Raw genomic sequence first — 271,691 nt, 5'->3', positions numbered from 1 at the left:
TATGCTGGAATCCCCTCCAACCCTCGCAAGGAGGTGCCCGGCCCTTTTCTTTTATGCTCCCCATGGTGGAAATCTCAACACTGTACCTGGGAAGTTGTTGAATGGATTTCTAGATTATCTGATGATGAATAGCTCAGCTTTTGAGATGCTGATGGCTTGTAAATTGAAGTGAAGGTTAACATTTGTCTTCCTGGAGAGCAGCAGTCTTTCCCAAAGTGAGTTCTGTCAATCTGGAGGCCCTAGAGATGCTGGAGTAGAGGTGGGAGTAGATCCTAAGATTACATTAACTTAGGATCTGTTAATGTAATCTGAGAGAAGACACAGTACATACTTGCTTTCCTTGGGATTCACAACAGACATTAGCATCTTACAGTCCTAAGAACCATGTTTTACTTTGTTTAATGCTTCATTTCCCAAATTTATTTATTTGACTCACAGAACTCTCTTCTTGAGAAATACTTGTTACCATTCTTGGGCATTAGTGTTTCAACAAACACTTTGACAAACACTGCTTTAAAGTCCTAGTACATTCACCTTCAACAATTTATCACTAATGTTTGCAAAGTTCTGTACTGTTTACACAAAACTTTCCCATGAGTCATCATCTCATTTAATTCTGGTAATGGTGATATAGCTGTTATTCTCATTTTTTGGTTGAAAAAAATGAAAGGTCAAACAACCAGTTAGTGATTGCCCAAGATTTGAATGTGGACTTTGAGCTCCAAGACTTTTTAAACTATTATAATATTCTCCCTCTCCCTCTCCCTCTTCCCCTTTCTCCCTCCCTCCCTCTCTCTCTCTCTCTCTCTCTCTCTCTCTCTCTCTCTCTCTCTCTCACATTTGATCCATAAGTAGAGCTCATCCTTGGTTAGAAATCTCTAGATTCATGTGTTAGTTGAAGCTTCTCAAGGGCAACACCGTATCTTTACCTATCCATTACTCCCCTGCAGCACCTGACATAAGTAGTGCACAAAAGGGTCATTCAAATGTGCTGAATGAAGAATGAATGAATGAATGAGTGCTCAATAACTGATTGAACTGGCCTAAGTACTTGGTTCCCTAAATGAACAACTTTAACAACCTCTTTTTTGTTGCAAAATTTCCAAGAGCAGGAGCAACGAATTGTTCCTAGTTTTCTTCCACAGTCCATCTAAAAAAGCTTTCTTAGAAGAATCCACTCTGTTGACAGATACAGCTCTTACAAAATCATGATACCACTTCCTTTGTTTTCCTTGAAGTGGGCCTCCTTCCTGTTTTACTCTCAGGGGTAAGACTACATTGAGATGAACAGAGGGTATTGTACACCTTTCTTTGTGTTATTTCTCTGCCCATAAAAGGATCATCATTGCAACATTCTGAGTGGAGTTTTGTTTGTTTTTAATGTTACTAATCTTATATTATTTGAGGCAGATCTGGAGAGAAAAATAGATTTTGGTTGGTACAGATAATGACTGCTTAGATTTTATTGTGTGTATCAAATCTTTCAAATTCGACAGAGACAAATCCTGTAATCCCTATTCCTAATCCCTATTCATTCTTTATTGAATGCAGTTTGTAAGTGCTTTGCAACTCAGCCCAGGCCTACCCCTCCAGCCTCATCTCCCACTATCCCCAACCACACATTTTTGACCATCAAGTGGCAAACTCATACTCATTCTGCTGAAGTACCACCTCTTCTGACAGATGAAACCCCACAACGCCATTCCTGACTGAATTAGGTTCCCTCTCTCAACACTCCCACCACAATCCACCCATGTCTCTATCATGACACCTACATAATAGCTGTAATTATTGGCTTCTTTTCCCTCTTTCCACTAAACTCATTCCATATGAGTTACCAATGGGCAGGAATTATGATTTCCACCTGTTTCCTGAGCACATAGCATAGCACTAGACACACAGAAGGCACTCAAATATTTGTTGAATGAATGAAAACATAGCTTCAAAAGAGTATGAATTCCTGGAGTGCTTGGAAAATAATTTCACAAATATAAATGGTCACATGAATACAGATAGCAGACAGATTTTGGCTTCTCTAAAAGTTATTTCCTTCTAATATTCTGCCTTAGAAAAACATAACAGCAGAAGCCTAGACATAATCATCCATCCATTCATTCATTCATTTACTTGTTCAACAAACATTCGTGTCTACTATATAAAAGGTGCAGTCCTAGGCAGTTTCAGAGAGACAGTGACATTTCAAAAGCATCATGAATATGCACTGAACCTCAATTCCTTTTCCTGGGCACAAAGCTAAACTGTTTTGCCCATTCTCCTTGCATCTAGGCCATGTGACCTGTTCTGACTAATGGGACTTGAGCAGAAGTAGAGTTTCATTTCTGGATCTAGGCAACTAAGAACAGGTGAGCTTTCACACCACTCTCTCCCTCTTCCTGTACCTTGACAACCTTGGACCATTAATAAACCATGCTAACCACTGCTAAAGCTGGCAATGCTTGTTAGATGGGAAAAGTCTATGTCCTTGGATGACTTCATGGAACAAAGCTCTCTCCGCTGCCCACTAACCTTCACTGGATGGTGATGTGAGTGAAAAATAAACTTTATTGTGTTAAACCACTAATATTTTGGAATTTTTTCCCAATAGCTAGCTTTACTTACTTTGATTAGCACTTTCATGAATGATGACATATAGATTACATAAAACAAAGAAAATTTTATCTCCTGCTCTAAGCATTGTATGAGAGACATGGAACATAAAAATTTATCAAAGAGGGTATTAAGGTCATAGAAACTTTTTATTCCAAGTGAATAAAAGAAAAATTTTTATGGATATCTTTGGCTGCCTGATCAGAATGCTGACTTTTTAACCTGAAAACAAGCATAGAATTACGATCACATTATTTTCATCATCTTTATCAGCCCTTCTCAGTGTCTTACATGCACTTTGAAGGATTTTCCCAAGGTAGGCTTCAGGAGATCTAGTGTTACTCAAAGTTGAGTATATATTGAGGAAAATATAGGTGTGGGAAAGTAGGCTCTGAACGGTCATCAATATTTTACTAAGGACTTTGCACCTTTAATCTACAGGACGCATAGTTGAATAAACTAGGAACTATTTACAATATGATGAGTTTCTCTTTTCTTTCCTTCCTCCATCATCTTCTTACCCGGGTACCTGACACCCACTAAACTAAGTTAACAATGGAAAAATAACTGGTCATAGATGCTCCACCAAGAGATCTAATCATGATGAAGTCCTCTTTTCTCAGTGCCCTCCCACAAAGCCCTTCCCCAAAACACCCCATTCCCCTCATCCAAACCCCCTCCAAATTCCACTAATCAATGAAACTTCACAGTACCAAAATGCTGACAGTTTCACTGGAGGCCAGATGAAAAATATTTAGCACCTGGCACAGGGACAGTAGCACCAGTGGGATTAAAGGAAAGCTATGAAGGAGAGAACAAAGAAAGATAGGATCCAGACAAAAAGAAGGTTTTCTACCAACGACATGATCAACTCGCCCAGGTTGAGCAGCTGGTCCAAAGAGGATGAGAGCACCTGGGGCAGGTCCTATGAAACTGCCCCAGAAGTCCAGAACCCAGGTCCCCAGACTCACCATGTAGAGCTGAGAAACATCTACATCCCCACTTCTGTGAACTCTGTGTGGATTGGAAGAAACAACTCAAATCTGAAGCAAATGACTCTGCATTTTTCTGGACTCTGTATCGACATGCTTAAGCCGGAACTATATTTGCCCAAATTTCTTTCCCGATATAGTTCTAAGTTAGATTGACCAAAAAGAGGACTTTGGGAAAGATCTGGAAGGTAAATGGGAAGCAGAGCTAGTCTCTCTGAAGATCATTGTGACTACACACAGTGGCAGACAAACACAAAGATGCTAACAGGTTCTGGCTGGTCATCTTCCCCATATCTAGCTTTTCTTCCCAACTGTTGGCCCTGCTGACCACCAGAAGACCCAAGCCCACCTCTGGGGTTTAATGGAAGACATACAGAAGCAGCAGAAACTTAGAGATCACAGCTATCTATAGAATTTTCCATAGCTCTCCTCCTGGGTACCATGCCAACAATTGGATGTGCCTGGCTTCCTACATTCATTGCAAGTTCTGACCCTACAAGTACTCCTGTGCTGGGGCTTCATTAGGGCTAGTTAGTGACTTTTCTCTGATCCTTCATTCTCACTTTCAGAATTTTATTTCACCAATTTCTCCCACAATTCTGTAAGATCTATTCCTAGATCAGTAATACTCTGGTGGATCTCTTTCCCTGATTGAACCCCTCTGATATATGATGCATGTACTTGACCGCCCAACAGTAATATTATGTGGCTTGTATCACCCTTCCCTTCCACTACTGAAGGAAAAGTGCTGCGGTTATATATAGCAATTGCGGAAATTTGGGTTAAAGTCACACCATGGTACAGGTCTGCCCAGGAGAGGGTGATTAATTGTCCACTGCCTTTATAGTGTGAACTTACATGATAGAAGAACTGACTTTCAGCTTTTCAAGCTTAGAAACTTGCTTCTTTTCCCCTTTAGCATACTAAGTAAACCTCTCTTGAAGAAAGTTTGGTCATGCTCACTAGAAGTAGACTATAGTGTACCTGTCTATTAATACAGAATGAGAAACAGGATTGTTGCAGGGCCCAGACATTTGTTATCTTATGGCCAAAACACTATGCCCTACAGAAACAGCCAACCAGGAAGCTAAATGATAATCAAAAGGTTGCCTGGGGAGAGACATGGAACCAACATTAGGAGAGTTAGGAGGAACATTAAGTATTTAATAGTATGAAGTTATGATAGCCATCATTAATACCATGGGAAGGACTGCTCTGTCACAGCTACAGACAAGCTGTGTGATTCTACTGACTGGAGGCATAGTCATGGTCATAGCCCTTCTTCTCTGCAGTAGATTATAGCATTGGCCCCAGGACTTCTTCCTGCACTGCATCCATACCCTTTGCTATGAATTTGAAGTTCCTTCTGCTGAAGGAGTGGAGTATATTTCCCTACCCCTTGACTTTGGGTTTGACCATGTGACTTGCTTTGGGCAATAGGATGAGGTGGGGGAAGTAACAGTGTTCAAGTTTGGAGCTTAGACCTTAAGAGACTTCAGGTGTTTCTGCTTGCCCTCTTGTGCTTCCGCCAATGCTAGAAGATTTGCCTGGGCCAGCAGGCTGGCCCAAGGAGGGTGAGAGACCCATGGAGCAAGACATGCCAGATAAATCCAGCCTAGCACAGCTAATTTCCAGCTGAGCAGCAGACATGTCAGGAATAATAGATGATCATTTTGTTATGCCATAGCATCTGGGGACTTTTTGTTACACAGTTATAGTTACCTGACATATCCTCCAACTATGATTTTCTGGGATGGGGAAAATCTAACCCCACTGTGGCCCCAGAGTTCCAGACCAGTTTGCCCAGGACTCCCCTCCCAAGCACTAGGGACCGCCAATTAGTAAGTTGGAGAATTCAGCTTCTTAACCTTAGTAAAATTCTATTTGATATTTTTTGTCCTTTGAGTTAGATGTAAAACTTAAATATTTGTCACAGAAGAGAAGAGAAAGATTAAAAACCTCTTCAGAAGGCTACCTCTGAAGAGTAATGATTGTAAATGTGATTTTGAGTGCAAAATCACAATCTGAAATGCAGTCTAAAGCCTATCATTTGTAATTTTTGCTTCATCAGAGTTTTAGGAAAGCTCCTACGTCCAGCAAAATCCCCAGGCAGCTTAGGATGCCAAAGCTTTCTTCTTCTCTCTTTAAATCTGCTCCAAATCCATAAGGAGAATTCATGAATAATGTGGTTGGCTGATGGACAAAATATCCAAAGACATATTTTTTTAAGACTTTAGTTAAGATGTTTAGTTTGTTAAAGTATGCATTGGTCTCTGTATGTATTAAAAGGGGGAGGGTCCTGGAAATGCTTTCTACTGTTTTTTCAGACATTCCTTCTTTCTCCACCACTCCCAGGCTTTCACTAGCTTCTCCCACCCTTCTAGCTTATGAAAGGACTGATGATACTGGGAATTATTATTTTTTTTTTTTTTTAGGAAATGTGGGAGGTCTGTAATCCATTTCCTACTTGATATGGGTTATATTTACCAGAAGAAAAAAAACAACACAAATACACTTCCAGCACAGCTGGGCTGCAGCACCATAAAGTGGCTTTTAAAGAGCTATCACATCACCCTGTGAGGTGACAGCACTCAAGGGATGGGACGGAGTCTGTGAGGGCCAGAAAAGCATACTCTTCCATTCCTGAAAAACATCCCCTCAGGAAACAATTTGGCATTTCCTGCAAAACACGAGCTTGCTTGGAAGCCTGACTAACTCATCACCCCTGTTCATCTCATCCCGCACGCCTGATTAATAACGCTGACGCGTTATGAGAACATGATGAACACAACTTCAGCGGGAAGGGGGAAGGACAGCCAAGTAGTACCCTTGCCAAACAAACACGCATGTACACACACCCACACCCACACACAGCCCAAATATATAAAGCCACTCTTACAATGTTGGGACATATAAAATGCTTCAATCAAAACAACCTTACATTACTGGGAGGAGGGTTGAAAATTACTTCCTTTCTCCCATCCAAACATGCACATCAATATACTTTGGAATGATGACAGTTGCCACTCTCCATTGACCTCTGACGTGCCAAACACTATGCTAATGGGTTTATATATATATATATATATATATATATATATATATATATATATATACACATACATATATATATACACACACATTTGTTTTAATTCCTGCAACAACCCTGTAAGAATTGGTAGATATCATTATCTAGACTTTATGGAGAAGTAACTTTTCCAAGATTACAAAGAAGTGATCAAGGAGCCAGGATTCGAACCCAAGGTTGTGTGTGACTTTAAAGCTCAAGCTCCTTTCACTAAACCACAGACTTGGCTGGTAAACTGTAAAGCCCAGATATAGGTGTTGTCTTTACATAAACCCAATTTGTTACTCAAAGCCCATTGGAATCGTCATCTCTTCTGTGGATTCTTGACTTGTTCTAGACAGGGTTCTGATGTTTACAAGTAACAGAAACTCACTCAAATTAGCTCAAGTAAAGAGCAAGGAATGGTATTCTAGTCCTCCCCCTACTGTAAGAAACGATGGGAACATATCCAGAAATCTGAACAAGCAGACCTCAGAAAGGGCAGGACCTGAGGCACCCAGATACCGCTCAGCATCTCATTCATGGAGACTGCATATTTTCGCACACCTACATGGCCCAATCAGCTTCTCTGAGTCTCCAGTCCCGCAAAGCTGCAGGCTGCACCTGATTCTTTACTGACTTGCTTGGTGGTAAATCTACTAGACCTTTGGACTCAGGATCCACCGCCTAAGAAGTAACTGCTTCTCCCCTTCCAGATTCCTGGGAAAGGAATCTGATTGGCTCAGCTCATATTTTCCAGCCAGGCCACACACAAGGCACAGACTGCTGGTTGTGTCTATGGTTGGGCATCCCTGGGTCAGATGCTCACCCTGTTCAGTCAAACATAGCTGAGGAGAGGGCCAAGGGATCTGCTGCTATGCCTCTAGATGGAGAAGCATCCTAAAATCCAGCAAATGCTCAGCTCTTCTTCACTCTCCTTTCCTCTATAAGGCTGTAACACCTGCTTTAGCACGTAATTTTAAGTGGTCTCCTATTGCTCTCCAATTGCCTTCTGTTTATTTTCCAGGTTCTTGGAGAAACCCATCTTACTGTTGTTATATCTGCAGTATCTAACAGATATAACACAGTGAACACTAAAAAATGGCTTGCTGCATTAGATAATCATGGGGTAGGACAATGCAGAAGATCAAGAAGAATTTCTTTATCCCTTCCCTGTTGACAGATCATCAGAACAGAAAGAGAGTGTCAAATGCCTGGTGACAAGTCTTCAGCCTCACTGGCTTAACTGGAGCTTATGTGAGAAGGAAAATAATTTGAGCCTAAACAAAGGAACTCTAAAGTTTCTTCCAGCTCTCTTAGCAAAAGAGGCATCCTGGCCAATAGCTCTCAACCTAGAGTAAAGTTCCCATGTACCATATGGAGTGTCCTTGCCCCAATTCCATCCTTTTATCCCCCATTCAGAGAATTGTACTTGAATTAACATAAAGGACTCATGCTATTTTTGAAGTAGGCTTGATTCTGCTCTGATTTGAAAATAATGAAAAAGTAAATAATTGCAAAACCGTGGTAGTAAATTACTAGTAACTAATTACTGGCCAGGCATGGAGGCTCACGCCTGTAATCCTAGCATTCTGGGAGGCCAAGGCGGGAGAATTGCTTGAGCTCATGAGTTCGAGACGAGCCTGAGCAAGAGCGAGACCCTGTCTCTACTAAAAATGGAAAGAAATTTGCTAAACAACTAAAAATATAAATAAATTAGCAGGGCATGGTGGCACATGCCTGTAGTCCCAGCTACTCGGGAGGCTGAGGCAGGAGGATCACTTAAACCCAGAAGTCTGAGGCTGCTGTGAGCTAGGCTGATGCCATGACACTCTAGCCCAGGCAACAGAGTGAGATTCTGTCTCAAAAAAAAAAAAAAAAATTACTGGTAACCTTGTTACAATTGGAGTTGTGATTGAGAGCTGTTAATTTAGAACATTCTGCTGCCCACAGCTGAGGTGACACTACCCGTATCAATTGGGATGCTTTCAGCCACAAATAACAGAAAACCCAATTCAAATGGTCATAAAAATAAAGAAATGTTTTAGTTGGTGTGGTGGTTTAAAGCATGTCCATAATTCTTTGAAACTCCTCTCAACAAAAGTTGGAATCTATGTTCTCTAAACTGTAGCTAAGCTAATCATAGTGACTAGTCAACCAGCACAGTAGAAATGTTGCTATGTGGTGGCCAAGGCTAGGTCATAAAAGGTGATACAATTTCTATTTAGTCCTCTTTGGATGCTTGTTCTTGGAATACAGCCACCATGCTCTAAGGAAGCCCAAGGAGTTTGTGGAAGACTCACGTGGAAAGGCATAAGGCTCAGGACATCTGATGGAGTCAGCACCAACTGTCCAGTTTGTGAGTAAGCCATCTTGGAAGTGGATTTTCCACGCCCTCATTAAGCTGTCCCAGCTGATACCTCGTGGAACAGATACTAGCCTTCCCCACTGAGCCCTGCCCATACTGCAGATTCGTGAACTAAGTAATGATAAAATGTTGTTGTTTTAAGCCACTAAGTTTTGGGAAGTTTTGTTACACAACAATAGATAACTGATATTGTTAACCTAAACGGAAGCCAAAGGTAGATCAGCTTTCAGAGTCATTGATTTGGCAATTCAACCATTTATCATTGAATGTTTTCCTTCCCTTTTCTCTGTTCTGAGTCACATAAGCTGCGTCCTCAATCTGGTTCTCTTTGTGGTTGTAGAATGGCTGCCAGGGGCAGTGATACCCTCCTTCCTTAGTTCAGGTGAGGGGGATAGAATAAATTCCCCTGGATCACTCTTGAGAGAGAAACTTTTCTAGAAGCCAACAAACCTTTCTTCATATCTCTTTGGCCAGAACTGGGTCAAATGCTCATTCTTGAACCAATACTGGCAAACAGGTTAAGATACCATTGTCACTAATCAGCCCTACCCCTTAAATTGAGATAAGTTCCCCAAACCACATTGCTGCTCCTATGGGGTAGAATGGATTTAAGACATTTGATAAAAGGGACAAGTAAATGGGAAAACCCTCAGATTGTGGCCAGTCCAGGCATATGATAACTAGGAGAAAAGCCACAGGATCATGACTATCCTGAATAAGCTAGTGGAGGATCTAGCTTGGTACGGGTTGCCCACCTTCAAAACCCATTTGGCTCTTAACCTTTCCAGTATCCCCTTCTCTGGCATCCTTCATTTTTATCACCTGTTTCACCTTCATCAGCTATCTGCATATTTATACCTGCTCTCTTGCAATGGTCACTCTATAGAGGGTGGGGAGAATGCACTATTCAACTTCTGCCAACTTATTCCAATTTCCCTCTGAAGGAAAACCTCCTGATATAAGCAAGAACTGGTGTCATTGTTTTTGCCAACGAAATAACTAAAGCTTTAGGATAGTCTTGGGAAGATTACTTTTCCCTGGATCTGTCTCCTCATATGAAAAACGAAGGGAGTAGACCAGAAGATTAATAGCCTTTCTAGCTCCAGGAGTTTTGGACTCTGCCTCCTATCTTTTCCAAGATGACTACAGCCACGCCTGAAAATCCATGCAGCTTTGTCTCAGTTGTGCTGTATGCTTAGATCTTCATAATCACCATCTCCCCATCCTTTGTATTTTGCTTTCACTGCTCTGGGCCACCTCCAAAAGGATGCCTTCCTTTTTCTCCTCCTGGCCTGGCTACCCCTGTACCTTTGGTATTGTGCTGACTTCTTTAAACACAGCACAACATTGTGATGGAGTTTAGCAAATATTTCCTTTCCAGAAACTGAACAGGATATTTCTTGAAAAAAAACATCTTTGTGAGTTAAGTTTAGGATGCTCAGAGTAAGCATCTATTTTTATCTGATCATGAGAACCACTCTTCTTCCATCCCAAAGTTGTGTGGTTGCTATGAGTTCCATGATTTCACTCCCTTACTCTCAGTTGATTGGTTCATGAGAAGGCATCTGACCCAAGGTGGTCAATCAGAATCCTTGCCTAGATTTTTTTTTTCAAACTATAAATAGGAAAAACCAGCCAGTCCTCTTTTTAGTGGTAGAAGACACTTTGGTGGCCACGTTTCCTAGGCAGAAGAAGTCAACTTATGATAAAGGAGAACGAAGTTAATATGTTGAGAGGAGTAAAGATAAGAACTGTGAGGTGTTCCAAAGACGTTAGATTCCTTGGCTGCATTCAGTCCTGAGATAAGTTTCGCCCTTACTTTTCCCATATTTCTAGTATATAAACCACACCAATTTTAAGCCCATAAAGTACATCTTTTACCTAAGTTAATATATGTCTATTTCTTGTCACTTAAACACAAGAAACAATATGAATACCTAAAAAACTGTGTCCCTGTGAGATTCTTTGGCACCGAGTCTTTAGCATTTTCATTTGATCGTGATTTATTTTTTTCATTTGCTTTAAGTGATTGCCTCTTAGTATTTGTTTATAGGATGGAACTGGGTGAAAAAAATGGGATTTAGAGGTAGAAAACCTGAGTTTAAAAAGTTCTGGCTTTCATACTTTTTTGCCACAGTGCAAAAGCCTCCCTGAGCTTCAATCTCTTTTCTACAAAATAGGGATAATAATAACCTTTGCCCTAGCAACCTCTCAGGGTCATTATGATGATCAAAATAAGAAAATGGGAAGGGACTAGGCCATATTCATCTTGTATTTCCAATGTCTGCTGTAAGGCCTGGGACAGTGGTGTAGATACTGAACAAATATTTGGTGAATGAAATAAAAAACACAAAAGCATTTAAGCACTATTTAAATGTGAATTATATGATGAAGACCACTTTACAACAATAGAGTGTATGTATAAATATTTACATTGTCAGGTTAAGTCAGTTTTGGGCTAAATAATGATTTCAGTGTCATGAACAGAGCTTCCTATAAATAAGCTACAAAGTGAATGGAATCTGTGTCTGGTACCCACCCAATCCTATCTTTGGTTGTTCTCCCTAAATAGTGTGTCACAGTGTCTCTGGTCCCAAATTCTATAAGTGGCCAATGCCCTAGGGCTGTTGGATGCTGTTGTAGTAACATCAGGCTAGAGAAGAAGGAGGTTTCTAAAGTAATCTAAGGCCCTTTCACTTGTATTTAGTACATAAACTTCTCTCTCCCATTGGAAGCATCACAATGGCTGAGGCTCCCACAAAATTCTCAGATTTCAAATTGCCTATTTATGACTTCTTTTTGCCTTCCCAAAAGCCCATGTAAAATCTTACAAAGAAAACATAAGGATTCAAGAAGCACAGCAGCCCGGGGCCATTCAGTAGAGGGGCAAACAGACCTACACACTGTATTATAGTAATAATACAGCAGAGCACAGCCATTGATGTTTATCCTGAATCATCACCAAGGAAAATTTTACACATGGTAGAATCTGGCTACTAAGACAAAAAGTGGTCAAAGTTATTTTTAATGTCCATGAAAATGACTAAAGTTAGTTTAAAGGTTTAGTGCTTCAAAAAGTATTTTCTGAATTATATGAAACATATTTCCCCAACTGATTCATTTTCCAACTATTCAAGATAGCCTTAGTTTTCATATATCATTGCTCATTCAGTGGTCCAGTAATTACTCACAGGTACTAGATGACCATAATGTAAATTTCACAACCCTTAATGTTGTATAATAGGTGAAAATGAACAACCTTCAAACAATAGGCATATTCTACTGGGATAAAAATGCTTTGCTTCACTAACCTTGACTTTTTCAAATTATAAGGAAAAGTTGTCTTTGGCCAAATTTCCCATAGCAAAGATTGTTGGAAAAAAATGAATTATCATGGACTTTTGATTTTTTTTTTACCCCCACCAATAGATCATTAACTTGTGAATTGTTTAAAACAAATTACTTCCCACTTTCATACCTTAATAGATGTGATCTAATACGTGTGCTTCAACCTTTGCTTGACCAGTGAACCATACAGAAGAAACATGCCTGGTGTGTTTGAGGAACAGTGAGAGGGCCGGAGCAACTGCAGCAACGGAGAGAGGAAGAAGGCTAGAAATAGGAGGCAGAGGAACATGGGCTGGGGTTTGGGGTAGAGGAGATGGCATGGCCATTATTACACATTTGCTTTTACTCCAAATAGGGGAAGAAGCCATTGGAGGGTTTGGGGTAGAGAGGAATGGCACGAACTGATTTAACATTTATACTGATCACTCCAGCTGTTGGGTTGAGAATAGACTTCTAGGGGCAGGGGACAGAGGTGGAAACAGAGAGACCATGGTGCTAGCTGATTCTGCCTATAATCAAGGTGACAGAAGGGGGTGTCTGGGGCTCAGGAGGTAGTAGGGAAAGTGATAGGCATGTGGGTTAAATAATGTAACATATGCAAAGAAAATAGCTTAATGATTGGCACAGTCAGTTCCCAGTAGATGTTCATTATTTTAACGGCATTCTGAACCCCAAGACTAGCCAGTAGACAGTTGTTTCATTGACTGGCAGACCCAGGTAAGTGATTACAAACTAGACAGTCAATGTCAGGATCAGAAAAGGAACTTTTTGAACATTTCTGTGTAGACTGAATTTAAGTGGAATTGAGTCAAAACTAAACAGTTCGTACTCCTCTTCATTGAATTCTCTCCTTGGATTGTTTTTGAAACTTATACACACACACACACACACACACACACACACAAAATCTGTGATCAAAAAGGTTATTGAAGTGCTGCAATTGCCCAGAATTCAGCCTGACCTTGCAGCACTCCTAGTTATTAAAATTCATTTCTATGAGCTTACATTTTTTGGTTTAACAAGCACAAGAGGCCATGAACTCTAATATCTGAAGCAAACGTGTTAAACATCTGGGATCTGGCATAAGTTTCTCCTGTGGGATGCATTGTTTGTGCAAACTTTTATTGAATAAAAAAAAGTAAGGACTGAATTTCAAAATACTCGTGTAACCTAGTAAGAATATTTTTCTGAAGCCAGAGTCAAAATACAGAGTTCTTGAAACCGATTAATAACCTTAATTTAAAATTAGACTAGAAGTCTGTTCTTAAACACAGCATGGTTTTGAAATGGAATCAAGTATCCAGAGCTCTAGCTCTAGCTCTAACAAGAGATGGCTAGTCTAAATGAAATGTATTTTTCCAGGCTAAAGGCTACAGCTCACACCCACTCTAAGAAAGCCATGGAGTTTTCAGGGAGGGCATTGGCTTGGGGTTTAGGGCAACCTCTGTCACTTAAACACAGATGATCTTGCTTTATCCTGGGCTTGATTTTCCTTATTTCCTACAAAACTTGGAAAGATAAATACTGCCCGTGGGTCTTAGAAATGTTCAAGCATTAAAAAATAAAATAAAACACTGAATGCAAAACTTTTTAAAGCTCTACACACATAGACACACAGGAGAAGATGGAATACTGAGGAGGAGGAAGAGGAAGTAGAATGGAAGAGATCCTTATTTGAAGATGGAAAAGACCAAACAAACTGAACAAAGCTTTTAAAGAAGAAAAGCTAAGGATTCATCATCTTCTGGAGTGTTCCTCAAGGGCGAGACCTCTTGTACTCCTTTAGTATCTCTCTGAAGTCCCCATGGCAGCATCCAGACACAGGGAACAATCAGGCTAGACTGACTGACAGATGACAGGTTCCTCACGACTTCCCCACTCCATGCCCTGAGCGTGCCGAGGGGCGGGGTGGGGATAAAGGCTGGCACAGGCTCCTCCATTGCCTCTGGTAGGATAAAGACAGGAAGTAGAGAAGGAAGATATCCTCCCAAAAGGAGGACAGGAGTAGCTTTACAAATCCACATCTCAATTCTGAGAGGGGGCTGCCATTCCCCTGGAGGGGTTTTGACCTGAATGGTGGGCTGGGAGCTGAGTTTGGGAGTTGGAGTTCTGCATAATAGGGTAAGATGAATTTGAAGTTTAGGAACTTCATAGGAAGAAGGGATGAAAGGCAAAGAGAGCAAGGAAGAGGGGGGATGGGTGGTGGAAGAGGGAGCCAGTGGAACAGCAGGGATGGAGAACCAAAATGTAGATTCCTCTCGGTCCCGCCCTCTAATCTCGAATCCTCAGTAAATTTGACTACACGCCCAAATGTGAACGGAGTGTATTTGTTTCCTAGGGCTGCCATAACAATGTGCCAAAAACTGGGTGGCTTAAAACAACAGGAATTTATGCTGTCACAGTTCTGGAGGCTAGAAGTACAAAATCAAGGTGTCAGGGGGGCCATGTTCCCTCTGAAGGCTCTGGGCACCAAGCCTCCCTTGCTTCTTCCTAGCTTCTGGTGGTTCCTGGAAGTCCTTGGTGTTCCTTGGCTGGTGGCTTTATCGCTCCAGCTCTGCCTCTGTCTTCACATGGCCTTCTTTCTCTCTGTGATCCTTGCATATCCTGTCCTCTTACAAGAACATCAGTCATTGGATTTAGGGTTCATCCTATTCTCATACGACCTCATCTTAACTTGACTAATTACATGTGCAAAAACCAAGGTCATATTCTGATGAAATCCCCTATAGTGTTATTTCATTTTGTCTTTGTGGAGATCAAGGAAGAGGCAGAGTTTCATGTCAGGGTCAATTGGCAAGAGCCTATTGGGGGTGGCCACTGTGGCGGTGGTGAAATGGCCTATGAACTAAATGAATTCAAGAGAAGTTCAGAGATTGGAGACAGATATGACCATGAAAACAAAACCCCTCCTCCACCTCCCATCGGAGTTTTAGAAACGTAGGAGGGCTTTGGAATTCCACAGAGCATGGAATGAGAAGTTCATGGCAAAATATTCTATATCTCATTGGCCGGGAGACCAGAGCTGACTTCTAGGTTACAAAACAAATACACAAGAGGAAGGGGAAACCAGAGAGGTGACAGAGAAGGAAAGACAAAAGGACAAAAGGTGGAGAGATGAGTAAGAATGACAGACGAGTTTTTGAAGGGAGACCAAGGAGGAAAAAAATCACTAGTTCTTCATGGGCAGAGTTAAGAACCTGGTATATAAAAAGTGCTCAAGATAAGTTTGGGAAAGAAAGAAAGGAAGGGAAGGAGGGAAGGAAAGGTGTGCATAGCAGTCCTCATGTGGTCTCACCAACAATTGCCTCCGCAGTCCCCCAGAGCTGTTCACACTGTGGCTGCTTGCTCATAACCCTGATTAATGCAAAGCTCAGAACGCCACATGGGAAGCATCTCTGCATCACGGATCTGTAGACCGAAGAGGCAGTAGTCCACTGTCCACTCAAGGCCTCTGAAGTCTTTCCGTCCTTTTCCAACCATGCATATTCTGACTAAACTCTAATCTGAGTTGCCACATACTCTGGTCTCTGCGGTTTCTGCTGTCCCTTGTGGTATCAGAGTTTACCTCACTGAATTCTCGTGAAAGGTCAGTAAAGTGGTCTAAATTAGTGCATGTCCTTCAGTACAAAAGGGCAAGGAGAGTCCTATGGATTAAGCAAATAGCTTTCAGATCACTTGAGATACAAGAAATTAAAATGTCTTAGGATTGAAAAGATTCTGTGGTTTAGGGGAAAGAGACTTAGACCAAGAGCCTATCTGCCAACATGCCACTAACTTACCGTGTTACCTGGGGCTGGTCAATACCACCCACCCCCAACTTCAGAGTCCCCAGTGTAAACAAGGCAGTCGGTCCTCATGACAGAATTTTTGCATCCTTTCAGCTGACATGGTTTATAATTCTATACTTTTTTGGAGGCATTATCAATAAAATTTAATTAAAAACTATCTCCCTGGCACACCCACAATGCATTGCCAACATAAAAATGTTGCCAGAAACCACAGCCCCAGTTTGTCGAAAGTGGAGATGTAATGGGCCTGATTTCAAGTCTGTCTGAAATGCACTGAGAAGGCAAGTGTGAGGATATACTGAGGGAAATAAGGCCACTTGCGTCCTTCAAGTTCCAGGAACTGTTTGTAAACTAAGTCATGGCACAGGTGAATGGCTTGGATATGTGAAATGTTTGAGGTGAACAAAGTCATGGGGCGACTTCTGCTCACTAGGACAAGCACTTCCACATCCATCATCTTATTTCTCAAGACAACTTGAAGAAGTGAGTATGATTATCACCACTTAACAGATGAGAAAAGTGAGGCTCAGAGAACCTAAGTAACTTACTCGGGGTCACAAACCAGTAAGTGGCAGAGCTGGGACCCAAATCCAGGTCTATTCCAGTCCAATCCCAGCATTCCTTCAGCCTCACCAGATCGGCACTATTACACCCAGTCGTCTGAGCCAGAACAAAATTCCTACAAAGAACCAGAGCGGTGCACAGCACACTTTTCCATCCTCTGGCATAAAGAACAGAAGCATGCTTTTGAATTAAAAGTGATGGCTGCCAGGGACCAGAGCAAACAATTGTTTTAGCAGGGGATTTTTAACGAGTCAGTGCCAGAAACAGAGTAGGAGCTTAAAAAATATTCCTTGAGGCGTTGAGTAAATACAGGATTCAGAGTGAACATTTTCTGCAGGTTACCGAAGAAGGATCTGAGGCTCAGAGAAGCCAAATGACTTGCCCTAGGTCACACAGCAGAAAGAACTGGAAAAATAACCAAAGATGTCTAGATTTCCAGACTAGAGATCTTCCCACCACATCTCCATGACTCCTCTGTCCAGGAGAATGAATTCTTCCTATATATTTGGGGAGAAATGAATGCTAACCTTCAGAACATTTATTTGTCTAATGAGTTAATTAGCAAATGACTCTGCTGCTTCAGGAAGCTAAGAAGTGGCATGGTTAATGCAATTTTCAGTTTTCATCTCAGGCTATGAGTCATTTTTGTTTATCTCAGAATTCTTTCCTCATGCGTTGTATGTGGTGATCATGATCGCTGGAGGTGGGAGCCCGTCACTCAGGAAGCGATTGGCTGACCTTCGGTGAGTGGATGAAGAAACACCGCGTTCATGAGTGTGTCTGGTCATGTAGATCAAAGAATGGGTCCTCTACACATGTTCCCAATTAACTGTGACCATCCTGTTCCATACCCCTTCCACTCTCCTGTACACTTTCTAACCCTTCCACATCCTAAACAAACAACAACAAAAAGGAAGCCCAGCCCAGCCAAAACAGAAACAGAAATCAGCCAAAGGAAGAAGAAAACATTCCAGTGACCAGTGAGAAGACTCCAGACATTCAAGCATCCAGATGTGGGCTCTGGTCCACAATGGCTGCCTGGCCCCGGCTTCTCGTCCCCGGGGGCCACCTCATCTGCACCCAGCACCCTTCTCACAAGGACCCCAGAGCTCAATCTCTAGCACCAGACTCTCTCCTTCAGTTCACACTGCTGACCATCCTCAGAATACCGCCACCTGGATGTCTTACGGTCATTTCAAATTCAGCACGTTTTATTTGTCCAACTGTGTAATTAAGAGCCATGCATTTCACGGTACGTAAATCTTACCTCAACAAAAAATAAATTTTTTTTTTTAAAAAATTAAGCTTAAAATGAAATTCATCTTCTCCATCTACCAAAACTCCTCCTCCCGAGGTCGTTAGCTCACCTCATGGTGTCCCTTAGCTCCCTGAGGGTCCACACCCAATAAATCACCAAGACCTACTGACACCACCTACTACATTTCTCCTGAGTCTCTCCCCTTCTCTCCATTTTCTCTGTCGATTTCCATCATCACATTCACCAAAAGGACACCAACCACCTACTCTGTGCCAGGCACTGTGCTAGCCTTTATGTTTATGATGACAAAAATGGTGCCATGAAGGAGTTTACATTTTAGAACCCTAGGTGGTAACTACAGCACAGAAGCACTGGTGATACAGAAGGGGTGATTCGCTCTACACAGTGAGGGGGGTACACAGACGGGGGAGGTCAGGGGAGTCTGGAAAGCTCCTAGAGCAGCTGACCACTGTTGAAAGACAAACAGGCATTTGCCAAATGGACAAAGAGAAGAAAGGCACTCCAGCCAACAAGAATAACTCACAAGAACAGCTGCAGGGAGTATATAAGACATTCCGGTTTGGGGAGTTTTGTTTGTTTGTTTGTTTGAGGATTTGTTATAAAGGAGGGTACAGTGGTGGGAGCTGGAGCTGGAAGCAGGCAGGAACCAGATCATGGAAGGCTTTGTCCATTCTGTTCAGGAGTTTGAACCTTACCCTGTGGGCAGGAGGGATGTCAACAGAGTTTTAAGCAAAGAACTAGTCAGCCTTACTCTTCCAATCAAGAGATTAGACATAATGATCTCTTATGTGAACAACTGCAATTATTTTTCTTAACTCCCATCTCCCCACTTCCTTACACCATTTGCAGAGTGATCTTCCTAAAAACAAGATCATGTCCTTTCCCTAATTAAAAAACAAAACAAAACAAAACAAAATAAAAACCCTAGCAAAGCTCCACATAGCACACAGAGCAATTCCCAACGTCTCCGGAAAATAGTTGTTGCAGGGGTCAGGGGGTAAGGGCTAAATAATTTCCTTACAAAAAAGTTTGATTAACCTTTATGCAAAATTAAACAGGTTAACTTTTATTGCAAGACTTCTAAGAACCTTGAATTTTCTAAAAATCAGTTGTGACTGTTTAAAAAGGGGATTCAGGATTCAGTTTCCCTAACTTGTTAAAAAAAAAAGTGAACTCTTTGATCTTGGAGCATTGATTAGCATCTTCCTGGACTAGCCTGTGCAATGCTGGCCTCCACAGTGGAGTCCAACTGAGCTAGGTGAACAGGACCATAAATATTTGGACTTCACTTCCATTACTCCCTGTCATACACACACCCCTGTTTCCTCTGTTCCAGCCACATTGGTCTTCTTAATGCCCTTCCCTTTCTTCTATGATTGAAGAATTCTTGGTCATCCTTTAAGTCACGGCCACATATCAACTTAACTCTGCAGGATACATGGGAGGAGGTTGCAGAGATATAGGTTGATCTGAATAAGGACTACTGTCCGTGAAACCACTCTATGTACTATTTGGAAATCATTTGGATGAATAATTCTATACATTTGTGAAAAGTGCTAGACTACATGTTACACAGAAAGTTAAAAATTATTTGTTATTACCAAAGAGACCTGAGCCTTTTGGAGACTGTGTACTGTCCTGTATTTAAAGGGACTCCAGTTTTTCCCAGCCTCTCTGCTCCAGATTACATGAAGAATAAAAACACCATGTCAAGCCACTAGAAGCCATGAGGACTGGGGACACAGGGGATGCTGGCAAGGGTTTTAAATGTGCATTTCTGGGAAAGAGTAGGGGTAGCTTGGCTCCCGGACAAGGGGTGATCACAGAATGGAGAGACAGGAGACCAGAAAGAGCCCTGGGAACGACTCCTCATGAAGAAGAGCACAAGGAAGACCCATGAGCACATCAATAGATAAAGATACTTTCTTTCTGAAAGCAGAAACAACAGGATAAGGACAAGAAGAAGGAAGCCGTGGCTTTGCTCAGGAAGGGATGTTCTGGAGATTGGTTCTATGTGCTTGGAAAAGAAGAAAAGAGAAGTTGGAGGGAGAAACAGCAAAAATGCATGAACAGCTTTGTCCTTTGTCCCTCTCACTGGGCAGGACCTATCCCTGACTCCTGCCTTCCTCCAACTTGAGGATGGAGACCAGGCACGGGGTGGGTGGGGCAGTGCAGAGAAGGAAAGAAGAGAAGAAGAGAGGAACAGGAAGAAATGGGAGGAGGGAGAGGAGAGGGCAAAGGAGTCTTTGTGCTCTATTCAGAAGCCAAGCAGGGATTCAGGGTTTAACCCCGGCAGGAAGAGGAAGAGAGCCAGCCCCCTCTCCATCCTCCTCCTCCTCCCCTTTCTCACCTCCGCCACCAGCAGGTTTGTTGGTCTTTGCTGAAGAACCAGCAAAAGGGGCTGAGGGAAATCTGGTGAGAATTAAGAAGAGCAGCCTCGGGACGCCTTCCCAAGGCAGAAGCAGCATCTGGAGAGACAGTGTGGCCGGCACAGGCGCTTTGGCTCGGCATTAGCTGGAAGGAGCTACTTCTCCTCCTCCCCGTAAGTGCTCCAGATGAGGTGTGCTTTACTGTCCCAAAATTCTTCTAGTACACCCGGGAGCTCTTCACCACCTATCTGTGAAAAGTCCTGGCTTTTATGGTGAAAAATCATGCCACTGGAAATTTTTTTAAATGGTACTAAGGCCCTAAAAACATAATACATTCCAAAGTTCCAACAAGAAAAAAGAAAAATAAACGCAGGAAGCAAGGGGGTCTAGCTCTCCCCAAATATGTTAGATTTCTGAGCTGAAAGGATCCCCTTGACTAACTATGGTTTTACTGAAAGAAGTAGATTAGGATTTTAATAGTGCCTCTACACAATAAAAACATAGCCGGGTTATTGGCCCACACGGCTGCTTCTTAGAAAGACTGGCAAGATGTTGTGTGGAAATGCCAGCTTTGGGGTAGAATCCATGAGGTCTTTTAAAATGTGGAACTAGAACAAAACAAAACAAGACCAAAAAACCAAAAAAAACAAAAAACCAAAAAAACTGCAGACTCCAGTATCACTATGAAAAGCTAAGGTATTTGCAAATATCATGGCTTGGTTTCAACGATGACTTTTTTTGGTAAAAGTCTTAAGATCAGGGGATGGAAAACATTCACAAATATAACAGCCATCCACACTCCCCTTTAGGGATAAAATGAATGGTGTGTACATTAAAGCTCTGAAGAATTCAAAGCACGTATTTTAAAGTACACTAGCTGTTCTGAGATACAAGCCAGTTTTGCAAAATCAAATTCATTCTGAGTAGAGGGTTGGAAAGTAAGAATTAGAAAAAGGGATATCTTGAAACCAAAACAATCCTTCCCAAACAAAAACTGCTTTTAATGGAATTAAGCTATCCAATGACTCTCTGGCCCTAAATGAATGTTAATAATTTATCAAATCCTCATAAATAGGTATCACAATAACATTGATGTTTGCATCTATGCATCATTTACCCCACCTTCATTTTTACATTATTGCTCAATAATAATACAAATTCCTGAAAGAAAATGCTGTTAGTCCTTGCCTGTCAACATGTAATTCCCCTGGATGAGAGAACATCAACAATGGCAATTCAATAAATCATTCCTGTGTTGACACCTATTTTCTCACTTTAATGGTTTATTTCTCTGATGGCTGCTGGCTAAGATGATTATTAGGAACCATCAGCCAGTCAAAGATTCTAACTGGAGGCTGTCATCCCAACAAACGCTACCAAAGTGATAAATCTTGCCTCTGTGCACTCCTTTGTCCCAGAGCCTCTTGGTTATTTTTTAAAAAACATCCTTCACTTATGCTCAGGGAATCTAATGACGACATTGGCCATCTGTTAAGAAAAGGGACTAAGAATTTGAGAACAAAAATAGCAGCACAGGGAACAATGTGTGTATTTGTAGTTGGTGAGCATTGGCCAATTCCAAAATAAGGAAGAGCTTTACTAAATATTCACTTTTTTTAGGAAAGAAAATATTGCATTTCAAAGTACATAGAGATTGTATCAGAAAGAAAGAAAATTTTTACCTAACATTTATTTAGTGTTTCCTTAAAGTGTTATATATTTAATAATTCCAAGCAAAGTCATCTTATTCTAAATTTCAAACGCGTCTATAAATATTCATAAGAACTTTTGTTGCATAAAATAGATATGTGTTAACAATTATTAAAATCTAACTAAAATGATTTTTGTTCACACTGCTAATGCACCTATCACGTTGCATCCCAGTTTGGTCTCATATACTGCACAAACCTTTGGCTAAATGTGGTATCAGCGGATTGTCTATCTTGCTCATGTCTCTGAATCCAGCAAAACTTGTTCAAGCAAAGCAGATGCTCCACCAAAGTACATTATCCCCCTAGACAAAGACCTTTTACAAACACAATTTCATCTGGCAAGAAGGGAGTAAAGAATAGTTGCCCCTTTGTTATCTCTCTATGGGTGACCCTCCTGGCTCAGGATGAACAACTTGGGCACATTCTAGTAAACACTCGGGCCACAGAAATACCTTTAAACCACTGAAAATGAAGTAATCAGACCTCCTTAAATGTTTTCACCATCTGGACAAATAACACCCCAAGGGCCAAGACTGTTACCTAAGAAAATTTCTAAGTATGTTACCCAAGCCCGAGAGGCAAAAGGTAGGCGGATTTTGTGCCAATTAGAAAGTGTTATGATTGGCAAACTACTGTGAAACTCTGAACTTACAGTTTAATGGAAACGCTGGCTGTCATCCCCAAAGTACATTTCAAGGAATCACAAAACTTTAGAATGAGAAGCAAGTGAATGGAAGTTTTCACCCATATGGAACTCAGAAGATGAGGTGGTGACACAAGGACTTTTGCAGGTGTCCCAGCTCTGACTGTGCACCCCTTCCACCACAGCACCCTGCACTCTTCAGGACCTGATGGGGCGTTTAGAGCAGGGGTCACCAGACAAGCTCTCAGCAAAGCTGACAAGGGACAGGCATGGGGAGCCCAGAGGTCACAGGGTCCGGGAAACAGCCAGCCCCATAAGATTCTACAGCAGAGCACAATTCGGGCATTCACAGGGTGGGCTTACCCCAGTGGTGGGGGAAGAAAAATAACATCCAGTGATTCCCAAGGGAGGGGGAAGCAAACAGCCTTCTGGGTTCTGGGAGCCTCTGGAAGTATTGCCCAAATGTTTCGGGTTTGGCCTTACAGTACACACTTCACCCCAGGCCATTTTTCCCTTCATTTTCAGGCCCAAGTGTATTTTCAGGTAAATGGATCCCACATGCTTCTGATTCATTTATACTGAACTCATCAGAGCATGTTTTGAAAGAGGAATCTGAGGTCCAAGAAGCCCTCTGAGCCTGCATTTATGAGTCTCCCTGTGCCTTTTTTCTTAGAAGCAGGAAGCCACATTTTGACATGAACAAATATTAATAAATCGCAAGCCCTAGAGACCCAGATCTGGTTTCAAATGTGGCACCTCAGAAACCAGTGGGTCCTCAAATCACCAAGACAAAGCTTCCCTGCCTTCTTTGTCAGAAGTTAAAGGAAACCTTACCCCTGTGTGTGCTGAGCCCAAGAGTCGGTGGTTCAGAGCCGCTTGCTGCTAGAGCTGCTCAGCGAGACTAACTCCACATCCGCTGCTGACACCTAAGCCTCCCGACACGGGTGCAGGGAGCGGGCAGGCTCACTGCCACCTTCTGGTCTTTGCTCTTTGTCTTCTGAACTTTGAAGCCGGAGCATTCCGAGCCACTTGTTGCTGATGTTATTGTTAGCATCGCTTGAACCTGGCTAAAGGAGCACAGCTGGGCATGGTTTGGATGTGCTTAGAGAAAAAAAAAAAATAACCACAGCCAACAGCAAAGTAGGGATGTGGTGGCTGTGAGAAATGCTCTGAGGGTGTGGAAGGTGCACCTGCAGCTGCTAGGATGCTGTGGGGAGCTGAACATGCTATTTCCCTCCACTGAGGAGCTGAAGTTATTAGGGGGTCCAGGAAATGCCTACTAACCCTAGGGGTCCAGGGCACAGCTCCTGGCACAGTGTAGGTCTTTAATAAACACACCACCACCAAGTAGAACGGGAGCATCCACAGATCAGTCCGAAGACTCAGCCTCGGCCATTAGGGAGTAGACTATTTTCCTGAAGCCCCAGGCCGATTCATGGGATGGAACAGAAAGGCAGCTGTCCCAACCTGTTCTCCCATCTGTGACTTGCACTGTTGACTCTCTTTGCCCCTGCCCAGAGTTCTAAGACTTGAAGGAAACCCATAGTCCCTGATCAGGAAGAGGAACTGAGAAGATGTTGGGGGCAAGGTGGCTAGGGATTGGGCACCACGTTTGTCCACCTCTCTTTGTAGGGTTTATAACAAAACATTCTCAACTCTGGCTAGTTATTACAGTTTTTAAAGGTCCAGATGGCTGGGCCCTACCTAAGCCCAATGACATCCGAGTCTCTGGGGGCAGGTCCCAGGGAATCAGTCTTTTCTTCAAGGCTCTACTAGTATCCTTCGATGCAGCTAGGGTTGAGGACCAGTGGCTTAAAGTAACTTGAATACTTTCCTCTTCTGTAAGAGCATAGGAAATAATCCACATAGGAGAAGTATTATTGGTTGTTCTCTAATCAAATAAAACAGGACTCAGGGTTGATGCTCCCCCTAGCCTCTCTGCCACCCCCATGTCTCTGCCCCCAACATGCCATCCATTTGCCTTAGATGGTGACCTAGCTCTCTGGCGAGCTTTCCAAGCCAGCACACAATAAAAGGTTTAAACAGAACTAGAACCAACTCCAAATGCTGAATCATCTATAACGTCAAAATGAACGAAACACAAGATCTCTTCGAATATTTAATCAGTTTGGAGATCTCTGCCTTCCAACCCAGTTGGGTAAACACTCTAAAGAAAGCAAGATTGAGGGGTCCTCAAAGAAAATATTGGGCTAAAATGGAGAGGAGTCTGGGTTTGAGAAGACAGAACGTAGCATGTGTCGGAAGGCCTTTTGAAGGAATTCTACCGCTTATTTTTTTTTGGAAAATACTCAAAATGAACAAGAAAGGATTAAACAGTTATACAAATTTGAGGACAACTAAAACTTCTTTTATAGCTGAAAATACCAGACGTGATTTTGAAATAGACTCTTTAAAAACTCTTAGGCCCTGCTGTGGTTCGTTTCCATCGTCTTCTCAGTGCACGCGAGAAGCAATCTAGCTATGGCCAGCGTCCCCGGGAGCCCGCGGGGCCTCTGCGAAGCAGCGACGCAGCGAGAGAGAGAAAGGAGTGGAAGAGGCGAGAGCAAGCTGTTCACAGTCTTTGGACACAGACTCAGACTCCAGCAAACCTAATCTCTTTAAAAAAAAAAATAGAAATAAACTGGAAAATCACCGGCAATCTCACATCAGGGGCCAATGATAATACTTTTCGATAACTGCATCTTAGGAGCTGGGGGTGGCCTTCAGAGTGACAGGTCTGCACTAGTACGGGTGGGGGGCAGGACACCGGGGCTGACTCCTTGGGGAAACATTCAGCAGGAAAGGCGTAACGTCTGCCTCGCTCTCGTGATCTCTCTCGTCCCCTCTCTTCTCCTGTCCCTTGGTGCTGGTGAGAGGCAGCATCGGAGGCTCCAGCCGAGGCTCAGAATGGGTACGGCGACACATATATCCGCAGTCGGATCACGGAGCTGCCTCTGAAGTTGATGACGGTGTTGACAGTGATCATTTCCAAGTCCAGCTGGATGTCCCGGGGCCCTTTGATGGGGCGGGTCATCACCAGGGTGGCGCTGATGGGGCCTGTTTGCTGTGGAAAGAACCAGGGACACTAGTTAGAGGATGACTGATGTAAGCCCAAGGCCTGGGGGGTGGCTTGGCAGCATCAACCAGGGTGCTCCCCTGCCCACCTCAGTTAAACTGGCATCCCCTCGGTGCCAACTGTGCCACACTCCTCCCGTTTGCCCACTCTCCACCTGGCTCTTTCCTGCTAACCCTGCAAGTCTCACCTAGAAGGTCACTTCCTAAGAGAAGCCTTCCCTGATTCCCCAATCTAAGTCGGGTCCCCCTGTGACCTCTGCCACTGTACCCTCTACTTTGCATAGGATGGAAAGGGTATTACATATTACCACGTGGAATTGTCCACACTATTTGGTCCATGTCTGATGGTCTAGGTATCCACCAGACTATGAGCTCTGTAAGAACAGGGATCAGGGTCACACTTTTCACCGCTGAGTCCACCTAGAACTTAGCATGGTGCCTTGAACACAGTAGGTGTTCAGAAAATACATCTTGAATGATCAATAAATCATTGATCAAACTTCTGCATGACTTAGGGCTGTCACTTCACCTCTTTGGGTCTCATCTCTAGCATGAGAGTTTGGACCAGATTAGTAATTCCCAAATAAATGGTACCAAAATCACCTGGAATACTTTTTCAAAACTAACAATTCTAGGGGCCCATTCCATGATTTCCTAGTTCAGTAGATTTTCAGGTGATGCCTGGGAAAGGTGAAAGGTGTTTAAGAGCCCCCGTCTCAACACCCTGGAGTCACTTCCAGCTTCGCCATTCTGTGACCCTAACACTGTGGTCCTAATAATTTCATGTGAACTTTCTCCTCCACTGAATCCTTTTCTAAAAACTTCAAGAAGGTAGGAGAGAGGACATCGTTTGAGCACCTACCCCGTGAGGCACTCTTCTAGCCACCTTTATGTATACCCGCTTATTTAATCCTCATAAAAACCCTGAAAGGCCTTGCTATTCAGATTGTGGCCCCTGGACCAGCAGTGTTAGCATCACCGGGAGCTTGTTAGAAATGCAGAATCTGGGGCCCCACCTAAGATCTGCTGAGCCAGAATCTGTAGCTGGACACAATCCACAGGCAATTCGTGTGCACATGAATGACTGAGAGGTGCTGATTTAAAGGCACAGGACCCAGGCAGGGGACCTTGGCTGCCCTTGTCTAAGGGTGGTACAGAAGGTGTGTCTCATTATTTCCCTATTTTATAGGTAAGCAAATGGAGGTCAAGTGCAGTTAAGTAATTGCTTAGGGTGACCCAGCTACTCAGGCAGAGCCATGGCCTTCCATTCAGGTGTTTCTGACCCCAACCCCAGGCCTCTTTCACTGCACAATTAACAGAAGAGACTGATATGTCTGTCTTGCTTCTTCTCCCTAGCATGTCCTGAACGAGAGATGCTCGGGGGTCAGTGCAATGGCAGATACGAAGCACCTGAAGAGGAAACAGCAAGAGGGAGAACAGGCACAGGCTGGACAGTGACTTCCCATAACTGTAGAGCCCAGCCTCGTGCCCAGAAACTGAAAGCAATAGGCTCTGCGAAATCCAAGGACCTGGCTTGTTTAAAGACACACCAAATGTTTTTTCTGTCTCCATAGAGGGAGGGCTCCCCATAAAGTTCCGAATATCCCCAAGAGCTGCCACAGGTATGACAAGGGTGGGGCTGGTAGACAGGTGTGGGCCAGGTGCCAGGACCTCCCCTGTCCACTGGGCTATCAGCAGCTTGACAGCCACACAATTTCCTCTTGGCATTGGCTCCTTCTGTTCCCGTCAGCATTCACGTAGTTGGCACCTCCTCACGCAGGGATTGCTCGGACTTCCTTATGAGCCGTTGCAAAACTTCAGAAGTCCTGCGCCAGGACTTCAGAGGGTACAGCCACACAGGGAAATGCCTGTGGCATTTACATATACAAATACCTTGTCAGCTTTCGCTGTTTGCATGAACAAAAGCCATGAGTTGAGGACTCTGAGCCGTGGGCAGCCCTCTGGAGAGAGACCTGCAGAGCCCAAGGTCTGGAAGGGGGAAGGTAGCACGTGGAAACTTCCAAGTTGTTCCTTTGGGGTTTCCTGATAAATGTCTCCAGAGTGTGAAAGAATTCTAGACTCTCCCATTTGGAAGTAACCTTAGAAGTTGGTGAGTCCAGTCTTCACCTGGGTCAGATCTGTAGCACCCTGAGAAAGGTCTACCCACAAGCACCTGGGAGGGCTCAAGTGCCTGCCGGGGGAGCTGAGGACGGCCACCTCCCACCCCACATTCAACTTTCAGGGCAGAGTCTTCCAAGAGCCCCTGGGCACTGGTGGCCCTGGTGGTCACTGGTGCAAAATGATGATGAGGAGGAGGATGGTGATGGTGGTGGTGGTGATCATGATGGTTACGATGCTAAGCATTTGCCTACAACCTTTCACACATCTCTTATTTAATCCTCATAAACCTACACTGTAAGTATGTTAAGGATACTACATAAGGTCACAAAACTAGTGCATGGTATTAGAGTATCTGACTTCAAAACTCATGCTTCGAACCACTACCCTCTATGATGAGGTCTCAGCACCTCTCCACTTCCTTACCATCCCACGGCACTTGACTTCAGAATCGCTTTGTGTTGTGTCCCCCGGGTTGTTTGTCCCCTCCCCACTATAGTGTGTGTGGGTTCCTCAAGGGCAGAAACCACATCCTGCTTGCTTAGAACTCTCAGTGCCTGACTTGAAGCCACATATATAATGGTGCTAAATAAACGTTGGCGACAGAAGAATGCATACGAATGACACCGCCAGTGGAGTTGACCACAGTGAGAATCGGCTGCGAACGGCCCACCAGCCATATGTCTTCTTGGCCCCGATCCCACACACACACTCAGGGTTGTTCTGAGTCAACTTGTGGGACGGCATTTTCTGACATGTGGCAAGCAGCCAGGCTGTGGCAAGTCAGCTTCCCCTGGCCCTGCCACTTGATCCACGTGTGTCACGGTGTAAATGCACTTTGGCACAGTCTGAACCCCGTGACCATGCCTCTTCTTCTGGTCCTAATTTTGTCCTGGAGCCTCCTAGCCAAAGCGAATCACCAGACCTCTGCCCAGGGCTCAGTGAGAGAAATAGCCAACAAGGTTGTGAACGGGGCATGTGTGTGTGCATATATGTGTATGCATGTGTGTGTCCGTGTGTACACACAGGTGTGTGTGCTTTGTCTGCTGGGTGAGATGAAGTTCCTTCCAGGGCTTGTAATCCAGTCAGTGAATCTCAGGGTAGGAAAGCCTGAGCGGCCATCCAGCCCAACCTCCCACACGATGCTCCAGCCCCCTGGGTAGCATTCCCAACTCCTCCAAGGCCCAGGAACTCACAGCCTCCTGCCAACAGTAGCAGCAGCAGTAGCAGTGGCAAGAGCAGTATCTATACAATAATAACTAATAGTTATTGAATACCTTCTATTATTACTGAATGTTAAAGTAAACTTTTCTTGTTATCTCAGTTTCTGCTGAGGACCCAGAGCTGGAAGAGTAGGTCAAAATACCCTACAGTCTAAAGAGAAATGCAAGAGCACAGATTTTAGTGCCAGATTGCCCAGGTTCAAGTCTTGCTCTGGTGCTTATTACCTGCGAGACTAGTTGGGCAGGTTGCGTAGCCTCTGTGCCTCGGTGCTCTCATCTGCAAGGCTGGGTGATAAAATAATCCTACATCATAGGACTGTTGTGAAGATTAAGAAGATTGCTATCTGGAAAGCACCTAGAATAGTGTCTGGCACATGTCGACCATATATATACAACTCACTGCTGATGCTTTGAATGCAGTTATTACTGCGGATACAAGGACGTGTAAAGTGGCGATCCAAAGCCAGATCTGTTTCCCTTGCTCTGTCACCACCTCCAGCCTACATACGCTTCATTAAATGCACCTACCAGCTTCCATCTCAATCAAGAGGGGTCTCAGGAGAACTGTTCAGTGATGTGAGACCCCTTAAGTTCAAGGATGCAGACTGCTACTGGTCTTTCTCCTGGAGAAGTCTGGAGATGAGAGCCCAGAGCTGCTCCAGGCCACAGGGAAGAGAGGGGACTGCAGAGCAGCTGATGTTGGTGTCCTGAAAGGCCCTGTGTAAGGTCTGCCTGCCAGGACGCAGTGACATGCCCCCCACTACCACCATGGAATGTCTGTGTGGGACACAGCACCAGAAATAGGGGCAGAGAGGTCTGGGGTGGCAATTGGTCAATGACAGGCCCTGATGCCCACATTAAGGACTGGTCAGGGTCAAGTCCTTAGGCAAATATCCAAAAAAACCACAAAATCATCCTGTGAAAGCAAAAACTTTTGGGTCTCTACCCCAGAGAGAGTGGTAATGCCTGGTTACTATGGCAACAATGGAGGAAGACTCTGGCCCTCCCAACCTCATGCCTGTGCCCCCACCCCCACCCCTGGAGGAGCCAGAGCCAGCACTGTCATTGCTGGGAGGGCAAGAAGAGGGCAGTACAAAGGCCAACCACATCCCTTCCCTGCTCTGAACCAGGGGAAAGGGAGCAGCTTTACACTGAACGAGAGGCTGAGAGGTTGACGTTTCCACTTGAACCAGCATGGACTTCCGACATGACAGGAGACAATCCAACAGTAATTGAACGTGCCTGTAAATCCTATGGGACCAACCTGAGATGTCACCCAGGTGTGCACAGGTTTGAACCAGCAGGGTGGGAAAAGTAAAGCACCCCCACCAAAGCCTGCTTGTTTGATAAAAACAGTCATTCTGTGTGCCAGGTGCTGTGCTAAGTAGATGATCTCATCTAATCCTAAAGTAAATACTGTTATTATATCCTCTTTACAGATGAGGAAATTGAGGCCCAGAGAGGCTACGTAACCCCAGGTCTGGTAAACTGTAGAATGCGGAGTGAAGCAGGTCAGCCTGGCTGCAGAGCCCACAGCAGCACAACCAGGAGTGGCCTCCCGGGGAGGCTCCTGCAGCTTTGGACAGTTGGGGCACCCGGAAGTCCTGCCTTATCTGCTAGTCTCTCTCTTCTTCCTGCCCCCGTGCCCTTTGACTTCACAAGGCCCCCACCCAAGTCCCTTTTCTCTTCCCAGGTGTAGCTCTTGGGACCTTTTGAGCCAGCAGCCACCTCCCCCATCCTTGAGTTCCTTGAACCATTCTCATGGTAGGCCTATGTCCCTTTGTCCCCTCAGCATCCTGAGATCCTCTTCCAAAGAAATACAAATCATTAGGGCCCTTCTCACCATTCTCAGAGAGGGCACATACAGCTCGAAGCGCTGAGTTTCAAGGGTCTCCGAGTTGCTGTGACAATCTGAGCACTAGAGGAAGTTTCCACGTAGGGGGTCTCCCTCCTGTCTGCTCACCAGCAGGACAGTCTCCTTCCCCGACCATCACTGGGTGCCTCTCGCAAGTCACCGCCACAGGGAATGTTTGGGTCTAGGGAGATTTTAGTGGGTAGTGTCCCACTAAACACAGGTGGGTCAGTGAAATTGTGCCTAGACAAGGGCACCCTCTACAGATCTTTGCCCTGCTCAGCGGGGGAAAAAACCAGAGGCAGATGATAGCAGTGATGGTATTTTATAATAAATCCCTAAGAGGGGCATCTTTGCGTCCTATGGGTCTGTACAGATGAGAGAGGCGAGATGGGAGCGTGCCAGAGGCCTGGGCTTATAGCAAGCCCACAGAAGCTTCACAGATTGGGTTTCTGCTGGGCAGCCAGTGCGTATGGGTTCGGGGAAAGGACAGACAACAACACAGCTCCATCTTCTTCATTTTGCGAAAGCTCCTCTACTCTACTCATTCCAGCTTCTTCCAAAGCCCCCGATCCCGCTATGCTGGTCTACAGAACCAAGTCTGCCCTACCTCCACTCCAGGTTGTCATCACATGTGACCTAGTTCTGTTAGGGTCTTGCCAAAAACACATTAGTGAGGATATACCAGTCTCCGGGGCCTTTTCTCATCTGTTCTAACTGCTGCTTATGAGACTTCCTTGTTTTTAGACCATTACAGGCCCAGAGGCAAGGATTGAAAGATTGTGCAGGGAACAGGGAGAGAGGCCCTAGAAAGTTCAGATACTTGGTTCTCTCATAGGCCCCTGGGCTGGTCTCTGATAGAAGCAGGCAAACTTCCATGGGCCTATCCTATGAGTGGAGCTCCCCATGGTAACCCTGGAGGATCACAAGCAGTATGTGCTAGAAATGCAGATTCCTGGGTACAGCAGCCTGAATAACAGCCCCCAAAGATACCCAGGTCCTAGTCCTTAGAACCTGTAAATGTACCTTATAAGGAAAAAGGGGTTTTGCAGATGTGATTAGGGATCTGGACACAGGGGGATTACCTAGATAGGCCCTAAATCTAATCCCAAGTGTCATTATAAGAGGGAGGCAGAGGGAGATTTGATGCACACAGGAGGAGGAGGCCATGAGACCACAGAGGCACATATTAGAGTCACGCAGCCACAGTCAAGAAGTGCTGGCGGCCCCCACAAGCTAGAACAGGCAAGGACGGATTCTCCCCTAGAGCCTCTGGAGGAAGCACAGCCCTGCCAACACCTTAACTTCAGCTCACTGAAGCTGATTTCAGGCTTTTGGCTTCCAGAACTATGAGAGAATAAATTTCCATTGTCTTAAGCCACCAAGTTGTGGTATCTGTTACAGCAGCCTCAGGAAACTGGGTCTCACTTATCATCTTCTGAAATAGATTCTCTGGAATCTGCTCTTTGGACAAGCGCCCAAATTCACACTGAAATGTGAGAGACATTGCTCTAAGCCAGTGGTCTCTAAAGAGGGGTGATCACCCTGGAAGTTGCAGGATATGAAGCTCATAATATAAATAGCATGGTATTACATGTCTGCAATTTACAAAAAAGTAAACATATTTTAGGATGTGTGCTTTAAAACTCTCTACTGATACAGATAATCAGTGCTGTCCAGTCAAACTTCCTATGGTGACAGACATGTTCTGTGTCTGGGCTGTCTCACGCAGTAGCCACATGTGGTTATTAAGCCCTTGAAGTATGGCTAGTGCCATGGAAGAACTTTTTAATTTTATTTTCTTAATTTTTAATTTTTATTTTTTTAAGACTACTCAAGTGCAGTAGTGAGAAGAGGGGAAAGAGTAGAACAAGGAGTACAATCTGTGACTGACTCTGAACAATCAATCCAGATAACTCACTACTTTCAGACGAGCCTAATTTTATTTTAAATTTTATTTAATGCATTTAGATTTAAAGAGGCACTATGGCTACTGCGTTAGACAATGCTGATAAAGCCACTGCCATGGCCATGCCTTTACATTCGCTGGAACGTAAGCACCATGGGAGCAAGGATTTGGGATGTTTTCTTCGCTGCTCTTAATATATCTTCAGTTTCTAGAAGTGCACCGTAGGTACTTAGTAAATATTTGTCACATGGGTGGATGGATAAACGGAGACGTGAATGCCTTTCCCATAGAACATTAGGAGAAGAGACCTAAGACTGCGTCTCAGCCTAACTACCCCTTTCACACATGAGCATCCTGAGGCTCGCCAAGGAAAAGCAACTTGTGCAAGGCCACACAGAAAATGGTGGAAACCAGGACTTCGAACCACCCCTTCCACTCTGCTCTCTTCACACCTGTCCCTCCTGGCTGCACTCCTACCTATGTCTGTGAAGCATGTTCCTAGGGGAGACAACACAAGGCCACTGATAAAGATGGGGAGCCCTGCTCACCCTCCCTCTTCTTACCCGCATGTAGAATTCTCTGCCCTCGTTCCCAGATTTGATCTGGAAAATGTAATAGGCCCCGGGGTAGCGGGTCGTTGCTTGCATTTGGAAGATGTCAGCGGGAACAGAGCGTCCTGATACCACGTCCATGTCCCGGTACAGGATGGTGAAGGGCTGGTCTCTACAGCCAGGATTCTCAGCAGGACACATACAGCGGCTGGAAGGAGAGGAAATCACGTAAGAATTCAGTAAATCCTTTCCACGTGCTGGCTGTGCCCGCTGCTTCTCTTAAAACACTGAAAATGAGGCCATCCCATTTTTATCATCCAAATGCTGTAACTATAGACTGTCTCTGCTCCTGGCTCTAGTCTAAAAACTCTCCAGCATGTAGGGGAGCTCTCTGTTTCCTAGAGAATGGCCTTTTCTCACCAATCAGACATTCTGGCTACTAGATAGAGCATAAACCTTAGATCTCTGGTTTTCAGAACACTGGAGCATTCTCTAATGCACTTTACATTTGTCATATATTTAGGCAGCGAAAATGTACCACTAGTCACATAGCCCTTCACTTCTTTAGCCATAGACACTCATAAAGAGATTTTAAAAGTGAGACATTAATATAAGATTGATGTGTCTGGGGGATCCTTTTACATTCTCTATTGCACTTATCTCAGTCTGTGTGGAATATAACTGAATAAATGAGCTCAGAACTTACTATGTACAAGACAGTACATTAGACACTTTGGAAATTCAACAATAAATAAGATCCTGATCTCAAATATTAATAGTTCACCTTCTAATAGGAGAAATAAATAAATCATAGACACAAATATCTCTAATACAAAGCAGCTAATCTGAAACATGAGTGACAGCACATCCTAATATAAAATCGTTGACTTTTAGCACCAAATAATGCCTGTTATAGACACCGCCTGATTCATCCCTGGGCCTCACTTATCATCTTCTGAAATAGATTCTCTGGAATCTGTTATTTGGGCACTTGTCCTAAATCCCCCTTCCCCTCCACCCCATCTCTCACCTCATCCCCTAAACTCCACCTAGGGGTCAGAGTTCACAGTAGGATGAGGACATCTGTTGATAAATGCCTTGGAGGCCAAGGCTGTGTTTCTGCTGCTCTCCCCCAACTTCCAATCTAGCCACAAAACCTGTGGGTCCTCCTTCCAAAGTAGATTCCAAATCCAACCACTCTCACACTCTCACCATCTCCATTGTCATTGCCAAGGTTGTCCAGGCCACCATCCTCTCTCACCTGGACCTGTGTGATGGCCTCCTAGGGGGTCAGAGTGCCCTTTGTCAAACATAAATCAGATTAGGTCTCTCCACTGCTAAGACTCTTCAGTGGCCACCCGGAGTGACTTAAATAAAAACTAAACACCCACTTTCGCCTCTAAGACCCCATGGGGTCTGGCTTCCGTCAAGCTCCCTAACCTCCCCTTAAGCCACTCTGCACTGCACTCACCAGGCTGCAGCAACTCAGGCTTCTTCCATTCCCCGAGGGGATCAAGGTCACTCTTGCCTTAGAGCCTTTGCACATGCTGTTCCCTCAGCTCTTCCACTCTGTTTAGTTAAAGTCGACTCACCCTGTCATTCCAGCCCAAATGTCATTTCCTCAGAGAAGCCTTTGGACTCCCTAGTCTAGACCAGGTCCAGCCTACTCTTTCTTTTTATGCATTTTATTCTTCCTATTGATAGCACTTATCACAATCTATGAGTATGGATTCATTTGTATGGCAATTTGTTTAATGTCTTTCTTTCTCCTCCTCTAGACACTAAGCTCCATAAGAGCAAAAACCACAGCACCCGGCACACAACAGGGGCTTGGCTAACATTTAACAAATGAATGACTACAAAAAAGTTTTAAAGTCTCATTTTCTAAGGCCACATCAAAATAGCCAAGTCACAATGTCTCTGGCGCCAAAATGACCACATTAAAATGTCACGTGTCACGCAGAAAATCATTGTTTCCTAAAAGAAGTTTGGAGGAGGGAGTGATGGCTCCCAGCCGAAGAGGATGACAAACAGCTGGGAGAGGTGGCATCTAAACTGAAATCTGAAAGGCGGGCAGCTCTGGCGGCATGGATGGAAGGAATGCCTTCCACATGGCAGGAAGTGTGTGCACAAAAGCAGGGAGGCCGGGCATTCTGGAGCTCGGGTGGAGGTGAGAGCAGGTCCCGTTCGGGCTGGCAAGAGTGCAGGACACCAGAATAGGACCAGGAGCAGGAAGGGGGCACCTGGGGTCTGGAGGGACAGAGTCCCCAAGTTTTCTCAGTGTCATGCCAGAGACGTCACTGGTTACACCAGCTCTGTGCTGTGAGTTGAACTGGGTCAGCTTCCTGGCCACAGACGAGGGTGGCCTGGAGAAACCCAGAGAGAACCGGGGAGAGAAGCCAGGAAGAGACACCTGAAGCTCTGCTCTGCCACAAAGGGTCCTTGAACCAGGAGTCAAAGGGCCCTGTTCTAGAGGGTTGCTTAGAAGCACAGCTCTTAGCAACAAGTGACGACCTCCCTAAGGACCTGCCTGTCCCAGCTTTGTCCTCTCTCTTGCCAATTTTTGAACAGAGTGGAAACCACCCTGGTAAACCATGAATTCCTCTCTTAGAGGTTGCGTTCCTGGAGTGCAAGGTGGGTGTGTCTGGTTTAGCCTTTTATCTCCAGCGCGAGGGCTTAGGGGCAACTGCTGGAAGAGAGGTGGGCAGCGACATACACATGCGTGTGTGTGTGTGCGTGTGTGTGTGTGTGTGTGTGTGTGTAGAGGACAAGGATGAGCTGAGATGGTTAAATAAGGGCTAAAAGAGAAGGAAAAGGAACTCCCAGTTTGCCAGCAACAGAAACCACTGTCCTAGTGCACTCACCTTGCAGAAATTGTCTTCACTATAATTCTCCCCTCAGCTCTAATATTTGCCATCTGGGGATTTAATCAAATGTTGACCATGATGATGTCAAGAGACTTGATTAGAGCAAACTAAATACCCTTAGTACTGACAACTCTCTAGCAAGCTCTCCAGCACCTCACCATTCATAAGCAGCCCAGGGAAGCATTCATTCCACCCGGGAGCTTGCCAGAAAGGCAGACTCCCGGGCTCTACCCCAAACCCATGGCATCCCAAAACCAGCACTCTAACAAGATCCCTGGGTGAGTCCTACGTGTGTCACATTTGAGGAGCCCAGCTCTAAAAGACCCTGCGTATCCAGAACAAAGTCATTAAAGGGGAAAGGAGGTTCAAGAGCCCTGACTCTCCCCTTGGCTAGCTTTCTAGAGAACCTTCGCATAGCTCTGGCGTGAGTGGAGGAGTAACAGAGAACAGTGTGTGTGTGTGTGTGTGTGTGTGTGTGTGTGTGTGTGTGTGTGTGTGCGCGTGCGTGCGCGCGCGCGCACGCGCGCGCGCGTCTGTGCATGTGTTTCTTTCTGTATGTTGTGGTCAAACATTTTGAAAAATACATCTTTATTGCAGGTAGGGATGTGTTTCAGATCTTATAACTTGTAAGACAATGTTTTGCACACTTTGCTGACAACAACCCACAGTAACACATTTTGTGCTGCAAACCAGTACACACACAGATAACTGAAATAAAAGTTTCAAAAAACAAAATTGACTCTTGCTATGTGCAATGTACTCTGATATTATCTATTCCAGTCTGTTCCATTCTACTCTGTTCTGTCCTACACACACACACACACACACACACACACACACACACAAAAATACACACACTCACACACTCCAGCACATACAGTGGGTAGCAGGCCAGGTGTCCTGATTTCCCGGTTGGTGATTGTCCTCTACGCCACACTGCCCGCCTCCTGAGCCGTGGGAAAGCCCTTCCCAATGCTAATCTCTAAGATCCTTTAATTCAAAATACTCTTTATTCCAAGGAGTCATATCTTGGGGTGAAATTTCCTGAGCTTCACCCCTCACCCATGTTCCCATTTCCCAAGGGGAAGCCATGACTTACTTATCACTGATCCTCAGATACGGCTCCTCGCAGCGGATAGGGTCGATACATTTGAAGCCCCCTTGCAAATTGTAGCAAGTCTGCTGCAGATTGCACGTGTGGTTTCTGTGCTCACACTCGTTGATGTCTGAAACGCAGGGTAGACGAGAAGCTGAGGCAGGGCAGCAGGTCCAAGGTGTCGGCCCTGGGCCAGGTGTGTGGGGGTGGGGTGGGAGTGGGGGCTGCCTGGGTCTTACTATAGAGCTGTACTACCCAATATGACGGCCACCGGCCACACGTGGCTACTGAGCACTTGAAATGTGCCCAGTCCAAATTGAGATGTGCCGTAAGTAGAAAATACACACCAGAGTTTGACAACTTAGTACAAAAAAATGTAAAACATCTAATTGACAATTTTTATATCGAGTACATACTGAAATGATACTATTTTTGATATATTACATTAAATAAAATATAGTATTAAAAGTAATTTTATCCATTTCTTTTTACTCTTTTAATGTGGCTACTAGAAAACGTAAAGTTACACAGATGGCTCGAATTGATAGCTCGCACAATGTTTCTATTGCCCAGCACTGCTATGGAGAATTCCTGCCTGGTGTCGGGACAGGGCAGGTTTCAAGGAGGCTGAGATTGGGTCAGTCACTCCTGCACTAACCCCCCAGTGGGAGGAGCATGGGGCTAGAAATCAGGCCAAGCACAGCCTGGGACCCCACCTTTGGAGGGACATAGTGGTCAGCTGTATGAGGTCTCCCTGGCAACCATTCTCTAGGAAGTCAGTGGAGGAAGGCTGACCAAGCTGCCCCCCAGGCCCCATGAGAAAGCCTGGGCTCTGGTCCTTGAGCCGAGCCAGGCCACAAAGTCCTGGTTGGGTCTGGAGTGGTCCTCAGAGGGGCCACGGAGATCTGTCTGAAGAGGCAGGAAGCCACCCTTTGGAGGGCACCACGGCATCTGCAGAGTTCCTTACAGAAATGTGAGTGGCCGATGTCCTGGCTAAAGGATAGCTCGCAGGGAGGGAAGACACCCACCCAGGCATCCTGCCCAGGGCTGCCACTCTGGGAGCCGCCAGCACCCACTCACACCCTCACCCCTGCCATCCTCCTGAAGCTGCACAGGATTCCACAGGTGAAGAGGTCAGATGACCCCCCGAGTCAGCCCCGCCTCACGTCCCCCAGCCAGACCCCTCCAGACAGCCTTACCCTGGCAGCTTCGGTTGTCATCCAGCAGGATGTAGCCTGGGGGGCAGGAGCAGAAGTACGTGCCAGGCTGGTTCACACACTCATGTTGGCAGAGAAACTCAGAGAAGCTGCACTCGTCCATATCTGAAGGTGACAAGTTACACCCGCTATTTATAATCACAGATGATGTGGGGATGGGAACTTAGTAGTCCTGCACTCTCCTGATACATACGATGGCTCCACTGCCAAGAAGTTGTCGATTCACTTCTTGAACACTTCTGGCGATGGGGTGCTCACTACCTACTGAGGACACCCATGGATATTTGGACAGCTCTAACTGTCAGAGAAGTCTGTCCTACATGGAGCCGAATGCACCTCCAAAAAGCTTTCAACAGCCTCTGCCTCCGGTGTGGCTGCAGTTCTACTCGTCATTGACTCCTTTCACCCTGTAGGTGAATCCACCCTCCACCTCCGACCTGCCCAAGGGGCTGAGATTTGCTTTCCCACTGGCTTTCTGGGTACAGAGCTCTTTCCTAAGACCCAAAACACATTCCCAGGCCCTGGTCTTCTGAAGGGGCAACTTTAGCAGTGTCAACTCCCCTCCAAACACTCCTCTCCCCGCCCACCAAGTTGAATAACAGTATTGTTCCTAAAATCACAACTAAGAGGGACATATCCAGAAGGCCGTGGTATTAATTATATTAAAACTTCATCATGCCAAAAAATCTCCCCGAAAGAGCAAACTCTGGAGTGGCGCGGGGAGGGCAGGCAGATCGTCCCTCTGCAGCCCGCCTGCCTCAGACCCCCCCCCTTGGGGCGTGGGAGCAGCAGCTCCCAGCCAGCCTGGAGCGGGGCCACCCTCTGTCTGCAGAGGTGGGATGTGGAGGGGGAGCCACCGTCCATGTGATTTACAGCTTGTTCGCATAGGCTGTGGCAGTTGATGCAGAAGCAGACTTCCAGAAAAGCAACTCTTCGTCACACACACAGCTTGGCAACGGAGCTCCCGTCCGAGCCTCATTTAATAAGCACGCCAAAGAAAACATGTTTTTCTCGCATTTGTTGTTTCCCGAAAACTTGCTTTCACTAGTTTCCCCATGTGACATGTCCTCGGATCACTCTCGAACTCACAGACCACTGGTGGCTGCAATCACCCCGAGAGGGTGTCGATGCAAACGAGGCTGCTTCTCCGCCATGGGATCATGCCAGCTGTTAACATGCCTAGTGCCGCCGTCTCTCAGTGGTCTTCGGGCCATGGGTCATGAGGCAGCAGAATTAGGATGGTGATTTGAAGAGTAAAGCATGCTCTGATAATATCTGCTTCTGTGATGCCCCCTCCCTGTCCCCCAGGAGCTTTGGAGAGCCTCAGGTCTCCAGCCCCAGCCCAGCATAACAGTGTCCTATTTTACTTCTAAGTTTGTAGATCCTGTTCATACCTTTAGTAGAAGTAGTAGTGACACCTGCCAATTCCTCAGGCTCACTCCATGCCAAGCACTGAGTTAAATGTTTTACTCATCTTATTTAATCCCCACCTCAACCCTATGAAGGAGGTGCTATTGCTCCCCATATTTTATAGAAGAAAAATTGAGGCTCACAGAGGTTAGGTAATTTGACCAAATTCACAGATAATGAGGGAGTAGGAGAGCTGGACTTGAACCCAGCCAGCCTTTAGATCCTCCACTTGTAAACACGATGCTCTAATGTCTCCCTGAGGAATTACGCTCAGGACTTAAACTCAGTGGGCCTGGGGAGTCCTGAGGTTGGGGCAGTCCCCCAAGCAGGGTTAGCCCCAGGGCAGAGGGAGAGGGTCACCCCTACTCCCACCTCCCACTGGGCAGCGAGGGGCTGTAACAGACCCCAGTCAGTTTATCTTTCGGTCTGCAATTCCCAGCCTTCACTTAGGGCTGTGGCTCTAGCCTCTCCTGGAAAGCTGAAATACAAGCCCAGTTTCTGGCAGAGAGCACACATTAGGCCATTTTCACTCCTCCACATGCAAACCCACTGTGGTTTCCAGGGTCAGCTCAGCTCATCACATCCCTGAGGGATGAGGGGACAAGGCTAGGAAGGACCTGGGGCTGCACACAGGGGCCACTCCAGCTGTGATAACACCGTGAGGATAATGGTGCCGGGGAAAATGGAGAAGCACAGAAAGGGGGTGGGTAGGAAGGTGCAGAAAACAAACTCTCCAGCATCGCACCATTATTCGGGGCCAGCCCTCCCTAGAAAGACTGCAGTATCCGGGGGTTGTGCTAAGTCTTACAGAATGTGGACACCACGGTGAACATGGAGGACAAATTGGCCACTTGAGGTAAACTGAGTCAACTGACAATCCTTGCCAAATCAGCAAGGATTTAAGCTCCTTCAGAAGCCAAAAGTCTCTTACACTTAGGGAAGATGAATTCACATGGAATGACACTTACGTACACACTTGTTTAATTTTTATGACCATCCTATGAGGGTGGTTTTTTGGTTGATTTTTTTTTTTTAACAAAAAATGAAACTGAGGCTCTTGATTTGGCCAAGGAAAGTAGTAAACAGTAGAGCCAGAATTTGAACTCAGTTCTATCTGGCTCCCAAGTCACTCCACCACACCCTCTCTGCAGATGGCCAATGAACACCCATGGATTAGCAGGGAATTCTGGAGAAACAAATAATCCCATCACATAATGCTAAATTTTCCACACCTCTCAGTTCCTTGGCTCAGATTCCCCAAGGACTGCCAAGGAGGGAACTGAAATCGAGGAAGAAAGTGGCTTTTCATGCCTGCAGGTATTTTATTTCTGTTTCTGAGACTGATATTTAATCAGTCTAAGGCTCTCTGTAACTGCCTGCTTGTGGCTCTGACTCTCCTGGCCCTAGGGAGAGTGTTCGTTTGTTTCAGGGAACTCTGTCCCTAGAACACTCCAGTCCTAAGTAAAGTGATCACACAGTGTCGTTCATGACATGGGTCGGTTCCTGTTACCATGAAACCCAGGATTAGGAAACTTTCCATTCTGCAGGACAAAAAGATTTTCACACCCTAGTGTATGGCCCACTTATTTTAAAAAATACAATGAAGCATTATTAATTTGGACTTTGCTAATTCACAACTGCTGATGATGCCAAAAGTGAATGAAATGGAGTTTACTTTAATTCAACATTCACCAAAAACAAGGAAAGAAAGAAAGAGAAATAGAGAGAGAATGACAGAAAGGAGTTGTACATGGCTTTGTGTGGGAGGCTACAGAGATAAATATGAGTAAGATGTGGTTCCTATCTCAAGAACTTTGAGAATAGTTTAGTAATAGTTTTCTAACTGTCTAGGAAAATAAAATTTCACTTTCTGGAGAGAAAAAGAGGGAGTTAATAAGAAAACCATATTAGAATCAACAAACTAGCACGGACAGAGAATCACAGTTCCTTGGGCTTGGAAGGAGTTTATAGGAGGCCAACTAAGCCACCACATCTATGTTCTCACAACAAATTATTAAGGTTTCATTTATTCAACACTCAATCATTCATCCTTTGATTCAAGAGCTACTTTCTGCATGCTCAGTCTGTGCCAGGCCTGGAGCTAGACACTGATTATTTGCAGAGATTTCAGAATTCACAAAGTATGTGCGCTTGTATACATGATCTCATCCATTCCCCCTGCCCCTCGTCTCCTGCCACCTGATGAGATGTGCTGTCACCCTGGGTCACTGCCCTCTGTAAATACTGTCTGTGATAGCCCCAGGACTTGAGTCAGTTCTGGGTGAGGACAATAACTCTCAAACCAACATGCAAAACTGGGTGACTCTTCTCCCTTGTCAACCACTTCTCAGGCCCTAGAGGGTAGCTCCAGTGATTTTTGCATTAGGGTTCAGACGACAAGGTAGGCGATACTCCACCTTACCGCTCAGGAAGTGACTCATCTCTGTTCTATGTGGTTGTGACTCTACTGCACTGGGAAATGTCCCCCACTGGACATGTGTCCAGGAAATGAGAGGAAACACCTGTGAGGGGAGCCCTTGCCCTCCACCCCTTCCCAGGCCCCTCGGACAGGTGGAAGGCTCCAGTGCCAAGGCCCATACCACTGCAATGGACACCATCGTCCTCCAGTTCATATCCTGGGTCACAGCGGCAGATGAAAGAGCCATAGGAGTTGACGCAGGTTTGCACGCAGGGGTTCTCAGTTGCACACTCGTTCACATCTGTGGAAAGTCAGAGCACATCACCAACCACCCTCACAACAGGCAGAAAAATGCACCGGCAAAAAAAATCTCCTACCACCAGAAGACCGGATTCACAGATACCAAGGATCTCCACCCAGGGCCTATCAGATCAAGATCTCAGACCCCAAAATGTTCACTGAAGGACCAGGGCCTCCAGCCACATGTCCCTTCTGGGGCCGAGAGTCAGGAGCGGGGAAGCAACATGTCCACACATACCTGCACATACATGTATACACATGTACACCTGCTAGTTAGTCTGCCACCCAAGGCTCACCAACAGGAACGTCCAGGCAACCCCTGCTCCTCCCCATCCCCTGCTCATTCCACCACCAGTTAGCTCTTCTTATGCCCTCTCTGACTTTGAAGTTTTAGGGAAACAAATAACCATGACCATTTTAGTAACATTTGTTGTGCATAAATAACTTCACTAATTATAAAAGGATCTCATACTCACTCAATCCTTACAACTCTGCTTCAGGACCATTGCCCCATTTTATAGGTTAAATAGATTGAGAAGACCAGCCAGGGCACAAGGAGTAATGGGACATTCATTATCTTGAGCATTCATTATCTGAAACCATGGGGGTACACATATGTCTAAATTAATGAAATTATGGACCTATGATAGTACAGTGTATACTACGTCAATTATACACCAAGGAAGTTGTTTAACGTTTTTGAAGAATGAGAGAGGTACCCAAGTGCACAAGCTAACAAGGGCACAGGCAGAACTGGAACATGAGTCAGGGGTCTTCCCACGATACCCAGGATTCATTCTGCACAGCTCAGGGGGGAGGTGGGGGGAAGAACCCCTTTATCCACTGAAAGCACCCCCTCTCCCACGCTTCACATGTTAATGGCCAAAATTCCAGCTGAGGGATTTTCTACCCTCTCCAAAAGTCCAGGTAAACCTCTTAAGACTCTGAATAGAGATTTGAGCACTTTCAGAGTTGGAAACCTTCATGGTGAGCAGCTTGAGAGGCTTTTCTTGAAGGGGAGGACTAATCCCGTGCCCACAAAGCCCCTGCTTCCCGGTGGCTTTGGAGCTCTGCGGTGGAAAGCAGATATATTAATGAACAGCCGTGTGGGGAGGGTCCGGCAAGACACCAGCCTCCCCTGGCGCCCATGGAGATCGGGGTTTCTCTATGCGAGGCAGGGACAGGCAGGAAAATACCCACGGTGCTGGCCACAGTGCAAGTTCCCACCGGGCGGCGCTGGTAAGAATTAGCACCGGCACCCTCGGCCGCTGGCCAGATGCTGGCCACACGGAGATGATGAGCTCAAGTCCCAGCCTCTCACAGCCCTCAGCTGCTTCTGGACAGCATCAGGACCAAAGGGATTCTGTCCCCTGGGGCTCTTGCTGCCCCTTCCTGCCAGCCCTCTCCAAATGCCCCTCTGAAGCCTCTGAGAGCAGCCGGCAGCCCACTCTGACTTGCTGGACAGCAAGGCTGGGCCCTTGCTCTCAGCTCTGCCACCACCTGGCTATGTGACTTCGGCCAAGCTGCTTAACCTTTTTGAGCCTTGATTTCCTCCTCTGAGAAGCAGGGCCACAAACACCTGCCTGCCTATCTCATAAGGCTATCGTTGGGGTCCAGTGAGATGAACAGACATGACAATGGTTTGAAAAGGCAAAGGACTCTTCCACGTATGAGGCATAAGGATTGCAAAAGCGCGACGGAGAATGCAACATCCTGTGCTGCCCACGGGCCCTGCTGATGCAATATCCCAGTGGCCAAGTGCCCGTGTCCAGGCCTGGGTGCTGTGCCTGCTGTTTTGTCACACTGCTTGACTTGGCACTGCCAGGTGTACTATCTGCTCTTTGTCACAGAGCCGTCCCTGAGAGGCCTAAAGGACATTGGGGCTTTTTGGCTCTGCTGGGCATGGCTAAGCTCAGGAGGCACTGGATGCACTGTGCCAGCCTCTGAGGGAAAACCTGGGCTGGCACCTCAACCCCAGGCCTTGGCACAGAGCCGCCTGCATCCGCCCTAAGCCACTTACCACAGCAGCAAGGGAGCCAAGTGTCTGCTCCCTGCAAAAGTGGGAAGGAAGGGCCTCTGTTCTGTCTGCTTCCTTAACCTCCCAGTCCAGCCTCTGCCCTCAGAAGAAAACGACCTCTCCTGGCAAGAGGAACACAGTCCAGACTTCTTGGAACAATGAACAGAACGAGCTTTGGAGGAGAGACTTAGAAAGAATTCGGGATCAAGCTCTTTAACACTGATGCCTTCCTGTTTACCCGACAATTTAGATATGATTAAACTAATGGAGACATAATATCCTCCAACTGGCTGGCCAGGAGCCTGTCGGCCAGAACTCCAATGGTGTGACAAGGAAATGGGCCCTGCAAAACCTGAGGTCTCCAGACAAAGACCTCATTCTGCGTCTCGGCACTGCCTCCAACCTGGGCCAAGCAGCTGCCAGGGCTGGCGGCCCAGGCTGGGGGGTGGTGGGGTGCGGGTAAGCTGGGGTCCAGAGCAGGACTTGCAGTAATTCCTTGGGTCTTAAGTCCCCCATTCACTTCCTGAGCAGAAGAAATCCTCAGATGGAAAGCACAATAAGCTTGCAGCTTGTTTTTCTTCCTTATCAGTGTTTGAAGTAATCACGTGAAAGTGAGAAAATGCCTTTGGATCATTCTGGCTTTGTGGGGCATGCTGAATGGTAGGGGAAGTTGCCACTCCCACCAGACTCTTTGCTAAGGAACAGCCCCTCCTGGCAAGGGCTACGGGGAAAACTGTAGTGAGAGGCCTCAAACTTGCCCATGAACGGCCTGATGTGTTTATTTCATGATTCATCAAGGGTCAGGGGTTCTGACCTCCTCTCTTGTGCCCTCAGGAATTGAACTGAGGCTACAAGACATGCAAGAAAATTTCTGATTAGGCAAAGCTACTTCTGGATAGCAGACACAGAAAAAGCAGCAAGTCCACGAAGCCATTAAGCTCCCAGCTGATGAGTGCTTATGATTCTCCTCTCGGCAACACCCAGAGCACTTCTGAGATGTCTCATGTAACCTCAGTTCAGGTTTCAGGTTTCTGTAAGCGATGGGGATGGGTGAGCGGTGACAGCAGACAGGAACACACGTTAACAGCGGTGCTTCCCACAAACACCAGTTGTCAGGTTCCGAAGAAGATAGTAGCTAGTGTTTCATGTTGTGTCCAAGTTATCATGCATGTCACATACCTTGGCAAGACCGTCCATCCTCATTGAGGGTAAAACCAGGGTTGCACGTACAGGAATAGGATCCAGGAACATTTGCACAGAGCTGCTGGCAGTAACCATAGCGACATTCATCTATGTCTGGAAACAAACGCAAGCAAAGTGAGACAGGTTTCCTTCTCGCTCACTGATGCCACCACTAGCATGGCACGATTGCCTACAGCTTTGGCAGCAGGATCGTGAGGGGAAGTGAAGGGAAACCAGGGCCAGATGGTACCTATTAAGCACCAGGATGGTGGTGCTCTCTGGATCACGAGGCCCAATCTCCCTACAACCTTTCACCTCGCCCACCCATCTCAGTCCCATGAACACCTGAACCTATCCTAGAAGTTGTAGGAGACAAGTGGGATGTTGGGCAAGATGGCCTCTCAGATTTTATTGAATGCTAAGATTTATCCAACATTAAGATTCAACTCTGAGATTCTATATAGACTTTTCACTGCTCTAGGAAGGGACAAGCCAGCTTAACATGTAAGAAGAATCCACAGCCTCACTCCAATAGGCTCCTTGCCAGCTCCATTAACAAAAAGTATGTCTAGCTGTGAGGAACGAAAGCCAGTGTAGACCAGGATAAGCTGGGCGGTACTAGTCTGGAGACTCATGAATCCAGTAACACGAGGATAATGGCGTTCGCCTTGGATCTCCTCCTCGCACCAGAGTGAACTTAAAACTCTGGATAAACACACCTCTTCCAAGCCCTAGCTGGCCTTTCCAGAGAAAGTGGCACTGAGGGTGAATGGATCATTTGTGCAGAGCTAGGCAGTGTGAGCTCTCCGTAACATGCATCCATCAATGGGGAGCCTGATGCCATTGGGAAAGCCCGTCTCAACGTCCCAAGTGGACGGGATGGTGGTTTGGGGAATTTACTCCTGTGGGCTTGGGGCAGGAATGAAATCACCAGCCTGGAGACAGAGACAGAGTCCTCCCCTGTGCAGGCTGCTACTACAGCCAGTTGATCCAACTGTAGCTGTTACTGGTCCTTATCCCTGCTTCCCCCTAAACAAACTGTGTTCCCTCCTGGGACTCTATTGCCTTTTGAACCAGGGTCCATCCAGGACTCTGGAGGCCAGCTCAGAACCTCAGTCCTTGTGCCTGGTTTCTACTACCTACTGCCAGAAAGGACTCCGCCTCCCCGACCCATCTCCATCCCTTACCTATTGCTCAGCCCTGCTCAGATTCTGCACCCTGCTTTGGGACTCTGTTTTGTCTCTGAGTTCCAGCTACTTGAAACCTGGCCCACCCCACTATCCCCTGAGTGATGGGCAGCTTCTGTTTAGAAAGCCCCCTGGCTTGTACAGTTGCTGGTCCTGACCTCTCCTCAGGTGTAGGAGAGGGAGCAAGGACTAGAGAGGGTACCCTTTGCCTACGGGTACCTTGGAGAGAAGGCAGCTCCCTGCCCCTCATTTTTCCTGCAAAAGCACTCTCTCCAAAGGTGCACAGAGCAGGTGGCTACGGCTTGCATTTTGCAAAAGAAAGGAGAATTTGGCCAGGGGAAGGCATGAGTTCAGCCATAATTAGGCAAGGGCTTTACTTCAGATGTGAAACGTGAGCGGGCTGTGCCACGTGGCACCATGCTAGGCCTCCAGGAGCATCCCTTCTAAAGCTTCACGCTCTGAGGAAGAGAACAGCCCTCCCAGGCGGATTCGAGTTGCTGGCACCCCTCAGATTCGGAGAGGTTTCCTGGCGCTAAGGTCTCCATAATGGGGCCTGTGCATCCGGGTCTCTACCTCACTAGCGCCCCTTGTGGAGGGAAGAAGACTGGACTGAGACACAGGAGACTTAGCTGTTAGACCCAACTCTCTTTTAACTTTGTCCAAAATATTGCTCCTCTTTGAGTCTTGGTCTCCACCTCTATAAAAGTTGGATGACATAATATCTAAAATACCTTCCAGCTCTGAAATTCTACACGTTAAGTTCCTGTACAAATAACTCCCTCTCACTGATCTGCTTATGTTGAAATCTGTAGCATCAAATTTTCCATCATAGCAGAGATTGGTTTAAATGCGCAGTAACCATCGTATTCACAAATGCCTGTGTGCGTGCCTGGAAAGGAGAACCGAGCCAAGTCCAGGCTGGCTAATCAGGCCTCGAGAACACTCAGACGGATTGAAAGCAGTCCCAAAGTCAGCCCCAATCAAGAGAGAGCTGGAAAGAAACACCTCCTCTCTTTTTGTTTCCATGATATTGTTTGGATCAGTTTCGCAGATCCTCCAGGACTGACTTTCAGGCAACAGAATAGTGTCTTAGAGAATTTAAACTGGCAAGGCTTTTCCAAGGAAACACAGCATAGAAATTGCACCCTAGAATTAGAAATTGAAGTGACAGCTAGAGATTGCCGTGAATTCATTCACTCGGCTAAACCCCAAACTAGAGGGGACGAAAGGAAAACAACCCTCGATTAAAAATAAACAGAAAGATCATATAGCAGATGCCAACTGCAAGGGACAAAATTCCCAACTGGTAACGACTGACTCCTTAGGAGTAGCAGGGAAGGCCACTGCTAGTGGGGTGGGCATGGCTGAGGGAGGGACCGATGTGAGATCAGAATCTACTAATCCACATCTGAGACATGGAACATTTCTGCAACTAAGCAAAAATGTTCTCTTTTCTTAGTATTATTTCTAACTAGTGCAAAATAACTCTTACCACTATCACTTCCTGGCTTAGATATAAACCTCGTGCAGGCAGGAGGAAGTTCTAGGTAAAATCAAACTTGAGCCCTTAAAAATACATTCAAAAACTATAATGAGGACACGATGGTGGTGGTGACAACTGATTTTCAAGGGTGGTGATACACGTAAGCTCGAAAGCCTTCTCTCCCTTCTATCCCCACCAAAGGAAAGCTTACTATCCTTAGGCAGCCAGCTCTGTCCACATCTCTCAATATCCCTGGCAACCATTCACTTCCAAGAGTCACAGTGAACCCCAGGGAGCTGTTACCTAAGCATTGGCCTTCCAGAAGCCAATATCCATCGGTGCAAGAGCAGGTGTATCCTCCTTCCGTGTTGATGCAGATCTGGGTAGGATTGCACTGGTGGGAATCCGTCGCACACTCGTCCACATCTGTAACATAGACATATTCCAAAAAATGTCACCTACATCTATCTAGAGTCCTGGAGCCATCAGAGGTGCCGGTGGCTTGCTTGTCTTGGCTGGGAGGCCATTGATAAAGTTACTGGGTTACACCCAAAGAGATGGAAACACCTCCCTGACAGGCACTTCTGGGAGACACTGACCTCTAACTGAAGGGAGCAGAGCTAGTCTACTCGCCAGAAACCCACAAAGGGAAATGGCCAAGAAGGGAACACACCTCCTTAGGCACTCTTCTGCCATCCTATGCCATCGCTTTCTGCAAGTATGTCCACCTTGACAATAGCCATGACTTGATTTAGAAAGGTATTTTGTATTAGGCTTATTCATTCATGTGTTAAACATACTGTGTGCACAGGACTATGATAAACACCACTGAGAGCAAAGCAGAAGTAAAAGAAATGTTCTCTGCCGACAGAAGCTGGCTGTCTAGTTGCTCTATTGTATTCATTCATGAAAATCTCTTGGCCTGGGGCTCCTGCCAGTCCATGGAGCTTCCCAGAGCCCTCCCATCTTCCCTCCATTCCAGAGCTCCTGGGGCTAAGCTTTTTCTGCCCTCTGCTCACACTAGGTCTCTCTGTGCTGCTACAGAGCCCACCACCATCTCTCTGGGGGAGTAAAGGTTCTCGTATCCAAATCAGGGTACCTGAGACCATGGGGTGACATCTGGCCTTCTGAATCCTTGAATGCAGCCTTTTGACTGAATCCAAATTTTACAGAACAAATTCTTTTAATAAAGGAATTTGCTCTGTGAAGTTTTGATTTGGTTGAGGGGCCACACTTGGGGATATGGAGGGTCACATGTGGCCTTGGGGCCACGTATATTCGTGGTCATGTTTCCCAAGGCATCTGGCACAGGCACTATACACAGTCAGTGCTCAAAACTCTTTGTTTAATCTGAAACATCCTTCTCCCCTCTCTCCCCTATGCTGCACTTTCAGGGAGAGCACCTAGGATCCTGAAACCGACCTCTGGACACCACACTCACTTTGACTAGAAGGAGACCTTTCACTAACATTCATGCATTAATGCACTCTGCAAGGTCCCCAAGCACCCTGGATCTGCCTGGAGAGTCCAGCGGCTCTCCTCCTTGGCAGCATGGCACCTTCCTTCCCCCCTCGTTACTGAGTCAGGGTGTGCTCCTCGCCACCTTCTCCCCGGCTCCAGCACACCCACCGTCGCACAGTCAGAACTAACGTGAAAAGCTGCGTCACTGAGCCCGTGTTGTGTGCCTGGCACCTCACTTGTTACCATCTTTATTCTCACATCACCCTGTGAGTTGGGCTCATGATCCCCACTTTACAGATAGGAAAACTGAACTGAAAGACCTAATAAACACCAAGCTGAGAGCTGAGTCCTCCCCACCTGCCTGACCACAAGTCCACTTTGTGCAGGAATAACAGGTCCTATCGCCCAGGACCAAGCAGGTTCAGGACTGGGCTGGCAGACTGGGCAGAGGGGGAAGGCTGAGATTTGGCTGCCTTTTGGTGACCCCACCTCTGTCTCTTGACACTGCAAATTGCGGACTTGATCATCATCCATCAGATGATTTCTTTGACTATATGTGGCAGCAGTGGCTGGTATCTAGGAACCAAAAGTGTAAGTTTCTTGAGGACAAGGGCATTACGTTGCACAGGGCTTTTCATGATGCACACTCAGGAAGTCACTGATTAAGTGAAACATTTGACAAGGTAAGCAATGGTCCCTTGGGTTCAAGTGACACTGCCACAATCCACCACCTACCTGCAACAACTTGACACCAACAACACTGATCAATCCCCACCCCACCCCAAAATGACCAAGTATCTGGCATCATGTGGAATCAGCCTTTGCTCTGATTGACAGACAGCCTTCCAGAACCTGGTTCCGAGGTAGCAGCAGCCTCCATCCCACCCCGACGTGTTAACCATGGGCAGCCTCCGCGGCAAAGCCCCAGCCCTGTTCTCAGCTACAAGGACTTGGGCCTTTGCCCCGCGCCTCCCTCCCACCCCACCGTGCCCACCGAGTAGAGCCTCCCAGGGGAACAGGTGAATAATGCTTGGCCCTAAGCCGCCCCTGCTGAAATCCATATCGAAGCCCATGACAATAAATAATGCCACTATCAGCCAGTGCATGTTTACATGTTCCTAGCGGGGAGTGATGGATGGTGATTGTACCCTGGGAACACTATTGCCTCAGGAATTTCTGCTCTTTTTCCTGCCTTGAGGGGAATGAAGGGTGAGGGAGACCAGGCGGGGAGAACTGCTGGAGGCCCTTGGTGATAGAAAGTTCCCAAGCCTCTGTGCTTGTACAACTTGTGACACACACAATATGCCCGCAGTCCTGCAGAGAGAAACTGGCACATTCGAGTAGGCCAGCCTGGGCTCAGAAGAGCATGAAGGACCTAAATGTGGGTGTGTGTGTATCTGCACATGCGAAGTACTCAGGCCTAGAAACAACATCTTTGAAGCTCACTTTTTTAAAAATGCAACCACTTTTACTGAATTAACTCAGTTATACCCCATTTCTGTTGATATACATTTTAAAAATTAAATTTTTGACTTTCACTCACTCATGTAATGGATTGTCAATATAAAGTATATTTTGAGAACTCGGTCAGTCCCTGCAGCTTTGGTGGGGGGTGTTTTCTCATTTTTGTATCCTCAAAACACACCTGGTACCTACTGTGTCAATGGTAAATGTTCAATAACTCTTGAATGAGTAAATGCATGAACAACAAACATTAATGCCTTTAAGCCCCCAGACAGGCTTTCCCCAGCCAACTAGCTGACAAGACCATTTTGGGGTGTGTACTTTAAAAACAACTACCGCCATCCAAACCACTGTCAGCTTACACACCTGATGGAACTAAAACTGGAAATGTTCACACAGTGGGTTTCCACACGCGGCTGAAAGACGCATCATGCATTCCAGCTCACAGCTGAATTGCTTACATTAAATGCATTTGACTTAAATAACAGAAGGAAAAATACATTGAATCACTCCAAGGACATTCTTTGGCAGAGCCTCCCTTTCTGCATCAGTGGAAAAGTACAAGCTACGGCAACCAGCAAGTGTCATTACCCTCGTGCGCAAACGGAGCTTGTTATTTCCTTCCCTGGGTAATGGTTAGGAAGAGTCTCCTAAGAGAAAAGAATTCTGGGTACATTCGATCATTTATTCACTCCTTCACTCATTCATTCTCTATGCTCTACAGTGGCTGTGTGTGTGTGTGTGTGTGTGTGTGTGTGTGTGTGTGTGTCTGTCTGTCTGTCTGTCTGTGTGCGTGCGCGCTCATAAACCTCCAGGCCATTTGGGAGAGCTGGCACCAAGCGCCTTCCCTCCCGCAGTACAGTTCCGGGAAGCAGACTTCACTGAGAGTCCTTCTGCCGGCTCCCTGCTCCCTCCTGGGGGCTGTGGCCTGAGTCAGCTGCCTGGGCACTGGGAGGATTCTGCCACAGCAACCATGGCTTGGTTCTCTCCAGATGGGGCAATGTCTCTCTGCTGTCCAGGTGCCCAGCAGCCTGGCAACTGCAGGAAAGCATGCACTGACTTTTCCAGAATGTGGAAAAGCCCAGTGTCGCCCCTGCCTACTTGTGCAACTGTATCTGCACTGCTACACTCCCTCTAGATGTCCCCAGAGTGGCCTTCTCAATCTGAAGCAATAGCTGCTCACTTAGGAAAGTCATCAAAAGCCATCAATGTCATCTCCTTGATGTCTTCTGAGGAGGCCACAGGAAGAATGGGCTCCCAGGCCCCAGGACCACATCTTAAGGGTGCTCATTTAGGATTTCATGCCTGTAGCTAAGCCTCATGTCCCCAGCCATACAGGAAGCTCCACGTGGGCAGGTGTGCTAGGTACACAGTATATACAAAGGAATGTCCTTTAGGCAGGTGTGTTAAAGGAATAAAAGAATATCCTTCAAATACTCCTCAAACACAGAGGCACCAGATGGAGAAATTGGCTTCAGCACATCAACATACAACTGTCTGACAATCCTGGGGACAACAAAATGAACAAAATCTTCCACTCTGAATCAAGGGACAGCACAAGAAGAAGCTGCAGCCTACAAACCCACAGACAGTTTTAGCACTTGGAGAGGAGTCTGCAGAGGAAGCCAGGTGACTGGCACTTCCGCTCTCTCCCGGATGGTGAAGGACTTGCCAGGTGTGGTGTTGTTGGTTTATGCCCATTTTATGTCTTCCGCTTGGGAGCGGCCTGGCTCTCAGAAAACATTATACAACCCACTTCTCTGTCCCATATAAAACTAATGGCTCCAAGTATGAGCTTAGTGTTAATTCACAGGTTATTACATAAAAATCTCTACAGGTGGATATAATAGACTTAATGTAGTGCTATAAATATGTTTGAATATAAATAACATGCATATGTATGTCAGGTCATATTACATACATACATGTATTTCACATTTCAGCATTTATTCCTGAAAGTTAATGGGAAAATACTTTGACCGTTTTCATAACACAAACTCTATCTGAAAGAAAATGTCCTTTAAAAACTGTGCAAACTAAAACAAACACTGATGGTTCCCCCATGCCCACAGGGAGAATATTTTCTAGGCCGTTCTCCCGGCACCAAAGTTTAAGAGAAAAAAATACCAAAAGGCTGAGACCTCCCAGAAAAGGGTAGTGGGTAAAAGAATAAGAATTTTGGCAACAGACAGAACTGGGTGTAAATCCAGGTTCCCACATTTGATAACCAAATAACGCTGAGCAAGTTCATTAACCTCTCAGATGGTTGGGTGTTTTGCACAACATGGCTAACAGAGCCGCCTCGTAAGTTGCTGTGAGAGTTCATACACTAACACGTGCACGGAGCCCACCACCACTGCCTGGCACGCCGCAGGTGCCCAGGAAATTTTAGTTCCCTTCCCCAGTGAGGTGCTGTCCCTAACAGCTGTGGAAGACAGGGGAAGCTTGGTTTCTGCCTCCTGCAGACTCTGTTCTGGAACTCACCAGATGACAGTGTGGGGCCTCAGTGGGCTGTGAGGCGTGGTTCATTCTGTGATTCCACCATAGTCAAAGCTGAGGACTTCTCCCCCTGGAGCCCCAGCCATGCGGTGGGCAATGTGGGTAAGAGGTAAAGAAAGGCAGGGTACATTTCTTCATGGGCTCTCAGTTCCTACATCTGCACTTGGGCATCCACGGCTCCACCTGTGACTCTGTCATTATAGGCATCCAAGAGCAGGAAGGTACGTGTGTCTTACTGGACCCCACAGCCACATACCCTCAACCTTTACACAATCTGGGATTCTTCCCTCTTCCTGGGCCCCCTCTGCTCCAACACCATGAATAAGCAGGTCTGACTTTGTGAGCCTGTGTACATAACCTCGGCCAAATGTCTCTGTTCTGGTGAGAACGGCCATCGGCCAAAGGGAAACATTCTCACTGGGTGACACTGGGAGAAGCTGTCCAAGAGCACTTGGAAGACTACACCTTTCCAAGGCCTCCACTCTTCCTTTTTTGGACACCGCAAAAATCAGTTCCTTGGTAGTAAATTTTTACCCAGTGAAATAACATGTTTTCCCAGCCCATTTTTGTTCCTCCCTTGCTCAAGCTAATGGAGCTTGATAAGAAAGAAGAAAACAACAATGGCACATTCCTACACCTCCAAGTGAAGCCAGCTTCAGGCCTGCTGCTGGGCTGGGTCAGTGCCATTTTTCAGCAAGACAAGCCGGCCAAGGCTGGAAGCTACACAGGACCTACTTCCCAAACACCTGTTTAATTAAAGATCTCAGCGTTTGAGAACTCGCTGTTGAATTCCTAGGACATCTGCACTCCATGTGTCTCAGGGTCCGGGGCGATCATTAGGAGCCAGATCTTTCTGTGTTTACAGCAGTTTCCCCAATGCTTGATATTAAGCGTGGAATACAAAGCTCATTTTGCGCCTCAGATTAGGCAACAAATATGTGGTCTATTTTCCAAACAACAAAACATCCTTCCCGCTTGGAGGAAACCAGCTGGAATTCAGGCCCCAGCCTCTGTGTGGATTCTCTTTCTCTAGCCATAAAGTGAGAGCCCGAGGAGAGTTCTAAAAGGCTCCTTCCAGCTCTGACCTTCTGTAGAGACAAACTATGCAACTAATGGGGATCACATTGTTTGGTTCTTGGGTAATTATTTTCATCCACAGAGTGCCTGGTAAACATCAGCTGACTTCAGTTGCTTTCAAAGTGGGCAGTGAATCAGCCAAGACCATTCAACTTTTGCCAATGCATGAATGGTCACTGTGATGGGGGCAGGGAGAAGCACATGTCCCTTTTCCAGTATCATGCATCAAGATGTCCTGAGAGTAAGGAGACAAGGCTGCTTACTGTCAGTCTAGATGTATGGGGTTTTTTTTAAGGGCATGTGGCTTTGGCCGTTATTGTGAATGTAAAGCAAACAGGCATGGAGCTCAAACTAGATTTCCATTTATTGAAATTCTTGCCATTTGTCCATCGACAGAGAAGATTTTGAAATCTATACAAGCCAGTGGTTTCCAAACCTAGCTACTCAAGAGAATTGCCTGGCTAAATCAGAATTTCTGGGGCTGAGGTTTGGAAAGCAGTATTATTTCAAAGTTACTTAAATGAATCCAATGTAAAACCATATCTGGAATCCACTGCGCCAGACCAATATTTCTCAAACTTTAATGTGCATATGAATCAGTGGGGCTATTGTTAAAAATGCAGATTCTAATTCAGTGACTTCTGCATTCCTAACAAGCTTCCAAGTGATGCCAATGCTGCTGGCTCAGGGACCACACTCTGTGTAGCAAGGTGCTACACCATTCCAAGTGCTAGCTGGTTCTGTATCCATGCAACCTGTTTAGAGTTTCAGAAGGTATTCAGGAGAGTCTAGAAGGGAATTTAAGTGTTCAAAACTCAAGTGGCAATTCCTAACTGGATTCTTTCCTCTCTAAGATAAAGCCTGCTAGTTATAATAGTAATGTGATTTTTGGAGTCTTATTAAAGACACTCCCACAGTCTAGCCAAAACAGACAGAGCCATTATTCAACTCCACCCAGCCTAGTGATGCAATGCCTTGGGCTAGGGCATCATGTGCTTTCAAAACATTCTCCCTCCCTTTAGTTCACTGGTGGTATTTTAATTTCCTATGAGTAAAATCCATTCTCTGAACCTTAACTAAGTTCTTAGAAATATTGTCACCAGGCTGGGCACAGTGGCTCACGGCTGCAATGCCAGCACTTTGGGAGGCCGAGGTGGGAGGATAGCTTGAGCCCAGGAGTTTGAGGTTGCAGTGAGCTATGATGACACCCCGGCACTCTACCCAGGGCAACTGAGTGAGACTCTGTCTCAAAAAAAAAAAAAAAAAAAATACTATCACAAAAGTGATGACAAAAAGTACAAAAGATTCCAGTTAGGAGAAAGGACAATGTCTTTCCTCCAATACAGAGAATCCCTTTTTAACTGAGTACTCGTGAACATGGTCTATAACTGCTACGGGTCCTGAATCCTGGAATCTCCCCTCCTTCCCTCATTCCCTCTTCACCTGTTCCTCACCTGCATCCTCACCTCCATCCTCCGTTATCCTCAGCATCATCACCTGGGGTCTCCTTGTCCCCTCCTACCTATCTCTGTGCCCCCATTCCCAACACTCTGTCTCAGCCAATGGTGCCACCATTCTCCAGTATCTTGAGTTGGTGACCTCAGTCATCCTTAAATCTCCCCCTCACTTCCTGCTCTCACACAGTTGCCAAGGCCAGGCAATCCTCCTGCTGGAAATCTTGCAAATTCCCCTCTTTCCTTAAATGCCCCACCCCAAAGACTCCAGGTCCTCGCTGTCTTTTCTCTAAATGACAATAATAACTTCATAACTCATCTGCCAGCCTCCAATCCCTCCCTGCTGAACGTACACTAAACACAACCTCCACAATCATCCAAAATGCAAAAATGGCCACATGGCTCTACGACTCAAAATTTTACATTTTCTCCTTAGAGATTTTACTGCACACTTTTTACACTTTGGCAGCGTGGCATGCTGAACCCACTTTTCTACTCGCACATGTGCAAAGCACATTTAGTTTTATAGAAGCTTACATTGGACAATATAGTTAGCCGTGTGCATCTGAACCTTTCTTGACAGCAGGAAATGGGCCTTATTCACATTTGTATCCAAAGCACCTAACGCAGTTCCTGGCACTCTAGGCAGTATAAAAGTGAATATACTGGAAATGAAGACACTTTAACACTTTTCCGAAAGCAAGAGGGGAAATCCAGTTAAGCCACCAGATATCAGAAGAGACCAGTCCAGCCATCTATCTCTTTTGTGGCCCATGTCTCACTCCCACGGGATGAAGACGATCTGGTGGACATTTGCTGACAATTCCAGCTCCAGAGGAGCCTCAGGCTGAAGCTTGTAGAGCCCACAGTCCTATTCCCACCCTAGCCATGGCCCAGGGCAGATCTGAAAGTGTTCACAGCCTCCAGAGGCTGTGTGTCTTAGTCCTTTTGGGTTGCTATGACAAAAATACCAAAGACTGGGGGAATTGAACAACAGGTATTTATTTCTCACAGTTCTGAAGGCTGAAAGTCCAAGATCAGGGGAGCAGCATGGTCAGGTTCTGGTGAGGGCCCCCACAGAGTGGAGAACTCAGGGTTCTCCATCCCCTTATAAAGGCACCATTCCCATCATGGGGGCTCCACTGTGTGACCTCATCCAGATATAACGACCTCCCAAAGGCCCCACCTCATACTAGCATCACACTGGTGATTAGGCCTCCAACATATGGACATTCAGTCCACAGCAATGTGCTTGGCCTAATGGAATAAGTTATGTTTCCCCTTTTCCCCCCAGAGAGCTTAACATCCCAGATGAGAAAGAACTTGATTCTCAACAATCACCGGAGGGAGGAACATCAGAGAAGGGAAAAGATACACCTTCTTCCAGGCCTGAAAATCAACATCAATAGGACCTCTTAGGGCACAACCAGGAAATCCAATCTAATTTTTGGACTGGGGACAAAACCCCTAGCCCAGTGCTGGCTGTGAGAACACCCAGGAGTGCAAATTTACCCCAAGGGCTCCATCAGCCCATCATCAGCCTCAAACATTCCCTGCTGAGTCACTCTTGGAGCATGACAGTGAAATCTGCACGTGCACTCTTCCCACACCTGGAGTCCATCACGGACTCACTGACTCACCAGGGTGATCTTGTGCATGTCATTGACCTTTTGCATTGTAGTCTCCTGATCTCTAAAACAGAGTTACCATCACCTACCTTCCTAGAACCTGAAGGTGAGCAGGGAACGGCTTTGCAGAGGGCTATGGGAATGTACAACAGAGAGTGTCCCAAATCTGGGAGGTGAGGGCAGGCCTTGATATTGGACCATGATGTAAGGAAAGGTTTCCTCATACCCACCCATTCCTGGAGCCCAAAGCCTCCTAGGACAAGGGTGGAGAAATGCCACATGGCTCTTTCAACATAACAAGTTACAAGAAATAGGTCAGCAGGTGACTAAGAACATAGATTTTTCATTCACAGACCAACCCACTCTACTGGTCTCCAATGCTCCCCCCACCCCTCCACCCTAGTAGGGTCCAAATCTCCCTGCTCCTTGTCTCCAGTGGACGAGCCCAGCATGTCGGAGAGTAACTGCTGAGGCTGAGACAGAAAGGGAGGTGAACGCTCAGGGGATGAGAGGAAGAGGTAAAAGCATGCAGAGACCATCGGGGTGGGGAGAAGATCCAAGAGTGAACGAGTCCTGGTCGATAGGTGGCCACATGTCCTGAGAGTCTGGAAGTGAGGGCCACACCCACAAACAGCACAGGGCTGAATAGGCCATGCCCTGCTTCCCAGCATCCTTTGGACTTGGAAGAGTTGGATAATATCACTTGAACCTAAAATAAATATTTGAACTAATTAAACACTTTTCAGGATTGTGTGTTTACCTGGCTAAAGGAATGGAGGCTGCCCTTTCCCACCCACCCTTCTGTGGCCACCAGCTGACTCCTGGCTTTTGCCAGCGTGGAAGGCAGGGGGGCAAAGCAGTGCCATGTGGGCCAACCAACTGGCCGACCTGCCAGACAACTCCAGCCCTGCCTCCCACCAGAAAGGACACAGTGCCTGAGTCCCACCACCCACAATGCATCTGTTCAGGGTGATTTATGCCATACATATCTACCACGGGCCAATACTCTCATAGGTACTAGGGATTCAAAGATCAATGACACATGGGCCATGTCTATTTACAGTCTAGTAGAGAACAGACAAGGGAACAGGCAATCCCAATTCAGTACGGTAAGTGCCATGCTGGAGAGAAGAACAAGGGCATTCCCAGGAATGGCTTCCTGCAGTAGAAGACATTTGGGTGAACCTAGAAGGACCATGTGCCATAGACTGTTGTCATTCTCCAATATCCATCTCACAACTAAAGATTACATTTTTTACCGTCCCTTACAGTGAAGTGTGGCTATGTGACTAAATACTGGCCAGTGGGATATAAGTAAAAATAATGTGTACAATGTCTGCATCATGCCTTTAAACAGAATGGGTATGTGGTCCCCTTGTCCCTTCTCTCCTCCTTCTGGCTGGGATGCAGGTGTGATGGTGAGAGCTGGAGCAGTGATCTTGGACCCAGAGACCAAAGCTACACATTGAGCCTCCCAACCAGCCCTGGACCACCTCTGGACTGTAGTATGAGAGAGAACTAAAGTTCTCTCTTATGTAAACCAGTGTATTGATGGACTCTTTGTTACAGTGGCTTAGTGTGTGTCCTAATACAAGTAAGCAGGAGTTAGCCAAAAGAAGTGCATAGGGAACAGCACGTGCAAGGGCAGAGTCATGAGAGACACAGCACAGAGTGGCTGAACTGGAGCAGTTAACACCGCAGACACATGTGGGTGGCACAAGGGGAGCTGCAAGGGGGCGGGGGATGAGAAGGGGACCCATCTGTAAAGGCATCATGTGCTGAGCTAAGGAGGCTGGAGGAAGAGAAGGAGGAGGAGGAGAATGGAGGCGGAAAGAACTGGAAAGAGGAAAATAAAAGAAAATGAGTAGATAGATGAGGAGGGAAAAGAGGAGGGAGGAGAAAGGGTAAAAATACAGCCATCTTCTCCTGCATGTGGGAAGTGAAATTGGTTCTCAGTCCCAGGAAATGTTTTCCCCAGTGAGACCCCCATAGAAGTCCTAGCCATTCGAATCCTAGCCCTCTGGGAGGCCGAGGCGGGTGGATCGCTCGAGGTCAGGAGTTCGAGACCAGCCTGAGCGAGACCCGTCTCTACTAAAAATAGAAATAAATTATCTGGACAACTAAAAATATATATAGAAAAAATTAGCCGAGCATGGTGGCGCATGCCTGTAGTCCCAGCTACTCGGGAGGCTGAGGCAGGAGGATCACTTAAGCCCAGGAGTTTGAGGTTGCTGTGAGCTAGGCTGATGCCGCGGCACTCACTCTAGCCCAGGCAACAGAGCGAGACTCTGTCTCAAAAAAAAAAAAAAAAAAAAAAAGAAGAAGTCCTAGCCATTCGCAGTTCAGCAAAAACCGGCATGAAATTTTATGTTTTGATGAGCTCTCTGAGTCAGCTTCAATCAGAACAATTTGACTTTCATATTTAAAAAAACCAAAAGGCACAATAAGGTAAGCCCCCCCAAACTTGATTCCCTGACACTACGGGGTTGGGTCAAGGGTCTGCTCATAAGTGCCGGCTCAATTGGGTTCTTCACAAATGCTTCTCGGTAAGTGTTAGTAGCAGTAGTGGAGGAAATTCAAATAAAGAAACAGTAAAAATAACTGGTCCAATGTGCTTCCTCAGTGACCACATTTCTCTGCACCCCTCTGCCACAGACTTTCTAGAAATTGTTGTCTACAGCCACTGCTCTGCCTCCACACCTCCCATTCTCAACTCCAATCAAACTTCCATTTCTTTCATTCCACTAAAGCCTCTCTCATCAAGGTCACCAATGGCCTGCTCAATGTGAAATCCAATGGCTCATTTGCATTCTCCGTCTTCATCCTTCACAGCTTCTCAGCAGCACCTGGCACCGTCAACTTTTCCCATCTTCTATAAAGACTTTCTTCCTTAGGTTTCCTTGAGCCCACCCTCTCTTGGTCTGGGGACTTCCCGCAGGTTATCTTGGTGGTCAGTATGGATGGATCAAGCCTTTCTCCTTGAGCCCAGTCTGCTTTTGACCTTCACACCCTAGCTCACTGAGAGCCTTGCACAGAAGAGACAAGTCAATAAACATTTGCTGAACTAAAAAGTGCTGCTGGTGGCAGAATTTTACAGCTGGAAAGAATTGGGAAATCATCTAGTCCAATCTTTCTCCACCTTGGCTGTACATTTAAATCACCTTGGAAGCTCTAAAATATATTACAGGAGCCCACCCCAGGCCAGCTAAATCAGAATCCTGGGAGAGTCTCAGACATAGATTTGAATGTGCAGCCAAAGGGAGAAATCCTGATTTAGCCCAATGGCATGCATAAGAATTTCCTTCGAGGCTTGTTTAAAAAAAATACAGCTCTTGATTCAGGAGGTCTAGAGAGAGTCCCAGGGATCTGTGCTTTTAGTGGGCATCCAGATGATGCTGGGTCAAGTGTTTACACTTGCAGAAACACTGGTCTAGTCCAACCATAAGACTGTGACTGACTTGAGGGCGGGAACCATACTTTTTTAATCTTTGTAGCCCCCTATTCCAAGCACAGTGCCTGACATAGAATATTAATTTAAAAACTAGTCACTCACTTCATGCCCATTAGGACAACTACTGCTATGGTTTGAATGTGTCCTCCCAAGATTCATGTATTGAAATTTGGTTGCCATTGTGAAGTATTAAGAGAGTAGTAAAGCCAACTAAAATTCATATGTTGGTTGGAGGTGGGGCCTTTGGGAGGTGATTAGGATTAGATAAGGTCATTAGGGTGGGGCCCACATGATGGGACTGGTGGGTTTATAAGAAAAGAAAGAAAGACCTGAGCTGCCACACACACTCTTGCTCTCTTGCCACGTGATCCTTCTGCCATGTTATGACACAGCAAGAAGGCCCTCACCAGATGCCAGCACCATGCTTTTCCCAGCCTCAAGAACCATGGCTAAATAAACCTCCATTCTTTATAAATTACCCGGTCTATGGTATTCAGTTATAGCAACACAAAACAGACTAAAATAGGTGCTATCAAAATACAAAAAAAAAAAAATCACCAAAAAAACAAACAAAGAAACCAAAACCAAAAACCTAGAAAATAACAAGTGTTGGTGAGGATGTGGAAAAATATGTATGCATTGTTAGTGGGAATGTAAAATTGTGTAGCTACTAGGGAAAACAATATGGCAGTTCTCCCCAAAAATTAAATACAGAGTTACCACATTATTCAGCAACACCACTTCTCAGTATACATACAAAATAACTGAAAGCAGGATCTTGAAGAGATATTTGTACACCATGTTCACAGCAGAATTATTCACAATAGCCAAGAGGCAGAAGTAACCCAACTGTCCTTAATGAATGAATGTACAAAGAAAATGTGGTATATACAAACAAGGGAATATTATTTGGCCTTAAAAAGGAAGAAAATTCTGACACATGCTACAATATGGATGAAACTTAAAGACATTATACTACGTGAAATAAGCCAGTCAGAAAAAGACAAATACTGCATGAGTGCACTTACATGAGGTACCTAGATTAGGCAAATTCATAGAGACAGAAAGTAGAATGCTGGTTGCCAGGGGCTTGGGGGTAGGAACGAAGAGGAGAGTTGCTGTTTAATGGGTATAGAGTTTTAGTTTTGCAAGATGAAAAAGTACTTGAGACTGGCAAAACAACATGAATATATTTAACATTACCAAATGTACACATAAAAATGGTTAAGATGGGTGTCCCTAGAACTTGGCTCTTATATTAATTATTATTACATCACACATTAAGTTGTAATGCAATTTCCTGTACCCTTATTTGTTCTAGACCCTGGCATAAAAGCTCAACATAGAATTTTTTTTAATAGTTAAGGTAGTAAATTTTATATTATATGTATTTTACCACAATTAACAAGAAAAATAAAACTAAAAACCTAGGCACTGAACAAACACCTACATCTGGACTCTACATACGTTTATTGGGTGCCAATCCTGTGCAAAACACTGTGCTAGATGCTTCCACATACATGATCTTATTTAACTCCAAAATAACTTCTTCAAGAAACGTGTCATTTTTCTGTTTTTACAGGTAGGGAAACTGAGGCCCCAAGGGTTTGTTATTGTGACCATGGACACCCAGGTCACAAGCTGTAAATCTAGAGTTTGAATCCAAGCCTTCTAATTCCAAGAGTAGTATTCTTCCTACTCTATTTCTGATGACAAGGAAGAAGACAAATGCTCTCTCTATAAACACAATCAGTTTTCTTCCATTTGTTTCCCCAAGAAGGAGGCTCTCTTGGAAACTTACATCTATTAAATTCAAATAACGCCCCTTTCCTGCTGAGTTAAATCCTGCCCTTACTAAGTGTTTTGGACATCACCTACTAAAGCCCTTTGTTTGCCCCCAAGAGCAGGCAGGCCTGGCCTCATGTCTGGCCAGGGTCATGATCACCGGGTAGGACCTGGAGGTGGGGGCATTCAATGATTTGCTCTTTCTCCTCCAAAAACATTGGTATTTCATTTCAGATGGGATTTAAGCCAGAGAATGAAAACAAGCCACTCATAGACTACCATCCTTTGTGAAGATAACTTAAACATCAGGAGAAGGAAGGCACGCTGCAGTCCTTTCCTCCATCCATGTGGTTGTCTGCCGTAGGAGGCAGGAAGATTAGGAAAAGTTCCTGAGAGTAAGTAGGGGATTGAGTTGGCACACGCCCTGGGCTTCTGGAAGGCACACTGGGGACAGCCAGACACACGGTGAGTTCTTCTCTCCCACAAAACGTGAGCTCCTCAGGGACCGAGACCATACCTTAATCCCTTCTGCATCCCTAGTATGGTGCCTGACACACAGCTAATACTCACAACACTCAACTGAGTACTTACCAAGTAGGTAGTAACGATCACACTAACAATGACTGGCTGCATGTAAGGGCTTACCATGTGCCAGACACTGTGAATCCACCCAACCATTCTATGAGGTTTGTACTATTGTCCCCATTCTAGAGGTAGGAAAACTGAGACATGGATGAATTAAGTAGCATGACCAAGATAGCATAATTGGTGGAAACAGGACTAGAACCTGGCTCTGCAGCCCACACTCATCTACTTCCACCATGCAAACCTTTGTGGGATTTAAATGAACTTTCATTTACTCTTTTGCCTTACAGCATGCTGGAAGGGTTGGCCGAAAAGTAAGTATCTGTAATCACATGCTACAACAATGGATGAACCTTGAGGGTATTATGCTAAGTGAAATAAGCCAGTCACAAAAAGACAAATATTGTACAAACCCTCTTATGTGAAGTATTTAAAGTAGTCAGATTCATAGACAAAAAGTAGAGTGGTGGTTACCAGGGACTGGGGAGTGGGAGGGAAGGGCAGCTGTTATTCAGTGGGTACCGAGTTTCCGTTTATAAGATGAGAAAGTTCTGGAGATCTGCTGCACAATGATGTGAATATACTTAACACTACTGAACTGTACTCTTGAAAATGGTCAAGATGATAAATTTTATGTGTTTTTATCATAATAAAAAAGTTAATATCTGTAAATCAAATTTGAATTCCATTCTAAATTGTATAAACTTTTCCTACTTAAAGAGGTAATTAGCCTGTAATCTAAAACAAAAACCCCACGAAGAAGAGTACAGCGCCTGTCCTATAGCTCCCTCCTCCACAAAGGAACTAGAATCTTGTATCACCGGACAGGAGCAGAGAATCCGGGAGAAAAGGGATAGAGGGAGAGAGGATGAAGGTGGAGGAGGGATGGGGGCAGGGAAGGAGGGAAGCAGGAGCAAAGAGGTCTAGACTACGATGAGGGCATCTTGAGCCTCTGGCAACTCGGGTCAGAGGCCAACCCAGGTAGGAGGGAACACGGGCTCTGGAGTCAGACTCAGTTCAAATCCTGCTGGCCCCATTGTTTTTTTAAGCTATGCGATTTTAAACCAGTTTTTAAGGTTTTGTTTGTCTGTAGTTTTTTTAGCTCCTAAAAGCCTCAGTTTCCTCATTTGTAAAAGGAGTTAATGATGGCACTTAATTCATGGGGTTTTGTGAGAATCACATGTAAGTAAAGTTCTTAACACGGTGGCAGGCACAGAGTTGGGCCTCAGTGAAGACTGACTGTATAGCTCCACGTCAAGAAGTAGGAGGAAGAAAAAGAGGAGGGAGGAGGCAGGGAGCCCACCTCCTAAAGGAAGCGAAAAAGTAGGAACTGAAAGCCAGGGTCTAGCCCAGAACTTTCCACCAGCTCGACAGGGGCCCGCAGTCAAGTCCTTCTCAGCTTGTTTCCTCCTCTGAAAAAAATGAGGTCTCTTCTACCTGGAAAGGTTTGTGAACCGGAATCTTCCGTGGTCCAGTTGAGTTCTCTACCTTCACTGTTCACTGCCCAAACCTCTCACCTAGGCAGGGGTAAGGAGGCCCTCTGGAGGATGCAAGAGGAAAAGACAGAAGTAGGGCTGAGAGATGCCCACAGCTCTCCTGTGTCCAAAATGACGGCGTGACCTTGTAGACCCAACTACCAGCGAGTAGGGAGAAAGAGGCGTGACCTGCGTGGGGAAGAGCTCCTTACCTGATGCCACTTTAAAAAGGATTTGGGAGCACAATTAAGTTACCTATTTTCTGATCTGCCCCATGTCAAGTATCTATTATCTAAACATTGTTATAATGTATAAATATCATTATCATGTATGAACATTATGATAATATCTGAATATTGTTGCAATATATACATATTGTTATAAGGTATAAACATTGTGATATTTCCTGAGACTTGCTTTGGAATAAGAATGTTCTAATATTTCCCTCTGGACCTCTTTCAAGACTTGTGTGATAAGCATCTTCAAAAAGTGCTTCTCAGGGGCTTAGGAGAAGACCAAGGAGATAATGATTCTCTCTTCTCTCTTTCATAGGCCAAAGCGGTTATTGATTCAAAAAGAAGAAAATATACTCATAAAAACAAGGATTGTTCATTCATTCATTCATTCATTTAGCCAACCAGTATTGAGTAGCTTAGAATGGATTTGTATTTTTCATTTCTTGTCTTCAAATGCCTTTCACAAGCAGAATTCAGGAGTTTTTATCTACCTATATTCCCTTAGGCAAGCATAAAGTGTTACTATCCTATTATTATAAGTGTAAAAATGAAGCAGACATGGTTAGTATATAGAACAAAAAGTACAGACCAGGAACTCAACCAGCCCCACCACTAAGTAAGTTTATGTCAGTTTCCCTATTTTTTAAATGAGATCATCATGCCTGAGTATTTTGAGGGATTCAATGTGATAAGAGATTCCATGGGAGGAAATGCTCTCTAAAATATATTTATAGAGGTTATTACTATTACAGAAAAAATGCTCTTCTCTGGGTCAGAGACGAAATAAGTGGGAAAGCCATTATGTAAATCTTTTCTGTTTGAGACTGAGTCTGATGGCCTCACACTACCAGTTTTACAAGCATCCTCTCAGCTACCCACTCAGTGTCTGCTTCCCAGGCCAAAGGAGAAAAGGGGTGAGCAGGACAGAAAACGTTTGGGGGGGGGGGGGTGCATTATATTTCTGGCACTCATTTCAAAGAGCTATTTTTGAATATGAGGTAGCTGGTAGGATTGGATAATTTGTCTGAGCAGGAAGAGATAATTTCCCTAACGCCTGGTCAATAGACATCCACCCATCTGTCATTCATTATAGGAGCAAATATTTACCAAACAACTTCTCCATTCTTGGCATTGTGCTTGGCACTATGGATACCAAAGTGAATAAATCATGTTCCAAAGACCTTTCACAGAATCATTATCATGCTGACAACAGTCCCTGATGACAATGCAATTAAGTTAGAAATCCATAACAAAAAGATAAATTAAATACCCCAAAATGTGTAGGATTTAAGAACTCACCACTAAATAAATCTTAAACCATAAGAAGTGATCACAGTGAAAATTGCAAAATTCTTACAACTTAACAGCAATGAAAATACCGTATATCCAAACTTGTATGATACACGGAGAAATATATAGTCCTAAATGCTGGTATTAGGAAAGAAGAAAAGCTTAAAAATAAGGAGCTAAGCAACCATCTTAAGAAATTAGAAAAGGAACAAAGAAATCCAAAACTTAGAAAGAAGATAGTAAAGATCAGAAATTAATAAAATGAAAAGAAAGAAATAGAAGAGATAAACAAAGCCAAAAATACATTCTTTGAAAATGGCTACTAAAATTGATATGACTCTGACATATTTGTTTTTTTTAAAAAAAAAAGAGTTAGCACAACAATATTAGGAAAGAAAATAGCAATAGAACTACAGATTTAGCAGAGATTAAAAAGATAATACAAAGAGTGCTTGAAAAACTTCACATAAAAAAATCTAAAAACTTTAAATGGACAAATTCTTAGAAAAATATAACTTTGCCAAACTGACTTAAGAAGGGTTAGGCAGTCCAAACAGTCCCATACCTACTAAAGAAATTATATCAGTAGCTAAAAATCTTCCCATTCACACACAAAAAATGTCAAACCTCAATGATCTTATAAGTAAATTCTAATATCCATGAATAGATCATTCTAGCCTTTCAGAGAATAGAAAAGGAAGAATAATCTCACTCTATCAAGCTGATCTGTAAATATCAAAACTAGTAAGAGTAATTTAACAAAGGAATATGGCAGTCCATTTTATTGTATAGACATTGATGACAAAAATCCTAAACAAAATATTAGTAGTATATTTTAAACAAATTATACTATATCATGACAAAGTTGGTTATCCTAGAAATGAATGCAAGGGTGGTTTAATTAAAAAAGATCTATCAATGTAATTCCCCACATAAATAGATTTTTTAAGCATACTATTATCCCAATAGTTGTAGAAAAAGTATTTGATAAAATTCAACACCCATTAGTGATGAAAGAAAGAAAGAAAGAAAGAAAAAGAAAAGTGAGCAAAACTCATTCTTAATGATGAAACATTAAACATAGTCCTTTACCATCAGGAAAAAGATCAAGATGCCCACTGCCACCACGTATATTCAATATTATTCTAAAGATCCCAGCCAGTGCAGTAAGACATGAAAAATAAATTAAATGCATAAGAATCACAAAAGAAGAAACAAAATATGCATTATTCATAGATAGTGTGATTTTCAGAATAACCCAAAAGAGTCTACAAAGTACTGGAAATAAAAGGAGAATCTTACAAGCTATCTGGATATATTAATAAGATCAATATTTGAAAATAAATTGCATTTCTATATACTAGTAAGAAAAGGAACACTGGAATTTTGAAAAGGTACCATTAATATAGCAGCAAAAAAAATCTAAGGTTCTGAGGAATTAACATAGAAAAATATGTGGAAGACTTGTTTGATGAAAATTATAAAACCTAACTGAAAAATATCAAACAAGTCCTTGGAAAGGGAGGAGACTGAGTGTTCAAGGATATAAAGACTCAATAAAATGATTTCAGTTTTCTTGAAATTTATCTAAAAACTCAATGTAGTTACAACCACAACAGGGTTTTTTGAGGTACTTGGCCCAAGAATAGCTACAACATGCCTCAAGAAGGAATTAGAAGAACCTCGATAAGAACTCAATAAGACTTATCATAAAGTTATCATAATTTACACGAAGTGCTTTTGGTGCACAAATTGACAATGGAGCAGAACAGAGGGAACAGAAAGAGAACACAGCTGTGGGCACTTGATGGGTAAGGTGGGGTATGACAGAGCAGTGGAGAAAGAAGGCAGAATTCAGGAAAAGGTGTTGGGGTAACTGGTGATTGTCGCTATGGAGAAAAGGAACACTGGATCCGTACTTCTCTGCATATACATAAGCAAATTTTAAATGGATTAGAGATTGTATAGGAAGGCAAAGCCTTACAACTTTTAAAAGCCAACATAAAAAAATTCATTTTTGATCTTAGGGTAGAGGACAATTTCTCAAACAAGCCACCACAAAAACACTAATACAAAAAAAAGATTAATAAATTCAACTACATTAAAATTGGGAATGTCTGGGACTCAAAAACATCATAAATCACTATGTACCACACAAAAATACGGAATGATTATAGATCAATTAAACAAAGAAAGAAAAAATACCATAAGGATACCAAAAAGATACACCACAAGTTGGGAGACGGTATCTGCAATACATACAAGTGGCCATGGGATTTGTATCTAGATATATAAAGAACCTCTACAAGTCACAAGTATGGGAAAGAAAGAAAACCCAGTAGAAAAATGGGCAAAAGACACATCAGACAATTTCACAAGAGAGAAAACACACATTGCCAACAACTGTATTAAAAGATGATTAACCTCATTAGTAACGTGGGAAATGCAATTAAGAACATGAGAAAAAAATCATTTACAACCACTAGTTTGACAAAAATTAAGAAGTCTGTCCATACCAAGTATTGGTGAGATTGTGGATCAAAAGCAACCCTTATGCACTGCTGATCAGTGTGTAAATCGGTATAACTGTTTTGGAAAACAATAGAGCATCATTTTGCAAAGTTCAAATTTCCATACCTTATAGATCAGTTGCAGGGCACCTAGAAGAATATTCATAGCATCATTCTTTGTAATAGCAAAAAACTAAAAACAACCCAAACGTCTTTTGACGAAAAAAGAATCAATAAATTGTGGTATAGTCTGGTCTCGCAGTGGAAAAGTATGCAAAAACAAAAAAAAAAAGACTACATCTATACACAATACAGATAGAAATCACAGACCATAGACTCATAATGTTGAATGAAATAAGCAAGTCTCAGAAGACCTTGGAAGAAGGTCAAGGGTGCAAGGGTGGAGAAGTGCAGGTGTAGCTGTATCAGCACAGGTTCTTGAGTTGGGTGCTGGGTTCTCATGAATGCATAGTTAACAAGCTTCCGGTTTTCATATAAGTTACATATAACTTTGTGTATGTATCAAATATTGCATACATTCTTTCCACAGTTCAGCTAACAGGTTACTCAGAGAGACCATCAAGTAAACAACAGCTACAACACATTTCTGATAAACATTATAATGAAACAATTTTTTAAAATGCTCTGGAAACAATTAGTTCTGCAGATTTTATAGGAATTAAAGACTCTACTGTCTCACTAATAATCCTGTGAGGTGGGCAGGGCAGGAATTGTTATCCCCATTTTACAGAAGAAAAAACTGAGATTCAGGGAGTTTAAGACTTGTCCAAGGTCATACACCTAGTGAGGGGCAGAGCTGAGGTCAGACCCAGATATCGTGTCCCTTTTTCTGAGGCCTTTCTATGGGTGCTTCTCCATTAAACACTTGCAGGGAAGATTCCAGTCTATTTCTGACACCTCAGTACTGAGCTCCTAGCACAATTCTGCCCCATTTTCAGAAAAGTATTATTTAATTGCTGAAGATATTTTTTTCTCAGTCATGGGGTCATGGTGCACCCCTGGGCCATCATTCCAGTTCAAAAGCTCGAAGAAGTTGTCCTGCACTTTTTAAGTAACAAGCAAGACTTTTTTTTTCCCCCAAGGGCAGAAGTTACTCTGACAAAACAGGTCTCAGGCAATATATGGCTACCTGCAATTATGAATCTTATTGAGCACCTGATAATGTCGTGTGCTTTGTATACATTCTCTCTTTTAACCTTTACAGAAAACCTTTTGAGCCAGGCATTATTCTCATTTTACAGGTAAGAAGGCCAAGGCCACTCCCAAGATTGACAATGATAAGCAGCCAGGAGCTAAGGAAGGAGCAACAGCTCTGCACGTGTGAGAGGGGCAGTTTGGGTGCATGACCAGAGGTATCACCACGTTAACACAAAATTAAACCAGATACACATCAGTGCCTTAACCTGGGATGATGATGACGGTTATAAACGGTGATAATTGACCATTCTTTGTTTTCTATTTTTGTTTTTCTTAAGAGCAGGATGAGAAAGACCGTAGCACAAAAGAATTCAAGCAGGCGCAAGGCATCTCTTCAGATATTCTATCAAGAGTATTCATGGTACTACCTCCCCGATAACTGTTAATGAAAGGGAGAGTTAGTTGTCTCTGAGGGGCAGTGTGGGAACCTGCATGCCTGAGGACAGGTGAGTAGCTCAGGTGGCAGCTCCAGGACCCTTTGTTACTGGCGATCACCCCTCAATGTCTTGGAAGGGTGTACGTACAACTGAGTGAGCACGCCCTTCCTTACCTGTCACTGTCGGCCTAGAACAAACTTCTGGTCCTTCTGCTTCCTCTGTTGCCATGTGGAAGCTGGGATCCCAGGTATAGCTTTTATCCACCCAGCATGCAAACTTCCTTCATCTGATAATAGCGCCCCAATTTTCCTTTAAGGATCCCCTTTCTGCACTTTCGGTCCACATGTTCTAGGTAGCTTGAGATCCCTGTTGGCTCCAGGAGTGAGTAAACTAAAGCTCCACGTGTTACTAGTCACAGTGATGAACTCAGAGCTGAGGATGTGACCCAAGCTGGCTCCCAGAGCCCAGCTATGTCCTTTTGCTGGAGTTCCAGGGATTGAGGCAGTCTGCTAAACCGGTAAGACATAAATAAGCCTGGAGCTGCCAGATCCTCCACTTAAGAGATCCTGCCTGAGAATGAAGAAGCCTACCTATTAGAGAAAGGAAATGGAGGGAAAGAAAAAAACCAAGGTTTTATGGCACTACTTAAGCCCTTGGCTCCAGCCATGTCTGAGGTTAGCTCTAGTCCTGAACTTAGCTATAAACAAACAAATTGTGTGTGTGTGGGTACTTTTGGTTTTTTGTTATTTGTTGTTTTGCTTAAGTGACTTTGAGCTAGGTTTCTGTCACTTGCAATCAAAATGATGAGATGACTAATACTTTGAATTTAATCAAATTTCCCCAAGCTTTATGGAGCAACAGAGTCCTAATGTTGGCATCCACTTCGTCAAAAGACAGAGCATCAAGAGTGACAAGTGAATCTACTTCATTTTAATAGATAAATACTGAGAAACCTGTTCTGTGTTCCTAGAAATCTCTGCAGAACACATCAGTCTAAATTAATCCTTCCTAGGCTGGGTGAGGTGGCTCACGCCTGTAATCCCAGCACTCTGGGAGGCCGAGGCAGGAGGATCGCTTGACCTCAGGAGTTTGAGACCAACTGGAGCCAAGAGCGAGACCCCGTCTCTACTTAAAATAGAAAAATTAGCTGGGCATGGTGGCATGCACCTGTAGTCCCAGCTACTCGGGAGGCTGAGGCAGGAGGATCGCTTGAGCCCAGGAGTTTGAGGTTGCAGTGAGCTATGATGATGCCACTGCACTCTACCTGGGGTCACAAAATGAGATTCCAACTAAAAAAAAAAAAAAATTAATCCTTCCTAATCTTGTTCCTGTTGAGGCACATACAGGACACTACAAAAGTGTATAAGGCACAGTAGAGTGAGCAAAAGTATTTGGCCCAAGCACTCAGGCATCCCAAGCCCCTGCCAACCATTCCAAGAGCTAAAGGGACCAATATCCAGGCATACCTACGACCCATGTGCCAGTCAGGAAGGTCACGTCTAGAATAAAATAAAAATGGGAGGTAAGGTAAGATATTTTGGGGAAAAGCCTCAAATGAGTTTTCTCTTCATAAGATGCGCAACTGTCTTTTCTGAGAGTACATTCTTCATACTCCACACACCATTCTAGAACAAAGTGCTTTTAAGTTATTAGCAATTATTCCAAACCAGCCTGCCAAAACCCAGCTGTTTCTGCACAGTCAGGCTTTCTGGGGTGTGTGACCCTGGACTCGTGGGAAGGACCCCTCACTCTGCTGGAACTGCTTTTGCTCGCTACAGCCGACCCAGACTTTCAGCCAAGAAACAAGGAGGCAGAAGGTCACTGGACTGGGGGCGGAAGGAGGCGTAGCCCTAGAGCTGGACCCAAAGAATGCCATTATTTAAGACATGATTGAAGAGTTTCTTCAAGACTGGCCAAAGGAGTCATTCTCTCTGAACTCCGGGGGTTTAAGAATGCCGAGCGCCCAAGTTTGCAGATTCCTCCGCTGACCCACTGTGGTCAAGCAAGGATGGAAAGGTGGAAAGGGCTTCTTTTCTTCATAAATCCAGTAGCTTGACTTTATCTAGGAGTGCAAAGAGTCTAAGGAAAGGCATGTTGATGCTGCTGTTTTCTAACGATTTCCTCTTCCTGTTTATCCAGCTCTTATTACCCAACTTTCTTGGACGGCTGACCTATCAACAGGCCAGTAAACAGTATCGACCCCGCTCTATATGCAAGACATACAAGGTAAGGGATGGGATAGAGCTATAAAGACAACTAGGACATGAGGCTTTCCTAAGTAAGGAACACAGATGCATTTCTAAGTCTAAGGTAAATTTCAAAATAGCTAGAAGGGGGGCTTGAAATGTTCCCAACACATAGAAATGACAAATACTGGAGGTGACAGACACCCCAAATACCCTAACCTGATCATTATACAGTCTATGCATGTAACCAAATATCACATGTATCCCATAAATATGTACAAAAATCATTTATCAATAAAAAGCGAAAATAACAACAAAACAAAACAAAAAATGGTAATAAATGCCCCAATAGAGGTATAAGAAATGGTAATAAATGCCCCAATAGAGGTATAAGAAAAGTGTTTTGGGATGGTAATAAATGCCCCAATAGAGGTATAAGAAAAGTGTTTTGGGATGGTAATAAATGCCCCAATAGAGGTATAAGAAAAGTGTTTTGAGAACTCAAAGTGGGAGGTGTCCAAGGGGCTTGGGATGAGGGTGGTGAAAGTCTAAGAAAGCCGGCTAGAAGAAATCACAGACAGGCTGGGTCATTAAGGGTAAAAAGAAAGAATGGCATGTTCTCAGCTGTCTCTGACCTCAGACAGGGTCCCCGCTGGAGGAAGAAGAATGTGTTCTGTGTTATGGGGTGACTTGTATCCCCCCAAAATCTATAGGCAGAAGTCCTGACCCCCAGAACCTCAAATACAATTGCATTTGGAGACATGGTTTTTAAAGAGGTAATTAAGTAAAAATGAGGCCATTAGGGTGAGCCCTGATCCAACATGACTGGTGTTCTTACAAGAAGAGGAAATTTGGACACAGATGCTCACAGAAGGAAGACAAAGCGAAGACACAGGGAGGCAATGGCCAGCTACAAGTCAAGGAGAGAAGCCGAGAACAAATCCTTCCCTTGCATCACTCAAAAGGAACCAGCCCTGACAACATCTTGGTCTTGGACTTGTAGCCAACAGAACTGTGAGACAATACATTTCTGTTGTTCAAGCAGCCCAGTCTGCAGTACTTTGTTATGGCCACCCTAGCAAACTAGCACATTCTGAGGGCTTTCCCCCTGGCCCCGAGCACCTCCCACACTGGGAGCTGCTACCCAAGTTTCCAGAGGGAAGAGGACTGCCTCGCCCTCCTCCCTCCCCTGTCTGGTCTCAGTGTTCTTGTTGACGAGACCCTATCAGCATGCTGTGTGGCTCTCTGGGCTTGATTTTGGAGCCACACATATTCTTCTCCACGGGTCAGTAGGCTGCTCTGGAATGTGATCCTGGCAAGCCTTCCCTCCTCATCAGAGCCAAAAGGCCAAACTGCCACTATCTCCTGTTGTCTTAATGACTTTCTATTTTATCATCCCATCTGGGGCTTGTCTGCCTGCTAAAGTACCAGGGTCTCCTGCCCCGTTTTTCTACATCTTTGGAAGGAGGTAATGCCAGCAGCCCAATTTATTCAATTTATTAGTCCAACTATTCATTGAGCTTGAATATGGAAAGAGCACAGCTCTGTGATTTACAAAGTGGCTTAGGGCTGGCGTGCCCGCGTAGCTGGTTTGGGGGGAGAATTCTTATGAAACCAGACTCTAGTTAGAGGAACTGAAGCCATGAGCCACTTTAGAAAGGTAGCTCAGTTTTATGCACCAACTCACCTTATCCTGACAAACATTATCCTGACAAAACTGCTCAGAATATAAAAGTTAACACAGGAAAACAAAATGGGAGATCCCAATATTGCCAACAGGAGATTCTGTATCGGTCACTGGTTATCTCCAGTACCTTGCAATGAATGAGTATCCAAACACATCTTAAAGACCAGCCTTAGCCCACAGAGGAGAAGTGACCCACCCAGGGTCATTCAGCTTCTGAATCCAACCTCTTTCCACGACACAACGTTGTGTTTTGAGATTAAGAAACCAGAGACTTTGGACTTTATCCCAGCTCTGCAAATGGCTTGCTAGTTGATGTTGGGCAAATCAAATCATATCATATCCCTGGTTTCTTAGCTACATTATAAGTGCCCCTTCTTTGTGAAGACTTCCTCAACTCCCTTGGGCAGAATTCGTTGCCCCCAGGATGCTCAGTCCATGGCAGCCACGTGGTGATCTCTCCAAGAGGTGGCAACTCTCCTCCCTGCCATGCTTCCCATCCACACACTCCATTTCCTGTGGCTCCTCCAAGGATCCCCACCCCTAGTCGGGGGACAAAGCACCGCATTCCCCTGGCCACAGCGACAGCTTCGGGGGATCTATAATCACCTCTGGTCTTCAACGCCTCTTTGTCAGGGAAGGTAAAATTTCATGGTTAAAACCCAACTCCACTCGGGAAAAATGTCAACTTTGTTCTTCTGAAACCAAAGGATAGGAGGCCTCAGACATCAAGAGTTCTGAAAGTACCACTTTGGGGGTTGTGAGGAGCGCTCTACGCAAGCCTGTCAGAAAACTTTCATTCTCTTACCCATGTGGGCCATGGCTTGGTTGGAATTCTGACAGCCTTCCTTGAACCCAGAGAGTCCAATTCATCACCTGGGATTTTATGAAAATGATTCATGCAATGTGTACACAGAGTTAATAATGACCCTTAGGAAAGGATCAAGTGTACAAATGTTAAAGAAAAAGGTAGTAGTGGCCGGGCGCGGTGGCTCACGCCTGTAATCCTAGCTCTGGGAGGCCGAGGCGGGTGGATCGCTCGAGGTCAGGAGTTCGAGACCAGCCTGAGCAAGAGTGAGACCCCGTCTCTACTAAAAATAGAAAGAAATTATCTGGCCAACTAAAAAATATATATACAAAAAAATTAGCCGGGCATGGTGGCTCATGCCTGTAGTCCCAGCTACTAGGGAGGCTGAGGCAGTAGGATCGCTTAAGCCCAGGAGTTTGAGGTTGCTGTGAGCTAGGCTGATGCCACGGCACTCACTCTAGCCCGGGCAACAAAGTGACACTCTGTCTCAAAAAAAAAAAAAAAAAAAAAAAAGAAAAAGGTAGTAGACAAGAAGAGATCAGACCAAGTAGCTCCCAGAGTTCTATAAATGCTTGACTTTCTTTCTCCTCAGGTGTAGGATGATTACAAAGGGTCCTGACTGAGTTTCCAGCCCACAGTCAGCTGAGAAACACCAAGCAGCAGCCATGGGCCAGGCAGTAGGATACAGCAGGGAACAAAGTAACATTTCTCCCCTTCACAGCTAAGAGATGGGACAGACACTAAATCAGCAAATGCGTTAAGAGACAGTTATCAATCAGTGATTCTCAAAGTGTGGTCCCCAGGCCAGGAGCATCGGCATCCCATGGAATCCCAGAGCCTACCCCAGCCCTACTGAATCAGAGACTCGGCAGTGGGGCCCGGCAGTCTGTGTTTGAAGCCCTCCAGGTGATTTAATGCATGCTTAGATTGAGACAGAAAATGAAAAGGCTGTGATGGAGAGTAACTGTAGTGTTATTCAAGACAGGCGGTCAGGACAGGGCTCTTTAAGGAAATGCCATCTGAACTGAGCTGAAGGCTGAAAGAGGAGAACAGGCCAGCCACATGAAGAGCCAGAAGAGAGTTCCAGACAGAAGGAACAGAGAGTGCAAAGCCCTGGGGTGGGGAGGAGCCTGGTGTATTTGAGGAGGAGAAAGGAGCCAGCGTGGCCATGATCTTATTGGACAGGCAAGGGCTGAAGTCAGCAAGCCTACATGCTCGTCAGCCTGAACCACAGTGAGCGCTGAGATGCTGGGACAGTCACGGAGCCCCTCCAGATATTCTCTAAAATGCAGGGAACAATGTCATTGAGCCTGCCCTCCTCGCTGGGCAGTTGTGAAAAGTCAGGGAGTGAGTGGAGAGGCAAGCATTTGGGAAAGCAAGAGGCAGCGTTCCAGGGGGAATTACCACAATGAAGGGAGTCAACAAAGGATGTGACCACAGCATGCAGCCTCCCACAGTGAGGAGCCAACAGACTGCAGGCCAGTGCCACCTGGTCCCCAGCCACTGCCAGCTCTCTGGAGCTAAATGAGGTGGAGATGACGCTGGAAAAAGAATCTGTTTAGGAAGTCTGAGGTGGAGGACTTCCCGGAAATGTCTGACTGTGGAACTCTTAGGTTTCTACCTCATTGGTCAATCTGAGAGGACTCGGGGCTCTCTAAGGAGCTTGTGCCTTGCTTCAGCTGCTTGCAAACTCCTTCCAGGTGTTGTAAAGGCAGGGTCCTAGTTCTCACAGTACCAGGTCATGTGCTGTCATCACAGTCAGAGTCAATTTCATCCATCCACTGATGTCCCTTTCTAAGGGGGACTTGGCAAAGGGCTCATCTCTGCATTAAGCTCAAAGGAAGGCTTTGACCGGGACCCTGAGAACACGGAGGTGATATAGTTCTGAGGTGGCCTCGAGAGCTCAGACTACATTAAAATCACTGCCTCAAACGAAACACGAAACGTGTTAAAAGCTCCCAAAAGTCTTCAAAAGCTACCTGTTTCCAGAAGCTGCCCTTCACCCGGCTGCGTGGCATCGTCACATCCCGAGAGATCAAGGCTGGAGGGAGCCTAGGCGAGTATAGTCCGGCCCCTCTTGGACAGATGGGCAAATGGAGCCCCAGAAGGAGAAGGAGCTGGAGCACCACCACCCAAGGAGCTTGTCACAGTGCTAAGATTAGACCAGGACTCCAGTCAGCTGAGCCCTTAAATCAGAAGTCTCCTTTAAACAGATGGAAACGTACCACTCTCCCACTCAAACACCTGTGTTCACAGAATGAAGCCCAAGTCGACTGCATGGCATTCAAGGAACCCCCAGTCTAGTTCCAGCCAACCTTCTTAACCCCGTCTTAGCCACAGCCTGGGCCCACGCTGCAGCCACGCTGAGTATCACAGGGTATCACGGTGGGCAGGTGCCCTCATCAATAGTCCTCAATATGCAAGGAGCTCTTACCTCTATGTCTCTGCCCACACTCTTCCCTGACTCACAATGCCCTTCCCCATTTCCAACAGGAAAATCCTACTCGATCCTCCCAAGATTCATATCGATTCCCAGCGTGGAATCCACAGTCCCGTGAGCACTTGCACGGCAAATGGCATGTACTGCTCTCGCCAGTCACATCCTGTGCTGTGGCTCGTGGATAGATTCTGATTAGTTCTGCACATTGCCCCTCCCCAACCCCACACACCCTCTCAGCGGAGAGATTCTGAGGGCAGGGACAGGGTCTTGCTCATCTTCAGACCCCCTCCCAGCACTTGGCTGAATCAGTATCTGTTTAGTCAAATGGATGCACGGATGTGCAACACCTGTCCTTAGGGAAAGCTTCTGCAAGCACTCCAGCCAGAGCCAACAGAGTGCTTCATAGCTACTCGTGTTGCTGTCCCATTTTGTTGGGCTATAATTATTTACATATTGGGTTCCATATTTCCACCAACCCACCCAACTTCTGCCAAGAGACTGTGAACTGCCCAGGGCAGCAACAATGCCTGATTAATCTTTGTGTGCACCGCCCAGACCTCAACACACAAATGATACGTGAATGAATAAATTCCATCGGTGATAACAAAGGAACCTATCTGGACAACTGTACCTGAGATATAATCAATTTCTCTTTCTCATTTGAACCCTATTCATACAATTCACTGCCTGTAGCTTTACTGCTTGTTCAACAAATATTTATCAGGTGCTAGAAATACAATGGTGAGCAAGAGAGAAAGTTCTGTTGGGTGGAGAGATGTTAAATAAATAGTCACAAATGCCTATTTATCATAGTTATTGCGTATGCGCAGAGTACAAGGACAGGACGATGTGGTCACTCCCGCCTCCGCCCAGGCAGCCCTGCCCAACCATGCTTCATGTCAGCCACAGCGGCCCCGGCAGGGATGGCCACCCCTCACCAGCTCAGATGCAGAAAACAGATGGTTTGTCTTTTTCCCCTACGGGAATGAAGCAGAGTCAGGGTTTTTTGTCTTCGCATTGTTTCATATGATCTCCCTCAAATTCGTATCCCCCCTCCCACGGGAACTGTTAAAGATGCCAATTTCATACTGATTCCGGATGCAAAATCTGTCCTGTCTGACCTCATTGGTTCCTGGGGGACGTGTTAAGACCTGTGAAATATGTAGAGCTCATAAATCTACTCTGGCTGGGTTTCCACAAATGTTTCAGTCTGAAGGAAAATCAGAGAGCACTGACAGGACCCCAAGTATTACTGTTTCCCCGTCCCCAGCGCCTGGCTGCTGGCTGCCTGGGGCAGGCCCAGCACTGGCTGTCCCCGTCTCCCCTCTGGCCCGGCTCCGACAAGCTGGAGGGGAACGGAAGGTCAGGCCTTGACATCCAGTCTGATGTCTGCGGCCTCTGGAGGGAAGGAATCCTGTGAATGTCCTTTCCCTGCCAGCCCCCAAGGAGATGGCCCAGAGACCCCTCCTCAAGCATGCGCCTCTGTTTCCAAGACAAACAGGAGCCTCGGGGTGGTTGCTGGGCTCCAGGGGGTGCCAGTGACATGTAATGCAATTGAACGGCGCCCTCTGGAGTTGTGCAAGGAGCTGACTCTAGCTGGCGGTGGACCTCTGGGAGCCGGTCCCTCCCATGGCAGAAACAAAGCCCTGGCTTCAAGGTGTGAAGGGCACAGCCTCCCACAGTTTCGAAAGCACAGTGAAGGTAGGTTTCTCCGCAAGTTAATCTGACCTGAAGGTTCTTCGCAGCCATCTTTTCCCAGCAGCCCCTCAGCAACGCTGTATATTCAATTCCTTTCAACGCTCAGAGTGCCAGTGGTGCCCAGCGCCATGCTGGGTGTGGGGCAGACACGGTGGCCACGGCCCCGCCCACAGGGGTGCTCAAGGAACAAGGAGTTTCTCGGTCATCTTAGTCCCCTCTCAGCACCCAGCTCAGCAGGAGGGGTCGGTACAGGGTGAGCTTAAAATGAATCAGGAGAGACCCAGAGAGGCTGGCAGCCCAAGGGAGAGAACAAAGATACCCATGTTGCTCTTCGGCACTCCCAGAGGCCAAGAGAGCCCCAGAGAAAGGCTCAAAAGCTGCCTCTCTGGCCTGAGCAGGGTCAGAGTGGAGACAGCTGGGGAGAATTGTCAGTATGTGACCACAAACTGAAAGGAGATCCCTCTCCTTCTCCCTCCCCCTCAGTTCTCCCTCCCCCTCAGTTCTCCCTCCCCCTCAATTCTCTCTCCGCAAGGCCCCCCCCCACCACCCACGATAAGCAGCCAACAGGCACCTGCCACGGCTGGCCCTGCGACTGGGCAGGGGCGGCTGGGATGTGAAGCCAACAGAGCTGCTGCTCCATCAGATAAAGAGCTTGCAGGTACGGGAGGGAAGAGAGGGAATGATGGCGGCGACAGTTTAGGGGGTGCAGACCTCACTGTCAGACACACGACACATCCTTCACTAAGACCCAAAACAATCCCGCGGATAAGCATTATCCCGTCTTGTAGATGGGACACACCCAAAGGATTTAAAGCCAACACGGCGCCGTGACAAGTCTGTGTGAATCGTAAGTCCATGCTCTTTCCACTGCATCATGTGATCTCCCACTATTCACTGGCATAACAAATTGCTCACTCCTGGTCCATTGAGAAATAAAGATCTTTCTTTCCCTGACAGCTGATACTACAACTTGGGGCTATCAGTTATTTACATGAGGCTGTTGTTGGCAACATCCAATGTGATTCCTAATGTATTGTTTCAATCAGTTTTATTTTACTCAGGCATACACGCCCCATAAAACGAATGCCTTGCATGTGTATGGTGTGTTTACGTCTTCATTTCATTTAATCCATTCCTGATAGCACAAACAGCCCTCAGATTGCTCTGTTTCTTGCATTACAGCTGGGATGGGGGCAGGAGCAGCAGATGCCACGCAGACACCAGTCCTACAAGCAGATAGGAGCCAGGAAGAGCATCTACAGAATCTGCTCAGTTACGTACAGAACCTTTGTGAGTGATTCTGCTCTGGAGTTCACCAGTGATGGACTCCATCCACTTACATCAAAAGGATGTTCTAGAAGAAATCTATGTCTAGCCTTGACAATAAAAGAGACATGCCAATCACATTCCTCCATTTTAACACATTTAGAACCCTTGTACCTCTTTAAGAAGCATCCTAACATGCACCTCCCACAAATTTAAAAAACATATGGCTAAACAGTCTGCTCAGAACCCGCCCTGGCGTTTGAAGCTATTTGGAACCTTGCAGGTACCACACTGCATCTCTCCTCTGCAACACCTCTCGCTTTCAAACACAACCGGCTAATTCCAGAGTGGAATATAATTAAAAGAAACGTGACCAGACCAAGGAACATAAGATGAAAGCCAAGAAAAACTTGTAGGTCATTGAAAAAACTTCCATGCTAGGCACTGGGGAAGTGACCTACTACACAAAGGCACCAAGGGCTGGGCATGTCCCACCAGTGGGGCCCCACCCAGCACGAGAGGCCAGTCAGTGCACTGGACCTCACCACCGGCCGGTGCCGACTACCAAAGCCGGCCACAGCTGGGAGTGGGAGGAACTTCCTCGCATGTGGAAATCGGCGAGTCCCAACAGAAGGTGTCATCGAGCATGTGCGCTAGTTGAATCGCACAAGTAGAGAACGGCCACGTTACCTGAGCAACGCAGGTGTGAAACAGCTAACAGAAAATCCAGACGGTCTAGGCACAAAAATTATGTTCCCTAAATATCGGGAAGATTTAGGATAGTAAAACATCCTTGAGTTCGGAGCCTGAGAAATCATCTGGTCCAGGGAATTTAACCCTTTTTTGCGTGTGCCTTGAACCTGTTTTGCAGCCCACGGGCCCCCTTCTCAGAAAAATTCTTTTAACTGCATAAAATAAAACTCATAGGATTACAAAGGAAACCAATAATACTGACATACAGTGATCAAAAATTTTTTTAAATGTGTGATACGGTTATATATATATATATATATATATATATATATATATACACACACACACTTTATCAGTGCGTTAAAGAGCAAGATTAGGCAGCAGATATACTATCTTCTACAATTTTGAAGCGATAAGCATGAATGAGATTTCAAAATATTTCAAAACATTTCAAAATAACTGCCACAGCTGTAATGTGATATGTAAATACCTGATTCTCTTGTTGATACTGTCACAGGTACTTCTAATAGTCCTATAGCTTGTTGCCTACATAATGGTCAATAATGCTAAATTTCAGTTAGAAGTTATGGGGGAGGAAACATGAAATAGATCCCTTGATTTCCATCCATAGGCCCCAGATTAAGACCCCCTGATGTAATACAATCCCTTCTTTTTACAGATAATAAAACTTATACCAGAGAGGCCAAGTGACTTTCTAAATGTCACACAGCCAATAAGTAGTAAATCTGGGATGAAAATCCAGTTCTTACTGACATTTTCTCTGGTCCCTTTGCCACTACAGTATGATGCTTCCATTTAGGCTCTAAAATAATTTCTTTTCAGTTTTTGTTTTGTTTTTAAATAAAAGTAGTACATTCTTCTAACAAATGCAAGCAAAATGGGAATTACACTTAAAAATTAAGTTTCTACCTTTCTTTAAATGTAGTGTTGTCAAAAAAAATAGATGGACTAGGGTCTTGCTAATTGAACTGCGGTCTCTGGACCAGTGGCATTGTATCGCCTGGGAGCTTGTGAGAAAACGCAGAACCCCAGGGCCCAGTCCAAACCCCCCAAGTCAGAATCTGCATTTCCCAGGTAATTCCTGGGCATGTTAACTTCTGAGAAGAGCTATTCCGGATGACTTCCTGAAGTCCTTTCTCTGCTGAGGTCCCCTTAGAAGCACCAGTTCACCCCAATTCCTACTGCTGAAAAGTGGCAGGAATTCAACCCTCAACCCTCTAGAAGGTACATGCTATTAGATCTAATTCCCAGGGGAAATAATAAACAATAATAGAATAACAAGACTAGGGGTTTGGAGTAGGAGAAATCATAATGGGGAAAGATGAGATTTGAAATAATGAAAACAATGATAATAACTCCCTTATTAAGCCCTTACCACGAGCCAGCCTCCATGTTAGACAATTTACATGCATTATCTCACTTAATTCTCCAAATTCCCTATGGAGGTCTGTACCGTTATCCCTATTTACAGACGGAAACACTGAGGTTCAGAGAGGTTAAGCCACTTGCCCACCATCCCAGACAATGATAGGGAAAGACTTGAAGCAAGCTGGGAAACCTTGGCGCTGGGGGTCGCGTAACAAGCTTGCTGGGGCCGGTTCACAAGGACATCTGAGCAAACCCAACTGTGGAGCCCCTGCCTCCATCCTGGGCCCCACTGCCTCTCCAGGTCTGCCTGGCCCCGACGCTCTCAGCAGCTAAAGAACTGTGTGGCCTCAGCTTCATGCAGTTTCCTTCTGGTCTCAACCTGAGGACTGAGTTTCAAGTTACAGCCCAAGCCAGAGGCCTGAACAAAAAATAAGAAAAGTCTGCAGAAGTAGAGGCCACCCGGTCCTCCCTCATCTGTGCCAACCACAGCCGGCCACACTGAGGGCTGAGGTTTCGACGTGCTCGCAGCCTAGTCATATCCGCTCGCCACATTGGACTGACTTCCCGCAGTTTTGTTTCATGATTTAAATAAACCCAGGCTTTGCTGGCATCTCCAAGCAGATTCCGAGTGAAGCCTCAGCAAGACTTAGCCGTCTGGAGGCCTGAAAGGTAGGTGTGTCCTGAGCACAATTTTAGGTCATTTGAAAGGTGTTAAAGAATTAGGCCTTCAGTACATCTTCGGACTCCAGATCTTTCCATGGGTTGTCATCCCAAGACCTTCGCAGCCTCCTCCACAATCCCTCCCAATTAACGTTTACTGTGTGACACTCCATGCAGACACAGGGCAAGGTGTATTTAGATGTGATCTGTGAGACAGGCATTGAGGAAACCAAACCCCACGTCTCACAGGTAAAAAGTGGCCAAACCAAGGTGAGAACCAAAGGCCTGACTTCCAAGTTACAGCCCCCTCCGCTCCAGAAGCCTTCCCATCTCTGCCTTCTCTTCGTACCATCTCAGGAGCTTATCAGAGGCCGCCTTGAATTTCAGCGGCTGTGTTCTGTCTCATCTGCCTTCTTTGACCACACGCTCTAGAGAGAGCCCCGTGGCTGTGCCCAAACCCCGTGTCCTCCTCCGTGCCTAGGCCAGCGCCTGGCACCAATGAGTGCTCTGTAAACATCACTTAACTAAATATTGGCTGGCTTTCAGGAAAAATAACTCAAGAGCAAGCCTCAGGCCAACACCATCCATCTTCCAAAAGGATCCATATGTGTTGCTCTCTGCCTGCTTGGGCACTCTGATTAAACAAAAATACCCTGGGCCAGAAGAAAGAATAAAGATATTGCTTGTAATTGTCACAAATGGTCAGAAGAATTCCTGCAGTCTCTGGAGTAGCGAGGCTCTAACTAAAGACTGCTTTCTCAGCCGCAAAACATTTCACGAACATTAGTTACTGGTGGAGCCCCTAAATTTGCCACCGAGCCAAGTTGGTTAGCAAAGCCAGAATTTGGAATGCTCTGGGTGGCCAGAGCAATGACAAGTTGAGCCCCAGAGGGGATGAGCATGAAGAGACAAGTGGCAGCCGCATTCAGGGACCGGGTCTCAGAAGCAGCAGGCCACGAGAGGAAGGTTCCTGAACACAGGCCCACATCGTACGTGGGCCTTGGCCATTCACCCTGAGCCTTCAGCACACACCATCCTTAACCCCAACCATCCTTCTTGGGGATGTATGTTTGGCCAGCCCAGAACTCTGTGTGTGTGTGTGTGTTTGTGTGTGAGAGAGAGAGAGAGAGAGAGAGAGAGAGAGAGAGAGAGAGAGAGAGAGAGAGCGAGCGCCTGTCTGGGTCTTGGTGGTGGTGTTCCGGATGAGTGAGACTCCCTCGAGCAGCCCTTCCCTCCTTGCCAGTTAACCGTGTCTGTCTGGTTTCCCTCCCCTGAGAATCTGGTCACCAGATCTCCCAAGGGTCTGGGATCTGGGTGACACACTCCAACCAGCCATGAGTCCCATCGTCCTCTCGGAGGTTGCCCTGGAGCTGAACACCCTCATGCCAAGATGAATGACACAAAACTTGCTTGGCTCAGGGGCTGTAATTCTTGGATCACTCTTCATCCTGTCTGCAAACAATGTCCCAACTGATCCAGCTTTATATGTAGGGGCTTGTGGACCCAAACCTAAGGTCACACTTTGTTCCAGATGGAGTAGGGTCTTGTCACCTCCAAAGTGGAACCCAAAACAGAGAAGTCAAGAAGGAAGCTCAGAGGTGCTGGGGCCCCACATGCTGAGCCGGGCTTCCTTAGAAGTGGGTCCAAAGCACAGAAAGAGTAAACCACAGGGAAAGGGGGTACCCATTTGCTTCCTCAAGGCAGATTTTCTTATACTTTAGGAGAAGAAACCAAGGTGCGGAGAGGGCAAGAGATCCAGGATGCTACCTACAAAGTTGTTTGCCAAAAAAATGAAATCTGAATTGAATCAAGTCTCTAGATCAACTAGCAATTTACAGAAAATTATAGTGGAGGAAGGAGTAAGTTAAAGACCACCACAGAATGCAATCAGCCAAATCCCAAACACAGGAAATTCTGCAGGACAAAGAACTCAGCCTCTTCAACAGATAAGCAGCAACAAAACAATAAAGACCAAGAGACATTTAAGAGACTTGTCAACCAAAGCAATTTGTAGACCTTGTTTTATTAAATCTGATTCGAGCAAACCAACAGAAAAAAGGCTGTCTAGATAGTTCCACATGCTCATCCCCTTTGGGGCTCAACTTGTCATCGCTCTGGGTGGACGTTCCAAGTTCTGGTTTTGCTAAACAACTTGGCTCGGTGGCAAATTTAGGGGCTCCACCAGTAACTATTTGTGAAGTGTTTTGTGGCTAAGAAAGCAGCCTTTTGCTAGAGCCATGTTAGTCCAGAAACTGCAGCAATTCTGACCATTTGTGCAATTGCAAGGCATTCATGAGACAACCAGGGAAATTTGAGCACTATCTGGATATTTAATGATAAAAAGGGATTAATGTTGACTTTTGTAGGTTTATTAATGGTAATGTGGTTGGGGGGGGCATGTTTTTGAAATTTTTGTAAAGAATCTTTATCTCTTAGAGATAATTCTGAAATATTTAAGGATGAAATTACATGATGTCTGGGATTTGCTTTAAATTAATGCACTGAGTGGAGGGTAAAAAAGGAAGGAGATCATGACTGTGCCAATAATGACAAAAACTGGGTGGTAAGGAGCTAAGTGTCCATTGTGGTCTTTCTACTTTTATCTGGGTTCAAAATTTTACAGAACAGAAACTTTCATTTAAAAAAGAGAGAGAGAGAGAGAAAGAGAGAAAGAGAAGGATCTTGTTTTTAATCCTGACTCCCATACTGACTCTCTGAAGTCCCTGGACAAACCTTTACCTGGCTGAGCCTCAGTTTCCTTATCTGGAGCCTGAACAGTTCGAATCCTGGTTTGGCCCCTCACTGGCTCTGTGACCTTAGCCAAGTTTCTGAGCTTCTCTGTGCTTCAACTTCCTCGTGGGTGCAGCAGGAATCATAATATTAGCAGCTCCACTTCAGAGGGTTGTTATGAGGATTAAGTGCATTAATTCGTGTAACGATCCCGGCACAACAAGCACTAGCCAAGTGTTTGATATTATTACTGCTGCTGCTGTCACTGTTGTTTATTACTTCTTATTTTGATGAGGAAGGGGATGAGACTCCTTTGGAGATGTCATCACCTCTCCTAGAACGCTAAAGTTTCAGAAATGTTTCCCGCTTCTCCCTGACACACACACCGCTCATAGGATGTTTCCGCCACAGGATCAGAGCCGGGCTCCAGAAGACACCCCCGTTCTCCTTCTCTGGGCAGTGACACCTCCAGACTCATCTCCTTGTCTTCTCCACAATTTCCCCCTCTGGTTTCCTTCCCCCTCCTCTGCCGCCGTGCTTTGCTGCCCTTCCGCCTGTTCCCAGGCCCACCGCTCTCCCCTCCCGTTCCTGGAAGGAACAGTGGGTAGCAGGAGCCTCCCTTCCCCGTCCCTTCTCTCCCCGCCTCCCATGCCACCTCTTACAAAGCCCAGAGAGACCTCATCGAGGGCCTGTTTGAAAGTCCTCTGTAAACCAGGAAACCATGGGGTGGAGGGAAGGGAAGTCAGCAAGAACTGGGGACGTATGAATGCATAATGCTGCACTTTTTGGAAACGGATGGGCCCGCTGCCAGTCCTCACTGGGGTTCCTAGATTGTATTCTTCTTACAAAAGGGCCATTATGAAGGCTCCGCACCTCCCGTGTGACAGGTTCAGAGCCATAAACGGCATGACGTCAGAGGGACTGGGGATGAATAGGTTTCCCAGCCATGTCCTCATTGTCAGGGGCACTGGGACCCCAGAAAGCGGTCTGGGGGAGGGAGGGAGACACTCGGAGAGCCCCGCAGCACTTCCCAGCTGCTCTGCAAAGGGGCCAGTGGGACTGCCCAAGACATCAGCGAGAGCTGCCTACATCATAGCCACCAAGGCCCCCTCCCCAAAACCTGGAGTGCCTCGAAAGTGTCATTACACCCTCTTCCTCACCTCAGGATGTGCACGTGTAGGGCTGGTCACTCAGCTTGTCCCCTGGAAGAGCAGCAGCACCCATGCCCCACTGCACTTCTCTATTTCTGCATTTTCTTTTAGGATCATTTCTTTTCTACCAGATGGGAGAGGTCATGTCATGTAGTTAGGAAATCGTGGACAGGATAGTAATCAGGGGAGCTGGACTCACATCCTACCTCTGTGATAACCAACTGGTTGGAATTAACATTACCCTTTCTATAAAATGAAGAGGTTGAAGTTAAATATTGGCAAAAAGTCCCTTCCAGTTACAGTGGTCTACTGTTCTGTTGCTTGTTTTGAGGAAGTATGTTCCCATCTTCCCTACCAAAGCTGGTGGAGGGCATGGCTCGATTGGATCCACCCTCCTTCCCTTCACACCCTCATCTGTATTCGAGGTAAACATCAACCAGCTCCCTCTTCCCCCCATCTCTCTCTCTCTTTTTTTCTCTCTCTCTCTTTCTCATTCACACACACATACACACCCCCCACACCCTTTGAGGCCAGTAAGAATGCAGAAGCTTGGGTTCAGGTGTATCCAATTTTCCCTTATAGCTCTGAAGCACACTTGTTTGCATATTTTTTACATGTGTTCCAATGGAAATGCATACGTATTCTCATGAGCATGTAGAAGATAGGCTGGGCACAGTGGCTCACTCATGTACTCCTAGCACTCTGCATGGCCGAGGTGGGAAGATCGCTTGAGCTCAGGAGTTCGAGACCAGCCTGAGCAAGAGTGAGACCCTGTCTCTACTAAAAATAGAAAAAATTAGCCAGTCGTGATGGCACACACCTATAGTCCCAGCTACTTGGGAGGCTGAAGCAGGAGGATCGCTTGAGCCCAAGAGTTTGAGGTTGCTGTGAGCTAGGCTGACGCCACAGCACTCTAGCCCAGGCAACAGAGTGAAACTCTGTCTCAAAAAAAAAAAATAGAAGGCAGTGTAGGCCGGGCGCGGTGGCTCACACCTGTAATCCTAGTACTCTGGGAGGCCGAGGCAGATGGATCGCTCGAGGTCAGGAGTTCGAGACCAGCCTGAGCAAGAGCGAGACCCCATCTCTACTAAAAATAGAAAGAAATTATTTGGCCAACTAAAAATATATAGACAAAAAATTAGCCGGGCATGGTGGCGCATGCCTGTATCCCAGCTACTCAGGAGGCTGAGGCAGAAGGATTGCTTGAGCCCAGGAGTTTGAGGTTGCTGTGAGCTAGGCTGACGCCACGGCACTCACTCTAGCCTGGGCAACAGAGTGAGACTCTGTCTCAAAAAAAAAAAAAAAAAGAAGGCAGTGTAATATAACCAGCACAGCCTCTCTTAGAGTTGGTTACAGCTCAACACTCCAGAGCCCTGAAATGGAACCAGCAAAAATCTCATTATGTAGACTAACGGTCTCCAAAACTTTTGGGGTGTAGGAAGGAAATATTAGAACTTCAATTCATTTTTATTTTGATCACATCATTTTAAATTTCCTATTTCTTACATGACCTCTATGCTCCCCAAACCATTAGTATGACAGGGTATGTATGTAATTTATAAATATCCATATAATGGAGGTCCAGGCTCAAAAAGTTTTGTGGATGGGGTGTACAAGCAAAAAAGGTTGGAGCCTTTAGACCATCTGCCAAAGCTGGAGACACTTACAAGGTTTTGGTGTGACCACAGCCAAAGGGACCAGGGAGGATCCCGGGTAACTCTCCTCCAAGGCCACACTGGCCGACAGAACCCAAAGCTCTCTAGGACACTGTCACACCCCTTGCCAGCCCCTTGGTGGCTCATGGTGTCCCACGTCTGCTTCCTCCCAGTTCTACCCTTGCTGTGCGTGCCTATCAGACAGGCTCCTTTTGGCCAAAGGAACATTAGTTCCCAACCAAGTAATCTGCTTTCTTTCCAGAACAGCTGGCCTTGGCCCGCAAGGCTTCGTCTATTGCAGGTGCATACGTTCCTTTCAAGGGCAAGGGGTGTTGAATACAGAGCTCGGGCCCTTTCTAGGTTTTCTCTCTGGGATTCACTTACTAAGTCTGCCCAGATGCATTCATTATTGAATTGAGAATGTATGAGCTTGTTTTCATATCTATAGATGAGAGAGAGTGAGAGAGAGAGACAGGGTGAGAGAGGCAAATAAAATAAAGAAAAAAACAAATTGGCTTTCTGGAGAACTGTGGCTGAAACAGCAAACTAACCTCCCTAGGTAGGCAAGGACCCAGAGATGCAGGTTGCTAGGAGTGAAACGAGAGTGAGTCATTGTTTTACTGGTGCACTGACTAGTGGCTAACAACCCATTTGGGGTGGACATGCTGGATTCAGACAAGGCCTTCACCAAGCACGAGGGGAGGAGCAAAAGGCTGGGGCACTCACCCACACACTGGTTGTTTTCATCCATCTGGTATCCAAAGCGGCATATGAGAGGCCTTGAGATCGTGGGGTAGTTTGGAGCTGACAGCGGTGGAGCAGCTGCTGGGTATGGACCTGAGTAGGCGTTCGAATAAGGGTTCGAGTAGGGCCCTCGATACACTGGGTTTGTTCGGGGGATGCATAAATACCCGCCATTTTGGTTAACACACATCATGTCTCCTCGGCAGGCCTCGGGGATGGTCCGGCACTCGTCGATATCTGCAAGGGCCAAGAAAGGACGAGCATTAGTGGCCCCCACGCGCATTGTGCACGGTGCATATTTAAGCAGAGCTTTGCACCAGGAGTGGCATGAAGGACCCCCAAACACACTTCACCAGCATCTGCTCTCAAACACCTAGACAGTCCCCGGCTCATGGCGGGCAGGTACTCCCAATGTTGGCTGAACCGAATCAAAGTGACCAGTGTCACCCAAACATCAGCCTTTCAAATACCACCATCACGGAATTGACCATATCCACAAAAACCTTGCTGTGGTCTGAATGCCCCCTTCAAAACTCATGTTGAAACTTAATCCCCAATGTGGCAGTGTTGAGGGGTAGAACCTTTAGGAGGTGATTACGTCGTAAGGCCTTTGCCCTCATGAATGGATTAATCCAGTCATGGATTAATGGGTTAATGGGTTATCACGGGAGTGGGGCTGGTGGCTTTACAAGAATAGGAAGAGAGATCTGAGCTAGCGTGCTCGGCCCCCTCGCCCTGCGCTGCCCTGCGCCACCTCCAGACTCTGCAGAGGCCCCCCAGCAAGAAGGCCCTCACCAGATGCCACCCCTTGATCTGGGTCTTCTCAGCCTCTGTAACTGTATGAAATAAATTTCTTTTCTTTATAAATTACCCAGTTTCAGGTATTCTGTTATAAGCAACAGAAAATGAACTAATACAAACCCATACTATCATTCACTTAATACTTTCCTTTAAATGAACCCACATTTGAAACCCAAGTAAGTATATTTTTTTAATCTCACATGACTACAGCAAATGAAAAACAGTCTCAATTAGCATAAATAAAAACAATAAAAATAAATATATAACTATTAAAATAAAGAGTGTTTATCTGTGGGTATACCCTCTAAAAACATGTCAGGTACTCTTACATGCACATACTACACTCTGAGCTAGGATAGGCCTAAGATCATTCCCATTTCTATTCCAAATAACAGGTAGGCAGGGTAGAAAGAGTCCCTTGCATCGAGCAAGACAAGGTTTGGGCAAGAGCGAGTTACTTGCTAAGAAAGCAGAGTCTTATTTTAAAGTCAGCTCACACTGTGCAGCCAGCAGGGCCCATTTCCAGCCTGGCTGGTGCTGAGCCTGTTAAGCCTGGAGGGGCGGGCCGGCTCTCTAGCAAGTCAGCCTTGCTAGGGTGGGCACAGGGGAGGCCTGAACTCTGGCCCTGGTGAGGAGCAGACCCGATTCCGTATACCGGGCCCTCTGACCAGCCTTGGCGTCTGCTCTCCGCGGGACTCAGGCTGGGGAAGAGACGCCTGCATCCTGACAGCCAACCCCCACCTCATCTGACAAACTCGGGAAAGGGGAACGTTGAGGCTCTGAATGCAACAGCCTGTGCTCTAGCTTGAAGCCTGAAATTGTCATTAAAACCGGTGAGCCAGAAAAGAAGGCTGTTGCCTCTCTCTGTTCCTTGGCACAACTTCAAATCAAAGAGCCTTACTTTAAATCAGAGTGGAGTTAAATTTCCAGATTTCCCAGGGCAAGGCTTTATTTTTTGCCACTTGTCGTTTTTCAAGCCATCTATGTCCCTGCTGGTGCGTAGCTGATGTGAGCTCAGGGAAGACTAAAGATTTGGCCTAAATCAGATATACTTTAAAAGCTAGGCCGGGCACGGTGGTTCATGCCTGTAATCCTATCACTCTGGGAGGCCAAGGTGGGAGGATTGCTTGAGGTCAGGAGTTTGAGACCAGCCTGAGCAAGAGCAAGACCCCGTCTCTACTAAAAAAAAAGAAAAAATTAGCTGGGCAACTAAAAATAGAGAAAATTAGCCAAGCATGGTGGTGCGTGCCTGTAGTCCCTGCTACTCGGGAGGCTGAGGCAGGAGGATTGCTTGAGCCCTGGAGTTTGAGGTTGCTGTGAGCTAGCCTGATGCCATGACACCCTAGCCTGGGTGACAGAGCAAGACTCTGTCTCAAAAAAAAAAAAAAAAAAACAGAGAAAGAAAAGAAAGAAAGAAAGAAAGAAAAAGAAAGAAAGAAAGAAAGAAAGAAAGAAAGAAAGAAAGAAAGAAAGAAAGAAAGAAAGAAAGAAGAAAAGAAAAGAAAAGAAAAGAAAAGAAAAGAAAAGAAAAGAAAAGAAAAGAAAAGAAAAAAGAAAAGAAAAGAAAGAAAAGAAAAGGAAAAGAAAAGGAAAGAAAAGAAAAGAACAAACTGGGGGCAAGTGATGCTGTCTCATTCTTTTCATATACCGTGTGCTCCACCCACGACACACTGTTCTATACCCTGAACATCCTGTCCACCCTGGTCTTCGCTCGTGCTGTTCTTTCTACCCAGAATGTCATTTCTCAGGATCTTACTTATTCTTCAACACCCAAGTCAAATGTGACCCCCATTGACAATTTCTTTACTGACCCTGGACATCAGATACCATTCTCTCCTCTTCTTTTGCAGGGCTTTTACCTCCACGTGGCAATTACTTTATTCCAACATGCTGTCTCAAAGCTCGTGTCTAAGTCCATCTTTCCCACTGCATGGTGTGCTAAGAGAATGACCACCCCCAACAAATGTCGTCTTCCTAATCCTCATACCTGCAGATATGTTAGGGTACACGGCAAAGGGGAATTACAGTAGCAGCTGGAATTAAAGTTGCTAATCAGCTGACCCCGAGACAGGGAGATTATCCAGGATTATCTGGGGGTAGACCCAATGTATTCACATGAGTCCTTAAAAGTAGAAGAAGAGGCTGAAGGACTGATCAGAGAGATGCTACAACAGAAAAAGAAGAGATTCAGAGCATGAAAAGCACTTGACTGGCTGTTCTGGCTTTGAGGATGGAGCAAGGGGCCATTGCCAAGGAAGAAGGGCAGGACTAGAAGTTGGGAATGGTGCTGGGCTGGCAGCCAGCAAGGAAATGGGAACTTCAGTGCCACAACCACAAGAAACTGAGTTCTGCCAACAACCCCCATGAGCAAGGAAACAGAGCCTCCCCTAGAGCCTCCAGAAAGGAACATGGCCCTGACGACACCTTGATTTTCTTCTGGGAGAGACACATGTTGGACTTCCGACCTACAGAACTGGGAGATAACTTGTGTGTAAGCCACCACGTTTGTGGTGATTTGTGACAGCAGCGTAGGAAACTAGCACAGACTGAAAGCTGCTTGCAAACAGAGACCAATTCTTTGACTCCTCACAGAGCTTAGCCCAGGGCCGGGCACAAAGAAGCGATAGATCAAAGTGCATCATTGGCTTCAATCATTTCACATCCCTGTGTCCTCCCACGGGCAAGGCTAACAAAGATTTGACGACACTGAACAACAGCCAGGAAAGAAATGGCCCTGCAATGGGGCCGAACGCCCCCACCCAGAGAAGGACCTTTAGTGGCTCATACCTAAGCACTGTCCTGACTGGCGATCCAGGTCAAAGCCATTAGTGCACTGTGCCTGCAGGGAAGGAGAGAGAAGAAACAGGCACGGTCATTTCACTTCTTTTTTACGATAAAAGTATATAGCTGCATTGCAGAAAGTTGAGGAAATGGAATAAAGAAAAAAGGCATCCATAATACCAATATGTGCATTATAACCCCTATTCATTCTTTTTAAAATTTTTCTTATAATTATTTTACACTCAGCATCCCTTGTTAAACTCCCTGCACCATTGCTTCATAACCCCCAGTTTTAGCAGATGGTTATCAGGCTTAATGCTCCAGTTATGAAAAGCAATAATAATCATCATCATCATATCTGACGTGCCCAGTGCAGCCTGCCCTGTGTTCATCTCCTTTCTGGGACTGGATGGTGCTTTTAAGGGCAGTGACGCTTTCTTTGGGTGTTATGTAACCTCTCCTTTAAAGCACCCAGTATAGGTTCTTTGTCCCCATGAAATCTTCTACCTGATTCTGACGTCTGCACATTAAATAAAAGCTACATAGCAGATGCAGTCAGTTTTCTAAGAAAAATAGAATTGGGGAAATTCCTCCATTTCAACCACACCAAGACAATTACACAAAGATGCTTCCAGAAAGAGAGAGATCTTGACAATCCCAGAGGTTTGTAGGTTTTATGACAACCTGAGCTACAACTTTATGCACTTTAAAAAAATGTCTTGGGGGTAGACAATCGGTGGGCTCTTCCAGAAGATCCTGCAGCCTGACATCTTATAGGAATAAGCCCAGGAGGTGTGTTTTTGGCTGTTCCCTACGGCTTCAGTGGTTGGGCTTCCCTGAGCTGTGGGTTGATTTGTGGAGATGATGGATTTGGCCTGCACTCCCAGGCGAGGGCCTCAGGACAAAGGAAACGGAGCAGAGGAGCCAGGAGGCTTGCCAGAAAGTTCCATAGACCAGGAGACCTGAGTTCCAGCCTAGGCTCTCCAACTAAGTGTTGGCATGGGTTCAACTCTGCTGGACTGTCTGGCTTCGAATTCTCACTCTAGCCCCTGCTTGCTGTACAACTTTTCCATGCCTCAGTTTCCCCATCTATAAAATCGGGGTGATAATATGTACTTAATTCTAAGTGGTTGTAAGGACTATGTATGTTAATACAGATCAAGTGCCTAAAGTACAGTAAACAGACCTTGTAATTAACCACTGGGTCTACACGTCTCTGTCTGTACACCACGAGGCTGGGTTAGAAGACTTCAAGGTCCCTCCGAGGTCTAAAATGCTTTATTACTCTTCCCAAGATCCTTCTTATCCCCAGTGGCCTAAATATGTTTCAAAATTCTTAACATGAAGGGAGAAAATACTCCCCTGCCCACAGCCCTCAGCCCTGCTCAGAGGTGGGGCTTCTCTCACTCCCTCCCTGAGCCAGAGACACAAACAGGCCGCTCGGAGCTCTCAGGAGGGATGTGCTCACGCTGCTCAAGGGCTGACGCCGTGGGTCCCCCTGTCGCTGTACAAAGTCCGGGTGCTGCAGGCTTCTCCCAGACCCCTGCCCTGAGCCTAACCTCACGCGGCCCTTCATGGGAGGGGTCTCACTCAGCCCAGGTTTGTGGCTCAATTACTCAACACTGCATGTCGCGTTTTTTGGGCATCTGACTTCCTCGCCCATCCCCTCCAGGAGGGGATGTGTATACAGAGACACACACAGGCCCCTGGGGGCCACACACAGGCATCCCAGGGGAACTATCGCCCAGAAACACTACCACACATTTTACTTTTTAACACTGAAGATAAATGGGGGCCCTCTGTAGGACACACATGCAGTATGGTCTGCTTAAAAGAGTCTTGGATGGGGCATCAGAACACTGAGACCTGCCCCACTTCTGCCACTTGTAAATTACGACTCTTGGGCTGAGTCTCAACTTCTCCCAGCCTCAGGTGTGTCCTCTGTACAATGAAGGACTCGTATTAGGTGAACCGTACGGCCCCTCCCACCTCCACAAGCCTAGGATTCTAAAATGCATGGCTAGACGTCCTCACCCTGGTTTTTAATACACCTCTAGATAATCAAAAAAATAAAAATCTTACCTGTGCATTCCCAGGACTTGGAAGACAGAGAGCCAGGATGGTAACAGTGAGTATCCTGTGGGGGTGAGAAGTTGAATATAAATGCCCAAGATACGTTCAGGTCTGGGGGGCACATGGCACTCCCGCTGCCCGTGCGTTTATAACGGTGACTTCATCACGTGCTTGTGTGGGGCAGGGTGTGCTCCCGAGAGGACAAGGGGATTCCAGACACCCCGACCACCCCAAACAGAGCCATGCCTCTTCCACTTGCTCCATATATTGGGATAATGTGTTAGATCACACTTTTTAATAAAAGGTTTTGCTGCTTCAAAGAAAAAAGAAAGGTGTAAAACCCGCCACTGTCATATTAACCAATTATTTGGTCTTTCCTCCTTACATGAGATTTGCCTGAGTTTTGGATGTCTTTATGCTGAAATGATTACAGAGCGAATAAGCCAGCAGGCCCTCAAATGATGAAAGGAAAAGAAAGTGGGAACATGAAGCACTTTGAGTGGCACGGAAGAAAAAATGTGTCACGGAAGTCACTTAGCCCATCAGAAAACCTCCCACCAGTGGACGGGCTGGGGAACTGCCACCAGCAGGCCCTGACGGAGGAGAGGACCCAGGCGACCTGCACAACCCAGAGCAAAGGAAACAGCAGGAAAACTTAGGAGGAGGAGCCAAGAAACCAGGGGCCAGGACGGCTCTGCCACTCACAAGCCACTAACCCTCTCTGAGCCTGTCCTTCGGCCCTTCATCACCCACAGGCTTTATCCAGTAAAATCATGGTCAACAGTACACTTCAGAAATACAAACTCGGCTGGGCACTGTTGCTCACACCTTCAACCCTAGCACTTTGGGAGGCCCAGGTGGGAGGATCACTTGAGGCTGGGAGGTCTCAATCAGCCTGGGCAACATAGCGAAACCCCACGTCTCTACAAAAAAATAGAAAAATTAGCCACTTGTGGCGGCACATGCCTGCAGTCCCAGCTACTCAGGAGGCTGAGGCAGGAGGATCCTTTCAGTCCAGGAGTTCAAGGTTACAGTAAGCTATAATGATGCCACCGTACTCCAGCCTGGGGGAAAGAGTGAGACCTTGTCTCAAAAAAAATCCAAACTCTATACTACTTCACACCCATTAGGATGGCTATTTAAAAAAACAAACAAACAAAAAACAAACAAAAAATAATAAGTGCTTGAGTGCTGGGGAGAATGGAGAAATTGGGACCCTTGTGCACTGTTGGTGGGAATGTAAAAATGGTATAGCCTTTATAGAAAATAGGATGACAGCTCCCAAAACATTAAACATAGAATTACCACATGATCCAACAATTCTACTTCTAGGTATATGCCTCAAAGAATTGAAAACAGGGACTTGTACACCCATGTTTAGAGCAGCATTATTTACAACAGTCTAAAGGTGGATACAATCCAAATGCCCATCAATCCTCTATGGCCATACCACCCTGAATGTGCCCGATCGCATCTGATCTCGGAAGCTAAGCAGGGTCAGGCCTGGTTAGTACTTGAATGGGAGACCACATGTCCATCAGTGGATGAGTGTATAAACAACATATGGTGTAAACGTACAAGGGAATATTATTCAGCCTTAAAAAGGAAGGAATTTTGACACATGCTACAGTGTGGATGAACCCTGGGGACATTATACTAAGTGAAATAAGCCACTCACAAAGAAAGACAAATAGTATATAGAGTCCACTTATATGAGGTCCCTAGAGTTGTCAAAATTATAGAGACAGAAAGTAGAATGGTGGTTGCTAGGGGGAGGGTGAAATGGGGAATTGTTTAATGGCTGCACAGATTCAGCTGTGGGAGACAAAAAAAGTGATCTTGGAGATTGGTTACACAGCAATGTGAATGTATTTAACATACTAAACTGGACACTCAGATATGGTTAAGGTGGAAAAAAAAATGCAAAAATCTATGCAAATGCAGAGCTTTATTTAGTGCTATTATTCAGTTCTGCAGCGTTTTAACCAAGCAACTACTGCTTGCAGGCGTGGATACCAGGCAGAAGAGCCGCAAAACTACGAAACAGTCGCTACCCAGAGACCTGGTTGGGGAGCTGCACGAGTCAATAATGTCTGTATACTTTGGCAAGGGCACTGAGAGATCTAGCCATTGAGTGCTATAGCAGGAAGGCTGGAAGTAGGAACAGGAAAGGAAGACTTCCTGGAGGAGGTGATTTTGAAGGACCTGTGGACCAAGGGACCTGGCTGGATTCAGTGGCCTGTTACTGCCAACATGCACTGCCACATTATAATCCCTCCCTTTATAGAATGTTTGATAGATTACAAAGTTCACTGACATCCAGGACACATGACTCATCCGATTCAGCAACCCAGGGTATTAGAGGGCCTGGAGTTAAGGTGACATCCAGAGAGGTTAGAGCCCTAACGTGGTGCTAGGGGATGCAAGCCCCTTTCCTTCTAGTCCTCAATCCAAAGAATAAAGACCCTGAGCGTCCACAAGTTTTCATTTCATCTAAGTGCCTGTGTGAGCCAGGTTCTAGAACATTGGAGACAGCTCTGACCTTATAAAGTGCAGAGCCAAATCCCAGGGCTTTTTGATATTTGCAACGGCCAGATTTATATCTGGAAGGAATGAAAGAACAATAACAAATTTATTTTCCAGTCTGTATATTATGAATTTCAATGTTTTCCTGTTTCTTCACATGAAGTTTCCTTTCAGTTGGTTATAAAACCCTGTCTCGTTTATGTTGGAGACAGAACAGGCTGACTGCAATGCAGTGGACTTGAAGAGCTAGTGGAAAAGGCGTGCTAACCCCATTTCTCCCTCTACACCCCGCTCTCCCATTCCCTCTGGCTGGCGGCAGCCCGGATGGGTCTTGCCTCAAGCCCAGCCTCCTAGAAGAGCTGGGTCCAGGGTGCCAAACAGGTTCCAGGTTAATAGAGCGGGTTTTCCTAAAATGAAATAATACCCAAGCACTGTTGCTCTCACAGCATCACAAATAGCTGCACTTTGTCATGAAAAACCCTAAAAAACTCCAAAACTGAACTGACTGCAGGAATATTGGGGGAGGAGGGTTGGTGCTCCTGGGGACTTTCTAAAGCAGGTGGGTTCACCCACTTGGTGCACCAGCCCAAGATGCATGGAAAGCAGAAGAGACCAAGCAATATCAGGACTGTCTGACAGAGAAGTGCTGGTCCCAGTGCAGGATGACACTGTCATGGCTCAGTTTTCAGCATGTGTGTGCGTACACACACAGACACACATGCACAGTTAATTTGTTTAAAGCAGCTATGCTTTCAAGAGTTGACTGAATAAAAACTGTGCAGATGTCACCTACATAAAGTTCTTCAAGGTTTAACGATCGCTCGACTGGAATTGCAATTTCCTTAAAGGATAGCAAAACGTTTGCTTACATGTATCTGCGTCTGCAGTCCCCGCTTCTCATTGGCTTGAAACTTCTGGGTCCCATGCCCTTTGTGAATCCCACACAGACATAGAGCAAGTCCAGCCCTGCGATGTTCAGCGAGCCCGTTTGCTTGTCCAACAGCCCACGCAGCAGAATAACTGCTAGGAATTGCTAGTGAACTAGCAATTGTTCTCCCAAATTTAAAAATACATCAAAAAAATTTTTAAACGGCACACGAAGTTGCTGCCCTTTCCGAAAGAAAAAAAAAAAAAAGAGGAATGAAGCGCTGAGATTTTTGCAGCCCTCTCTCAGATGCTGCCTTCCGAAACTTAGAAAATACCCACTCCCAAAAGAAGGCTCGAGATAGAAATTACAGCGGCGCAGCTTTTTGTAATTAACTATGTGATTGCATCACTAGCTAATGCCTTTTCCAATATCCTGACACAGCCTGAATCCCAGCCATAGCCATTTTCCGCCCATCGGATTTTTCCGGAGGTTTCCGGACCCCGGAGAAAGCAAGCCCGCGCCCGGAGCCCACCTCTTGAATCCTGGCATGTCCGAGACGCGCGAGGCGAGAAGCGACGCAAAGACCAGCTCGCGGGCAGGGCCGGGCGGGGTCCTGCGCTCCGGCCTCCTCGGGCCCCGGGCCGCGGCGATTCTGTCCCGGACGGGCCGGCGAGTCGCGGAGAGGACACGGGGACAGCGCCTGGGTCCTCCGAGCCACTGCAGAGCCCACGGAGCGAGCACCTGGTTCTGCTTAGCCCTCTTCAGTAATTCAGCATTAAACCAATTGGAGGAGGAATGTTAAAAATGAACACTTCATTTTCTAAGTATGTTAAACAATGCAAATGGGGCCTCAGTCTGGACACAGCTGGTTCAGATTACAGCGCTCACCAACTGGCGAGACGCCTCACAACAATCTCGGGGCGCCTGCCAGGCCCAGTGCTCGCGCTGGGAGGGGAGCCCTGCTCGGCCGCGCTCGGCTGCGGGGCCGGGGGCGGCGCGCGGACCCCGACGGCCACCGGGGAGGGCGGGGCCGGCCGCGTGGCCGCGGGGGAGGGGCGCTCGCGGCGCGGGCGTGGCGCGGGACCGGCGAGGACGTGGTCGCCTCCGGGAGGAAGGTGACTCGAACTCACGACAAGCGCAGCTACGGGGATCGGGCGTCGGGGGGACCTGGGCAAGCGGCGGGGGACGCCTGATCTTCCCGAAGCCGGGGTGGGGACGAGGGGGAGGGTGGGACCCGGGACGCTAACCGGAGCCCTGAGCTTGTGCAATGCAAACCTCGGTGCCGACGCTGCTCTCCTTCCCCCTTCTCCGGACTCTCCCCCGCGTTTCCTTGCTTGCGTGAAAAAGCGTCCCTTGGCTCGAAAGTGATGTTAGCAAGTGAAAAGCTGGTTTGAAAAGACAAAGAGACGGTTTGGGAAACTAGAGCGGTGGCGAAAACGCTCGAGCGCGATGCTGAGCCCTTGACACCCATTGGGGACTCCGCGCTATGTGGCTTGGCCGCGGGCCGCGCGCTCCCTGCCCACCTGCTTTCCGCCGTCGGAACAGCGCGGATGCGGGCCCTGCCTCCTCCCCACCGCGCCAGGCGGCAGAAAGTATCATCTCCTTTTTGCTGGAGGTGGAGACAAGAGAGGTTAGGTGACTTCCCCGTGGTCACACAGCCATTCATTGATACACGCTGAGTCTCTACAGCCTACATTTCCAGCCTTTCCAAAGGGCATTTTTTGGGTAAGTGGAATCCTACTTTGAATATACATGACGCTAAAAGAGAACAGCAGAATGTCAACGGTTATTGAAGCTGAGTGTCCATTATACTATTTTATTTACTCTGTGTTGGCAATTTCCCATAAAACATATTTTTTTTACTTTTTTTTTATTATTTCAGCATATTGTGGGGGTACAAAAGTTTAGGTTACGTATATTGCCCTTGCCCCCCCCCCCCCCACGAGTCAGAGCTTCAAACGTGTCCACCATAAAACATATTTTAAGACATTTTGTATTTACAAGGTTGTTCATCCTCCCACTGTTTGTAACAGCAAAAGATTATAAACACCCTTACGGTCCATCAATGGGCCAATAGGATTAAACAAAGTAAGAGACTTCCAAAGATGGACTATTGTGCAACCAATTAAAAAATCTATGCACATAAGGGTCTATACTGGACAACTCCATTTATATAAAATTCAAAGTTAGGTAGTGCCTGGGAGTGGGCACAGGGCCTTCTGGGTGCTGGTACTATTCTAATTATTGATCTGAGTGCTGGTTACATAGAGGTGTGTACACTTAACATTTGTAAAGTCTTATGTATATTATACTTTCTTTAAGGAAAAAAAAAAAGGACTAGATGAGGTGGGTCAAGCCTGTAATCCCAGCACTTTGAGAGATCGAGGTGGGAAGATACCTTGAGGCCAGGAGTTCGAGACCAATCCAGGCAATATGGCCAGACCCTGTCTCTACAAAAAAAAAAAAAAAAAAAAAAAGACCGAAGGAGCTTCTTATGTGCTGTTATTGAAGGATGTCCAATATATTTTGTAGGTCAAAACAGTAGACTATTGGTAACTTCACATAGAGCAATCTGATATATTACTAAGCACAAGAAGTAGAATTGTGTGTACCGCATGCCACCGTTAGTGAAAAAAACAGATACACAAGTTCTTCCTTGCACGTGTACAGAAGAGACATCCCCTGAAGGACGTGTGAGAGATTGTTAGCATTGTTCATCTTAGTTCAGGCTGCTATTACAGAACACCATAGACTCGGTGGCTTGAACAATAAAGACTGTGAGAATTAGTCCTGGAGGCTGGAAGTCCGAGATCCGGGTGCCAGGATGTTTGGGTCCTTCTGGCAATGGCCCTACCCAGGTTGCAGACCGCCTTCTTCTCGTTGTATGCCCACATCACAGAAAGAGGGAAACTGAGCCCCTTTTATAAGTGCACTGGTTCCATTCCTGAGGGCTCCCCTCTCATGACCTAATCCCCTTCCAAAATCATCACATTGCGGGTTAGGATTTCTACATATGAGTTTTGAGGGGACACAAACATTCAATGTGCAACAGTCTCCTAGGAGGGAAATAGGAGAGGTAGCTGGAGAACAGCTACAAGAGGAAAATTTGATCTTTCTTGCTCACCTTTTGGTGTAATTTGAATTGTGTACCATGTACATGCATTACCTGTTCAAAATATGAGGTTAATTTAATTGAAAAATATATTAATATTATATTATGTCGAACTGGTTGCCAGAGTAGGGAGAGTGTTAAACTGCTTAGTCCACTCAATACAGTCAACCTTCCTGCAGGACAGGGATAGAGAAACTCAATATGCCTGTTTTCTATATGAGCAAATTGAGAACCTTTGAAACAATACTGTCCAGATCTTGGACGGGGGAGTGTTTCCATCTTCAAGTTGTAGGGTTAGAAGGAGGGCCACTTACCAGTGGGTGACTTTGGGCAAGTCACTTAACCTCTCAACGTCTCATTTTTCTCACCTGCAAAATGGAGTTGGTCACGGCTACCTCTCAGGGTGGTTGTGGGAATGAAATAAAAGTTAGGTATCCTCATGACTGTCGCTGTGTCCAAATTCCCATTCACCCCACAATCCTCTCCAAAATATCTTTAATAGATAGTAAATTATCCACTTCTATGGCCAAGGAAATCAAGAGCCTGTCTCAAATTGTTAGAAAATTTTGTCTTCTGTTCAACCCAAATCTGCTTTCCTTAATCACCATCCATGGATCCTCTTTCTCACCTCTGCAGCTACGGACTCCGCCCTCTTCCAGAAAGCAAGCTTCCTATTCGTGGAAACAGTTCCCCTTGTCCACAAAGACTTTGCGAGAGACTGTCAAATGTTCTGCTAACATCAACACACATGTTAGCTATAGTATTTCCTGGTCTAGCAAGTTTATTTTCAGAAAGAAAATGAAATTGGTTTGGCATGCACTGCTGCATGACCCTTGCTGGCTTCTTTTTCTAAGTGTTTTTTTTCTTTTTCATTTGCAAAATAGGGATCCCAACATCTACCCAGCCTCATCAGAATCAAATACAATCAAAACAATAAAACAGCTTTACAAAATGTAGATTGTGGCATAAATGTAAGAGGTTATCATCTGCTGAATGAGACCTTCCTGGTTCCAGGGAAGCTCACTTTCCTCACTGTGCCCTGGGTTGGAAGACAAATGAGCAATTTTTTTTTCTAAAAAACGGCAATATGTTAAATTGGGGGAAACTTCACAAAATTATACATTTAATGATATATTTTGACAAATAATATTAAATTGTTTCTTTTCTTTCCACTGTCCAAAAATAATTTACATCATGATGCCTTTCTACAGGCAAATGCAAACCAGGAGAAGGGGACGTTATTGAGTGTCTATGATCGTGTTAGACTCTATACATACCCTCTTCTTGGACCCCCACGATCACCCTGTGAAATAGGAACTCTCCATTTTGCAGATCAGCAGGCCCAGAGGGATTAGGGCCATACAGGTAACAAACAGTCCAAACTCCAGCCCAGACCGGGCCTGTTTGATTCTAGAGCGCTCATTCCTTCCAGTGTACCCAGCCTGCTTTCTCTGACTCACTGCCTCCATGGCCAGTCCCCTCCCTCAGCCTTAGCTCTCCAGGAATACTCCAGAACTCCATGGGCCCTTCCGTCATTGCCTCCTCTCTTTCTTTCTCTCTTATTTTTGAGCACTAGTAAAGCCTTTCACTTCTTATATTATGCAAACTTGACCCAAAACAATCAGAAAATTTCTGTTTTGGAAAAAGCACCCAAACCACCACGGCCCCAAATCCTCAAACAAAAACCATCACTGGGGTGGAATCTTTTTGACCTTTTTTAGTAATAGCCCACAGAGAGTGAACCCTGTGGACTGTTATAAAACAACAGCCAACACCTGAATTCCGCGTTGGGCAAGGGCTCCACTCCACAGGTCTTCCCAACCTGGGGTGGGGTGGGGGGTCTCCGTTGTTCCGGATGCCCCCGTAGGCTTCCTCTCTCCTCCTCCCTCCAGCAGACTTCCTAATGAGTACTTGTCTCAGCCGCCCCCACCACCTAGTCCCACCTTAACCATCTAAATTCTGGTTAAGTGCCCCCCATTCATCCTAAATGATGCTCCCTAAGTTTCCTAGTGGTCTCCTCATGGCCAAATACAATGCCCTTTCTCCGTCTCTGCAGTTCCCTGTGTCTCTGAAGCACTGGATGTTGATGGCTTGTCTCCTCTCTGGCGTCCGTGACTTTAGGTTTTCGCTCTGTAACTCTGACTACATTTTCTCCAGCCCTTTTCTTTCTCCTCCTCCCTAACCAAAGAATCTTCCAAAGTTAGACCCAACCTCTCCACTCTTTCTCACTTCCCTCCAGTCCTGGGAATCGTCACTGGTCCCTTAACTTCACCTGTCCCCGTGATGCTGATGACTCTTGACTAAATCCCTCTTCCCATCCCTAACTTCTCCCGCACTCTGTAGACCGGAATGTTCAACTCTCTCTGGGAAATTTCCCCAAATCCATGTACTCTCCTGACTTACCAGGCACCAAGTCAGGGTAATTACTTCACTCTCTGTGGACTATTATAAAAAAAAGTTCAAAAAGATTTCACCCCAGTGATGATTTTTGTTTGAGGATTTTGGGTGGTGGTGGTTGGGTGCTTTTTTTCAAAATAGAAATAGCTCACTGGTTACGTTTGATGATAAAGGATATATGCCACGTTGCAGTTTGTAGGCTGGTTATCTAGGGACAGTATGGCAGCTCTGTCCCATGAAGTTATCCAGGGTGTCAGGGTTCAGGATGGCTCACCACGACCACACCCACATTCAGGAAATAGGACTTCCGGCTAAGAGATGTAGTCTGTGTTCTGAGAAATCACATACCTCCTTATCTCAAAACCTGGCATTCTCTCACTGTGAAAGCAGAGGATGGACGTTGTAGGACAAGCAGCAATCTCAGCCACAAACTCTAGGGAATATCAGCTGCCTCCCTACCTCCTTTGTCCATCTTTCTTTCTAGAGTGGAAGATAAGCCACTGTCATTTATGTTGCAAATATTTTCCTTGGGGGAAGGAAGGATAAAGGAGGGATGGTTAATGGGTGCAAAAATAGAGTTCAATGGAATGAACAAGGTCTAGTATTTGATAGCACAACAGGGTGACTGTAGTCAACAATAAGTTATCGTATATTTTAAAATAACTGAAAGAGTGGAATTGAAATGTTCCTAACCAAAGAAATGATAAATGCTTGAGCTAACGAATACCCCAATTAGCAACTGGATTATTACACATCGTACACCTGTATCAAAACATCACATGTACCCCATAAATATATACAACTGTAATGTACCCATAATAATTAAAACTTTAAAAAACTAATTTAACAAAAACAAAAAATCTTTTCCTCGGTTTGTCTTTTGCCTTTTAATTTTGTTTATGGCATTTTTGGAAATAAGCACACTTCGCATTTGTATGTATTTGGATGTTTTAACCCCATTATTCATGGCTCCTGCCCTCAGTGCCAAGCGTGTGTTAAACAGTGACCTTTAAAAATAAATCCATAAAATCCTTTTGCTCCAAAGGTATTTTTTGGAAAAGCAAGTTGTACATAGGGAACACTTGACCTTCTCCCAAAAGCCCAGCTAGTTAGTTGTAGGAGAGGCAGCCTAGTAGAGGGAAAAAGTCGTGGGTTGTCTCCCAGATGTGTGTCTGACCCCACGGCTAGCCCAAATTAGCTGGAACTAAACATTATAAACATACACGTTCTTAATTCTAATACTTCAGGAGTTTCGTCTTTACCCCTAAATTTCTAGTTCCTCTGTAATTTATTTTGGTATAAGATATACAGATAGCATCTACTTAATTTTTCCCCAAAGGATTAATCATTTGAAATAATACCATGAATCAAATAATGCCCTTTTCCCACTTCATTTAAAGGCTACTTTTCTATATGCTACTCATATACTTAGGTCTGTTCCCCACTGTTCTATCGATTTTCCCAATTCTGTGCCAGTATCACAGTTTATTTACTGTTACTTTAAAAATATGAGTTGCTCTCTGGTAGGGTACATCCCTGCTCCTTGGGGCTTAGTCTTCATGAAAAATACACTGGCTTCTTTCTCTACAGCATTTAGTTTTCCAGATGAAGTTTAGCATTATTTCACCATGCTCCAAAATAACCCTACTGGACAGTAATTGGAATTCCATTAATTTTTTAGAGTCTTTGTGGGGAGAACTGTCATTTCATTCATATTGAGGCCTCCTATTCAGGAACATGAGCTCCCATTTATTCAAGCTTTTTTTTTTTTTTCTGAGACAGCATCTTACTCTGTTGCCCCAGCTAGAGTGCAGTGGCCTCATCATAGCTCACTGCAACCTCAAATTCCTGAACTCAAGTGACCCTCCTGCCTTAGCCTCCTAAGTAGCTGGGACTACAGGCTTGTGCCACCATGCCGGGCTAATTTTTTTTCTATTTTTTCGTAGGGACGGGGATTTCCCTCTTGCTCAGGCTGGTCTTGAACTTCTGACCTCAAGCGCTCCTCCTGCCTTGGCCTCCCAGAGTGCTAGGATTACAGGCATCAACCACCTCACCCAGCCTTTTAAGCCAGTTCTTTAACCTCTCTGAGCTTCAGTTTTCAGCTGTAAAATGGGTGCAAAAATATATCAGGGTGTTGAAAGGAGCTAGTGTTCGCAAAGCACCTAGCAGGTACCGATGCACATTAGGCCCTCAGTAAGGATTAGGTCCCTTTCTCTCTTCTTTTTTTAACCACAATTTGTCAATAGTGCAAATAGGTGTGCACAGGTCAAGGCCAACCAGGCACACAAAGAGGTGCCCCCACCAGTCCTGCGAATGTTAAAAAAAAGATGCAGGCCAGGTGCGGTGGCTCACGCCTGTAATCTTAGCACTTTGGGGTGCCCAGGCAGGAGGATCACTTGAGCTCAGGAGTTCAAGACCAGCCTGAACAAGAGTGAGACCCTGTCTGTACTAAAAATAGAAAAAATTAGCCAGGCATTGTGGCGTACACCTGTAGTCCCAGCTACTTGGGAGGCCGAGGCAGGAGGATCGCTTGGGCCCAGGAGTTTGAGGTTGCTGTGAGCTATGCTGACGCCACGGCACTCTAGCCCAGGTGACAGACTGAGACTCTGTCTCAAAAAAAAAGATGCTGCTTCAGGGGGAGAGTGGTCCCGACCCTTATGAGTCATTTACCGTAACCCCCTAACTTTGCAAACATGAAAACTAAGGCCCAGAGGGACCACTGCCCGAGATCATATAATTAGAGACAGAACTGGGATTAGCACCCAGGTTTCCTAACCATTGCTCCAGGATTTCTTCCCCCGTTCCTTGTGGTTTTAACTGTACTGTAATGCAACCACCTTGTTTGAGAATGTCATGCTTTTCTGCACATACCTGGAATTTCCAGGAACTTTAGCAAGTAATGAAAACACGAGGGCTTTTCTTATGGATTGTTTTAACTGACTGTGGTTTTAACATGTAATCATGTGCAAAATATGGGATCTGTACTATCAATAATGACTTTCAGCAAGCAGATTCTTTGCCAGGGAGCCCCAGAGCTGCACTCAAGGAATAGCTAACGGCATTCTTTGATTTGACATTTCTGTTTTGTTCTTGTCTATTTTCTGACACTTAATTTGGATTGAGGTTTGGGGCAAATCTAATATATTTAATATAACTGTAAAATGGTGTGATGCTCAAATTACCTCATTTCCTATTTACAACCCACATCAGATAGACCATATTAGTGGATCCCAGATTCTTGAATTTGCCAGGCTAGTAAAATCGAGTACCTCAAAAAAAAAAAAAAAAAGTAGAGAGAACAATATTATGCTGCCAACTTTTAATTTTGCCAAATAAAAACAAAAATATGTACAACCATCATATATCATCCTATTTTATAAGAGGAAGAACGTTTAATACCAAATGTCAGAGAGACTGGATCTCTCTCGTAGATTGAATGTTTGAGCTCATGAAACATCATCGTGCTTGTTTTTCTCGTTTTTGGTGGGCTGGGGAAAGCCATTGCAGACAGGCGCGCCCTGCCCGTAGGAAGCAAGTTGCAACAGTTAGACATAAACGGTGAACTATGTTCTAAAACCTATCAGCTCTTCTCTAGTTGCAGACTCCTTCCTGCTCCCAACCTGCAGCTACTTCAAGCCATTTCGGTTGTAGCCCCTTCCTGGCTGGTTCTGTTTTTACAGTTAGATCATGAGTGCGAAAAGAGCTTACCGTGATCTTGAATGTCAGAGTGCCACGGAATCATCTGAGATGCTTATTAAAATTCATACAGGCCCTACTCCCTGAGATTTTGATCCAGTGGTTATGGGGGGTGGGGCGGGCGCTAAGGAATCTGCATTTTAACAGACGCCCCTGGTGATTCTGGTGAGAAATTGTTACTTTCTCAGCAGCTTGGAATGATTTTGGAAAGCAGCTATTAAGTTCTCCCAGTGTACATCTTCTCTCCTAAGTATTCTTGCCTGAAAGTATTGAACCTGCATCTAATCAAGCGTCCAGCCCACCGATGTCCAACTGAACTTTCTGCCGTGAAGGAAATGTTCTGTATCTGTGCTGGCCAACGTGGCAGCAACTAGCCACACAGGCCACTGAGCACTTGAAATGTGGCCAGTGAGAATTTTTCTCTTTTATTTAATTTAAGTATACATTTAAATAGTCACATGTGGCTGGCGGCTCTCATATTGCCCAGCATGGCTCTAGATCTGATGTGACTACCAATTTGCAAGAAATATAGAGAATAGAGGAAAAAAGTAAAAGACCCATGAGGAAGAATCGATAGCAAAAAAGAAAAAAAGAAAGGTGTAAAGAAATACAAAGAGAGGGGGAAAAAGCCGGTATCGATCAGGGTCTGTCGAGGGAAAAACAGCCTGTCCCAGGTAGTTTGACAGAGGAATTTAATATAGGGAACTAGTTACAAAAGTGTTGAAAGAGCCAAAGGGCCAGATGGAATGTTGGGGTGGCCCAGAGATAGGTGACATCAGGAAGCCACTACCTCCTGTAGGGTTAGAGGGACCACAGGAGAAGATGAGATAATGTTACCAGAGCCCAGGATCACGATGGAGACTGCCGGGGGAGTTGGCCCACTGAAGTGATGGGGTCACTGCCAGAGGCAGAGCCCTGGGAGAAATGCCCTTGCTTTTCACCTCCTCCCATAATTCACGCATCCCACATGTACTTCCCATTGGCTGAACTCAACTGGAAGCCAGCTGGCAAGAGAGCCTGAGAAGAATAGTTTGCAGGATACTAGTAGAGCAAGGAAGGGACAGGACAATGAATGGATCCAATTGGATCTGACAGCAAGGACAAATGACTGGCACAGAGACATAAGCAAATGCAACGTTTGGATTGTGTTTGGATCCTGATTTGAATTGACCAAGTGTGTAAAAAGACACATCTTTGATACAGTGAGAAAATCTGGATATGGACTGGGTGTTAGATAACAACAAAGAATTATTGTTGCCAGGTGTGGTGGCTCGAGCCTGTAATCCCAGCTGTGAGGGAAGCTGAGGAGGGAGGATTGGTTGAACCCGGGAGTTCAAGGCCGCAGTGAGCTATGATCGTGCCACTGCACTCCAGCCTGGGCAATGTAGCAAGACACCATCTCAAAAAAATAAAATAAAAATACATTTTGAAAAATAATTATTGTTAATTTTGTAAGGTCTGCTATTTCTTATGTATCTATCAGTTATTATAGAAAGTCACACTAAAAACATCGTGGCAGATAAATGAAGTAAGATTGGGAAAATCGTGTTAATTGTCAAAGCTGGATTATGGGTTCATGGAAGTTCATTAACTCTTCTTTCTAGTTTTCTGTTTGTGAAGAATTATAAAACTAAATTTAAAAAATGAGTTTTAGTAGGTTTTTTTCATTTTAACATGTGTGATAAAAGTTTGACTTTTCCTCTTTTTTTCCCCTCTCCCTTAACCCATTCTTCTTTTCTTCAGGAAACCTGTGACCCAGATCTACCAGTACTATTGATGGGCATGTGGTGAGTTTTTGTTGGCACGTTAATCTATGGATCGGATCTCTAATCACCCCGGGGATTGCACTAAGGAACATTCAATTCCAAAATGACCATTGTAAAGCTGTATTGGAAGTTGGCTTAGAATGAGAAATTATGACAGCAGGAGGATGATAATTTCATTTCACATTAGACTTTTTTGAATCTACAATGAGACAGTCTTGAAATACAGGCTTTGCTGGAAAAAAGATTTTCTAAGGTCATAAGTAGAGAAATTTTATGGTATCAGAACAGCTTTTTGGCAACCAAAAAAATACATTTGGGGCAGAAGTCAGGAGGTAGAGAGGATCACAGGATTAAATTGGAGTAAGGAATCACCTGGGTTCAACCCAGGTGAGGGTTGAGATTAGGCCCATGTGGGAGCCCCAGGTAGGCTGAGGGAGAATCAGCGAACACCCGGGCTCCACATCCCTGCAGCTTCGTTATGTTATTCTACTTTTGTATCTATGTTCAAAGTTTTCTTTAACAAAAAGGTTTTTGTTATTTAGAAAATATGGCATGTTAAGATTTGATAAAGTTGGGTAATAAGTATGCAAGTGTTTTAGTATCTTATTCTGTAATCTTTGAACATACTTTCCTTTAATTCTTTGCATTTACAATTGCCGCTTTGAAGTTTTTGTGGGTTAAATCCAAACTCTAGGCCCACACAGTTTCTTCAGACTGTTTTTTTCCTGAGTGTGGGTCATGCTGTCTTCTTTGCATTGCTCACAACTTCTGGTTGAAAACTGGACAATTAGATTATATTGCAGCAACTATTGATTCTGAGGTACTCTTCTGAAGTTGTTTTTTTTTTTAGCTTGATTGGATTTAAATTGCAGAATCTTTCTCCCCGACAAGAGAGTGTGGCTGCTGATGTGTCTGCTTAGTTTTACATTTTTGTTTTTATTTTTCAGTCTGGCTTCCCAGAGGTCGCTCCTAGTGCTTGGTAAACACCTCCAGCCCCCGGGCTTCCATCCACGCCAGGGGTCTGATGGATCGGTAGGTGCATGGGTTGAGCTGCTCGCTCAAAGGCCGGCCTCTCACTGGCCTGGGGTTTTCTTCCCACGGGGCTCTCTAGGGTCTCCCCTGGGCATGAGTGGTTTCCCATCAGCCAGGGCCCTTCTATGACTCAGTTTCAGGATTTCCACGTTAAATTTCTGCTGCTCCGCCACTTGCCCATCTGGAATTGTAACCTCAGGCCAGCAGGACTGAGTTTTCTCCATTTGTTTCTTTCCAAGTTCCCACTTTTAATTGACATCATGGGTTTTGCACCCGCCCTCACCCTCCACCACTGAGTCCACCCTGTCTGGTGACAAAGCTGCTGGTTCTCACAACCAGCTCAGGGCTAGAAAAGCAGGGAGGTTTGGCGGGTGAGGGAAGCCCCAGGTAGGGAGGCCACAGACTCCAGTGGTTCTTACCTGAAGCTGAGAATTTGTCTGTCTTTGGTCAATTTTCAGAGCCCCAACATGGTTGTTTTTGACAACTTTAGTTTTATATCTGTTTTTTGCAGGAAGGATTGGCTGACCTCTTTACACTACCATAACCAGATGTCCCTCCTAATATCCAATTGTTTCCTTTTAAATGTTTTAAGTACTTGACACACACATGCACACACACACAAAGGATGACACCAGGGGTAAAATTTCTTTCAGCAAGTAATATGGATGTCTGAAGGAAAAAAAAGTGAAAAGACTTAGAAAAAGGGAAGTCTTAATTTCTCAAGTAGTAATTCTATGAAGAATTGATTTTTACCATCATTATATTTTCAACACAGGAGCTACCAAGTTGCCACCACAATCCTAAAGAAAGCAATATAGGTTGGATGCATGTATCTAAGACTACCCTAGTAGTAAATTTGTGTATAGCATGCAAATGTTTCAGGGAGAAAACATTAAAATGACTCAAACATTTTTCAAAGGCTAAACATTCCATATGAATTTTCAAAAATAAAAATTACCTCATTAGAACTTGGAATTTTGTCACCACCACCCCCGCCTTTTTATTCAGAGAGGGAGCCTGAATATACCTTTAGTAAGTGGATTAATGTGTTGACTCACAGATTACACCAGGGTTCTTTAAATACACCTAAATAGAAGGAGCTGAAGAGGAAGTGTGAGGCAAATTTGCATTATTTTTGTTCTAATTCTTTAACAAAAAAAAGTCTCCTTTCACCATGGGGGGTGGGGGACTTTGTCCTTTGGGAAACATAAGCACTTAGAATAAGCACACGCCATTTTGCACATGGGGCTAGAAGGGCCTGGGACTAATGCAACATTGTGGGAGGAAAACTCATCCCTTAACCCCTAAATGCCTTATGTTTTACAAAAAGGAATAATGTAGCTTACATTTTTAAGAGAGTACAAGAATATCTAGAAAACAACTGCACCAAAGTCTTATTTATATTAAGTTCACAAATATTTTCAAGTCATTGAGATTTAATTTTTGAGGGTCAAAAATAGTTCACTGAAGTCAAAGAATGTTAGAACTGAGATTACTTTTGTAAAAAGTCACAGCTGAAAATTATCACAGTTAAAATATCATTACAGTGCAAATTATGAATTTCTTAACCCCAAAAGGGCTAAAAGACATCTGATGCACAGGAAGAGTCCACTTCGGGAGCCAAGGCCGAAAACCAACTAAAGGTTCAAATATTTGCCTTAAGTGATCCATTGTTAACATTTTTGAATTTTCCTTTATCTCTAAGACAAATATTGTTGCAATTATGATGGATTATTAATTTACTGTATGTACTAAATTATGGCAATAACATGCTGTAAAACCCTCAACTATATCATTATTCCCATGACCTAAGTCCCAAGGACAGGAAGATAAGATTCTGGTAAGTAAAATTTTGTATTGCACTAGAACTGGTCAGGGCAAGAACCGTTTGACTTTTACCTTACATTTAATTTCCTAGCTTGCTTCCTTCAGAAGTGCTCAAATGTTACTTCCTTCAAGATGTGCTGAACCACCACCCATCCTCCCCCCATCACTCTGCCAGGCCCAACTCAAGGCCCCCAAGCACTTGCGCGTGGCTCACGAGCATTGCTCACACTGTTATGGCAATCTGGACATGTGTCTGTCTCTCACCTGTGCACTTCTCAAGCCTAGCCACCACACCTCATTTCTAGCAGCCGAGCTCCCCTCCAACTGCACAGAGGAAAATTCCCACAACTTCCCTCTTCCCAAATCCACCTGCTATCTGAATCTCGCCTCTCTTCCATCACTCCTGTCCCAGTTAAAGGAGTCCTTCCCATCTAAGGCCAATTCCTCCACCTGTGCTCTGATCCTCTCTGTCCTCCCTGCTCAGGAGCTCTTCTCTCTCCTCTCTCAGTCCCTCTATCTGTGTCCGTAACACTCAGCTTAGAGCAACTCTCCCTCCATCCCACTCTGCTCTCCCGATGCCCTCTAGCCCTGCTGCAACCTGGTTTCGGCAGCAGAGCTGCCTACAAATTCTCCATGTGCTCATTGCACACTCAGCCCACTCGACAATATGGCTTTGCTCTCACCATTCCACCAACACTACTCTAGTCAAAGCCAACAATCACCTTCTGCTCCGTAAGTTCACCAGAGTCTTCTCAAAACTCATCTCACCAACCCTCTGAGCAGCAAGCACTTCATGCTTTTGACCTCTCCTTACCTTTTGGAAAGAACCCTGGGCTTCAGTAACACTCCTGCCCCTGACGTTCTTATCCACTCTTTAGCAGTAATAATCACAACTTTTAACATCTGTCTACAACTATGGACTTTAGAAAGCATTTCCACAAGTGTTACATTTGTTGATTTAAGAAACATTATGAATGAATGTGTCATTTGATACTTACAACCCCATGAGGTTTACTAGGTGGATGTTATCTCATTTCAGGAATGAGAAAAATGATGCCCTTAGTAAAAATTATTTTGTTAAAGTCACATAGGGCTGGGCATAGTGGCTCACACCTCTAATCCCAGGACTTGGGGAGGCCAAGGCAGGAGGATCGCTCAAGGTGAGGCCAGCCCAGGCGTTTGAGACCAGCCTGGGCAACATGGCAAGACCCCTGTCTCTACAAAAAATAGAAAAATTAGCCGGGTGTAATGGTGCATACTTGTAGTCCCAGCTCCTTAGGACGCTGAGGCAAGAGGATCACTTGACCCAGGAGTTTGAGGTTGCAGTGAGCTATGATGATGCCACTGCACTTTAGCCCAGGCAACAGAGCAAGACCCTGTCTCCCCAGCGCCAAAAAAAAAAAAAAAAAAAAGTCATACAGAAACGGTCAAAATCAGTACTCCAATCCAGCTGTCAACTTTAAAACCCATGTTCCTTCAATACTGCCATCATATGTACCGTTAAAATACTCCAGTTCCACATCTAAGAAAAAAATGAAGATACATTATTGTGCAAAAAAGACCAAAAGGCCAATGATGAATAATTCCCTCTAAAGAGGGGGGTGGGGAAGGCTGGCTAAAATCTCTCAGATCTTCTTTTCATAATTTTCAGCATCTTTTAAATTGTTAATACTTAAAATTTCCAAGGCTCAAGGAGTAGCCTAACAGCAGACATCTGGTGAACACTTAAAGACATTAGCTTCTATTTGAGTTCATCAACTGCTGCTATAAACAACATGTGTAAGTCATTTCTCCCCCTTCTAAAGAAAAAGTCAGCAGCTGTTTGCTAAAAAAAATTTTTTTTTATTGTGGATGAAGACATTGCCAACTTACATATATCATTTTTATTTGGAGTATTTCTTGCCTTGTAGTGCTCCTGAGAAATTCAAAAATGCATTAACTTTAGCTCTACAAAACACCACCTAATGTTAAGGTTGGGTGGGAAATTTCCCATATTTAGATATTTCCCTAAAAATCAAAATACAATTTATCATTTTTAAACAGAGAAACCTTAATAAGTTAAAAAGTAAAGACTGGCAAGTAATCACAAATGTCAGAACATTAAAAGTATCATTTTTTCCCATAGGAATATATAAAATAAATATCACCTATACTTACTTGATATCTACAAAATTAAAGAGAAATTTTTGTTGACAGATGGTGTTTTAAATATAATACTTTGATATGTGAAAAACTTCATTAGCTTTAAAAATCAAATCCAAATGCTTTTAAGTTTAATGCATAACATTTTCTAAATAATTTCTCATCACTCTCCTGTCCCTGAAGACACAGCCTTTTTTCCCCCACCTATTACTTGGATAAGTATTCTGATAGTCTTTTTACTCCTTTCAATTAACCATTAGAAGGTTGAAAGAAGCTGAAGGCTTTATGGGGGGGGATAGTAAATGTTTTAATTGGCTAGTTGCAAGAAAGCCACTGTTGTTTAGTTTTGTTTTTTCTCCTCTACTTTTTTTGTTTGTTTTCTTTTTTCCCCTTCAGGTAATGGAAAGTATCTTTTTTTTTTTTTTTAAATCAAGAATGGCAGGAACTAAAACTCAAACAACCCTATGATCCAGTATTGTACTAAAACTGAATTCAATGGCTGGATGAATTTTCTCCTATAGTATAGAGGTTGAAAACCATTAGGAATGTGGTGAAAACCTGTGGTGGCTAAGGTGGAATTCAACCACAAATTCTACTAAGTAGATAGAGAAATAAACAGAAAAATTACTGTAGTTAAAATACTGCAGTTAAACGTACTATTAGCAATGTCCTATTGCTAACATTAGAATTATATGCTTCATCACTGTCTGTCTGGTTACTGAGAAGATTCCTTGAGCAGATGGTTCATCTCTGACACAACTTAGTTTCAGAAAAGTCAATGAGTTATGTCTGGTTTAGATCAACAAACACTTAGTCTGTATACCAGTCTGCTATAGTTTCAATAATATAATGAAAACATGAGGTACTAAAGCTTTAGGACGAGGTCACATACTTATTTAAATAGCAGCCATGGAATATCATGCTCTGTGATGTTTAGCTGTGCAACCCACCCACAACAGCTTTTAAACTTACGGTAGAGTATGGTGTGAGGAGGGACAGACTGTTTTAGTCAGGGAAGAAAATACTCAAAAATGTCATAAAAGGCATTTCAAATATGATGACATACTACTTAAATTTTACCCACCATGTATCTCCTTTTCAAATTAAAAAACTTTTTGCAAGTTCTGTTTCTTCAAAACAAAGGACCATGTGTCTTTTTTTTTCTAACTTCGAAACCAGTATTTCAGTTGCTCCACACTGAAATGAAATTTCAATGGCAAGCAGCAAATAATTTAAGACAGTCAGTGACAGTATCTTTGTAAGGAGCATATAAAAACCTAAGAGTAATAATGTCATAAAGAAATTATAATGGACAAAACTGACAGGAGGCAGTTTGACAGTTCTAATATAGAACTTGTATGACAACTTCCTTTAAAGTGTATTAAATAAAGAATGGCAACATAAATAAGTTAGCTAAGGAGACAGGTGGCGTTCTAAAGCAGCATTCTCAGTTACTTAATTTTTCAGAAAAACAAGTTTTACCCATCAACATAGAATATAGATTCCAGTCTTCCATACATTATAAAGTATACAGTTGATCACAGCAAAACTAACAACCAAATTTTAGCTCTGGGCTGAGCCAGGCCTATTTACATATTTGGATTAGTCTCATTTTCACCTTTCCTTGTTATACAAATGTTTCCATTTTCAAGGTATATCGTAATATACAAAATTTGCAAGAATTATCTTTTTAAATGTACAACTTCAACCAACTAATACAAATATGAGCATCCTGATACAATTAAGTTTCAAGTCAGGATTTATTGTATGACAGGTTTACAAAAAATTAAGAAAAACTCTCTTTCTCTTAAGTTTCAAACACCTGGTGCTGTCGCTGTCAAAGTGATTTGGGGACAGACAACTCCAGGACTGCTGTACCAAGTATCACCACCTCAGACGGAGGCAGGAGGTGGCATGTTTAGCGATATTGCTAATTATAGTTATGTAGGTGCGCTGGCTGTACGATTTAATACTTACATGAAAATTGTATTTGTGTGAGGAAACATTTAGTTTTAAGATGGTATCTTTAAACAGATACCTTTGCTCTTAAAACTAAATTATATATTTGTACTCTGTATATATTCAACAATAAGAAGGAACAAACTATTGATACATGCAACAGCTTGCATGGATCTCAAGGGAATCATGCTGTGTGAAAAAAGCCAATTTCAAGAGGTTACATGTTATACGATTCCATTTACACAGCATTCTCAAAATAACAAAATTTTGAGATGGAGAACAGCTAATGGTTGCCAGAGATTAAGGCAAGGGGCCGGGAGAGAGGTGGTTATGATTATAAAAGGGCAGCACGAGGGACCCTTGTGATGGAAGTGCTCTGTGTCTCGATGGAGGTGGTGGTCACACGAACCCACACACGTGATAAAATTGCATAGAACCAAATACACATTTCATCTCAAGGCACCTGTGACCTCCCAGGGACAATCTTGTTCTCGGCCTGTCTACACAAAGCTCTCTAAAGATTAATATATGCTTCTGATTGATTTTCTGCACAATGCAGAGAAGTCACCACTAGTATTTTTTCTTCATTAAAAACTCTTGATTACCTTTAAAAGATAAACCACATGTCTCTAGCTTAAATGAGCTTGAAAATCACAGAAAGAAATAAACAGCTGATATACAGCTACTAGTATTTTTGTCTGTCTTTATTTTTGCAAATCAGGATAAAAGATAAATCAAATGTTCCTAGCTTAAATTAGGTCAAATCAGTAAGAAAAAAGCAGATTATACAGCAAACACTTGCTCCTCTGACACCTGCAATTTCTAAAAGCATTAAGAATATTTTTATTAAATTCAGAGAAAGTACAGCTGCAAACAAATACATGACTTTTTCCAAAAGGCCACTTTGTGATAAAAAGTACATACACATAGTGTTCATGGTTTCTTTAAAGTGCTAGCTCTTCTCTGGCATGAGAATCATCTATTGCTTTAAAAGGTCTTTCAACACAACTCCAGCGCTGTTGTCTGGTGACACTGGCAAAGGTGTAAACGTGGGCAAAACATCTGAGATGGGCTTCAAAAGAAGATGCCCAGGCCCACCAGGTCCGAGTCCAGCTGGGTTAATAAGAGGCACAGCTGCAGAGCGGGGAGCCAGGAATGGATTTACATCTGCTCTTCTACCAGACCTGGATTCCGTTGTATCTAAATAATAAAATGTAGATTCCTTAGTCTCCTGTCCTTCACAAAGAAGTGGAAATGAAATAACCCTCTGAACATAAGTAATAGCATAAAGAATGTTCTGTCTATATTGTTAAGTTGATTAACATGGACATATATGAATAATCAATTTACCACTACTATCAACTTTAAAATTCTATCTTGCTGGTAGTAATACTGGAATGAGCACATTTTTTTGGCTATCCTTTCATTATTCAAACTGAGAGCACAAATAGGTCTTAATTCTTAAACACAAACACTAATTTGTATCACTAAAATCTGATTAAAGTTCACTCTTGGTAATTCAAAACATTTACTAATAAAAACAATGCTATATTTGTATTTTAGGTTCCCAGATTTGGCCTCCAAATAAATTTAATTCATATGCTGCAAGGTTCTACATCCCAGAAACAGGGTACATGAAATACAGAAGGAAGAAATAGGAGAAGTGAGAGAAAGGAATGGGGTTAAGAAGAGTATTTGCATATACAATACCTAATTAAACACATGTATATTTGTCTTATATTTAGCTACCAGTTACATAACTGATAAACTTCATTTACTATAATAACCACTTTTTAAAAGGTGTTGTCTATGGTTCAAGGCAAACTCTTTACTTACCCACCTGAAAGATGAAGGACTTGAGGACTTAAGTTTTCCCCAAATAATTATAATGGTCATGAAAAACAAACCCATATTATAATGATAACAATTAGAATCAATACTAATTTACCAAAAAAAAAATAATATATGCATATATAACCTGATCATCTTTTATGCATTCAAAGGTTTGGAAACAATTCTCGATTAGGTTATTTCTCTGTTAAGTTGGGCTGATACAAGTCATTTTTATTGGAATAGGTATTTGGTTTACGAGCTAATATCTTAGTGGATAGATTCTGCTTTATTACCCAAGGCCACTAATGACTTCATTGGTAAGAGAGAGACAACCCTTTGAAGGGGCCCACTTCAGCAATGGGAAACTCAAATAAAAGAGGTCTCCTAAAGCAAAGAAAGCACTGAGACAAATTCACCAAATCTATTTATCATCGAGCACTCTTGGGGTTCCCAGGCTGTACTATCCTGTGAATGACAACTTTCCAAACCCTGGACAAGCTTCTGGTGTTACCTAGTAACCTCTGACACACTTCCAAATCCAGGATTAAAGATTAAGCTTGCTTTTTACCCCATGCAAACCCTGTATCAACTCAGACCATCACTGGCTTTTATCTTTGATCAATACAAATCAAGCAGGCATTGGACTTTTGATAAAAGAAAGGAGGTAGCTGGATGTGGTGGCATGTGCCTGTAGTCCCAGCTACCTGGGAGGTGGAGGCAGGAGGATCACTTGAACCCAGGAGGAGGCTGCAGTGAGCTATGATCAGGCCACTGCACTCTAGCCTGGGGAGGAGAGTGAGAGCCTGTCTCTCAAAAAAAAAAGAAAGAAACAAACAAAAAAGAAAAAAAGAAAGGGGGAGGGAGGAAAAAGGAGAAGGCAGGGAGGAAGAAGAGGAGAGGAGACAGGGAAGGAGGGAAGAGCCTGCCAAGGTGAATTTAGGAGTCTGCTTCAGATGCTACAACCTAGTGTAACAAGAAAAAAATGTTCTCAGTATAGTCTACACCTCTTACATAAAGTTACAACTTTTCACTAAGTGTAGCAGGCAAAACAGGTATCTAAAGAACAGATAAATTTTCCCATTTTCTCTTCCCATAAAAGTCCAGAAAAATAGAAATATTTGTCTAAATAACAGGAAGTTTTTAAAATTTCAAAATGTAAATTCTTTACTATTTCATCCAAATTTAAGTAACTGACATATGATATAAACTTGAGTATATAACAACATATACTTTTTCTTTTTCTTTTTTGAGACAAAAATCTCGCTTTTGTCTCAGGCTGAAGTATGGTGGCATCATCATAGCTCACTGCAGCCTTAAACTCCTGAGCTCAAGTGATCCTCCTGCCTCAGCCTCCTGAGTAGCTGGGACTATAGGGGCACACCACCATGGCCAGCTAATTTGTTTTGTTTTTTGCAGAGACAGGGTCTCTCTCACTGTGTTCCCCAGCCTGGCCTTGAGCAATATGCCCATCTTGGTCTCCCAAAATGCTGGAATTACAGGCTTGAGCCACCACACCTGTCCAATAATATATACCTTTACAGTGCAACTCACAAACATATTAGTTTATATTAAAATATAATAATTTCAAAAAAGAGATCTTCCAATAAAGAATTTGTTTATAGTCTAATGGATAATTTAATTTCAACTCAAGAAATTTTATTGCATACCAGTGTGTGATAATGAACGTAAATAAGACCCCTACAACCTAGTGGGACAGCAAAATGTGCACACATGTTTACAATCACCGAACATTCACTTCCAGGCAGACCTTCCAACATGTAAGGGCACTTCCTAACATTCTTGGAGGTCTAAGTTAGTTCACTAAACTGCCCTTATACATATTAACATGCCATGGTTTGGTTACTGAGTGTAAAGCTTAGATTTTCAAAGCTGGAAAAAACTCTTCTCAAACTATAAATTACACATCTAACTCTGAATAGCAATAAGCACCATTAGTGAGAAAGGCAAACAGGTGGCCAAGCAAAGAGTTAGCCAGCTCACCACCACTTCCAGAAGAATAACTCAAAGTGGCTTATGCAGAGAGAGAATTATTCTGATACACAAAGGGAAAAAATTGCATATGGTTTAAATTAATCTAAGCCAATTAAATATCAGATTGCTATAAGAATATATGAAGCCAAAATCTGATGCCTTGTTGGAATTTTGAAAGCAGGATACATTTTTCAAAAACACTAAAAATTCAGTTCATATCACTATAAAACATAATCATAAATTAAACATTCCATTTTTTAAATTGTAGGAAAAAATTAATATCTAGTTTTACCTTTAAAACTTTCTGACACATTTGTATCCAGTTTTCTCCTTCCTGGTGAATCTAGAGGTTTCATATCATGAACAGAAAGCTTTGGTGGTGGAACAGATGGATGAGATTCTGTTTCCAGAAATTTAACAAAAAGTTCTGAAAAAGACTAAGAAAAAATATTTTGGTTATATTAGGCTAGTTAATAAAATTATATTCACTACAACTAAGAAAATATAACAGCTGTTGTAATTAAATATTAAAAACTAATCATGCCATTTAAATCATTTTTTACAAATTGGCCTTATGAACAATTGACAATACTAGCATTTTAGTTAAATAATTATCATTACAAAGATTTTTTTCTTTTAAAGAGACAAGGTCTTGCTCTGTTGCCTAGGCTGGAGTGCAGTGGTACCATCATAGCTAACAATAGCTTCGAGCTTCAAGCAATCTTCCCATCTTAGCCTCCCAAGTAGCTGTGACTACCCGTATGTGCCACCACACCCAGCTAATAATTTTTTTTGTAGAGAGCGGGTCTCACTATGCTGCCCAGGCTGGTCTTGGACTCCTGGCCTCAAGCTATCTTCCCACCTCGGCCTCCCAAAGTGCTGGGATTAGAGTTGTAAGCCACTGAGTCTGGCTAACAATTTAATCAATGATCTTTGATGACAATACTCATTTCAAACACCTCATAGTCAGACTTAGCTAACTGATAACACTTATTTTTCTTGCCATCAATGAACAGCACTTAAGACATCAAGACTTGTGATTTTAACTGTTAACATAGACATGAAAAATCATATTGAAGGAAAACACACATTAAACATAATTTTCTAAACTATTAATAAGACCCAATGAATAAATGTAGCAAAAGATCATTAGTAACATTACCAGATTAAAATAATGTAGTGTAGATCTTTCCTTTAAGTTAAATTTTATGCCATCCAAGTAAAACAGGATTAAATCTTTGACCAGCTCTGGATAAGTCACCTATCCTCAGTGTCCTCTTTATTAGAAAATAAAAGAAACTCCATATTCTAACTCATGGTACTACTCAATTCATTAATATCTACCTAAAGCCTACAACATACCAGACACTGTGTTTTCATGTTTATTAACTGATACCTCCTATTAGAATGTTAATTTGTTGAGGGCGGGCACCTTATCTATCTGGTTTGCAGTTGCATCCTCAATGCTTAGAACAGTCTGCCACACAGCAGGTGCTCAAAAAATATTCACTGGCTCAATGACTTGGAACATACATACATGAGTAAAGTAAAACCTCTATCTTCAAGTCTCTCATAATTTAATACTGCTTATGGCAGCATGATCAAGCACAAAGAAAGGAACAGTAAATACCCTGAAATATAAAAGTATCATATAAAAAATTAAAATAAAATCTATATGCAGTAAAATTACTAAAACTGGCTTGTTATCCTTAAGTTCACCTCTCTGGATCTCACAGCTTCCACAACTCTAAAATAAAAAGGCTGTATAAAATAACCTAAAAAAGAAATCTGATTCTTTGCAATTAAATGCGATACACATAATAAAGAATAAATAATAAAGCAAGAATAAAATCAGTTCTTACACTATTAAACACAGACTGTTGATTTGGTCTCAAAGGTGTATTGGGGACACTTTTTGATCCTCCTCCAAGCCACCCAGTCATCCACCTGGTCACACCGCCCCGATCTTCATTAAACAACTGAAAGATTGTTTTAAAATAGAAAAATATTATCAGTACAAGTAAAGAAAAAAATAAGAACGACTTTCACATGATTTCAGACAACAGCAAAGCATGCTTTTCAAGTCCAATTCCTAGTAAATGTTTCCTACTGACAGAGGCTACACATACAATTAAGTGCAACCTCGGGCATAACAATCTCAAATAAGTTTTGAGGTGTCATATCTCAAAATTTCAGCATCCTGATATGAGTGGTTTGTAAATTACAAAACATTTAAACTCGTATCATACAAATGGAACAAATCCACTTCTTCAATGTAGTATAAAATGATTCCATTTTCACAATACTGAGAAAATTATATCCAGTAAAGTTTATATACAGTAAAAAGAAACACTTTTCTACAAGGCCACATTTTAGGTACCAATAAATTCAGAATGGCTTTCACAGTCCAGTTACCTGCTCCATTTCCTCCCTTTTGACACCCAGGATACTTCCCATTAATCGTAACACTTCATGACGCTGATTTTTTGGTGTGTGAAAATGCCCAATGAAGAGGTTTCTCATTAGGACTCTATGAAAATAAACGTAGAAACAGCTCAAGCTAACTCAACATTTGAGTGTACCCAAACAAAACATGTAAATATTTAATTACAGTAAGCAAACATTTAATTATAAAAAAGACTAAACAGTAAAATATTTTAAAGAGACTTTTAAAAAAATCTTGAGAAGTCTAATTAAGAATATTTCAAAAACCCAAAATGTATACCTTCTGAAACATCACTTACTAGCTACGTACTTTCTTCACCCCAATAACTGAGGCACTGAGGGGGTGCCTCATTAGTAATTCTTGGTGCCTCTGGGCTGATGTTCATCTGAAGCAGAAACTTCAGTGGTGACAAATGCTTTTGTGCTTAATGTTATGCTTATATTCCCCCATTCACATTTATTGAGAATTTGTTAATAATACCTAAATTTTTAAAATATTAAATGAGATATTGTTGCATATATACCCAGGTTTCAGACCTAATACATTTGAGCAAGAGTATGTTAATTTAAGGACAGTAAAGGGACCAGAAAAGAAAGGTAAAAATAAACCTTTTATTTTCCAAGTACTTCATATTGGGATGATGTTTTAACTCTTTCACATGGCTTTAAGAAAAAGAATTAGTTGGGGAAACTCTACTTTAAAAAACAAAAGAAGTTATTCTATTGAGTCCTCATTAAAACTACCTACAGCTATATAAGAAAAAGAAAAGACTTCTAAAAAACTGAATCACATATAAACGTCTACACGTAGAAGTTGTTTTTGCCATAAAAGAAATTTCCATAAAATATATAAAAATTAAAAGGAAAAAGCATACTTGTCCACTTTTCCTTCTGTGCTGTTTACTAAGTTCATCAATTTCTTTTGTACATCATCCAGCATTTCTTGTCGGAGCTCATCTGTTTTAAAATATGTGAATAAAGATAGCCATTAACTGATTAAAATAGTCTGGATAAAGATATAATGAGATTTATGGGATCTTTTCTATGAACTTTGAATATAAGTACTTATTCTAGTTGGGAATACTTAATTAAATTACTTCGATCTCTTCGTTGGTCCAGAGAACTAGGCTCTTTGATACAGAAATTACCTAGAAGCCAGAGTGTGCATTAATTCACATGGTTTACCTCTAATAAAGTAATCGATTCTTTAATAGAACATTTAAAAACCAAAGAAGATTTCCATCCTCTAGAGATTTAACAGCAAAAAAGAGATTTTCATCACTGCTTCCTTGCATGAAACATTTCCAGAGCCACTCTTATTTAATGGGAGGGAATGGAAAGGACAATTTTAAATTTTCCTTCTTGTATTTTCCTGGCTGGACTCTGTTTTCTGTTTCTGGTGAGCTAAGAGTATCTAACACAACTAAGACCATGGCTCAGGATACAGCTGATAGGGCAAAGTATTGTAGGGTAAGGAAATTGTAAAATACAATTCAGGTCTTTGGCTCTAACACACTAATCAATTATTATAGCTTATGAATGATTTAAAAGGATGCTTAAAGTATTTTATTTTAAAACTATCATTTAAAAAGGAAGCAAAATCTGTAAAGTCTTGGTGGAATAGCTGGAATTTAAGCAGTATTAAAGGCAAAGTCTAGAATTACAACAGGAGAGGCACTGTTCATAAATTCAGCCATGCCACAGGTTTAGTATTCTTGGACTAAAGAACTCTCAGTTAAGCATGGAATTTATACCTGTTACCTCAGAAATGGATAGTTTGAGCTGAAAGGCATGTTCACTAATTTCAAGCTAGATTGTAAGCTTTCATTCTGAAGGAAATGAAAATGAGACTGCTTTGCAACGGAGTTCTACTTTTCAAATCAAGAAATACATCCGAAACTAGATTTTGACCTCTTTCCACAAATCTATTCTTTCTTTGAGTTATGCTGCATTTCCCTAATAGTAGCTGGATACAAGTTCCCTCATCAGATATGTGACTTGCAAACAATTTTTCCCATTCTGTATATTGTCATTTCACTTTCTTGATGGTATCCTTTGAAGCACAAAAGTTTCAAATTTTGATAAAGTCCAACTTATTTTTTCTTTTGTTGCTTGTGCTTTTGGTATCCTATCTAAGAAGCCATTACCTAACCCAACATCACGAAGATTTACTCCTATGTTTTCTTCTAAGAGTTTTACGGTTTTAACTCTAAAATTTAGGTCTATGATCCATTTGGGGTTAATTTTGTGCATGGCATGAGGTAGGGTTAGGGGTCAACTTCATTCTTTTACATGTTGCTGCACCCGCTTGTTCTAGCACTATATCATAAAGAAAAGTATTTTTTTGGCACTTTTGTTGAAATCAATTGACCATAAATGTATGGTATATTTCTGGATTCTCAATTCCCACTGCAAGAATTCTGCAATGTTTTTTCTTCTGCCTGGAAAGCGTTTTTCCATCAGTACAGTCTATTAACTCCTATTCACCCTTCATGTCTCTATTCCCAACTCACTTCCTTGAAGAATTTTCCTCTGAGCCTTTCAGATTAGGCCAGGTCTGTTTTATGTTTCCATTCTGACCTTGTATAACACTTCTGTACAATGCCTAAAATTCTGATTTACGATACTAAATGCATATATAAAACATCTAGTTTAACTGTTTGCAATGGCTTGTGGTTTTTCAAAATTGTAAAAATCTAAATTGCAAAATGTCATTCATATAATAGGCCAACTTTACCAAAATAGAGATGGTTGCCATAACCATATTATAAAAGCAAGGTTTGTGTTTGGAAAATCTACTACAAACTTTTCCTTTCCTGTCTTTCCAATAAGGAATTTAAACTTGGACATGAGAGAGAGGGGGGAAGAGAAGAAAAGAGAAGAGAAGGCAAGAGAAAGAACAGGACTATTACTAAAGTCTGAGTCAGTAAAAGGAATTTTAGATTATTAATGTGCACATGTATATTACGAGCACATGGTGTTATCTGAGCCTTTTCTAGCACTACATTCTGGATGTGAATAGAATTCTCAACTATGCAGAGGAAGAAAAGCAAATAAATTAATTTCTTGTCACTGTTCTGACTTAATCACCTCACACACAAGCTGAAGTAGAAGCCAGCACTCCTCCCCAGGACTATAAAAAGGTAGCAGAGAAACAGAGGTCAAACTTGCCTATTACCTACTCTACCCTCACCTTCCCTTTCTCTGAGAGTTCCCTTCTCCTACCTATTTTCCTCTAAAATTAATAGTTTTTATACTGATTACATGGCAAAATGATAGTAATTTGGATATACTGGGTTTAATAAAATATATTATCAAAATTAATTTCACCTGTATCTTTTTACTGTTTTAACATGGCTACTAAAAAATTTAAAATTACATGTGGCTCACCAGTGTATTTCTATCAGACAGCACTGTCTCAAAACATAACCAGGATATAAACACTATACAACACTATTGATTTTTTAAAAAAGACAAAACTACATGATAAATAGACATCTTCAGAGTACAATTCACAAAGCAGAGTTGATTCCCATAAAAATTATTTCAGTAAAATAAGTTAGAAAATTTTAACTTTGCTTTATGAAAAACTAATGAAGAAATCAGTGTTAAAAGTTCAAATCAAAAATATTTTCTTAATGAAAACTAAGATTGGTATAATTTTGATTAAAATTTCTGTATTCAGAAATGTAAAGTCAAAACATCCTTAAGACCAAAATGACAACAGAGTCAAAATTTCTTAAACTCACTATCGGAATATATAGTTGGTCCCTGAGCTAATGTGATACGGAATACAAAGGACTGTTTCAAATTCAAGTAGTGGTTTTAATGTATTCTGACATTTGTGTCTAAGGAAAAAAACTCAGAATCTAGGGGAAGGGGCTAGAAGGATGATATTAACTATGAAAGGTTTTGAAAAGAAAAGAATGTCAAACTTCCACTTCAAAGGTCCCTAACAGATGCCTCTTTTTTCTCCAGGCACCCTAGTTCTCCTCCCATCAGAGATTCTGAATTATTTCTCTACAAAAACTGAACTCTAATTCAAACCACAATTTGAAATCAGAACTGTATTTATATGGGCAGGCAAACTATGGTTATTTAGAAATGGGTTTTAAGCCAAATACAATATTCCTGTGAAATAACCTTACATGCCAAAATAATTCTTTGGAAGTTAAAAAAAATGGGGGGACACTTTGAAGTTAAGCAATAAAGCAATTGAGATTTAGTTTAGTTTGGAGAAAGAGTTACTCAAAATGTTTGACACAGTAAAACTGGCCATATCAGAGTCTCTTCTCTGAAACACCTAGAGATGGTGCTATGGTCTTCAACATTTTATTTAAAACCAAAATTGAACATAACTGCAATTAACTGCAACAAATCAGCACATCATAATTTTACAGTTTATTTGTGATTAATGACAGTACACTATAATACTGTCTTCAGAGAATATCTTAAAATTAATTGTACTACATCTTTAAATGAGTAATCCTACTTATAAAGTCATTTGCATATTTCATGACTAAGTCAGATTTATTGAACAGGCACCTGACTGGAAAAAAAAAGTAGATCGAGCACAGTACTTGAGAGTCAGAGGACCTGGACATGAATCATGATCCTATCATCTGGGCCAGACATTGTTGCCTATTTTGTAAAATGAGCATGCTTGTCTCAAACGATTTTGAGAGAATCAACTGAATGAACTGAATGTGACTTTTCTAAACAGTAAAGTGCTATATAAAGCATTAGTACTCATTTGTCTGATTTCTTAAAATAACTAAAGAGTTCATCTTTCAATCTAGCTGTAATCAATATCATACATATCACTTTGTTTAATGTTAATATTTTGTAATTTTCCCCTCTATTTTGAATATAAGTCATCTCTAAGAACCAACACAAAAGAGTCAATAGAAGAAAAAAATGTTAGATGATTTCACACACACACACACACACACACACACATATATAAAAATGTCAGTAAATAAATTAGGTGTAATGTCTTATTTGCATTGGCAACCTTAAAACTACTTTAAATCTGATCCAATATTAAACCTAATGAAGGAAATTTAGCCTCTTCATTTGATTAAATGTAAGCAAAACAAAAGCTAGAAATTAGATGGTTTTTTTTTTATTACAGCCTTTCAACAAGATCACTTTTAACACCAAATAATATATTTTTAAAAGATAACATATCTATTTACAATCTGAAGTTAAGCTATATTAGCATCTGCTTTGTTTTTTAATTCAATTCTTTTCAAACATACCAGAACAGAATTTTAAGGTCTAGGGCAGCATTCCCCAACCTTTTTGGCACCAGGACTGTTTTCATGGAAGACAATTTTTCCGTGGACCGGGGTGAGGAGAGGGGGGTATAGAGTTCTAGGATGATTCAAGCACATTACATTTATTGTGCACTTTATTTCTATTATCATTACATTGTAATATATAATGAAATAACTATACACCTCACCAAAGGTTGGGGACTCCTGGTCGGTAGTACATGGTAAATGTTTTCTTGTCTCATAATCATAATTATTAATTGCTGAGTAAAAAGGAACTTATTCAACTTCTGGCAATAAACTCAAAGGGAAAGAGTTTTATTAATACAGTATAATCTCATTAATTTGAATTCCATTAGATCATAATCTGTGATTAAAATGAAACAGGTTGAGGTCTACTGGATTTATTTGTATAGTTAATTGGAGTTACCAGGTACACTTGAAAGAGATTTTATATAAATATTTTTAAACACATTAACTGCTGTGTGAGTTGTATATAACTCACGATAGTTTTGAGCCTAGGACCTCATGAAGCTTATGTAACTCACACGTCTCTTCACCTTGGGAACTGTGTGAACTTTTTTCAAGTTACATATAACTCATGCACAGAAAACAATAAAAAATTTTTCATTAAATTACAAAGGATCATTTTGTTTTCGAAGTTTTTATTCTATTTTTGTAATAAAACACCATGGCCCGAAGGAAAAAAAATATTTTTTTTTTCTAGTGTGGCAGCCAACGTGTTAATGCAACAAAATCAAATTTATTTTTCCTCTCTGTTCTCCTCCCTTAATCCTTTATTATGACTTCAGATAATCTGTACTGTATTTTTTCATATGGCAACATAAAAAATTTTAAATGAGTGAATAAGTTATATATTTAATTTTTTCTCCCTCTGATGAACAACACAGAATATTTGATTTTAACAGGTTTACACAGACCAGGCATATCCCAAAAGAAAGGAATGCAATTTTGTCAGCGACAAGTAAAACAGCTGTAGTAAGGTTTCCATGTACTGAATATCCTCATCACTACAGAAATTACACTAATGACACAAGGCTTTCTAAGCTGCAGCCTGAACCTTAACTCATTTCTGAAAGTCCCTATCTACTGCAATCAGCATGGACTATATCCAGCCCAAAGAAGGATTCTGTTCAGTCCACATAGGGTTTTTACAAAAACTTAAGTTATGTGTCCCATCAAAAAATTGGGATATTTCACTAAAAAAAAAAATCCAGATTTCCAGTGTCTCTTTGAAAGATCTGAAGATTTGGCAACACTGGACCCACATTCCTGTGTGGCAACAGCTGGGTGGAGCAAAGAATCTGCCACCTCTGTAAGAAATACTCTTCAATTGACTACAGTCTCTACCTAGTGTCATTTGCTCTTTTATATTATCATTTTGACTCCAGTTTACAATTTGTGCTTGTGATCCATACTTGGAGTTTTATTTCTCCATATAGCAACCCACTTCCACCTCTACCTTCTCAGTACTCCACATCAACACACCACATATACACACACATACACACCACCCTTGGTCATTACTAGTCAACCGTATCTTCAGCCGGTTTCCGACTGTGCCAGTTTCACAGTAATTCTTCCCTCTGTCTAGAATGTTTTTCCCCAACTCCTTGCCTTCTTAGCTGTACCTACTCATCATTCAAGCAAGGTCAAGTATACCCTTCACCATCCTTTTCTATCCTTCCATGTCACCATCACCAAGTAGAAGGGATAGCTCTTTCCTCTCAAAACAATTTGTTGCCATGTATTTGATTACATGTTGTCTTCCCTTCCTGCCTGACTATAAACCTTCTGAAGGTAAGACCTTTGTTTCCTTGTCTTTATATCTCCAATGCCTATTGTAGTTCTTGGTACACAGCAAATAAACAGTGACTGTTTGAGAAATAAATGAAATAGTGATTTTCTTTGGGAAGGGAGAATATCTGGAATGAACAGAACACAGGACAAAAAGAACAAATGATTTATATTCTGAATTATATACTAATCCATACAAAAAGAAACAAGGAAAGTACACATTAACTGAAAACAGTCTCATCACTACATAATTTACTAGATATTTAGAGGAATTATCTCTAAAAAACTGCAATGTCTAAAACAGTTGAGTCTAGGTATTAATATTAGGGAGACACACTTTAAAAAATATAACCATTAAGTTGAAAGGGGCTTAATGATTTACCTAATTGAATATACACTTTTTTCTTAACTCATTATTTTGGCATTGTCTAGTATATCCAGATGTTTATATCATCACAAATAATTTTTTAACCATTTATGGCAATTCAGAAAACTGCATCTGGTACTTCTTATATGTTTCCTCTAAAATCACCACTTCTGCCAAAAACATCTATAAAGAAATCCCTCAAAAGGCTTGGGTAACAAAGCGTCTGGGAATGTATTTGGCCTGTGTTCAACAGGACATTATATGTTTTCTTGTATAAATCATGTCCTGGAATACGGAATGTCTTTATTTAAAATAAAAACTCTACCATCCAGCACCATAAAGGTAGTTCCATGAAAAACATTTTAAGTTTCTTTTATATTTATAGTTTTAAAACATGTTTTTATGCTTCATATTACAGTAGATTTTACTGGGACTCATTTTACACATTCTTCTAGATTTCCTTTTAAAAAATACTGTAAGGAAATTTTCCATTCTCAACTCATAGAAAACTTTTTTAAAAGCAGCCACTAAATGTTGTTTTTGAAAAAAAAAATTAGTTATGGGGCCCTGTAAGATACAGGCATAAACTGGCAGATAGACTAAAAGATTTTCCTGATGCTGAAACTAAATTTGTATTGCTTACGAAAACTTACTTTTCTTTGAATATCATAAAATTTACCACCCTTCTGAATCATGGTTATCAAAACAAGAACTCTCATGTGCTTTTTGTTTTTTTCCAATTCACCCAATCATTTTCATTTAAGGAGGAATTTATCTCAAGTATCATCATAGAAAACAAGAAGTGAAAGAAGGAAAATGTCAAATTTGGCCATAAATATAGCAAGATAACACATGTTGTAATGGTTCAGCTATAGTCTAGGTTTACACAGGTGTATATTTTCTCATCAATCACAATTCCAGAGAAATTATGAACTCTGATCAACTCAGAATAGCTAATGAAAAATAATGTCCTATCTGCTTCATAGACCAGTGTACTGAGTTTGGATATAGGATGGCATGTGAAATAAGTCTTTGGAACTATATTGAAAAAGAACACTTTCGGGTAAAATGTTGAAAGAATAATTTCTATTAAACTATAGTAACTATAGGATCTTAGGGTTTCTTTTCATTGCTACCTTCCCAGAGAGGAGGGAGGGGGAGAAGGGCAAAGAGAGGGCAAGGGAGGGAGAGATTTAAACAGTTCCCTACTACTGGTTTAAGGCTCTACTCAAGTTCCTTTCCTCCATGGAATGCTGCCAGACCGTTAATGGGATTCTGGAAGAACTAAATATGCACTGTCTTAAATTACTAACCTATGGTGTATCAATGCTATATGTCATTTCCTTAGCTAAGCTCCTTGAAAAAGGGATCGTATCTAGCATCTCACATGGTACCTAACAGGAAGCCAAGCAGTTGCTTCTCATTAAGTATTTAAGGCCTGATAGGCATCTATCTTCATACTTTTCGTATGAGGCCTGTAAATACCCTTAATTCATAACTATAGATGCATGTACATACTCTAAGAAATGACTGGAATTATCAACAATCTACTCTTTCAATATTGGTGCTATATACAAGAGCTCTCTTTTCATGTCCAGACTGAATCATCTCATCTCTAGCAGCAATGACAATAGTCAACCATTTTTTTTATTATTATTTCAGCATATTGTGGGGGTACAAAAGTTTTGGTTACATATATTGCCCTTGCCCCCCAACCCCCCCACAGTCAACCATTTTGAATAAAATACTTTCTTTTTTTTTTTTGAGACAGAGTCTCGCTTTGTTGCCTGGGCTAGAGTGACTGCCACAGCATCAGCCTAGCTCACAGCAACCTCAAACTCCTGGGCTTAAGCGATCCTACTGCCTCAGCCTCCTGGGTAGCTGGGACTACAGGCATGCGCCACCATGCTCAGCTAATTTTTTCTATATATATTTTTAGTTGTCCAGATAATTTCTTTCCATTTTTAGTAGAGACGGGGTCTCGCTCTTGCTCAGGCTCGTCTTGAACTCCTGAGCTCAAACGATCCGCCCGCCTCGGCCTCCCAGAGTGCTAGGATTACAGGCGTGAGCCACCACGCCCAGCCTTAAATACTTTCTAAAGTGAGTTTCCTAATACTGTTTAGATGCTGAAACTGTATATCAACTAATCATTAGTCTACGGATGCTTAGAAATAAAACAGTATTTTGCCTCTACAATTCAAGTCTCTATGTACTTTCTTACAACAAAAGCCAATTTGTCTTTTTCAAAATTGTTTCTCCTGGCAAATATTTTTGCTGTCTGGCCAAGTTTTGTGTTAAAAATAAAGTACAGTATTACAACATCAATCAACATTTAAAGTACTTAATGATCTATGAGAAAAAATATACAATGATTCTTTTGAAACAAACAAGCCAATCAAAGTGTTATTTATATTACCAAATCAAGAGTGCAGCTTTGAGAAAATAAAATCACATTAGTGTTTAAAGATATAAAAGTGATATTAAGCACTTAGGTAATTAAGAAAACGGATTGTTAAGAAGAGCTGTAAATGGCAAGAATGACTTAAAGACATAATAGAATCAACTGTCTCTTTACTCCCCTTCCTGTCTGTGTAACACTGGCCTATTGCCTGCCCTTCCAAATACCAGTTGTATAAGCATAACCAAACAGAGCTCTTTCTGTAGCTAATACTGCCTCACAAAATGAGGCCAAAGTTCCTATATATTTGTGATGAACATTAATTATAAATTTTTACACGACTAGGAACCTAGGTCACCTAAGCCTTATCAGATATACCCAAGAAAATCTGAAAATATTCTACTACTGGGGCTTTAAATGGGTACCTGAACAAGTACTAAATACAGGTTGAGCATCCTTATCTGAAATGCTTGGAAACAGAGTGTTCTGGATTTCAAATTTTTTCAGATTTTGGAATATTTGCATCATAGTACTTACTGGTTGAGCACCCTTAATCCAAAAATCCAAAATCTAAAATGCTCCAGAGTAAGCATTTCCTTTGAGCGTCATGTTAGCACTCAAAAAGTTTCGGACTTTGAAACATTTTGGATTTTGGCTTTTTGGATTAGGGATGCTCAACTTGTACTGCAAGGACTTGGTAAGTTATAAAATTCTTGTCTTAAGATCCGATCCAACTACTGGAAATGACTCAGAGATAGATGCTTAAAAGGGAATGTGGGCTTAGGTGTTATAGTAGCATGACATATAGCACTGAATTGTCACAAACAAATGAGTCAGTCCACAACACTGCCTTTTCACCTCCATCAGTCTACAGCTAATGCTGTAGTGTGTCTCCTTTGGGTTGCCCATATGTCTTCCAAACAATGCTGCAGTTGCACTGGCCTTCAATCTAACTAGATTGTTTTCCCAATAAATACTGCCTCTTGGTCAAGGCAACCATTTCAACATTTAGAGTACAATACAGAGGATAATACCTTATCTTCAAGGGAGATGGAGAAATATATATATATATAGAGAGAGATAGATATAGAGATATAGATATAGATATAGATATAGAGAGAGAGAGAACAAAACACAAGTCAGACTACAAATAACCATCTTCTTGGTGATAGGAAGACAGTAACATGGAAAGATCATGAGCTTTTGTACTGGGTAAAAAGACCAAAGTTCAAATCTCAGTTTCTTTCACCTATAAAATGGAACTAATACAACCTATTTTAGAGTTTATGAAAAGTAAATGAAGAGAGGACTAAATAATACAGTATATGTTATGTCAAATGTCCACCATAGACACTCAACGTATAATTGTTTTCTTGCTGCCCATTTCCAGGCCCTCTACTAGAGTTAGAGTTCCTGCCGGCCAAGTCTAACAAGGTAGAGAACTTTTAGTTGGGCAGTAATTTGCCTCAGAATCAAGTTATTTTGAAGACAACTACTTCACATCTATCTTATTGTTTTTTGTGTTCCTAAAAATCTTCCATCTCCTGTCTCCTGCTGGATTTAGGCCAATTTACTCTTTGTCTTGTCCTTTGAGATTCACATTTCAGTGGTTCTTGCCTGCTTGCCTCCTTTGTGTCCAAGTCACTGTTTCTATTTAAAGTATCTCTGCTGTTATCATTTCTTTCTATTTTGGCCTATCTCTGATTTCTACTTAACATTAGGTGTTACGTATTTTTTTTTTTTTGAGACAGAGCCTCACTCTCTTGCTTGGGCTAGAGTGCAGTGGCATCAGCCTAGCTCATAGCAACCTCAGATTCCTGGGCTCAAGTGATCCTCCTGCCTCAGCATCCTGAGTAGCTGGGACTACAGATGTGTGCTACCATGCTGGGCTAATTTTTTCTATTTTTAGTTGCCTGGCTAATTTTTTCTATTTTTTAGTAGAGATGGGGTCTCAAGCTCCTGACCTCAAGCAATCCTCCCGCCTTGGCCTCCCAGAGTGCTAGGATTACAGGCGTGAGCCACCATGCCCAGCCTGTATTTCTTCATTCCTTCATTACATGCCTTATTACTGCTCTGCCTAACCTAGACACCTAAAGTTGATGCATTTCTAGGCTCTATTATCATCTTTCCAAACACCTTGAATTATTACTAAATGCAGCCCTAGAATAGCTTCAACTTCCTTGTTGCCCCTAAATGAGAGATTAAATGAGGACACGCCATCTTTATCAGATATTAGATTTAACAAAGCACCTGAATATCTGAGGCCCAACTGATAATCCTAAACATAGGACTCACTTTAGGGAACTGACAGAGCATATGAGATACCTTACAAACATCAAAAAATACATGATGAGTGTCTGTGTATAAAACACCATCAACAATCATAAAAATTTAGTTATACCCAGACATTCATTCTATAAAAAGTTACTCTTTTATTTGAGAATACTGCCCTAACAGATCAGATGGCTTTAGGTAGGATGAAAATGAATTGATCAAGAAGAAGTCATAACCATAAAAAGTCAGATCAGTCAAATCAATCCCCTTGATGGTCAACAGGGTGACAGCCAACACAACATTCAAGAAAACTAACTGGACAGCCAGGGCCAACTGAATGACTCTGGTTTCACTAGGTTCATACTTAAATTGAAGCAAATCACTCACGGGTGATAGAAACGAAGTCTCACACCAATGAGGTTGGTCTCACGCAACTGTGCCAATTTGTGGCAGATTACATTTGATTCAGCACTAGTATTATAGAGAGGGAAAAAAAAGACAAAAAAACCTACTTTGTTTTTTAAGTTCTTCAATTTGTTCTTCCTTTAGATCTAACTGTTCTGTAAGTCGTGATGCTGAATCTAGTGCAGCATTTGCTTCGTCCAAACGTTCCTAAAGGAGGAAAATTCATTAAAAAACAGTATCCAAAAATGGTTTCACAAACTATAAGGATAAGAGGCATCTTAGAGTCAACCTTTTACAATTCAGCTGACAAAGCTGCACCTCTGTGACCATAGGCAAGTTCATGAGACTAATAAGCATCAAAGATAGAACCCGTACTCTTTCACAATATAACACTGCCTCTTTTAGAGGAACTAAATAAAAAGAGCAGATGCTACTAAAAGCACAGTGACACAAGTAAAAACAAAAGTGACAACAAAAAGAAACAAAACTACAAAAACCAGATGTGGAAAGCCAAGAAATATAGCAACAAATGTTCTTACTCTTTTTAATTTATAAGTCTAAAAGATATAAAATGATGTTTCATTATGTCTTTACTACTTTAAATTTTATTTCCCCGACTACTGCTAGTGAATTTGAGCATTTTTTTTCATGTTTACAGGACAATTGGATCTGCTCTTGTGTGAAAAAACCTCTTTGCATACATTGTCCACATTTTTGCTGAGCTGTCTTTCTCCTGTCAATTTATAAAAGCACCTTGTATAGTAGATGAAAACTTTGTCACCTGTGTTATACAAATATTATTTACCAGAGCTGCCATTTGTCTACCAACTCTATAATATCTTTTGTCAGGTAAACATTTTTAAATTGCATATAGTCAAATATGTTCTACTTTGCTTTTACAGCTTCTTGAGTTTTAGTCTTGGTTAGGATCCTCCTTGCTCCTAGACTGTATATGTAGTCTTCCAGATTTTATTGCAAGATATTTTGTTTTTTATATTTAAATCTCTAATACAGTGTTTCTCAATAGGAGTGCTTCTGACATTTATGGCCCACTAAATGCCAGAAGAGCCATCTAGTTACCGTGATGACCAAAAATATCCCCAGATATTCAGTACCACTCCCAGTTGAGAATCTTTGCTTTTCATACAAGTGAAATTTATTTTTGCATATGGTATAAGTTGAAGTTCAATTTTATTTTCTTCCTTATGAACAGCCAGTTGTGCCAACATCACTTACAAAATAATCTACCCTTTTTCTCATTAAATTAAAATTAGTTTAGTTTCAAATTCTCAAATATATCCTGGGCTCTATTTCTGGATTCTTCTTCTGTTTCACTAATCTAGTCAATATTGTACTGATTTATGGCTCTACTTTGATACCTAGTAAGCAAGTCCTTCCTCACTGTTGTTCTTTCTCATAATCTCCTTGGCTATTCTTGAGTATTTACTCATGTAAATTTCAGGTCAAGTTCTGTCACCTTCAATCAGTGTGATAGCTTTTTTGATATGTCACCATGGATGGGCTACAGTCCCCAGTTATTCAATCAAACATAACTGAGATGTTGTTGTGAAGGTATTTTGCAAATGTAATCACAGTCCTTAATCAGTTGAATTGAAGGAAGGCACATTATCCTAGGTAATCCATGTGGACCTGATTGAACTAGTGGAAAAGTCCTTAAAAGCAGGACTTAGGCATCCCCAAAAAAGGGAAGAAATTCCTTATGTGGACAACAGCTTCCACCTGAGCCTGTGGCATTCCATTCTGCTTGTGATCTTCCTTTCCTGACTGGCTATGCACAATAGCTTTGGCCCATGCCAGTGAGTTCCAGCCTGCCTTTGATGTGGTCTTCCCATCCTGACTGACAACACTAAAAATTTCAGACTTGCTTAGACAGGGCCCACAATCACATAGCCAATTACTTGTAATACATCACATATGTGTATTTCCATATACTTATCATAATTAATATATATACATTTGGCACACACACACATACCCCCTACTCGTTGTGCTTCTAGGGGTTTGAACACTAATATACAGACATGGATTAAAACAAAAAATTTTAAATAAAAAATTTATTAGTCAAAATTCACAAAACTAAATTTAGTGTAAAGAAAACTTAAACTATTTTTTTTCTTATTTGTGTAAATTTATGGGGTGCATGAGAAATTTTTTACATGTACATAATGCACAGTGATCGAGTCAGGGTATTTAGGGTATCCATCACCTGAGTACATTTTTTAAGTATAGTCACCTTACTCTGCTATCAAACATTGAATTGATTCCTTCTATCTTACTGTATGTTTGTATCCTTTGACACTGAGGTCCCCAGTCCCCGGGCCATTGACTGGCTGGTCAGTGGTGTGTTAGGGACGGGGCCGCAGAGCTCTGCAGCACCCCCGGCCTCCCTCATCCCCCGACTCCCCAACATGGAAAAATTGTCTTCCATGAAACTTAGGAATGGTGGGGGCACAGCAGGAGGTGAGCTGTGGGTGAGTGGGCACATTTACAGCAGCCCCCCATCTCTCGCATCACAGCCTGAGCTCTCCCCACTGCACACCCTGTGGAAAAACCGTCTTCCATGAAACTGGCCCCTGGTACCAAAAAGATTGGAGACCACTGCTTTAATACACTTCTCTTCATCTTCCCCCTAAATAAACTTTCAAATTATTTTTTTACCTCATAGCATTTCTAATAATGAAATTATTAAAGCTTAAAACTTCACTAAGACTTTTTCAAAAATCAGCATTTAGATTTCATTATTCTTTCTACCATTTGTTTGGTTTTTATTTCATTAATTTCAGCTTTTATCTTTATTAATTCCTTCTTAGTTTCTTCTGACTTATTTTGTTCTTTTTCTAAATGTACATACCAGGCGCACTGTCTGGGGAATGGACACGCTTGAGGCTCTGACCCAGGGGGATGGGCGGGACATGGGCAATATATATAACCTGAGCTTTTGTACCCCCATAATAAGCTGAAATGAAAAAAAATAATAAAACTAGTTTTAAAGAAGATTTGGACTTCCATTCTAGCAGTCTGACAGACTATATACTTTGGACCCACTGGAAACAACTAAAAGTATTAGGTAAAATATATATTTTTGGCCGGGCGTGGTGGCTCACGCCTGTAATCCTAGCACTCTGGGAGGCCGAGGTGGGTGGATCACTCAAGGTCAGGAGTTCGAGACCAGCCTGAGCAAGAGTGAGACCCCGTCTCTACTAAAAATAGAAAGAAATTATTTGGCCAACTAAAATATATATAGAAAAAATTAGCCGGGCATGGTGGCGCATGCCTGTAGTCCCAGCTACCCGAGAGGCTGAGGCAGTAGTACTGCTTAGGCCCAGGAGTTTGAGGTTGCTGTGAGCTAGGCTGATGCTACGGCACTCACTCTAGCCGGGGCAACAAAGCGAGACTCTGACTCAAAAAAACAAACAAACAAAGAAACAAAAAATATATATATATATTTTGTGCAGTAAAATCTCTGCCATGGGGGGGGGGAATATATATGTATCTTTTAAATGTATTAATGAGCTGACAAAAGAGTAAGCATAAATGGTCAATGAATGTATTAAAAGATGCTTGACCTCATTAGTAATCAGGGAAATGCAAATTAAAACAAGAAGATAACCCTTCTACTTTGGTTTGAATGTGTCCCACACAGTTCATGGGTTGGAAACCTGATCCCCAATGTGGCAGTATTGGGAGGTGGGGCCTTTATTGAGAGGTGTTGGGGCCATGGGGGCAATGTCCTTATGAATAGATTGATGCACTTATCATGAAAGTGGGTTCCTTATAAAAGGACAAGTTCAGCCCCCTCTTGCTCTCTCACCCTCTCCTTTGCCCTTCCACCACGGGCTGATGCAGCAAGAAGACCCTTGCCAGATGCCAGTCTGTTGATCTTGGACTTCCCAGCCTTCAGAACCCGTGAGCCATTAAGTTTCTGTTCATTATAAATTACCCAGGCTGTGGTATTCTGTTAACAGCACAAAATGGACTAAAACACCTTCCCATCCACCAGATTGGCAAAACTTAAAAATTAAAAAGTCTGATAACGCCAGGTGTTGACAAGGATGTAGAACAAGAACTCGTAGGCACTGCTGGTAGGAGTAAATTAGCAAAATGGCTTTAGAAAACAATTTGCCATCATCTAATAAAGCTGAAGTTGCCTATATGTATCCCTTAATTCAGCAATTCCAATCCAGATATACACCTAAAAGAAACTCTTGCATGTGTGCACCAGGAGATATAAACAAGGAAGTATATAAGCACAGCACATTGTATATAAGATATCTGAAATGTCCAGTAAAATGCGTAACTTAATTATATTTTCATTCAATGAATACATCAGTAAAGACAATGAACCATCTACACACAGTAACAGCCAGTAACATGGCTGAATCTGATGAATATTATGCTAGGCTTAAAAAAAGAAAAAAAGCAAGCCTCAGAAGACTTATGCAATTTACAAACAGTTCAGATTCCATTTATATAGACTGCAAAAATATGCAAAACAATGTATGGTTTGGAGATGCAAACCTATGTGATAAAACCATAAATAAAAGTTGGGGGGCATAATAAATATAAAATTCTGAAATAGTGGTTATCTACAAGGTGGTAGGAAAGATGAGATGGGGAGAGGTACATAACGAACTTCAAAGGATGACATTCTATTTCTTTTCTTTCTTTTTTTTTGAGACAGAGTCTCACTCTGTTACCTGGGCTAGAGTGCTGTGGCGTCAGCCTAGCTCACAGCAACCTCAAACTCCTGGGCTCAAGCAATCCTACTGCCTCAGCCTCCCGAGTAGCTGGGACTACAGGCATGCGCCACCATGCCCAGCTAATTTTTTCTAGATATTTTTAGTTGGCCAGATAATTTCTTTCTATTTTTAGTAGAGACGGGGTCTCGCTCTTGCTCAGGCTGGGACATTCTATTTCTTATACAACATACTGAGTATGTGGGTATTTGCTGTTACTGCACTATTCTTATATTTTAGATATTATCTAAATTTTTTTGCAGCCACTTGATACTTAATAAAAAATTTTATAGAAAATATATCTTCACTTACTTGAGACATTAATGGTCCTGAACGGCACAATCATCACTAACGTCAAGTAAGTGAATTTTATTACTTTCTACCAGCTATTGTCAGAGACTACTTATGACTTAAAAAACTTTCTCCTAAACCTAAAAACAAGTCACTTTGGTGTCATATCTCCTCACAGGGGTCCGTTTTTATTTATACCTTATATATAACTAAAATATAGCATAAATATGAAATATAGCATAATCATAAAGAGAAAAATCTATTAAAAGCTGATGCTGCAAAAGAAAAAGATCTAATGGGATAATGTATCTTATTTTACTCAATGTGAAATACAGTGCCCAATATATTTTGTTGAAAGGAGAAAATTATAAAGTTAAAATCGTAGAATAATGTGGATTTTTTTTTCCAGAAATCTAAAATACTCATGTGTGCTAAAGAATTTAAATGTCCTATCATCTCTTATTTGCTATGTCTACTGTAAACTATGTCACTTGAGGGAAATCCTAAGTATCTTGCTAACTGTTATGCCCCAGCAGATGGCCAGATAAAGAGCAGCCACTTAAACTACATTTACTAAATGAACAGTTTAGGAGATTATTTCTAAGACAAAGATTATACAAGTAATTGTTTCATGAATAATGAAATCTACAAGAGCAAACTATTTTGACCTACCTGTAATGATACAACTTTTCCTTCCAGATTTTCTGTCTTTTTCTTCCATTCAGCTATAAGCTGTTTTTGTTTTTCTAGTTCAGCAGAATACATGGCTTTTTCCTCTATAAGAAACTTACATTAGTATTTTGCAACTGTGTGATAAAACTGGAACTTTAAACCATGTGAAATTTTAAAAATGCAACAAAAACAGTTTAAATAGCTCAATAAGAAAATTTAAATGCCTTAGTGATATTATTAAGTGGAGCTAAAGTAATAAGATCACTGTTTCCTCCACCTACGCCCTTCTCCACCGTGTCTATCATGCAGATTCTTCTGTCTCTTCATCACTCCACTCAGTAGTTCCTCTTTGGCCATGCTTTCTCTATAGCCTCAGCACCGCACTACTTTGTATGCACACTCACTCTAGTGATTATATTATAAAACAGACCTAGAAAATGCTCATATTAAAAATTCAAGATTTCAACCATATTAGTAACCCTGAGAGGACACACAGATTTAAAGTTTTGCTTAGGCACAAAACTATAAGCCCCTGTTACTTCATTATCTTCATAGCCTCTAATCACTTCCCCCACAGCACTTAATTCACTGTCAATAACTACTGAAAGCACGAATAAACAAATAAATGGGTGAATGATCTAAAGAGGGTAAACAAGGATGGGAGGTAGAATGTAAAAAAGCTTATTTGATTCTCAGGGTAAAACTGCTCTGGATACTGTTACTGTGTCTCCAAAAAGTATTTTCACTTGGACTAGAAAATGTAGTTACCTCAAAGTACAGATGACTAGCTAACAACAAGTTAATATTTCAAAGGATAGTGATTACCAGTGATCAACACTGAAGTAAGTTCAATCTCCAACCACTATCTCAAAATCTAACCATCTTTTCTATGTGTGTGTCTTTCTTTGTACTCCTCTCTTTATCACTTGATCATCTTTCCTCATGTTACCCTTGTACTTCCTCACCTTGCACCTTAACTGGTAATATGATACTAAAACACATTTTAAGGCCAGGCACAGTGGCCAACACATGTAATTCCAGCACTCTGGAAGGCCGAGGTGGGAGTATCACTTGAGGCCAGGAGTTCAAAACCAGCCTGGGCAACACAGCGAGATCCCATCCTGCAAAAAATAAAAAACTTTAGCCGGGTGTGGTGGCATATGCCTGTAGTCCCAGCTACTCAGGAGGCTGAGGCAGAGGCATCCCTTGAGCCCAAGAGGAGTTCAGGGTTACAGTGAGCCACGATTGTGCCACTGCATTCCAGCCTGGGAGACAGAGTAAGACCCTGTCTCTATTTAAAAAATAAATAAAACAAATTTTTAATAATTACTAAATATAGTTTGTGTTTCCTACTCTTAATTATAAAAGGAATCTAAATAACTTGTTGATGACTACTTACCCTTCCCCTCTACGAGTGTGTAACCTTTTAAAGATTTCCCTATGTCTAAAATAGCACTCGAATAAGGCAAAATTACCAATAACTACAATTTTTCTTCATTGAAAAACTGACCCTACAACTTACCTTGTTGGAAATGCTCTAGTACCATCTGCAGGTTGGCTAGTGACAGAGCATACTGCTTTACTTCTTCCTGAGAGGCAGAAAGCTGCAGTGCAATTTTATCCCTTTGCTTGGAGACTACATTCAATTGTTCTTGCAAAGACTCTACCTGCAAACTGGCTTGATGGCTTCAAACAAAGAATAAAAGTCAAACTGCTTCTATCTATTTAGATACTTCAACAAGAACCATCTTCCTTATACCTTATTGCTCTAAATTTAAGTTAGATTTCAAAGTATTTAGATACTTTAACAAGATGAAACATCTTCCTTACATTTTTGTATTGTGGTAAAATATACATACCATAAAATTTACCATTTTAATGTGTATAGTTCACTGATGCTGTGTACATTCACACTGTTGTGCAACCATCATCACCGTCCATCTCCAGAACATTTTTTATCTTCCCAAACTGAAACTCCATACCTATTAAATAATGACTCCCCGCCCTTCCCTTGGCAACTGCCATCCTACTTTCTATCTCCACGAATTTGACCTTCCTGATATTTTATTGTATTAAATTAAAGTTAGATTTCAAAGAAACCTGAAGAGTTCCTCATCTTCGTTCTCCCTGTTTTTATTGATTCAACCATTCTTCCTGTCAAAGTGACTTTGAACAAATGGCACTCCCTTTATTAATAAAGACTAAAAATTAGGCTAAATAAGAAATGTCAGCAAAAGAAAAATTTACAAATAGCCTGCAACTTTCATGTTTGCAAGCTAAAACTCTAAGATGGAATTTACCAGAAAATATTATGTTCTAAGGAACCTTGAAGTCATATTGTCCAGCTTTTGACCTAATAAGGAATGGATTCTATGACACCTACTTGCTTTCAACACTTGCAGTCATGGTGAACTCACAACTTTCCAAAGGCTACCCCACTGATGAACTGCCCTGATTATTAGTTAAGTATCTTTTATTATCATCTTTCTTTCTGCCTAGATTAAATGCAATAACTCCTACCCCAAATAATAATCCAGAGACCGCTAAGAAATTTATATAGCACCTATCCAGGCTTATGTCACTGGTGCCCTTCCTTAATGTATAATGATTATATTCAAAATATTGCACTAGTCTTTCTGGGTTTTTAAATGCAGTTCTTATTCAAGAGCAGCCCATTAAAGCACATGAAGATCACCTCACTTTGAAGAGACTTTACCCAATAGCACCCTCTTGTGGAAAGAATAGTAAATTGATCATTGGAACTTGAACTCCGCCCCAAATGTCTCTGGACTTCATTCAACTTTGCTGGCTAGCAAATCACTCAAAGGGTGATTATAATGAAGAAATGAGAAAGCTAATAAATACCAAGTGTTAGTATTGTTAAGTATGGGCTCAAAACACCATAATGTGATTTGTAGATCTGAGTTGGTCAAACAACAAATACTTACTGAGTAGCTACGTGTATTATATACTGTGTGATGAGTACAAAATGAATGGCATCATTGCTACCTACCAGTGACCTTACATTTCACTGGGTGGAAGACAGTATAAGACAGGTCAACAATTACTTATACCCTAAAGTAAAATATAAGTGCCCTATCAAAGACTCAAAAAAAGTATTATGCAAGGTTTGTTTCTGGATGTGAAGAGTGGGATGCTAACTAAAGCACCCTCAGGAAGAAAATGGAATTTGAAGAACAGGTGGGATTCTCAGAAAAACTGTTAGGGATCAGGCCCACTCTTCAGGCAGAAGAAAGAATATGAAAAGAAAAAGCAGAAGAAAAAGAAATAGGAACACAGTGGCTCTATCTGAGGAAGTGAGTAATACAGTTTGGCTGGATGTGGATGATAACGTGAAATAAGGCTAAGGTGATAGGGAGCCTGGGACCAAATCATGGGAGTCCAGATTAGTTTTTGAAAAAAGGAGTATCAAGATCACAGCTCTACCTAGACAAGGTTATTCTGGAAGTTATTATGAAGGATAAATGAAAGGGGCAGAGACCACGAACTATTTTAATTAGAGAAAATATGGGCCTAAAAATTGCAAGGAAGGATTACAATATATAATGCTGTAGCCTGAGGCTGTTTCGGCATTTCTGCCAAAGTGAAAGACATACACAAATGATCACTCACTGTTTTAACTCCCATTTTAAACAAGTTTCCCTTTTGAGTCTGAAGGTACAAAATACACTCTGCAAAGCGGGGCAGGGGTTCACACTCAGAAATATTGTCTCTACTGGCCTATGATCTCTTTGAAGGCAGATAATATCTACTATCTCCTTATATCTCCCTTAGCATCATATATAGTAAAAAGATAAATAAAAAGATGCACATACTACCAATGGAAATATAAATGGACAGAATTTTCCTGGAAAATAATCTGGCAGTACAATCTCAAAAGTTTTAAATGAGCCTTGACCCAGAAGTTCCATTTCTCAAAACTTACACTAAGGAAATAATCTGTCATCAACACAAAAATACATGTCTTGGAATATCATGACAGCACTCAGTAGTTTTGAAAAGTTGAAACACTCTAAATGCCCAATAATAAACGACTGAGTTAAAGAAATTCTGGCAAATCCAAATAATGATATATTATGCAGCCATAAAATATTATAAAAATATATGGCTTAATATGTACTGACACTCATATTATCAAGTCACAGAAACAAGTTACAAAACAGCATGAATAGCATGATCTCAATTTTACTTTAAAAGAGATATATAATACATACACACAAATATAAAAGCATAAAAAGGTACAAGAAGATTATCTCTAGGTGGGTGGGATTCTGCTTTGTTCCTTTTGTTTGTGTGATTTCCTAAGTGGAAAATACAATGTTTTTGTAATTAAAAAAAAAATTTTATTGAGATGAATGAAAATTTTAAATATATAATCAGGGAACTGGTCACTCACATGTTCTAATAAACCACCAAGAGTTAATTCTTCATACTGACCCAGGTCTTCACCTTGCTACTTCCTTTACTCTCTCTAATATCTACACCCATTTCAACTTCAGATGATTTGGTAAAAACTAACACCACGTATATTAAATTTTATGGAAGCTGAACATAGATAATTAAATCAGTCAGAACTTCAGACCATACTCCTAAAATGGCAAGAGGCAATTATCTAGGATGAAGGTTAGGATTTAGAGAGTCTGAATGCCAGATCTACTTAAGAGTCACAGACTCGAGGCCAGGCGTGGTGGCCCACTCCTGTAATCCCAGCACTTTGGGAGACTGAGGCAAGATGATCACTTGAGGTCAGGAGTTCAAGACCAGTCTAGGCAACATAGTGAGATCCTGTCTCCACAAAAAATTTTTGTAAAAAATTAGCCAGGTGTGGTGGTACATACTTGTAGTCCTATCTACTATGGAGGCTGAGGCAAGAGGATCACTTGAGCCCAAGAGTTTGAGGCTGCAGTGAGCTATAATTGTGCCACTGCACTCCAGCCTGGGCAACAGAGTCTTGCTGTATTCCCCTCCCTCCCCTCAAAAAGTCACAGACTCCAGTGTGAAACTCACACACACATTCTGTGTCTGAGCTTGAGCAGGTTATTAAATCTCTTTACCCTCAGATTTTTGATTGGTAAAATGGAAGTACTAAATTTTGTGAGAATGAGCTAACATGAAAAATGCTACTAAGTCTGACACTCAAGAAGTGTTCAGTTAAAGTTAACGCCAAAAAAAAGAAAAAATTACCTCGCATTTTCCATTGCATTAGAGGATGAAACTAGCTTTTCTTCCAATACTGTGACTTTCTTTCTTAGTTTAGCCTCTCTATCTTCTGCAGCCAAAACTTCACGGGTATAAGAATCTTCTGATTCTAAAAGATGGTTACGCAATCTCTCTAGTTCCTGGTTTAACCGAAATTCTTTGTCTCGTAAACGTTGGACCTAGGTAGAGGACATTTCTTTATTTTTCTTCTACAAAATGCTCCCTCCTCCCACAAAAGCCACTTTGTTATCAAATCTTTTTCCCATTATTGAAGTATATTAATTGTATACTAATTCCTCATACTGCAAGATATATTTACACTAGGAAAAAATTCTCATGAAATCATCTTGAATATTCATCTGGAAACTTTATAAGATCTTATCTCTGTGGCTGTAATGGACAATGGAATTATACAAAAACACTCTGTATAAAGTATTCTTTGCAATAGACCACTTTTTCAGTAAATCTCACTTTTTTCATACTTTACGAGTAAGAAAATTTTCTTATATCCAAAATATAGTATGGTTTTCACTTTTGAAAACTGAAACAATATGCACCCTGGGAGATCAAAATCCTACTGTAGCACATCAGAAGAAGATTAAGAAAAATCACCTAAGAGATAAATTCATTTCATTAAGTATGAAATGTCCAATTTCCTTAAGTACTAAGTTGGACAGTTGCTATCTCTGACATTTCACTTTGACACTTCTTGATTTTTTTTTTTTTTTTTTGAGACAGAGTCTCACTCTGTTGCCCGGGCTAGAGTGCTGTGGTGTCAGCCTAGCTCACAGCAACCTCAAACTCCTGGGCTCAAGCAATCCTCCTGCCTCAGCCTCCCAAGTAGCTGGGACTACAGGCATGCGCCACCATGCCCAGCTAATTTTTTCTATATATATTTTTAGTTGTCCAGATAATTTATTTCTATTTTCAGTAGAGACGGGGTCTTGCTCTTGCTGGTTTTGAACTCCTGAGCTCAAACTATCTACCTGCCTCGGCCTCCCAGAGTGCTAGGATTACAGGCGTGAGCCACCGCGCCCGGCCTCTTGTTTTATTTTTATTGTGAAAGTACATCTTCAGTCTTTCAAAGGCATATTTTGGCTTGTGATTATCTTCCAAATTTTTTTTTAGAGCAATTTTTGTGAAACCATGGATAAGTCAAAAATTCGTGTTATTTTTGAATATGAGTTCTGTCGTGGAAACAATGCCGCACACACATCTGGAAATATCAAGGAAGTGTTTGGAAAGAATGTGGCTAGTGAAGGCACAGTACATCGATGGTTTGAGAAGTTCCATTCGGGTGATTTTAATCTTGAAAATGAGTCACATGGACAACTCAAGACCAACGTGGATAATGATGAGCTGAAAACTGTAGTGGAAGTGAATCCATCTCAACCTACGTGTGAATTAGCAGCAAGGTATGACATTACTATTCCAACAATATTGGACTGTTTGAAACAAATTGGAAAGGTTAGTAATCCAACAATATTAGACCATTTGAAACAAATCAGCAAGGTAAAGAAGCTGGATAGATGGGGACTGCATGAATTAAACAAACATCAGAAGAGAAATCGTCTCAAAGTTTTCCTTGCTGTCATGACATAAAAGCAAACCATTTCTACACTGTATTGTTACGTGTGATGAAAATGGATTTTTTGACAATCACAAGCATTCAGCACAATGGTTGGATAAAGATGAAGTGCTGAAACACACTCCAAAACTGAATATTCATCAAAAAAAGCTAATGGTGTCTGTTTGGTGGTCCAGCACTGGTATTATCCACTAAGCTTCATAAAACCTGGTCAATCAATTATAGCGGATGTCTACTGCAACCAACCGGATGAAATGATGAGGATGCTTGCGATTACGCAGCTGAGATTGGTCAACAGAGACAAGCCAATCCTCTTGCAAGACAATGCTCGACCACATGTCACACAAATAATGTTGCTCAAACTACAGAAGCTGGACTTGGAAACTCTCTGTCATCCACCTTATTCACCAGACCTTGCACCAACTGACTACCACTTCTTCCAGGCTTTGGACCATTTCTCACAAGGAAAAATATTCAGTTCTCAACAAGCTGTGGAAAACATGTTTAGCAATTTCATCGTTACTCACTCCCCAAGCTTCTTTGCTGCTGGCGTAAACAAGCTACCATTAAGATGGCAAAACTGTGTCAACAGTTTAGGCACATGCTTTGATTAATTGTACCGTTTCTTGTTTGAGATATAATAAAGTACACTTTTGATTAGAAATCGGACATTTCATATTTAATGACCTAACACTTGACAATCCTTTCAGTTCTCTTAACAGTTATTAAACTGTTGATTCACTGTTCCTTTAAAGTATAAGTATACCTCATTCTGTAGGGCACTGTTTTCCATTTGTTTCTGTTTCAGGGACAACATGACTTGGTCTCTCTCCTGTTGAAATGTGACTGTCTTCTCCTGCATTGACTTAACTGCATTTAAAAGCTGATTCAACTCCCCAGTCTTGCCCTTTTGAAAAGAAATAACTTTAGCTTTAAAGAAAAATACATTTTAAAAAAGACATTTTCTTCATCAAATAATTAATTTAAAAACACAGTTAGCTATGTCAAAGTCATCAAAACCAAGGAAAGTCTGAGAATCTGACACAGTCTAGAGAAGCCTAAGGAGACATGACTTCTGAAACATAACGTGATAACCTGGATGGGATGCCAGAACAGGGAAAAGGACATTTGGTAAAAATTAAGAAACTCAAATAAAGTATAAACTTTAGTTAATAGTAATGCCTCAACACTGGCTCATCAGCTATGACAAATACACCACAGCAATGTAAGATGTTAACAACAGAAACTGGGTATGAGGTATAGGAGAACTCTCTCCACTATCTCTGCAACTGTTCTATAAATCTAAAACTATTCTAAAAGAAAAAGTTTATTAGAAATGTTTTAAAAGGAACTCAGAACACAAAAATCTCTTCAAATTTACCCTATACAACAAAGTATTCACAAACCCCAAAATCAACAAAATGTGTGTGTGTGTGTCTGTCCATCCATAAGCTTCCACAATTGTTAGAGAAAATAACTTCACTGCAAAAGTAGGGCCATGAATTTCAGATGATAGTGGGAATCCTAAGAACCACAAAAAAGTGTCAGGTTGTTTACAACCAATTCTTTTCTCTGTTTAAAATATGTATAGCAAATGAATTTATTTATGATTTAGTATCTTTTAAGTTTTCATGTAGACTTTTTATTTCTTTAAGAATATATAATGCATCCCACTGAAACCAAAATATAAAACCATCTGTTCCTTTCATCTCAACAGTCTCTCCAGGATAGGGAGGCCAGTATTTTCCAAATAGCTTTTCAGTTAATTTTTTTTCACATTACAGAGAAAAAAAGCAAATGTTTGAAAAATTAAATAGCGTCGAAGATCTATTGAGGGCATCCATTTCTCCCTAAAAAAAGATGTCATTTATTATATTCAAAATATAATCTAAAGGTACTCTTAGAGTATTGGAAAAAATTAGTTCACATTAATAACCTTCAAGTAATATACTTAAGTATTACTTAACCAACTAGGGAAGCTTCCTAAAAGGTAGGAGGGCCTTAATAAAATCTGCACACTTTAGATCTGTAAATGTCAATGAAATATAACTAAATTGAACAAAATGCTAAAATTGCAAAAGAAAAAATACATGCAACAGAAGACTTCATTGTCCTACATTCTTGTGTTCTATTCTTACAACCATAAGAAGCCACACCCAATTTTGGTTAGTGAGCAATAGGAAGCTCTAGCCTCTAAGAGTCTTTCTCATATCAATAATAGACCAGTACCATTAAAACTAAGAAGTTATCTCTGAAGGACGAAAACACCTCAACACTGACAATCAGTATACCTACTTACTAAGATGGCAAAGTAGAAAACGAAGTAAGTTTTCACAACTTTAATCCAAGACTCCAGGAGAAAACTTAACTGGCAAATGTAGTTTAATCATTTCGTATCTTGTGCCTGGCAGCATGTCAAAATGCTCAAGAATCACTAGTTGAATATTCTATTGTTCTGCCTATCATCTCTTTCCAAATTTCTACTACTGAAAGTATAGAAATCATAGTAAAAAGGTACTACCCAAACAAGCCCTACATAGCACCTATCATGGTGTAACAGGAGATCCTCAATAATTCTCATTAAAATGAACTGCATGTAAAAATTTAAATATATCAAAAGCTACTGGTACTACCCATATAACTGCTATGATCCTCCATTTTATGGTTGAATAAACAAACTCAAAGTCACATCAGTGACAGAGCTAGGATTAGAATATTTACTGAGCCTACTACGTTAAAAGTACTACTCATGGCTAATGTTTTTCAAATTCCAAGTAGTGACTAAATGATTCATAAAAATCAATTTGGGTCATCTAGCACATTGTTTTTTAAACAGAGTATCACATGTGGTAAGGGTAATTTCTGGTTCCCAAAACTTCTTTTTAGTTTTACACACACACCCACAAACAAGCTTACTGTGTCACAATGTAAAATACATTTCTTACTGTAGATCATAGTCAAAGATCTACTGCATATTTCACAGTAGTTCCCCTTACCTATGAGAATCTCTAAAATGTTTATTAACCCTTAGTAGCAGCTACTAAAATACACCTAAAATTTGGGTTAAATTGAAATGACTTCAAAATTCCCTCTTGTCACACACTTCTAAAGAAAAATATTAATTGCTACTAAATTCTTTTTTCTACTTAACAAGCTGTAAAAAATTAATATGCTACTAAAATATTTGGAAATATCTACTAATTTGAGGATGATAATTTCCTTCTCTAAGGAAAATTTATTTAGAATGAATCTCAACACCTCGAAATAAGTATTCCTAAATGGGCAAATTCAGTCCTCTTCAGAAGAGAGTATCAATAAAGTAACATATTAAGGTCTTCTCCACACCCAACTTCCTTTTACAATACTCCAGCCAGAACATACCTGTTCTTTTTCTTTCAATAGTTGCTCAAAAGCCAGAGCCTTCTCCTTCATTGAATGACACTCAAACTCTCTTTCTCGCAGCATCATAGAAAACTTCATATTAGTTTCTTGTAATGCTTGATATTCTGTTTCCTTTCCCTTGGATGTTTCTACTATTTTTTCATTCTCCCCCTTTAGTTTACTAATGTCCATTTCTAAAATTAATATTCTCTCCTTCAAGTTTGTTACTGCCTGCCTCAAAAGTTCATTTTCATTTACTTTGTTAGTGAAATTTTCATTTGAAAAAAGTAACTGATCACTTTTGGCTTTGATTAAGAGGTCTTTTTCCTTAAGTAATTTTTGTAAAATATCTTGTTTCTCCTTCAGCTCCTTAATTTCTGAATCAGTTTGTTCGTATTTTTTTCTTTCTAGCTCTGAGCTGGCAGCCATTGAATCAGACAATCTGTGATTATTTTCCTGAAGAGTTCTAATTGTGGCATCTTTTTCTTGCAGTGATTTCCTTAGCTCTTCTATCTCTTGCTGAAGAAACTGAGAAGACTCATTTGGTACATCAGAGTTACTTGCTCTAAGAGATTCTGCTGACTGGGGAGTAAGTGGTGATCCAGAAGACACCTGGGGTGAAATAATATCAAGTTTTCCTAAAAGAAGATCCTTGGTATTATAAAGCTGCCCTATGCTGTGTTGAACTTGTGCTAATTCCTGCCCAAAATTTTTTAGTTTGGTTTCATTCTGCTCATAACTTTGGATCAGGCCAGTATAGTCCACTTGTAATTTAGAATTATTATCACTCTCAACCAAAACTTGTGCCTGAAGTTGATGCAGTTCTTCCTGAAGTTGGGCCGACTCATGTTGCATATTTTGTACTGTGGTCATAACCTGCTGTTTCCACTCTTCCATTTTCTTTACTTGTTGTTTTAATTTATCACGTTCCTGTAGGAGCTCCTCAAACTGATTACTGTTGACACCTCCAACCTCATCACCAGAGCTAGATGTTTGTAAAACTGCCAGTAAAGTCTGACATTTCTGACTTAATGCATCTATTTCAATGTCTTTTTCTCGAATGATACGTGATAAATTCTGAACAGTTTCTCTAAACATATCTTGGCTACTGCTTTCAAATCTAGTGGACAATTTTTTATTTTCATCTTGCAGTTTAATGAGGGCTGCTTCTTTGGCAGCAACTATATCCATCATTTTGTGATATTCTGTTTTTAGATGGCTATTTTCCCTTGTCTTCTCACTCAAAACTGCTAACACTTTTTCTCTTTCCATGGCATATGCCTGCAGTTGCTGTTGAAGGTAAACAACATCCTGGGTATAGGATGCTGAAGAAATTCTAGCGTGAAGAGCTTGTATCTCCAAATCTTTTTGCTGGATAATCTGAGTTAGTTTACCAACCTCATCTTTGGACAACTGATCAATCTGTTTAGTTAAAGATATATTCTTTTCATTTAGAAGTTTAATCTCTAGTTCTCGTTCTTTTATTCCTTTCACTAACTTTTCAGTTTCAGCTTTAGATAAATCATGCTTTTCACTTCCATTCTCTATATTAAGGCTCTGAACTTTTGTTTCTTGAAAAATATCAGAATTCTCTGTTTGAATGTCCTGTCTTTCTTCATCCAACTGGGTTTTGATTTGTTCAATTGTTTTTTGCAAATTCTTAATTTCCTCATCTTTCTCTACAAAGAGCTGGGTGTGGGTAACATTCATCTGTTCATGCTGGTATCTAAACTCATCCATTTCCTTCTTCTGCTCCTGTAAAGACTGAAGTAATTGCATCTTACTCTGGTTTTGATCTTCAATTATCTTTTGGTAATGTTTAATTTCTTCTTCAAGATGATCCTTGAGTGTATTCAGTTGAGATACCTCAGATTCTAGTCCAGTAACACTATCAAGGGTTTTAGGCTCAGCCACAGGAACAGCTCGACTCTGCTGTTCCCTGAGTCGTTCCAGTTCTTCTTGTAGATGATTGTTTTCTTCTTTCATGGATCCAAGACTTCTATCCTTTTCCTCTATGGTCTGCCTCAAAATTTCATTTTTTCTTAAGGCCTGAGAATATTTATCTAATTCCTCTTGCAGCTCTGAACTTCTTTCTTCAAGTTTTTCAATCAAAATTTCTTTCTCGTGTATAAGCTGTGTCAGTTGCTTCTGTTCTTCTAAACTAGATGATAAAATTTCCTTAGTTTCTTTATGATCGGTATCCATCTGCTCAATATTTTTTTTGAGTTCAGCTATTTCAAAGTCTTTCTCTTGGCTGAGTTTAATTAGACGTTCATGTTCCAGTTGTAAGGCAGAGGTATTCAAATCACGTGCATTTGACAGTTCTTCGATGGTTTGCTTATACTTGTTTGCTTCTTCCAACAGTCTCTTTTCAGCCTGACACAACTCTGCTTCTATCTGCCCTTTTTCCACTTTTAGAGTCTCCACAATAGTATTTTTTTCCAGAGAAATCTGATTGTTATTAGCAACAGTTTCTTCCAACTGCTGTCTTATGTCTTCACATGCTAAAACCAATTTTTCATTTTCCATTTTGAGATCAAAAGCAACTTTCTTTAAATTTTCATTGAGCTGTTCTAGTTCTGAAAGATTTTGCTTTAAGTTTCTAACTTCGGCTTCTCTTTCTTTAAGTACGTTATCCTTAAAATTACTGCTAGAGTCTTGATTAAGAGACTGCATTAACTCATTTCTGACTCTAGAAAGCTCCTCCTCATTTTGTCTAGTATGTTCCTTCAGTTCAAAGTTCTCCTCCTGGGTGTTTAAATTATTTTTTTGTGATTTATTTAGCTGATCTACTAAATCTTCTACTTTCTCCTCAAGCTTCTGCTTGGTTAAATGTAATTCATTTAGGACCAGTTCACTTTGAATTAACTTTTCGTTCTGCACATCTAACTCCTTAGTAATGTTCATTTTATCATTTTCAAGTTGATGAACTCTCTTTTTTTCATCTTCTAGATCTTGTTTCAGTTTACTGATGATGCTATCTCCTTCATTTCGTTGTTTTGATAGCTGATCTTTTATCAAAATCATGTGCTGAAAGAAAAATTAATTTGCATGGTAACTTTATATTTTCTCATTTTAGTACCTGAAGAAAATTTTACAAAATTTTCATATATAATAGAAGAATAATCCTCAGATATTTCTAATCCGTTTTAAAACAATTTTTTTCTACCACAACATCTCTAACAAAATTATTTACTAATAACTTACAGCAAATCCATTTTGTCTTTTTTTTATTTTATCATTTTAGGGATAAGGATTTAAAACCAAAGATAGTAAATTATGTTTGTTTATTTTTAACTCACTCTAGCCCATGGGCCAAATCAGGCCTGATGCCTGTTTTTGTAAATAAAATTTCATTGAACACAGCCACACTCACATGTTTATATATCCTAACAGCAGAGTTGAGTAGTTACAACTAAGACTATATGGCTTGCAAAGCCAAAAATATTTACTATAAAGCACTTTACCAAAAAAAATTTCTCAATCTCTATTACTAGAGCATTAATGAACTAAAATATTAACTAAATCACAAAATTTAATTACACCCACTGTTTTTGCACGTTAATCCAGTATTAAGTCTACCTCACTGTCCTTAATAGAATATTACCTTTGTAGCTGCTTGGTTCTGTTTGTCCAATTCTTCTAACTCAGCTACCAGTATTTCCTTTTCATTAATACTCTGACTAAGTTCTTGTTCCTTTGCCTCCAAATTAAGTCTTAAGTCATGTAATTCTGAATCCAAACTCATGTCTCTTGTAGCTGTACTTTTGATTACTTCATATTCATTGTTCAATTTTAAAAGTGATATCTGAAGTTCTTCCTGAAATGATAAAAGGGAAAAAGCAACACATACTGTGAAACAAAAAGGAGACAGCAAGATTAAAAATATATATATAAACATGACTTGGGAATTTATTATAAATACTCTCTATTGGAAACATTACTGAATAATATCTCAATAATGATATATCAAATTCAACAAACTATGGCCTTCATGTGCAATTTTATTTGCAGCTTCAAACGGAACATTTCTATAACCCTAGACAAGATGCAAAGATTGTGAGCTTGTCTTCTAGCTCCAATTCTTTATACAAAAAGTCTCCATTTGAGATCCTAAATTCCTTAATTAAAAGAACCTGACATATACCTCATAAATGAGACCCAACAAAAGCTGTATTAGAGCATCTGCATTACAATTCTTACTTCCTTCTAGTTCAAAAGTTTATTTTAAACTACATCTGGAAGACGAAAATAGCATTCTCTTATGTCTTTGTAAAATTATCTACTCAGTTAGGAAAACCACATTTTTTTCAGGTGGATCCTGAGAGCACACACAGCCTTGTAGGTACTTTTGACATTCTTAATCAGTAAGCAGACCCACCACAGACACAGTTCAAGAAAGTGTTACGAGTCCGTAATATCAAAAGAAAGGAGAATCAGCTACCAGGAATAGCTACAGAATCCAAAAACATCATGAAAAGGTTATAGGTCCTATGAGATATGGGCAGAGAGGTCTGCAAACTATAAAATATACCTAGCTCAATCAGATGAAGAACAGAATACAAAGGGAGCAGAAACAGAGAAAAAATATATAATATAGTAATATAAAATGACTGGGAGACATGACTGGCATTTAGTGACTAGAAAAAGGGGTAGCAAGATCGCACAGCACATAGGACAGTGCACACAACCAAGAATTTTCCCACTTAAATGCCAACAGCGCCCCCCACCCTTTGGGAAACACTGCTTATATGCTAATGTGGAAAGATGTTGAAAACATACTGTCAAGATATGTAAGAGCAGTACTGACAGTACGCTGACATTTGTATTTTTAAAGCTATTTGTATATATAATCATACATGCATAGATATAGTCTGGAAAGAAATATCAGAAATTGGTAAGAGATTGCCTCTGGGAAAGAGGCCAAGCAAAAGAGGTGCAAAGGATAGCTACCACTTACTGTCTGAAGTTTGTCAATATGTATTATTGAACACAGATAACACTAAATAGGTATTACTTTAAAAAAGCTAAGAATTTAATGAGAGCAAAAAAATAAAAGCTAAGAATTTAAATTAAGACACTGGCTTTTAGCTGGATAATACCAGCTTATGACTGTCCTATATTTAAGTACCGCACTAGCCAAGGAATTACCCCCAAGTGGTACAAACAAAAATACCCCTCCCCATACAGAATCTTATCCATCCTTGCTACCAATACACAAAAAAACACCTTATTTCCACCACCGAAATTGCTCCTCTTTGCCCCTCACCACTAATAAATTCCTGTCCACCACAATGGACACATTCTGAGGCATATACAGTTATTACAGTATGCCACCTCAGACCTCCTGACCCACCTGTGTATGCCGCTGCTGTCAGAACTTCATCTGTAACCAAAACAGGGCCATTACGTATCTTTCCTGTTCCTATCTGTGTGCCTACTAACTTATCTCTAAACATAAACTCTGGCCAGTCTCTCATATGCTGAACCTTGCCCAGGTACTTCAACCTGTCTTGACAAGCATCAATGAGATCAGCTTTGTCTTCAGGACTCTTAAAAACTAAACATTTAATTTTGATATAAACTGGCTTTTAGCTGTGAACTATTAATACAGCATTTTAATTCTGCCCCCATTTTTACAGCACCCACCTTTTCTTGACTCAATAATGACTTCTCTTTTTCTAAAACTTGGACTTGCATTTTAAGTTTCAGATTGTCTTCAGAGAGACTGTTATCCTACAAAAACGTTAAAGCAGTGTTTTCAGATGACAAGAAATTTCCAGTTTACCAAAAAACAGGCAAGCTATATAACTGTGCACTTCTACTCAGTATTTCTTTTGTGACATATTAAAATTATAAGAATGCAACATTGGAAGATCAAAAGCCAGTCATTCATTTTAGACATTCTTATAGAGGATTTATTATGTTCGAAAAATATAAAAATATATTCAGAAAATAACTTGAAATTATTAGAAAAAGAAACAACTCCCTCAATTTCTTAAGAAAAATCAAAATGCATTTCTCACTTTGGTATAGGATTTGCTTCTACTATCTCTACACATACATTTATCAAATTAATCTTCAAAGAGATATACCCGCATTTTTCAATTATGAAACTTCAATTATGTCAATTTATATTGCAGAAAGTTTGTTATTAATCAGTAAACATAGGATTACTGAGACGAAAGTTCCTAGGGTTAGTTCACATGAATTTGTTTAAAAAAAAAAAAACAAAATAAAGCAACTATAATAAATCAAAATACTTTTTCTTAGTAAACCAATGAGGAAAGCTTTTCCCTTCAAAATGAATTTACCTGGTTTAAACTACTCAGTCTCATTATTTCATTTTCTGCATCTGTAAAAGCAAATGAATTTGACATTAAAATTATTTAGAATAACTTATTACTTCCTACATTAAACTCAGGAATGCAACCCAATCAACATATTAACTGCCATGTGAGTTGTATATAACTCACGATAGTTCTGAGCCCAGGACCTCGTGAAGCATATGTAATTCATATTTCTTCATCTTGGCAGCCACGAGAACTATTTTTCAAGTTGCACATAACTCATGTACAGAAAACAATAAAAAATAACAAATTTTTCATTAAATTAGAAAGGACCATTTTGTTTTTGAAGTTTTTATTCTATTTTCCTAATAAACCACCATGGCCCCAAGGAAAAAACATTTTTTCTAGTGTGGTAGTCAATGTGTTAAAACAAGTATATATCTAAACACAATTAGCAAGCACTAACAGTTCTGAGTGAATATTTTTCTTTAATATCACTATTCGGACTTTATCAAATAAATCATGATATAAATGCCAGTTAAAAAGCATGTTAAAATCCAATTCTACAGAAAAATGTAAGACAGAATTATAACTGTATTCTGGGTGTGTCATAAGTTACTGCCTTGATAAAAAACTAACAACTATGTTTCAAAATGAGTTGATTAGTTTGAGTAGTAGGAAACAGTATAAGATCTAAGATTTAAAGAAAATAACTTAAAAGCAATAAATGTATATTTATACCACAAGAATACAAATAATCTCTCAATTATCTAAAGTGATCAGACATGACTGCTGATAAAAAGACCTTTGAGTCTGGTCTTACAGATAGATCCATAAATAGAAGTTCTAAAAGAGGAACACAAAGACAATATCCTGAGATCAGCCAAATTAACTGATTTAACATTCATTAAGGATATACTGAGCATTTACCATATTATTTGTATATATAGTATTGTATTATATTTATAATATTTATTATATTACTATGAGGCCAGGTGCTAGACAACAAACTGGAAAAATTTAGTCCTTGCTCTCAAAGAGCTTACAATTCAGAAGGAGAAAAAAAACTAGCAAACACATGATTACAATACAGTGTGATACAGCAAGTACAAGGTGCTATGAGAGCAAAAAGGGCAAACAAACATCTGGCCAGGTGTGGTGGCTCACACCTGTAATCCCAGCATTTGGGAGACCAAGGCTAGAGGATTGCTTAAGGTCAAGAGTTCAAAACCAGCCTGGGCAACATAGTGAGGCCTCATCTCTACAAATTAGTTGACCATGGTGGCATGCACCTGTAGTCCCAGCTACTTGGGAGGCTGAGGCAGGAGGATCACTTGAGCCCAGGAGTTCAAGGCTGTAGTGAACTATGAATCCTATCACTGTACTCCAGCCTGGGCAACAGAGTAAGACCCTGTCTCAAGAAAAAAAGGAGATGGGGAGGGCAAGCAGCTAATCTAGAACAGGGGGAGTGAAAAGGGCCAGGGAAGTGGCAGTGCTAGGTAACTCCCAGGGGGAGGTAATACTTGCACTGAATCAATAAACTAAGAGTTAGCTAAAAGAGACACAGAGATACTCCACACAGAGAAAGCGGCAAATGCAAAGGTGACAGAGAAAAGAGGAAACACTGCTGGTTGAAGGACCTACAGAAAGTTCAATACGGCTAAAGCTTAGAATGTTAAGAGAACGGGAAGAGTAGACGCTGAAGAGGCAGACATGAACTAGATCATGATGGACATTATATTTCCAATTAAGAAGTTTAGACTTTATCGTGAAGTTCACGGAGAGCCACAAAGTACTAAAAGCAGGAGAATAACCTGCTTTGCATTTCTGAAAAATTATTCTGGCTGTAGAATGAAAAAAGATGGATTGAAGAAGGAATTATGGAGACCAGAGAATAAAAAGCTAACACTTTTATAATATTTAGTATTGGCTAGATACTGTCTTAAAAAGGAAGTTGCAGCTAGTAACTAATAGAAATCCTCATTACTACTATTAATGCAACAACTAAGAGGAGGATACTATTATTATCTCAACCCTATGGATGAATAAACCAAGGCATAGAGATGTTAACTAACTTGCCCAAGGTCAGCTAGTTAGTGATAGAGCTGGATTCCAACCCTGTCATGTTCTTAACCACTGTGCTATTCTCCACTATTAAGAGATCTGCTGTAGTTAACATAGACAAAAAGCAATTATGACTGGCTGAAGTAATTCTATGGCAATGGCAATGGAAATGGAAAAAAGGGGAAGGACTAGGGCAGTAGGTTTGTTTTTTAAGCAAATAAACTCATAAGGATCACCCAATATGACCAATGATTATGTGAGTTTACTTATGTATTTATTTTTTGAGATAAAGTCTCACTCTGTTGTGCTGTGGCGTGATCATAGCTCACTGCAGCCTCAAACTCCTGGGCTCAAACAATCCTCCTGCCTCAGCCTCTTGAATAAGTGAGACTACAGGCATGCCATGCAGCTAACTTTTTTTCTTTCCTTTTCTTTCTTTTTTTTTTTTTTAAGAGATTAGGTCTATGTTGGCCATGCTGGTCTCAAACTCCTGGCCTCAAGTAATCCTCCCGCATTGCTGGGATTACAAGCATGAACCACCATACCCAGCTTCATAAATTTATCCTTTAAAGAGCAGAGCTACTCTGATTGAAGTCAATGAGAAAGAAGTCCAGAACACCACTATACTGCCTTCCCTTTGCCTGCAAGGCAGTTTCCTACACTGATGCACCTGTGAGAAACTCTAGAGCGAGCTCCTCTAGGATACAATCCTGAAATATCACTAAACCAGACAGAAACTAAAGAAATAGAATTTCCAGGACTTACTCGGTGATGATTCCTAGGCTTTGTATTTTGGGAAACTGTAAATGCTACCAATCAACAAGGTAGTGAAAGGAAGAGGAGGAGGAAGAGGACACGATAACTTAACTTTGAACCCAAGTTCGAAACTCCATGTAATGTATAGAGAGTTGGCTGTCTAGATAAGGAGCTCAAGATAAACTACTGGGTGAGGGATACAGATAGTGAGGGGGTCACAAGCACAAGTGCTGGAAACCTCCAGAGGAGGAATACATGAGTTCATAAAATTAGAGTTTATACCATGAGGAGAAGGTAGGGTATAAAACAAAATGCATCTTTTCAGCAAAAGAGCTCCCTTTGTTTTCCTGGCATGAAGGAATACTGCTGTTTGGTCTATTTCATTTAATATTTATTTTTTTGTATCAGAATACTAACAGAGTAACTAAATATCATCTTGAACATGGAAAATGGTAGAGGATCTATGGCTCTTATCACTCAGGCCTTTGCTTCAATACAGGAGATCATTTCAAAAGTGAATAATAGATTTTTGAAGAAGAAAAGCTGCATTTTCTTACTGGAGGGTCTGGGTCCTAGTAAGTTACAGAAAGTATTCACTTCTGTATAGATTAAAAGAAACAGAACCATCTTCCTAACAATGTCTACATACATAAACACTTCTCAGAAATCCACTTGGCCTCCTAAATCAATGAGTTCCATGTAAATACTTAAAGGATAAGACAGGGAGGTTGAGAAACACCTAGCCAATACTTTACCCTTTTTAGCAGAAAATTCCTATTTGCAATCTATTAACTATGGCAATGAATCCAAACCAAATAATTCTACTCCAATTACACATAGTCATTTACATGAACACTCCATTTCCACAAAGTATGCTGTATTCAAGTGTTTGTCTCTAAAAACAACTAGTAGGCAATGAAACACCAATCTGAAACAAGTTTCAAACATTTTATACCAGACAGTGCTTGTCGTAGTCTGAACACTTCTTCCACTGATGTGCTCTGTGAAAGAATCCTTTCCTTTTCTGTCACAGTATCACTTTGCTGCAATTTACTACATTCCAATTTCAAGCTTTCACATTCTTCAATTATTTGTCTCTTTTCCACATTTAGCTGTTCTTGTTCTCTTCTCAAAACATCTCTGTCATTTTCAACAGAAGATAATTTTTTATTTATGTCTTTTATTTGATCCTCAAGTTCTTCAATTTTTTTTGTAGACTCTAATTTTTCAGTTTGTAGAACCTGAATATTTTTTTGCATCTCCTGGATTTTAGAGTGATCAGTTTCTGTAACTCCAGAGCCACCTAGAACGTAAACATAAAAACAAGGATATCAAATGTCAAGTACCAAGAAATAAATAGCTTGCTATATACAACTAAAAGACTTAAGAGAGTTCAGACTTTGGAAGGCTTAAAAAGAAAAATTAATTATTATATTAAACTAAGCATTTATAAATAAATAAAAACCTGGGAAAAGATATGTGAATCGACTACTAAAAAAAGCCTATGTATCTGAATTTGAAAGTGAAAATCTCTCTAATCATTTATACCAAAGTGTCATCACCAACAATGCAAAGAAATCTATGAATAATAACTACCACAAAAGCAAAAAGATCTTTCCATTTTTGCAGAATCTTGACAGTAGTGAGTGGTGCCACTGCAAATTTCTAGCAGATGAGCAGAACCAGACATTTACTCATTCTTTAGAACTTAGTCCAAGTTTATAGTAGTGTCCTAGAGTGCTAGCTTTGTCATTTACTTATGTCATCTAATATGTTAAACTAATAAAACTAATAACCTTGCTGTAACAGATTTTCAAGTTCTTCAATTCGTTCTTCATAGTCACTTAATTCCTCTCGATGTCGACGACTTATTTCTGTCAACTTCTGTTGATGTGCATTCTGCAATACTGACATTTCATGTTGATGGTCATCAATTTCTTGACTTCGGTTCTGTTTAAGTTCCTTAAAAAATAAAAACAAAGTTAACCAAATTTATGATCAATAGATTTACCTAAGCTGTTCATTCACTGCTGTCCAAAAGTCTGCATCATTAAAAATAATTCTTTGAACATATTAAGGCTAAAAAGAATTTAAACACAGGCCCCAAATTAGGACAATTCTGAAAGACTCCACCCTATCCTTTCGTAGGTCTTAAAAATAGTTTTTCTACTTTTAATGAGGGAACATCAGCAAGAAAACACTGAAACAAGAGAGGCAAAAATGTCTTCCCTTAGTATCTATGACTATGAACTTCTCCTTTTCCTAACGACATATTCCACCAATATCTGTATCAACCCTCCGGCCAATCTGTACCTGTTGTCCCACTAGCCCCATCCTCTCACTCAGTCTTTCCTTTAATCAGTCTTAACTGGACTCACAAACTGTCAACCAAGGTGCCTTGCTACCCATGTTAAGATGATCAGTGTCTCTCCCAGGAACCTAGATCTGGAGTTAAGTCCCTTAACGAGGGAAGTTGGTTGGATAGGAAGTGTTATGACAGCTGCACCCTCAGGAGCTTTGCCACCGTGTCCCACCACCCAGATTCCTGACTGTGTTCCCACTCCTGTCCTTCCTGAGGCCAGAATACTCAACTCCTCCTTCAATCCTATGGATGGACAACTCTAGTAGGCCAAGATTTCTTCCAGTAAATCCTCTTTTGCTTAATTAGCCAGATACGGATTTTTGCTGCTTCTAACCAAAAATCCTAATCTAAATTAGCTTCTATTTCCTAAGAAGACAAGTAAAAGTTATTCTTTAATCCTATGCACTTATTTATGTGCCAGCACTGGACCAAAAGTTTTACATTTAAACCTCAAAACAAGGTAGGAATTATGATAATATCTACTTTATTGATAATAAAACAGAAGTTTGAAAAGGTTAAATAATCTGTCCAAAGTAGCACAGCTGGTAAATAAACAGCCAACATTCAAACACAGGTCTGACCCTAGAACTTACTCACACTAGTATGGTAATAATAATAAAACCAAAAGCTAAAAATTCTTTATCTGACAATAATTTAAACATTAAAAACAATTCATTGCCAAAATAAATATATGTGACTAAGATTTTTCTTAGAAGAAATAATTGACACAAACTAGCAAAATTCCACCACTAAGGTGAAATAATTATTTATAGTGAATAATTCTGGCATTTTATCTTGTCAATATCCTTTAACCCTTAATCTTGAAACCTCAGCAACCTTGGAATTCTGTTTTAATAAAGACAATTTTATAAGGTAGAGTGTAGAGACTTATGAAATATAACCTAGTTAATAAATGTTCAAAGCCAAGTAATTTTGGAAAGACAGATTTTTATATACATTACTTGTCATAAAGAATAAGGAAGATCCAAAACATTAAAAAAGAAATGAGTATTTTATAACTGAGACTTCTGCTCATTTAGGCTTATGCTTTTAATAAGCAGATTTCAGATGTATAATAGCCACCATCAGTCAACAATTTGATTACCTTAATGATATTTTGTAGTTTGCAGATTTCACTTTGATCAGAGTTATGTGTTCCTTGTGCTTTAGAAGTCTAGATCAGAAAAGGAGAATTAGAAAATAATTAAGTAATTATACTGAGTTTCCTGTAAAGTGGAAAGTCATAAACTAACTTTAAGATACAATACTTTTCAAAAAAGAGGCATTACCCAGACAGATTCTGATTGAAGAATGTCAAGTACCTTTTACAGAATCTAGCCCAATAGTAATACACAATAAAAGATACCATATTCAAGAATTTACTAACTGAAAAGACAGCACTTTTACAAAATAAAGATGGAAAAAATTATAGACTGTATTACTTAGCGTAACAAAATGTAGGTGTGGAGATAAGCGGGCAGCTTTCTAAAAGGAAATTTCTAAAATGGAAAGTTATTCAACATTAATAATGATTCAGTAAAAATCTTAAAAAATTATTTTAACCCAGAACATCTATTCTTCAACAGAGAATAATCTTTGGTTTGACAAGTAAATAAAAGAAAGAACTTTTGGATTCTTCTCTCATTCAAAGCTACATGTTATTCATTTATTTTTATTAACATTTACTATTTAGCATGCCAATGAACCAAAAGCTGCTCTAGTACTGAAAGAAGGAACATAGCATTATAATGGAATGAATACATGATATGGAGTCAAAACACATGTGTTTGAATCATAACTTAATCACCATGGCAATGTGTATATTAAACTAAATTTTAGTTTCCTTTTATGCAAAATAGAGGTAATAAATATGTCACATAGTTATTAAAGATAATATAATGAATTGGGGTAATATATATGGGAGCATCTTATAAGGTATACTACAAATATTAATTTTTATTATGCCTTGCTAGAAAATTAAGTCCCCTGAAAGGTTCCAATGATGCCTTTTTCACCTTTATATTCCAGGACAGGTCTGTCATATCATAGGCATTCAAAATAAGCTAAAGAGAACATACCAAATACCCTTCTCTTTCCTATGGAATCTTACCCTAAGCAATGTTTCTTAAAATGTATTCTTCCAATTATCAGAATCACCTGGAGTATTTGTTTGAATGTATTTTTTAAGACTCTAAAATATACTACTAAATTGAATTCTCTGAAGGTAGAACAGGGAGTCTACAATATTATCAAGTTCCCCAGGTTATTCTTACACATACAAAATTTAAAAATTACTGCTTTTTGGAGATAAAATGGACAAACAGGCCATTTTCTCTAAGGTTATTTTAGATATTAGGAATGTCTAGCAACTTGAAAAGCAAGGAGGTAATTTAAATTGGGATGATTTCTCCTTTACATAACAGGATTACATTCACAAAAAGATGTAAAATAATCTCTTTGCTCATAAACTCTGGTTTTTTTCTACATTGATAAGATCAAATCCAACTGAACAATGTTCCAGTTTATTATAGGTCTCAGGTCTACTGACAACCTCCATAGTATACAGGTTGAGCATCCTTAATCTGAAAATCCAAAATCCAAAATGCTCCAAAATTTAAAACTTTTTGAGTGTAAACATGACACCACATTGGAAAATTCCATATATAAGTACTTAACACAAATTTTGTTTTGTGCATAAAACTATTAAAAATATACAAATGTTATTTTCAGGCTAGTTGTAGAAGGTGTTAATGAAACATAAATGAATTTTGTGTTTAGACTTAGGTCCCATCCTCAAGATGTCTCATTAGGTTTATGCAAATATTCCAAAATCCAAAAAAATCTGAAATCCAAAACACTTCTGGTCCTAAGCATTTTTGACAAGGGATACTCAACCTGCATAAAATCTGATATGTAAGACAAAAAGGATTCCTTGGAAAAAAGTTTACGGCCCCAAACAGTAAGGATTTAATTTCTAAGGCATGAGAAACAACACAAAATAGTTTATCCTGTTTTATAACACCAATTATCAGATTTTCATTTTACATAAAACTGGCGCTAACAGAACCCCCAGACAACATCTAAGCAGTTACACAGTGCCTTGGAGTCCTAGTGTTTCCACCAGAAAAGCCTCAGGGACTCCAGGGGAAAAGGTGCTGGTTCAATCACAGCAACTCAGTTTTTATCTCTTTTGAGTCTTGGACTTCTAATGTTTTATTTTTAAAAATGGATCTGTAGCTTTAAATTCTTTTTGAAAATTTTTCCAAATATTATACAGAAAGGGAAACTGAGGCTGGGAGAGAAAGATGATGTGACCAAAATCACTTAGAAAGTCACTGGCAGAATCAGAATACAGATTTTCTATTTTCTACTCCAGGGTTCTTTCTGATACCAAAAGCTCTACATATAGCTTTCTATATAACACTAGTATTTTTACAAAGTTTTCAAAACCTCATAAAATTTTTTTTTTTTCAAAAACTCATAAAAATTTTATTTACCTGAGCAATATGCCTCCAATGGCCAACTTCGGACTCTAGTCTTGAAACTTCATTTGATAATCTGTTTATTTCTTGTTGTGATGAAATTATGTCACCAAAGTCCATGCCATCGTCATGGAAAGCTGAAGTGTGACTGAGCCCATAACCAAATGAAGAAGATGCAGTGGTTGCTGGTACACCACCAGCTCCTGAATGTGCTGACTGAGCAGCTGACTGCAATTTCAGAAACTGTTCCTGTAGCGCAATCTGTCTTGCTTTAAGATGGCTGATTTCTACCTATATATTTATACGGCATGTTTTAAAGAATGTACTTTAAACATACTGACCTTTTTATAGATTTATAGTATCAAAAGGTACAATAATCTAAGATTATCCAATGATGGTACTCTATTAACTATGGTAATCATGTTTGTTTTTTAAATAAAAAGTATTACAGTTAGATAATAAATTAGGTTTCATAAATCAGAAATTATAAACAACAGATGCCTAAAGATATTTTATACAAAACCTTTTCTTCTTTTGGAAAGAAGAAATTAAATTCCACAACAGTTTATATAATATAAACTCAACAGAAAAGTTCATAAAGTTCTTGTTAAGTTAGTGATAATCAGAGTTGGGAATTATTAAATGCAACACCCTTTCAATTATTACTATTTTTTTGACACAGGGTCTCTGTTGCCTGGGCTAGAGAGCAGTGGCATCATCATAGCTCACTGCAACCTTAAACTCCTAGGCTCAAGCAATCTTCCTGCTTCAGATTCCTGAGCCTTTCAATATTTTTATGGATCTAAACATAGCTTGATTTATATTATAACCCCTAAAACATTCCTAAATACATTACAGTGAAATAAACGTGAAATAACTGTAATAACTTTTACCTCTTTCTGTTGTAGTTGATTTCGGTAACTTGTAGATTGCTGCTTTATTTGAAGCTCTGATGCTTCATGCTTCTCTTCTAGATCAGTACAAAGTTTCTTAAGTCTTTCATTCTAGAAGTAAATAAAAAAGTTTTTTCAACAAAAAGAATGCAAGTAAATCACGTTAGTGATAGCTATGTGCATGGCATTATGAAAAATGTATTGCTTCACACAAAAAAAACTATGTAAGGCCAGGTACGGTGGCTCACATCTGTAATCCTAGCACTCTGGGAGGCCAAGGTAGGAGGATCACTTGAGCTTAGGAGTTCAAGACCAGCCTGAGCAAGAGTCAGACCCCAGCTCTACTAAAAATAAAAAAAATTAGCTGGGAGTCCTGGCATGTACCCGTAGTCCCAGCTACTTGAGAGGCTTAGGCAGGAGGATCACTTGAGCCCAGGAGTTTGGGGTTGCTGTGAGCTAGGCTGACACCACAGCACTTTAGCCTGGGCAACGGAGCAACGCTTATCTCAAAAAAAAAAAAAAAAGAAGAAAGATGTAAAATATAAAAAGTCCCAGACAGGCCAGGTGCTGTGGTTCACATGTGTAATTCCAGCACTTTGGGAGGCTGAGGCGGGAAGAAGGAATGCTTCACCCCAGGTGTTTGAGACCAACCTGGGCAACATAGGGAGACCCAGTCTCTTAAAAAAAAAAAAAAAAAAGTCAAAAACTTAGCCAGGCTTGGTGGCACAGGTCTAGAGTCCCAACTACTCAGGAGGGTTGAGGCAGGACAATCACTTGAGCCCAGGTGTTGGAGTTTGCAGTGAGCTATGATGACACCCCTGCACTCCAACCTGGGCAACAGAGGAAGATCCTGTCTCCATATATTTCAAACAAACAAACAAAACAGGTCCCAGATGGAAGTCTGGCTTTTAAAATATACTTTCAAATTAAAGTCACAAATGCATTAAGTATGTTTATATAGAATATGCCTCATTCTAAACCAAAGAGGAAAAACTAACATTTTGTTCAGTTTGAGTTGCTGCTAAGAAAAAGCCACTGATCAATGTTTCTCCATCCTCATGGGTTTCCCTCATAACCAGTATCTTGCACAGAGCAGGCACCACATGTCTAGTAAATGAAGGGATTATATGTCTGAGCTTTTGTTCTGTTTACTCCCCAAACAGAACTTTTTAAAAGAGATCTTTTTAGAAGAGATTTCCGGCTGACGTATAGGTAGGAGGCTAAAATCTCACGTTATTTGTTTGCCTGTCCCCCAGGCACCCTAAGGTACCTCTGAAAAATCTAATTTGAAAACCACTACTAGAACTCACTTTGTCCTCGTTAGTATAGTGGTGAGTAAAGTAAAAAACAAATCAGATGAGAAATATATGAAATTTATATAAAAATAATTTTAAAAAATAGAGCCATTTGAAAACTGCTGTTAGAAGTATACAAAATGCTCTAATTCCATAAACTTATATATCACACACAGTCTTTTATTTTAAGATGATGGAAAGTATGAAAAAAACTACTCAAATTTTATGTAACTAAATGTTATCTTAACCTATTATCATTCATTCCTTATCAGCTGAATGAACATAAGAATATAATGAGGCAAAAGAAATGGACACTAAAATTCTCTGTAAAAAGGGATTTATAAATTATTACAGATAAATTACTAACCATTTTATTACTATATCTACAAACACAGTTTAACAATAATGACTGAAATAAAGGAGACTGATGGTGGAAAAGGAAGCTCCTGCTAAAAGATGAAGACTTTGTAATTTTGGGGATGTCATCTGTTTTCTTCTTAGATTCTAGGAACTTCTGATGTCAACAAATGTGAAAATTACTATCCAGGAAGATTATATGAATTCCCAAAGAAAACCAATGGAGTAAATCAAAGGAATAATTACAACCACCACAAATCCTAATGTGTGACTCTAACCCCAGAAAACTAATACAGACCTTGGTTATCTTGAAGAAATAGTAAGAAACAGGACCAATGGTCACGCAACTAATTACCTTCTATTCTACCGGCTGACTTTGCATAATTTCCTGTGAGCTGTTAATATGAAAAACGCAATGCATAATTGAGTGACACAATATACTGGTCACAAAAGTCCATTCTAGGCTTTTTCACACAAAAATGCCTAAGGTTATTTGTTTAACTGATTAATAACTAGAACTTAAAACCTCTGAGTTTGATCAATACCTACTTGGTTGTCTGCCCTCATCTCCCTAAGTCATATGACAGTCAGAAAGGTTGAGAAAGCATCCTAGGAGATTCTCTTCATATGGCTGAACTCTTAACATATCAAGAGAGTTGTCAGGGGTCATACATGGAATATGGAGCAGAGGGAGCTCGTCTGAAAGGAGAAAAGAATAAATGTACACAAAGAAGAGCAGAGTGGAGTATAAATGAGAAAGACAGACTCCTGATGGCCTCCAGTTATAGCTGCAGCCCCTTCCTAAAGTCTGGGTACATTTCTGTTGTTGGAGTTCAAGAGACACTTACCCTTAAAATGTTCCACTCCCTTAACCTTTGGTATACCATCAGGGTCAACTGGAATTTTAGTTTTTTTCTTAAGCAGTTCTAACTATTGGTAAGAATTGGTATTTATGACTTTTACTCTTTCTTAGAGGTCTTCTAACAAATAAAGAGAAAATTTACATATTGTTTTAATGGAATAAAACTTATTTTATCTTAAAATTATCATAAGGATACACTGGATCCTTTCATAAATCTAAGAATGATGGAATTGTAATCATCTTTTTTCTGTATCTTGAATCATTTTGCTATTTTATCATCCTGGGAATCATTTTGTCCTTATTCATCAATTATTCTCAACTCTGCTAAAAATTACTAAAATAATAAGAAAATAAAAGACTTATGGAATCACCTAGAAGAATGATGCAATTGTGACATAACCAGTTTTCTGACTTCATTACCTGAAGTATTGCATCATTTTTAAAAGGAAACAGCAGTATAGAGATACTATCTTTGTAGTCTTTTTTCTTTTTGCTTTCATTGAACACAGTTGAAAATTCAGAATTTTTTATGTTTGGACAAAGAGAAGAAAACTGACAAAGGAAAACATTTCACAATTATCAGACAACTCAGAAAATGAATGCAAAGAGACAGAAGGAAGCATTCTAGAATCTAATGGTTACGGTGAAATTGATTATAGAAGCAAAATCTCAGACAAATCTTCAAATGGCAATATTCTAGCTGAATTTTCTCAAACTCAAGAATTGATGAGTTAACAATGTATTTCCACGAACAAAAAGGAAACACAGTTTCACATTAGTCATTCAATAGGAAAATATTTCACTCGGCAATATTTTGCAACAAGGACCTGAACCATCTCATTTTGCTAAACAAATATGTAACAGTATTCTTTCATTATGTATGATATTTGTATACCAACATTTACTTGATATGGTTCATACATGGAAAATGCTGAAGGCAAGTGTATATACAAATGCAGCTGGGAGGAAGCAGATGACACAGAAATGAAAAAAATTCAGTGGATTGATCATTCTAATTGTTATTTATAAATCTAAGAGTAAATTGTAATCATGTAATTATATAATTTATGTAAGAATAAATTGTGATTATGGAGCAAGGAGAAAGTCATCTCTTCAACAAAATCATGAGCCATCAAAGTTTTCCAAAGTATTGGTTTTAATGACATAATCAAGCAGAACAAGGAATACTGATAACCTCAAATATATTAGGGAGGTAACTCAAATCTGGAATCAGTATTTACAAGATAAATACATTCCAGTTAATGCATAAGAGTTAATAAGCAGTTAACTGAATTCAAGAACATTGCCTATTTTCAGTATATGTGTTTTCGAAATCAGAAAAATGTGGAATAAAAACTTGGATTTGCTGCATTTATTAAAATTTCTAATAAAGTTTTTTCACTATCACTTTATTCATACTTCTTTAGATTATTTATAAAATGATTTAATAGAAAAAAAGATTAAGAAAAAGATTTCTTGACACACACAGGATTAAGTAAATTAGCTTAGATTGGTTGCTGTTACTTGCAACTAAAGAATCCTGAGTCAGCTACACATGTTAACATCTGTAAATAAATCTAATTTCCTCTGGAAAACACACTGCCCTCTCTATACTAAAACTTTCTAAATAAAATACTCAACAACGTCTTCACTATACTGTCTTACAGCAGTGATCTTGAATAGGGATATACTGCACAGCCACAGAAGGGGTTAGGGTATAAAGTTAGCACATAAGGTGAGAATCACATATAGTCATAATTACCTTAGAAAATAAAGTCCTTGGGAAATCCGATAGTCTGTTTTCCTCTAGTATTTGAATGCTCGCACTACTTTGGATAAGAGTGAAATGAGGAAGTTGGCTTGCATTTGGGGATGTGTTTTACCAAAAACAAATATTTCTATTTATTTATTTTTATTTTCAGAGACGGGGTCTTGCTCTTGCTCAGGCTAGTCTCAAACTCCTGAGGCTCAAGTGATCCTCCCGCCCCGGCTTCCCAGAGTGCTAGGATTATAGGCATGAGCCACCGCGCCCTGCCTAAAAACAAATATTTCTAAACACTAGAATACTTGCCATAGTCCAATGATAACACTGTAAGAGGCATTAAAAGAACTGAGATCAACAGAATGACACAAGATTCCTATTTCCTTTCTCAAGCTCAATACAGAGCAGACATTAATTAAGCAGGTTTAACTTTATTTACTTTTTTCTCCCAAATGTACACTAGTGCATTCACCTAAGTTAATGCCACCACACACTTCTGGGTGGTTCTGTGCCAGTAAGTGTTTGCTCAACGATTTCTTTAGGGACTATCAGAACCATTTCCTATGCCTTAAAAGAAAGAAACTATTACATTCATCCATCACTAGAGCACCTACTTTCCTTATTAGGTAATTACAGCTAAAGTCTTTTAAGTGCCACCAAACTGCCTCTTCAACTGAGGCAGACTACTACTGCCGTTCCTCTTCAGAGGACCCTCTACTTTCAAATTCCACAATCTCAGTTTGATAATCTAGACCAGAGTTCAATAATGCTTGTCAGTATATATTTTCTTATATCTAAATTCAATGTTTTTTTTATGGGCTTAGTAGAGAGGAAAACATGCTTACCACAGTCCTCTAAGAATATGTTTTGCTGAAATACTATTATAGCATTGTTCCCTCACTGTTCTTATCCCAAAGCTAAATAGTTGAGTTTCTTCAGTCCTTTACAATAGATCCCACTTTTAAATCCTTTCATTGTCTTTCTGGCTTTCATTTGAATCCTTTTCAAGCTTTTCTTATCCCTATTAAGTACAATGTCCAGAACTAGTCATGACTAGACACTGACTAATAATATAGGAAAATTAATTTGCTATTCCTATAATCTTAACTTTTTTGTATCCAAATATTATTTTAATGCTACAGAATTAAAAAGCTTTAAACAGAATTGCATTCTTCATATCATATTAATAATTAAATAAATGTATGACTGCAAATCAGCACACTGTTAGAACATAGTAAATCCTTGATAATGATAAATTGTTGCCACTGTTATTTCTACATTTGGCAGTTTTCCTACTTCCAGCATACAAAAATAGAAACGGGAATATTAAAGAATAGCAAACTGCAGTAACATGTAAATATATTCTTTGTCTAAGGAAGGCTGATAAAAGCACAAAAGAACTGAGATAAACAAGAAGAGACAAAAGGTGATAAGCAGTGCATTTAAAAAGAGTACTAAAATAAAGTTTGAAAAGCTTTCATGGCTTCAAAAAAGAAAAATTTAAGTTTGATAGCAATCTTCCATTTTCCTTACCTCTGATCTCAAGACAGCATGAATGGCTTCAATTTCCTTTCTCCTAGAATTAGGAAATTCTGCTAAAAAATAAACAGAATATTTGATCAACACCATATGAAATAACAAACAGGCATCTTCAGGAAAATATATTTTACTGAGTTTAAACAGAATAGTTAGTTGGCTGATTATGAGAGCAAATTCAGAAGACATACCACTTGATTTTCATCACAGCTTTCCATTGTCACTAATGCTCTTCATTATCATATAAGTCATTCTTTTTTGCCTATGTCCTATACCTTAGGATGTCTACCTTTACCCCTTAGAAGTGTTCATTAAAATTTTGTTGTGGGAAATTAAGTTTTGCAAATTAAAACTCTTTCTCTTTTGGCTTATGCTGCTATAAGTTTAGATGAAACTTACTCAACTAGGGCTTAAGGCCTTTTACTAACTTCTGCTCCCTATTCTATCAAATAATTAATTACCTATAAACAAACAATAAAAATACACTAAGAGAACATTCATTTAAAGTAACAAAGACACTATTTATTAAAAATGGGAATGAGCTCAGTCTGGTTTTGTACATTTTCATTTAAAAGCAGAGTCAAAGCCCAACAGTGCCAAAATGATGCTGTTAGAAAATCATCATCCACAGAGTTAAATATTTTTTCTAGGTACAATTTATAGTATTTTTTCATTACTCACAGCACTTTAATATTATAAAGATAACTTCTCTGAACCACAGTTTAAATTAAAAGAAAATACAAGCAGCATGCAATAAATTACAGTGACAAGCACACTCTTCTCATTTTGAAAATCACCAGGTAGGGTTGCTTCTGTGGTTGTTTGTACATCTTATTTGAAACTCTGAAAGCATCATCTAATTGCTACTCTGAAGAGGACAAAGTATAATCTCATCTGTTTAGGAAGATAATTGTTAAAAGCAGCAATTGTTTCAAAAAGGTATTTAAAAGGTTCATGTAGACCCTACCACCCCCACTCCCAACCCCCCCCCAAAAAATTCTGACCTTTTTAAATAAAGAGGAGATATTATGCAGACAAAAAAATTCTGATTTTCTCAATGAGGGAAAACATAACATCTACTATTTATTAATGTTTACAATTTGCTAGGCACAGTTCTAGGCATTCTGCACTCAAGATTTCATTTAATCTTCTCAATCTCACGGTAGGCATGATTATCCCTATTTAACAGATAAGGAAACTGTGCCATTTAGAAGTTAATTAATTAACAATTTGCCCAAAATCCTACAACTTGTAATGCAATGCATGAAAGTGGAATTTCAACCCATGTCTATCTAATTTAAAAGCCCAAATTCCTAACCTTGAATAAATCAGTAGAATGTTTGCTAGAATACAACCTCCTGATGTTATAAATATGGACGTTTTTCAAGTTGTACCAAGAGTGCTAATCTGGAACTGTTTTCTTGTTCATTGCTGGCACACGGTAAACAATTAATACTTGAATGAGTAAATAAATTATACTCTGACCCTATTTTTAAATAACTTATAAAACTAATAAATTAGGTATTAAGCAAGTCCTATTGCAATACAAAGGGAAAAGAATAAAAGCATTAAGCAACTTTGCAGACTTCTAATCACCCACTTGCATAATTTTTATTGAGCATCTAATATGTACCAAGGAAGATGCCACATACTGGTAATATAAGAACCAAAAAAATCCAGTGCCCACCTTGGGCATCAACGAAAGAGATAAATTATAACTCAGCATGGTAAGTGCTGTCAAGATCCACAAATTCTGTTAGAACTCAGATCACTGATCATCAACTCAATCCGTGCAGGAGTTAAAATGGTTTCACCAGGTACCTGACATGTAAGCATGGCTGTACAGGAAAATTGTTCTCCAGGTAAAGGAGGAGAGAAGGGCTTTCCATACAGAAGCCTGGAATTGTGTAGGTACCTGACAAACTTCCATGTGGCAGAAGTTCTGTGTATAAGCATGCATGTGTATGTTGAATGTGCATATGTATGGCAACTGGTATGGCAACTAGAAAAGGTAGGTTGAACCCAGACAGAATAGGTCTTGGCCTCCCAAAATTTAGAGGTTTGGATTTTATCCTGCAAATAATAGGTCCAAGAGTAACAAAGGAAACAACAATTTTAACATAAGATGAACAAGATTTGGTGACCAAGTGGAAGTAGTAAATGAAAAAAGATACAAAATAAAGACATGAAGATTTATTTATAGGTTAGGAAATTGGGTAGATAGTGAAACCATTAAGATTGAGAATACAGGAGCACATTTGGTGGGAAAACAAAATGAATTAAACCTGCAAGACATACAGGTTGGGGGATGCATATCGTTTGGCGTAGGGTCAAAGGAATAACCAACTGTTTTTCCCTATCAAGGATACAGAGAGGCCTCGAGTCTCATTTCCCATAGTTATCCAGCCCTTCTCTGCTTCTGACTGCCCTCAAGGTCCCATGTTTTCCTCCACACATGAAGAAGTCCTTTCATGACCATCCCCAAACCTGTCCCACCTGATGCACCACCCACTCAAGGGGAACACCACGCAGTAAAATGAATTTCTGTAGCTCCCCAGTCCTCCTTCCTTCTAAATACACCCCACAGAAATTCAGAATATAAACATTATCTATCAAACCATCTTTCTCTATTTTAACCAAATAAATATGAAGGCTCAGTTAAATCCAGGATTTTAAAAATTAGGCCAGAATGCTAACTTATAAATTATAAGAAATAAAATTGTCAAAGGAACTGCTCTCATCCAAAAGACCAGTCCATTATCTCCCTGGAGCAGATATAGATTGAAATTAAACAACTCTTTTTTTTATTATTTTAGTTAATTGAGACAGGGTCTTACTGTGCTTAGGCTGGTGTTGAACCCCTGAGCTGCAGCTGTCCTCCCACCTCAGCCTTCCAGAAAGACAGGATCACAGGCATGAGCCACCGCGCCCGGCCAGCAACTCTTTATATCCAAACAGTAATTGTCGAAAGAAATGTCAAGAATTAAAAAAGGGTGGGCGCAATGGCTCAAGCGTGTAATGCTAGCATTCTGGGAGGCCGAGGCAGGAGGATAGCGAGAGCTCAGGAGTTCCAGAACATCCTGAGCAAGAGCAAGAGCAAGACCCTATTTCTACTAAAAATAGAAAAAATTACCCCAGCGTGCTGCGCGCCTTTAGTCCCAGCTACTAGGGAGGCTGAGGCAGGAGGATCGCTTGAGCTCAGGAGTTTGAGGTTGCTATGAACTAGGCTCATGCCTCAGCACTCTAGCCCCGGCATCAGAGCGAGACTATATCTCCAAAAAAAAAAAAAAATCAAAATAGTAATTAACTTTTAACTTAATCATCGATTACCAGGTAACTCTGGGTCACTATTCATTAGTAAAACAAGATGAAAGACTTCAAAAATGAGCGAAAATTGCTAAGGATACAATACCCTAAGGATAGGTATCTTCCCTGTTCTACTGTTGAAAATGGGAGACATGGACAATTATACACAAAAATACATTTTCAGCCAGAACGCTGAAATATGGCATCACAATAAGCAAAAATCTAAAATAACTAAATAGAAAAACAGCCATGTTTCACTAAGTAATAATATACTCACGACAGAAAGGGCAAGTCACCAAATGTTTAAATTATGAATTATTTCGATTGTTACAAATATGGAAGAAAACAAAAAAGGTGACTATTTGCCACACACAATTCTTCTGTCAAAATTAAGGAAGATGGTAAAAATCTGATCCGCCCCCAAACTGAGGGCAAAGTGAGCGGTGGGCGTGGAAAAACCAAACAAAAATATACTCTACTGGACGCAGGAGCAGTTTCACTCTACTGTACTTTGAGACGTCCAGAGTATTCAAAGGTAGGAGAACTAGAAGTCTTCCCCCGAACCCCAGGGTCTTTCACCATAGAAAATCAGTTGAGAAGAGGCAAAGGAAGGAGTGTAAAGAAAAAAGGGAAGAGTGGCACTCCTTTGCGACCCGTCCGCGTCTTATGACTGATGGGAGTGGGGACCAAACAGACCTTCCCGGGTCCCAAAAAAGCCGTCCCTCCCCTCGCTCCAGCTGTTACCTTCCACTTCCTCCGTGCCCTCCATCAGCATATCCTTTGTAAAGTTTGAAATTTGGCCAGTGAGGGAAGCCAGGCTACCCCCCACTTGACCCAGAGACTGGCCCAAGCCGGTGCCGAGGCCCCCAAACCAGGACGACATCGCTGCGGGTTTAGAGAACGACCAGGTCCGCTCCGAGAAAAGCGTCCAGCGCCGTCGGACAATCCCGCCAAATGTCCTCTAACCTCTGTCTTCGGGAGACTATTCCGAAACACTCTGGCTGTGACAGCACAAAGCGAGGTTCCTAGGCAACGCCGGTTCCGGGGGTCTCCCAACAGCCGGGCTCTGCCTAGGAACGCAGAGGCCTGGCCCGGGACTTTACCAGGGGCCCGCCTCCAGTGATACAGTCACCCACACAGGGCCTTCTGCTCATTCCCACGACTTCCCACGGTCCAGGCTGGGCCACTTCTTCCTCTGCTTTAGAGACTTTCCTCAGTTCCGTGGGCGACTCCTGCCAACTCGACGCCTGCCGCCATGACACCCGCCCTGAAAGCAGCAGCAGATCATAGAGAGGCGCCGCGGTGGCATAGAAGGGCCCTGCGAAGCCGCCGAACGTGTCCTTGGCGCAAGGGAGCATGGGATTGCGGAGGACCGAGTGCGAGCTGGACGGGCCGGCTGCCTTCAGCCCAGGGCAAGGTCAGCCTCCACGTAGCCACTCGGCTTTGGCCAAGGAAGGAGCAGCGGGAAAAAGCAGCGGCGTCGCAAGCGACCCTTGATGGGTACTCCCCGAAGCCGGCGTGGCCCGGGAACCCTGCAGACCCTCACAGTGTTGTTGAAAGCCGAGTGTTTTAATTCAGACTGCAGCCTTCGGTGCGAGGAAACTTGGCTGGGTCGTTCCACTGCGCAGGAAGCGGCTGCAGATAACTTATCAAACGTTACTGTATCGATTAGCCAACCTCTGCAGGGCTACTCTGTGCCAGGCACTATTGGTAGGAACTGAGGATACAAAGATACAAAGGGTGAGTTGCAAATTAAAGTGTCTAGGCAGGAAACACTTTCTTCTATAATAGAAATTTCCTCTGATGGTTTTCCAGCTAACAATTTAAACCCTAACCTTCTTTAATATACGGTGGGCCTTATTCATGAACCCGATTTCACCTATGAAGTTAAAAGGCAGCCTCTTTTAAAACGACTCATTAGAGGACCGCCTGCATGGCAACTTAGTAGAGAAGTGCTGTTCTAATGTAAATGCATTGGTGGCACTAGCTATGCAAGTGCCCAACCTCCCATGGCCCTCAGTTACACACTGCAGTTGTAACACACCGGCGTCCTGCCTTGCTTGCTTTCCTTCCAAAGGAAGAAAGGTTGTCACGTGACTTTCAAACACGTGGCGCTTGGTGAGTGAACACACAGCACCTGGCCAGGGAGACTAGCAGATTTTTTGTTTTAAAAAGGACATGATAGGTCTGCAGTTCTTTAAAGTATTGCACTAAATGTACTGGCATGTTTCTCTTTGATTTTATTCACAGGAGGGGATACCACAGATTGCAGTTCTCAAACAGAATATTGGGAGTACCTCCAATATTTGGAATCTTGGCATCAGGCAGTAGTAGCTCTCCCTGAAATCTGAATGTTCTTAAAAGAAAATTTCCATCTCATTTTGGAAGTGTTTTTTTAAATGCTTTTCATGTAATTATGTGAAAGATACTATTTGGGTATGGTGGGGTATGCCTGTAATCCCAGCTAATTGGGAGGCTGAGGCAGGAGGATCGCTTGAGCCCACAAATTGAGGTTGCAGTAAGCTCTGATAAGGCCACTGCATTCTACCCAAGGTGACAGAGGGAGACTCTGTCTAAAAAACAAAAAACAAAACAAAAAAAGTGGCATACTGATGATCAGCAACTTTTTTTTTTTTTTTGCCTCTTTTCCACCCCAAATCAGGAACTTATTAATGTATCTATCGTTATTCTGGACACTGGGGATAGAGCAAGAGAGAAAAAACACACAGAGTCCCTGGTCTCATGAAGCTTGCATTCTACTGGGAAGGCACAGATAATAAAGAAAATGTAATAAATTTAAGATAGGTAGTGAAGACTGGGGAAAAAACAGGGATAATATGGGAAGGATGTGGGGAGAGGGAGTACTTGTAATGTTGTAGAGGAAGGCCTCACTGATAAGATGATCTTTGAACAGCGACTTGAAGGAAATAAGAGTGAGACAGATGAATATCTGGGAAGAAGCAATCCAGGCAGAAAGAAACAGCTGATGTGAAGGCCCTGAGGCAGGTGAATCCTTTGCAGATTTGAGGATTAGCAGGAGGGCAAGGATGGCTAGAGCAGAATGGGCTGGGGAAGACTTGTAAGCAAGGAGAACCCAGAAGTAAGGGTGTGAAGGGAGCATATCACAGAAGGCCTGGTACGTCATTGTAAGGACTCTGGCTTTTACTTTGAATGGGATGGGGAATGACTTGAATTTAGGACCTATTTGGGTTACTGAATGATGGTGAAAAGGTTAGCTATTGTAAATTGAACTCATATTTCATATAGGTGTAAATTCATGTCATGCCACAAAGATACTGCAGTTAATGAAGCAAACAAACACAAATATATGCCTTTACATAATTTATTAAGTAATTAACATAAAATCTATGTCCTAAAAGTTCCTTATGGGGGATTTCTTTCTATGAGATGACTACGGCCCAAGAGCCTTAAAGTATTATCCTGATAAATAATGTGATATGGTATCTTTGATGTGTTTGAAAATAATGGAGGACAAGGTAGTTCGTCAGGAGTTGATAATTGTTGAAGCTGGGCGGTGTATACACAAGGGTTCAATATACTAGTCTTGCTTTTGCATATATTTGAAATTTTTTATAATAAAAAGTTAAAAGATATGGAAGTGTGATAACATTTGAGCTGAAGACACCTCTTCCTTCCTTTTCCTGCCAAATTATCACTGTAGCTAATTCCATGTTCATCATCACTCAATGAGGAGAAAACCAACGCAGCACAATCAAATGTTTCACACCAGACAGAGCCCATGGACCTCAGTGGCTCCATGTGGTGGGATCTAGGTTGCCCAGCTGAAATTCTGAACCTGAGATTTTGAAACATCGATAGATAGAAAAAGAAAACAAAGCAAACAAACAAACAAAAATACTATCAGTTGCAAGCTGGTTTCTGTTTCTTAAGCAGTGTGATCAATACTCCTATAGGGAAAACAGTTCCTTTGTTCTGAGGAAACTATCCAAATGGATTTATTTATGCAAGTGTAAAGCAAAAACCCATTTTTTAAAAGAAGACTTAAAAATATTAATATGATATTTCTCTTTGAATTTCTAAGCATTATGCTTATGATTATCATTTTCTTATTAATTTTAGACATTCAACTTTCCATTATGGAAAAACAAAAGATTTAGCACCCTTGTATTTCCCCATGCCTCTACTACCCTTTCTTCTGGGCTTTCAATATAGTGATATCATAATTATTAGTAAAGTCAGTAATCAGTGTTTACTTTATATGACAACATACATCTTGTTTGTTGCTGTTGGGTCAAGTGGTATGTACTAAGATTACATTTCCTTCATTTTTCAAATTTTTGTTCTTCCTGAAGTTAACAGAGTCCATTTTTAAAATTTGCACAATTTGTTACTATGGAATCACTAATCTTTCTAAAAATTACCAACGAAATTGTAAAACATGCCCCTAATTCTGTTTTTATTAAAACAACAAGAATTCTATCAATTGGCTTAGGCTCAGTCCTCTCTGCCCAGGGCCCTGTATTTTCCTGCTCTAGTCTCCTCTGATTATACTCTGGGCTTTATTTTTCTTCCTGGCAGCTTGTTGGATCTTCTCTTTATCTCTGATGCTCTGAAATTATGTTTCACAATTTATGTTGTGCTTTGGTGTCAGTTTGTTTTTGTTTCATTCATTATATTAGGCACACAGTGAGCCCTTTCGAAAACCATATTTTTTAGTTCTGCAAATTATATAAAATATTTTTTTATTGATGATGCCTCCTCTCTAGGGAATCTGCTATTTCTTTTAGAGACTTTTAACCAAACCTCCTAATTTCAGTCCATATCTCACCTCCACCTGCCAAAATACTTGTTGCTTTCATTTCCTGTGTACTGCTGGGCATACTTCTCTTTAACACTTAGCATTCAGCTTCCTAGTACTGCTCATTCCTGCATCAACTTTTCATCTTTCAAAAAAATGTTAACATCTTTCTTCTGCTGTTGTCATATGTGAAAGCGACTGCTAATTGTTCCCCAAAGTCTGTTCTCTGCTTCGTATATAGTAACTGAATCCCCACTTTTTGCTTGGATGCATGATGTAGCAGAAGATGCCTGTGCCCCTCTTGTACCTCCTCATCCCTTTACTCTTTTTGTGCACACCAGCCGGCACCTGTGTCTCTTTGTCAGACAACTGCCTTCAGTCTGCCAGAGCCCACAATGCCTGTGTGCTCAGTGGGAGTTTAAAATGATGCAGCTCACCTGCCGTGTGAATATACTACCTCCAGACTTGTCTGCAGGATTGAGGCTTTGCTTAATATTATACCCTTGCTTGGTTTCCCTCTTTTCCCTGTCCCCCTTCCTTCCCCACTGTACCCTTTCCATTATTTCCTGGGAACACTTTGAAAAATAATTTTCACAGAAGCTGACATGGTGGCACCCCTCTGTAGTCTTAGCTACTGGGAAACTGAGGTGGGAGGATCACTTGAGCTCAGGTGTTTGAGGCAGCCTGGGTGACAGAGCAAGACTCTGTCTCTTAAAAAAAAACTGTGTGTGTGTGTGTGTGTGTGTATGTATGTATGTATATGTATATATATTTATTTAATTATTTAATTTAAAACACAGGGTCAAGCAGCTTTGGGAAGGCTGGACTCAAGAACAGCGAGCCTGAAGGCCAAGTGAACCACTAACATGTCATTGCACATGCTTATTACATGATGTGATGATGTCCTGGACTAAAAGTGGCTGAGAAAGACAAAAAGGATATAAATGAGAGATAACCTGATATTAATCACAATTGATGACGTGGATTGACAACCACAAACCACAATGCCAAGATTTCAAAACTGAGATATAGTTGGCTGATAGTGATTTAAAAAATTGCATAGCTTTAACAGGAAGGAAAACAAAAATGCACAAGTTGGGGATGGGAGCCTTTACCTAAAATTCTGACCTGAGATAGTCAAAATCTTCAGAGTCAAAAATTCAGCCAGGTTTTTTTTTTTTTTTTACAGTAGTTTTTTTTTTAATAGTTTGGAGGCGAGGGTCTCACTTGTTGCCCAGACTTGAGTGCAGTGCTATTCTCAGGAGCAATCGTGGACTGCAGCCTTGAACTCCCCGGCCTCAACTGATCCTCCTGCCTCAGCTTCCCATGCAGCTGAGACTACAGGCACCTGTGTAAGGTGGACACTAGCACAGATTGCTCTTTGGTAGAAAAAGTAGATAATGGGCCTTTTACAAGATTTTTTTTAAAAGGCTTGGGAATATTCTAGAAAATGGAGCTAGATTGCTTGGGGTAATAAAATATAAATACAACCCAAACTTATCTTCATTTATAAAACTGTACATGACAAGATTTTGCCTACACCCTGATTTCCTCTTTTGTTCACTAACCTGCTAGCCTCAGCCTTCTGTGTTCCTCAGACTAGGAGCCACTCCCCCGCCCCAGAGCTGTGCTTGCGATTGCTTTCTTGGGCAGGTGTGGAGGCACCACACCTTTGTATGGCTGCGCATCATTTTTCAGGTGTCTGTACACAGCGGCCTTCCTAAACACCCAGTCTGAAGCAGCCCTCCCTTCCAGTTCCTGTCACAGCACCATTTTATTGTCTTCTCATCTCACAGAACAAACACAGCTCTTAACATGTTATGAAGTCAAAGTCATTAAATGTTTCCTCTGACAGCCAGCCATCCCAAGACAGCAAAGTATTCATATTCTGAATGTGAATATTCATGAATATTCTTATTCATGGCTCTGTCTCCTACAACCTAGTGCTCAAATTGTTTGTTGAATGAGTGAATGAATAACATAGGAGTTGTTTCTCTCTAGTAGTCCGTGAGACAAAGGGTGGCTGACGTCCCTGGCACAGGAAGAACTGAACACTGGGAGAACTACCTTGGCACAGGGCAAAGAAAACGATAAGCCCAGTGTGCAGGAGAAAAGAGTCCGTATATCAGGGAATGGCCAATGATAGTTGGGCAGGGATAGCAAAAGGGCAAAAGAAAGGGGACAAGGAGTGATAGGGTACCAAGAGGTAGGGGAAGAGCCTGGTTTGTTTCCCAGGAGGCCTGCTGGGTGTGTAAAGGGGAAAGGTCAAGAGCAGAGGCTAAAGAGCACAGCTGGAGCCAAATGACCTATAAAGTGAAATTTGAGCATTTGGTGACAGAGACAAAATGGTTTAAAAGTCCTAAAACATGCAAATTGGCAGCATAAGGACAATACAAGAATTCCCAAACTTTAGAGTTTTTAGCTAACATATAAAATGGGCCTTCAAATCAATTTTGTATTTAATAGGGCAGGCAGACGAGTGTTGAGATCAGAGCCATTGGTGGCATCCAAATTCAATAAATTGATCCTTTTAAGTGCTAAGCTAGGAAGTTAGGCTAAAAAGATGCATGTAATAATTTTAAAAATTGTTTCAAAATTTGTGCTCAATCCTAATCAAAACTAAAATGGATATAATACAACCCTCATTATCAAATTTGAGGACAATATATTCTTCTATCAGTCTAGGTAGATTCCAATTATTACATTTGGATTCTACTGTCCAGTGTTGAATAAAATGAGGAAAAACAGCACTCTTACAAATTGTTGCTAATGTGCTTTGTTTGGTCCTCAGGGATAAAAAACAATTAAACGAACATTTTTAAATATTCAGATTTCAAATAAGAATCTGGAATTCTTAGTTTCTCTTGGAAAAGACTGGAGGATCTAGTAATAATAGACCCATTGGCAGCAGTTCACTGGAATGGAATGAACATCAATGGGCTCCCCTGGCCTCTTTTATTCATCACTGCAGCTGGTTGAGAACAATCCATAAAACAGTGCTTCTCAAACTTCACTCTGCTTCCAGTCCCCTGGGGATCTTACTAAAAATACCAGCTCTGATTTGGTATGGTCGGAGTGTGGCCTAAAACTCTGCATTTCTGAAAAGTTCTTGGGTGATACAGATGCTGGTCCTCCAACCATATCTTGAATGGCAAGGCTATTAATTAGTAACACAAAAAGGAAATAGAAAAGCAAACATTATCTTTATTTAATAATCTTTGATATTTAAAATACAACTCATTGAACATCCACATTAACAATAGAATACTCAGTGTTCAACATTGCTTTGGAAGCCCGGCTTTTCTAAGGACCAGAAAGGAAGGCCTGTGTGTGTAGTAACAGCAAATGAATTAGGAGAGAGAAGCACACACAGAAGGGCTGCAGAGTTGGGTCCTGAGCAAACGGCACTGCCACAGTGCATTTGTATCATGGCCAAAAGACAATGCTTTTTATTTCACATGGTTTCTGTACTTGAATTTCAAATATTTTATTTATACAGAAGAGTAATTGTTTAAAAGTTATTCCTAGTAATAGTCCAGTGTTATAGAAATTAGATAATCACATTTCAAATGTACATTTTCTTCTTTCAAAGAAAAAAACATTACAAAGGTTCCAGGAAACATTCACCTTTGAACTATGCAAGAGACAAATGAGCCGCTTCCTACACGAATCAGGAATGTCCACATAATATTTCACTAATGTTTCCCACTTGCTTTGTCTATGAATCCACAGTCTTAACATTTTTTTAGGTACACTATTATTAAACATGCCAATTACCATAAATTTAGAAGTTATGTTATTAGCATTAATTCTTAAAATGCCAGACCATTTTGGAAAAAGTAAAAATAACAAAGGTTTTCTTCAAATAAAAAAGAAATCAAAATTTGAGAATTAACCAACAATGTCAAAATCCTGTCATTCATGAAAGTAGAATAGAACACAAAAATATTTTTATTATGTTTAAGACTTTAAAAAACAATACAAAGCCAGCTCATTTCTTTAGCAAAAGACGCTGGTTATAAAGGAATCAGGAATGAAAGTTTTATTTTGAATATGAAAAAATAAAAAATTATTTACATTGCTGAAATGGTTAGCTGATCTAATCTGGTTTTTCTTAATTAAGGTTATAGTATATATATCATATGTCCATACTTGTTGGGGCCCAGATACAACAAACAATTCACTTTGAAAATAGTGGCCTGTGAGCAAGAGCGAGACCCCATCTCTACTAAAAAATAGAAAGAAATCATCTGGCCAACTAAAATATATATAGAAAAAATTAGCCGGGCATGGTGGCGCATGCCTGTAGTCCCAGCTACTCGGGAGGCTGAGGCAGGAGGATTGCTTAAGCCCAGGAGTTTGAGGTTGCTGTGAGCTAGGCTGACGCCACGGCACTCACTTTAGCCCAGGCAACACAGTGAGACTCTGTCTCAAAAAAAAAAAAAGAAGAAAATAGTGGCCTGAAGCCTCTTCAATTCCAGATAGTGAGAGTTTTTTTTTTTTTGGTAGCTGGCAGATAAAGTTTTTAATAGGAGGTCAATATTAATTATTGAATCCTAAGAATTTAAAATATCAATATTTGTTTTTCAACTTAAGATTTGTAAATCATATTTTGATTATGCACTGAATCAATCTTTTTCAGATTTGTACAGGTCCAATGGAGCAGTTTAAAAAATTTAGTAACTCTTGGCACTAGCATGATTTTAAGAATAGTATCAAACATGTAGACATTCAAGATGTAATTTAGACTCAGACTAGAATAAAATTTATTTTATTCAACTTGATATTAAATGAAACAATATAGATTACTGGTAGTTTTGCCTCTAATGATACTCAACTAGTTTTAGATTTTTTTTCCTTATTAACTTTGGCATTATGAATAAAGCATTAATTTTAAAAAATCAAGTTTTAAAGAAAAAAAAGCACCTCCTTAAATAAAATATTCTGTGAATTATAAATTATTTGGCCAAGATCTTAAAAGTTTAAATATAGAGTTTACCTGCAGCAACCTTTTCAAACAATTTATATTACTGAAATAGTTGTATGTTAATCACTGTAAAAATGTATATTGATGGTTTTAGATTAGAGATTAAGTACTTTGAATTTTTAAAACATAAATAACTACTTATTAAATCCATGACATCTGAAAATATGAAAGTGGTATTTCCAAAGTTTGTTTAAACTTTATAACACTAGTATTACCACTGTGCATATTTTATCCCCATAATACAAATTATACATTAGAAAAATGATACCAATAGTTTAAATATTAAACATTAAGGTGTTTCCAATTGGTAAAACAGAATGGAAATCTTTATAAAGTACTTAGCAGGACAATTCTTGTGAATTTCATTGTTCCTGACTTTCTTGCAGGTGGTCTACAATAAATGGCAGTTCCTGATGAGTGAGCTATATATCTTTGTATAACTTTTAAATTTCTTGATACTATGATTATAAGCATTGACATCTTTACATACTGGCCAATCAATTAAGAAATGGAATCTAAACATTCAATTAAATTTGAGCCAATCCAAACAAGATGGCAGTTCACTAGTGATTCTGGATCTGTCTGCCAAATGTAACAATTTCAAAACAAACTAAACACATTCAAACATATCCAGTGTGTGCTCAGCTCTGCTTTAAAAAGCCCCTAACGACTAAAAGTCAACACACTATATTTTCTTAAGTGTTTTAACTAGGGTATATAATATATGAACTTTATAAATTCTAAAGTTAAAACTTTTAAATTCATATCGGTTTTCTCATTTTTATATTAGGTAGCTCATCAATTCAAGTGTATGAAAAGTTTAATGTAACTTTTCAATGGGAAAATATGACTAACATACTGGGGATAATTACATAAATGTTCAGTCTTAAAATATTTAGCTTGTAAATCTTGAGGGAGTAGTACTACTAAACTCTTACAACCTTTGCAGTTCTAATTATACTAAAACATTTTCAACTGTTAAAAGAAAACTTTAGATTTTAAAATAAAACTGTCAATTTTGGGTAAGGGAAACTTCAACAAACTTTAATTGGCACAAAATAATGACTAAAAAAATCTTTTCTATCCAAGAAAAAGCTATTTAATAATCATAAATAAAAGATATTTTTCCATCTCTTTTCAGTTAGTTAGCAATAAATCCTAGATTAAAAAACTTTCCCTGATAAAATGTGTGCAGCCACACACCAGTAGGGCAACATACCATACTTTAATTATCTACCTTGTCAGCTGAAATTTCGTCTTGAATTTTAGCTTATGAACAATTCAACATTCAAAAGGGCTTCAAAACGGGATGGAGAACAAATAACAGCATCTAAAACACCCATTTCACAGAGACATGGTTTTCATTAAAATCATACTACTATACTGACCCAACAACAAACTCTCTGTACATCTCAATTAAAGAATATTTATCAAAACTACAGACTTTGTTATTTACAGACCCATTAAGACTGTGACTCTATAGTTCTTAAGCTACCTAAACATGATGCAAGTTAAATATATTTTTGCTAGCAAATTATCTTCATGTTCCAGATCACCATCTCTGGCAAGCAATACATACTAACAGATGTGAAGTAGACAACTATATTCCATGACTCAATTGTAAATAGAAGAGAAAGTTCCAGTCACATGACCAAAAAAAAAAAACCTGCTATTAAAATTGAAGGCCAAATTTCATCTATCATACATTCATCGTGGGTATTCATGTTAATTTTTATAACAGAAGGAAGCTTGCTTGCATACTATGCTTCTCCTATTTTTCTCAATTGGAGAAGAAAGAAAATAATAAGGCGAAGGAAAAAGGTTACAACAAAGCTGTGAAGTTCTAACATATTGAAAAGACATTCATAAAGCATCTGGGAAAGCATGTACTCACACATTTTTAAAAATGCTCATTTATTCTCAGATACTTGCGCAGGGCTGCTTTCAGAGTTTAGGAATGCACCAGAGTCATAAAATAATGATCCCATCGTAGAGGGCTTAAAACAAAACCTCAGAAAAGATGACCATCTTTCACAAGAGTTGTAGAAAAATAATGAAAACCAGGTAGCAGAAAAATTGTGATCAGAGGAATAACATGAGAAAACACTCAAGTGCATGATACATAGTTGGAGGGAGAACCGTTTGTTCTGGAACCATTACTATTAAATATTATCAACACAGACAAGAGACACTTTCCTGAAAGGTTAGTTTGGTTAATGAGAAATAAAGGCAACTATCAGATGACGAAAGTGAGCCAAATTACCTGTAACAGAAGACAGAAAAAGAAAACCAAACTATATGAAGAAAGTTCTGTGGCAAGAGCTAATTAGTTGGTCTGCAAAAACACCCCCCCAAATGCCCTAATTTTAGACATGTTAGTTATTGCACACTCAAACATAAAAAGGAACATTTAGAAAACTATTTTAAATTTCTTTAATTGCTGAATGCCTCTTTGGCTAGTATTGAAAGGATCATTATTTAATATTTAAAGGATCATTATTTAGTCCTACAACTGACACATTTTTTCCACTTTGTCATCATTTTGTTTGCAAACCACCTAAAAGCCTTAATTTCCTCATCTATTTGACACATTACCAAAATGGACCCTATGTTGTAACCACACAGGATAATGTTGCAAAGTATGAATAGCTAAATGATTTTTAAAAGGTATTATTTTTTTCCTTCTGTTTTCAAATTATTTCTAACAGTTTCTAAAGACATGGTCACAGCTGCCTGAAGCATGTCTTCTTCACTCATACCATCACCTGTTGGGAAAGAAAACACACATTTCTTAGAAATTTCTGGAAAATTCTCAAAGTCATCAAAAGGTAAGCTCTTAGAAAATGTATTTATATTTCAGCACAAGTTTCTTTCTTTTTTTTTTCTTTGAGACAGGGTCTCTCTCACTTTGTTGCCCAGGCTAGAGTGCAGTGGCATCATCAAAGTTCACTGCAACCTCAACTTCTGGGTTTAAGCAATCTTCCTGGCTCAGCCTCCTGCGTAGCTGGAACTACAGGCACATGCCATCATGCCCAGCTCATTTTTGTAGAGACAGGGTCTTGCTATGTTGGTCAGGCTGGTCTGGAACTCCTGGGCACAAGCAATCCTCCTGCCTCAGCCTCTGAAAGCGCTGGGATTACAGGCGTGAGCCACCATGCCTGGCCCTCTTTTTTGATTTTTTAATTCACATAAAGTAAAATTCACTTTTATAGTTCCATAGTTTTTGATAAATGCATACAGCTGTAAAACCAACACCACCATCAAGATACAGAACCAGATACAGAACCATTCTACTGACCCAGAAAATTCCATCATGCAGCCCCTTTGTGGTCAATCCCCAATCCCAGACGAGCAATGGTATGTTCTCTATCTGATAGTTTTGCCTTTTCCTGCATGTCAGATAAATGGAATCACACCAGTATGTATGCAGCCTTTTGCATATGGCTTCCTTCACTTAGCATAATGCATTTGAGATATGTTATAAAAAATTAATGCTTTTTAAAAAAACTATTTATTTTGAAATAATTGTCAATTCAAGGGAGATTGCAAAAATAGTTGAGAGATCCCATGTACTCACTCTTTAGGCCAATTTCACCCAATAGTTACATCTTATGTAACTAACAGTCAAACCAAAACCCAGATACCAACACTGGCACAATGTTGTGTGTAGTTTATGTGGCATTTTATCATAAATGTGGATTCATGTAACCACGATCAGCACAATCAAGACACAGACCTGTTATACCACAAAGACCTCCCTCCTGCTCTCACTTTATAGTCACACTCACCTCTCTTCCACCCGCCTTCCCTAACTGTTGGCAACCACTCATTTTTTCTTTATAGATTTGTCATTTTTAGAATGTTATACAAATGGAATCATATAGTATGAGAGCTTTTGAGACTTTTTTGCACTCAGCATAATGCCCCTGAGATCCACCCAAATTGTTCCACTTACCAACAGTTGGTTTCTTTTCAGTGCTGAGTAGTATCCCATGACAGATGTACTACTGTTTGTTTAACCATCTACCTACTATAGGACATTTTGGCTCTTTACAGTTTTTGATTATGATAAACAAAGCTGCTATGAACATTTGTGTACAGGTTTTTGTATGGATATAAATTTTTATTTCTCTGGGACAAATGCCCAGGAGTATAAATGTTGTGTCATATGGTCAGGGTATGTTCAGTTTTTTAGGAAACAAATTATTTTCCAAAGTGGCTGTACCAGTTCAAATGAAATACAGAAAGCTTATGTCCCTTTATGTCCCCTGACCCTCCTTCATTTATAACATAATTGCCTTAAATATATCCTATACATACACTGAAAACAAAATCAGTGTTAATTATAATTCATGCTTCAACCATCAAACATAATTTAGAAAATTCAAAACCAAGGGAAAGTCTATTGTGTTTACCTGTAACTACTCTTCCTTTCTGATGTTCCAAAATTACTTTTTATTATGTCTTTTCTTTACAGAGAACTTCCTTTAGCCATTATTTTAGACTAGGTCTGCTGAAGACAAATTCTGTTAATTTTCCCTTCACTCTTGAAGGATATTTCACTGGATATATAATCCTAGGTTTAAGGGTTTTTTTCTTCAGTACTAGAAAAATGTTGTACCACTTGCTTCTGGCATCCATAATTTCTGTTGCAAAATCTACTTTCATTCAAATTGCTGGAGGTAAGGCTATTTCTCACTGATTTCAAGATTTTTATATTTTGTCTTCAGTTTTCCAAAATCTGACTATGATGTGTCTTGGTATGAATCTCTTTGGGTTTATCTTATTTGAGGTTCATTCATCTTCTTGAATCTGTAGGTTTCCATTTTTTGCCAAATTTGAGAAATTTTCAGCCGTCACTTCTTCAAATGTTTTTTCAGCCCCACCCTCTCTCAACTCCTGAGACTTCCATGACACAAATTTAGATCTTTTGTTATGGTGCCACAGGTCTCTGAAGGCTCTGTTCATTTCTTCCAGTCTATTTTTTCTCTGTTGCTCCATTCTGGTAATTTCTATTGTTCTGCTTTCAAGCTCAGTGATTGTTTTTTTTTTTTTGAGACAGAGTCTCACTGTGTTGCCTGGGCTAGAGTGAGTGCCGTGGCGTCAGCCTAGCTCACAGCAACCTCAAACTCCTGGGCTTAAGCGATCCTACTGCCTCAGCCTCCCCAGTAGCTGGGACTACAGGCATGCACCACCATGCCCGGCTAATTTTTTCTCTATATATATTTTAGTTGGCCAGATAATTTCTTTCTATTTTTAGTAGAGACAGGGTCTCGCTCTTGCTGAGAGGCTGGTCTCGAACTCCTGACCTTGAGCAATCCACCCTCCTCGGCCTCCCAGAGTGCTAGGATTACAGGCATGAGCCACCGCGCCCGGCCCAAGCTCAGTGATTGTTTTCTCTGTCCTCTCCATTCTGCTCTTGAGTCCATCTGCTGAGTTCTGAAAACTTCAGTTACTATTATTTTTCAGTTAGAAAATTTCCATTTGTTTTTTCTTTGTATCTTCCATTTCTTTGCTAAGACTTTCTATTTTTTCATTTGCTTCAAGTATGTTCATTGTAATTGCTTGCTGAAGCAATTTTATGATAGCTGCTTTAAAAATCTTTATGAAAGTTGGGCGCAGTGGCCCACACCTGTAGTCCCAGCTACTCAGAAGGCCGAGGTGGAAGGACCACTTCAGCCCAGGAGTTAGAGACCAGACTGGGTGAAACAACGAGATCCCATCTCAAAAAAAAAAAAAAAAAATAGATAAATAGAAAAAAAATCTTGATCAGGTAATTCAGTGCCATCGAAGTGTTGATTGTCTTTTCTCATTCGTCTCGTTCAAGTTGAGATTTTCCTGGTTCTTGGTATTACAAGTGATTTTCAACTGAATCCTGGACATTTGGGGTATTATGTTATGAGACTATAATTCTTATTTAAATCTTCTGTTCTAGCAAGATTTCCCCACCTCTGACACAGCATTGGTGGGAACAAGGGAGTGTCACCTTGCTAATGCCAGATGGGAACAGAAGTCTAGTTTCCTTCAGGGCCTCTGATGACAAGCGGCGGTGGTGCACTGCTGCTGCACGTGCAGTTACGGCTTCCCACTGTCCTCCACTGCCATCTCCCTGACTGGGAGGGAGAGGAGTGTCTTGTTACTGCTCCCCACGTGGCCTCCACTAACACTGTGGGGGTGGCCTTGTTACTGCTGGGTGTCAATAACAGTCTTGATTCCCAACTAGGCCTCTTCTCTGACACCACCCATGTGGGAAGCCAGAAGGATACCTACGTATTCCCCGTGGAAGTTCGGGCTCCTGTGACTACTAACACCATGGGAGAGGGAGTCTCATTACCTTACACAGGGAATGAAAATCTCAGCTCCCTATCTGGCTGTCTCTGACCACCCCAACTGGGGAAGAGGAGAAGAGTACCTCATTTCTGCCAGATTGGGGTACAAGTCTTGGCTCCCACTTGGCCTTTGTTGACAGGGGTAATTTATTCTGCGGTGTTTAATTGGACTAGTGTGTTTATTATCTAAAAGTTTTTGTCTTGCTAGGCAGTTGCTTTTGGCTAGAGACAGCAGGTTTTTCTTGGGAATTTTCTCTTGGGTCTGTGCCCGTGACTTCTCTAGCAACAAGTCCAGATATATGAGGCAAAAAAGAAAATCCAGGCCACTCACCACCATGTTGTTCCTCTAGTCATGAGGTCTCTAGCCAATCTGTCTTCTTTCCGTCTTTGAGATTCTTATGTTTGTTTTATACAAATGTCCAGGGTTTTTAACTATACTTAACAGGAAGAGTAGGAAAAAGTAGCAGTTCATTCCTTTTAGTATTCAATTGTTTGGATGTACCATAGCTTGTACATCCATTATATCCATTCACCAAATGAAGGTCAACATTTAGGTAGTTTCTAATTTTTGACAATTATGAATAAAGCTCCTATAAGCTTTCAAATGCAAGTTTTTGTGTGAACCTCAGTTTTCTGTTTTCTTGGCTATGTACAAAGGAATAGGACTGCTGGACCACACAGTTAAGTGTAAATTTATTTAAAAAATGTCAAACTGTTTCCCAAAGTTGCTGTATCCTTTTACATTCTCACTAACAGTGTATCAGAGTCCCATTTGCTCTTATCCTTGCCAGCACTTGGTATTGTTGGTTTTATTTTTTTATTAAGGCATACTTATAGCTATGTAGTGGCATCTCATTGTGGTTTTAATGTGCACTTCCCTAATGACTAGTGATGTTGAGCATCTTTTCATGTGCTTATTGTCATCATCCCTGTATCTCACCTGGTGAAATATCTTTTCAAATCCTTCACTCATTTATTGAGTTGTTTTCCTATTGTTCAGTTATGAGAGTTCGCTACATATTCTGCTTGTAAGTCCTGTTAGATACAGTTTTCTTTTCACTCAACTTCAACTACCAATAATTGGCCAAAGTTTAAGACCTATTAAACAAACCAAAGCCTGGTAAGCAACTCTATTACACTCGAGTATTTTTCATTTTTCAGGTGGTAAAATATATTTTTCACCTACTAACATTCATGATATTTGAGGAATTTTTGGAGAAGGTACTAATTACTGTGAAGTTGAAAGTATTATGTTAAAAAAAAAAATTCATTGAATCTCTAGTCTGCCTGCTCCTTAACCCAACGAAATCTAGTAGATTACAAATTCACTTAAGAGTTTTAATACAATTAAAGAGGGGAGAAAAAAATACTACAAAGCAAAAATAATATTAAGTCTGTATGTCAAATAGAGCATGCAGGTAACAAGCATGATGAATGGTCAGAGGACTGTACCTGGATCACTCCTGAGTGCTCCTGAACTTGTGGTTGGCCCTTCACATGGATGTGAAATCTGTCCTGGTGGATCTACCTGCTGCTGCCGCTGCTGCTGCTGCTGCTGCTGCTGCCTGAAACATTCAAAATTAAATGTATGTTAAAAAAACAAAACTTAAGAATAATTATATCATGAGAAAAACTATTCATATGGAAAATAAATTATTCCACAAATCAAAATAGTCACTGGCATGAACATGACAAAAGAGTGCAAGAGCAATTAGTCTGATATATATTATTAATACTTAAAGGTATAGAAGTGCTGATCCTAGGAAACCTAGATATAAAATTTGAATTTATCAGACAAATTAAGAGGTAGGTATTTCCACCACAAAATAGCCTATTATACGAAAACATTTACTGGTAACTATTCTTATGCAATGAGTGTTGGTTTATAGATCCTTAATATTGTTAGAAGCCACGGAAAATAAGCACTTTGGGAAGACAGAGCATCTCAAATTACCATGTCAATTAACATGATCTCTCCATGGCTGGCTCCTTGTCATTCAGGTCTGAGCTTAAATATCACCCAGAGATGCCTTTCCTGACTACCCACCTGACACAGCCACCTGGCATTCTCACTATCTCATCACTTCAATTTATTCTCAGCATAAACTTGTCATCATCTGCTATTCTTCTGTTTGTCTCCCTCTTCAGAATGTAAGCTAAAAAAGCACAAACCTTATCTTGTTTATCTGTTTTTGCAGTGCCTAAAACTAACCCTGTCACATAGTAGGCATTCACCAAATACTTGACAAATGAAAGAAATGAAAACTACTATTTAGCACAAATTATTAAGTTTTCATTAATGTGTATTGCATTAAGCTCCCCTGTATTTCTTTTTCAAAAGGAAAAACAATTTCATAAATAGCCACATTTTGAGACATTTAAACATGATGGTTAATGATGCAAATATGTAGGAACACGTCCTTATACTTGGAAAATACCCACTGAAGTAGTGAGATATAATGGGAAATCATGTCTGCAAGTTATTCCCAAATGGTTCACCATTCCCACTGTGCCTTTGGTATTATAGCTAAAAACTACATGTCTTAGATTCCTTTACAAGTAGGATTTGGTTACAAATTAAGCACTCACATGAGATTTAAAAGGTTCAGAAATGTCAGCAATAGGGAAATCTGGGTGAAGAGTATAAGGAGCTCTGTGTACTATTTCTGCTTTTCTGTAAATTTGAAATTACAGATTGAACATCACATGTCCTAAAAGCTGAATCCAAAATGCTCTAAAATCTGAAACTTTTTGAGCAGTGACATGATGTTCAAAGGAAATGCTCACTTCAGATTTTGGATTGTCAGATTTGGGATGCACAAGTATAATGCAAATATTCCAAAATACTATTAAAAAAATCCAAAATCTGGAACACTTCTGGTCCCAAGCATTTCGAATGAGGGATGCTCAACCTGTATTTCATATATATAAACAGAAACACAGAAAGCTGAAAAGCAAAATTATAAACAGTTGACAATCTGAGTGAGAAGCCATAGCTTTAAAAAAGTATATAAGGATTTTTAAAGGAACCAGAATTTTTAAACTACCAGCAACTTTATTAATAGAATGGTACATTTTCTGTACATGTGAGCAGCAAAAAAAAAAAAAATTCAATCAGTGAAAACTGCAATTTCTCCCTATTGAGCTTTGAGCCAGAAAATTGACATCTATAATGGGTGTGACTCTCTAGTGTGCATGGCTAATGCTTCCACTAGCATATCCTGTGTCTGGTAACTGGCACAAGAAAGACAGACTGTGAGTTGTGTGGAATTGCTGGCACATCAGGTATCAACCATGCCCTCTTCCCCTCCACTCAAGAAAGTATGTCAGAATACAAGGGAGTGATCAGTGAGACAGAAACTTGAGAGGGGTAACATTTATTCTACTTTTAATTTATGAAAAATGAGAAGTAAATCAATTGCCAACCTTGAAACAATTTTGACACCTTCCAGCTATGATGACACTGAGATGGAACGTGTTCAAATAACACTCAGCATCCATTCCCACTGTGCCTTCTAATGTGCCTTCAGTATTATAGAGGGTGGGAAGCTAAAAAGTACATGTCTTACATTCCTTTACAAGTAGGATTCTGGTTACAAATTAAGTACTTGCATGAGATTTAAAATGCAGAAATGAGACATAGCCACTTTCCTGAGACTTTGGTTGTTCTGTTGGCAAGCAAAGTCATGAAGTTACCAGTCCCAGAATTCTGCTTCATTGCCATTGTTGTGGGGGACTTTATGTTCCCATGTCTAGGCAATTGTGGAGGCAGCTTCCTAATCCTAGGATCACAGCTAGGGCACTGTGTTCTTAAACTCAGTATCCTCATTCCCCATTGTTCCAACTGGGGTAGCGGCTGCAGCTCTTCCTGCAAGTTGGTTTGTGGTATTCTGGAGGCCTGGCCTAGGGCTATACCTCCAGCTTTTACTATGAGTGTATAAGTTCCTAAATTCTGTATTAAATACTTTTCTCCTTAAAATACCTCTAGCAGTTTCTATTTCTTAAACTGAACCCTGTCTGATAAACTACATCATACCACTGAAGCGGTGGCTCAAGTATTAGGTAATCAAAACATCAAAGCAATCCATGGCCATGAAAATATCTGTGTCCCTCCCTGTTGGGAAACACTATGTTTTTCTTAACAGAAAGAATCCGCATCATTTCAAAGTTATACCCAGAGAAGACAATAATAATGCTAACACATATCTGTGGAATACTTTACAGTTTACAAAATAGTTTTACATACATTGTCTAATTTGATGCTCATAACATGTGAATTAAGACAGGTTTTACATTGACATAGTTGATGTAGTAGAGTTTTGCTTGAGATTTTATGAAGGTAAAATGGATTTCAAGCTTACTACTGGGAAAATGGCATGGCTATGAAAATATTACTTAACAACTCTTATAAACTATGAATTTCTAATAGGTAGATTTTTAACAGTATTTTTTGCACCAGAGAGAAACCCTATAGTGTTCTTTATGCATGAGTACTATGGTTACTACATTAAGTATGAAGCTTCAAACAACAAAAATGGGGAATAAAAAAACCCATAAAATTGTATGAATAACAAGTTAGCACCAGAGGCAGTTTGGGGACAGCAAGAGGAAAGATAGAGTTAGCTTGATAACCTTAGAGCCAAGTCCCAAAGACAGAAGCTAGAAACACAAGGACTCATCCAGGCTAAGTAACCAGGAATTTGAGTGAAAGGCAAATATTAGCTTCTCAGCTCTTCTACTAATGAGTTCTATAATGTTTTGAACGCTAGCCATTGTTAAAAATAAACACCTAGAAGTTAGCTCTTAACTGTACATGTGACTATGTAAAATATTTTCCAGCTCTTTCTCCAAGTTCACAGCAATATTTTCAAGGTCAAGCCAGAAGGCTGAAGCTGATAACCATCACTGCACACCGTCCTCCCCAGTCAATTACCCTTCAATTAGGAATGAGGTATATTGATACCAGAATGTTTTTAAAAGGGTGCTGGTTGACTGAAACCTCTGTTTATTAAAAAGCACTAGTTATTGCTGGTATTGTGCTTGTTATAACTTAGTCATTATGGAATGTTACTAAATTATCTTTACTACTATAAAAAGTTCAATTTATTAGAAGTTTTATATTTCTAACCCAAAAAATACAAAAAATTTTTTTGTAAAGATGTTTTCCTTTTCTTAAATGTGCTTGTGAATTTTGTAGTTTCTCTAAGTAGAATGTCTGTTTGGACCATTTTATTCTGCCCCCTCCCCACAAAAAGAGTCTGAAATAAGCATGGTAGAACTATTACTTGGTACCTATTCTGGAAAGCAATTAAAAAATCTGTACCAAGGCCTTAAAAATGTTCATATCCTTTAACCCAATAATCTGACATCCTCAGAAAAATTAGAAAAACGATGAGAGATTCAAGAGATAAGACTCTGTACAAGAGTTGTTTGTTGCAATATTAATTATAATAGCAAAAATAAAAAGGTTCATATATAAATTAGGCAATCCATTTCTTTTATGGAATATGCAGCCTGTTACAAACGCTATTTACTATCAGGGGAAGATTGGTATAACACTTACAACATAAGTGTGCCTGTGTGCCAGGGAGAGAATGTGCCAAAATACTAACATCAGTTATTGAAGAATGGTGGGAGTATGCTTTGTGATATTCTTAAAATAAATTTCCTAGAATATTAGTTTTACCTAATTTAGTAGGTTTAAGTTATTTTTAACACTAGAGATCTGATGATCCAGAATTATCATTAATAATTATCATGTGATTATTATTGTGTGATGGTAGCATTTGGCTATGTTAAAAAAAAGTCCATATATTTTAGAGACACATATAAAATGGTTAGAAATTAAATGATATGATGATTGAGATCTGTTACAAAATAATTCAAGTTTGCAGGTGGAAGAATGGAAGATGGGAGGGAACATAAAAATGTGATTGGCAAGGTGCTGATACTTGTTAAATCTGGGTTATAGACAAATAGGAATTATGCTACTTTTTCTACTTTTGTATAAATTTGAAGTTCATCATAACTAAAACATAAAAGTTAACTGTAAAATTTAAAAGAAAGTGAAAAGCACTAATAAACACTACTTTGAAATTTTAAATATAATTAAATCCATTAATCTATCACTGAATAAACACTAGAAATATCTCACATTAAAAGGATGTCAGCTGATCAGAACTTTCCTTCATATACTTCTGAGTTGTGACTTAAAAAAAACAGAAAAAAAGGTAAATATTATCTTCATTATACCATCAAGTGTAAAATGCTCCGATATTTTAGATACTGCTAAAATACTGTCAATTATGATTGTAAGATGCTTCTCAATTTCAGAGATGTTGTAATGTGAAAATATGTGTACCTTAGAATTGACGAAATACAGCAAATAATGGGCCACATTCAGCTACCAGCCTTTTGTTTTCTGACCTGAGATCAGAGGATCTGATTATCTATTATAGATCTCATAATCTTTAAGATGGAGTTTTATTTTTCTTTAAAAAAGGAAAAAGAGAAGATGACTTGTGAATGATAGTTATCAGAAAAAAAGATATTTTCATAGGGTAAAATTTCTATTTAATGAGTACTTACAAAGCTAGGCATAAGGTAAGGTTTTAGGAACCGATTCAGACTTACTGTTTGCCTCCATGCCCTTGATACTGAAGGGCCTGCAGGACCCCCTAAAGTGGCAACAAAAAGGACAATGAACTACCACCTCTATTTTGGAGTGTGCTCTCCTACCTCAAAAGATTTTTTCTTATTGATTGATAAGAAGAATTTTGCAGAGTTAGGTAACCAAGAAGCACATTCAAAGGATCAATAGGTATTGTTCCTGCCTTACCTAATTCCATTTTCTTTTTAACAAATGAAATTTTACAAGGTTTCCTTCACCCTATTTCATGTAAATTTATCCGGTACTGGGGCAAAATTTTTCCCTAAAACTGTATTTTATTTCATATGTTATTGGCTGTAAATTTTTAAAAATACATTCAAATGCTCACAGGATTCAAGCAGTAACTAGTCATTTACAAACAGACAAAATAGCCAAAGCAAATATTAAATATGCAATTTTAATGTGTACCAACTACTTTACTTTTCAAAGTAGGCTTCTCTTCTCTTCCGCAGCTCTTCTGAAGTAAGAGTTGTACCTGATGTGTGTGGAATATCTTGAGATATATTTCTGGAACTACCTAAAAATGAAACAAAAAACAGTCATTTTATTTACCAATTTAAGCAACAATAAGTTTATACTCATTTGAGCAAGTTTTTCTAGTTTTCTTCTTTAAAATATTCTTGTTCCTATTCTATAAATATAAGAAAGGCTCTGAAAGTCTCAGGGGAAATCTGATTAAGGCAGTCCAAATCAAATGTACGTCCACTGCAACCAATGCTGTTACCCATCTGTGATGTAGAAGATGTGAGAATATAAGTCAAACAACCAACATGGTAAGAGAAGTCATTAACACCACACTTGTGTGCTCTCTTTAAATTATTAGAAATGAATCTACACCTTCAAAGGCAGAGTAGTCCTCAAAGCAACATAAAGTGGATGACCATAAAACAAACCCACTCTCTGGTCTCCTCTATCCTCAAACATTTGGGTATAACAACTTAAATGTTTTGATGTTCTCGCTTGATAACTGTTCCAAAAAGAGATTCTGCACAAATTGTAAAATAAAGTGGTAAGAAGAATGAATTATATAAAAATACCTAAAATTATAAAATCTGGTTTCTGGCCATTACTGGGCTAATCTAGCAGGGCTTAATTAACCAAAAATGGGATTGTACACCATATGGAGTACTCAGAGGTGAGCCCAGAAGCAAGAAAACTTCAGGATAAAAATAATCTTCATATTAATGGAATCAATTTTATTTAGATATTTAAGGAATTCAATTGATGAACAATTTCATTAGAAAGTAGAAGCAAATTCATATGAATTAGAGAAAAACAAACGATAGGCATGAACACAGTGGCTCACGCCTGTAATCCTAACACTTTGGGAAGTTGAGGCGGGAGGATCGCTTGAGGCCAGGAGTTCAAGACCAGCCTAAGCAAGATAGAGACCTTGTCCCTACAAAAAATAGGAAAAAAAATTATCCAGGCATGGTGGTGAGTGCCTGTAGTCCTGGCCACTTGGGAGGCTGAGGCAGGAGGATTGCTTGAGCTCAGGAGTTTGAGGTTGCAGTGAGCTATGATGACGCCACCGTACTCTAGTCTGGGAGACAGAGCGAGACCCTGTCTCAAAAAACAAACAAACAAGAAACTACAAAAAAACCTCACTTCATACTTAAATAAGCTACTTTGAGAAATGTCTCAACATTTCTGACTGCTTAGATGGGCTTATATCACTAAAATAGTAGGTCCACCAAAGTGGGCATTAAGCTTTAAGCTGTATCGCCAATAAGTGTTAGATTTTTGTAAAATTAAACCCAGGCCCTTCTGTCATGTCTAATGGCATATATTTATGAAAAAGCTAGTTTGGGTAAGGGTCAGCTGACACCCACAACGATTAATCTCCATTTACTATTGTGTTAGTACAGTATTATAACCAAATAAAATAACCAGAAGTAAAAATATAACTAGTCCTAATATAATATAGATTATAAAAAGTGATTGCCATTACAGGGAAATAATTGTCAAACAATGGTACTAACTTTCAGGAAAGTTACCATTGGTACCATTGGTACTAACTAATGGTACTAACTTTCAAGAAAACTAAGAACAATCTGAATCCATTTTTCAACAATGAATGAAGTGCACATCAAAATCTCTATACCTTGCATACTTAGCTGAATAGCTCTGCGGAGATCTGCTTCTTCATCTTCCATGTCAATTTCTTGTCGACTTAGTGTCAGAGCCCTCTGCAAATCCTCCTCATCTTCATCTAACATTCCTGACCCATCATTTGCTTCTAAGACTCGTTCCAGGTCTGCTTTATGGACCCTAAAGAACAAAAGCACTGATAATAAATGCAGAGCAGTGTTCTTGTTTACACATAATATAAAAGTATTTGTTATCTAAAGATTTTACATAAGTCAAAACTTAAGCATTTTCTGGCAGATGAGGTTTAGTAATATAAAGATTGTGTTGTGATTTGAATCTAATATATTTAAGTAATTCAAAGAGTTGATTAAAGTTTGAACCAATAAACTTCATTGAAATATAAGCATCACCAACAAAAGGACCATATATCCCAAAGTAAGCATGAAAATTTAATTATTATAATGAAATACTATCATATATTCTATACTACAGGCTTAATTTTTACCTTTGCTCTTTTAGTTGTGCCAACTCTTCTCCAATAAGTTTTGGTCGATGCATTTGTTGAACCCTGATCATCTGCAGTAGTTGGTCAGCTTCACAATCTGGCAGATCACCCTTAACAACAAATATAGAATAACCTAAAAAACCCCAAAAGGCAAAAATTAACTAAAACAGCTAGTAAGAGATTAAAAATTGATTTCTAATGACAACAGAGGAAGCACAGCGTAATGGAAAAAAATATAAGCTGAGGATTCAGAAAGATCTGGATTCAAACAATGATTCTTATGCTAACTAGCAGAGTAACCTAGTATAAGTTACTTAAAGTCTCTGAGCCTCACTTTCTCCCATCTGTAAGACTGGAATAGCTGTTTCATAGAGTGACTATGAAAAGTAAATAAAACAATGTCTGTAAATGGCCCTACTAACACAGTCCTTGACAAAGTAGGCTACTCACTAAAGGGTATCAGAGAGACTGGTAAATGAATAGGTAAAAGCAAGGGATTTGGAATCAGACTGCCTGGGTTTATTTACTTATTTATTTTTTAGAGACAGGGTCTCACTATGTTGCCCAGGCTGGAGCCACTTCAGTCTAGAACTCTGAGGCTCAAGTGATCTTCCTGCTTCAGCCTCTTGAGTAGCTGGGACTGCAGGTACAGGCCACGACGTTCTTCGACTGCCTGGATTTAATCCCGGCTCTTCCACTTCCTAGCTGCATGGTTTCTGTAAATCACTTAACCCATCTGTCTTGGTTTCTTCAATCGTTAAACAAATGATACTGGTATGTTCCTCAGACGTTGCTGTGAGGACACAGTCAAATAATGTGTGCAATGATGGGTAACCTAGGTAAAATGAGTCATTTGTGGAAATGGGAAAACCAGAGCATGATGGCCTGGAAGCCAAGGGAGACACGGTTTCAAGAAGGGAGGATATGGTTAGGAACCAAAGTTTTAGTTATGAAAGAAAAGAGATACAAATATATAAAATCAAAGAAGTTGGCCAGGTATGGTAGTGGCTCATGCCTGTAATCCTGGCACCTTGGGAGGCTGAGGCAGGAGTATCACTTGAGGCCAGGAGTTCAAGACCAGCCTGGGCAACACAGTGAGACACTGTCTCTACAAAAAATTTTTTAAAAAATCAAATAAGTTAAATAAAAACACTATAATCCTAAATGTGAATTGAAAATAACTAGGCGATGACAAACCCAGTAGCAATAAGTATGCCAGTGCTCAGACTGTGACCTCTAAGTATTGTTAATCAAAGGAACCAGGTATCCTTGGAGAAATGAGAGTTCAAATACAAGGCAGAAAATATACAAGATAACCTTGCAACATCTTGTTAAATGAGAAAGCAAGCCTTCAAAAGACTAAAGTGGTCATGTCAGAGACTTGGGGATAAACTTCAAAAGGTTCTCACTGGTCCAAGATGACAAAATTTAAGTGTCAATATGAATAATAATTACAATGGACTGAAACAAATGAACTACATTTTAAGTTTAGTTTAACAAAAACAAGAAAGTAATTGGTTACCTTTGAAGAACACTGAGACCAATTTGTTTTAAAAACTGATAAAGGGAAAGGAATATTTATCCTGCTTTTCCTGTATGGAACTATACTTCAGAATAACCAAATAACTGATGAAGGGAAGTTTATTTGTATAGTATTCCAGCTAATAAATGAAGGAATGGTAGGAATCTAATAATAACATTTTGCAAGCTTTAATGAAATAAGGGTTCTAGGCACTGATCATCAATAGCTACTAACATCGCAAAGAGACAACCAGACATCGAATGCCACATCATCTGTGAAGAGTCTTCTACCCTTCTCCAAAACCTAGCACGAATGCCAAAGTCCCAGCTGTCACCTTCTCCTTTAATACTGAAAAATAATGACAAGGCCAGGTTCTGAGGCAGCTTGATATTGATTTTTATATACAATTTTATTCTGTTCAAGTTAAACTAGACAACCAATAGAGTGCAAGGCACTTTCCACTTTCTGCTTTTGGTAGTAAGTAGATCGCAAATTTCATACTACTGTTCAGTTCAACACTGTCATGTTCAAAAATTTTCTGCTGTCACCCAAAGCACTTGTTGCTGGAAATCTGTTTCAATGCCATTTTTCTGTACAACCACTACTTGCTTTTTGATCTACACTAAAGGGCAGAAGACCCTGTGTACTAAGCATAGTCTCTTTTCCATTATAAAAATTTACATGGCTTGCCTACACAAGAATTTCTTTTTTATTTATTTTTTTGAGACAAGGTCTTGCTCTGCTGCTCAGGCAAGAGGGCAGTGGTGTCATCATAGCTCAGTGTAAACTCAAACTCCTGAGCTCAAGCAATCCTCCTGCCTCAGCCTCTCAGGTAGCTGAGACTACAGTTACATGCCACTACACCTGGCTAATTTTTTTTATTTTTGTAGAGACGGGGTCTCACCATTGTCCAGGCTGGTCTAGAACTCTTAGCCTCAACTTATTCTCCCACCCTGGCCTCTGAAAGTGCTAGGATTACGGGCGTGAGCCACTGCATCCAGCCGACACAGGACTGTCTAATCTCTCAGCAGCAGTGGTGGTGCCAATTCACCTATTTTCATAGGCTCAAAACACAGGTAGAGAGTTAAACGAGTTGATAGATTTGTTGGTAGAAAGACAAGGAAGTTCTCTTTTAATTGACTCAATGTTCTTAGAATATAAAGGAAGGCCATAAGCAAGGTGTAAGGATGGGAAAGGGGAGTGGTTAGAGGTTTGCAAAGGTAAGCTATGCAATAATCATCTTGCAGACTGGTGCATGGATATACTGAGATAACACAGTGGAAACGTTAGGCAGCACCAAGGGCTCCACTGATATTTGTGACCATAAATTTAAAGTAACCAATCATCATGGCTTATAGTATCCTTTAGTCATGTTCATCTGCGCCAGTATAGGAATGGATGAAGCCAAGCTTTGGTTTTAACTAGGATTGAGATTCTTGCGATTAAAGTATGGTGGAGGGAATGAGGGGAAAAGAAGTTGAGAACTAAGGGGGAGGAGGAAAAAAAAGTTGAGAAATGCAATAGAGTGATTATAATGATGGATTATAAAAAACAAGCAGGGTAAGAAAAGAAGTATGGATATAAGGGGAGTGTTTAGGCCCCCTAGTAGGGTTTAAAAATTTGTTGGACCCAGACACGGTGGTGTGTGCCTATAATTCTAGCTATTCAGGAGACTGAGGAAGGAGGATTGCTAGAACCCAGGAGACTGGCCTGGGCAACATAGGGAGACTCCGTTAAAAAAAAAAAAAAAAAAAAAGGAACTGTGGGAATAAAAAAAAGAAAAACAGAAAAAACATGGTACGAAGATGGGAGGTGGTAGTCAAAGAATAGGATGCTTGCAATTGAGACTGGAAGGTGGTTATGGTTATTGACAATAGGTAGGCAAGAACGAATGATCTTTTAAAGTAAGAAGCAAGGTATTGGATTGGTTGATTTGACTAATAATAGAGACATTATTAAGAATGATAGGCCGGGCACGGTGGCTCACACCTGTAATCCTCGCACTCTGGGAGGCCGAGGCGGATGGATCGCTCGAGGTCAGGAGTTTGAGACCAGCCTGAGCAAGAGCGAGACTCTGTCTCTACTAAAAAATAGAAACAAATTATCTGGCCAACTAAAACTATATATATAGAAAAAAATTAGCTGGGCATGGTGGCGCATGCCTGTCGGGAGGCTGAGGCAGAAGGATCGCTTGAGCCCAGGAGTTTGAGGTTGCTGTGAGCGAGGCTGACGCCACGGCATGCACTCTAGCCCAGGCAACAAAGCCAGACTCTGTCTCAAAAAAAAAAAGAATGATAAAAGGAGTTGAAGCAGAGAAAAAGCGAGTCAGATCCTAAAATCTTCAATGAAAAAGACGAAGCTCATGGATGACTGCAAAAGGGCAGGGGGTAGTTTAATCTCGCATTTCAAAGGAGTTAGAGTTTATAAAGAAGGACAGTAGCTTAGAAGGGGTGAGGAAGAACAGGAAGAGTATCTACCCCTCCTCTCAGCCCTGTGGTATGTGATGTATGGAAGAAAAAAGCCATTACTGAGAAGGGCTGCAAAGAAAGCAGCACCCTCAGAGGAGGGCCTGGTGTCAGTGAGAACTCTACAGCATCACCCAAATCACAGCCTAAAGTTCACCAAGTCAAGCATAAAGATTATTTCATTCCCACTGCCAGAATAACAGTATTGTTATGCTCACATTTCATAAGCCAGTTTTACTTAGCTACTTCCAAAGATAACATTGCAAAATTTGCAGTCTGTATTTACCTTCCTGTTGTAATTGAGCCAAGAAAAGTGCAAGGTATGTATCTGATATTAATTCTGGACCCGTCAAGAGAGAATTCAAGTTAAACCACTGTAAAAAAAATTGTCAATATTTTAGCGTGCATTATAGATAATAAGGACGTTTCACATGTTAAGAATAGATATATCCCATCTACACTTAGTAAGATTGTCTAAACACTGGAAATATGCCAGGTTGAGGTTTTCTTTAAAGTAGCTGGATAACGTGATTTAAAAAACTGAAATTAAACGTTAGATTTATCAGTATTAAATGCCTTTTTAAAAACAAGTTTGCTTTAAGCCATGAACTTTAAATCTTCGCAAAAGAATAGAAACTTTGAAACATACTTTGAAGTGTCTTTATTAATATCTATAATTAAATCTCTTTCAAAGTCCAACATAACTCCAGTAACATCTATCATACTGATGTGGAAGAAAAAGGACAACTACATAAAGTTTTCTCACTACTGATAATTTTGGTCAAAAACTCCACTTGTGAGAAAATCAGACATTCCAGGAAGAGAATTTATAATTATCAACTCATTTTTAAAAAGTCACTAAAACCACCATCACATAACATCTTTTATCACTACCTCATAGGAATCCTAATTTACCCCACAAGATACAAAAAGTTTCAAAAGTTACTGTCATTATCATGACCAACTACTTTTTCTGGATTTTGACACTGTGGATAATTTTTCCAGTCATCTCTTTTATCATACAGGGATCTCAGACAGAAAGTCTATAATGAAAAATATAATTTTAAACAAAAATATAAATTAAAACCAAAGATAATAAATCAAAGTTTCACATCTGTATTTGTCAAAGATGATGTAGTAAATATGAAAACTCAATTTTGAAGAAAACTTTAAAAACCTCTCAAAATAATAAGCAAGACATTCCTTTGTAAATCAATACAAAGGAACGCCGGGAATCTAAGTCTTCAGACCTTAAAAATCCAGTTCTTACTCTATACAGAAAGTAAATAATACTGGATCATAATTTCTTAAAGGTATAAATAAAACTCAGAGTTTAAATAATCTTGGCAGTGTAGTGCCCCAGTTTTTCCCAAGGGCTGGTTCCCACTTGTGTCGGTCTCTACCGTAAGTCTTTACACCACACCTCTTCACTTGTTCTTAGCTCTTCAGGAAGAACTTTAAGAAATGATCATTTAGGATGAAGCTGTTTATAGGTGGCTGACTTAAAAGATAACAGCAAGGTTTTCGTTTTTGAATTATCTTTTATTGATTTAATTCAATGTACTCTTTCTTGACTTCATTTTCTTTTTTGCTTTTTATTTTTTAAAACAGCTTTATTGAGGTATAATTGACGTGCAATAACCTGAACTAATTTTTAAGGTATATAATTTGAAACATTTTACATTTGTTGTACACCTATAAAACCATCACTACAACCAAGACAGTGAACACATTCATCACTGCCAGGCTTCCTATGCCCCTTTGTAGGCCTCCCCTGTCATCCTGTTAGCCCTCCTCATCTCCAAGCAATCACTGGTCAATCTGCTTTCTGTCATTATAGAGTAGTTCGAATTTTTCTAGACTTTTATGTAAATGGAACCACACAGTATGTAGTATTTTGCGTCTGGCTTCTTCTTTCAGCATAATTATTTTGAGATTCATCCATGGTGCTACCTGTACCAATAGTTCATTCCTTTTTATTGTATTAGCTGATTTTCAATAACCCTCTTCCAAACATTCAAAATTCTAATAAAAATGACTTCAAATGATTCTGTTTCTTAAAAAAGCTTGCTCAGAACACATTGCATGTTTTTCTAAGAACAGAAGTTATTTTATGCAGATATATATATTACATGGCATTTTGGAATCATGGGAATTGCTACATAAAAATCAACATGGTTGAATGCTTTTATTCATGCTTGATACTGTTTCAGGCTTTTTGACAGTACTATAATAAATGTATTAGGTTATTAAGTATGGAATGTCCAATTTCCTTAATTACTAAATTTGAGAGTTGATATCTCTGACATTTCACTTTCACACTTCCTTTATTATTGTGAAGGCACATCCTCATTCTTTCAAACGCATGTTTTGGCTTGTGATTATCTTTCAAAAAAATTTTTTAGGGCAATTTTTGTGAAACCATACATAAGTCAAAAATCTGTGTTATGGCCAGGTGCAGTGGCCCATGCCTGTAATCCTACCACTCTGGGAGGCTAAGGCAGGAGGACTGCTTGAGGCCATGAGTTTGAGACCAGCCTGAGCAAGAACGAGACCCCATCTTCTCCACTAAAAATAGAAACAATTAGCCAGGTGTTGTGGTGAGCGCCTATAGTCCCAGCTACTTAGGAGGCTGAGGCAGGAGGATAGCTTGAGCCCAGGACTTTAAGGTTGCCGTGAGCTAGGCTGATGCCATGGCACTCTAGCCGGGGCAACAACAAATTCATGTTATTTTTGAATATGAGTTCTGTTCTGAAACCAATGCAATGCAGACAGCTCGAAATATCAACGAAGTGTTTGGGAAGAATGTGGCTAATGAACACACAGTATATTGACGGTTTAAAAAGTTCTATTCTGGTGATCTTAATCTTGAAAATGAGCCATATGGGTGACCTGAGACCAAGGTAGATAATGATGAGCTGAAAGCTGTAGTGGAAGCGCATCCATGTCAACTTACAGGGGAATTAGCAGCAAGGCTTGACATTACTATTAATATTCCAAAAATATCGGACCATTTGAAACAAATGGGCAAAGTAAAGAAGCTGGATAGATGAGGACTGCATGAATTATACAAGCATCAGAAGAGAAATCATCTCAAAGCTTGCCTTTCTTTGCTGTCACAACATAAAGGCAAACCATTTCTATATCATATTCTTACGTGTGATGAAAAAATGATTCTTTTTGACAACTGCAAGCGTTTGGCTCATGGTTGGATAACGATGAAGTGCCAAAACACGTCCCAAACTGAATATTCATCAAAAAAACCTAACGGTGTCTGTTTGGTGGTCCAGCACTGGTATTATCCACTACAGCTTCATGAAACCTGGTCAATCGATTACAGCGGATGTCTACTGCAACCAATTCGACGAAATGATGAGGATGCTTGCAATCAAGCAGCCAGGATTGGTCAATAAATACAGGCCAATCCTCTTGCAAAGCAATGTTTGACCACACGTAGCACAACGTTGCTCAAACTACAGAAGCTGGACTTAGAAACTCTCTGTCATCCACCATATTACCCAGACCTTGCACCGACTACCACTTCTTGCAGGCTTTGGTCCACTTCTTGCAAGGAAAAATATTCAATTTTCAACAAGTTGTGGAAAACGCCTTTGAGAATTTCACCACCACTCGTTCTCCAGGCTATTTCGCTGCTGGCATAAGCAAGCATCCGTTAAGATGGCAAAACAGTGTTGATACCTCAGGCGCACACTTTGATAAATTGTACTGCTTCTTGTTTGAGATATAATAAATGAAATTTTTGAAGCGAAATCAGACATTTCATATTTAATGACCTAATAATAATTAACTGACAGAACATATTCATCAGATGAAAACCCATTTAAAAGTAACCATATTTGCATAGTCTTACATACAGAATTTTTCTTGATACAGTTAATTGTATATGGTTGTCACAAATAAATCTAGAAGAAACTGATACTATCTTTTAAAATAGCAAATTTCTACCTACCAAAATTGAAACCATGCCACACACACATCACTGGTCAGTTCCCTCTTTCAAAGGCATCAATCCCTTATATTTTAGTTTTAAATGGAGTGCAGAATGAGAAAAAAGACAGGGAAGGAATAGAAATATTACCTGTTTTCCTAATTTTCTAACTGTAAACCAGTGTTCTTTATAATTGCATATAAATGATCTTTCATTTCTAGAAAAAAATACATACACAATATTAAGTTGAAATATTGAGTTCATATTCATTTAGTCTACTAGCAAGTATTATATAAAATTTGTGATAATTTAAAGATTATGTTTACAGTTAAGTATCACTGATTTTTTAAAAAAATTACACAATTTTATGAGCCCCTCCACAGTAGCCTAGTGATGCTGTGCCACAATGACAGCCTCATATACCACTCAAGGGTCAGCTCTGATGCCACAGACGCTGGGGTGTCAGGAAGGCTCAGAGGGTAGATGCTCATAAACATCACAAAAGTGAAACAGGGGCCAGGCATGGTGGCTTACACCTGTAATCCTAGCACTTTGGGAGGTCAAGGCCAGAGGATTGCTTGAGGCCAAGAGTTTGAGACCTATTTTTATCTCTACAAAAAGTAAAAAAAATTGCCAGGTGTAATGGTGCACACCTATAGTCCGAGCTACCCAAGAGGCTGGGGCAGAAGGATCACTGGAGCCCAGAAGTTTGAGCTTGCAGTGAGCTATGATGATGCCACTGCCCTCATATCCTGGCAACAGAGTGAGCCCCTGTCTCATTTAAAAAACAAAAAAGGTAAAATATGAAAGTCTGAGGGAATAAAATAGAAATGAGGACTACCAAAACAAAAGTATCCAAAATATATTTCTCTTCTTTAAGAAAGCATAACTTTAAAAATGAAGTTTAGGAAAAGAAATGTAGGAAATACAAAATAAAATCTTACATAGGATCAATCCTGAGCCTCTGATACTCTGGGCTGTTGAACAGGATTAGTTCTAAACCCCAAACTTTCAAGGCATTGCTTATAACCTGTTAAAAAAAATAGCAACTTTTTATGTGCTAAGCCATTCAATTCCAAATTTAAGTAGCACAGCCATGTTAGTTATGTAAACAATCATACTTCATGTATAAATTTCTCTAGAAGGGTATGGTCTTAAAAAAGTATGTATGTACAGATATATCACTAAATCCATAAGTAACATACACATATATATTAAAAGTGCTTCTCATACTAGGTTTCTGAGATGTTCCAGAGCACCACACAATTCCTAGATAGAACTGCTTCAAAAATGCAGATGTATATGCTATCCAGAAGCACTGTTCTTAAAACTAGTCCACTACACATCTGATAATTTGGCTTCTGTGAATGCTGCTTTAGAAAAGTTATATTCAACTCACTACCTGCAATGTCAATAGTCCCATGTCTATTAAAATAAGTTCTCCCTGGGGACTTAGACAGAAAGGTTCATATATTTTAGACTTCTCTGGTCACAGGTTTATAATTTGTAGAAAAGAAACAAAAGGCAAACCTGATTATTTCAAACTATCTGAGAAAAAAAAGAGAAATTTCTGAAAATTCACTGTCTACCCTCGAAGGTAGCCAACAAAGCAGCGAGTGAACCAGGTACCAGCACAGACAAAATGGGAACACACTGCAGTGGGCAAACGGGAACCAGCGCCAAGAGCAGCACAGCACCAACAGGACACGGCAAGAGCTGCGCCAGCTCTGACCTCCAGTCCTGGCCCTGCAGTAGCCATTACCTGTCAACAGTGGCACAGCGAAGCACTGGGTAGAAATGCTGGTGGAAGAGGAGGGTAGTAAAAGGGAAATATCAACAAAGATATTTATGGAACTAGGTTCCTCAGGAGAGGTTCTGAGAGAACTCTAAATACATCTCACAGCATTAGAAACAGAACTAAAGATACACAGATAAAAGAATCTCACAAGTACATATAACACAACTGTAGAATTCAAAGAGAGCTATAATTAAAAAAAAAAAAAATCAAAAGCCACAAACCATAATAAAAGAATCCAATCCTGGTAGGCTGATTTAAATGGAAGGTGGCAAGATATTGCATGTTATCAAATTTACCCAAGAGATAGTACATTTGAAATATTGTGACTTACTAGAATTAATGTTATTAGGACCCAGATATAGATTAAATAATCTCTCAAAAAGTAATTTTTAAAAGCCCTTCTCTAAAATGAAGATGGTAATTTTCATCTATATAAAAATCTAGTACTCTAGAGCAGCGGTCCCCAACTTTTTGGCACCAGGGACAAGTTTCATGGAAGACAATTTTTCCACGGACCACAGGTGGGGGAGTGGGCTGTCGTGGGTGGAGGAGTGGAGGAGTGCGGAGCTCAGGCAGTGACACGAGGCCCGTTTCCTAACAGGCCACAGACCAGTACCGGGCTGTGGCCCAGGGGTTGGGGACTACAGCTCTAGAGTACAATTTTATACTTTTGTAGACACAATCTATTAGAAGAACTTCTGAAGGTCACATCATTACAGTGACTATATAAACAACGCTGAGTATGTGCTGGTTCCTACTCACCTGAATAGAGAAAAACCCGCTGTCATCCATATTTCCAGAAGGCTGCTATTCATTTTGATAGGTAGTTGAAGCAGGAGTTGCAGTGGGGAAAGAAGGATGAAAACCGTCATTAGTGTGCATATTTAAAATATCATCTTGTGCACTCCCATTTACAAAGTCAAGAGCAGAGTCATAATTTACCAGTCAGATCCTTATAGAAAGAATGGCTCACTCTTTTTAAAATAGTACCCACAATTTTTTAAAAAATGTGACTTAGTGAGTTTAAGAGCAGTACCTGTAAAAATGTGCGATAGTCTTCACTAGTAACTCCTCCTTCTGCCATTCTCATCCTTTCTTCTTCATCTAGCTGATGTGCAATTGAAGATAATTCCACTGGGCTAAAATATTCTCCTTGTAACAGATTATTCAGGCAGTGTTGAGCACAAAGGGAGCCTTCTTGCTAATATTTCCAAAAGAAAAAATTCAAATGTGATTTATTAAAGAGATTTGTACAGTATCTTCCCCTAAAAATTTTAACCATTAACTTTTAACATAGTCGAACTGAACCTTTTTAGTTTTAGACAAGCATAATTAACATGGGTACACGTGTTTTCATTTGTTCACATGTATTTTACAATTCTACCATTAATGAAACTATAATTACTTAGTTATATGATCAAAAATTTAAGAATGATTTATTTTAAACAAACATTATCATCTATCAAATATATCAAATATCTTATTTACCTAAAAACTACTATAGAAAACATTCAGCCTCCCTCATTTTCAGTACCTAAAATAAATACCTCTTTGAAGATTCCACAGCAAATTACTTATGCTGAGAGGTAATTTTAAGCCCTAGAACATTTATTCTTTTTTATTTTTTAAAAAAAACAAGGTGTCACTTTGTTGCCTAGGCTAGAGTGAAGTGGCTTCATCATAGCTCACCGCAACCTCAAACTCCTGGGCTCAAGTGATCCTCCTGCCTCAGCCTCCCAGGTAGCTGGACTACAGGCATGCATTACCACACCCAGCTAATTTTTCTATTTTTTGTAGAGATGGGCTCTCATTCTTGCTCAGGCTTGTCTCAAACTCCTGGCCTCAAGCAATCCTCCCATCTTGGCCTCCTAAAGTGCTAGTATTACAGGCCTGAGCCACTGTTCCCAGTCTTAGAACATTTATTCTTTTAACAGGACAATCTCTACTCAATCTAAATGCTTGCTCATGGAATTTCAAATCTCAAGAATTGATACAGGTGAGAAAAATTCTGTTCCATGTTAAGACTTATAGCTGTAGAACTGAAGTTCTCTCTTCAGGAAACTCTACAGATAACGTAATACAGTATAGTGCAATGAGCAGAACAGTCCCAAAACAACCCTACAAGTCACTCCTGGACAAGCCAGCAAGAGGGACTGCTTCCAAGCTCAGCTCCCCATGGGATCATTGGCTTCCTTCTCACAGGAGGTGGGTACAATTTTCCATGGGCCCAGGGTCTTCAGGTGCTAGACAGCTGGCTTTCTCACATAACTGGCATCCTGAATCCAAATCCAGGCCACCTGGCACCGATTAACCTGCTTGTTACCCTCCTCACCCCAACAATGTTGCCTTCCCATGCTGCCCTTTAAGAAGGTAGACTCACAGATGGATGAGATCCCTCCCTGTGAACACAGACCCCAGGTTTGCCTCTCTGTGAGATGAAGACAGATAGGAGAACATTTCCTTCTTCAGCTAACCTTGGTCCTCTAAGTTCTCTCTTTCCCCGATAAAGTCTATTCCTCAACCCAACCTATCTGACATCATGCAATTTACTCTGAGCTATATCACATGGTAGATAGTGACCCTAAAGAGCACCACCTTGCAAGATAGATATTTTTCCTAATGAATCAATTTTCTAGGAACAAAATTTAGCTGCTGAAAGAGATATAGGGTATATGAATATAGTAGAACAGGAAGGCAGCATTGAAGACAGTCTGAGTCTGAGACAAGGGGCTGAGATAAAAGTTTATCTGCATAGTTTGGTAAGAAATTAGTAGCTTGGAGCTAGAGAACACTATCCCTCAAGTCACAGCCATAACAGTGAGAGACTTTTTGTTTCCACATTTTTCCTCCTGCTGTATTTCTACTACCAGAGAGCAACGCCTACTGAATAATATAATGTGAATTGAAGGGATATATCGATGTTCTACTTATATTCTATAGAAAAATAGGCAAGACAAGCACCTCACAAGAGGATAGCCAAATGGCTACATAGAACACAAAAAGGTGTTCAACTTCATTAGTCATTAGGCAAATGTAATTTAAAATCACCATGTGTTACTACTACAAACTTTTCAGAATGGCTAAAATGTTGGAGAGGATTAGAGACAAAGCTTAACATATACATACCCTGTGATCTAGCAATTCCACTCCACTACTATGTACATAATGCAAACAACAAAAATGCAAGCATAGCTTCATCAAGAGATATGTATAAGAATGTTCATATAAACATATATAATAGAAGCACTATTTATGATAGCTCCCAAACTGGAAACTAGCCAACTGGATAGTCTGGATCACAATAGAATGGAAATCACAAAAGAATACTATACAACGAGAACGAATTAACTCCAACTATCTGGATCAATATGGATGAATTTCTTAAAAAATGTTAAACAAAAGAAGACAGACTTAAAAGAGTATACACTTTATGGGTCTACTCACAGAAGTTCAAAAACAGGAAAACTAATCTATGATGTCAGAATTCAGGATGGTGGTTACCTTCGGTAGGAATGGGGGTGGAAAGTTAGCACCTGGAGGAAGGCCTAAAGCGGGCTTATAGTATGCAGGTCAATCTTCTGTAACTTGATCTCAGTGTTGTTTACATGTGTATTCACTTTGTGAGAATTCATCGAGCTGTACTCTTTTTTTAAAGTAATTTATTTATTTTATATTTTTAAGAGACTGGGTCTTACAATGTTGCCAGGGCTGGCCTAGAACTGCTGGGTTCAAGCAATCCTTCTGCCTTGGACTCTCAAGTAGCTGGAACTACAGGTGTGCACCGCTGCACCTGCACTGAGCTGTACTCTTATGATTTGTGTGCTCCTCTATGTGTTGTACTTAATAAAAACAATCTAAACAACAGGAAAAAAGCATCTACTAAGATACAGCTATTCCCACATATCAACAGTTTCCAATATGGTGACCTGACATTGGATTTTCTCACAACCATCCTCACATAAATTTTCTGTCCTGCTGTCAGGCTACATGCCTCAGTTTGGGGTTCGCAAACTATGGTCACCATACTTAGTATCATATTATAGAAACAGTGACATCAAAATATTTCATACAAATTTCTCTCCACAAAATTAGCTTTAAATTATGAAAAATAAACACTTGAAATCAAACCTTGTCCAAGTAAAACCATATTGCTATAGGAAGCATCAAGTTTTGTCCTTCTAATATGATTTAATGGAAGGAAAGAACAAACTGTTCAGTCCAAATGTAAAAACCACTTAAGTCACAAGATGGATCAAATTATACAGGGACCAATAAAATTGTACAATGACCCCCACCTAAGAGTATGCATTTTCCTGCCCCATCCCTACCCAGAATTATCCCCAGCCACCTTTTTTTTTTTTTTTTTGAAACAGAGTCTTACTCTGTTGCTGAGGGCAGAGTGCCCAGGGTAGGGTAGCTCACAGCAACCTCAAACTCCTGGGCTCAAGTGATCCTCCTGCCTTAGCTTCCTGAGTAGCTGGGACTACAGGTGCACACTGGCTAATTTTTTCTATTTTTGTTTTTTAGTACAGGCAGGGTCTCACTCTTGCTCAGGCTGGTCTTGAACTCCTGACCTCAAGTGATCATCCTGCCTCAGCATCCCAGAGTGCTAAGATTACAGGCATGAGCCACCTCGCCCGGCCTCAGCCACCTCTTTCTCATCAAGCTTTAACCAAAGCAGAACAGAAGATCACTTTGCTATAATCAAAGTTCAGCGGTATCAAAATTCCATGATTTCAGATCCAGACTTCATCGTGTTGGGCTATACGATGAGCAAACTGCAGTTCTACCAAGATATTTTATAAAACCACAAAAGGGAACTACAACCAAACCATTCCCCCCACTACCACCCAAGTCTTCAGGACCAACCGGAAACTATTATAGTTCAAATTCCCAAAGACACTATTAACTACAATAGAAACCAGGTATAAATGTAAGGGTGCTCTCAGAAATGGGCTAACCAGGGACACACAATCCATCCAGCAACACTTCCTCTCCTCTTAAGCTCTCCCACCCCTTTTTATGAAGTTCAGCAGACACAAGCATATGAGAAATGGCAATGGCCAACACTTCCATAACACTATCTGCCGGAGAGCATTCTAAGCACTCAGAATTCTGAGGTTAAGTCACGATATTATCCTCACACTATACAGGAGGAAAATGGAGCACAGAGCTATTAAGTAGTAAGGATCATACAAGTAGTAAATGGCAGAGCAAGGATTCAGTCCCAGGCAGAGGTTTCAAAGTCTGTGCTGTTTGTTACCACTTCCTAAAGTCATTTATTTGGAATTTGGCTTTTCCTAAACCTTAAATATACTAAAGATGGCTAAGAGCCAGCAATCACAAAAGGGAGTAACAAATGTCACAAAGACAATGCTCAGCATCTTCTGAATCTTTTCACTAATTTTAACTATAACCCCAACAAGTCTGGTTATCTTTCCCAGTTCACATTACATTAAAAGTATTAATACAAATGGCACAGTGACTGCACCAAAAGCAGTCAGCAATAGAAGTGATAACCAAAATGACAGAAATCAGGCACCAGAACTAAAACAAACAACAACAACAACAAAAAGTCAGCAGTTGGTGTCATTTAATATTAGGGTTTAAGTTAGGAGCAAACTCTAGTCTTTGAACCAAATTCAACCTGCCCCGATAGCTAATAGGTTTTACATTTTTAGATGGCTGGGGAAAACATATGCACACAAACAAGAATATGTGATAGAGTATGTATGGCCTGCAAAGCCTTAAAATATTTACAGAAAAGTTGTTTACTTCAGATAAACAGCTCCATATACATCTCAGACAATCAAGGAACTCTGTTGATCCATTCAAATATTTATTGAGTACTTACTTTGTGCCAGGTATCACCTCAGGCATTGAAGATATATCAGTGAAACACTGTTTTCACATTCTAACTTAATAAAGGGTACTCAAAGTGACAACTCTAAAATGGGGAAACGAATGATCCAAGAGGAAGTGGTTGCAAGGCCCTTTGTAGGCAGATCTCCCTACTTACATAGCTTCTTTAGGGACAAAATTGGTTCTCTGGCTCTCCAAACCCAGGACCTAGCAAGGGTTAAAGGCATGTTGTGGAGAGTAAGGGAGCATGCTGGTAAATGGCAATATTAAGCACAAACATTCCGAGAATGGACTATATAGGAGATTAGCAACAGGCCCAATTATAGGTGCATAGTCTTGAAATATGCTCAAAGAACTTTAATTTATTAAAAGTTCATTTGCTATGTTCTTATAAGTCGATAATGGTAAGCATATTCCTGAAGTATCTTTAAGCCTATACACATGCTGATAATTGGGAGTGACTTCTTTCAGGTAAGTATTCATTAGGCTAGTGACCAGCTTCTTTTGATACCATGGTTGAAGAATTACTTTCAAAATCTATCCAAACTGGGTAACAATCAATACTGCTAAAACTACACTGTATAATTCTCATAAAGTAATGTGGCAAGTGTTTAAAGTCTTCCACGTTGAAACATGGTCCTACACCAAAGCCTTTGAAAATTAGTAACAAAAATATGTACATGTGTATTTTTCACCCAATCTCTTTAGCCGAGCAACTAAATCTCTCTTGTCCATGATTCATAAATCATGTCAATCAAGTCAAAAGATTAGTGATAACTAAAGAGTGCTTCCTCCACTGTAAATTCGGTCTATTCCAGTTCCAAAAGCTTCTGTTTTCTATAAAGAAAAACACTGCATCTAACAATTTGTTTAGATTCATACCACAGACTTATACCATGCTTCTTTTCTCTTTGACTGCTTTATGTGTGTGTGAATTTTTAAATGTCTGGGATAAACGATCATTCACAAGTATTTAATAAAACAAAAACCCTCTGCGCCTGCCTACTATATAATATCCTTACCAGCAACCATTTCCAGACATGAAACTATTATGAAACAAGATGTCATGTGCCAAAAGTGTCCTGAGGAAGGTTTCACTCACACCCAAACGGCTTGATATCTGTACGTGGGAAAAGACGAGTTTCTCCACATACCACAAACAGTATCTCCAAGTGCGCAGTCATTGAAGAATTAAAGTCACAACAGGCCAGGCAGACTACAACAAAATTATTCCAGCAGACCCCTAATACCTAAAAACAAAGCTGGCCTCTTGCTCCGGAAAGATGGGTATTACCAAAACAAAACAAACCCAAACATTCCGTAATAAAAACTCTTGTGACGATTTCCTTGCTTAGGGGCGCACGGGGTTTCCTACTACACTTCCTAAGTGTCAGGCCCTACAATGGGTGAGCCAAGGTCCCTGCCCTCTAGAGCCTCGCAAATCTAGCGCAGGGGAAGGACATGAACAAGATCCTAAATATCTAAAGGCATGAGAGCTTCCAATGTGGAATTGACGAGCCCAGAGAAGGAAAATTTAATTCTGCCAGGGTGTGACTGCGGAAGTAGAGTGGAACTGGGAAGGAAGGGTAGAGAGAGGTGTCCCAGAGATGACTCTAGCCAGACCCTAGGGAGAAAGACTCCCCCGAAAAGGCTACGGAAAGTGGCGGAGAAAGGCAAAAGTTAACCCACTCGGAGCCACCCACCCCCGTGTCCCGAGACGCCCCCGACCCTGCCTATATCCACTCCTGGCTCTCCGGGCAGGAGCCTCTGTAGCTGGGGATGCGGTGTGGGCGTGGGTGAAGCTCCCTTCTCCGGGCCGAGGAAGCAGGAGCCTCGAGCGTCGCCCCTCCCCTGCGAGGTTGGGATAAGGACGACTGGGGCCCCACCCGGCCCTCCGCGAGGCCGTGATGCTGCACCCTACGCCCGCCACCGCGCCGCGGACAGCTCCCCACCGAACGCGAACACTCACTTTCTCATGAAAGATGGACTCCATGTTTATTTGTCTGGAGCCAACGGCCCCCGCGCCGAACCACCCCCCAGCTCCGCCCCCCGGACCCACTCCTCCGCCCACCCCGCCCCGCCCCGGGCCTGCTCTGCCCACGTGCCTCGCGCAGGCCAATCACCCCCGAGGATGCGAGTCACGTGGAGGGAAGAGGGCGTGAACGCCAGGGTGGTAAATGCGGGGACACGTGACCTTGGTAGCGCGTTCTCCTGTCTTGTCATGCGGCTGTCTGGAGAGTCCTGCAGCGCCTCCTGCCGCCTGGAGGATCTTCTATGCTTCGCACCCATTTCTATGGGTTCTTAGGTCTCCAGGGGGTCTGGACCACCCACCCGAGTTGTATGTTCTTTTTATTTTCCACATTACTTTGTATTTTCTACTTACCATATCTGCGTATATAATTACTTAATATCTTCCTCCTCCTCTTCCTCCGCCGCTGAAATCCTCGGTAAGAAAAAGGCGTCATTGCATTCCCCCAAAACCTAGCACTTGTGTAAAAATGATAGTTAATATTTATATGTTTTACTATGGGCTAGGCAGCCCTGTAAGTGCTTTGCATATAGTAACGAATTTAATACAGCAACCTTTGACGTAGGTTTTATTATTCCTATCATACGCATGAGGCACAGAGAAGTTAAGAACAGCACAATGCTTAACATTAGATAGTAAGTTGTCTTGCCGAGATTCAAATCCAGGCCGCTTGTTACTAGTGTAGGTGTTCTGTCCCTAAAGATCAAGTATCAGCTGGGGAAGTGAATGTCCAGTAAAGTGGGAGGGAGGGGAGGTAGTAAGGATCAGATGAGGCTTAAAGAGAAGGGTAGGTGCAGATCTTGCACCTTAAAATCAGATTAAGATGTACTTTATAAAGGCAGTGGGGAGCTATATAAAGATTTTAAAAGAAGAGACATGGTCAGATTTGCATTTTAGAAAGCTCACTCTAGCTGTGGAGGAGACCATTTTGAGAGAGAATTAGTAAGCAGAGAGACTCAACAGAACTTGGCGAGGGATTTGGGAATGAGGGAGACAGAAGTGGTAGGGATGACTCCTGGGTTTCTGACCTAGGCAGCCACTGTGACAGGAGCCATATTCACTGGGATCAAAAACACTGGAGGAGGAACAAGGTCTTGGGAAGAGAAGACAACACAGAGTTTACATTTTGGAGATAGTGAATTTGAAATACCTGTGAGACATTTAGGTAATTATGGTGAGTACTGGTTGGATATCGGCTCTGGGGTTCAGGAGGCTGGTTTGAGCTGTAGAATGGGGAGTTCTTGGCATCAAGAGGTAACTAAAACCACAAGAATGAATAAAATAATCTGAGGGAAAAGAGAGAGATTGAGGATCCAGAGCTTAGCCCTGATGGGAGAGGAGCAATAGCCAAGGAGGAGGGAGGAAAAGCAGGAGAGCTTAGTATTGTGGAAGCCCTGGGGAGGCAGGGTTTCAAGGAGCAATCAGTGTCAGTTGCTGCTAAGAAGTCAGCAACATAAGGATTTATAAGAGTCCATGCAATGGTGGTGTTAAGGAGACCAGTTCAGAGAAGCAGAAGGGGCAATGAGAGGCAGGAGAATAGAGACTACCAATGAGGCCTGGGTGGATTCAATTGCCATTTATCAACATCTCTGTGTACACAGTTCCCAGTTCTGTATTGGGGAAAGTCCATGCTTTTAAGGGAAATAAATCATAGTCTCACGAAGTGGAAAAAATTGCAAACCACTTTTTCTTTTCTTTCTGGTTTTTTTTTTTTTTTTTGAGACAGAGTCTCGTTCTGTCACCCTGGCTAGAGTACAGTGGCATCATCATAGCTCACTGCAACCTCAAACTCCTGGGCTCAAGCCATCCTCCTGCCTCAGCCTCCTGAGTAGCAGGAATTACAGGAGCATGCCACCATGCCTGGCTAATTTTTAAAAATTTTTTAGTAGAGACGGGGGTCTCACTCTTGCTCAGGCTGGTCTCAAACTCCTGACCTCAAGTGGTTCTCCCACACATGGTTGGCCTCCCAGAGTGCTTGGATTACAGGTGTGAGCCACTGTGCCCGGCCAAACCACTTTTTGTCCTTTTTTTTCAGTTGTAGTTGATGTCTTTTGAATGAATTACTAAAGCCAGGTGTCTTAGTCCATTTGGGGTGCCATAACAAAATACCCTGGACTGGGTAATGTATAAACAGAAGTTTGTTTCTCACAGTTCTGGAGGCTTGGAAGTCCAAGATCAGGGCTCCAGCAGATTTAGTGGCTGGTGAGGGCCTTCCTTATAGATGGCACCTACTTTGTGTCCTCACCTGATGGTAGGGGGAAAAGGAGCAAATGATTTGCCCCAGGCCTCTGATAAGGGGACTAATCCCATTCACCTCCCAAAGGCCCTACCTCTTAATACCAACACATTGGGATTATATTGATTATATTTCAACATATGAATTTTGCATGGAGACAAACATTCAAACCATAATACCAAGTATCTGGGAATCATTTTTATTCCTTTCCCACAATTCTTCCACCTCACTCCTTAGTCCAACCAGTCCTCAAATGCTGTGTATCCACTCCTAACTCTCTCCTCTGTCTTCAGTGCTACTACTTAGTTCACACCCTCTTGGTGTCTGGTGTAGTCCAGTCCAAGAGTCTCTAAATTGGTCTTTTGATTCCACTCTCAGTATGTCCAATTCACAGTGCTGTCAGTGATCTTTCAGAAATGCAAATCTCCCCAGTTTTTCTTTCATTTAATGAATAGAGTGTTACTCTGTATCAGGCACTGGGACTGTGACCATCAAAAAGACAGTCTCACCTTCATGAAACTTATACTGAGAGATTCTTAAATAAGTATACAAACCCTCTTTCTTTAAAAATTCTTTAGTGGCTTCCCGTTGCTGTCTTTTTTTTTTTTTTTTTTTTTTGAGACAGAGGCTCGCTTTGTTGCCTGGGCTAGAGTGAGTGCCGTGGCATCAGCCTAGCTCACAGCAACCTCAAACTCCTGTGCATAAGCGATCCTACTGCCTCAGCCTCCTGAGTAGAGTAGCTGGGACTACAGGAATGCACCACCATGCCTGGCTAATTTTTTTTTTTATATATTTTTAGTTGGCCAGATAATTTCTTTCTATTTTTAGCAGAGACGGGATCTGGCTCTTGCTCAGGCTGGTCTCAAACTCCTGACCTCGAGCGATCCACTCGCCTTGGCCTCCCAGAGTGCTAGGATTACAGGTGTGAGCCACCGCGCCCAGCCCTCATTGCTGTTTTAAACAGCTGTTATGATCTGGGCCAAACCCCTGTCCTGATTTTTCTCCCCAAATTCCCTCTACACCAGTTACTCCAGACTCTAGTCACACCACCTTCTTCCTTTGACTTCTGGAAAGTTCATTGAGGAAAAGTCCTTTGTGCTAACATTATACCTTGTACATGCCTATATTAAAGCACCGATTACACCATACTGGAATTATTACTTTATATACTAAATTTTCAGCTTTTGAGGGTCAGAAGAGTCTTATTCTTTAGGTCAAGGATTGGTACAAAACAGTGCATAAATGCATGAATTCTTTTTAATTGATTGGCACGAAAAAGTATAACAATAATTCAGTAGAAAAAAATTACTGAGCTTATTGGGAAAAGTTCCTGGAGACAGAATAGACCAAATAAATGCACTTCCAGTAGGCTTTCTATGTCACTTTGGGCAACTCAGCTTTAATCTACTTCACTGAAATTTTATGTTAACAAATGAGATTGCACAACGATACTTCCATCTTATTGAACAGTATACCTTTTAAATTCAAACTGGAATTAACTTTGTTACCTAAAACCAAGTGGTTTAATAGAATTTTAAATGTTTGGCATTTTAAAATTTATAATGTGTGTTAATTTAAGCATCCTGAGTTCTGACAAGAATTAGTGATAACTAGGGATTATTGTTTCATTGTAATATTACTTCAGCTAAATTCAACCTTACCTAAAACAAATTCACAAAATTTGGTTTTCAAAAAGAGGTAGTTGGACTTGACAAAATATATTTATTTATTTATTTTTTAGAGACAGAGTCTCACTATGTTGCCCTGGCTGGAGTGCAGTGGCCATTCACAGGCATGAACACAGCGCACTATAGCCTCAAACTCCTGGGCTCAAGCGATCCTCCTGTCTGATGCCTCCTGAGTAGCTGGGACTGTAGGCGGGTGCCACTGTGCCTGGCTGGAAATATATTTAATCAAGAGAGAATCTAATTTACTTACACAGATCTTGGCATTAGCAATTTATATTTCATAAGAAATGTACACAATAATAGGGAGACCAAAGATTTAGGGGTATTAGTACTGGCAATAAAGTATATATGCTCAAAACAAAGCAAACAAAAAGAAATACAACCTAGTGTTATTGATCAGTGCTATTTTTGTCCTTTCTAAAAATATTGTGCTCCTAATACTTATTTTCAAGTATTATTCATCAGTACTCTTTCATATATTAAGGTAAAGGAACATTTTTTAGAGATATTTATTTCTCTGGTGGTGTTTTTAGAATCCTCCCAGTAACCAGTGCCTGAAAAGGTTTACACATATATATATTATATATGTAAATATATAATATATATATTTAGTTTTTACAGTTTTATTTATAACCATTATACTACACCTGTACAATTTTAAAGTATACTATTAGGTCATGAAATATGCAATGTCTGATTTCAAATCAAAGTGTAGTTTATTATATCTCAAACAAGAAGCAGTACAATTTATCAAAGTGTGCGCCTAAACTATCAACACTGTTTTTCCATCTTCATGGTAGCTTGTTTAGGCCAGCAGTGAAGAAGCCTGGAGAGTGAGTGGCTATGAAATCATAAAAGGTGTTTTCCAGAGCTTGTCAAGAACTGAATATTTTTCCTTGCAAGAAGTGGTCCAAAGCCTGGAGGAAGTAACAGTCAGTTGGTGCAAGGTCTGGTGAATACAGAGGATGACAGTTTCCAAGTCCAGCTTCTGTAGTTTGAGCAGCATTGTTTGTGCAACATGTGGTCAAGTGTTGTCTTATAAGGATTGGCCTGTCTCTGTTGACCAATCTCGGCTGCTTCATTGCAAGCATCCTCATCATTTCATCCAACTGGTTGTAGTAGACATCTGCTGTAATTGATTGACCATTTCATGAAGCTGTAGCAGATAATACCAGCACTGGACCACCAAACACACACTATTAGCTTTTTTGTTGTTGTTTTTTAATTTCAGAGTATTATGGGGATACAAACATTTTGGTTACATAAATTGTTTTTGTACAGTTTAAGTCAAAGTTATAAGGGTGGCCATCACCCAAATAGTGTGCCTTGTACCCATTAGGTGTGAATTTACTCATCCCCTCCTGCCCCTTCCTACCTGCTTGATTTCTAATAAGTTTTATTTCCATATGTGTACATAAGTATTATTCAGTTAGTTCCAATTTAATGGTCAGTACATGTGGTGTTTGTTTTTCCACTCCTGTAATACTTCACTTAGAAGAATGGTCTCCAGTTCCATCCAGGTTAATACAAGAGGTATTAGTTCACCATTTTTTATGGCTGAGTAGTACTCCATGGTATACATATACCACATTTTATTAATCCACTCATGTATTAATGGGCACTTGGGTTGTTTCCACATCTTTGCAATTGTGAATTGTGCTGCTATAAACATTTAGGTGCAGGTCAGACACCATTAGCTTTTTCTGAAGAATATTTGGTTTTGGACTGTGTTTCAGCACTTCATCTTTATCTAACCATTGTGCCGAATGCTTGAGATTGTCAAGAAGAATCCATTTTTCATCACAAGTAACAATATGGTGTAGAAATGGTTTGCTTTTATGTCGTGACAACAAAGAAAGGGAGGCTTTGAGATGATTTCTCTGCTGATGCTCATTTAATTCATGTGGAACACATCTATCCAGCTCTTTACGTTGCAGATTTGTTTTAAATAGTTCAATATTATTGGAATAGTAATGTGAAAACTTGCTGCTAATTCTGCTGTAGATTGAGATGGATTCGCTTCCATTACAGCTTTCAGCTCATCATTATCCACCTTGATCTGAGGTTGCCCATGTGGCTTATTTTGAAGATTAACATCACCAGAATGGAACTTCTCAAACCATTAACATACTGTGCATTCATTAGCCACATCCTTCCCACACACTTCATTGATGTTTTGAACTGTCTTTGCTGTATTGGTTCCATGAAAGAACTCATATTAAAAATAACATGAATTTTTGACTTATCCATGGTTTCACAAAAATTGCTCTAAAAATTTTTTTTGACAGATAATCACAAGCCAAAACATGCGTTCAAAAGACCGAGGATGTACCTTCACAATAAAAATAAAATAACTGTCAAAATAAAATGTCAAGAGATAGCAAAGTATCAAATTTAGTACTTAAGGAAATGGGACATTTCATACTTAATAACCTATATATATATATATATATATATATATATATATATATATATATATATATTTTTTTTTTTTTTTTAACTACAATGAGATCACCTCATACCTGTTAGGATGCTTATTATCAAGTAAACAGTCAAAAAATTAAAAATAGAACTATCACATGATTTAGCAATTCCACTTCTGGGTATTTATCCAAAAGAATTGAAATCAGGATCTCAAAGTGTATGAACCCCCACATTCATTGTACCATTTGTTCTTAACAATAGCCAAGATGTGGAAATAACCTAAATGTCCATCGATGGATGAATGGATAAAGAAAATGTGCATACACACACACACACACACACACACTGAAATATTATTCAGTCTTAGAAAAGGAAATCCTGCAATATGCAACAACATGGATGAACTTTGAAGACATTATGATAAGTGAAATGAGCCAGTCACAGAAGGACAAATACTGCATGATTCCATGCAGAATTCTATGAGGTATCTATTAATAAAATAGACAAACTCTTAGAATCAGAGTAAAATGGTGGTTACCAGGGGCTGAGGGAAGGAAAGAGAATGAGAAATTGCTAATCAATAGGCATAAAGTTTCAAATATGCAAGATCTAGAGATCTGTTGTACAACATTGTGCCTATAGTTAATAGTACTGGATTGTACCTTTCAAATTTTGTTGATAGTAGATTTCATGTTATTTTCTTACAATAAAATTTAAAAAAAAAAAGAGCCAATAAGGCTGATCCCTGCCTTTTTGGGGTTTAAAGTTTATGAAGAATAAAGAAATAGGGGGGAGGGGGGAGTATACAATTTGATAAATCTTGACATACTTATTAATACAGATAACAGATGATACACATATACACCTGGGAAACCATCACCACAATCAAGAAAATGAACAGCTGGGCATGGTGGCTCACACCTGTAATCCTAGCACTCCAGGAGGCCAAGGTGGGAGGATCACTTGAAGTCAGGAATTCAAGACCAGGCTGAGCAAAAGCAAGACCCCATCTCTACTAAAAATAGAAGAAATTAGCTGGACAACTAAAAAGAGAGAAAATTAGCCTGTCATGGTGGTACATGCCTGTAGTGCCCACTACTCTGGAGGCTGAGGCAGGAGCATTGCTTGAGCCTAGGAGTTTGAGGTTGCTGTGAACTAGGCTGACGCCACAGCACTCTAGCCCAGGCAACAGAGCAAGACTCTGTCTCAAAAAAAAAAAAGAAAAAAGAAAATGAACTATTATACCCAAGTTCCCTTGTGCCCCTTTATAATTCTTTCCTCCAACACCTTTCTGGACCCCTGATTTCCCAGGCAACCACTGTTACTACAGTTTGCAGTTTACATTTTATATTTATATAAATGGAATCATATAGTGTGTGTTCTTTTTGGGTCTGGCTTCTTTCATTCAGCACAATTTGAAATTCATCCATGTTATGTATCAATAAATTATTCCTTTTTTTTTTTTTTTGAGACAGGGTCTCACTCTGTCACCCAGGCTGGAGTACAGTGTCATGATCTAGCTCACTGTAACCTCAAACTCCTGGCCTCAAGTGATGTTCCTGCCTTGGCTTCCCAAAGTACTGGGATTACAGGCAAGAGCCACCATGGATGGCTGATCATTCCATTCCTTTTATTGCTGCGTAGTATTCCATGATATGGATTCAACACAATTTATCCATTCATTTTTTGATGGACATTTGTTATCTCTAGTTTTTGGCTGTTACTGTGCTATAAACATTCATGTAAGCCTTTGTGTGGACATATGCTTTCATTTCTCTTTGGTAAAATACCTCAGACTGGGATGGCTAGGTCAGGTAGTAGTTGTATGTTTAATTTAAAACTGTTAAATTTATTTCCAAAGTGATACAACCATTGGTGGCAACTTTTTACATTTCTGCCAGCAGTGTGTGAGTTCCAGTTGCTCTACATCCTTGCCAACAGCTGACAAGATCAGTCTTTTTAATTTTAATCATTCTGATAGATATGTAGTAGTATCTCATTGTGCTGGTAATTTGCATTTTCCTAATAACTACTAATGTTGAGCATCTTTTCATTTGGTTTGCCATCCTCAAATCTTTTTTGGTAAAGTGTCTGTTAAAATCTTTTACCCATTTAAAAATTAGGTTGTTTGTCTTATTACTAAGCTGTAAGGATTCTTTACATATTCTAGATATAAGTTCTTTGCTACATATGTTTTAGAAATATTTTCTCCCAGTCTGTGGTTGCACGTTCATTTCCTTAATGTTTTTTGAAGAGAAAAAGTTTTAAATGTTGGTAAAGTACAATTTACTGATTTTTTAAAATAGTTCACCTGGCTCTAATAATTATTTTTTAAGCTAAATATACTTGTTACTTGAAAGATTACCTTAGTATAAAAAAGAATCGCTCTTCAAATTCTTAATAAACATGTTTTTATTTCTCTAATAACTTTTAAAATGTGAACATTCTGCAATTCAGCCAGTTTTTACTTCCAGGTAACTTCTTCATTGGGTCTCAATTCCCTGTGTGGAAAGAAAAAAGGAAGAAACAGAAAAAGTGTAAATAACTTTGATGAAGTGATAAAAGGGGAAGTCAAAAGAATATGAATTCAATATTTTATTTGTTATTTTTTACAATCAAAATTTGTGCAGATCAATGTTTTATATTCTATTAAATAGACCCATTAAGAAATTTTACATTCATCATATTCATTCCATTCTTTCATGATTTTAAACTTTTAGCAAATCTTCATTTTTCTAGATTAAAGAACTGCAATTTCAACTAGATAGGAGGAATAAGTTCTAGTGTTCTACACCACTGTAGGATGACCATTATTATATTACAGTTCAAATAGCAAGGAGGAGGGTGTTGAATGTTCCTAACACAAGAAATGATAATGTTGGAGATGATGGATATGCTGATTACCCTGACCTGATCAGTATACATTATAGGTATCAAAACATCACTGTGTACCCTGTACCCAATTATTATGTGTCAACTAAAAGAAAATACAAAAAGAAATGTAATTTCTTAGTTTATATGAAAGCTGTTATCTACTCAATGAGTTCATTTAATATTTTCTAGACCCCTTCCAGCTCATTCTTTCTTGACATCCCTGACTTGTGAACCACCTCTACATACTGATTATGGATGCCTGCTCAATTCTCTTACCCCTTCAGCTTCCTCCAACACAGCTCTATACCCGCAGGCAGATATTTTGCCTTGCTAACTATAACTCTGTTGCCAGAGGAGCCATCTCTGGGACACGATGAGACCAGGCAGCTGCCAGCTGCTATCATTCAGCCACTAGGTCTAAAGCTCTCAGGTAGTGTTGCTGAGAACACAGTACTGAGCCACTATTGTTCCTATTTATCACAGGTACATCATAGCTGAAGATAGTACATGATAATCTATATGAAAGCTGTATGTAGCATAGGCTTCGGTCAGCTGGTTTAAAAGTTTGCTTCTATATTAAAATGCACTCTGAATTTTAAAAAATGAGACTTTCAAACATCTGAAATAGCCTGTTCATAAACTGAAGACTGTTTCCATTCCAAAGGTAATCATAACAGTTTTATCCAAGGATTAAATAACAAACAAGACTATAAAATAGTATCACTTGAATCTAAGTCCTCAGGGGAAAAGTTATCCCTTCTGTTTATTTTTTGGCACATAGGATATATTAAAAAGAATATTCCCAAAAGCTGGCCTGTTGCTGGTTTAAAAAATTGCACAAACTGACCTTCTATATAACATACTCTTGTTCCGGAAGGCAGTTAGCTTTTCATCATTCTTTCTGTCTAGATAGCATCCAATGACAAATCCCATAGGGACAAGTACATGAACCCAGTGGTCACGCACAATCTGAATGAAGTTCACCATGATTGCTGGAAAAAAAAAAAAAAGATTATGAGAAATATAATTGAAATAAAATGTTTCAAATCTTTTAAATTGCATTTGAAACAAGAAGATAGCCATGGATGTAAGACGTTAAAAGCAAAACAAGCCTCTTTAAATTTGCCTGGCATTAGAATATAGTATAGTACTTAAAATCTAATTGGTGAAGATTATACAGGTGAGAATGATTAGTATAAAGATTATACTGTGCTAAAGTCTATTTATTAATTTTATTTCTAGCTTCACCAGTGGTCTGATATGATATAGAACAGAGAAATGGACAGAGTATTAAAAATTCTAGCTGCAAAAGCTGATTCTTTTTTTTTAGGCAGCAACAGAAGCTATGAAAAGAGATTATACTTTATATACTTTTTTTTTTCTTTTTTTGAGACAGGGTCTTGCTCTATTTCCCAGGCTAGAGTACAGTGGCATCACCATAGGTCACTGCAACCTCACATTCCTGGGCTTAAGAGATCCTCCTGCCTCAGCCTCCCGTGTAGCTGGGACTACAGGCATGGCCAGCACACCTAGATAATTTTTTAACTTTTTGTAGAGATGGGGGGGTCTCACTGTGTTGCCCAGGCTGGTCTCAAACTCATGGCCTCAAGTGATCCTCCCACCTCAGGTTCACGCAGGCCTTTAAAGCTGATTGTTTTCACCTTCTTTGTATTGATTTAGAACTTTTACATGTGCAAAATATTTTTAGAACCTCTCTCAGTGCCAAAAAAAACTTAATAACACTACTTTGCCAGAAGTGGAATTCTTTAGGTAAAGCTCTAATTACTGAAAACTAATTTTTGAAAGAAAAGGAAAAGATATAAGAGAAACAAAAAATAACCATATTCAATAATGTCACAGGAGACCTTAATTACCAATTAAATAACTCTACAAAAGATAATGGGAGAAGGGAATTTACTTTTATAGAATGACTACTAGGTATTAAGGCCATCATATATTTCTATATATAACGTGAAATAACTATTATTATCCCCATTTTACAGGTAAGAAAACAGCTTAACCCAAATAGCAATTAAACACAGAGCTGGAATTCAAATTCAGGTTTGCTCCAAAGCTCTGGCTCCCTTCATCACACTGTCTCTCTATGAGATCCCTCCCTGAACCAGTATTTATGGTGTTTAAGGGATTTTAAGTTCTAAGAGTTTCCAAAAGGCAGAAGAGGAGGACTAGAATTACAGGTTAAGTATCCCTTATCCAAAATGCTTGGGACCAGAAATTTTTCAGATTCTGCAACATCTGTATATGCATAATGAACTATCTTGGGGATGGGACCCAAGTCTAAACACGAAGTTCATTTACGTTTCATATACACCTTAGCCTGAAGGTAATTTTATACCCGTCAATGAAGTTAGATGTGGGATTTTCCACACGTCTGTGCTCAAAAAGTTTTGGTTTTGGAGTATTTCAGATTTCAAATTTTCATATTAGGGATGGGATGCTGAACTTGTAGATTTTATCATGCGGAAAATAACAATTTTGCACTAATTCAATAAAAACATAGTTGAATTGCCAATTTTCTGTAAAAAGTTGTACATACAGATAAAATCATAATACACCTGTGTGCACATGAATCTAATGAATGCATCATATACACTGGCTGAGAAGATATGACAACATCCTAGAAAGAGAATCAATACATTACTGCCAACAAAAGTTCTTAGCAATAAGCCATACTAGGATCATGTAGACTGAATTCCTGCCACTCCTTCTGACAGTAGTTCACATGCTTACACAATTCTAATTCTTTATTTCTGAAACTTTAAACACCCACTATCCACTGGGTTAGGAAATGTCCATGAAATTTAAAGTCAAACAATACAGACACTGTGTTTCATAAAGTGTAATACTGCACACAGCAGGTTCCAGTGTGAACATCACTGATCTAGAAAATTATAAGTAAACGAGATATTTAAATATATAATTTACAACTCAGTTATCAGTTAGTTTCAGATTTTAGTCTATTGCCTACAGCTGGAGTTCTCAAACTTGACTGTACATCAAAATCACCTGGGGAACCTTTTTCAAAACAGGGACTCCTGGGCCTTACCTCCAGGGTGAGGCTGGAAAAATCTGTAGTTGAAAGAACTCTTCCCGCTGATTTTGAAGCAAATAGCTCTTGGGCGTAAAAATGTAAGTGTGACCAATTTTACTTTATTTCCTAGAAGATGGTGTCTTCGTTAAGTAATATTATTTGCATTTAGATCTTTAAGTACTTTTTGTGATACTGAGCGCCCGCCAAGTTAGTTGCTTACTTGCTTTATAAATTTGAGCCAGATAAGTACAGGGATAACAATGAGCACTTTAAATAAGATAATGTAACTTTGAAAGCACTAAACTGCAAAATACTAGACAGTATGTCTGTGTTCATGTGACCTTCTGTGTTCAAGTTCAGCAAACTCAGGGGTCTTCTATTCTGCCACCTGTCTTTAGTAGGCTCCTCAAATTTCTTGAGAGAGAGAGGTCAATTCTACCCTTAGCACAGTTGACTGTTAACACACCGTTTTTGTATTTAATCACTGACAAAAAAGTACTTGCGGATTCCCAGCCCAAGACTGTCTTAAACAAGCCCATGGGCACCTGTGGGCTATAAGCCATTACTGATGGCATTCGTTCAACAGGGCAAGAAGCTAAGGAATAGGTTCAGAGTAGAAGAGATGAGACGAGCCCCTGTGAGGCTTGCTGCATACAGGATCTTACAGAGACTCCAGAAGTAAAGAAATGGGGCTGACAGATAAAAGGATTCTGTACAGTTGGAATACAGAGTTGGACTCAACTACCATGGATGAACTGTGATTCCATCCCTAAGAGGTAAATGATAAATCTTAGTCCTAGAGGCATTTCATACTACAAATGTACAACCTGTATTTAATGGTCTTTGGGACAGTGCACTCAAAATAATTTGTCCTATATGTTTTACTGCGAGTGGACGACCAGGAAGGATTAAGATTTATGGACATAAGAAGGGAACTAGAATGATTAGCTAGGGAATGGATAAAGGGGCAAGGCGGGGGGTAGACTAGCTCTTGGTCATGGGCCCAAGACGCTAAGAGAGCTTTACCTGATAGGCAAATGGTAGTGAGGCAGGCTCCGTTGAGGCAAGCCTAGGTTTTGGATAAAAGAATGTTAGGACAAGAAAAGGACAAACTGCTTTAGGGGGTGATATCCACATAGGTACCCACGCGGGCTCCGTACATATTATTAGTGTCCTCTTTATATGAAGACCTTAAGAAAAATTTTGCTTTTACTTCAGAACCAGGAGTAGCTATGGTATTCCTTACAAACAAATTGGGTTTTGTCTTATAAACTCAAGTACCCAATCATGTATCCTTCAATACCAAAATGATTCAAATTTTTTTTGCCTATCTCTAGCAAGAGCAGAATCTCAATGTCAGGCACAGTTCTTACCGCTTTTCATAATCACCAATTCATATAATCCTCACAATAATACTATATATGTATCAGCTAATATGTCCACAATGCAACAGGCATATTATTTTCAGATGAGGAAATCCAGGGACAATCGTGGCAAAGTAATTCACCGAAGGTCACAGATGCAGTTAAGTGGCAGAGCTGCAAGTAGAACCCAGGCAGTCTGCTGGCTCCTCAGTCCAAGCTCTTTTTTAAATTTTTTTATTTTTAGAGAGAGGGTTTCGCTGTCACCCAGGCTGGAGTGCAGTGGCTGTAATCATAGGTCACTGCCGCCTTGAACTCCTGGGCTCAAAGAGATTCTCCTGCCTTGGCCTCTCTAGCAGGTTGGGACTACACAGGAGTGCCACTACACCTGACTAATTGTTTTTATTTTTTATTTTGTAAAGACGGGGTGGGAGAAGGGCGTCTGGCTATGTGGCCCAGGCTGGTTTCAACTCCTGATGCTCTCGCCTAGACCCCCCTGGAATTACGTGTATGCTGGGACTAGGCGAGAGCCACCGTACCCCCCAGGTCCAAGCTCTTTACCTGTGCTTTACTGTCTCTCATAATAAATATAGAGCTAAACCCTTATATTGACTCCATTTTTTATAATTTTTAATTTTTTATCTTATTCTTCCTACTATTACTTTTTCTTTAATCCCATGCTCCTGCCCCTTAACTACTAAAAAGAAAATGGTATCTGTTGTGTATCTCATTTTTGTAAGTCACTCCAAAATCTCGCTGGAAATATGTAGATTCCAATTGTTCCCCACAGTACTTTATTTGCATTGCTCAAAAAGTGTCGTCTTAACCTAGGAAATAGGTGCTGGATGCATGAAAGACTCGAATTCCTTGAGGTGTGGAACTCTTTGAAGTCTCAGTGATGACATACACCCTTGAAACAAGCACAAATTTAAGTATTACATTTTTAAAAAGCAAAAGGGTGTAAGTGCATGTTTGGGGGAATGGTCGGCTCAAAAAAGTCTTGAGATTTCTGAAGAGGGTGAGGTTAGCGAGGAGACAACGCTGAGACTTGGACAAATGTGAGATGGGGGCAGAGAAGCAGCCCCTTCGCTGCTGCAGGCTGAGATCCCGGCCGGTCTCCTCTCCAGTCCGGCTGGGAGCGGTCACTGGGTCTTCTCTAAAGACGTTTTCCAGTTATGACAGCCTCAGAGTACCCTCTGCCCGGCAGGAAACGGGAACCCAGTTGTCTATCCAGAGAAAACCCCATTTGCCTTTCTTTTTCCCGTCACCTCCGCTCAGAAGCCCCGGGGGAGGCTCAGACCACCCTTCCACGTACACACCCCACCAAGGCCTTTCCTGTAACCCTCCCCGCTTCCACAACCGCGATCGGCGGCGCCGCGGCCACCCTGGGTCCCCAGACCCACCTGCGACCCCGATGTCAACAACGACCCGGCGACCAAGGGCAGCAAGGAGCTCAGCCACCAGCGCCAGCGGAAACTGCGACCTCGGGACCCGCCATTCGCCGCGCCCGCACGGAAAAGAGGGGTGGCGCCGGCAAATCATACTTCTCCTTCCTTACAATATTTGATTCTTCTCATGTTTTTAGCTTCAAAAAATTATGAGTAATTTTTGAATAAAACGTCGGTCCCAAGTGACGACAACTGTGGGCGTAGGCGCCGTAGCTCTCCTGCAGCTTCGTCCCCGGCGCCCCCACCGGAAATGGTATCAGCCCCGGTCTTCCCCGCCCCGGCGCCTCGCCTCCAGCTTCAAGATGGCGGCCGCCAGTGAGGGGTCCTGCCGGCCGATCGTCAGGAGTGCCGCTGAGTGAACATCAGCTTTTCTCCCTCCTGAACCTGGATTCGACTAGGGGTTGGGAAGGGCAGTGGACGGCCTTGGGGGAGGCCTGACGAGGCAAGTGGGGCGGGAGAAGGAGTGAGCCTGTGGATGGGGGAGGGGGCGTCCGCGGCCCTGAGGGAGAGCCGGGCCTCCCCTGCCGACGTGCTCCCGCGGTTTTGGGTGCGACTGTCCTGGTCGTTCCTGGCAGAAGTGCTCGGCGAGGGAAAGAGAAGTGACTTCTCCGTGCGTCTAAAACTCCCGCTGTTTTGTGGCAGTCCGTTGGGTTCGCCCCATGCTCCCCTCCGCCCTCTCGCTCTCCTGCCGCTGGAGGAGTTAATCCGGCTCCAGCTTTGGCTCCTTCGCCTCGTGGCTGCGGCGTTCTCGGCCTGGCCGCTCGGGGGCTCGGGTTGAGAGACCACGAGGCTACTCAACAACGGGCACAAAGTAGGCGTCTTTTAGTTCATCGACTCCAAATACCTTGCGGACGGTGTGCCACGCTTTGTTAAAATCGCCTTGGCGCTCTGCCCCCTCCCGCCATCGCCCTGGAGCGCTTTCGTTATCACTGCGATTTCCCAAGACTTCATTCTTTTTGACTTAGTACTGTTTTACATGCTCTTTAGAAAGCAATGGGTCATACTGGCTCTAACACCGGAGTTAAGTCTGGCCTCCTGTGACCAGGTGAACCTGAACTATCATTTATGCCCATCCCCAATTTTTGATTTTTTTCGCGCCTTTGACCCTGTTATGAAACTACTACTCCTGCCCTCCCACCCCCAAGAGACTTCCCACTCCGTGAGCTCCAGGGCTACCCAGACTGCTTCATTTTCCCTTGGATTTTGCATAGTTCCCCTTAGTTGTCATCAGTATGCAGGATCTTTACTGAGAGAGCAAGTAACTGTAGTAGATATCTGAGATAAAGCAGTGTAGTTAGTATCTGTCAAAATCAATGCCCAGAAGGAACTTATGGTATGAGGAGGGTTCATCCCTTCCTTCACTGTCTATTTATATCGCCTTGAGCACTGTGCTTGGTATTGGAGATAACAAAGATGATTACTTCCTCTCCTCTACACATTCATCATCCATTCCACAAATATTCTTTGTGCCCCCTTTGTAACACAAAAATAACCAACTTTGCCTGGGGGGCAACAAAAAAGCTTCATAAGGGTGTAGATATTTGAGTTGAGTCACGAAGGATCAAAAGAAGTTGATTCCTGGATGCAGTACAGGGATACAGAGCTTTAAGAAACATACTTAGGGAGAGTGGGAAAATAAATGTGCTTGAACATTATTTAATGATTGGTGAAGCAAGAGGTATGTTGAGATCACCTTGCGAAGGATCTTGATTTTCCACCTAAGGAGTTTAGATTTTCAGTAGTTAGCAGGAAGCCAGTGGTTGTTTCATGCATGGAGGGGCGTGAGGATATTTGCTTTTTAGGATGGTCTCTGACAGCTGTATGGAGGATCAACTGGGAACAGGAAAACTAGATGAAAGGAAATTGGCAGTCCTTCAGGTAAGGCAGTGAGTGCCTCTATTGAGGTAGGACAGTAAAGTGTGTCAGAGAGATATTAAGTAAATATCAAATAGCATTCAACTGGTGGCTGCCAATTTGGTAAGAGGGTGACTTCAGTTTTTAGTCGGGAAGATTAAATGGGTGGCGGTACCATTAAAATCTTTTCTGAGACATGTACATAAAAATAGAATGGTGCCAACCTGCACTTTAGGACTGGCAGAATACAATGCCCAGCAGTCTGAAGCATTGATTTTAGAGTCTAGACCTGTGCTATTACAGTAGCCACTAGCCACATGTAGCTATTGAGCACTTGAAATGTGGTTAGTTCTAATTGAGATGTGCTGTAAATATAAAGTATACGCTGGATTTTTGAAGACTTAGTGTGAAAAACAGAATGTAAAATATCTCATTTTTAATAATGATTATATTTTAAAATGATATTTTTGATAGATTGGGTTAAATAAAATATATTAAAACTAATTTCACCTGTTTTTTGCTTTTCAATGTGGCTTTGAAAAAATTTGAAGCTATAATATGTTTGTGGCATGTGATATATTTCTGTTGAGAGAGCTGTTCTAGTTTAGACTAATGATAGAATTTGTAAGGAGGCAGAATATGAGCTTGGGCCTTGGGACATTGAGCAGTGATGTCAGGGTTGCTTCCTGGAGACCTTCACTGCCAGTTAAGGCATTCAGTTTTTTGTTTATTTCTCGAAGACTTTGAAGATTTCTGAGCAAGGGATAATGTGTGTGAGGGTGCTTCTAAAGATTGATCGGGCAGCAGTATTTAGGTTGAGATGAAGGGAGGAAAGGCTGGAGGCAGAGAAACTGAGAAACCCAAATGTAAGGTAATGAGGCCCCGCGTTAAAGTACTGGCAGTAGGAATAGAAAGGAAATGTTACATGTGCAAGGCCTTCTGAGGGAAGAATGATCCGGAGTTGGTAATGGACTGTCCCAGAAGAAGTAAAGGGAAGAAATCAGCATGAAGTTTCAAGCCTTGGTTACTTAGATAACAACTAATGAATTGATGTCACAGCTTTATAAAATATATTTGAGGCTAAAGATATTTAGTCCCCAAATAGAACCAGCAAAGTTGAGGGGAGAAAGTGGTCTGCCAAATCCCTCTCTCTTTATCGCCCTGCTTTATCTCCTAGTCCAATCAATCACACACGCGGGGGCTTTTCCTAAAATACAGAATTACCTGTATCATGCCACTCTCTACTTGGTAATGAATCTTAAAATGTTTCTCTGTTACCTGTAGGACTAGGTCCAGAGTTTCCAAAGCCCTTAATTGTTTGGCCCCGTTTATGTTCATTACGTCTTTTCTTTCATCTTTTGCTTATATGAAAGTATGCCAGGCTAGTGTTTTCACTGGTACAATATAAGTTTGTGTTTTGTGCTTTTGCTCATGTTGTTCCTTTATTTTGAATACCTTTTCTCTGTTTCTACCCAGGTCTTTACAATCCTTAATGAATAATCTTAGATCCCACCTCTTCTGTGATTCTCAATAACATAAGCTAATGTCAATTTTTAAAATCCTGTTTCCTAAACTGCATAGTTGAGCCCCGATTATAGCCAGTTTTGTTCATTATTATTTTTATATCTTTTATTATTTCATTCCTATATTTTATGTAAGCTTAAGCTTTCTAAAGTTAAGACATGAAATTTTTTTTAACGGGCTGTATGTTCTACGTCATAATTATAAACAGAACTAAACCATTGTACCACATTCATGAGGTTCTTATTTGTTTATCTTTTAGATTTATAAAGAACTCTGAATTCATGGTGTTTCATCATATATACGACTGAGATATCAGTAAGTAATGAATGTATAACAAAGATACAGCTTTATTATGAGCAATTATAGTAAAACTGTCTTTTCATCTGTTGAAATCTTGGCCTGCCTGCAAAAAAGTTTTAACATGAACTCATTCAGTTCTAACTGCAAGATACTTTGTATTTTCACTTCATAATCTAAATGTAGAAAGTGGGAATTAAGGAAGCTTTGAATAGAAAAAGAGTTTCTCTTAGGCCATTAATGTAATTGTGGCACAGGAAGCTTTTTGCAGGGAGAATTTCCTATGTCCTTTCCAGATTGTATTTATAAACATTTTGTCAAGTAGATAATTAGTCTTTGTACTTCTTATACCTCAGATAAGAACATGATTAAGTCAGTGTATATTGAATTTTAACTTATCAACATTTATCGAACAACCGCTATGTGCAGGGCTTGTGCTAATGTTCTGAGGATACAAAAATGGATTAAGCCTAGTCCTGCACTCAGAGCTCTTCCAAGCAAGGGGAAATACATGTAGATAGATAGCTGTTAATGGTGTGCTAAGGGGCACTAAGCTCCTTTAATACTAGCCATGCCTTATTCAAGAAACACTTATTGACCACCATGATGTGTTAGGCTTTGGAATGTAACTGTGATCAAAATATGCTAGGTCTTTACCTTCTTGGAGTCCGCAGTCTTGTGTGGAGGTAAGGAGGAGAAAAGGGGACAGCCAAAGGAAGTACGTAAATAGCAATTATAGACAGCACTGGATATTTTGAAGAAAATAGAATGATGTCATAGAAGATTACTGCAATGGAGAAGGACTTTAGGGTGGTCAGAGAATATCTCTGAGAGAATAAATTGGAGGCAGGGTAAATATGCAAACTAGTTAGAGATCTTGGTAACAGTGGAGATAGAAGGAAAGTTGAGAAACAGTGGGTTGGTACCAAACCATGTCACTGGAAGTTCTTTTATAAAAGTCATTGATAAACCTCTATACAGTTTAAGCTAATGGACATTTCTCTGACTTCTCAGATTTGGTAGTGTGAATGGGAGGTGAGGAAGTAGAGACACATTTGTAGAAAAATATTCTGAGAAATTTTTTTGTGCAAGGGAAACATAGAAATGATGCAGTGGTTGTAGGGTTAAGAGAAGGTTCTTGGGCCAGGCGCGGTGGCTCACGCCTGTAATTTAGCACTTGGGGAGGCCAAGGCTGGAGGGTTGCTTGAGGTCAGGAGTTTGAGAACAGGAGTTTGAGAACAGCCTGAGCAAGAGCGAGACCCCATCTCTACTAAAAATAGAAAAAATTAGCTAGGCGTGGTGGCATGCACCTGTAGTCCCAGCTACTTGGGAGGCTGAGGCAGGAGGGTCACTTGAGCCCAGAAGTTTGAGGTTGCTGTGAGCTAGGCTGATGCCACAGCATTGTAGCCCAGATGACAGAGCAAGACTCTGTCTCAAAAAAAAAAAAAAAAAAGAGGGTTCTTATAAGTTGGGAAATTCTAGAGTATCTCTGTGTGCTCATGGGAATGGTGCGTCAGTGATACATGGATGCAGGGGAAAGAGGGAATGACTGAAGAAGTTAAGTCTTTTTAGAAGGTAGAGAATGGGATCAACACCATACACAGGGATTGGCCTTGGATGGAAACAGGGCTCTTTATTCCATATAATAGGAGGCACAACAGTGTACATGCAGATAGGTTAATAGATGTAGTATCTGGAAAATGAGGAATTACTGTCTAGTTTGATTTTCTGACTGAAGAATGAGGTGAGATTATCAGCTGAGAGTAGGGTGGAGGATGGGGTGGGTGATGCCAGAGCAGAAGAGTTGTGACATACTGGTCTCAGAGATTGAGAGTCAACCTAAGAAAAGTAGGATTGACACGTCTTTGTGTCCCTTTGAGATCTTTGACCATGAATTTAAAGAGCGAATAGCACAATTGTGTGATTTTGGTTTTTTATCTGGCAACATTCAGCTGTTGGGATAGACAGAGTGAATGATTAATAAGAGTTGGGGGGTTTGCCAGGCTAATACAGAGAAGGACTAGAGGAACAAGATATATGAGTGTTTGCCAGAAAATCACGATGGATCATGGATGGAAGGCAGGGACCTGAGTGGAGACAAGAGGGGGTGATGGACAGTAAAAACGTGGTCAGTGGGTTGGAGACACTGATGAGGCCAAAGGATTCTTGCAGTAGCAATGCCAGAGTAAGTAAGATAGTAGTGATAGAGTGGGGTGCTTGAAGGTGGAATTTTGAAAGTGGTGCAGGTGTACTGGTAGTGATAATGTCTAGAAGGTCTAGGGTGTAACCGTGGTGGGGGGTGGCTGAAGTAAAATGAAGGTTATTGGAGTTGAGGGAGTCAAGGGACTGAGAGGTCAACACTGAAGTTATTGAGAGGAAGACCGGGTCGGGAGCTTAAGTCCTCAGTGAACGAGGACAGGTTAATGGATGCCACAGTGAGGAGGAAATGTGGAAGTGTGATAGTGAACTGCTGGGTGGCATGAGCTTTAATGGGCCTGGGGTATTTGAAAGAGGAAGAAGACATGGTGTGGAAACTGCATTGAGGAGCAAGGAACACATACTTCCTGCTTTTGAGGTATACAGGGTACAAGAGACTTAAAAACAAAAAACAAAACCCCGAGAACCTTCAAAGGCTGCAGGAGAAATAGTATCATTACGGAACAGCCAGGTATGGGTGAAGACAAGCAGGTGAAGAGAATTTGCAGAGAAGTGGTTGAAGTTACCAGTGAGTATAATTGTAGTTCCAGAGAGCATACTGAGGATTTGGGAGGGAGAAGAGGCAGGGATTGGGTATAACTAGGAGATGTATATATCAGTGATAATTGATAACCTAGGAGTCTTGGATTTCGGGCTGTAACCCAGGTAAACAAGCATGGGAGATGTGGTGGGATTAGCCTCCTGTCAGCCTCTTTTGAAAGGTGGACAGTTTACCTTATTGATGACCTTGGGTAGATGATGAGAGATCATCAGGTAATTTGGTGGCCTCTCCTACCTGCATAGTTAGCCAGAAAAGGCTAATTTATTGTAAGGAGCTAAAATCTGAAATATTTCTGTGGAGTTGAACTTTGTTAATGAATATTTTTATAACATTTGTTTAGTAGCATACAATTCTAGGTCCTAAGTCCCAATAGATGTGTTCATGTTATATTTTTCTTGAAATACATGTAGTAGGCATCTCAACATACATTTCATCAGCTATATGTTGAGCACCTACTGTGTGTCAGGTTCTGTTTTAGGAATTACAGACATAAGATACCATCTCTATTTTTCATTCACTCACATCCCAGTTCAAGGGTTCTTCACATTAAGCCCCCTGAAAAGTGTGTGAACCTCTATGTGTATATGTGCTTTTGGGGGTTTTGTTGTTGTTTTTGTTTTTTGGTGTTTTGAGAACTGGGAGAGAGATGGGAGGGTCCGTAGCTTTTTATCAGATTCTCAAGGGGCTCTGTTTTTTTAAAGACCACTGATCTAACAGAGAAAGATAGGCAAACTAATCATTGTAATGCAGTGTAATCAGTGCCATCATAGAGCAAGATAACGGAAAAACAAATTCACTTTGAAGGGTGACTTCATTAATTCAGTGAACATTTATTTCAAATGGATGTCATAGTCTCTGTTCTAGGTAATTTATACATTATTTGAAATACTCGGCTGGGCGCGGTGGCTCACGCCTGTAATCCTAGCCCTCTGGGAGGCCGAGGCGGGTGGATCGCTCGAGGTCAGGAGTTCGAGACCAGCCTGAGCGAGACCCCGTCTCTACTAAAAATAGAAATAAAAATTATCTGGACAACTAAAAATATATATAGAAAAAATTAGCCGGGCATGGTGGCACATGCTTGTAGTCCCAGCTACTCAGGAGGCTGAGGCAGTGGGATCGCTTAAGCCCAGGAGTTTGAAGTTTCTGTGAGCTAGGCTGATGCCACGGCACTCACTCTAGCCTGGGCAACAAAGTGAGACTCTGTCTCAAAAAAAAAAAAAAAAAAAAAGAAATACTCCAACATCCTTTTTACATATATAATAATATTAATGTTCTATATACTGGGATACATAGGTGAGGAAAGGTTAATTAACTTGCCCCAAATCTCATAGGAGTAGATTCAAATCTGGGTCTGTTTTATTACAAAGTCCACTACTTTTCATTACACCCTACTGGGGAGTCATGAAGGACTCATTGTATAATAAACAAGAGAATGTAAGATTATGTTTGTATTTTTTAACTTGGCAATGGTAGGAGTGGATCATTAAAATGTTTGCTTTTCCATGTTTATGGAATTTCTATGCATTTAAAATTTGAAATAATTTTAATTTGTTTATTATATATGTTAAACTGTGCTTTTATGTTTAATTATGCTTTCATTTCTTTTTAAAGAACCTTTTAGTTTATTACTACCGGACCAAAAAAATGACATCTATTATCAAATTGACCACCCTCTCTGGGGTCCAAGAAGAATCTGCTCTTTGCTATCTTCTCCAAGTTGATGAGTTTAGATTTTTATTGGACTGTGGCTGGGATGAGCATTTTTCTATGGATATTATAGATTCCCTGAGGAAGTAAGTTACATTTCTTATTTATAGTCTTTTATTAAGTCAACTTCTCTTTTCTACGGTGTAATACCATTTTGATGTTACATGGTGTTGCTTTTTTGCACTAATTTAGTTTATGCCAAAAAGCTAAATAGTGACCATTTTATCTTGTAAAGTTTTGATTGACTTATAAGCTTTGTTTCTTGAAATTCAGCAAAATCTTAAGATGTTAACTTGGCTCTAGTGGATTTCAGTAGAAATATTTGTACCCTAATTTTAGGAAAGAGCAAGAGTACATAAGAATTTGAGGAGAGGAAACAAACATCTTCCATGTGAAAGTTTGATAGTCGGTTCACATTAGCTTACTTTCTATTAATACATCTTTTGATGCTAAACATTGTGAATTTGTTCTCAGAATAATGACCATGAAATACAAAAGGATCCTAGTCTGTCCAAAAAATTCAGTTATGTTTGCAGTATTATGCTAATTATGGAAGGAAAGAGGACTTAAATATTTAAAAAACTTGAAGCCAAAAATTAAACCCAAATCATCTTGTTAATTTCTTTTGGCAATAACAACATATGCTTCCCTGATTAATTGAAGTTTTATTATAATGAATACGCTGCCAGTCACCATGCTAAAAAGCTGGTGAATATCCATAATAAATATGTGGCCATTTAAATATTCTGTCATTAGTCTGGTATGGAGGCTTGCGCCTGTAGTCCCAGCCACTTAGGAGGCTGAGGTGGGAAGATCACTTGAGCTCAGGAATTTGAGACCAGCATGGGACAACATAGCAAGACCCTGCCTTAAAAAAACAAAATTCTCTTTTTAACAATGTCTGAAATTCCATGCTGAGTTCTTGAACTTAAATTCATAGTATGCAAGATATCTATTTGAAATCAGTCACCTTATTTGTGTTTTCTCCTGGTTTTTTTTTTTTTTTTTTTTTTTTTTTAAAAAGACAGTCTCCCTCTGTCACCCTGGGTAGAGGGCAATGGCATGATCACGGCTCACTGCAACCTCAAACTCCTGGGCTCAAGCAATCCTCCTGCCTCAGCCTCCTGAGTAGGTGCAACTACAGACGTGTGCCACCACTCCTGGCCAATTTTTTCTGTTTTTGGTAGAGACGGGTCTTGCTGTTGCTCAGGCTAGTCTCAAACTCCTGACCTCAAGTGATCTTCCTGCCTCTCAAACTCCTGACCTCAAGTGATCTTCCTGCCTCGGCCTCCCAGAGTGCTAGGATTATGGATGTGAGCCACTGCACCATCTCTTCTTTTCTTTTTTAAATGTGTCTAGACACCATATATTTAGGTGTAACTTACACCATAATTTTGATATCTATGCTGAATGGAGGTAGTAATAATCGAAATTTATAGGTGTCATAATTTTAGCTGTTAGGTTTGTTCTTCTACCCCAGCATAGTCCTCAATCCAGAATTGGTGAATAATTTTGAATATCTTGTGTTTACCCTTAAAAACAAGATTTGAGAAAGTCTTCCTTTTGATTTCATTCTTCTAGACATGTTCACCAGATCGATGCAGTGCTACTGTCTCACCCTGATCCTCTCCATCTTGGTGCCCTCCCGTTTGCTGTCGGGAAGCTGGGTCTGAACTGTGCTATCTATGCAACCATTCCTGTTTACAAAATGGGACAGATGTTCATGTATGATCTTTATCAGGTAATTTAAGCAGTTAAGAAAATTCTTTTGAAGACTCCTTCAGTGATTACTTTTAACCTTTTATATGTGGTGTTTTTGTTTTTTTAATGTCTCAGCCTCTATAATCACATGAATATGTGTTTATTTTTAGTCTCGACACAATACAGAAGACTTTACACTCTTTACATTAGACGATGTGGATGCAGCCTTTGATAAAATACAGCAGCTAAAATTCTCTCAAATTGTGAATTTGAAAGGTAAAAAATGTTTCCAGTAGTAAATAGTTGGACTAATGGGATCTAACCTACTGAAAACTACTGAGGAGAATTCATAGTAAAAATTATAGGCACTGTGGCCTGAAGAATAAAAAATCAGCATATTCTACCTTGATATGGAACTCTGAACTTCCATTTTAATTTTAAAATATTTCAAACTAAAGACTAACAAAATGTTAATAGCGTAGGCCTTTTCATAGTTAACTTGGGAAAGACTTGGTTAGTTTACTGTATGTAATGAACAAAAGTTGATGTAGCCAGATTCTGCTTCTCAGAGCTTACAGTTAGATTTGAGAAGACAGAACCGCTGAGATGGGTAAATGTAAAGGTGCTATGGCAGCAGAGTAGAAAATGACTGAATTCTAGAATCAGACATTGAAAGTTTATTATTTAATTAGGTTAGGAAGGTATATATTAAATCTATATTTATCATCTGTAGAGAGAATTGTATTAGAGGTTTTCATAAAAATGAATCCTGGCATTGAAAAAATGATAGTATAATGGACTCTTGAAGATTTAGCCCAGAACTAACAAAGGTCTTAACAGTTTTGCTTGTACTTAATTTTTCTATAGGATAAATTCTTTATCATAATGAAATTTGAATTATTATTGCATCAGTTTAGAGGTTAGCAAAAATGGAAACACTTGATAATTGTGTATACAATATAAATATTAAAAATGATTAGTTTATACTAAGTAATGTAGTGTGCTAGCTTTTCAGACCAATCTCTAGCCTTCTATTTATAAGTATAAATTTCTGCAAGAATACATAATAAAATGACAAGAGTGTTTGCCTCCAGTGAGGGAATGAAGCAGCTGGGGGACAAGAGAGTGAGACTTGCATTTCACTGTATTCATTTTTACTTTTGAGTTTTGTATTATTGCATACATAGGATTACCTATTAAAATAGCTTAGAAATAAATAAACTTTCTTTAGAGTTGTAAAAGAAATCTGAATATTGTCTTTATCTTGTTGATATAGGTAAAGGACATGGCTTGTCTATCACACCTCTGCCAGCCGGTCATATGATAGGTGGAACAATATGGAAAATAGTCAAAGATGGAGAAGAAGAAATTGTTTATGCAGTTGACTTCAACCACAAGAGGGAGATGTAAGTATATCAAGACAAAAGCTAAAGGAAATGTAATTGTTATTATTTCATTCTTCAGAGGGAAAATTAGAAAGAGTTGGGTTTTTTTAACTTGAAATCATCAAATAATATTTTCAAAATTAATTATATAGTAAGGGGAAAAGTTTGGTATAAGACATAAAGAGATTTTTAAAATTTATGCTTAAGTACGTACTCTATAAAACATATCTCCCTGGATATGTTGCAAAGGAGATGAATTTTTATATACCAAGTTATATTTTATATACTCTTGACCTGCTAATTAAAGTAGCAGAACTTTGTGGGTGGGTTTTTTGTTTTGTTTTGTGAAATCAGTAGTTACCATCTAATACAGCTACCCTATAAAAAGTCAGATTCCTTTTAAAAGGGGACACAATACTAGTCATAATTTTACATACATCATTTGGTACTCAGAGCATTACTATAAAATTTTTTGGTGTTTAGTCTCGTACAGGCTTCTCTTGTTATATCTGTACATTAATTTCATAGCTGTTTTATGTTAGATTATAGTAGCTTCGAGATCTTTATATTAAGAAATACTTAAGACTAATAACTTGAATTTTACATTCTTAGAATCATAGAGTAATGAGGAAAGGATGGATATTTGAGTAAATGGTATTGGGAATTCAACCATTTTGGGGAAGAAAATCTATCTTTTTACCATATAGCAAAATAAATTTCAAATGGATTAGAATTAAATAGAATTGGTGAGTCTTATCTCTAATTTGGAAAAGACTTTGTAAGCATAAAGATAATGGGCCAAGTTACACAGGAAAAATTGATAGATTTGATTACATACAAGTTAAAAATGTCCAGAACAATAAGCTAAATTTAAAAATAAAAAACTAGGGAAAATATTTGCAGCAAGCTGGCCAAAGACTTACATGTATCTAACACCAGGCATTTATCAATTAATTGAAAAAATATCAGTTATAAAATGGACAAAAGGTATAAAGTCAAAAAGAAAATTTAAATGATAATGATTTTTTTTTTAAATGGTGATATTCTTCTGGGAAGTATATAGCAAGTTGGTCAGTCTTTCTGATTGAACCTTTCTGGAAAAGATTAACTCTTTCTGGAAAGCTGTTTAGCAATACTATATATTCCAGTAAATACATTTCTAGGAATGTGAACTAAAGAAATCGGCAGAAATATAAGTGAAGCTTTTTGTAAAAATGTTCTTTGAAAGACTATTTATAATGACAAAAAGACTGACCTAAATATCAGTAAAGGGAATGGTCAAATAAATACAGTGTAAGACACAATAGAAAATTTTTACAATTGTTAAAAATTAGGTTTAGAAAAAAATTTTCATGTCATGGAAAAACCAGGATATAGAACTGAGTATATAGGAGTGTACATGGGATGTCAACTTTGGAAAGTACATATATATGCATAGAACAAATTTATATGCTTAGAAGGATGTATACCAAAATATTCTATCAATTGTTTCTGAGTATTGGTACTCTGAAAGATTTTTATTTTCCCCTTTATACTTTTTTGAATTTACCAGATTTCCTTATCTGGTATACTTCTATATGTTAGATGGGGGAAAGCATGTATACTTTTATAGTTAGAGGTGGGGGGAAAACCTTATAAAAGAAGTTGCTTAATTTTAAGTAAGAGAAGCTTTTATTAATGAAAGTGATATAAAATATTCTTCTTCTTAAACTTTGTTATAGCCACTTAAATGGATGTTCCCTGGAAATGTTAAGCAGACCCTCCCTACTTATCACAGATTCATTTAATGCTACATATGTGCAGCCTAGAAGAAAACAGAGAGATGAGCAACTTCTGAGTATGTATTATATCATGTCTTTTTTTTTTTTTTTTTTTGAGACAGAGTCTCGCTCTGTTGCCTGGGCTAGAGTGAGTGCCATGGCATCAGCCTAGCTCACAGCAACCTCAAACTCCTGGTCTTAAACGATCCTTCTGCCTCAGCCTCCCGAGTAGCTGGGACTACAGGCATGCGCCACCATGCCCGGCTAATTTTTTCTATATATATTTTTAGCTGTCCATATAATTTCTTTCTATTTTTAGTAGAGACAGGGTCTCGCTCTTGCTCAGGTTGGTCTCGAACTCCTGAGCTCCAGCGATCCGCCCTCCTCGGCCTCCCAGAGTGCTAGGATTACAGGCGTGAGCCACCGCACCCGGCCTATCATGTCTTTTTTAACAAGCTGTGAATTGCATGGTAGTATGAATTACTGTTTATTCTGTTTAACACTTTTCTTGGTCATAGGAGGTTGGCTAACTCTAGTATTTTTGAAAAAATGTTATGTGGTCATATCAGTATTTTGTATAAGAAGGTTCTTTAGTCGATTTGAATTTAACTTTTGTGTAAGTGATGTAAAGATGGCTTCTCCCTGCCATCCAACACATAGCTAGCTCTCCCTGGCACTCACTGGTATGTCTCTATATAAAGATGTCATAAAAATGTATTAGAAAAACTTACTCTAAAAGAAAAATGAACAAAAGAGATAAATGAGGGTGCAAACAGTCCACTAATTTTGATACTGGGTGTTTTACATTAATACAGTAGTCTTGGTTCTGAAGAGGTGCCTCTGGGCCATTACTGCTCGCTTCTGCTTTGACTTAAGCTTCTTCATCTTAAATTTTTTTAAATAAGATATATGGGATTTCAATAGGGAAAAGTGGAGTCTACTTTTAAGACTACTGCTGCCTTAGTCTATCTACTAAAAAATTATAACTAGTATACTCTGTTACACTAATTTTCAGAAGCTCTTCAATTCTTGGTTTTTGTTGTTTTTGCTAGAGTTTTGTTTTACCAGATATTTCCAAGCAGACTTTCATCTAGAGCAAGGAAATCTATAAAGATGCTCCATTGAATGGGAGTATGATCTATATATTATTGTAGAGGCATACATATGTCCATAGTATGTATTACATACAGTCGGCCATCAGTATTCACGGTTCTGCTTCTAAGGATTCAACCAGCAGCGATTGAAAATATTTGAAAAAAATAAAAATAATACAACAATAAAAAATAATACAAATAAAAATATGGCATAACAACTATTTACATAGCATTTACATTGTATTAGGTATTATAAGTAATCTAGAGATGATTTAAAGTATCCAAGAGGGTGTGCACAGGTTATATGCAAATACTATGCCATTTTATGTAAGGGACTTGAGCGTCTGTGGTTTTTGGTATCCGTGGGGATCCTGGAACCAATACTTTGTCGATACTGAGGGTTGACTATATATAATTTGTGTATGTGTAAGTGTGTATATAAAATCAGGAATTCATCATAAGAAAGTTCCCAAAGGTGAGACCAGAGTGGCCTGGAAACCCCAGGCTGGTTGCATTTGGCCTAGTCATTCAGTTTTCCCAGTGATGCAAATATAATTTTCTATGTGTATTATGATGTGTAAAGTGTTGAGGACTACTGATTTGTAATTTTTCAGTGAAGAAAATTGATGAGAAAAATTAAAAGAAAATTCAATTGAAAGAAAATTGAATTAAAGGTGTTGCTTACTCCTATGAAGATAAAGATATATATTCAACAGAATCAAAAGTAGTTGTGGTGACTTAAACAAAATTCTTTCAGTTTGTACCTGGCCTAATAATTGCTTATTTATACCTTAGAGTTTTTATAGTAAAAATAGGGAGATAAAGTAAGCTTTAATTTTGTAGCAGAGTATTGTTATGTTCTATAGGGATTTTACATCTTGTTTTCTAGCAAATGTCCTGGAAACACTTCGAGGTGATGGAAATGTATTAATAGCAGTGGACACAGCAGGCAGAGTTTTGGAACTTGCTCAACTTCTTGATCAAATTTGGAGAACTAAAGATGCAGGATTGGGTGTTTACTCATTGGCACTCCTAAATAATGTCAGTTATAATGTGGTGGAGTTTTCTAAGTCCCAGGTTTGTTTTCATGTTATCATTTGTAATAAAGAAGTTTGCTACAGTTATTGGGCAGAATACAGTGTCTGAATTGCCCTTTGAATTTTATTTTTCTGTTGAAGAGGTTGTTAATAATAGCTGACCATTAACTGTTTACTGTTCTGTGTGCTTACATGTTTTACTTCATTTAATCCTTATATACCCTACAAAGTAGTTTCTATTTTTATTCCCATTTTGAAGATTGGGCAAGTTGCTTCTCTTCTAATTCTTAGTATATCAATCTGTAGAATGGGGATAAGAATAGAATCTACCTTATAGGAATAAATGTCAGAATTCATTGTTTGGGTTTTATTTATTTATTTGAGACAGAGCCTTGCTCTGTTGCACCTGCTGGAGTACAGTGGTGCCATCATTGCTCACCGCAGCCTCAAACTCTTGGGCTCAAGTGATCTTCATGCCTCGGCCTCCTAAGTAGCTGGGACTACAGGTTTGCTCCACCACTCCCGGCTAATTTTTGTATTTTTTGTAGAGACAGGGGTCTCGCTTTTGCTCAGGCTGGTCTTGAACTCCTCACCTCAAATGATCCTCCTGCCTTGGCCTCCCAGAGTGCTAGGATTACAGGCGTGAATCACTGTGCCTGGCTTGTTCTTTTTCTTTTAAATAAAACTCCTTCCTTTGAATTAGCGATCTCTGGGAGTAAGATAATCATTTATACCGTGTACACTGCTTTTAAAAAAAGATGTAATTTATAAGTGAAATACAATGCAAATTGGATTTCTAGGGATGATAACTGGAGTGGGAGGCCACTTTTTTCTAATGGGGAAAAGAAACAGAAAATAAAATGCTTGCCCAAACTATAATTTAAGCAACCAATGGGGGAAAAAGACTTAAAATAGAACTTGAATTCCTTGGCTGCTAGGAAATATACTGAAGTCACAATATAGTATTTTGTAATTATTGTCATTTTTCTCCCCATATTAGGTAGAGTGGATGAGTGACAAATTGATGAGATGTTTTGAAGACAAAAGAAATAATCCGTTTCAGTTTCGCCATCTCTCTTTATGTCATGGTCTTTCTGACTTGGCTCGAGTACCTAGCCCCAAAGTTGTACTTGCAAGCCAACCTGACCTGGAATGTGGATTTTCAAGGGATCTCTTTATTCAGTGGTGTCAGGACCCTAAAAACTCAATCATTCTAACTTACAGAACTACTCCTGGGACTTTAGCACGTTTCCTAATTGATAATCCTTCTGAAAAAATTACGGAAATAGAGGTAAGTACTTGGATGTGAATTTTATCTTAAAACTGTTTGGGAATACGTTGTGTATGATATATAAAAATCAGTGACCAAAAATAAACCTTAAAGTCGTTCCAGTATTTTTATCAGAACAGTAGAGAACCATTAATAGCATGAATTTCAAAGACCCTTAACTGGAAATTCTCATTCTTTTTTTTTTTTGAGACAGAGTCTCGCTTTGTCGCCCGGGCTAGAGTGAGTGCCGTGACATCAGCCTAGCTCACAGCAACCTCAAACTCCTGGGTTTAAGCGATCCTACTGCCTCAGCCTCCCGAGTAGCTGGGACTACAGGCATGCGCCACCATGCCCAGCTAATTTTTTTTTTTCTATATAGATTTTTAGCTGTCCAAATTATTTCTATTTTTGGTAGAGACGGGGTCTCACTCTTGCTCAGGCTGGTCTCAAACTCCTGACCTCGAGCGATCCACCCGCCTCGGCCTCTCAGAGTGCTAGGATTACAGGCATGAGCCACCGCGCCCGGCCCGAAATTCTCATTCTTGAACTCTTGCATGGTACCCTATAGAATTATACCCAGAGGGTAAACATATACACTGTTTTTCTGGTCTCTCTGGAAAGTTCCTTTCCTGTCTTTTTCTTAATTTAAATCTGGATATTTCCTAATGATGTTCTTTTCCCTGTAGCCCTCTAAAGTAGGTACTCTTTTTTTCTTTTCATGTTTCATGTACTTTGAGTGGGGTAGGTGTCTTCCTTGTGTATTGCAGCTTTCAAGCCGTTTCTCTTCCCTTTGCAATTCATGCTGTCAGACGTGATGATATGCTGACCCCTCCTTGTTTCTGACATTTACTGATCTGGCCATTCTGTGTCATGCACTGGTGATGTTAGACCCTGATTCACAGCCTTCCTGTCCACTTGTACTTAGGATTCCATTCTCAACTTTAACATCCATGTATATGATCTTTCCAATCCCTTGGTCCTCTCAGTTCCTTGACAGCTTATTTTTCAGTTATCTTTTTCTCCACTCTACCATAGCCATCCATTCCTACTGTCATGGTGTCTGCTGCTATGGTCATACCCTTGACCTTATCATGATATGGCTGAACAGTCTCCAGATCTCTATCTCAAACATCCCACTCTGATCTTACAGCTGACTTTCTCTATTACTCCCATGCCAACAGCTCTTTGGTCATGTTGGGACTTTCAGTTCATGAACCTCACCTTTTACTATCCATCATCCTTCTAGCTTAGAGACAGTGGTCCATCAATACTGAGAATTTTGCAAACAATTTTAACTCTCTTACCTTTCTTTCTGTTTATTCTACCTACCTGGAAAAACCCTGACCCTAGTTAAACCATGTGCTTAGTCTGTGCCTGTACTTAAGCAGCTCTGTGTTACTGGAGTTAAACACTACTGTGTGGACAGGTTTCCCTTCACCTTTATGACTTCACATCCCAGAAGGGCACCCTACACTAGCACTCAACATTCTGTAGGGTGTTCCCTTTCTCACACTCCCATGAGGCAATTTTATGCATTCTGTTTCCTCAAATGTCCTACAACTCACTCTCATCCCTCATTCATAGCACATGACCTTGTCTCAAACTTAACAGAGAAGTAGAAGTGAGACAGGAATTCCTTTATCTTTCCACCACTAAATATATTTCTGTACCACATTTGCTGCCTTATCTCCTGTTACAGGTGCAAGACAATTAGTTAAATGACCAATATATCAAAAGATCATTTGCTTAATAACCAGTCCATTAAATCTATCAATTTTCCAAAACTAGTATTATTGAAGTTTATAGCAGTTGATGCTGAATGGGATGGTTACTAACTACCAGAGTTGTGCAGTTTTAGATGACTGCTTTTCATTTTGTCTTTGTAGCAGCCATTTTAAGGAATGTTTAGTTTGTTAAAAGCTAAGTGGTAAGAGTATCTTTGTCTTATAACTCTACTTACAAAAAGCATAATATTAGTAACTTAAAATCTGATAGATATTTTCTATAAATACACAATTGTTGAGCAAAGATGCAGAGCAAGCATACCAAAGTAAAATACTGTCTTTTGGGTTATTTAATAGCTCAGAAACACTTGAAACAGTTTCATCAGATATGAAATACTGAATTTGAAAACTTTAATTACTAGGAATTCCTTTAGGGCTGATAAGCCATTGGAGGAATTAATAAAAGAATATTAAAAGTGGGCCGGGCACAGTGGCTCACATGTGTAATCCTAGCACTCTGGGAGGCTGAGGTGGGAGGATTGCTTGAGCTCAGGAGATTGAGACCAGCCTGAGCAAGAGCAAGACCCATGTCTACAAAAAATAGAAAAATTAGCTGGGCGTGGTGGCACATGCCTGTAGTCCCAGTTACCTAGGAGGCTGAGACAGGAGAGGATCACTTGAGCCCAGAAGTTTGAGGTTGCACTGAGCTATGATGATGCCACTGCACTCTAGCTGGGGCAACAGAGTGAGACTCTGTCTCAAAAAAAAAAAAAAAAAACCCAAAAAATGACATTCAGAAGCATCCTAAAGAAATGAGAAGCAGCCAAAACATGAAATGTTAGTTTTTTGATTATTTTTTAAAAAAATAATATTTATGCTCAGGATTCTGTCCCTGCTCACCACCTTCTTAGGGATATTTGTTCTGCAGTTATTCCTCTCTCTCTGTTAACAGTTTTCCCTCTACTTGATCACATGCAAAACAATTTTTACTATTTTCTCTTCCCCTATTCCAAAACCTTTTCTTCTTTTGGTCTTCCTTATCTCAGGTCTTTCTTATCTCTTTTCTGTAGTTGAGGAAACGTGTGAAGCTTGAAGGGAAAGAACTTGAGGAATACTTGGAAAAAGAAAAACTAAAGAAAGAAGCTGCTAAGAAACTTGAGCAGTCAAAAGAGTGAGTCATTTTCAGACATTATAAATTTATGTATGTAATTTGAGAAGAATGTATTTCTACGACTTAAATGTTTAGTTGAAAATATTTAAATTTTCTTAAGACTTCATCACTTTTGTTACAGACATCTTTCAAATGGCTAGAATACCAAATCCTTTCAGTGCTAATACTACAATATATTTATCAACTGGCAGTTAATGTTATGTTTTACAAAATTTTGGTCCAATAATATTGAATATTATTCTAGTCATGCATCATTTAATGATGAAGATATGTTCTGAGAAATATGTTGTTAGGTGATTTAGTCATTGTGTGAACATTGTAGAATGTATTTACACAAACCTTGATAGTATAGCCTACAACGCACCTAGGCTATATGGCCTAGCTTATTGTTCCTAGGCTACAAACGTGTGCAGCATGTTACTGTACTGAATACTTGTAGGTAATGTAACACAGTGGTAAGTATTTATGTGTCTAAACATAGAAAAGGCACAGTAAAAAAAAAATATGGTATGATAATACCATATTTATGGAACCACCTTTGTATTAATATGTGATTTGTCATTGAGATGTTATAGAGCACATAATTGTATATTATCATTTGGATTAATATTGAATTAATAATTTTGAATATTCAGTAACAATTTTATAAATATTAATTCAAAATCTTTTTTGGACTTTATGACCTTGATCTATTCCACAATCCTCCCAGGGCAGATATAGATTCCAGTGATGAGAGTGACATTGAGGAAGATATTGACCAGCCATCAGCTCATAAGACAAAGCATGACCTGATGATGAAAGGTGAAGGTAGTCGGAAAGGAAGTTTCTTCAAACAGGCAAAAAAGTCTTATCCTATGTTTCCTGCCCCAGAAGAAAGAATTAAATGGGATGAATATGGAGAGATTATCAAGTATGTGGGCAAAGCTAACTTTTCTTTATTACAAATTGGAGGTATTATCTGTGCTACCATGTCAGCTCAGTGAATTTGGTCTTTCTGGTCACTATGTACTTTGTCAGTTTCTGAGTGCCTCTGCTTGAAAGATATAGAAGATTTATAATTTGAAATGCAAAAATAGAAACGTTGAGAAACATCTAGAGAATATTAAGGGAAAACTAGTAGTCTTATTACTTAGTTGTGTGAAAGGTTTAGAAAGATGATCAAAACTTTTTTCCCCCCACTTAAGAGAGGCAGGGGACATCCTCAGAGAAAGACATAGGATAGGAAGAACTTTGATGGTTGGTGATACTACATTTGGGAAATGGGTTATATCTCACATGATACACATGTGTTTTATGAGATATGTGAGATAAAAAGGAATATGAGATAGCATGAATGGAACCATGGAAAATCTATACCTGCTATTAGACAAACAACTGAAATCATATATTCTAATTGCAATTTTGAAAACACTAGTAACCTGTGTAAAAATTCTTTAGGGTTCTTGTTGCTTCCCTGGTAAATGTCAAATGCCTTAGCATAATGCAGGCTGTCTTTCACAATCTGGTTTCTCCCCACTTTTCTATTATGTTTCTATATATATCAGTGTGCTTTGTCCACTCTGGTGGTATCAGCCTTTCTGTTTCCTTCTGCTTGGTTTTTCTGTGTCATGCCTTTGTGCATGTTTTTCCTTTGGCGCTCTGTTCAGTCTTCCCCTCTCAGGTTTCCAGGTGCTGAATCTGGAAACTTTTCCTGTCTCCCAACACAGGTCCTTTTCTTGTACTTTCTTTGTACTTCCATAATGCTATCTTGAGCATATAGTGGAGTTAGATCATTCTTGGTTTTAATTAGGAAAATTCCACTGTTTACTTGACCCTCCAAAACAATAGAGAGGAAACATAACAGCTTAACTAACGTTGGTGATTTTGCTTACCATTCCACTTAATGGGTGACCAATCTGTTTAGCATGGGCAGTGATCTTTAGCTTTAATTTCCATATCTGAAAAATGAGGATAAGAATTAATTGAGGTGGTGTTTATAAGGCACTTAGCCTAGAGCCTGACTCATAGTAAATATGCTTTAAGTGTTTGCTACTGCTGTTGTTGTTATGTAGATTACAGTTGGAGATATTGGACTCCAGAGGCTAAGAAGCTGCTATAACAATCTGGGTGTTTGGGAATAGAGGCCTGGATTTTCAGAGAGGAGTGTGAGTGGATTTGGGAGTAGGGCATTGAAAAATATAGGAGTCAGAGAGAGAATGTTTAAAAAAGTGTTATTGTTTTTTTAAATTTAAACTAGACTAGAACTCTTTCTAATATTAGAAGTAAAAATGGGAAGACAGATGTATTAATAGTACATTGAAGTAAAGATCAAGGCTTATGAGGGAGTTAATGATATTGTATCTCAGTCTTCTTAATAATGTACAAATGGAGAGTCATCTGCTTTCTTTGGGTAGGAAGGAAATAACTGGGGGTCTTAAGGACAACAGAGGAGTTCTGAGATTTATTGGAATTTGGCAAAGAAAACCATAGAAATTGAGAAAAAGAATTATTGAAAAAAATACAGAGCTAGGTTGCAATAGTCCTTGTGATAGCCACTAAGATCTTCTAATGACCTTGTCTAGGGGCCTTTCACCAGCACACACAGTGTGTGTCAAAGAGCACACTTTAATGGTTATGAAAAACATGGCATAGGCAGTCATCTGATAATTGATATTACAAAATTGCATTGGCTTTGGATCAAATGTATGTTTAAATCTTGAACTACATGAGGAGCCTAAAAATTATGCCTCCCACTAGTTAGTTATACATGTTACATAACATTAGCTTGCTTTTTGCTACTTCTAATTAGAGACTTATTATTTAGACCAGAGGATTTCTTAGTGCCGGAACTTCAAGCTACTGAAGAAGAAAAAAGCAAATTAGAATCTGGTTTGACAAATGGAGATGAACCCATGGATCAAGATTTATCTGATGTCCCTACTAAGTGTATTTCTACAACAGAATCTATTGAAATAAAGTAAGTGCTTTTGTTGTAATTTGAGAATAGATTATAAGAGTACGTTTTTTTGTTGAGTTTTTTTTTTTTTTTGAGACAGAGTTTCACTCTGTTGCCTGGGCTAGAGTGCTGTGGCGTCAGCCTAGCTCACTGCAACCTCAAACTCCTGGGCCCAAGCGATCCTCCTGCCTCAACCTCCTGAGTAACTGGGACTGGTGTGTGCCACCACGCCTGGCTTATTTTTCTATTTTTTGTTAGAGATGGGGGTCTTGCTCAGGCTGGTCACGAATTCCTGGCCTCAAGTGATACTCCCACCTTGGCCTCCCAAAGTGCTAGGATTACAGGTGTAATTAAACTGTGCCTGGCCCAGTTTAATTTTTTTGAGTTACTGCTTGTTTTATAAAATATACTCCTTGACTTAAACATCTCTAGTGCCCTAATGTCTAGAAAATACTTCTGTGATCTAAAGTAGTTAAGAAACCTTTTTTTCCCCCTTTCTACTTAAGTATAGTTAATAATACCAGTAAATGATCATTTTGGAATTTTTTTTGTCATCAGAGTGCAAAGTGGCTTGTTTGTCCAATTATAGCTAAGACCTAAATAATACATATTAACAATACAATACATGTATATTTCTCAAATCCTCATTTTACATATTGTATACATTTTTTTCCTGGTGATAAAAGCCATTTTTTTTTAGAGTTGTCAGAAAAGTAATCTTGAGTAATCATGTCTAATTACAGAGCTAGGGTTACTTACATAGACTATGAAGGACGCTCTGATGGGGATTCCATTAAAAAAATCATTAATCAGATGAAGCCACGACAGTTGATCATTGTCCATGGCCCACCAGAGGCCAGTCAAGATCTGGCAGAGTGCTGCCGTGCGTTTGGTGGAAAAGATATTAAAGTGTACATGCCAAAGCTACATGAAACAGTTGATGCCACTAGTGAAACACACATCTACCAGGTAAATATGCTGGCAGTTGGCACTGAGTAGAAATAAATACTTTTTGTTGCAGATTAGGACAGACATTAGGAATACAGGGATGAGTGAGACAGACATAGTCCCCTGCCCTAGGAGACCTCATAGTCTATGGGGCTTACAAAAAGGAAATAGCATTTATCACATTGTCATACCCCTGAGAGAGAAGCTTAGGATGCTATGAGAATGTAAAGAGGAGGGACCCAACTCAAATTTAGAGGTTTAGAAAAGGTTTCCTGAAAGAAGTGATAACTAAGCTGAGTCCTAACAGATGTGTAGCTGGATTGTCAGGTGGATAGAGTAGGAAAGAGAAGGGGAAAGAGTGTTCCATGCAGAGGGAACAATATTTGCAGAAGTACAGAGGTGAGGGGAATGATGAGTGTTAAAGAATTCAAAAGTTCTAGAAAAATTCACAGATGTTAAGTCTCTACTCCTAATTGAAACAAATGGAAATAGATATAGAATTCAGGACTAGCACAGCGGAGAGATTAACTCTTATCTGGTAAAGGGAGATGGTGTCCCCCCAGTGATGTCTATATCTGGAAGAAATGGGTTGGAACTTACCAGGCAGAAAAATTATTCTGGTCAGAGTAAAAGGAAGCAACATTTCAAGAACATGGAGGTGTGAAACTCTATGGTATATTAGAAAAGTAAAAGCAGTTCAGTACTGCTGAAGTACACCAAGTGCTAGAGGATGAGACTTACCAGTGGTTCTCAGCCTCAGCTGCACAGGAGAATCGTCTGGGAAGCTTTTCTGGGGGCCAGAGGAACTCGGTGCTCTGGTATTAATCTCACCGGTTATATTAGAAACACTAGAGAGAAGGCCCTGGCATTCGTTGTTTTTTTTAATTGCCATGTGATTCCAATGTGTAGTCAGGATTAAGAACCTCTACTTTGGCAAGTAGGGGCCCTAATGATCTTACAGGCAATTAGGTATTGGTCATTGTGAGGATCAGATGAGTGAAAGATTTTCAAATTTTAATCACATTACCAGAGCTAGAAAATGATAATAATTAGTTATATTTAATTTGTTAATCTATATTCTGTGGGTTGTATTTCTCCCCCTCCCCTTTGCGTATCTAGGTGAGATTAAAAGACTCTCTTGTCAGCTCCCTTCAGTTTTGTAAGGCAAAAGATGCTGAATTAGCTTGGATAGATGGTGTCTTAGACATGAGAGTTTCCAAAGTGGACACAGGCGTTATTTTAGAAGAAGGAGAGCTGAAGGATGATGGAGAAGACTCAGAAATGCAAGTAGATGCCCCTTCAGATTCTAGCGTTATAGCGCAACAAAAGGCCATGAAAAGTCTGTTTGGAGATGATGAGAAAGAAACAGGTGAAGAAAGTGAAATCATTCCAACTTTGGAACCCTTGCCACCCCATGAGGTAAAAAAAAAAAAAAAAAAGATGTGCTTTTTCTCTTTCTTCCTTAATTTGTCATCCTTCTAGTTTTCCTTTTGTGTTTTTAACCATTTAAAATATGGCACATTTAGGCTGATTTGGAAGTTTTTAAAAAAGATTACTGAAGACATGTTTGTGTGCATCCATGTGGGCAGCAATTCTGTATGGGTAGGGAATAATAACAATTTACAGGATACCTTTAGCAAATCTTTTAGGTACATAATTGTTTTGTGATCTTTTTTCAGTATGGATTTTTAAATATTAAGTTTGATGATTGTGAGGGTCACCTACCTTCTTCTAATCAGGAGATTTATAGTCTTCTAAGAATGTCTTACTGTTGCATTCCATTTTTATATATTGTCAATTCTGTTCAAATCACTTTTGGTTTTGTTATAGTTAGAAATCTGTTATTAAACATAGATATAATTTTAGTCTAGTATTTACATGTTCTCAATCAGTATCTAGTTAATTAACAAAGACTCTAGGTAATTAAACTTAAAACAATATTAAAACTGTAAGAGTCCTATGTGCACATAATAAAGTGATGTCTTCAGCCCTGCTATGAAATTAAGAAGAGAGAGAGAGAGCCTCCTCTGTCTTTGGATTCCCTGCTAGTACTACTCTTGAAATTGGGAGGAGGGATTAGCATCTTTTTTCTCCCTATGCTAAAGCTAGTGGTTTTCTAAGCAATTTCAAAAGAGCAGCATTAGGCAAGAACCACTTTCCTTTCTGGTTGTAAAACTTGTGGCATCTGTTGCATTTCCTCCAAGGATGAAGGGATAGTGGAAATGGGATTAGGGAAGAATTATCCTCTGAACTAAGCAAGGGAGTGGGATCTGGAAAATGAATTTTTGGTTCAGTTCTGCCTACTGGCACTCTAGTTGACTCCTTTAGGCAAGTGGGTGAGTGAAGAGCATAACATTACTAAACGTCTCTCTGTTATTATGAAGTATGACTAATGAAATTGATTGTGAAACATTCAGAAAATGTGAAGGGCTTTGTAATGTTAAGTAATGGGGTAAAATTCAGAATAACAACTTGGAATGTGATTTATAGTCTTGAAATAATCTATCAAAGGACTTCAGGGAATAATAGAAGATATCTCAGAGATCATGTGGTGTTTTACTTTATTCAGCACAACTATTTGTCTGGTGTTTTATTTGAAGTTATTCTTTCCCCTCTACCCTTATCTAAGGTTCCTGGACATCAGTCAGTTTTTATGAACGAACCAAGATTATCAGACTTCAAGCAAGTTCTTTTACGGGAGGGGATTCAAGCTGAATTTGTAGGAGGTGTGCTTGTTTGCAACAATCAAGTAGCAGTCCGTAGAGTAAGTGTGTTTTTAAAAGGAGCTGAAGGGAATACATACCTCTGATGTTTTGTCATTTTGAATTCTGTAATACTTGATTGGTAATTTCAAAAAACTGAAGATCAGTAACTTATAGTCATCATGATGACCTTGAAGACTTACTTATAAAAGTCATTGAAGGCTCTGGAAGAAATGATATATAATTTTATTGGAAATTTTTGTTATTTGAATCCTCTCACATTTATGTGTCTATGTAAAATTCATGACTTAAGTATTATATTCATATTCTGTGAATCAGAGCAACCCATTTCCTAACTAATCATAAAGTAATCTGTTTCATGTATTTTGGTTATTATATCTGCATATTTATTAATGAATAGGAAATGTACTAAAGAATTTTTTTTAACTTGGTTTTTAGACTGAAACTGGACGCATCGGATTGGAAGGCTGCCTTTGTCAAGATTTTTATAGAATAAGAGACCTTTTATATGAACAATATGCCATTGTGTAAAGGACATGATGTCAAGAAGTATCTGCTTGACCTTTCTAAGAAAAAAGGATTCTTACCGTATTCTAAGCTTTTACTGTTTTGTTTTGTAACACATGAAAAGAATCTGCCAGAAAAACTTACATGTATTAGATTTTTAAAATGTAAATATTAATAGAGAACATTTTGCTAATGCTCAGATGAGCACTAGATAGCTTTTGGCTTTCAGAGTGATAGCGCTCCTAGCAAGTATACAGGCCCAAGAATTGAAGGTGATTGGTTTCCTTTACAGACCCCTTATTCTAGAAGGGCTTTTTACTTGAATAAAACAATGCAACTTAGCAAACCAGTTCATGGCCTTAGAGAAATATGTTTGCATGAGTTTTTGCAAACTGTTTCTTATATTTTCTGGAATGGAAAGTGAGAATTATTTAGAAAAATTATGCTACAAAAAAACAAAACAGATACAACAGTTTTTTGACACTTATTTAAAAAAATAACAACAAAAAAAAATACATGCTATGACTCTTCTAATTTGAATATGCAATTGTTTTGACATGGAGCATATCTGCTCCATGCTCGTATTTCCTAATGATTCACTCTGAAGTAAGGTAGTACACATTTGGTTCAGAAATCCATTTTTCTTTCTCCTATTTCTTGTTTTATTATGATTTTGTTTTTCAGTTTGAATTATGATACCATCATTTGAATGTACATAATTCAGAAGAACTCCATGATGTGTTAAAGTCTTAAGGGCTCTGCATAGCATACATTTTAGACAAATCTTAACCCTCAGCTAGGTTACTGTATTGTTTAGTGCTCAGTTTTTAAGACTACAAATATTGAACCTCACGTTTTTTATAAGGTAACGGTATAATTTAATTAAAATGTGTAAATGTTTTCATCTCTTAGGCTTGTGCTCTCTTAAGGTTACCCAAGTAGTAGTTGGATTTTATACACATTACTACAAAAATAATGCTGAAGTTGGATAAGGTTTTGCTTTCTGTGTTCATGTCTTTCTTGTGGCCAACCATCCTGATATATTATAAACCACTTGTGTTCAAGAGTAAAAACAATACATGGAATTTTTATTGAACTAAGCAATGAAAACCATGTCGTTCTATTGTAATTTGTTGATAATTTTTTAGAAAGTACCTTAATCATGGCAGGCTTTGGTGTTTATTTCGCAAGTATATAGGCTTCCTTTTTACACTTAGCATTTTTAGGACGATCAGTCTTCTTGTTTAACTTATATGGAACTATGTATGGTACAACCCAGTGATATCAGACTAGAATTAATATTTCATTCTATTTCAAATGCTTACAAAGCCTCTATTGTGGATTATAGTGCTAATGCAAAGTTTACAGCCTTCTGATACTGAAAAGCAGATATATAAAACGATGTTACGAAAGATGAATATAAAGAGTATATTTTCTTTTTAGTGCTTTGAAAAAATTTCACTTAAACCCTTATTACTGTATGGAGTCAGCCTATAATCCTATTTATATTCTAGAGGCAAGAAAATCTGCATTTGTTTCATGGCTTAAAGCATCTGGTTATACATATTACATTGTACTAGCAATATTGAAAAATTATTTCTTGCCTAGCCTTTTTATTGTCCTATGAACAGGAATTAAATTTTAAAGTACTGCTTGAAGATGGTAATGCTAAATAATGTCATTGCAGGAGTAATACTTGTACCTGTTTCTAGATGACAATATTACCAAAATTTCTAACATGAAGACTTAGCTTCAGTTACTTAAGAAACATGAAAACTTAGTTTCAGTTACTTAAGAAAAATACAAATTTTAAAAACGACTGTGAAAGAAATCTGAACTCAGAGAAACTTTCAGACCTTTATTGTTTAGAAGCAAGAATAAGTGCAACATGTAGACTATCATCTGATTAGCAAATTATTTGGTTAAAAAATTTTATTGTAGTATTTGTTACAGTGGGATTATTAATGTCAGATGTCATTGCAAACCTTTCTGTATTTTCATGAATCTCTAGGTGGCCTGAAACAGGTAAGGAAGTCAATTTTCTAAGGTGGGCAATTCACCCTTTTTTTTTTTTTTTAATAAAGATACAATTCACATAACATAAAATTCACTCTTAAAATATACAATTCATTGGTTTTGGTATATTCACAGAGTTGTATGACCACTACAACTATATAATTCCAGAACAGTTTCATCACCCCGAAAAGAAACCCTATAGGGCCTATACCCATTAACAGTTACACCTCATTCTCCCACCTTTCTAGCCCCTGACAAACATTAACCTACTTTCTAGCTCCTTGAATTTACTTTTTCTGGACATTTCATAAAAATGGGATGGTATAATATCTAGTCTTCTATGTCTGACTTCTTTCACTTAGCATAATGTTTTCAAAGTTCGTTGATGTTGTAGCATGTGTCAGTGTAATATTCCATTGTATGGATATACCACATTTTGTTTATCTAGTTGTCCGTTGATAAGACACTTGGGTTGTTTCCAATTTTTGGCTACTATAAAGAATGCTGCTTTGTAGTCATCCTAATGAGAGTGAAGAGGTATCTCATTGAGGTTTTGATTTGCATTTCCTTAATGACTAATGATGTTGAGCATCTTTTCATGTCCTTATTGGCTATTTGTATATCTTCTTTGGAATAATGTCTGTTTAAATCCTTTTTCTGTTTTTAATTTGGTTTATTTATCTTTTTATGGTTGAGTTATAAGAGTGTTTTATGTATTCTGGATACTAAACCATTATATATGATTTGCAAATATTTTATCTCATTTTGTGGCTTTTCACGTTCTTGATAGTGTACTTTGAAACACAAAAGTTTTTAATTTTGATAAAGTTCAATTTATTTGGTTTTTTACACCCCCCCCCCGTGGTTCCTTATACTATTAGTTTCATGTATTAGAAACCATTCTTTCATCCAAGGTCATGAAATTTTACACCAATTTTTTTTTTCTAACAGTTTTATAGTTTTAACTCCTAGAGTTAGGTCTTTGATTCATTTTGAATTAATTTTTGTATATGGTGTGAGGTAGGGGTACAATTTCATTCTTTTGCATGTGTGTACGTAGTTGTTCCAGCATCATTTGTTGAGAAGACTATATTGATTCAGGGTGTGTAAGGTGAATTTCATTACATTTATAGATTGTGTAGTGGTGAAGTCTGGGCCTTTAGTGTACCTATCACTCACCTTGCATTTTTCCATGAGTTTTAGAATCAGCTTATCAATTTCTGCAAAAAAGCCTACTTACTTTTAATGTAGGGGGAAGCAGTTGGAATTTACAACTTAAAATCTTAGGATATTATAGCTAAAAGGGACTGTAAAACTCATTTAGTTCAACCCACTTATTTTAGTATTGAATGAATGGGCCTGTGAAAGGAAAGGGATTTGCTTGACATCCATACAGCTGGTTAAAGGCAGAGTTGGGATGGAACCCAGCCTTATATCTTACAGAATCCAGTGTCCCTTCCTTCTTGCCTCCCTCTTTCTCACGGACTTGCTCTGTCACCCAGGCCGGAGTGCAGTGGCATGATCATAGCACACTGTAACCTTGAATTGCTAGGGTCAAGCAATCCTGCCTTAGCTTCCCAAGTAGCTAGGACTATAGGCTATAGGCGCTTGACACGACACCCAACCAATTTTTTTTTTTTTTTTGGTAGAGACAGGGTTTTGCTATGTTGTCCAGACTGGTCTTAAACTCCTGGGCTCAAGCAATCCTCTTACCTCAGCCTCCAGAGTCAGTAGCTGGGATTACAGGCGTGAGCCACCATATCCAGCTTGAAATTTCATATTTAAATATCAATAAACATAAATGTCTAAAGAGATTGTGTAAATCCTGTATCAGTTATAAGAAAAAACAAATTTCTTATCCTAAATGTACAGAATTCAAATTCTCACGGGTTTTCAATATCTCATATTCGTGATTTTTTTTTAAGAAGACACATATTCAGGAAGAAGTATGTTTAATGAGGATTAAGAACATTGTGCATTTTAAACTATTAAGCAGAATTTTATATCAATATTATTGCCCATTAAGAAAAGCTTCTTTCACCTTTATTTCAACTATTCTTTTGAATACTTTTACCTAAGATAATGAAACCATAGGCAGAGATTTTTCTAATAGTAATAAAAACCAGTGTAGTAAATCCTAATAGCTCAGAGACCACTTGTCTTTATCTTATTTTTTAACTTTTTATTTTGAAATAATTTTACATTTTTTCAGAAGTTACAAGAATAGTTTAAAAAATCTTGTATATCCTTCCCCTAAATTCCTTTTTTGTTAACATTCTGCTATATTTACCATTCTGTCTCTATGTACATTATTTCTTGAATGATTTGATACTAAGTTGCAGTTATGATGTCCCATTTGTCCTAAACACTTCTATGTATATTTTTTAAAAATAAGGACGCACCTGCATAACCACAGTACTTCCATCAAAATCAGGAAACCAATATTGATAAAATTCTACCATTTAATCCGCAAACCCTATTCAAATGTTGCTATTTATTCCAAAAATGTCCTTATGGTTACCCTTTCTTTTGGATCTTTTGATCCAAGATCCAATTCAGGATGATGCATGCATTTAATTATGTTTTCCCTTTAGTTTTCCTCAATCTGGAGCAGTTCTTTGGTTTTTCCTTGTTTATAATCTTGATATTTTGAAGAGGCAGGCCAATTACTTTGTAGAATGACCCTCTCTTTGATGTTTCCTTATGTTAGATTCAGGTTATGAATTTTGGGCAGGAATACCAGAGAAGTGATGCTGTATTCTCCACATTGTGTTAGGAGGCACATAGTGTCAACTTTTCCCATTACTGGTAATGTTAATTTTTAACAGTTGGTTATGATATCTTCAAGATTTCTTCATCAAGTATTTTCCCACTTTTTTTTTTTTTGGTATTTAAAGAGTACAACATGATGTTTTGATATACCTATCCATAGTGAAATGATTACTGTAGGTATTTATTGATTAATGAGAAATAGGTATTTTATGGGGAGCTATTTTGAAACTATGTCAATATTCTGTTCTTTCTCAAACTTTTATTCTTTAGTTTGAGCATCCATTGATGATTCTGATGTGAATCAGTTATTGCCAAGTGGTGATTTTTCTAATTCCCCCATTGCTTCCACATTTAATTGACATTCTGTAAGATAGCGCTTTCTCTTTTTCTGCATTTATTTATTCAATATTTATGTCAGTATGGGACATGGATTCCTGTTGTGTAATCTACAAATGATCATGATTTATTTTGATGCTCCAGTTGTCCCAGATTTGGCTAATGGGAGCGCTTTCAAGCTGGCTCCTGTGTCCTTTTGACATGTCCTCATGGTTCTTTTAGCACTTCCTTCCTTTCTGGTACCACAAGATGTTTCAGGCTCTTGTTTTTTCCCTATCCCAGTCCTGAGATCAGCCATTTCCCCAAAGAGTCCTGGTTCATTTTAGGGGAGCATGGTTTAGAACCAAGACCTGAGTGCTAGGCTGTGACTATTACCATTGTGCTATCATCGCTACCAGGTCCTGTTAGTGGACGAATTTGGAAATATATGCATCTGTCCTTGTTTCTCATCCGTCCACTTATATATGTGAGAAAGCACAAGTCCACACTGATCTCCTATTCCACTTCTACTCCATAGGGCTGTGGTCCCCAATCCCCAGGCCGTGCTTCACTGCCTGAGCCCCGCCTCCTCCCTACCCCCTTCCCTACCATCCATGGAAAAATTGTCTTCCATGAAACCAGTCCCTGGTACCAAAAAGGCTGAGGACTGCTGCCATAGGGTTTGTCCTCGTCTTATACTTTTCCACATTTGTAACTTTTACCCTGTGTTAAAACTGGACTCCTATAGTCTTTGATATATTTATTTGTTTGCTCTCCTTGTGATCATCCAATCTCCTGACCATAGGGCTGGCTCCTTTGCTCCAAGCCTCCTGTACATTGCTGCTGTGAGGACTGAGTTTCCTCCCTTTCCCCGATCCATGGCAGCACCTGCCAGTTGAACCCAGCAGTGGGTATTTTAAAGAAAGTACCTTAGGCTCAGATGGTGGTGCCAAAACAGATGTTCTAATTTACATGGTACTCTAGCCAAGGTGAAATAAGCATAGATTCTGAATAGGTTTTTACTTTGAATAGAACTGTATAGTCTTGAGTTTTTGTCATATTTTGTTAAAACATTTTCCTGGTTACTTGTATCCAGGCAAGCATCAAAATAATGATCACTGTGGAGTGGGGTTAGTGGAGGAAAGTATAAAAAGGAGAGAGGTATAAACCCAATCTTGAGACAGGTAACGGTTATGGCAGGAGTAGCAATCTCAATCCAAAATGCTCTCTAAGCCGGAACACGTTAGCAGTTAAACATCTTAAGTAATGTGTTAATATTATTTTATAATTGTCCTTGCAAAAAACTTTGCCTGTCACTTCATCATTTGGCTCATCCACCCCCTTAACTCTTGAGTTTTAGGAGTGTCGGGACCAAGTTCACTATATTGAGTGCTGAGGTGTTCCTTTATTAAACAGTCAGTTATTCTTCAATCTTAACAATTTGTAGTGGAAGGAATAATGTCATGCCCCTGGACAAATGATTCTTTGGAAAGCTCAGGATGGAGTCCAATTATGTAACAAATGTGGGCAACTGTATAATAATTATTAGAACTTATTCCTACCTGTGAGAAAATGGAGTCTATAGGACCATAATTATTTCCATTTTAGAGATTTGTTTCACCTAATAGGAATAACTGCTCAAGTGCCCATTTACTAAAAAAGAACTGAGCTCTTAGCAATAGTAGCTGTTACTGAGTATTTTGTATGTCCCAGATGTGCTAAATGCTTTACGTGTCTCAATCATGACACTGAACAGTGTGGCTACCGTCATTATCCCCATTTACAGATGAGGAACCTGAGGCTTAGAGTGTGTTGTTGGTCCTCCAGTTCTCACACGTGATAGACCTTACCGTGTGTAGTGGTTTTGATGTATTACTGGAGTTCTTCAGTTCTGAGCAAAAGAAACTGTCTCTGGCTAACTGGGAAAAAGAGTTTATTGGGAAAAGAACCCCAGGGAGCTCTGGGGATCCAGGCCTAACAGTTTTTCAAAGCACTTTTAAAGGAATATATCAACTATAAATTGGGTCCTTCAACATACAATATCACGAGGGAAATTCAGCCTGGCTTTTTTTTTTTTTTTTTTTTTTTTTTGGAGGGACAGGGTCCTTCTCAAACTCCTGGACTCAAGTAGAGAGAGTTCTCCCTAAGAATTTAAGGGCCTGTTACCAAAAGGTAGAAGGATGGGAGGCAAAGACACACAACACATATCTGCTTTATAGATGCAGTGGCCAAGAGCACAGGCTCTGGAGTCAGGGGCTTCCAATGCCGGGGCCACCACTTTCTGTTGTGAATTGGGCCAGTTGCTTTATATCTTAGCACTTCATATATATGGGGATGGTTTCGTACCACTTCCTAGTGTCATGTGAGGATTCAGCAATGTGAACCATGGAAAGCACCTTATTACACAGTAATGATTATTAATTGCCATATTGTCCCATTCCATCTTCATTACAGCTGTAAAGGCTCAGGATCACCTCCATTTTTACAACTTAAACTTGCTTTGGGGGATCTGAGTGTCTTTTTCAAAGTCACACAACTGATCACTGGTGAATGAGTACTTTCACCATGCCATCTTGATCCACAAAAAAAAAGCTCTAATATTTATCCTTTTAGCTTTTAGACAAGAATCCTTCAAAGTAACTTCCGATGTATTACTCAGAATTTCCTCTTGATAACAGTGGAATTTATACCATCTGACCCAGTGTAGATCTAAAACATTTTTATCTTTAGACATTTCCTAAGACAATTTAAAAGCAGCTATTTCCACAGAATACTAGAAAACAGTATCCTTTAGTCAAAAATAAGAAAATCTACAGGCTACATGAGAATCTTTGAACAAGTTTTTCCAGGAAATGCTTATATGTTGGTTCCAAAAAGCCATTTAACAATTTCTCATAAAATCTCATAAGAGGAAGATGTGGGGTTGCATTAGGATTTGGTCAAGTGGGTTTCTTAACTGTCCAAAGCTATTTTTAAAGATTGCTCACTGATGGATCTGTGCTTGTCTGAATTCACAGGCTTTGTCCTCCTTTTACTTGACATTTTAATCAATTTTCTGGTTGAGGATATTGATGGCAGGTTAAGAAAATCTGCAAATGACCTACTACTGGAAGAAGTAGCTCTTGTATAAGACAAAATTGGTACCTAAAGGGATCCTAACAAGTTTAGACAATGGGATAAATCTAAGAAAATGATGTTACCTGTCTTTCTAAACCAAAGGCACAAACATGTAATGGAGAGATAAAGCCTAGAATTGTAGGCATAAGCTGAGTATAAGATGGCTGCCAAAAAAAGGTAATGGGCTTAGGGCCACATTGCTAATAACTAATGGACTCTGTAATTACTAGTAGACTTTAAGGGTGGCCTAAACATAAGACCCAAAACTATAAAACTACTAGAAAAAAACCCAGAGGAAATGCTCCAGGACGTTGGTCTAGTCAAAGATTTTATGGCTAAGATCTCAAAAGCACAGACAACAAAAAGAAAAATAAACAAATGGGACTATGTTAAGCTAAAAAGCTTCTGTACAGCAAAGGAAACAAAGAAAAGAAAACTCATTGAATGGAAGAAAACGTTTACAAGCTATTCATGCGACAAGGGACTGGTGTCCAGAGTATATGAGGAACTCAATAGCAGAAAACAATCCTATTAAAAACTGGGCAAAGAGTCTGAATAGACATTTCTCAAAAGAAGACATACAAATGGCCAATAGGTTTATGAAAAAATGCTCAACATCACTAATCATCAGAGAAATGCAAATCAAAACCACAATAAGCTATTATCACATCCCAGTTAGAATGGCTATTATCAAAAAGACAAAAAATAAATGCCAAGTGAGGATGTGGAGAAAAGGGAACTCTTATGCGCTGGAGGTGGGAATGTAAATTAGTATAGCCGTTATGGAAAACGGCATGGAGATTTCTTAAAAAACTAAAAACTGTATGATCCAGGAATCCCACTACTGGGTATTTATCCAAAGGAAAAGAAATTAGCATATCAAAAGGATACCTACACCCCCATGTTTATTGCAGCATTACTCAATCACCAAGATATGGAGTCAACCTTAAGTGTCCATCAATGGATGAATGGATAAAGAAAATGTGGTATCTACACATGGTGGTATACTATTCAGCCTCAAAAAAAAATGAAATCCTGTCATTTGCAGCAATGTGGATGGAACTGGAGGTCATTACGTTAAGTGAAATAAGCCAGACACAGATATCACATGTCCTTACATGTGGGAGCTAATAAATTGATTCATGTAGATAGAGAGTGGAATGATAGTTACCAGAGGCTGGGAAGGGGGTGTGTGTGGTGGGGGGTGGGGATGAAGAGAGGTTGGTTAATGGGTGCAAACATACAGTTAGATAAAGGGAATAAGTTCTAGTATTCAGTAGCACAGGATGATTATAGTTAATAAGAATGTATATTTCAAAATAGCTATTAATAGAAGAAAAGATTTGAAATGTTCCCAGCACAAAGAAATGATAAATGTTTGAGGTGACGGATGTCCTGAATACCTTGATTTGATCATTACACTTTGTATGCACGTATCAAAATATCACATGTACCCCATAAGTATGTACAAAGATTATGTATCAAAAAATAAAAACTTAAAGGTGATGGTCCTGCTTTATTCTGGTAAGAAAGACCCTGCTTAGAGCCCTTCCTGCAGTGGGCTTCCTCCCTCTTTTTTTTTTTTAACTTTCCCCTCTAGTGAGTAATGTACATTATAGAAAATTTGTAAGGCATGGAAAAACATAAAGAAACAGAAAAATGGCCTGTACTAAATGTAGTACTTCTATCATTTTGGCCTATTTTCATCTTTTTTCAATGTAATGTTTATGTAATTTATATGTATACAATTTTGTATTGTGCCTTTACAGGAAATCTTCCCGTGTTTGTAAACATCTTTTAATGGCTGCAAATACTCCATCATATGGCTATATCATTATTTATTCAGCTCTTCCCAATTGTTGGATGCTTTCCAATTTTTTCTCCGTAATCTGAAATGTAGACATTTATGCATAAAGTCATGCATCATGGATGATATTAATAGTAGCAAATGCAAGCAGCCTAAGTAACCTCTTTTTTAAAACATAATAACTGACTTAGGTCCAAAGGAAAGTAACCAGCTTGTTGCAAGACCTGGAAACCATAGTAAATAGGAACTAAGGATATTTAGGCTGGAGTATGTCATATGG

General features: G+C 40.4%; 5 protein-coding genes and 1 long non-coding RNA gene across 10 annotated transcripts; 2 read left to right on the top strand and 4 right to left on the bottom strand.

The window, feature by feature from the left end:
* Positions 1 to 24,843: 24,843 nt before the first annotated feature.
* Positions 24,844 to 100,292, bottom strand: FBLN5 (fibulin 5). 2 transcript variants are annotated; one of them, XM_045561957.1, is made up of 11 exons: positions 99,839 to 100,292; positions 95,922 to 95,976; positions 93,846 to 93,897; positions 90,240 to 90,494; positions 48,947 to 49,069; positions 45,971 to 46,087; positions 42,656 to 42,775; positions 38,628 to 38,750; positions 37,432 to 37,558; positions 33,478 to 33,673; positions 24,844 to 25,801 (listed from the first exon to the last, which is right to left on the bottom strand). In XM_045561957.1, the coding sequence occupies exons 1-11, from the start codon at positions 99,853 to 99,855 to the stop codon at positions 25,640 to 25,642; spliced, it is 1,347 nt and encodes a 448-aa protein (XP_045417913.1). In that variant the 5' UTR covers positions 99,856 to 100,292; the 3' UTR covers positions 24,844 to 25,639. The 2 variants fall into 2 exon arrangements, with proteins under 2 accessions (XP_045417913.1, XP_045417912.1); XM_045561956.1 differs by lacking the exon at positions 99,839 to 100,292 and adding an exon at positions 99,308 to 99,548.
* Positions 100,293 to 117,923: 17,631 nt separating this feature from the next.
* On the bottom strand, positions 117,924 to 178,205 carry TRIP11 (thyroid hormone receptor interactor 11). 3 transcript variants are annotated; one of them, XM_045561952.1, is made up of 21 exons: positions 177,664 to 178,205; positions 173,611 to 173,672; positions 167,802 to 167,912; positions 166,924 to 167,199; positions 164,532 to 164,600; positions 162,861 to 163,026; positions 162,020 to 162,367; positions 158,269 to 158,309; positions 157,604 to 157,690; positions 155,562 to 155,774; positions 151,955 to 154,984; positions 149,340 to 149,480; positions 146,971 to 147,164; positions 143,288 to 143,451; positions 141,766 to 141,869; positions 136,153 to 136,252; positions 124,383 to 124,464; positions 123,478 to 123,592; positions 122,925 to 123,041; positions 121,355 to 121,499; positions 117,924 to 118,437 (listed from the first exon to the last, which is right to left on the bottom strand). In XM_045561952.1, the coding sequence occupies exons 1-21, from the start codon at positions 177,800 to 177,802 to the stop codon at positions 118,217 to 118,219; spliced, it is 5,925 nt and encodes a 1,974-aa protein (XP_045417908.1). In that variant the 5' UTR covers positions 177,803 to 178,205; the 3' UTR covers positions 117,924 to 118,216. The 3 variants fall into 3 exon arrangements, with proteins under 3 accessions (XP_045417908.1, XP_045417909.1, XP_045417910.1); XM_045561953.1 differs by having other exon boundaries at positions 173,611 to 173,669; positions 177,664 to 178,179; XM_045561954.1 differs by lacking the exon at positions 166,924 to 167,199 and having other exon boundaries at positions 177,664 to 178,179.
* On the top strand, positions 177,393 to 179,298 carry LOC123645311. The gene is made up of 2 exons (XR_006737508.1): positions 177,393 to 177,454; positions 179,170 to 179,298. It is a non-coding gene; the product is annotated as an uncharacterized LOC123645311 (long non-coding RNA).
* A 9,806-nt stretch (positions 179,299 to 189,104) lies between these two features.
* Positions 189,105 to 219,916, bottom strand: ATXN3 (ataxin 3). The gene is given in 12 exon segments (XM_045561951.1): positions 189,105 to 189,451; positions 194,468 to 194,515; positions 194,517 to 194,580; positions 200,106 to 200,202; positions 201,790 to 201,956; positions 202,282 to 202,414; positions 206,555 to 206,642; positions 210,368 to 210,434; positions 211,162 to 211,247; positions 212,778 to 212,822; positions 213,052 to 213,216; positions 219,847 to 219,916. Coding segments are annotated over 12 exon segments (996 nt in total). The 5' UTR covers positions 219,871 to 219,916; the 3' UTR covers positions 189,105 to 189,439.
* Positions 219,917 to 228,642: 8,726 nt separating this feature from the next.
* NDUFB1 (NADH:ubiquinone oxidoreductase subunit B1) lies at positions 228,643 to 235,242 on the bottom strand. Of its 2 annotated transcripts, XM_045561946.1 has the most exons (4): positions 234,945 to 235,006; positions 233,207 to 233,249; positions 229,976 to 230,120; positions 228,643 to 228,755 (listed from the first exon to the last, which is right to left on the bottom strand). In XM_045561946.1, the coding sequence occupies exons 3-4, from the start codon at positions 230,113 to 230,115 to the stop codon at positions 228,719 to 228,721; spliced, it is 177 nt and encodes a 58-aa protein (XP_045417902.1). In that variant the 5' UTR covers positions 230,116 to 230,120; positions 233,207 to 233,249; positions 234,945 to 235,006; the 3' UTR covers positions 228,643 to 228,718. The 2 variants fall into 2 exon arrangements, with proteins under 2 accessions (XP_045417902.1, XP_045417893.1); XM_045561937.1 differs by lacking the exon at positions 233,207 to 233,249 and having other exon boundaries at positions 234,945 to 235,242.
* A 16-nt stretch (positions 235,243 to 235,258) lies between these two features.
* CPSF2 (cleavage and polyadenylation specific factor 2) lies at positions 235,259 to 263,478 on the top strand. Its single transcript, XM_045561926.1, has 16 exons — positions 235,259 to 235,431; positions 238,627 to 238,682; positions 243,034 to 243,215; positions 244,711 to 244,870; positions 245,001 to 245,106; positions 246,107 to 246,236; positions 247,937 to 248,052; positions 249,959 to 250,146; positions 251,107 to 251,397; positions 254,171 to 254,271; positions 254,981 to 255,181; positions 257,075 to 257,227; positions 257,950 to 258,175; positions 259,274 to 259,573; positions 260,784 to 260,918; positions 261,316 to 263,478. The coding sequence occupies exons 3-16, from the start codon at positions 243,067 to 243,069 to the stop codon at positions 261,406 to 261,408; spliced, it is 2,349 nt and encodes a 782-aa protein (XP_045417882.1). The 5' UTR covers positions 235,259 to 235,431; positions 238,627 to 238,682; positions 243,034 to 243,066; the 3' UTR covers positions 261,409 to 263,478.
* The last annotated feature ends 8,213 nt before the right edge of the window (positions 263,479 to 271,691 follow it).

This window comes from Lemur catta, chromosome 1, assembly GCF_020740605.2.
Source record: "Lemur catta isolate mLemCat1 chromosome 1, mLemCat1.pri, whole genome shotgun sequence".
Taxonomy (NCBI): Eukaryota; Metazoa; Chordata; class Mammalia; order Primates; family Lemuridae; genus Lemur; species Lemur catta.
Note: the sequence above shows the minus strand (reverse complement) of the source record. Positions and strands in the feature narration are given on the sequence as shown.

What these genes read in the sequence shown, in the direction of transcription:
- FBLN5 (XM_045561956.1), bottom strand. Translation starts at nt 99,363, where the DNA reads ATGGGACCCAGAAGTTTCAAGCCAATGAGAAGCGGGGACTGCAGACGC. An exon ending in CAAGTCCTGGGAATGCACAG is followed by an intron (nt 93,898 to 95,921) that starts GTAAGATTTTTA and finishes CCTTCCCTGCAG; the next exon opens with GCACAGTGCACTAATGGCTT. An exon ending in TATCTGAGGATCAGTGATAA is followed by an intron (nt 33,674 to 37,431) that starts GTAAGTCATGGC and finishes CTCTCCTTCCAG; the next exon opens with CCGCTGTATGTGTCCTGCTG.
- TRIP11 (XM_045561952.1), bottom strand. Translation starts at nt 177,802, where the DNA reads ATGTCGTCCTGGTTTGGGGGCCTCGGCACCGGCTTGGGCCAGTCTCTG. An exon ending in TATTGAAAGAAAAAGAACAG is followed by an intron (nt 149,481 to 151,954) that starts GTATGTTCTGGC and finishes TCTTTTCAAAAG; the next exon opens with GGCAAGACTGGGGAGTTGAA. An exon ending in GAAAAGTTGTATCATTACAG is followed by an intron (nt 136,253 to 141,765) that starts GTAGGTCAAAAT and finishes TTCCTCCTTTAG; the next exon opens with GAACGTTTGGACGAAGCAAA.
- NDUFB1 (XM_045561937.1), bottom strand. Translation starts at nt 235,083, where the DNA reads ATGATTTGCCGGCGCCACCCCTCTTTTCCGTGCGGGCGCGGCGAATGG. An exon ending in TGTTGACATCGGGGTCGCAG is followed by an intron (nt 230,121 to 234,944) that starts GTGGGTCTGGGG and finishes TTTTTTTTCCAG; the next exon opens with CAATCATGGTGAACTTCATT. An exon ending in AAGAGTATGTTATATAGAAG is followed by an intron (nt 228,756 to 229,975) that starts GTCAGTTTGTGC and finishes CTTTCCACACAG; the next exon opens with GGAATTGAGACCCAATGAAG.
- CPSF2 (XM_045561926.1), top strand. Translation starts at nt 243,067, where the DNA reads ATGACATCTATTATCAAATTGACCACCCTCTCTGGGGTCCAAGAAGAA. An exon ending in AAACTTGAGCAGTCAAAAGA is followed by an intron (nt 254,272 to 254,980) that starts GTGAGTCATTTT and finishes CAATCCTCCCAG; the next exon opens with GGCAGATATAGATTCCAGTG. An exon ending in AACCCTTGCCACCCCATGAG is followed by an intron (nt 259,574 to 260,783) that starts GTAAAAAAAAAA and finishes CCCTTATCTAAG; the next exon opens with GTTCCTGGACATCAGTCAGT.